Genomic DNA, 223,996 nt, shown 5'->3' with positions numbered 1-223,996 from the left:
GGTGACTTTTATCAATATATTCGGCTCTATTTACTCTAAGATTAAAAACTTAGATATCATGCAAGACTACTAATCCCTGCAAGCTCATCTTAAAACCTCTTAAGCCTACCCCCTACTTTTTCGAACATTCTGTTAAAAATCGCGCAACATTTTGGCGTCCTGCTACTCATGCCAGGAATATAGTATATGCATATGATTAGTATGTGTGGATAGAAAACACTCTCACGTTTCTAAAACTGGTTAAATCACGGCTGTGACTATAACAGAACGTCTGTTTCATCGAAAAGCGCAGGAAAATCTGATCACTGAAAGTGGAAAAAAATATCCATGCGCCACTTCAACCCATTGTTAAAGGTGAACCATATTAAATGAGGCCGAGGTTGCAGTACCTACAGCTTCCACAGGATGTCTAGAGTCTTCTCATTTGCTTCGGATTTGATTCTTGGTAGAACCGACCCAAGGGAACCGATTCCCTCCGACCTCCAACTTAATGTATTGGTTGAGTTTTTTCCGGACATTTTTTCCAGACGACCACCTATCGAATTTACATCGCCTCCTGATGATTTTTATCGCTTATTAACATGTACTAATACCTAAAGTTGCATTAGAACAGTATTTCGAAGTGTTTTGTGAAAGTTTTATCGTCGACTTTTTAACTTTTAAAAAATGACGTTAGGTTATGAAACGCTATTTTTTTCCGTTTATCACACAGTCTTCATAGATCGATATCTAGGCTATATATGAACCGATTTAATCGGAAAAAAAAGACCCAGTATTGATTATGGGACATCAAGGAGTGCCAACAAAGAAGATGGTCAAAGGTAATGAATGTTTTATATTTTATTGTGCGGTTTGTGTAGCGCCGACTATGCTAATTATTTTGTTTACATCCCCTACGGGTCTTTTGGGGTGTTACATGCTATCCGATAATAGCTTCTCATGCTTTCGCCGAAAAGCATTTTAAAAATCTGACTTGGTGCCTGGATTCACAACGAGTGTAGCTTTAATTCAATACCAAGCATGTGTATTTTAATGAACGTTTGCGTTTTAACTAATACTATTAGCGTTTAGCGTAGCACATTTGCATTTCCAGAGCTCTAGTTGGGACGTCTGCGTCTCAACTATATTCGGCTCTATTTACTCTAAGATTAAAAACTTAGATATCATGCAAGACTACTAATCCCTGCAAGCTCATCTTAAGCTGACACCTTGCTAACAGGTATTGTGTCAATTTAAAACTAGCACAAAACAGTTCACAGAATTGTCCATTTAAAGAAATTGCCAATTTATTCATTACTAAATTTAGCTAACATTAGATAGTTAACCCAGAGATTCTTACATTTTTCTCGATTCGGCAGTCTCGTCCAGCTCATCGTGGCATTTGTAGTTCTTTAGTCACATTAGCAGCTAAATAGCATTTAATTTTGGGGTGGTAAATACAGGCGAATATATTGATAAAAGTTACCTTGTCCTAGAGAGATTTAGATGTTACGCCAGGGTAAGTCTACAAGAAACACAGCTCTTATTTTAAGTGTTTCTAAAAATCCCCTATGGGAAAAATGTATGGTGGAAAAATGATTGAAACCATTTCCTTGTTTGACGACTGGGTTTCATGGGTATTATGACTCATACTGTGGTACTCTATACTGACCCAATAAGCACATGTCCTAGAGCAGCGATGGGCAACTCCAGTCCTCGAGGGCCTGATTGGTGTCACACTTTTGCCCCAGCCCCAACTAACACACCTGACTCCAATAATCAACTTAATCATGATCTTCAGTTTAGAACACAATTAGTTACATCAGCTGTGTTTGCAAGGGATGGGGGGGAAATGACACCACTCCAGCCCCCGAGGACAGGAGTTGCCCATCCCTGTCCTAGAGATATCCCTTATTGGGACAGTGGTTAGGGTTGTCGTGTCTTTGGCTATGCCGGATTAAGTGAAATGACATGCTATTCTATAAAATAATTTCTCTGTAATTCATATTACCTGATTAAGCTAATCATGTAAATGTAATTAACTAGAAAGTCGGGGCACCACGAAATTTTTTTTATAGAGCTGTTATCTTCCGAATAAACTCTTAAAGACCTGGTCATCTTTTTCCTCAATAGCGGTCAATATTTAATCGTCAATTCTTGGTTAACTTCACGAACCCTGGCTAACAAGTTGAATCAGCAATACAAAATGTGGTTTAATTATTTATTTACTAAATACCTAAATAATCACACAGAATTACATCTACACAGAATGGATCATACATTGATTACAAATGATGTCATAAAGGAAAACGTCCCTAGCGGACGGAACAGATATGACTTCTGGTTACACAAAGAAAGGGGGTTGGGTTTTCAATGAAAGAGCGGGAAGACTGAGTAACAAAGGGAGAAGCTATGCTATCGTAAATACAGAATCTTATGCATTCTAAATAACCGCCCATTTGGAAAAAGGAAAATGCGATACATATTTACTCTGAGCTTCGCTTCAATAGGTTGGTCGTAGATGGAAGGCCGGGTTGCCCAGCAGGGATATCTTGTCCTCTGAAGAATGTCCCTGGTGGTAAACTGGATATGTTGTTGTATCATTGTGTGTGTTAGAGTGGATACGTCGTAGGTCCTTTCCTAGCCCACATTTACAGCGGCTGCTGCTCACTCAACGGCTAGGAGGTATCACTTCTGGAGTGAATAAGAGTTCAAAGTTCATACCAAGTTGCCATACTTTTAAGCTCGTACTATATTCTGGCTGGTATAGTCGAAATTCATCCTTTCGGCGTGTCGATCGTCACCTTCACATTGAACACAATGCTAACTTCGCTAGGTTATTATCTGAGCCCTTTTAACGTCGCCCTCACGTCCTCGGAACAGAAAGTTACATTTTCGTAAAGGGGCTTATATAGGGTTGGGAGAGAGGGCCATGTTTCATAGTTTACAACCGATGTCTGTTCACATGGCCGGGGCCACTGAGTTGAGCATAGTTCACTCGTGAAAACCAATTCTCTCATTTAGAAGCTAAAATTATATTTAATCTTTTCACAAATAGTTTCATATTTAAACATTTAAATTACACAACAATTCCATGTGAATCTGATAACTAGAATGTGTAGACTTTCCAAGATACAGATTATGTCGTCCTATCATCAGTAATAATGTCTCAGATGTCAACTGATCTGACATCCTATTCATTAAGTACCAGCGCATATTTTCAACTGGTTGGATTTCCGAAATAGGGTTCCATTTCCCACCTTTTGATGTTCCCAGATTCTCTGTGTTAACAAAGGGGTTTTCAATAGTCACATCGGTAGAGTAGAGAGAGGAAAAAGGGGAAAGGTATTTATGGGGTCATAAACCTCCCCCAAAAGGTCAACGTCATGACAGGGTGTTTGTCATTGATGCAGGTGGCCTGTGTTCGAGACCCGCTAGTGCAGGGGTAGAAAATCCTGCTCCTGGAGTGCTGCAGGCACTTCATGTTTTTGATTTAACCAACCTGGAAAACCAAGTGTTGGTCCGGTGTGGTGCCTAGTTGGAACAAAATCCTGCAGTACCTGCGGCACTCCAGGGACAGGGTTGTCTACCCTTGTGCTAGGGGAATTACCCTACTCTCACATTCTTAGCAAAATATGTTAATGTCATTATTTGGCAACAGTTACAACACACCTACCTGATATAATTAAAATTAGTTTATCATGGTAATCTGTAGGATTTCCACTTGAGCACGAATTATGAACACAATTCCACTACCTCCTAAATTATCAGTATTTTTCATTCTATATAGCTGAGCTTCTCAAAGATAACTATTGTCTTTTTGAAATCTAAACCAAATACTGTATACCAGTGTTTCCCAAACTCGGGCCTGGGGCACCCCCTGGGTGCACGTTTTGGTTTTTGCCCTAGCACTAATCAGCTGATTGAAATAATCAAAGCTTGATGATGAGATGGTTATTTGAATCAGCTGTGTAGTGCTAAGGCAGTTTGGGAAACCCTGCCCTAAGAGGTCTCGAACCCAGGCCATTAGCACCAATGACAAATGCCCTAAACACTGTCCCGATAAGGGATCTCTATGGCATGTGCTTATTGGGCCCTGTCCAGAAGAAACCCTAAGCCCTCTTCCCTAGGAACTTGCAGTATATAAATGAAACAACTTGATAGGTATAAGATATGGGGTGAATTTACCTTGAAGTCAATCTCAGCACTGTTAAAAGTTTCATCAGAGTGAATCAGGAGTGTCATTGAAACAGATTAACATGCCCTACGAACATCAGACAACTATAGAGAAAGCCCTAAATTACTATAAGGAAATCAAATCAATGATGAGACTAGTCAGATGAACTGATACCTGACACGGACATGGTCGTGTAGCGGGAAGATGGGAGTACAGTGAACCAAGAGGCTCTGAGTTTTCTGTATAAATGAACATGCACAATGTAATCATTGTGTCAAATATGTAAGTTAAAAGCAGTGTGAACACCCCTAAAATTGCCAAAAGACACAGATACAATATATGAATGGATTAGTGGTTAACCAATCAGGGAAACGATTGGCTTGGCAACAGTCATGTATAATGAAAAACCTATAGAAAATGTTCATGCAACGTTCCCATGAAATGTGTCTAGAACATTAATATCTTAAGTTCTGAGAACATGGTAACCACATTCTGGGAAGTTCTATTTGACATTAATGGAATGGTCTCTTGGAAACATTCCTTGCACATCACAGGACCATACCTCTGAAAACAGTAGTTAATTACCTAAATGAGACTCTTAAGGGAACGTTGTGGGAATATTAGCTGGAATGTTAGTGCTGTATGCACTAACAAAAGATCACCATGCTCAATGCCATGTCTCTGGAGCAGTGGAAACACATTCTCTGGAGTGATGAATCACACTTTGCCCTCTGGAAGTCCGACGGACAAATCTGTGTTTGGTGGATGCCAGGAGAACGCTACCTGCCCCAATGCATTATGCCAACTGTAAAGATTGGTGAAGGAGGAATAATGTTCTGGGGCTGTTTTCATGGTTTGGACTAGGCCCCTTAATTCCATTGAAGGGAAATCTTAATGCTACAGCATACAATGACAATATAGAGGATTCTGTGCTTCCAACTTTGTGACAACAGTTTGGGGAAGCCCTTTCCTGTTTCAGCATGACAATGCCCCCGTGCACAAAGCAAGGCCCATACAGAATGGTTTGTCGAGATCAGTGTGGAAGAACTTGACTGGCCTGCACAGAACCCTAACCTCAACCCCATCGAACACCTTTGGGATGAATTGGAACGCCGACTGTGAGCCAGGCCTAATCGCCCAACTTCAGTACCCAATCTCACTAATGCTCTTGTGGCTGAATGGAAGCAAGTCCCTGCAGCAATGTTTCAACATCTAGTGGAAAGCATTCCCATGCTGTTATAGCAGCAAAGGGGGGACCAACTCCATATTAATGCCCATGATTTTGGAATGAGATGTGTTCACATACTTTACGTCATGTAGTGTATTATAATATATGTCACTTTATTGTAGATGTCCTTACGCATTCATTCAATGACCACATACTGTACAAATTGTATACCAATTGTATACCAAGGATACTATATCCTTTCAAATTTAGATAGAACTTTGGGGTTCTAGTCACACCTTCCCAGAGCCAGGTCAGCTATTTAACCTGAGATATGATGAATTGACAAGTGATTGACATGTCACCAAATTTGGAGCATCCTCCATGACTGTGAATTGAGAAGAGTATCCAGCCTGCTGCTATGATCTGATGCAGCTGCTGCTGTAGGGCAGGACTGGACTGTACTCCGTCTAACTGACAGATACAGGCTGACGGACAGGTGGGCCTGGAGGATCAAAGAGTGGTGACACCCACAGAGAGAGAGAGAGAGAGAGAGAGAGAGAGAGAGAGAGAGAGAGAAAAGGACAGAGGGGGAAGGGGGAGAGAAGGGGAAAGAGAGGGGGAAGAGAGACTGAGAGACAGAGCACATGGAGCACATTTAATTTCATTCACATTGCTTCACCACCACCACAACTTGTCCTGCAACATCACCCTATGGCACAGCAGAGCATCGCAGAGTTAGAGAGTACTTCAGTCTGATCCAGATACAGCTCTCTTTCATTTTATGGTCAGTCATACTGCAACAGTCAGCCCAGTCAGTCATACTGCAACAGACAGCCCAGTCAGTCATACTGCAACAGTCAGCCCAATCAGTCATACTGCAACAGACAGCCCAATCAGTCATACTGCAACAGACAGCCCAATCAGTCATACTGCAACAGTCAGCCCAATCAGTCATACTGTAACAGACAGCCCAATCAGTCATACTGCAACAGACAGCCCAAGCAGTCATACTGCAACAGACAGCCCAGTCAGTCATACTGCAACAGACAGCCCAGTCAGTCATACTGCAACAGTCAGCCCAATCAGTCATACTGCAACAGACAGCCCAATCAGTCATACTGCAACAGACAGCCCAGTCAGTCATACTGCAACAGTCAGCCCAATCAGTCATACTGCAACAGACAGCCCAATCAGTCATACTGCAACAGACAGCCCAGTCAGTCATACTGCAACAGTCAGCCCAATCAGTCATACTGCAACAGACAGCCCAATCAGTCATACTGCAACAGTCAGCCCAATCAGTCATACTGCAACAGAAAGCCCAGTCAGTCATACTGCAACAGTCAGCCCAGTCAGTCATACTGCAACAGTCAGCCCAGTCAGTCATACTGCAACAGTCAGCCCAATCAGTCATACTGCAACAGACAGCCCAGTCAGTCATACTGCAACAGTCAGCCCAATCAGTCATACTGCAACAGACAGCCCAGTCAGTCATACTGCAACAGACAGCCCAGTCAGTCATACTGCAACAGTCAGCCCAGTCAGTCATACTGCAACAGACAGCCCAATCAGTCATACTGCAACAGACAGCCCAATCAGTCATACTGCAACAGACAGCCCAGTCAGTCATACTGCAACAGACAGCCCAATCAGTCATACTGCAACAGACAGCCCAGTCAGTCATACTGCAACAGTCAGCCCAATCAGTCATACTGGGGGCCATGATACGGAAACCACACAGATCCAGGTTACTAACTAAATGAACCAGCCTGGGTTTTAACAGTGTAGCCACCATACTTTAGGCTCTGATACAGATAGAAACCAAACGGGCCTACTGATTCAGCTTGCCTCTGGGCCAGTAACCGAAAGGTCGCTGGTTCTAATTCCCGAGCTGACTAGGTGAAAATCGGTTGACGTGCCCTGGAGCAAGGCACTTAACCCTAATTGCTCCCGTAAATCGCTCTGGATTAGAGTGTCTGGTAAAAATGTAAAATCCATCCCACCTTAAAGATGCTCCAGACGCAAACAGGCTAATTTGCTTGAAATTACACAAATTAGCCAGAGGTGAGTCTTAACGTGTTTTTCTCATCTCTGTCTCCATTCACTTCAGCTGCTGCAACAGTGATGCAGCTAAGGAAGGCAGGAAGGTAGCTTTAGGGATGGATTCAATCCGTTTAGATCAGGTATCGCAGAAGATTCTCTTTTAAATATAAAGGTAATTTCAGATAAAGCAGACATATGCAGCTTTTCCTTGAATGCAGTCTCCGCGACCGTGGTAGCATTGCATAGAGTGGATCTTCAGCGGAACAAATCGAATAGAACACTTAATAGAACCCTTAAGGTTGGTGTGGGTGTTAAATGTTGGCTTGGCCTATGAGCAGTGGGGGTAATGGAAGCTGAGTGAGCCAAAATGAGCAGGTGAGGAGACACACACACACACATGCGCATACACACACACGCACGCACGCGCGCACTCACACAGGCGCGCACTCACACATGCGCGCACTCACACATGCGCGCACTCACACATGCGCGCACTCACACACACACACATGCACACACACACACACACACACACACACACACACACACACACACACACACACACACACACACACACACACACACACACACACACACACACACACACACACACACACACACACACAGCTAGCCTTTGCTGCAGTACAGCACTGTAGGTATCTATCTGCCTATTGGTTGTCCTTCTGGAAGTTTCTCCCATCTCCACAGAAGAACTATAGAGCTCTATTAGTGAACATCAGGTTCTTGGTCACCTCCCGGACCAAGGCCCTTTTCCCCCGATTGCTCAGTTTGGCCGGGCGGCCAGCACAAGGAAGAGTCTTGGTGGTTCCAAACTTCTTCCGTTAAAGAATGATGGAGGCCACTGTGTTCTTGGGGACCTTCAATGCTGCAGACATTTTTTGGTACCCTTCACCAGATCTGTGCCTCAACATAATACTGTCTCTGAGCTCTACGGACAATTCCTTCGACCTCATGGCTTGGTTTTTGTTCTGACATGCACTGTCAACTGTGGGACCTTATATAGACAGGTGTGTACCTCTCCAAATCATGTCCAATCAATAGAATTCACCACAGAGTTCACACCTACCCATCAAGTTGCAGAAACATCTCAAAGATGATCAATGTAAACAGGATGTACATGAGCTCAATTTTGAGTCTCATAGCAAAGGGTCTGAATACTTGTGTGAATAAGACATTTCTGTTTTTAATTTTGAAAAACATTTGCAAACATTTCTAAAAACTACTTTTCGCTTTGTCATTATGGTGTATTGTGTGGAGATTGCTGAGGATTTTTTATTTTTATTTTTATCCTTAAGGCTGTAACATAGCGAATTGTGGAAAAAGTCAAGGGGTGTGAGTATTTTCTGCTCCTGTATTGTATGTGAACAGAAAGAGATGGGGAGGGAGAGAGAGAGACAGAGAGAGAGAGAGAAATGTAGTATGAGCAATGCAATGCACTGTGCGTATGACTACGAGAGGGGAAAAAAGAAGAAAACTAGAGGGAGGGAGAGAAAAGGACAGAAAAAAAGTGGTAGAGAAGAAGAAGAGAGCCAGACGGAAAGAGTGTGATTGGATCCACTGTGTGTGTCTGTGTGTGTGTGAGAGAGAGAGAGCGTGTGTGCGTGTGTTTTATCGACTGCAGTGGAACCTCCAGGTGAGAAGGGGCAGGTGTTTTGGGACCGGGCAGACGGTGGAAAGCGGTGCCTCTCTCTTCAGGCTGTCCACCACACCACTGCAGATAACATTTGAAAAATAACCAGATATAACTGAGGCCAAATCCTCCTGATATTGCTCAGTGTGTAGTTCATTATTTTCCAAATCGATTCGCCCTGTTTTCCCTCTATCTCTGTAGCTCCTGTGTTCTCGGGATTCAGCCGGGCTGAGGCTGAGACAAGCAGATCTCAGTGTTCTGTTCACAAGAACAATGATGGTAAAGCATGTATTCATGTTGAATTCTATACAGTTTCAGCTACAGAGAAGGTAACTCCAGGTCATCAATCATTATGTGTCAGTATTTTAGTCCATGATTTTGAAGGACAATGAGCTGAATGTTCATTCTAGCAGTTTTCTGTAGGTTACGAGGGCCAAATGCCAGTGACTTAGTTAACAACATTTTTCTACGGCTGGCCATGCTTTCCACCTGGCTACCCCTACCCCAGTCAACAGCTCTGCATCCCCCACAGCAACTTGCCCAAGCCTCCCCCATTTCTCCCTCACCCAAATCCAGATAGCTGATGATCTGAAAGAGCTGCAAAATCTGGACCCCTACAAATAAGCTGGGCTAGACAATCTGGACCCTCTAATTTTGAAGTTATCCGCCGCAATTGTTGCCACCCGTATTACTAGCCTGTTCAACCTCTCTTTCGTATCGTCTGAGATCCCCAAAGATTGGAAAGCTGCCACGGTCATCCCCCTCTTCAAAGGGGGAGACACCCTAGACCCAAACTGTTACAGACCTATATCTATTCTACCCTGCCTTTCTAAGGTCTTCAAAATCCAAGTTAACAAACAGATCACCGATCATTTTGAATCCCACCGTACCTTCTCCGCTATGCAATCTGGTTTCCGAGCTGGTCATGGGTGCACCTCAGCCACGCTCAAGATCCTAAATGATATCATAACCACCATCAATAAAAGACAATACTGTGCAGTTGTATTCTTCGACCTGGTCAAGACTTTCGACTCTGTCAATCACCGCATTCTTATCGGCAGCCTCAACAGCCTTGGTTGCCTCGCCTGGTTCACCAACTACTTCTCAGACATAATTCAGTGTGTCAAATCGGATGGCCTGTTGTCCGGACCTCTGGCAGTCTCTATGGGGGTGCTGTTGTCCGGGCCTCTGGCAGTCTCTATGGGTGTGCCACAGGGTTCAATTCTCGGGCCGACTCTTTTCTCTGTATATATCAATGATGTCGCTCTTGCTGCTGGTGATTCTCTGATCCACCTCTACGCAGATGACACCATTTTGTATACTTCTGGCCCTTCTTTAGACACTGTGTTAACAAACCTCCAGATGAGCTTCAATGCCATACAACTCTCCTTCTGTGGCCTCCAACTGCTCTTAAATGCAAGTAAAACTAAATGCATGCTATTCAATCAATCGCTGCCCGCACCCGCACGCCCGTCTAGCATCACTACTCTGGACGGTTCTGACTTAGAATATGTGGACGACTACAAATACCTAGTTGTCTGATTAGATTGTAAACTCTCCTTCCAAACTCATACTAAACATCTACAATCCAAAATTAAATCTAGAATTGGCTTCTTATTTCGCAAAAAAACATCCTTCACTCATGCTGCCAAACATACCCTCGTAAAACTGACCATCCTACCGATCCTTGACTTCGGCGAGGTCATTTACAAAATAGCCTCCAACACTCTACTCAGCAAATTGAATGCAGTCTATCACAGTGCCATCCATTTTGTCACCAAAGCCGCATATACTACCCACCACTGTGACCTGTATGCTCTCGTTGGCTGGCCCTCGCTTCATATTCGTCGCCAAACCCACTGGCTCTCCAGGTTATCTATAAGTCTTTGCTTGGTAAAGCCCCGCCTTATCTCAGCTCACTGGTCACCATAGCAACACCCACCCATATCACTCACTACAGCAGGTACATTTCACTGCTCACCCCCAAAGCCAATTCCTACCTTTGGTCGCCTTTCCTTCCAGTTCTCAGCTGCCAATGACTGGAACGAACTGCAAAAATCACTGAAGCTGGAGACTCATATCTCCCTCACTAACTTTAAGCATCAGCTGTCAGAGCAGCTTACAGATCATTGCACCTGTACATAGCCCATTGTAAATAGCCCACCCAACTACCACATCCCCATAATGTTATTTATTTTTTCTTGCTCCTTTGCACACCAGTATCTCTGCTATTGCCTTTCTGACTACTGAGTCAACTATCTACTTTAGAGTCCTTACAATACAAACAAACCACTAAAGGATTTGAATAATTATTTCAGTATTACATTCAGCATGAGAAACAGGGTTGATATTTGCCCTAATCTTTTATCTGAATGTGGAAAAAATGTAGACTATATTAAATATTGTTGAACCTTGTTGCATTTAATTTGTTAAGGGTAATTCAATTCAGCATTTTTCTCTTTTAAGGACACTGTGAGCTACATCTATATCATAGATTCCCTGCATGTTCCCCGGATCATTCCATTGTATATGTTCTCCGAACAACGATGTCACTGTACTATAGTTACAACCACCCATGAAATAAAATACAATCTAGAGTTCACACCTACCCACATTTCCATGGAGATCTCCCCCACCACTAGTGACATCACAAATAACTGATGTACCTCAATCTACGATTCAACACAACACAACAGCCAGCCTCCTAACAACCATTAGAAACGATTTATTTTCAGCTGCTGGCTTCCACTTAATTTGGCATCATTTCAGAATTAATTACTTTTTAAGTCCTCCATGTCTGTCATCTTCCAAGTCGAGCTCCCCATCCTTCATCCTTTCTTTCATTTTTCATGCGTCTCTGAAAAAAATCTGCACCAACAGCTCATTGTGATGGAGATTTTCTAATCCCAACAAACCAGATTATCAATGCTCCCGCTCATCTTTAAGAAACGATGTGGTTTTAATTTGAAGTACAATTCATTATGTGATTTTTTTCTTTCTTTCTTTCCTTCCCTTTAAGAAATAGCTGGGTTTTTGCGATTTAATTAGCTGGTATTTGTATAAAAATAGGTTCTGTGTGACATCTGGTGTGGTTGTACGTGTTAATGAGTTCTATTCAGTAAGATTACCATCTGTTGACTGGGGATGTCTGCTATGACTGCCCTGTGATGACCTGAGATCGAGTCGGAGTGGAGGATAGAGAGATGGCAGGGAGGGTGGAGGAGAGGAGAGAAGGAGAGGGATGGCAGGGAGGGTGAAGGAGAGGAGAGAAGGAGTGGGGTGGCAGGGAGGGTGGAGGAGAGGAGAGAAGGAGAGGGATGGCATGGAGGGTGGAGGAGAGGAGAGAAGGAGAGGGATGGCAGGGAGGGTGGAGGAGAGGAGAGAAGGAGTGGGGTGGCAGGGTGGGTGGAGGAGAGGAGAGAAGGAGTGCGGTAGCAGGGAGGGTGGAGGGAGAAGGAGAAGGGTGGCAGGGAGGGAGGGTGGAGGAGAGGAGAGAAGGAGAGGGATGGCAAGGAGGGTGGAGGAGAGGAGAGAAGGAGTGGGGTGGCAGGGAGGGAGGGTGGAGGAGAGGAGGAAGGAGAGGGATGGAGGGAAGGTGGAGGGAGGAGAGGGATGGCAGGGAATGGTGGAGGAGAGGAGAAGGGTGACAGGGAGGTTGGAGGAGAGGAGAGAAGGAGGGGTGGCAGGGAGGGTGGAGGAGAGAGAGAAGGGAGGGGTGGCAGGGTGGGTGGAGGAGAGGAGAGGGATGGTGGAGGAGAGGAGAGAAGGAGAGGGATGGCAAGGAGGGTGAGTGGGGTGGCAGGGAGGTTGGAGGTGGGAGAGGAGAGAAGGAGTGGGTGGCAGGGAGGGTGGAGGAGAGAAGGAGAGGGATGGCAGGGAGGGTGGAGGAGAGAAGGAGAGGGGGGGGTGGTGGCATGGGGGGGTGGGTGGAGGAGAGAAGGAGAGGGATGGCAGGGAGGGTGGAGGAGAGGAGAGAAGGAGAGGGGTGGCAGGGAGGGATGGGTGGAGGAGAGGAGAGAAGGAGAGGGATGGCAGGGAGGGTGGAGGAGGGAGAGAAGGAGAGGGGTGGCAGGGAGGGTGGGTAGAGGAGAGAAGAGAAGGAGAGGGGTGGCAGGGAGGGTGGAGGAGAGAGAAGGAGAGGGGTAGCAGGGAGGTGGAGGAGAGGAAAGAAGAAGGGGGGTGGCAGGGAGTGGGGGGTGGGTGGAGGAGAGAAGAGAAGGAGAGGGGTGGCAGGGAGGGTGGAGGAGAGGAGAGGAGAGGAGAGAAGGGGTGGGGTGGCAGGGAGGGTGGAGGAGAGGAGGGAGGGGTGGTAATGGAGGGTGAGAGTTCACTCATTCTGTTGGCCTAACAACATGCTGTCAGAATGAGGACCTTTGACTCCCAAAATATCACTTAACGAATAGAGGATGGACAAAATTATTTTCCAAGGACATACATTTAATACAAATTTCAACAGATTGCTAGACAAGCAGTAGGTCACTGCTCAGTGACAAGGTGTTTGTTCATGTTCCTCTTTCACCAAATTAAAGTATATTTAATTAGCAAACATTAACAAAATAATACACATGTTAATGCATAAGCCTAAACTGAAAAACAAAGTGTAGTGTTCACTTACATATTTATGTTTACTTACATATTTATTGACTTGGGCTCTTAGTCAATCCGTTGTTACAGTACCCATATTAGGAATGTCCTGCTGAGATTAAGGCTGTCCTAATATGGACACAGTACATGTTGTTTTTCCAAGCTGTATATCTGAATGAGTCAGACTTGTAGATCTGCAAACTGTCATTGGCAGGGTTAGATGTCTTTATTAGTTACAATTAAAGCTGTTGGATGCTATTCTGGCTGCATCATAATCTCTGGTCACCATTTTCAAAAACCTACTCAGTGCGTTCCAAGAATGAGTCGAGTCTGCAGTGCTCAATAAGATGCAAGTAATGATGAATAAGCAGTACTATAGCAAGCTTTGGTAGAATACAGTATATGCACCCACCAGTGACGGAAAAATCCCCTTGTCTGATGAAAAAGAGGAATCTATACCAGCTTTAGCACCAGATCATAAACACACCCCTTCTTGTCTGCTTATGATACAGTTGTTAAAGACTGCTCAGTTCACCACAGTGTTTATCGTGATTCAGGGTAGGAGCAGCTGAACTGCTGCTATATAGTCATCCGTATTATAAATAGGTAAACAGACAGGCATATTAGTCACTAATCCTTGTTATTCAGCTGGCATTAAGGTGCTACATACGCCAATGCCCTTTTTACGCTCAACATACCGCATTACTCATCTCTACAGCAGGCATTTATGCACGGATTTCTCTCTTCCTTTTTCTCTTTGTTTGTGTCCCAAATAGAACCCTATTCTCTATGTAGTGTACTACTTTTGACCAGTATAAATTGAAAAGGGTGCTAGGGACACATCCTTGACAATTTTTGCAACAACAAAAAATGGGGGGGGGGGTTGTTTGGATAAAAATGTGTTATTTTAATGAACGAGAATGTTAAATAGCCTAGTTGAGAAAATACAGGGAAATGAACTGGTGTAGATGTCCATGTTGTTAGGCAGAGGGGCAATCCCCTTGTTCCAGATTAACCTTATTAAACATGATCTATCTATTCATGAATTCACTTATGAGCCAGAGTCAGTACTGTACTGTTAATCCAAGGAAGATTTATTCCTTCATAAACTGAATTTGAACCCATTTCCTCATATCATATGTAACGATATCTACAGTGTATTTGTGCATATGTGTACGGATGACAATATATTTTATGATTGCTGCATCTTTCCTTGATCTCGTCTCCCTCCCTCCCTCACTCACCATTCTCTCTCCCAATCTACATACTCACTGGTTTTCACCCTATACTGTATCTGTAATGGGAGAAAAATCCTCAGCCACACACTCACACACACACACATACACACACACTCACACACACACACACACACACACACACACACACACACTCACACACACACACACACACACTCACACACACACACACACACACACACACACACACACACACACACACACACACACACACACACACACACACACACACACACACACACACACACACACACACACACACACACACACACACACACACACACACACACACACACACACACACACACACACACACACACACACACACACACACACACACACACACACACACACACACACACACACACACACACACACAGCCTCACTGTCCCTACCCGTGATTGTGACTGTGCTTTGTTTGGCCCATGAATCTTTTATCCCTCTACAGTTAGCGTTAAATCTTTGACACTGCTACAGCAAAATGGAGCTGAATGGAGCACATCTGAAACAAACACCAGCCTCCCACACCATTCCTTCTCTCCATACCCCTTACCTCCACCCCACACCATCCCTTACTCCCTACCCCTTACCTCCACCCCACACCATCCCTTTCTCCCTACCCCTTACCTCCACCCCACACCATCCCTTTCTCCCTACCCCTTACCTCCACCCCACACCATCCCTTACTCCCTACCCCTTACCTCCACCCCACACCATCCCTTACTCCATACCCCTTACCTCCACCCCACACCATCCCATACTCCCTACCCCTTACCTCCACCCCACACCATCCCTTTCTCCCTACCCCTTACACCCACCCCACACCATCCCTTTCTCCCTACCCCTTACCTCCACCCCTGTGACTTTTTCCACATTTTGTTACGTTACAGCCTCATTGTCACGCCCTGACCATAGAAAGCCCTTGGCTCTCTATGGTGTAGTAGGTCAGGGCGTGACTAGGGGGTGTTCTAGTATGTCTATTTCTACGTTGGTGCAAATATGGTTCCCAATTAGAGGCAGCTGTTTATCGTTGCCTCTGATTGGGGATCATATTTAGGTAGCCATTTCCCCACCTGTGTTTTGTGGGATGTTGTTTGTGTTTAGTTGCCTGTGTGCACGTCATGACTTCACGTTTCGTTGTTTCTTTTTTGTTTTGTTTGTTTCACGGAGATAAAAACTATGTGGAACTATACTCACGCTGCGCCTTGGTCTGCTCATTACGGTCAAGCCGGGACAGAATATCCCACCATGCAAGGACCAAGCAGCGTGCCATGGAGGAGAAGGTGTTTTGGACATGGGAGGAAATCATGGGAGGACACGAGACCCTTCCTTGGAGGGAGTCGCCAAGGAGCATGGAAGGACAGCGACGACGCCGGGGACCACGGCCACAGAAACCCCAAGATTTTTTGGGGGGGCACGAGGGGTGGCCGGTCGAGCTAAGGAGAGTGCCAGAGCCCGCCTGGGAGTCGATGGAACAATGTGAGGAAGGATACCGGAGAGAGGGGTTAGCAAGGAGTAGGCTGCAGCGCAGGCAGGTATGTCCTGTGCCGGTTCCTCGCACTCGCCATGAGGAGCGTGTCGTCAGTCCGCTATCAAAGAAACCTCAAGATAATTTTTTTTGGGGGTGGCACATGGAGCTGGCAGCTAAGCCGCCGGAAAGAACCAGAGCCGTCAGGGAGGCGATGGAGTAGTTGGGAGAGAGAAAGATGAGAGAAATGTTATGTAGGTGTGTTCTGCATGGCATCTGACCTGAGGAGCCTGTCAGCAATCTGGTAAATCCGGTGCCAGCTCCACGCACTCGCCCTGAAGTGTGTGTTATCAGTCCAGTGCCACCTGTACCGGCTCCACGCACCAGGCCTCCAGTGCGCCTCCCCAGTCCACAGCTTCCGGCGACGGTTCACAGTCCAGAGCTTACGGCGAAGTTCACAGTCCAGAGCTTACAGCGACGTTTCACAGTCCGGAACCTCCAGCGACGGTCCACAGTCTGGAACCTCCAGGGACGGTTCACAGTTCGGAACCTTCCACGACGGTCAGCAGTCCGGAACCTCCAGCGTCGGTCAACATTTCGGAACCTCCAGCAACGGTCAACAGATCGGAACCTCCAGCGACGGTCAACAGTTCGGAACCTCCAGCGATGGTCAACGGTCCGGAGCTTCCAGGCAAGGCGTCCAGTCCTGCTCCAGGGCAGGAGCCTTCTTTTGCGCCGGTGCACAGTCCAGGCACGGTGTCCAGTCCCGCTCCAGGGCAGGAGCCTTCCTCTGCGCCGATGCCCAGTCCAGGCACGGTGTCCAGTCCACGCTCCAGGGCAGGAGCCTTCCTCTGCGCCGATGCCCAGTCCAGGCACGGTGTCCAGTCCAGCTCCATGGCCGGAGCCTTCCTCTGCACCGGTGCCCAGTCCAGGCACGGCGTCCAGCCCAGCTTCATGGCCGGAGCCCTCCTTTGCGTTGGTGCCCAGTCCAGGCACAGTGTCCACATTTTTTGAAATGTTTGCTAACTTATTAAAAATAAAAAACAGATACCTTATTTACATAGGTATTCAGACCCTTTGCTATGAGACTCAAAATGTTTCTCAGGTGCATCCTGTTTCCATTGATCATCATTGAGATGTTTGATTGGAGTCCACCTGTGGTAAATTCAATTGATTGGACATAATTTGAAAAGCCACACACCTGTCCATATAAGGTCCCACAGTTGACAGTGCATGTTAGAGCAAAATCCAAGCCGTGAGGTTTAAGGAATTTTCCTTAAAGCTCCAAGACAGGATTGTGTCAAGGCACACATTCGGGGAAGGGTACCAAAACATTTCTGCAGCACTGAAGGTCCTCAAGAAAACAGTGGCCTCCATCATTCTTAAACGGAACTATTTGGTCTGAATGCCAAGCATCATGTCTGGAGGAAACCTGACACCATCCCTACGGTGAAGCATGGTGGTGGCAGCATCATGCTGTGGGGATGTTTTTCAGTGGCAGGGACTGGGAGACTAGTCAGGATTTAGGGAAAGATGAACGGAGCAAAGTACAGAGAGATCCTTGATGAAACCTGCTCCAGAGCGCTCAGGACCTCAGACTGAGGTGAAGGTTCACCTTCCAAAATGACAATGACCCTAAGCACACAGCCAAGACAACACAGGAGTGGCTTCGGGACAAGGTTCTGAATGTCCTTGAGTGGCCAAGCCAGACCCCGGACTTGAACCTAATCTAACATCTCAGGAGAGAGCTGAAAATAGCTGTGCAGCGACGCTCCCTATCCAACCTGACAGAGCTTGATAGGATCTGCAGAAAAGAATGGGAGAAACTCCCAAAATACTGGTTTACCAAGCCTGTAGCGTCACACAATTGAATCAATTTTAGAATAAGGCTGTAAAAGTAACAAAATGTGGAAAACGTCAAGGGGTCTGAATACTTTCCGATTGGACTGTACATTGATGGAGCAGTCATGGATGGCAACATACATAGCGAAGACCATAGCGTTCTTTCTGCTTTTAATCAGGGCAAGGTGTCTGGTGACATGACTGAATACAAACAGTGCAGCTATTCCCTCCGCAAGGCTATTAAACAAGCTAAGCGTCAGTACAGAGACAAAGTAGAATCTCAATTCAACGGCTCAGACACAAGAGGCATGTGGCAGGGTCTACAGTCAATCACGGACTACAGGAAGAAATCCAGCCCAGTCACGGACCAGGATGTCTTGCTCCCAGGCAGACTAAATAACTTTTTTGCCCGCTTTGAGGACAATACAGTGCCACTGATACGGCCTGCAATGAAAACATGCGGTCTCTCCTTCACTGCAGCCGAGGTGAGTAAGACATTTAAACGTGTTAACCCTCGCAGGCCCAGACGGCATCCCCAGCCGCGCCCTCAGAGCATGCGCCGACCAGCTGGTCGGTGTGTTTGCGGACATATTCCATCAATCCCTATACCAGTCTGCTGTTCCCACATGCTTCAAGAGGGCCACCATTGTTCCTGTTCCCAAGAAAGCTATGGTAACTGAGCTAAACGACTACCACCCCGTAGCACTCACATCCGTCATCATGAAGTGCTTTGAGAGACTAGTCAAGGACCATATCACCTCCACCCTACCTGACACCCTAGACCCACTCCAATTTGCTTACCGCCCAAATAGGTCCACAGACGATGCAATCTCAACCACACTGCACACTGCCCTAACCCATCTGGACAAGAGGAATACCTATGTGAGAATGCTGTTCATCGACTACAGCTCGGCATTCAACACCATAGTACCCTCCAAGCTCGTCATCAAGCTCGAGACCCTGGGTCTCGACCCCGCCCTGTGCAACTGGGTACTGGACTTCCTGACGGGCCGCCCCCAGGTGGTGAGGGTAGGCAACAACATCTCCTCCCCGCTGATCCTCAACACTGGGGCCCCACAAGGGTGCGTTCTGAGCCCTCTCCTGTACTCCCTGTTCACCCATGACTGCGTGGCCACGCACGCCTCCAACTCAATCATCAAGTTTGCGGACGACACAACAGTGGTAGGCTTGATTACCAACAACGACGAGACGGCCTACAGGGAGGAGGTGAGGGCCCCCGGAGTGTGGTGTCAGGAAAATAACCTCACACTCAACGTCAACAAAACTAAGGAGATGATTGTGGACTTCAGGAAACAGCAGAGGGAACACCCCCCTATCCACATCGATGGAACAGTAGTGGAGAGGGTAGCAAGTTTTAAGTTTCTCTGCATACACATCACAGACAAACTGAATTGGTCCACTCACACAGACAGCATCATGAAGAAGGTGCAGCAGCGCCTCTTCAACCTCAGGAGGCTGAAGAAATTCGGCTTGTCACCAAAAGCACTCACAAACTTCTACAGATGCACAATCGAGAGCATCCTGGCGGGCTGTATCACCGCCTGGTACGGCAACTGCTCCGCCCTCAACCGTAAGGTTCTCCAGAGGGTAGTGAGGTCTGCACAACGCATCACCGGGGGCAAACTACCTGCCCTCCAGGACACCTACACCACCCGATGTTACAGGAAGGCCATAAAGATCGGTCCACCCGAGCCACTGCCTGTTCACCCCGCTATCATCCAGAAGGCGAGGTCAGTACAGGTGCATCAAAGCTGGGACCGAGAGACTGAAAAACAGCCACCACTAACATTGAGTGGCTGCTGCCAACACACTGACACTGACACTGACTCAACTCCAGCCACTTTAATAATGGGAATTGATGGGAAATGATGTAAATATATCACTAGCCACTTTAAAAAATGCTACCTTATATAATGTTTACATACCCTACATTATTCATCTCATATGCATACGTATATACTGTACTCTATATCATCGACTGCATCCTTATGTAATACATGTATCACTAGCCACTTTAACTATGCCACTTTGTTTACATACTCATCTCATATGTATATACTGTACTCGATATCAGCTACTGTATCTTGCCTATGCTGCTCTGTACCATCACTCATTCATATATCCTTATGTACATATTCTTTATCCCCTTACACTGTGTATAAGACAGTAGTTTTGGAATTGTTAGTTAGATTACTTGTTGGTTATTACTGCATTGTCGGAACTAGAAGCACAAGCATTTTGCTACACTCGCATAAACATCTGCTAACCATGTGTATGTGACAAATAAAATTGATTTGATTTGATTTGATTTGATTTGATTTGAAGAAGCACACAAACACACACACATATAATACTACTTTCGGTATTGACACAGACTACACACACATGGCTTCACCTGCATGTACAATGTTCAGTACACAGGTGTGATTCATCTCCTTTGCTCTCAGGTTGTTGTTTTTGTATCTCTGGCCCTCTGTTTGTTTGTGTATTTATCCTCTCGGTCACAGTGTGCAGACGTAGCATGCTGTTACCAGTCTGTGGCCTAGATTGCAATTAGCAGTGTTTCTCCTCCCTGATCCTATATTCACACACACACGCAAGCATGGATGCACATAGACACACATACAGACACACACACATATCAAACTTACATTTAAACACACACACACACACACACACAGCACGTCGGCCTCGCTGGAAAATCAGGCCCTTTTGAAGATGATCTCCCAGTGTGTTACTATGGAGAAGAAATTCTCATGTCTGAAGCGCTGCATGTGCTCTTATTGAGGTCATTATCAGATGACTGCGGTCTTCACACTCAGCATGACAACAATGAGACAGTGATCCCTGGTTAACCGAATAAAAAACTAGAAACCGCACAACATTAGCCTCTGTCAACAGACGTTCATACACAGTTAGCTCCAGATTCCGATTATTGCTCAAAAGCATAGCACAAGATAAAACAGGTTTCAGTGTAAAAGCATGAATATTGTCCTGTTACAGGTAGCTATTTTGAGTGTTTTCCGCTGTAGTGTCGGTGCTCTGTGTTTATGTTTGTCTTCTTGCTTGCAGGTTAACCTCTAAGCCCTGAGCCCCTCCCTATAAATGAGGAGCATAGGTTATCTTCATCTATTGTGTTTGTGTTCATTCTCTCACTGAAGATGTATCAGGGTAGTTCACAGCCACAGGCAATGAATGAGGTGACAGCGGAGGTTTTTCTCTAAAACTATATCATATAGGTCAGTGGAGGCTGGTGGGAGGAGCTATAGGAGGACTGGCTCATTGTAATGGCTGGAATGAAATAAATGGAAGGGTATCAAACACATCAAACATATGTAAATAACATTTGACTCCATTCCTTCTATTCCATTCCAGCCATGACAGTGAGCCCGTCCTCCAATAGCTCCTCCCATCAGTCTCCACTGATAGAGGTGCTTCAGACACGGAAGGGTCACTCTGCAGATTTAGTGAGCGGAGAAGAGAGAGAAGGAGATGAAAAGGACAACAGAGAGGGTGAGGGTAGACGAGAGAAGAGAAAATAAGAGGTGAGGGGAGAGAAGAAGAAAGCAGAGGAGAGAGAGAAAAAGAGAAGAGAATATGGTGGGCAGAAGACATGAGAGAGAAGGGGGGAAACTTTAGCCAGCTTGATTAAACAAATCCCAAAAACGCTGAAGAAACTCTTTCTGTCCTCCCTCAATGCCTCATCTGTTTATTAAGGTCAAACTCATTTTGGGGATGGAGGGATAGAGAGAGGGTGGGGAGAGAGAGCAAGCTAGAGAGAGAGAGAGAGGGAGAGCAAAAATAAGATTGAAGTTTCCACCGCTAAAGCTAAACTAATTAACCAGCGTCTCTAACGCTCCTAGCCGTGGAAGTGGGAGGGGAAGCATCAGCGCACGCCGGCACTCCACGCTCCCCTCTCTCCGTGTGGGCAGTGGAAACATGCAGAGATAGCTCCTCTGTGTTTAATATACTCTCTGCATACTGCATAATATCCTCACTGTGTCCGCTAGCTGCCTGACTGGCTCCCTGTTGCATAGGCCAACAGAGGGGACTATCCAGATGGATGGAGAGATGCAGGTGCGGACGGATTATGCGGGGGCTGTCTGGTGAGGGTTTGGAGTTTGAAGAATGGGGGATGGGTGCTGGTGGTGTGTGAGTGAGTGTGTGTGGTGGGGGAGGGGGTGCGAGTGAAGTGCGTTGTGGTGGGTAGTCTGTGGTTCACAAGATCCCTCCTCTCCTCCAAAAGTTGTAAATCTTTAGGGGAAAAAATGTTTTTATCAGCATTTGGGAGCTTAGTCATGGTTTCCTGGCTCTGCTGCGCAACCTTGTTTATCCTCCGCTGTTCAGCTTGCATACAAACGTGATGCAGGGAGAGTGTGTGTGTGTGTTTTCCAACAGCACCCCTGAGGTACTCACTACTCACCCATACTGTCCCCAGAACTCAGCTAACGTTAGTATTCAACCACCTAACATACTGTCCCCAGAACTCAGCTAGCTAGCTAGTAGTCAACCAGCTACCATCATGTCCCCAGAACTCAGCTAGCTAGCTAGTAGTCAACCAGCTACCATCATGTCCCCAGAACTCAGCTAGCTAGCTAGTAGTCAACCAGCTACCATCATGTCCCCAGAACTTAGTTAGCTAGCTAGTAGTCAACCAGCTACCATACTGTCCCCAGAACTCAGCTAGCTAGCTAGTAGTCAACCAGCTACCATCCTGTCCCCAGAACTCAGCTAGCTAGCTAGTAGTCAACTAGCTACCATCCGGTCCCCAGAACTCAGCTAGCTAGCTAGTAGTCAACTAGCTACCATCCTGTCCCCAGAACTCAGCTAGCTAGCTAGTAGTCAACCAGCTACCATCATGTCCCCAAAACTTAGCTAGCTAGCTAGTAGTCAACCAGCTACCATACTGTCCCCAGAACTCAGCTAGCTAGCTAGTAGTCAACTAGCTAAGTCGCTTGGATATTGACATGGCGATTCCCTCCATATTATTTACTGTGAAATGTTTCCCTGCAGTTGATGTCTGTAATTGAGTCTCAAGGCCATATTAGTACACACAATGTACATCTCACTCTGTTATAGACGGTGCCTTTAAGAGATGGAGAGACAGTTGTTGGTGCACTCATAGTGTACACACACACACACACATCTCTCTGACTCGATATGTATCACAGCTAATTACATGGATAGGTGACTCCCATTAACATGGGTTGATCAATGTCAGCCAGGATGATTTGATTATTAAATCAATTTTAACAATCAGTACCACTTAATGAATGGCAGCAGCGCTAAAATGAGTCTGTGTGATCATCTAGGGATTGTTGAAGTCCATTCGTTGAATAGGGGTGAAGCTGGAGGAATCTGATGTACGCATCTAAGTTGTCACCCCCAAAAAATTAAGCTTAGGTCTACTCCTAAATGAAATTGGAATATTAGAATGGGTTTTAATATTAGTCTGTTTATATTTGTCTAAGATAGATGTTTTTCTGTTAGCGTATCCATTCCCTCCAGTCATGTTCAACAGACATGCATCCATCAACCAGCCTGATAATAGCTCATGTCCAATTCGATTAATTTCTCTAAACTCTGAATATATTAGGAATGGAGTTATAGGCCTACTCAGGCTGGTTGTAGGCCTACTCAGGCTGGCTATAGGCAGACTATCACATTCGTTCAACCAATACTGTAGCCCATAACCCATCTATCCTATTTAAAAAGGATTTGAACTGGTTTCCATTTCAACACAACCAAAGTGCTGTAACATACTGTACATAAAGTAAACCAAATAGCCTAGTACAAAAAGGATATTGCACAGAAAAACGTGGAAAGACAGGTGTATTGCAAATTCAGAACCACTGGACAGCAACATAATAAACTAAAGCACTGATCATTGGGCATGTGATCAGAATGACTGCTAAGACTTGATCCATCAATGACATAGTTAAATAGGTAACCTGGCCTACATAACTAAAACATATGTTCAAATGAACATGACATCCATAACGCAGCCACATCCTGAGTCCCCAGTGCCGACACATTCACAAATCAAAAGATGGTTTAGTATATAGTTTAAAAGCTCTGACGAAGGCCAAGAGAACAAGAAACACTTTCCAATCAGAATACAGAAATCCATTTAGCCCCCCCCCCACCCCCCACCCCAAAACAAAAAAAATACATAATAATTCTGTAGCCTACGAGGCAATAGAGAACAAAAACGTCTTAGCCTGCATTTGAACACCAATACAGACGCTTTACTATTTGGCATCTTCCCAGTGAAGTAGCCTAGTTTTGTTATTTGGCCCATCACACTTGCAACCCACCTCTTCCAATGCATTGTGGAATATTGTGGAATAATATGGCCTCCTATAAAACAATCGCAATTTGTTGATTTCGGTAGTGCATCCCCATATCTAATTGATCAGCTGCTGACAAAGCCGAAATGTGTATGACATCCGGGCAGTTAAAGTATACTTGATTTTTTAAATGTTGCATACTATTCAACTTTCTTTTTTCGCATACTCAAACGGCTTACTATTTAGGATGAAAGTATGGGTATTCGGACAAGACCAGAGAGTATTTGGTAAAGTTGATGTGAGGGAGGAGAGGAGTGGTGTAGGGACTGGGGATATGAGATGAGACCAGGTGAGCTGGGCTGCCTACTGCAGTGCGGTGGGGAGGCTAATTGCTAAAGCAGGAAATGTTAGGGTTTGTCCCAAATGGCACCTTACTCCTTATTTAGTGCACTACTTTTGACCAGGGCCCATAGATGCAGCCATAAGGCTGTAGTCAAAACTAGTGCACTATATGGGGAATAGCATGTCATTTGGGACACATTGTAATATGCTGCAGCAGACTGACTGAGTGCAGACTGCAGGCCTACAGGGAGTCCTTGATGATAGCCTCATCTTATACACCTCACACTCCCTCCCGGAGAGGAGATATGAGTCTCTCAGATAGGAAACTCACTCAGCAGAGAGAGAGAGAGAGAGAGAGAGAGGTGTGAGAGAGAGAGGTGAGAGAGATAGAGAGAGAGTGAAGAAACAGAGAAGGGGGAAAGAGGGAGCGAGAGAGTTGAGAAAGAGGGCAAGGGCAGACGACTGTAAACATCTTGAACTTAGTGTTCTATAGAAGTGATAGTCAGTGCTGTAGCCAGAGATGTGAGCAATAAAGTTATTCAGGAAAAGGTGCACAGTAAATATAGGATAAAACCCTTCAAATGTATTTCTAAGCACTAGCAGGCTCTGTGGTCTGGTGCGTCAGGATGGGGGAGTGAAGTGAATGAGAGATTGAGCCAGTGAGGTGAGACGGTGCAGCCACAGGTGCAGTAAGGGAGGAGAGGGAGGTGGTGAGGGGAGAAGAGGGGAGGGAGGAAGCTGCCGCTGACTGCGTTGGACACACCAGAGCTTGGAGGAATAATGACAAGTTAAAACGCTTTAAGGTCGCTTTAACCCTCTGCTCCCATTTGACAGTTTTCTGAAGCCCATCCATAAATTATTGTTGTTGACTATTGACAAGTGCTTCTCAGCTTCAAAGCTGCCTGTCCATCTCCTGAGAGATGGAGATTAGATGAGATATTGATGGTAATATTCTTTCAACTTTTAATATCATTCTGGCACTTGGCTTGCTGTTCAATAGTGAGGAGAAAGACCCACTTTTGTGTCAATATCACCACACAGAAATCACACACTGTTTTCTTGACATATTTAATAGATATCAGCTATCAAACAAACAATTCAGATAGCATTTTAGGTCTACTGTCTCATCTACTCAGAACATTAAATATCGAATTGTAACGTGGCATACACAATAGATTCAGCTGTACTAATATTAAATCATGAAGCTTAATTTGCAGTGAAAACACTGAATTATTAAGCTCGAATACAAATAAACTGTCTATGTGTTCATATTGCACAAAAAAACAAAGAAATCTTGAAACAACATTCTTGCCCTTCCAGTGTACCATACTCACTGTTTTTCATGAGAGTTTAACTTCGGTTGAGAAACATTTAGATGAAAAATATTATTATCTCCTTCTGAAATTGCATCAAAATTAGAGTTTGGCCCATTATAGCATCACTATATTATATTTAGCCTCTGATGTAGAAACTGCTGGCCTGACTTACAACACTCACACACACACACACACACACACACACACACACACACACACACACACACACACACACACACACACACACACACACACACACACACACACACACACACACACACACACACATCACGCTCCTACTATCCCTCATTACTTAAGATCCCACAGTGATTTATTGTTTGTTTATGTGATATGAGAGCATCAGAATGGATGTGTGTGTATCAGAATGGATAGGTCGGAATCTGAGCCAATAGTTTAACATTACTTTGTGTATCATATGTCCCAGCAGCCATTAAGCCTGTGTGCTTGTTGACATTTGCCAGCACTTCATATTTTTCCAAGGCACTTCAACTGAAGGACGTGACATTGGACGGATGGCTTCATCCCTCCAGGCCGAGCCCCAGAGCTCTGATGATAGGCTGGCTGCATCCCAAATGGCACCCTATTCCCTATATACTTTATAATGCACTACTTTTGACCAGGGCCCATAGGGCTTTGGTCAAAAGTAGTGCTCTATGTAGGGAATAGGAAGCCATTTGGGATGAGTTGTCTGCGTAGTCTGCGTTGTGGTGGAGATAGTTTCCTGTTACCTTATTTATGAGCGGATGATTTTGCAGATGATTTAAGATGAAATTGCCCCCAGTACTAAGGGGTACTTAACAAGATGTAAGTGGTAAAGTTTGAGAGACAAAATAAAGAAGTTACATTTCCATGAATGAAGGTAGTAATGCATCATTAGGTCAAATTCTATGGCAGAAGGATGTTCTTTAGGCATAATGTTGATCAACATGTTAATCATGTCCACTAAAACTTTTAGTAGACGTTTTCAGATGTTATTGCGGTGTGCTCTAGGCCCAAATAGCCTGGTCCCAGGTCTGTTTGTACAGTGTTACCATTTCCTATTTTCATTATCATGCAAAACAGCTGTACGGCACAAACAGATCTGGGACCAGGCTTAAACTACAGTACACAAACAGGTTACAGCAACATCTATTGTTTGTTAGCTACAGTATCTAATGATGGAACAGTGCTGCATTCTCCTCCTCCTCCTCCTCCTCTTGCACTTCCTCCTCCTTCTCTTCCTCCTTTATCCTCTTTCTCCTCTGCCTCCTGATCTCCCTCCTCCTCATTCACCTCATCTTCCTCCTCCTCTTCTTGTTTCTCAATGTATTCTTAATTACTATTCTGATCTGGTTCTTGTCTGTGTGCGGTTTGAAGTGCAGTAATGAGCTGGGTTGATTTTCCTGAGGTGTGCTTTGAATATGTGCTACTTCAATTAGCCAGCTCTCGGTCTTTCCCTGTTTGCCTTGTCAAGCCAGACGATGTTTAATTTATTTTTGTGATTTGTGGTGAAGCTCTCATTTTGTTTTCTCTCTCTCACACCCTACCCTATCCCTCTCTCTCGCCCCCCCTCCATCTCTCCCTCCCCTCTCTCTCCCCCTCTCTCTCTCTCTCTCTCGCCCCCTCTCCATCTCTCCCTCTCTCTCTCTCGCCCACCTCTCCCCCTCTCTCGCCCACCTCTCCCCCTCTCTCTCTGCCCCCTCTCCATCTCTCCCCCTCTCTCTCTCGCCCCCCTCTCCATCTCTCCCCCTCTCTCTCTCACCCACCTCTCCCCCTCTCTCGCCCACCTCTCCCCCTCTCTCTCTGCCCCCTCTCCATCTCTCCCTCTCTCTCTCAACTTGAAAGGCATTCTATCTTATGTTGAATGTGACATTATCTCTGTGTGTGCGCGTGCGCACCTGTGTGTGTGTATGTGTGTGTGTGTGTGTGTGTGTGTGTGTAGGGCTTCCATTTTAAATTCCCACACACATTAGACATCCTTCTGGACTCTCTCTGAATCACACTGATATTTCTATATCGTTTCCCTGTTATATTTTGGTCATGTACGTCTCTGTGCCATGCTGTCAATGCCTGGGTCCCAAATGCATCCTATTCCCTACAGAGTGCACTACTTCTGACCAGGGCCAATACGGTTCTGGTCAAAAGTATTGCACTTGTGACTCAGATATTGTTTATTTTTCACTGGGCTAGAATAGATAGATCCCTCCTCTCTCTCTCTTATCTTTGGACGATGCCTCTGTCTGCAGTAGTTTAACACTACAGAAAGGCGAGTGTACTGTAGACTTACAAGTCAAATCCACTGCTACAGTAGTCGATCGATCCTATTATTTTCATCTAGCGATTAAAACCACCTGGCCTATCGATGCAGATTTTTTCTTATCTCTTCCTCCAGGAGCAAGGATGACTGGAGAGCACGTCACCATTACATTAGTTAGTCCCATTTGCAGTCTGCCTGCGGCCCTGTGTGCACGCACACACACGCACACACACACACACACACACACACACACACACACACACACAGAGGCACACACACACACACACACACAGAGGCATGCACACACACACACACACACACACACAGAGGCATGCACACACACACACAGAGGCGCGCACACACACACACACACACAGAGGCATGCACATACACACAGAGGCATGCACACACACACACCCTGCGTCGTTCCTCACGGCCCTGCCTTCCGTGCCGTGAGAGTGCTCCTCTCCTTCCCTCTCCTCAGGCTAATTAAGGGAACAGAGTCCTTCATTCTCTCCCATTGATTTCTCCCCCTCAACAGTGCAGAGAGGATTATGGCTCACTTTAACAGGGCTATTATTCCCACTTCTGCTAAATAATCATTTTCCATCACCACTCAGAGGCCCTTTCACTCTCATCTCTCACACACACTGCGAGGAGTTAAAGGAGGGAGTGGCATACAGAAAGGTCAGGGGTCACAACCCTGTTGTGCCTATGACCTTGGACATTTACCTTGAAGGGGTCGCATCTCTGTTAATATGTCTGAAGAGGGGAGATCGACAGAGGGAGGGAGATGGAGGAACAGGTGGCTGGGTGTGTCTGATTTTGTTTGCGTTGGCTGACCGGCCGGTGCTGCTCACTGCTGAGTAATCTTCTGTGACTCTGGTCCGAATCCATCTTTTGAAAAGGCCTCGCTTTGGCTTTGGACTGCTCCGCTTGCTGCACTATGTGCAATTTCACACTGACAAAGGGTTGCTGACATGTGAAAAAGGAGAGAACACTGGAGCTGGAGAGAAACTATGTGATCGTCCTTGAGGGCTGTTGATCTGCCGTTATCCACCTACGCACCTGCAGCTGCTCGTGCTCACACACATGCACACAAACTCTCTCACACATCACTGTGTATATCATTGGAGGCTCATCAAAAGAGGAAGAGGAGGACCATCCTCCTCAGTGAATTTCATAAAAATAGTAAAACATTTAAAAAAGTTATTATTTTTTAGATAAAACTATACTAAATATGTCACCAAGTAATTGATTAAAACACACTGTTTTTTAATGACGGTCTACAGTAGTCTCAGCAGCACTCTATAGGGTAGCACCATGGTGTAACCGGAGGACAGCTAGCTTCTGTCCTCCTCTGGGTACATTGACTTCAATACAAAACCGAGGAGGCTCATGGTTCTCAAACCTTCCATAGACTTAAACCGTAATTATGACAACTTCCAGAGGATGTCCTCCAAACTATCAGAGCTCTTGCAGCATGAACTGACATGTTGTCCAAAGATCAGAGAATGAATCTAGTACTGAAAGCATAAGATAGAGCTAGCTAGCACTACAGTGCATAACATTTGGTGAGTAGTTGACTCAAAGAGAGAGAAAGGGAAAGGGGGATACCTAGTCAGTTGTACAACTGAATGTATTCAACTGAAAAGTGTATTTCACCCAACCCCTCTAAATCAGAGAGGTACGGGGGGCTGCCATGAAGACAATAGTTGGACCGTTTTTAATAAATTATTTTCTTCCAAAATTAAGGAGAAGCAAGCTATATTTCATAGTATATATATTTTTTACTTTCACTTACTTAGCTAGCCATTGCAGATAGCTAGTTTAGCTTACTCAGAGAGGGATGCTATATTAGCTAGCTGGCTATGGCTATCCAACACAGGAACTATTCCAAGTCAAGGTTTTATTCATTTATTGCCACCCAGGCCTGCTGGTGTAAATGATAAACTGCTTGCTGTACACTGTACTACATGATTGTAGCGGGTTTACTAATGCATTAGTTCTAGTAGCTATGTTTACTATGATGTTAATATGGTGAAAATTATGTAGGCTGTGTGTAGCAGTTAGCTGTTATGGTATGACAGTTTGGCTTGGTTTTTTTTACCTTACAGTTGCTATATTGTGTAGTGAGGTACACAAGCAAAGGGAAAAGGTGAGAGGAGGAGAGAGCGTAGATGCAAGAAGGAATTATATAGACAACGAGCAAAGTGATCATGCGGTTTATATGTGGCTGCTAGCTCTGTGTTTGCGTGTGATCAGGGGTGTATTCATTCCACCGAATTCTCTTGAAAAACGTTTCTTAAACGGAAGCAAACGGAACAAAATGGGGATAAACATACAGTACCTGAATTTGTCCAATAGAAACTATTTTTTGCAACTGCTGTAATAGAAATAAGGCCATGCTCATAAGAAAACAATAATTGTCCTCCCTCACATTAAACGGCACCGACCTCCACTGATGTATATCTCTAGCTTAGTAAGATTCCTTGGTTTAAGATTTCATAACTAGAATTTTGCTTATTTTCAAGGTAACAGTAGACAAAGAAATAGAACGATTGCAATGAATGTCTTTCTTTTGTGAGAGATACAGAAATAACTGTAGATAGTAAAAATAGTGTTTATCACATAGTACACAAGGTCTATAACAGGGATACTGAGTTATTATGTCCTTGCGTTCTCTTTCCCAAGGACCCTGCCTGTGTACAGTACAGTAGTTTACATTTCAGTCATTTAGCAGACGCTCTTATCCAGAGCGACATACAGGAGCAATTAGGGTTAAGTGCCTTGCTTAAGGGCACATCAACAGATTTTTCACCTAGTCAAACGAGTGACTTTCGGTTACTGGGTCACCGCTCTTAACCACTAGACTAACTGCCACCAGTAGCTTAGCTATGTACTGTGCTGACTGGACAACAGCATGAAGGAGGAAATGGTCTGGCCTGGGCCTAAAAATACCATCATTGTGTTTAATCACTGAGCTGCAGTGGGTGTCAACACATCAGACAACCTGAAAGGATCATCTGTTGTCCCTCTCCTGGAGAGAGAAAGAGAACGAGAGAGAGAGAGAAAATGAGAGAGAGAGAGAGAACGAGAGAGAGAGAAAACGAGAGAAAACGAGAGAGAGACTACTCATTCAGAGAAAGCGAGAGACAGAGAGAAAAAAAATATGTGGAACTTCAAACCCTATCCGCCCTCTGAAACCAACAGCAGAGGAAGATGAAGGAGATTACAGAGAAAACTGACGTTTCTGGAAGTTTTCTTATAGTGAAACACTCTGTCAAGGTAAAAAATACACAAGTGTGTGTGTGTTTGCGTGTGTCTGTGCATGTGTTTGCGTGTGTAAATGCTTGTATGTGTGTATTCCGTTTTTTCTTGGCATGTCTCTCTCTCTGAAAACACTGCAGTGTGTAAAATACAAAAAAAAGCAGAGCTGGCAAACGCATCAGAGTGAGCTGCTATACTGCTCCCCTGTGAGGGGGACCTTTGATAAATCTGGCCCTTTCAGAGTACTGCTGTTTCTGTGATGACATCCCACAGACTGTCTCCGTCAGACACCAACCTGGCTGGCCTCCTGTTTTAAACATGGAGCAGCTCTGCTCTCCCACCAGACACTTAATAATGCTTATGGCTAGACTAGAGGAGAGGACGAGAGGAGGAGAGGCCTGCATTAGTGATGTACGGGTCAGCTGTTCGTGGCTAATAATGCATCCCCACCGGCTCCGCGAGGGGGCAAAAGGGGATTTAGCCCCTTCAGTTGAAACTTGTGTCCCGTCAGTTTTAGTTTGTCCCTATATAAAAATAGCAAAAAAGTTCAAATGATTGAGTGACAGGTATCTCCACTGCGCTGTTTCAGAACAATTGACAGAGCACTCTGTGGTGTGTTTAGGGGGGCTGTGGAAAGCCACTGGGGCGGTTAGGTGTGATTCCTTTGGTTTTCCATTAAAAGCCAGAAAAAAATAGCTTCACTTAGTGGTCATTCGCACAATGTAGTCTGAGAATGCGCTGGAGGACATTTTTAATGTCTGTGACTCACTCTACAAGTTCTTAAAGAAACCAACAGTGGCTGCTCTGTACACTGGAGATCCGTTGAAAAGGCTACTGGATCAAAGGTGGACCGGACACCTGGCTACTGTGTCAGTGGTTGTTAAAAGTTGTGACAGCATTGTGAAGATCCTCTGACATGGAATGCACACGTTCGTACAACACAGAAGTAAGTCCCGAGGCTACAGGGCTGCTGGAGGCAGTCACGGATCCCGGCTATAAGTTTACAGCCACCTTGGTGCACAGAATCCTCAGTCTTGTCCATCCTCCAAACAAATGACTCCAGGCAAAAGCAACCGATTATTACACTTGAGTCAAAGTGGTCCTCAGTGCGTTGGAGTGCATCAAGAAGTTGAGGTGTGAGAGCAAGTTCAAAGCCATTTGGGCACAGTGCAGTGCCAGTGGCACTGGCTCACCACCAGCTCCAAGCAAACAATGATGTTATGTAAGTACAAATCTCCAGCAATACCTGGTGGAAAATACAGTAGGCCAGCAGGACAGAGGAGAAGAGACTAAATGTAAAGAAAATACTGTTCTTCAGCACATTGGATGCTGTCATTGGTGAAATGTCAGAATGATTCAGCGAACACATCATATGATGAAGGCCCTATGTGGCCTTGACCCAGAGAGCCATGACATTCTAGATGTGAAAAAGGTGAAACCATTTGTTTCTTTACTGTTACTGTTTACTGTTAACTCTAAATATACATTGTTTCATGCCTTAATCGATCTGATATGTTGTTTAATAGGCCTACTACTGTACTTGGTAATTCTGTTTTTTTCTGATCGCATTCATTCATTTGCAATCACAGTTGTGTGGTATTCTAAGCTAATCAGTATTTTTGTTTGCATGCTATTTTTGTAGGCTACTACTTTCAGTATTTAATTTGCGTTATATTGGTAAAACAGCTGTGGTACGGCTGCATTCACAGGGTAATTCACTTATTCCAAACAGCCTATCTATCTTGTAGCCTATATTCATTACCAAAACAACCTTGTTTTAGTGTGTAGGGCGCTTATTGTGCTGATACAGTGCAGCGGAGATAGGTTACTGATTTTACGCCAACCTGTCACTTCAAAAGCACTCAAGGATCTCGGAGTGTCGGCATTTAAACTTTATGTTTATCGTGGCATAGCGTGTTATAAGCAGAATTCAACATAATTCCAACGCATAACCCCCCGAAAATGGTGCCCCCTCGCTGACTTCAACTTCAACTTTATTCTAGTACCAGCTAACCACCCAACTATATGTGATGAAGTGAAAATCGGTGGCCTACACCTGACCCTAACCCGCAAATATGCTGTACAGTCACAGATGCCGGAACGTGTTTTTGACAGGGGTTGCAGGATTTTTTTTTAACGCCTAATTTAGATAGCCCTATGTTTCTGCTTCTATTTTCCGACATTTTGGTAGGCTATTTGTTCATCAACTTGTCTATAATTACATTCATGCAGCTTCTATTCTGCCATTACATGTTGTCCTAGAAGACGAAATAAAACCTTGCTCACCAAAAAATATATCATACATCGATAGAATGAATGCTTCAATCTAGTTGACATCGGTAAAAATGTCTCTTTAATTTCTTGCGCAGCAAAGACGTTTACTGACCGGGGTGAAAATGCAATAGATTAACTCCTCATCTACAAAAATGTTGCACTTTTTTATTTTATTTTATTTTTTCTGCAATTCTACATGGTTTCTTAACAGGGGGAATCCATATTTATGAACAGAACACAAATATTTTTCACAAGTTTTGCCACAATAAATGATATTAAAGTGTTTAATGACTAAATTACTAATCTACTCCCTTCCCTAAAAAATCCACCCCAATAATAAATTGACAGGTCTTGAAACGCTACCAACCCTATGACTCAAAAGTATCCTGTCCCCTTCCCTGAAAACTCCACCCATAGTGATTGATTGACAGGTCTGAAACCCTACCAACTCTGTGACTCACAAATATCTTTAACAACAGGCCAAACTGTTAAGAATGTGGCCAGGATAATGCAATGACAATGAGGAAATGAAACTGAAAATGGGAGGAATAATATTGTTTTACACAATAATAATTTGAATTTAACCTACTTGGTAGGTTAAGACAAATCATTGTTAAATCGCACAAGTTTTGTTTTTGACACAAATAATTTGATCAAAATAACATAGTACAATTACAAATGTGAATTTGTATGTATCTTTTCACAATTTTATTTCTCAATATGGCAGTGTGTCACACCCTGACAATAGCGAGCTGTTTATTCTCTATGTTGGTTGGGTGTGATTTAGGGTGGGTTATCTAGGGGAATTGTATTTCTATGGTGGCCTGATATGGTTCCCAATCAGAGGCAGCTGTTTATCGTTGTCTCTGATTGGGGATCATATTTAGGTAGCCATTTTCCCATTGTGCTTTGTTGGATCCTGTCTAGAAAACGTGGTTGGTACACGGGTTGGTTGAAGCGATGGAAACATAACGGTGGGCGAATCTGAGATCGAAGAAGAATATTGGGATGGAAGCAGACACAGGAGGATCAACAGCAACTCCGAAGTTTACGACCACGTCGGAAGCCCGAGAGGGAGCACACGGGTTGGTTGGCGAAGACAAGGGCGAATCTGAGATCGAAGAGGAATATTGGGATAGACTGAGCGAGGAGTATTGTGAGATAATTGAGGGGCGTGATGAGGTAGAGTGGATGTTTTGGTGTCTCTAGCAAGACAGTCGCCGTGAGGAGCGTGGGACCAGTCAGGCACCATGTTTTGCAGAGATATGCAATGTGTCTCCAGTGCGCATCCACAGCCCGGTGCGTTCTGTGCCAGCTCCTTGCATTTGCCGTGCAAAAGTGAGCATCCAGCCAGGACGCATTGTGCCAGTTCTTACGCTCCACACCTCCAGTGCACCTCCACGGCCCAGTATATCCTGCACCGGCCATACATACTGTGTCTCCAGTGTGCCTTCACAGTCCAGTACATCCTGTGTTTCCTCCCCGCACTCGCCCTGAGGTGCGTGTCATCAGCCCGGTGCCACCTGTACCGGTCCCACTTATCAGGCCTCCAGTGCGCCTCCAGTGCGCCTCCACAGTCCAGAGCTTCCGGCGACGGTCCCCAGTCCAGAGCATCCGGAGACGATCCGCGATCCGGAGCATCCGACGACGCGCCCCGCACCGGAGCCGCCCCCGAAGGTAGATGCCCACCTGGACCCTCGCCTATTGAGTCAGGTTTTGCGGTCGGAGTCCGCTCCTTTGGAGGGGGGGGGGAGGGTGTACTGTCACGCCCTGACCATAGAGAGCTGTTTATTCTCTATGTTGGTTGGGTCGGGGTGTGATTTAGGGTGGGTTATCTAGGGGAATTGTATTTCTATGGTGGCCTGATATGGTTCCCAATCAGAGGCAGCTGTTTATCGTTGTGTCTGATTGGGGATCATATTTAGGTAGCCATTTTCCCATTGTGCTTTGTTGGATCCTGTCTGGATATAGTTGCCAGTGATGATTATTATTATTATTATTAGCTTCACGTTTCCTTTTTGTTTTGTTCTTTTGAAGTTTTCATTTCCAAAATAAAGGATGGAAACATACCATGCTGCATCTTGGTCTACTCCTTATGACGAACGTGACACAGTGTTATCTGGTAGGGCATTGAACAACTTCAAAACGCAAACTGGAGTTGTAAATTTAAACATGGTCATAGATTATGTTCACAAAAAATAATATTACAAATGTATCATTTATCATTATCACATTTTTATTTTGGCAGCTATATATATCCATAAATTGCGTCCCTGAATAAGAGCTACTTCATACAACAACAAATTGGGAGCTTTTCATATACAGCCTGCATATTTTGTTATTGTCTAGACCCTAATTTGACAAAAAGAAACAAAGAACAGCATTGCATAAATCATGTATTTACGTTTTGGTTCTTAAAACCTGTGTATTCAGTTGGTAGAGCATGGCACTTGTAACGCCAGGGTTGTGGGTTCGATTCCCAAAGGGGATCAGGTACAAAAAAAGAATGAAAATGTGTGCACTCACTATACTGTAAGTTGAGTGTCTGCTAAATGTATTATTTTTTTAAAATGGAACCACACATTTTGAACAAAAATCATTCTGCTGTAGCCTACCTTGAGAATATTGCCTTTTTTAAGATGAGAGAAAATAAGTGTTTTACATTTGAACAAATCTGTAGCCTGCAGTTACAGGACAAGGCTAATATAAATTATTTTCTGTTTATTAGTGGCCTTTTTAACTACACACCACAGTGAGTAGGGGACATATTTGACAACAATATAAACATGAAGAGTATGGCGAATAACAAGTGTAGTCTCAGCAAGCACATTACTTGAGCTTTCAGCTTTTACTCTGACGTAGACTTTTTGCATTGTTTTGTTGTTTGAAGCGCTGTCACATTGTCACCATCAAAATGTTTAAAATGAACTTATTTTAGCAGAAAACATATTTGATGCAACGAGGGTAGAGATGGCTTATTTGGTCGATATTACTTGCCAAGCAGAGCTGTTTTATCGAGGTACAAATATCCTGTGCTTTTTCATTTTGCACATACGCATACAGACAACAGCGAAGCGGCCAAGGTGCGCTCACACATGGGGCTCAGCCAGCACTGTTACTTTTGTAACTGAATGAAAACATATAAACAATGTGATTTAACCGATTGATAGTCAGAGGTTGCGATTCCCTGAAGCTTAATCAGACGTGCCCGAGCTCATCATGGTTCTAACAGACAAAGTGAAATAACAATGAATTTGCTTGTGGTGTACGCCGCTCAAATGATATCTCACAACAGGGCATCAGCCATGATGATGAAACAATGATACAAATGTAACAACAGCACAACAAAATAGATAAAACATTTTATTTTTCAGGTGCCTTCTCATTTTAAACACAAGTGGTGCAACTGGTGCTTTCTAATGGCACTGAAACAAAACAGTGGTGTGCAGGACAAAGCTAAACTTTCCAGTGATCAAAATCATTCATCTTGAGGCAACAGGGGGAAGGGGTGCAAAATGCAATCTGTTCATTATTATATCATATATAAAATGGACATATCTATTTTATTACAGTGTAAAAAAGGCCATCCTCCTCCACTCCTCTCTACCTAACTTCCCCCCACAGTCACTTCAGTTTCCATTAAGTCCCGTTAGTTTGGCTGCTCAGCCTACCTAAGTTATCCCTCACCCATCATAACCCTGCCATTCCCAACCAATCAGAGCGCTTGGAAATCCGCATTTGGACACTTCACCCACCCACTCAGGTCAGAGTGTTATCGTCGTCCACAGCGTTGTCCATAGTGGCCTTTATTAATGTGTTTTATTGTTCTGCCATGGGAAGCTTCTAGAGTCATCCCAGACAGCTCTTGGAACTCATGTGCAGAGTAATTTATGACCTTGTGGCGCCAGGGCTGATCTAAGGTCTCAGCCTGACAGATTCTTACACAATGCTGGAGAGAGGGGGTGCCATAAATCTTGAATTAGTTTCCCTCTCTCCAAAAGGTTATGTTTATGTTTACGTTTATATTGATGCCGTGTTTATAGCCGTTTATAGACATGTTGTAAGTATAATGTCATTTGACATTTATTCATGTACATATAGGTATATTGCATAGTTATAATGATTAACTAATACTGTTAACATGTGTGCATATCTTTGTCTTATAGAAGCACAACAATACGATTCCAAGTCACCAGAATCATTTAAACATCTTCAAAGGAAACAGTTGTGTCTTTGTGTGTGTGTGGTGGTGACTGTCAAGACTACAGTGATGTGCCTCAACATCCCGTTCTAACTGGACAGCCCTATAGCGGACAGAACCAAACCAATCAGTTTTAAGTTTATAGCGGGTGAGGGCATTCACAGCCGACCACTCAGACAGGTGAGGGTATACCAGCCAACCGTTTTTACATGGTCCTTCTAGCCGGATTTAGTGACCAACCGTTTTTACATGGTCCGTAATTTCTCTGGATTTAGTGACCAATAGTTTTTACATGGTCCGTAATTTCTCTGGATTTAGTGACCAATAGTTTTTACATGGTCCGTAATTTCTCTGGATTTAGTGACCAATAGTTTTTACATGGTCCTTCTAGCCGGATTTAGTGAACAATAGTTTTTACATGGTCCGTAATTTTTCCGGATTTAGTGACCAATAGTTTTTACATACAGAATAGCTCAAAACTAATAATTGAAAATGACATATTACCCAATGGATGATGATCATGCACCCCTATTTTGAATGTGGAGGTTCTGCTGCTCCATTTGCTACATTGCTCAGGCTACAGTATGCTCATCATCACATATAAAATCTTTCACAAACAAACTCTGACATTGTCCCTTTTGCCTCAGTGGATCGATTTGCAATTGACGTGTATTTGGCACTCGTACAGTTAGACCCTAAAGCTTAGGCTTAGACCAATGCACTAACGGCAGATAAAAATAATGAAAGAAAAACCTCAATGTCTATAGATATGAATTGCACAAGAATTATACATTTATTGATTTGTTTTCTCTTTATTCAACCCTCCTCCCACCCGACCTTCATCCGCACAATATTTCAAGACCCTAACAACCGATGTCCACTAGATGCATATGTGTTTTGTTTCACAGGATGTCTAGCCCGCATTTTCTGTACTTGATGCACATTTGCTTCGCTTTTCACCTAGCTAAAAGCTAGCTAGTTGGAGTCTGTGTCTCTACTTCTGTGCACAATTTTAATATATTGAACACATGCGGTACACAGAATGCACCGCAGCCTAGTGCGCCATCCCCAACATAGAGTTGCGGACTGCTCCATTGACAATGAATGACTTCCGCTGGAATGCAAAGAGTTCGACACATCTGGTGGACATGAGGTGTAAACTGCCCGCCCGCGGAAATAACCACGGGGACTACGGGTTATGAGTGAACCCGGGCATCACTAGCCCACCTGCCTGCCTGTGTCACTGATGTTATGTTCTCCAGACCACGGATCCACAGCCGCTGCCCCTCAGCCTGTTTATTAGTTTGGGGGATATCAATCACAGATGGAATTGAGGTTGTTTCCCTTAGTGATGAGGTTAATAGCGGCTACTCCGGGGTTGAATACAGAATCCCAAACAATTACACTCCCTCATCAGGCTACCAGCTACTAACCCCTCATAGAGGGAGAGGCAAATCAGGGAGAGAGTTAACACACATGGGCAGACCTCTGGATCTTTTCTCAACGATTACTGCGATAGGCCTTCCAATCAACTTCACTTCTCCCCACTGTTTCTGGTTTCAATTGGTTACTTTTAAGCATAGATAACTTGTTTTCACATACACAAACACATAGATGACCTGTTATGGCTCACTGTATACCTGTGGCGTCCTCATTGCTGCTGACTAGAAGGAGTTTAATGATATACCGTTAATAGACTCTTAAGGAATTATTCTGACTAGAAGAGGTTAGTGATATACTGTTTCTAGAATTATTTGTTACACGCATGGCTAGTAAGCTGGAATCGATGTTGATTACAAAGTGGAAGATGGATATTGAACTTTTACCAATGTGTTACCACTTGTAAATGTACTGAGGAGTGGTATTAAATTAGTATTTGTTGGAGGTGTCTATTGGCCGTGAGAGTTGATGACGTCACGTTAGTGTTACAGTGCTTATCTGATTACAGGGTGCAGGGTGTTCATGTTTTATCCAAAGTTAGATTTGTGGATGACATCTAACTCCCTGAAAGCAAGTCTGTAAATGTTATACAGTCTATTTGATCATAACACTCCTCTTAGGTGCCCAACGTAAATGTTTGACTATCATATCAGATGAATCTGATATAGGCTACTTTCTTGGAAAACAAACCTCAGATCCCTTCCTAAGATCTGCATAAGTGTGGCTGGCAAAAGCTGGCAAGTAATTGATCTATTCTGACAAGGTTTAGGGTGTTTCATGTTTCTCTCTCCTGTTTCCAAGCCTGCTTCCCTGCAGCCAGCCATGCCAGGAATCTTGGCTCAGCCTCGTACCCAGCAGCCAAGGCCAAGGTTAGGCCCCACTCAGGTGGTCCACATACCCAGAGGAAATGTGTAATGAATGGGTTACAGATATACCTGGCTAGCCTGGCCTCTATGAAAAAGGTCCACATACACGGAATAGGCTCCCTATTACATGGTGTGTGTGTGTGTCTGTGTCTGTGTGCTTGCATGCGTGTGTGTGCATGTGAGCCTCCCTAACACGTGTGGTGTGTGTGTGTGCGTGTGTGCGTGCGTGCGTGCGTGTGTGTGTGTGAGCATGCATGTGTGCCCATGCGCGCGTGAGATGCATAATGCATTGTAAACTCATCAGATAGGACCTATTAGAGGTGAAGTTAATGAAACCGTGCTGATTAACAATCTCAGGGTGCTGCTCCACCATATGCCAGTCTCCTCTCATACCCGCCGCAGAGAGGACACACCAGGCAGAGAGGTTTCCTGGCATCCCGCCACTGACTGGGAAGTAGCAGCACTACTTAAACTGGTCAGATGACTCGCTCAGGCAACGATAGTCGCACACCAACATCATACATACTATATATGCACATAGAGTTCAGTCATACAGTATAATGTACATATTAAAGGTTTCTGTCCGCTACAAAGTCCTGTGTGATATGGCTATTATACTGAAGTGGAGTGTAATCCTTGCTAGACTGACATTATCACACTTAATTACGCACTCACGCACACACACCTGCACTCACACAAATACACATACACACATCTCTCACCTAGCCTGTTCAACAGCTGTTAGTCAGTAACCTATCTGCCCCTCCCAGTCTGAGCTATCCTCACTCTGACACAGAGTGACAGGTCTCTGCCCCCCCCCCCCTGTCCACACACACACCTCCATGCCACACACACACAGCCACACACCTCTGTGACACACACACAGGCCAAGAACCCAATAACACCCAACCCACGCCCTCTCCTCCACCCAGAGACCACTGCTCCGCCAATCAGACTTGAGCCAGATGGCCACACATGTTGGGTCTCACCCCCATTATCCCCGAGGGCAAGTTGCTGGGTCTACCCTGGTTGGAGCAACCACCACCTGGCCTGGCCCAGACCCTCAGCTACTGACCCCCTGGCTGTCTGCTGTGGCCTGCCTGCCTGCCTTCCTGTCTGGCCTGTCTACGGTTGAGCTAAGGCCCACCCGTGCCTGGCCTGAATGCCAATGAATTGGAAGTAGTGTCGCTGCTGGGCCGAGTGCGTCCATGTGTGTTGTCCATATCCCCTCTGTATGGAGTAGCTGGCGGAATAGTGGAGGGGAAAGATTTAGCTGGGAGCGATAATGATGAGGACTGATTATTAGTCAATTACGGCCACTTTGCCCGGGCCTTGGCGCTGGAGAGTGGGGGAGTAATCCTATTATCAGTGATGTCTCGATAATGGATTTAGTGTGTGTGTGTGTGTGTGTGTGAGTGTGTTTCTTTTCTTCCCTCTCTCTCCGGTTATTGAATGCTGAAAATGTCATCTCCATGAGCCCTGTAATGATGTTTTGGGCAAGGGGGAGAAGGAGTGATGGAGAAGGGGAGGGGGTGGAGGAGGGGAGAGATAAGATCTCATTTCAGAACTACAGTCTCAGAACAAGGCCTATCATTTCCTTCAGCGACATGGGATCAACCTCAGTTCTGCAGTGGTCAGCTATTCATTCTCTCTCTCTCTCTTTCTCTCTCTCTCTCTCATATTGTTATTATCTTGAAAGCAAACACTTTCTTGCAGGGTGGTAAGTTGTAATGGTAGATTGGCTGGGAGGTACACATTATTATTGCGGGTGTAGCAGGGTGTTGCACAGAAACCACTCGTCCCAAGAAGCTGCACCATCTCTCTTTCTGTTGTCAGCTAGTGGCACATCTGTCATGATACATCTGTGTGTGTGTGTGTGTGTGTGTGTGTGTGTGTGTGTGTGTGTGTGTGTGTGTGTGTGTGTGTGTGTGTGTGTGTGTGTGTGTGTGTGTGTGTGTGAACATCTGTCATGATAACCAAGATGGAGAACATCTCTCGACGTCACTCCACTTTACACAGCTGCTTGCATACAGAAAAGGACCAAACTTTAAATGCAAACTACCACTACCAACAACCCTCCACTCCGTATTTGTGATATGAATTAGAATATATTGGATGTGACTTGTCACAGATATATGAACCATAAACGACACATGCAGGCTCAAGCAGAACATGCTAAACAACAGTAGCATATTGTGTCGGTCCGTCTCACTCTATGTAGTATTGAAAGTGATGGGTGACGCGCTTCTCCATGTGATAGCAACGCAAACGTGCGAGCACACACACACACACACAGCTTTCAGTGTCACCTTAATGGCTTGCGCCTACTTGCCATCGAGGCTGCTCGCTGATGCATCGGAGCCCAGTGCAGCAATCGGTTATGAGGCATGCAAGCAGCATACGTGTGGTGCATGTTCTGTGTTACGTGACAGGATGTAGTGGTTTATGGCCATGTGTTTCATTTCCACTCATACATACATGCATGCAGCAAGATATGGGACATGTTTAAAACATTAGCCCCAGGTCTTCTTATGTTTTATAGAAATCTATCTACATATGGCACAAGGTGTCTAAGGCTCTGTCCCAAATAGTCCCTATTACCTATGTAGTGCATTTCTTTTGACCAGGGTCCATATGGCTCTAGTCAAAAGTAATGCACTTTAAATAGGGAGTAGGGTGGCATTTGGAACGCAGCCCATGAGTGTGTGGTTGGTTGGTTGCACTATTAAAGACATTTAGAACGACGTTACACATTTGTCTTGATCTCTGACACCTGTGTGATGTTGTGATGAATCATTCCCTGTGATGTGCCATATCTACCCAACACAGGTCATAGCATGTACTATAGCTTGTACTCTAGCATGTACTATAGCTTGTACTCTAGTATATACTATAGCTTGTACTCTAGCATGTACTATAGCTTGTACTCTAGCATGTACTATAGCTTGTACTGTAGCATGTACTATAGCTTGTACTCTAGCATGTACTCTAGCATTGACTCTAGCATGTACTCTAGAATGTACTCTAGCTTGTACTATAGCATGTACTATAGCTTGTACTCTAACGTGTACTCTAGCTTGTACTCTAGCATGTACTCTAGCTTGTACTCTATCATGTACTCTAGCATGGATCAGGTTGCTCACATAAAAGAGGGAAAAACACTTTTTCTCACAATATCAGAACAAGCACTTTACTTGGGTAAGGGTACCCTGCTCACATAATGACTTCATAACACATTAATAACCATAACATTCATAAGCAGTACATAACTATTTCAGTGCATTGTCAAAAAACAAACAGTTTTTTAAACATACATTGAATACCTGTTTTCTTTGTGGCTTTTCCACTGGTTCATTTTCCCGGTTATCGCCATCACCATAACTGAGAAGCTGTGTTGTCCATCCATGGTCCAATCTGGACGGACAGTGGTGGTGGTGTAGTGATGGCGCCGGCTCTGGCCCTGTGACATTCAGCACACAGGGAGAAGACAGAGAAGAGAAGAAGCTCATTACACACGTTAAGGAGCTCTGGGGCCTAATTAAGAGAAGCTCATTTCCTACATGCACGAGGAAACAATGGCGCCGTCATTTTTCATTATTAATACTTTAACAACGGCTGACCGGCAGTCAGCCCTGACGGAGGGAATCTCAGGCCCATCAATTAACCTCGATCCTGGGTTGCCGCTGTGAGGCTAGGTAGCCTCCCCCTGGAGGACGATAAGGGAGAGGATGGAAGAGGCGGGTGCAGCTCGGACATATGAATATTAATCTCTTCACCTTTGTCGTTTGGGACAAAAGGGTCGATGGCTCTAAGGACTAGCGATGCCCTCTCTTCGTTAGTGACCTTTACCACCCCTCTGTCTCACACTCACTCGACCTCTTGCTCCTCAGATCCCTTGGAAGTCTAGGAGGAATATGAGGATGTCTCAGATTTTGACCTTAGCCTCATTTATGTATTTAGGTCTTTAGTATCTGCATGTTGTAGAATCATCAATCAAGTCTGTCTCAGAGTGGTTACAGACCGTTTTAGATAATGGTTTAACTGGTGAACGGATGAGGGTACTAGGACAAAGGTGAAATTATGAGCTATATCATTCATCTGCTTTGATATCATCCCATTCTCAAACTGAACTGGGGCTGTATGCATCAAGTGTCTTATTGTAGTGCTGATGAAGAATCAGTTTAGCCTTTTAGATCACAATTATAGATTGTGATCTAAAAGATAACATGGACGGGGATGACCTGATCCTAGATCAGCACCCCTACTCTGACACGTTATAAATACAGATCCTGAAGTGCATCTGTGAAGAACCTTCTAATATAACATTGTATTCTGGACAAGGAGATATTGAATTTAATACAGAACATACTATTTCAGCTAGAGCTGAAGGGTTTTTCTCATCTACAAACTGATTTGATAAAACAAAAAAGGCACACTTTAAAGCATGGCACTATGAATAAAACATGACATCAACAGAAACAGCTAGTAGTTTCCATTACCTCCTGTCTCTGGGACCCAGGATGCAGCCACAGTGAGACTGAATGAGTCCCAAATGGAACCCTATTCCCTTCATTTGGTCAAAGGTAGTGCACTATAAAGGGAATAGGGTGCCATTTTGGATGTATTCACAGTGAGACAAAGTAGTCTGGCTACCACTCTCACTGACTCACTTACCCCCCTACCGCTTCTACTGAACGAATTCCCCTAGCGCCCACTGCACCATGTCATCTGGGTCCAGTATCTGTCTAATGTATATGAAATCAAAACATGGGCAACCACGGTCCTCTGTGCCTCCTGAGGCACCTAAGGTCCAACAGTGACCACTGTACCATGTCATTTTGGGTCCACTAATGTATCTCTCTCTAACGTATATAATATAAAAACATGGTTCTTTCCATGGTGCTCTGTCTGTCCCCTCTGGGGTACCGAGGTAGGTGGGTTGGTGACGTCTGTGACCCAGCTGTGTGGCATCCGTGCAGGGGACACTGGGGTGGTTCTGCTTCTGGGAATACACAGAGACAGAGCCCTTGGCGCAGCTGCCGACTGCTGCCACCTCTTTGCCCTCCCCTCTACCCCAGTCCTCTGCTCATGTCCTCATGTCATGACATGAGGGCATGAGCCACTGTTGCTGTGTACTGCTGTCCTCATAGGTCTGGCCTAGCCTAGATAGTGTGGTTCCTTTTACTCGAGAGACCTAGTCTGTGTCCCAAATAGCACCCATGGGGGTGCACTATGTTTGACCAAAGCCCTATTGCACTACATAGGGAATAGGTTGTCATTTGGGATGTAGCCCAATACGACCCACCCCAAAACCACCTACTCACTCCCCCCCACCCCCATGGGTTAAGGAGGCAGATGTCGGGATGACTCCCCCTTACTGGGTCCCTATGGAGATCAGGGATAATAGGGTAGTGGTCCCTCAGTAACAGAGCTCTAGTCTAGTGCACTCAGTGCTCTCTGACATTCTGAGAACGTCAACATCTGGAGCCTTTATAACTTCCAGCTTCCAGATTATCCTAGGCACAGATCTAGGATCCCTTCTCCTACCCCAATCCTAACCTTAAATTATTAGTGGGGCAACATCCAAAACTGCCCAAGATCAGCGTATAGGAGCAACTTCACCCTACTCCAACTAATACATCATTTAAGACTTGGTAAAACTTAATCACGAGAGTCCTGTAAATGTTCAACTAACTAGCAACAATTCAGTAACTGCTGTTGACTAGCAATATGGAAGCATCTATAGACACGCAACTAAATATTGATTGAATATCAGATGCATTTAAACTGCACCCCTACTGATAAGACGGCGCCCCAAATGGCACCCTATTCCCTGTATAGTGCACCCCACAGGGGGCTTGTGTAAAACACAGGAAATAGGGCGCCATTTTATTAAGAAAATCATATCAAATTGTATTTGTCACATACTTCGTAAACAACAGGTGTAGACTAACAGTGAAATGCTTACTCACAAGCCCTTCGCAACAACGCAGAGAAAGAAAATAGAGAAATGATAGAGAAGTAAAACACGTAATAAAAAGATGAATAAATACACAATGAGTAATGATAACTTGGCTATATACATGGGGTACCAGTACTGAGTCGATGTGCAGGGGTACGAGGTAATAACTTGGCTATATACATGGGGTACCAGTACTGAGTCGATGTGCAGGGGTACGAGGTAATTGAGGTAGATATGTACACCGTTGTTGACAGGTGTATAAAATCGAGCACACAGCCATGAAATCTCCATAGACAAACATTGGCAGTAGAATGGCCTTACTGAAGAGCTCAGTGACTTTCAACGTGGCACCGTCGTAGGATGCCACCTTTCCAACAAGTCAGTCCGTAAAATTTCTGCCCTGCTTAGAGCAGCCCTGGTCGACAGTAAGTGCTGTTATTGTGAAGTGGAAACGTCTAGGAGCAACGGCTCAGCCGTGAAGTGGCCACACAAGCTCACAGAACGGGTCCGCCGAGTGCTGAAGCAGGCAGTGCGTAATAATCGTCTGTCCTCCCTGCAACACTCACTACCGAGTTCCAAACTGCCTCTGGAAGCAACGTCAGCACAAGAACTGTTAGTTGGGAACTTCATGAAATGGGTTTCCTGGCCGAGCAGCCGCACACATGCCTAAGATCCCCATGCGCAATGCCAAGCATCAGCTAGAATGGTGAAAAGCTCGCAGTCATTGGACTCTGGAGCAGTGGAAACGCGCTCTCTGGAGTGATGAATCACGTTTCACCATCTGACAGTATAGCGGACAATCTGGGTTTGGCAGATGCCTGGAGAACGCTACCTGCCCCAATGCATAGTGTCAACTGTAAAGTTTGGTGTAGGAGGAATAATGGTCTGGGGCTGTTTTTCATAGTTCAGGCTAGGCTCCTTAGTTCCAGTGAAGGGAAATCTTAACGCTACAGAATACAATGACATTCTATACAATTCTGTGCTTCCAACTTTGTGGCAAAAGTTTGGGGAAGCCCTTTGCAGTTTCAGCATGGCAATGCTCCTGTGCACAAAGTGAGGTTCATACAGAAATGGTGTGGAAGAACCTCAAACCCATCGAACACCTTTGGGATGAATTGGAAAGCTGACTATGAGCCAGGCTTTATTGCCCAACATCAGTGCCCGACCTCACGAATGAGTGGATGCTGTTATAGCAGCAAAGGGGGACCAACTCCATATTAATGCCCATGATTTTGGAATGACATGTTTAATGAGCAGGTGTCCACATACCTTTGGTCATGTAGTGTACTTAATTAGTTAACCAAATAGCTACACGGATGAACTATTTAGCAGTTTTATAGCTTGGGGGTAGAAGCTGTTCAGGGTCCTGTTGTTTCCAGACTTGGTGCATCGGTACCAGTTGCTATGCGGTAGCAGAGAGAACAGTCTATGACTTGGGTGGCTGGAGTCTGATACATTTTTAGGGTCTTCCTCTGACTCCGCCTGGTATCCTTTATACCAGGCGGATAAAAGAGTGCAAAGCTGTCATCAAGGCAAAGGGTGGCTACTTTGAAGAATCTCAAATATAAAATATATTTTGATTTCTTTAACACTTACAAGATTCCATATGTGTTATTTAATAGTTTTGATGTCTTCACTAATATTCTACATTGTAGAAAATAGTAAAAAAATAAGAAAAACCATGGAATGAGTAGCTGTGTCCAAACTTTTGACTGGTACTGTATATATTTATTTATTTATTTTGTTTGTTTGTTTGTTTTGTTACTTTGGCATTAATACATGTCACATATCAGTTTTCAAACAATGTCAAAAAATCTATAATAATTGAGTTAATAAAGCCGCATACAATCATAGTCTCTTTTTTGCTTTTTTGAGTAAGGCAGCTCCAAAATGATGGTGTTCAGCCTAGCTCAGTGCTTTCTGTGGTGGTGGTGCAGCAAGCGGAAAATAGGTGTAGGGGTTGGTGTAGGGGTGTAGGGGTTGGTAATGTTCGCTAGTTGCGCCATGATTGGCTCAGTGTTCTAGTGTTCTGTCGCTCATGGGGACACGACATCACCACAAAATCTACAGGTAGAGATCGAAAATTCAATCCTCTTGGGTGCTGCCATAGGCTTACATTAGAAGTGCCCATCCAAGTAGGCTCATGGTCATTGGCCACAGATAAAATTATGTCAAATTATGTTATATCTACAGTAGCTTTGATTGGACTGATCATCATACTTTCAAAATCTTAGCTAGCAGTCATCATCATGAATCAAGTGTTCACTCTACTGGCAAATCCTTTTTAATTCTTGTCATATGAAGATAAATAATTAAGAAAAATTATAGATAAAATGTATCGGTGCTCATTGGCCATTGGACATAAACATTACACAACAAGTTGGAAATTGCTAATTCAATAATGAGGGGTTTGGAAGGAATCAATGACAGTGGCTAACGACAAGCATTGCAAAGCAATCGCTAGCCTGCTATTCAGTGGAGTGGCTGTGTGGTCCCAAATCTGGGATTAAGTGTCTCTTTTCCAAGTTTAAAATGATATACTTTCAACATTGGCCATGCTGTCAATGAAGCATGAGTTGTGCCGCGCTTGAAACAACTGTTAACTCAGAACTGCCAAGTCTTGAATTCACTACAGTCAAGTTAACTGGGAATTCGAGCTCCGCCTGAGAAATACGTTTTGAATGGTCATCCAGTTGTCTTGAAAGCACCATAAATCCAGAAAATGCCAGACTTTGATGACAAAATTTGCCCACGAAGGACCGGCGTGCCTTCCTGTTCAAGTGAGCACAGCACAACAAGGTGAGTCCATAAATGTATTGTATGCTGCATAAATGATGTAATATGCCAGGGAGATATGTATACTGTAGCTAAGAAAGTAATACTAAGTGGGGAAGGGGGATAACTAGTCAGTTGTACAACTGAATGCCTTCAACTGAAATGTGTCTTCCGTATTTAACCCAACCCCTCTGAATCAGTGTATGTTGTGTAGTAAGCTGTTAGTAGCCCATGTGCCTCACCTAATAATTTGCTACCTTTTCACCTCATAACTTAGCTTACTGTTTTGACTTGGTGGTGCACATTTAGCCTATAGCCTGTTTCAGAGAATTGCTTTCATTGTCTGCTTATATACCCCCTTTATTTATCTTACGGTTCTGACTTGGTGTACAGGGAGAATACTGTAAGAACGTCCCATGTTCTGAATTCTGTCACCGTACATTTCAAAAGTGCTGAACAAATAGTTTTATTGACTACGTTCGTCCTAGCTCGCTCATTAATGTCTTAATCAAAATTACGGATTGCCTGTTATCCACTCTTCGTCCCCTTGTGCCATAGTTTGTACATCTCAATTGTCAGTAGAAATCACATATGTTTAAGCAAGTCAGCCATATCAGTTATTTTTTTAAAGGCAGTAAATGAGGCTGAATGAACTGTTTCATTACCAGACAAGGCTCGGCTGATAGCCAGGTGTAGCAGTGGTAAGGTGTTGGGACTGCTGTAGGGACTCTGCTGTTGGGACAGCTTTATGTAGGCCCTAACAGTTTGTCGGCACCGTTTGTCACCGTTATAGTGCAATTAATATATTGTTTAGTGTTGTGTTGTGGCTTTGCTGGCATGCATCTAAAGAAAAATGTGGGCAGTTTGCCCAACCAAGATTTACATGCTAAAATCGACACTGAATACGTGTTCCTTTTCTCCAGATGGGAAAGGGCAGTGTGGAGTGTAATAGAGATTAACACACCCGATCTGAAACAGATTGTCATGTAACTATAATGTATTTTTTTCATGTCTTTATTGAGGGGCTTTTCCTTACCAAAAGACAAATTGTTCTCTAACCAAGAATATCATAACAGAATACCAGACTGAAATGAAAGATGCAAATATACACACACATAGATATGTCTCATCATTATCAATATGGACATGGTTATAATACAACAGCATGTGTAAATATTCCGTGATATTTTTGAATAAAAAAATAAAATAATGTACCTTTATTTAACTAGGCAAGTTAGTTAAGAACAAATTCTTATTTTCAATGACGACCTAGGAACAGTGGGTTAACTGCCTGTTCAGGGGTAGAACGACAGATTTGTACCTTGTCAGCTCGGGGGTTTGAACTTGCAACTTTCCGATTACTAGTCTAATGCTCTAACCACTAGGCTATCCTGCCGCCCCATATGTAGAAATACTTTCAAATGCATCGTACTGTACCATTAATGTAAACTATTTCCTGTGTGCACTGTGCATCAAAGTCACAGACAAAAAAAATAAAACATTTGGGTGTTCAATTTCAACATAACCGGTTTTTGTGGAAGCACATACAGCACAGCGTAGCAAACCAGTCGTCACATGAATGGACTGAGGCCGATGTTATTTCCAAGCAATAAAAAGCCTTGCACCTGTCGAATGCTGGCGAGACTCGAAACCCTTGTCTCTGTGGCTAAGCCCCAAATGGCACCGTATTCCCTATATAGTGCACTACCAGTAAAAAATTGTGCACTTTATAAGGAATAGGCTGCCATTTGGGACACAGCCTGTACCATGGCTAGTGCCAGTGCCAGACACCCATTCAAAGTTAGCTTTCTCTGTGAAGTATAGGCTAGTGTACCACATTTGGGAAAGTTGTTCAGACAATTGCCCATAGTCCTTGCCGTAAACATTTGTCAGTTGAAAACTCCAGGATCGAGTCAGACAGGGCAGATCAAAAGGCCAGTAGACATGCTAACCTGTTCCAACTGGACAGGACTTAGAAGAGCGGGTGCCAACAAGAGAGGGGGAGGGGGGTAGAGAGAGACTGAGCCAATAAACTAACTGTAGTGTCTCCCACCAAACTAGATCATCTGCCAACAACACTCCAATATGCCAGTAGCTCAGTAACCGGGATCTGGATATGTTTTAATCAATAGTGTTGGGTTGGGCCTCTGTCTGCTACAAGTTCATTATGCAATATTTATAATGTTATTTTCCTTGAAAAGTTGATGTGTAATGCATGCAAAACACATCTTAAAATATAGTACCAAATAAATGAACAAATGTATGAATAATCATGACAAATTACTGACAATCATATCAAAACTATTTTGCAAACAGCTTCATAAGCACAAAATATGACAAATTTAAAGATACGTCAGACATTTAAAACTTATACAATTTGGTGAAATTTGAGTAATTCTGAAATCAGACCAGGGGTTTCTTGTAATTTCTCATCTTTTAAAGGCCCAGTGCAGTCAGAATGTCATGTGTTTTATATACACAAGCCAGTTTATTAGGCAAAACGAGTGACCTAAGCGACTTTGATCGTGGTACTGTATGATCGTCGGCGCCAGGGGCGCCGGTTCCAGTGTCTCAGAAACGGCCGGCCTCCTGGGTTTTTCAGGCACGTGTCTAGGGTTTACCTACAACCAGTCAGTGGCAGTCCTGTGGACGAAAACAGCTAGTTTATGTCGAAAACTGCAAAAATCATGCAAGCTAACAAGCAGGCTACAAACAGGCAAATAATGGTGCAGTACAACAGTGGTGTGCAGAACGACATCTCGGAACACACAACTTGTCGGTTTGTGTCACGGATGTGTCACACTCTGATCTGTTTCACCTGTCCTCGTTATTGGCTCCACCCCCTCCAGGTGTCGCTTGTTTTCTCCAGTGAATTTATCCCTGTGTTTCCTGTCTGTGCCACTTCGTCTTGATTGTTTCTAAGTCAACCTGCATTTTTCCCGTTCTCCTGCTTTTTGAATTCTCCTTTTTCTAGTCCTCTCGGTTTTGACCCTTGCCTTTTTCTGGACTTTGTACCCACCTGCCTGACTATTCTGCCTGTCTTGACCACGAGGCTGTCTACCATTTTGTACCTCCTGGACTCTGATCTGGTTTTGACCTTTTTGACCTGATGCCGCGACCATGGGTTAAAGGCTATTATGGAGCAAATCAGGGAGTTAGCTCAGAGACTGTCTGCCACCTCTGAAAACCCCCAAATACCCAGTAAATTTTCCCCTATCTGTGGTGAGTTGGTACAGCCTATCCTGACTCCCTGTAAACCCCGCTTACCTCCTCCAGAGCATTATTCGGGGAATCCTGGTGCTGCCGGGGTTTTCTTTCTCGGTGCTCGCTTATTTTTGAGCTACAGCCATCTTTGTTTTCTTCAGACTGATCGACGATAGTGTATATAATTACGCTAATGTCGGGAAGGGCGCTCTCCTAGGCTACGGCAGTTTGAGAACAACAATCTGCCATTTGCGGGCATTCGGAGGAATTCATGGCAGGGGTGAGAAAGGTTTTGGAGTCTCTGGTATCCGGGAGAAAGGCGGCCAGCAAACTGCTTGACTTACGTCAAAACTCCCGTAGTGTGGCACACTAAGCGGTGGACTTTCGCACGTTGGCCGTCGAGAGTGCCTGGAATCCGGAGTCTCTTTTCGATACTTTTCTGCACGGATTATCTGAGGATGGGGGCACTGTTTATAACGTTGACATCAGCAAACCGCTCACCCACACAACGCCATACACGTGGCCTGCAGTTGTGAGGCCGGTTGGACGTACTGACAAATTCTCTAAAATGATGTTGGAGGCGGCTTATGGTAGAGAAATGAACATTCAATGCTCTGGCAATATCTCTGGTGGACATTCCTGCAGTCAGGATGCCAATTACATGCTTCCTCAAAACTTGAGACATCTGTGGTATTGTGTTGTGAAACGAAACTGCACATTTTAGAGTGACCTTTTATTGTCCCCAGCACAAGATGCACCTGTGTAATGATCATGCTGTTTAATCAGATTCTTGATATGCCACACCTGTCAGGTGGACAGATTATCTTGGCAATGGAGAAATACTCACCAACAGGGATGTAAAAAAAATGTGCAGAACATTTGAGAGAAATAAGCTTTTTGTGCACATGGAACACTTTTGGGATCTTTTATTTCAGCTCATGAGACACGGGACCAACACTTTACATGTTGCATTTATATTTTTGTTCATTATAGTTAATAGACCAAGAAATAGTTCCAAACCTCTTGGCCAATAACAGCAGCTTTTCAGTTATCCCATCCGGTGCTCAGACCACTCCCAAAGTCCTAGAAAAATTATTGCTTGAGAAATTTCCCTTTGCTAATGAACTATTTTTGGTAAAAAAAAAAAAACAATTTTAATAAAATTTTAAAGTCACAATAAGGTAGTTAAATTGTTACCCAGAAATGGTTATATTGAGGTAAAAACAGCTGCATTGGGCCTTTAAAACCTTGCTTTGTCAGCTTCATTAGTTAAATGTATTACAGTGGCACACCAGTGTGAATGATTTGGCTAAACCCTTGCCAATAGCCAGAGGCTGAAATTAAACTTACATTTAAATTAAAATATGGCCTGTGCCTTTCTGACTTTCTGGCTTGGCTAGTAGCATCTAACTGGGCTACATGGAACATTGACATACGTTTTACAGAATCAAACCAACCATGTTGTCCTTCCTGGCAGTGATTTGTGTAGTATTGATCAAATTAACTTAGAGTATAGCAACAGCTGCCCCTTGGTTATTGGTTGTCTTATCCATCATGTCCAATGCAAGTTAAAACAACACCCCTACAATTCACGGGGTGCACACATACAGCATGCATTGTGACATTATGATCATCAAGTATCCTTAGTGTTTTACAGGGTCTCCTTCCATTATGAATACACCACAGTGTGATAAAACAGGACCAGTAGAACGCAAGACGTCAAAAATATTTTGTCTTTGGACGGATATACACTCTCTCAGAGTCTGGTTCTTGTAAAAACATTTAATAAAATATACTTTAAAAAGCCGCAGGGCTATCCAGTTAGTACAGCTAACTGAATAAGTCTTTGGCTAGTGACAGCGGTAGTCTTGAGGGTTGTTGGAGGCATGAGCCTGGACATTTCGACTGCATCCCAAATGGCACCCTATTCCCTATATATCGCAGTACACCCTATGGGCCCTGGATTAAAAATAGTGCACTATAAAAGGGAATAGGGAGCCATTTGGGACAGCAGCCTTCCTTCCACATTGATGTAAATACACAGCAGGTGACTGTCTCCTAGTAGCGTGCAGGTGAATATTTTATATGTACTCTATAAATCCTCCATCGACATCAACTGAAGGGAAGCCGGTTAGTTTAAAGTGCCAGTTTAAAGCAGAAATTGGGTTCTCTTTCTCTCGCTCTCTCTCTCTCCCTATAGTCGACCTCTTTGAATAAAAAACACCTGATTGAGTGAGTGTTTCCACCCCTTAATGAACTGTTCCCTTCACTCTCAACCCAAGGCATTCAGCAGAAAAAAAGTAGGATGGGGGGATAGGCATTTTTCAGAATTTGTGCGCCTGGTGCTGTGAATTAGCTACCGGTGCGTTTTTCTCCCCAGACATGCTTGCTGACAGCACACAGGCCAGCCCTCAAAAATGCTTATCATTACAAAAATGAATCTACTACCTTTCATTACCCAATATTAGCACAAGTAAAACCATAAATAAAAACACTACTGAATAAATAAATGCTTTTTCATGGAACTGATTTTGGCACACAAGGTCCTCTGGGGTGCTCTACCTCCCCAGGCTGAGGGTTTGCATGTGTGAGTGACTCAACCTATTTGGCACTAGCTCCCCTCTCCCTCCGCTCTCCCTCCCTACGTCCCTAGCATCTCAATCCTCCTACTCCTCAACTGTGGGAGTTCTCCTCTCCCCCCTCCCCACACCCACCTCCATTTCATCTCCCTCCCCCCTGTTCCTTAACAGAGGTAGATCCGTCTCCCTCCACTCTCACTCCCCTCCCTCCTCCCTCCTCCCTGCTCCTTAACAGAGGTAGACCGGTCTCCCTCCCTCCCCCCTGCTACCTAATAGCAGGCTGCAGTAAGTCCATCAGTAGAGCTGCATAAAGAAGTCAGGAGCCCAGTCCAGGGCGGTCTGGGCCACAGCCAACGCGGCCGCCCCCAGGGTGGCTGAGATGCCCCACACGGCCATCTTGATGAGCTGGTTGGCAGCTTGTTTGGGCTGCGTGTCGCTGGGCTGGGCCATTTGGGCGTCTGGGCCCCCTCGGCCTTGGGCTGGGCCCCGAAGGAGCTGCCGACGGAGGACCGAGTCGGGCCGCTGCTGCTGAGTGGTCATCTGGAAGGCCTTGAAACAGTTGATGGTGGTGCTGGTGAGAGACAGAAGGAGATACTGTTTTTGTCTGATAGGGTGTTAGCAGTTACTCATCGGCTGAGTTGGTTACGGCTCACAAGAATACTGAAACAGACAGTAGAAAAATAAATAGAGTAGGCACTTCACAATATGAGTTGTCCTACTACAGGAAATTGCCCGTTGTTTACCACTGTCAAAGTGGAAGGAGAAAGGGGGAGGAGGTCTTGTGGCCTTGCAGTGAAAGATAGTAAATAACAGAGTGACGAAATGTCAATAATGTCAATAAGAAAGACAGAAGGAAGAGAGACTGGTGACAAAGGAAGAAAAAATGCTCCATATGGGAGGGAGGGAGCAGTGCCCTAAGGCCTCAAACTATTTTAATTTGGCTACGGATTTTTCTCAATTACAATAGCAACACAACACCAGAAGCAACAGCCTGCGCTTATGGGCAAGACAACGGCAACAAGGCACATTTTTTTTCATCTTCTTCTCCTCAACAGTTTGGAGAAAAACATCATTAAAAAACGTAAAATATTCACTTCCATTTCATTATCGTCCCTCTGGAAGTAATAGTAAACATTGCGCTGCAACACGAAATGCAAATGCCTTTTCTCTCAGATTATGAACGTTGTAAAAAGAAAAACGGGACGTTTAATGACAGAAAAACGCCTCTCGGAAAATGGTACTCCGAGCGAGCGTGCGTTTGTGCGCTGAGGGGCTCAATGTCTTTAAGTCTTTCGTTCGACTTTTTGATTCTCCCTCTCTCCCATCTCTCTCTCTCATTAGAATCGTCTGCTAATGAGCCCAGGCTGAAAATAGCTGACAGGTAACGGCAGACAATTAACTTTTAAACTTTCACTTTAAACAGCTTAACACCCCAGAGGGCCCAGCTCCTCAGATGAACCTCCTTCTGTAGTTTACAGTACATACAGTAGTGGCTGACTTCTATCACTCACTCCTCCTTCATTCCTCTCTCCGACAGCATCCCAAATGGCACCCTATTCCCTATGAGGTGAACGACTTTTGAACAGAGCTACCTTGTCAAAAGTAGTGCACAAAGTAAATATTTGTAACGTGATCCTGCGTTATGTGTATTGTATAATGTGAAAAAAAATGTAAATGTTGATCACAAAAAAATAACAATTGGTGCAATAAATAGGGAATAGGGTGTGATTTGGAACACAGCCTCCATGTGACAGTGATAGTACAGTACAGTAGGTGGCTGGCTTAGCCTGTCCTCTCCTCTCGTTTCTCCTCCTGTTGAAAGGGTCTAGGACCTCGTCAATGACAGTGACACTCAGTCTTTGAATACAGCTGACAGGATAGTGAGATTATCACCATGATCAAAGCTCATTCTAAACCTTGAGAGAATTTTAGAAATGTTTTGCGAGGTACAGGTGGCTCTGCTGGCGTCTTACCTTTGAATTAAATATGTGGTCATTACAGGGATTTAAAAACAAATTTAAAAAATTCTATGAGCATTGTGACCCTTCCATCCCGTGCCTGCCTGCTGGTCATTCACCGTATGTGACCTTGGCCTAACCTGTACTGTAGTCAGTGGTTCTGTTTCACAGTAGCTGTGTAGTCATTAGTACACCATGGATGTGTCCCAAATGGCACCCTATTCCCTTGTCCGAAGTAAAGTAAGGACACAACAGCGGTCAGACGGGTGATTCAGCATGCAGCTATCCTCGTGACCCAGTAGAAGCAGAGGATGTTCAGTGTGGTTGAGTCATCATCACCGACCCGGCTTGTTTGTCATGTCACCACCAGGAGCTGCTCTCTCAGCCGTGCAGCGTGACGCAACACTACACCCCTGCTCGCTCTCTCCCTCTCTTACATTAGAGACACACCACAACTCAGAGTCAATATGCTGCAGCTAGATCTAAAATACACTGTATCAGTTAGTCACTCGTCATCACACTTTCACTTGCATTTCATGTCATGCATCGCCCTACTACTGGGCAAGAGGAGGGAGACGAGGTCACCTGTTACTAGATACGGGGTCAAAGTCAAACCAACGCAGACATCACCTTCCTGTATGGAGTTAATGTCATGTCTCGTATACAAGGGACCCACAGCCACCGCTCATTCAGCCTAGCTCTCCTGGGTTGTATTCATTAGGCACCAAATGGAAGAAAACGGACTGAAACAGGGAGGATTCTACCTGGAGTGTGTAATAAGAAATGCTCATTTTCCTTTTCTGTGGCAAAACGTTGTGTGTGCACTAATGAATATGAACCTGTCCTGGGTGTCACCAACTCTTTCTACCCAACGTTGCCTGTTGTGAGATCAACCAAGGCCAACCCTGACTCACTGACTTTCTGACTGACTCAGCACTTCCTACAATAAGAAGGAAGCAGCAACTAGCCAGAGAGCTTGTGTCGCTACACTGCCCTCCAGGCAGACATTTGTATCCAGCTGTCACTCAAGGCCCCTTGTCAGCAATGTCATTTACTCCTGGAGAGGAATGACTTCAGCGCGGGATGGAAGGATACGGACAGAGGGATGACTGCAGCATCAGTGGAAGGATATGGGCTACGGAGAGGGGAAGTGATGGAGGGAATGTGATGAGGTATGTTACACCTACACACATTGACACAATCAGCGGCAAGCGTCGTATCACACAAGGTCACAACCTTTTTCTTTTATATTCATTTTTTAAACTTTTATTTTGACAGGGAAGTCATACTGAGACTAGGGTCTATTTTACAGATGAACTCTGCATAAATACATCAACACATGCAATATACAAAATCAAAAAACATTTGAAAAAAAAGAAATTTAACAACATTGAGGTCTGACCAAGAGGGACCAGAACATCTACACTGAAGAAAAATATAAACACAAAATGTAGAAGTGTTGTTCCCATGTTTCATGAGCTGAAAGATATCCTCGTTAGTGAGTATTTCTCCTTTGTCAAGATAATCCATCCACCTGACAGGTGTGGCATATCAAGAAGCTCATTACACAGGTGCACCTTGTGCTGGGTACAACGAAAGGTCACTCTAAAATGTGCAGAGAATTTAGCAGTACATCCAACCAGACTCACAACCGCAGACCACATGTATGGCGTACTGTGGGTGAGCGGTTTGCTGTCAACGGTGTGAACAGAGTGTACAATGGTGGCGGTGGGGTTATGGGATGACCAGGCATAAGCTGCGGACAACGAACACAATTGCATTTTATTGATGGCAATTTGAATGCACAGATTCCGAGACAAGATCCTGAGGCCCATTATCGTGCCATTCATCACCTCCCGTTTCAGCATGATAATGCACAGCCCAATGTCACCAGGATCTGTACACAATTCCTTCAAGCTGAAAATGTCCCAGTTATTCCATGGCCTATATACTCACCAGACATGACACCCATTGTGTCACGTTCTGACCTTTATTTCTGTTGGTTTTGTCATTATTTAGTATGGTCAGGGCGTGAGTTGGGGTGGGCAGTCTATGTTTGTTTTTCTATGATTTTGGGATTTCTATGTTTCGGCCTAGTATGGTTCTCAATCAGAGGCAGGTGTCATTAGTTGTCTCTGATTGAGAATCATACTTAGGTAGCCTGGGTTTCACTGTTTGTTTGTGGGTGATTGTCTATGTTAGTTGCTTGTGTCACCACGGGTCTCATTTATAGCTTCACGGTCGTTTTTGTATTTAGTGTTCAGTGCTTTCTTTAATTAAATATTCATCATGCCGCATTTTGGCTGCATTTTGGTCCTCCGATCCCTCTCGCCTCTCCTCTTCAGATACATCTCCTCTTCAGATGAAGAGGAGGAAGACCGTGACACATTGAGAATGTTTGGGATGCTCTGGGTTGACGTGCACGACAGCATGTTCTAGTTCCCCCCCAAAATCCAGCAACTTCGCACAGCCATTGAAGGAGTGGGACAACATTCCACAATCAACAGCCTGATCAACTCTATGTGAAGGAGATGTGTCACGCTGCATGAGACAAATGGTGGTCACACCCGATACCGACTGGTTTTATGATCCACGCCCCTACTTTTTTAAAGGTACCTTTGACCAACAGATGCATACCTGTATTCCCAGTCATGTGAAATCCATAGATTAGGTCCTAATTTATTTATTTTAATTCACTGACTTTCTTATATGAACTGTAACTCAGTCAAATCTATGAAATTGTTGCATGTTGCCTTTTTTTTCAGTACAATATCAGAGAGCTCTGGAAGTTGTTCCACATAAAGGGTTACAAAAACAACTAAAATCAGCTTTATGCTAATCTGTGGAGACCGAAGGGGCCTCCAGTGTTATCCAAGCCTGAGACAGGGTTTGGTCATTGTACGTCTACATTTTATTAATGATGATAGATACATAGGAAGTTTTTGCATAAGTGTTTTGTAGAGGCCCAAACCACTTTTTGAAAAAAACACAATGGTGAGTTCTATGAGCATCACCAGTAATAAACCTAAGGGCACAATGGAAAATAGCATCTAGTGGTTTAAGTGTACATGCTACTGCATGCATATAGGTAATGTCCCCAGAATCTAAAATAGACATAAAAGTGACCTGGACAATTACCTACCTATTAATTAAAACGTCTTATGGCTTCGGGGCAGTATTGAGTAGCTTGGATGAATAAGGTGCCCAGAGTAAACTGCCTGCTACTCAGGCCCAGAAGCTAAGATATGCATAGTATTAATAGATTCGGATAGAAAACACTCTTTAGTTTCTAAAACTGTTTGAATGATGTCTGTGAGTATAACAGAACTCATATGGCAGGCAAAAACCTGAGAAAAAAATCCAAACAGGAAGTGGAAACCTGAGGTTTGTAGTTTTTCAGCTATTTGCCTATCCAAGATACAGTGTAAATTTGGTCCGGTTGCACTTCCTAAGGCTTCCACTAGATGTCAACAGTCTTTAGAACCTTGTTTCAGGCTTCTACTGTGAAGGAGGAGAAAATAAGAGCTGATTGAGTAAGAGATCTGCCAGAAGTCCATGAGCTGATCACGCGTGCTCCCGTGAGAGGTAGCTGCATTCCATTGCATTTCTAAATACAACTGGAATTCTCCAGTTGAAATATTATTGATGATTTATGTTAAAAACGTCCTAATGATGTATAGAATCAATCGTTTGACATGTTTCTACGAACTGTAATGGAATTTTTTGACTTTTCGTCTGGCCTGCGCGTCTGGAATTTGGATTTGTGAACTAAATGCGCAAACAAAAAGGTATTTGGACATAAATGATGGACTTTATCAAACAAAACAAACATTTATTGTGAGACTGGGATTCCTGGGAGTGCATTCTGATGAAGATCATCAAAGGTAAGTGAATATTTATAATGCTTTTTCTGACTTCTGTTGACTCCACAACATGGCGGATATCTGTATGGCTTGTTTTGGTGTGCTTTTTCGGTAAATCTTTTTTGAAATCTGACACAGCTGCACAGTTGCATTAAGGAGAAGTTTATCTAATGGTCCATGCATAACAATTGTATCTTTTATCAATGTTTCTTATGAGTATTTCTGTAAATTGATGTGGCTCTCTGCAAATTCACCGGATGATTTGGAAGCAAAACATTACTGCACGTAACGGGCCAATGTAAACTGAGATTTTTGGATATAAATATGAACTTTATCAAACAAAACATACATGAATTGTGTAACATGAAGTCCTATGAGTGTCATCTGATGTAGATCATCAAAGGTTAATGATTAATTTCATCTATATTTCAGCTTTTTGTGACTCCTCTCTTTGGCTGGAAAAATGGCTGTGTTTTTCTGTGACTAGGTACTGACCTAATATAATCAGATGGTGTGCTTTCATCGTAAAGCCTTTTTGAAATCGGACACTGTGGTGGGATTAACAACAAGTGTATCTTTAAAATGGTGTAAAATACTTGTATGTTTGAGGAATTTTAATTTCAAAGCTTGGCCTACCGAATACACAGTGTCTATGGAGTCAAGTTGCACTTCCTACGGCTTCCACTAGATGTCAACCATCTTTAGAAACGTGTTTCAGGCTTCTGCTATAAAGGAGGGGGGAATGGGAGCTGAATGAGTCAGTGGTCTGGCAGAGTGTCTCAGGCTCGTGACGCGCGCTCCCAACAGAGTTAGCTCTCGTTCCAGTGCTTTTCTTCAGACATAGGATTTCTCCGGTTGGAACCTTATTGATGATTTATTTAAAAACATCCTAAAGATTGATTCCATACATCGTTTGACTTGTTTCTACGACCTGTAACGGAACTTTTCGACTTTTGAAGTGCTCGCGTCTCATGAAGATGGATTACTGGGCTGAACACGCTAACAAGTGGCTATTTGGACATAAATGATGGACTTTATGGAACTTTATGGAACAAATCAGTCATTTATTGTCAAACTGGGATTCCTGGGAGTGTCTTCTGATGAAGATCATCAAAGGTAAGTGAATATTTATAGTGTTATTTCTAACTTCTGTTGACTCCAACATGGCGGATATTTCTTTGGCTGGATTGGGCTCTGAGCGCCGTTCTCAGATTATGCTTTTTCCATAAAGTTATTTTGAAATCTGACAGAGCGGTTGCAAACCTGTTACGGATGTGGTTCCTGCACAGGAACCAAATCAGCGGAAATTTCAGAGCGCCACCTATAGTACTCGATAAAACTCAAACTTTCATTAAAACACACACGCAAGATACTCAATTAAAGCTACACTCGTTGTGAATCTAGCCAACATGTCAGATTTGTAAAATGCTTTTCGGCGAAAGCATGAGAAGCTATTATCTGATAGCATGCACCCCCCAAAATACCTGAACGAGACCAAAACAAAAGATTTTGCGGTAGCCGGCGCTACACAAAACGCAGAAATAAAATATAAAACATTCATTACCTTTGACGAGCTTCTTTGTTGGCACTCCTATATGTCCCATAAACATCACAATTGGATCTTTTTCCCGATTAAATCCGTCATTGTATCCCCAAAATGTCATTTTATGAAGGCCGGTCTGATCCAGGAAAATTCACCTTTACAAGACGCAACGTCACTTTTTAAAATTAAAAAAGTTGCCTATAAACTTTTACAAATCACTTCAAACTACTTTTGTAAACCAACTTTAGGTATTAATAAACGTTAATAATTGATCAAATTGATCACGGGGCGATCTGTATTCGATAGCAGCAAGTCTTGAAATCATCGTCCATTTTTCCACTTTCATAACTTCCTCTGGTGCGCCCCAAGACAGGAAGTGCCTATACGTCATCTCACCAAGGATAAACCAGCCATGAAATGCCAGTACTGGTGACATCGTGTGGAAGCTCTAGGCATTGTAATCGGAACCTCATCTATTTTCTATCACCTTAGATGATACATTGACTGGCGGATGAATATTTTTTTTGTGTTTTTGGTGAACAGTTTTCCCTGGGATTTTTACTCCTAAACACGTTCTGTTATAGCCACATACACAATTTAACCAGTTTTAGAGACTTCAGAGTGTTTTCTATACACAGATACTTATCATATGCATATACTATATTCCTGGCATGAGTAGCAGGACGTTGAAATGTTGCGCGATTTTTTTTACAAAAAGCTGCGAAAATTCGCATCATCCCTAACAGGGCAGGCGTTCCGCTAGCGGAACCCCTCGACAACATTCCGCTGAAAAGGCAGCACGCGAAATTCAAAATATGTAACTTTCACACATTAACAAGTCCAATAGGGCAAATGAAAATCTTGTTACTCTTGTTAATCTACCCATCGTGTCCGATTTCAAAAATGCTTTAAGGCGAAAGCACAACATATGATTATGTTAGGTCATAGCCAAGTAAAAAAAACACAGCCATTTTTCCAGCCAAAGATAGGAGTCACAAAAAGCAGAAATATAGATAAAATGAATCACTAACCTTTGATCTTCATCAGATGACACTCAAAGGACATCATGTTACACAATACATGTATGTTTTGTTTAATAATGTGCATATTTACATCAAAAAATCTGTTTACATTGGCGCGTTACGTGCAGTAATGTTTAGATTCCAAAACATCCGGTGATTTTGCAGAAATACTCATAATAAACATTGATAAAAGATACAAATGTTATTCACAGAATTAAAGATGGACTTCTCCTTATTAACCGAGGCAATGAACCAATTTCTCAATTGCCTAAATAGCTGCCAATCAGCTAATGAGACAATTTGTCTTGGCCCAGGCTTGATTTCTTATCAAGAGGTCTGAGTACAGAAGAGTACCATGGATTAGTTCGGTTTTTGACTCTAAGTCACTTGAAAGGGGGCATGTTGATCAGCCAGAGAGGTAAACATGGATGAGAAAATTAAACCTTCAAGAGGTTTACACACTGACTTGTTCACCATCATATGTTGCCTTTGTGTATGAAGCTCCTGTTTTTAGACTGAATATGAGAGAGGAAGGAAAAATGAGTGCAGAGGCATTTGTTCATTTCTCGTCTGAGGGAGCACTTTCAGAGGTGATTGTGCACAAGGTCTAACTGGCTAATCCGTTTCCAATGCCTCTGTGCCTCCCAGCATGCTCGCTGTCGCTGCGCAGAAACCGCCACTGAGCCAGCCCCCACTCCAAACCCCCCACCGCCTGGCTCAGAGCTCAAAGATGTGCCTGAGGTGATATCACAGTCCCCCACCTCAGCCTCAGTGGAGGCCCAGCCGGCTACAACACAGTCCTGCTGGGCCAGCCACCTCACACACCAAACCCAGTAGGCCCCCCAACCAGCCAACCAACCGCTGCTGGAGGAGCTGATGCACTGGTTGGGTTACAGGTGGCGGCATCTGCAGTAAGGAAGTTGTATATTCTGTTTTTAGAGGGTTTCACTCTGTTGATTTGATGTTGATATATCACAATGTTTCTTAATCCTAAGAAAATCACTGAAAAGGCCTGAAAATAATCTTATATTAAAAAGAAAACCTATAAAAGATCTGACATGTATTTTAAATCGCCTCCAAAGCACATAGGCCTGCAACTATGAGCAGATTGGGGGAAAAGAGCCTACAGTGGGGGGGGGTGCATCCTTTGTGAAGAACATTTGGGGGTCACCCTCACCTCCATCCCCCTGCCTCTTGAGGGAAACCACTACACTGCTCCATTTTCCCCATTGCAACCCAGTCTAAGGTCAGGGAGACAAATAGAGCCAGAAGCCAGGGGTTGGAGTGCAGTGAGGGCAGCTCATCTCATCTCTGTCTTGAGAACAATACAGTAGGGTATGTACCACGTGACACGGCCCCCCCATCTTTCCTCAGGGGCCACAGATGCTTAAAAGCGGGGGTGGATAGGGGGGTTATCAGCATGCAAAATCAAACAGCCCATAATTACCTAGGGATGAGGCTTATTTATTAGATAGCACAAGGGGCCTCCATTTAAAAATAAAAATAAATCTCTCTTACTGTGATGTTAAAAAGAGGAGAAGACACCCCAAACCCAGAGCCACCGTACTAACCACCCCATCTCTCTAGACAACCTTTTCTGACAGGACAGCGAGAGAATCAGAAATGCTGTAAGATCTAAAATTAACCAGATTTCTGTCCGATTTGCATGGCAGTTCTGCTCAGGAGGGAGACATGAATAGAGGGAGAACTACATTGCTCTTGTGGGAAAGGTATTCATAACCTCCCACTGGTGTTGATAGCATCATAAAGGTGAGCCTAGCAGATCTCGTAGACTGACAGATACTGTTTACATACAAAGGGCTGAGATGCAGACAGGCAGGACTGAACGTCAGCCACATCACAATATACACTAAGGAGGAAGAGGATCAGCTCCAGCAGAATAGGGAGCTGCTCTGTTGTGTGGGCTGGGGGGACTTGCTGCTCAACAGCCCCACCTGCTGGACATGTGGTCCTTTGGGATTTGTTTTTCCACAAGAGTCCTCTACCTCTGCTCTGTCTGAACAAAGTTGGATCTACTGCTAATACTACAGAGAGGACTATCTCTCCTCACATTCCCTGTTTCAGGCCAGTTCAGACTTGAAGCTGATTATACATTTTATTCAAATATTGAGCATTGTAGTTTATGGGAGGGGTATTCAAATCTTACCCTACAAGGTCCAGAGTACTGCTGGTTTTCTGTTCTACCTGATAATTAATTGCACACACCTGCCCTGGTGCCTCAGGTCTAAATCAGTCCCCGATAAGAGGGCAACAATGAAAAAAGCAGTGGAACTGCCTTCGAGGTCCAGAGATGCGTTTGAGGGGTCTTGAGGATCCATGGCCTGCATAGTAAAACACCCGCCCATTGCAAAAGACAGACATCCAAGAGTCTGCAGGATGGCTGGAACCCCCTGCTGTGGCTACACTGCAGGTAATGTTAACACTGTCTGCAAGCCCAATCTAACTGTTACATCCTCTACCATGTAATATCTCCTCCTCCTGTATTATGTGACTGGCATGTGTTACGGATGTGAAATGGCTAGCTTAGTTAGCGGTGCGCGCTAAATAGCGTTTCAATCGGTGACGTCACTTGCTCTGAGACCTTGAAGTAGTGGTTCCCCTTGCTCTGCAAGGGCCGCGGCTTTTGTGGAGCGATGGGTAACGATGCTTCGTGGGTGACTGTTGTTGATGTGCGCAGAGGGTCCCTGGTTCGCGCCCGGTTATGGGCGAGGGGACGGTCTAAAGTTATACTGTTACATTGGTGCCGTGACCCGGATCACTGGTTGCTGCGGAAAAGGAGGAAGGTCAAAAGGGGATGAGTGTAACGGATGTGAAACGGCTAGCTTAATTAGCACCTCTTCAACCTCAGGAGGCTGAAGAAATTCGGCTTGTCACCAAAAGCACTCACAAACTTCTACAGATGCACAATCGAGAGCATCCTGGCGGGCTGTATCACCGCCTGGTACGGCAACTCCTCCGCCCACAACCGTAAGGCTCTCCAGAGGGTAGTGAGGTCTGCACAACGCATCACCGGGGGCAAACTACCTCCCCTCCAGGACACCTACACCACCCGATGTTACAGGAAGGCCATAAAGATCATCAAGGACAACAACCACCCGAGCCACTGCCTGTTCACCCCGCTATCATCCAGAAGGCGAGGTCAGTACAGGTGCATCAAAGCTGGGACCGAGAGACTGAAAAACAGCTTCTATCTCAAGGCCATCAGACTGTTAAACAGCCACCACTAACATTGAGTGGCTGCTGCCAACACACTGACTCAACTCCAGCCACTTTAATAATGGGAATTGATGGGAAATGATGTAAAATATATCACTAGCCACTTTAAACAATGCTACCTAATATAATGTTTACATACCCTACATTATTCATCTCATATGTATACGTATATACTGTACTCTATATCATCTACTGCATCTTTATGTAATACACTAGCCACTAACTATGCCACTTTGTTTACATACTCATCTCATATGTATATACTGTACTCGATACCATCTACTGTATCTTGCCTATGCCGCTCTGTACCATCACTCATTCATATATCTTTATGTACATATTCTTTATCCCCTTACACTTGTGTGTATAAGACAGTAGTTTTGGAATTGTTAGTTAGATTACTTGTTGGTTATTACTGCATTGTCGGAACTAGAAGCACAAGCATTTCGCTACACTCGCATTAACATCTGCTAACCATGTGTATGTGACAAATAAAATGTGATTTGATTTGATTTTACACATGGTCCACCTCTCCTCATGTTCTGATGTAATAGCAGCCACTATTCTTTAGCTCACAAGTCCTCCTGGCAACAGTAGTCACAACACTGGATTTAGTTGAAGCATAGTCCCAAAAGTAAAGGGTATGGTAAATTATACAGGGAGACCCTGACCCACTCACCTCTTGCTCGCTTGGCCAACAGGGAGGGAGGGTAGAGGGTGAAGAGGCAGTGGGCCTGGGTGATGAGCTCCTCGTAGGGCAGGTCCTGGGGGATCTGGGACAGGATGTGGTACACCATGGCCATGTTACCCTCGGTTTGCTTCACCTCTTTCTCCCCGTGCAGGACGATCTATAAACAATACAGAATATTAGCAGGTTATTATATTAGCTTTGTCCCATTCAACCATTCAGTAGTTACAGTTTGTCTAGCTACACTCTTTTTGTAACTGTTGAAGACCTTCTCGGCTCTGCGGATTTTGCTGCGACGAGACCGAATGATTAAATAATTTGTTTTGGTACTGCCCATATGTGGTTTGTTTTTGGTCACAGGTCCAGGAATGGCTGAAGAATTGCAACATTTACCTGGATCTCTGCAAATAGCACTGCTGGATGATCTGAAACGTCATAGTCAATTGATCAATAATCTAATAATACTTTTAGCAAGAATGATATATAATCTGAAGAAATTGTGAAAATAGAAAGGTTCAGAACTTTTGTTAAACATCACAGCACAGTTGAAAAATCTATAGCAAATAAATATCCAATAAGGATGGTGTTAAAAGATAGATGGGAGGGGTTGAATGGAGCCGAAAGTTGGGAATAATAACAACTAATAACAAGATAACTAGTGTAAAACATACTGTGTCCGTAAAACGTATTTAGGTTCAGAACGTTAGTGAAAGAAAAAGATGTGAGAGGTTGAGGCTAGAGGAAGGACAGGAGTAAAAACAAACAAAATACAACTATTGTAAAATAGACTGTGCCCGTAAAATGTATATAGTATTTATACGCTGGAAGTTGAAGCCTAAGCGTTGTTGTTCACTGGTTTACTCAAATTAGGGGAGGGGTTGTCGGGCTAGAAGGTGAAAAATTTAAAAAATAAAAATAAATGGATGTGTACAAATCTGTCTGTCTGTACAGTTGAAGTTTACATACACCTTAGCCAAATACATTTACGTTTTTCACAATTCCTGACATTTAATCAAAGTAAAAATTCCCTGTTTTAGGTCAGTTAGGATCACCACTTTATGTTAAGAATGTGAAATGTCAGAATAATAGTAGAGAGAATGATTTAATTCAGCTTTTATTTCTTTCATCACATTCCCAGTGGGTAAGAAGTTTACATATACTCAATTAGTATTTGGTAGCATTGCATTTAAATTGTTTAACTTGGGTCAAACGTTTCGGGTAACCTTCCTCAAGCTTCCAACAATAAGTTGGGTGAATTTTGGCCCATTCCTCCTGACAGAGCTGGTGTAACTGAGTCAAGTTTGTAGGCTTCCTCGCTCGCACACGCTTTTTCAGTTCTGCCCACAAATGTTCTATAGGATTGAGGTCTGGGCTTTGTGATGGCCACTCCAATACCTTGACTTTGTTGTCCTGAAACCATTTTGCCACAACTTTGGAAGTTTGCTTGGGGTCATTGTCCATTTGGAAGACCCATTTGAGTCCAAGCTTTAACTTCCTGGCTGATGTCATGAGATGTTGCTTCAATATATCCACGTCATTGTCCTCCTCATGATGCTATCTATTTTGTGAAGTGCACCAGTCCCTCCTGCAGAAAAGCCCCCCCACAACATGATGATGCCTTCCCTTTTTTCTCCAAACATAACAATGGTCCTTGTGGCCAAACAGTTCTATTTTTGTTTCATCAGACCAGAGGACATTTTTCCAAAAAGTACAAACTTTGTCCCCAAGTGCAGTTCAAACCGTAGTCTGGCTTTTTTTATGGCGGTTTTTGAACAGTGACTTTCTTGCTGAGCGGACTTTTAGGTTATGTTGATATAGGACTCGCTTTACTGTGGATATAGATACTTTTGTACCTGTTTCCTCCAGCATCTTCACAAAGACCATCGCTTTTGTTCTGGGATTGATTTGCACTTTACGCAACAAAGTACGTTCATCTCTAGGAAACAGAACGAGCCTCCTTCCTGAGTGGTATGACGGCTGCCTGGTCCCATGGTGTTTATACTTGCGTACTATTGTTTGTACAGATGAATGTGGTACCTTGTCTGTACCTTTTTTCTGAGGTCTTGGCTGATTTCTTTTGATTTTCCCATGATGTCAAGCAAAGAGGCACTGAGTTTGAAGGTAGGCCTTGAAATACAGTGGGGCAAAAAAGTATTTAGTCAGCCACCAATTGTGCAAGTCCTCCCACTTAAAAAGATGAGAAAGGCCTTTAATTTTCATCATAGGTACACTTCAACTATGACAGACAAAATGAGAGAAAATAATCCAGAAAATCACATTGTAGGATTTTTTATGAATTTATTTGCAAATTATGGTGGAAAATAAGTATTTGGTCAATAACAAAAGTTTATCTCAATACTTTGTTATATACCCTTTGTTGGCAATGACAGAGGTCAAAGTCTTCAAGGTTTTCACATACTGTTGCTGGTATTTTGGCCCATTCCTCCATGCAGATCTCCTCTAGAGCAGTGATGTTTTGGGGCTGTTGCTGGGCAACACAGACTTTCAACTCCCTTCAAAGATTTTCTATGGGGTTGAGATCTGGAGACTGGCTAGGTGACTCCAGGACTTTGAAATGCTTCTTACGAAGCCACTCCTTCGTTGCCCGGGCGGTGTGTTTGGGATCATTGACTAAATACTTTTTTACCCCACTGTACATCCACAGGTACACCTCCAATTGACTCAAATTATGTCAATTAGCCTATCAGAAGCTTCTAAAGCCATCATATCAGTTTCTGGAATTTTCCAAGCTGTTTCAAGGTACAGTCAACTTAGTGTATGTAAACTTCTGACCCACTGGAAATATGATACAGTGAGTTATAAGTGAAATAATCTGTCTAAACAATTGTTGGAAAAATGACTTGTGTCATGCACAAAGTAGATGTCCTATCCGACTTGCCAAAACTATAGTTTGTCAACAAGAAATGTGTGGAGTGGTTGAAAAACTAGTTTTAATGACTCCAACCTACGTGTATGTAAACTTCCAACTTCAACTGTATGTATGTATGTATGTATGTACGTACGTATCTATGTATGTATGTACAGAAGTTTACATACACCTTAGCCAAATACATTTATGCTCAGTTTTTCACAATTCCTGACATTTAATCCCAGTAAAAAATCCCTGTTTTAGGTCAGTTAGGATCACCACTTTATTTTTGTAATGTGAAATGTCAGAATAATAGTAGAGAGAATGATTTATTTCAGCTTTTATTTCTTTCAGCACATTCCTAGTGGGTCAGAAGTTTACATACACTCAATTAGTATTTGGTAGACATTTGTGGAGTGGTTGATGACTCCAACCTAAGTGTGTGTAAACTTTCGACTTCAACTGTATTCATGAATGTACAGTACCAGTCAAAAGTTTGAACACAAAGTAAGCCACCCTTTGAATTGATCACAGCTTTAAACACTCTTGGCATTCTCTCAACCAGCTTCAACTGCTTTTTCAACCGTCTTGAAGAAGTTCCTACATATGCTAAGCACTTGTTGGTTGCTTTTCCTTTGCTCTGCAGTCCAACTCATCTCAAATCATCTCAATTGGGTTGAGGTCGGGTGATTGTGGAGGCCAGGTCATCTGACGCAGCACTACATCCCTCTCCTTCTTGGTCAAATAGCCCTTACACAGTCTGGAGGTGTGTTGGGTCATTGTCCTGTTGAAAAACAAAATGATAGTCCCAATAAGCGCAAACCAGATGGGATGGCATATCGCTGCAGAATGCTGCGGTAGCCAAGCTAGTTAAGTGTGCCTTTTGAATTCTAAATAAATCACAGACCGGGTCACCAGCAAAGCACCCCCACACCATCATACTTCCTCCATGCTTCACGGTGGAAACAACACTTGCAGAGATAATCTGTTCACCTACTCTGCGTCTCACAAAAACAAGGCGGTTGGAACCAAAAATCTCAAATTTGGACTCATCAGACCAAAGAACAGATCTCCACCGGTCTAATGTCCATTGCTTGTGTTTTTTGGCCCAAGCAAGTCTCTTCTTATGTCCTTTAGTAACGGTTTCGACTATGAAGGCGTGATTCACGCAGTCTCTTCTGAACAGTTGATTTTGAAATGTGTCTGTTACTTGAACTCTGTGAAGCTGGGTCTTCCTTTCCTGTGGCAGTCCTCATGAGAGCCAGTTTCATCATAGTGCTTGATCGTTTTTGTGACTGCACTTGAAGAAATCTTCCGGATTGACTGAACTTTATGTCTTAAAGTAACGGACTGTCGTTTCTCTTTGCTTATTCGAGCTGTTCTTGCCATAATAGGGACTTGGTCTTTTACCAAATAGGGCTATCTTGTGTATACCACCCCTAACTTGTCACAATACAACTGATTGGCTCAAACACATTAAGAAGGAAAGAAATTATACAAATTAACTTTTAACAAGGCACACCTGTTGAAGCTGGTTGAGAGAATGCCATGAGTGTGCAAAGCAGTGAGCAGGCAAAGGGTGGCTACTTTGAAAAATCTCAAATATATTTTAATTTGTTTAACATGTTTATGGTTACTACATGATTCCATGTGTTATTTCATAGTTTTGATATCTTCACTGTTATTCTACAATGTAGAAAATAGTCAAAATATAGAAAAACCCTGGAATAAGTAAGTGTGTCCAATATTTTGACTGGTACTGTATATATTTGCAAAAAATATATATTGGAGATTGGAAGTGATGCAGTCAATTAATATTGATGGAAGGTACAATCTATCTGCAATATTAAAGCTGATGTAGCCCTAAAAATGTTTTAGAGGGTAGATCAGCTTTAATATTGCAGATAGATGTTTAAAATCTACCTCAACATCCTTAGTTAAGATGTTTCAAATCGACATAAATAGTAGACCAACATACCAATTATATATATTTTTTAAATGCACTTTTCCTACTAGCACTGACTTTGCTGATAAGTACTGGTTGACTGAACTAACTATCTTAAGATGAGTGCACTAATTGTAAGTCACTCTGGATAAGAGCGTCTGCTAAATGACTAAAATGTAAATCTACCATCTACCTCAGCAGACTCATACCCCAGACTATTTTCAGTTCCAGGAGATGTGCGGTGAGTAATTGTACAGGGTTTAGGCCCGGTGAGTAATGATATAGGGTTTTAGCCCAGTGAGTAATTGTACAGGGTTTAGGCCCGATGAGTAATGATATAGGGTTTTAGCCCAGTGAGTAATTGTACAGGGTTTAGGCCCGGTGAGTAATGATATAGGGTTTTAGCCCAGTGAGTAATTGTACAGGGTTTAGGCCCAGGTGAGTAACGGTACAGGGTTTAGGCCCGGTGAGTAACGGTACAGGGTTTAGGCCCGGTGAGTAACTGTACAGGGTTTAGGCCCGGTGAGTAACGGTACAGGGTTTAGGCCCGGTGAGTAACTGTACAGGGTTTAGGCCCGGTGAGTAACGGTACAGGGTTTAGGCCCGGTGAGTAACGGTACAGGGTTTAGGCCCGGTGAGTAACGGTACAGGGTTTTGGCACAGCGCAGACTGAAAGGGTTAAGCCTCCCTGTGTCTAGTAACATAAGAGGCAGGATGAACTACATTTCCTGACTGCCTTGTTATCCCGACTTCAAAAGGCCTTGGCCCCCTTTGGTTTGTGTGCAGCTCCAGTATCTAGCAGGGGATAGGCTTATGGAAGAAGAAGAAAGGGGCCATTTAAAGCAATCTAGCACAAACACAGCCAGTACTCCACACCAAACCTCTGGTGAGTTCATTAGAGTTGTTTAATTAACTGGTCTAGCTATAACAAAGTGCCCTGGATTTGTGTGTGTGTGTGTGTGTGTGTGTGTGTGTGTGTGTGTGTGTGTGTGTGTGTGTGTGTGTGTGTGTGTGTGTGTGTGTGTGTGTGTGTAGAGGAATCCTTGCCTTTAAAAAAGTCTTGTTTTGTTTTCCGTTGCTCCTGACAAGTAGTCACAAAACAACTCCATTTACAAAGGGCCGAGCGAGAAACACACGTTTGAAGTTTGGCGAGATATTGTTTCCCCAATACCATCTAATAAGCGCTTAGTGGAATGTGCAGACTAATGAGTGGTTTGTTGTTCATTAGCAACTACTGTACCACAAATAAGAATGCATCTCTGAATTCACTTCAGATTGTTAAATGCCCAAATGACTGTCGCTCACTTATAGAAAATACACACTGCCCACATAAAGAATTATGTCCAGCAGACAACTTGGAAGCAGATGAGAGAGATGCTCTGAAAACAAGGATTTAGTTACAGAGTAAGGCACAAGACATATTTCTATTCCTTACAAAATGGACAATAACCTATCCATTCTATTCTAGTATTTTATTCTACATTACTCTATTCTATAAACAGAGAGTTCACAGTTTAAATATTGGTTCTTACCACGGCAGCGAAGTAGACGGCCATGAGTGGGTGTGAAGCCAGGAAGAAGTCATAGAGCCTGAGAACATGACGGATCTCAGACAGGATGTGGCCATGTGATGAGCCAGCTCAGAGCAAAGATGGTTCCCACCTCGACCCTGCAACACATATGAACAAGTTAGTCAGTTATTATTATTTTCTGTGTTTGTTTATAGGATAGGACAGAGGTAGAGCTAGAGGAGAGAGTGTGCTGAAATAGCAGTGGGCCGTATTCAAACCCATACTGCAGCGGTATATGAGTTCTGGAGTTCTTAGACCACTTGACCACCCTATGCCATTATGAACAGGTCAAGTCACATTTGATTTAAAGTGCATCGTCACAGGGTCTCCATACACTTTACAGAGGGAATAAACAGCAACAACTACATTGCTCAACCACTCATTATCAAGAGCAACAGCTCATTTTTACACTGCCTAATTAAAATACATCCGTTGACGTCCCACTAGTCGATGTACAGTAAACCCAATCTCCTTATTCTGTCATGATGACCGCAGGACAGCCCAGCACTTAACCTGCATTAGCCTGCAAAGTGGGGGATGCAAGTCTGAGGGAAATGTGTGAATATAACAAGGGCTACGAGTACATCCCATAGGGCTCTCGTTAAAAGTAGTGCACTATATAGGGAATAGGGTGCCATTTGGGACACAGCCAAGTTATGCTTATGCCAGTTCCTGTGAGTAAGGACGGTGTAATTACAGAATACAGAGAGACCAGTTTTAAAGGCAAGGCATTAGGCATGGTTCACTACAGAAACCCCTTGGACTGCAACACTTAATGCAGATCTATTTGAGTTATTATTTGTGGGCTTTGCAGGAGAAAACTCCTTGGACAAAGCACTCGAGTGCCGCCCACAAAAATCACCAATTTGTAACATCCATAGGCAACTCTATAGCTAACTGAACATTTAGGATGGCAACCACAACAGCAATAGTCATTGTGTTGTCAAATGACTTGCCTTTGTAATACTTTCATTTTGTTCAAATGAAGTAGGGCCTATTTGTAAAAACTAGGTTATATAACCGCTCTAGTGTCAAATAGTTTCCAGAACATTTCCTCAGCAGTCTTAAGGTAGCCTAAAAGCAGTGAGCAACACCATTATACCTGTGAGCTTCCATCTCCTTGGCTCTGTCTCAAATAGCACCCTAGTGCACTACTTCCAAGAGGCCTTCCAAGATGCACCCATATTCAATATTTATCACTAGCCCTCTTATTCTCTACATTTTACATGGCGCCACTATCAAAAATAACTTTCTTTTATCAAGAACTGGGGAGGAACTGCACGCAACACAGAGAGAGAGAGAGAGAGAGAGAGAGATTTATGTGCTACAGCTTACCCCAAAGCATTTCAACACAACACACACCCAGGACACAGTGTAAATAAGACTAGGAGAATATTTAATACCATGGTAATGTGTTTTAGTACACTACACACAATGCTGGAGTTTTAGAGGGATATAGTCACACAACTTTGACGAGCAGTCATATAAAACACTGCTTCAGTTAGAGTCAAAATATCGTTCCTTGTCTGCTGCGTTCCATTTCTCCTCGGAGATGGATGAAAAACATGCCTAGCATACAAAAAGAAAGTCCTCAACCATGCTCATAGTGACTTGTCAGTGCATCAATCATATTGACGTGGAGACATCTTAAGAAGGTTGACAATCAAGACCCAATGTGACATTGAGGAAACAGAGAGCAAAGTGACAGCACAGCGGAAGGCGGTGGAATCCTTTGACTCGCTGACAGTTAGCTGTGGAGACAGGAAACCAGGGGCCGCTCTTTAACTCAAAGCCTTCCCAATTAAATCTCACAGCATACTTTCTTGTCAGACCATCAATTATACAAATACATCAGGAGCCCAAAAAAATCTCTGTGATAAATAAGAAATACACAGTCTTCCATCCTTTCTCCCTCAGTTCTGTAGTCTCATACTACACACTAGTCCAGCTGGCTCAGGGGTACAGTAGCCTAGCTGATGGCAAGGCAGGTGGAGAGACATAGAAGCAATCGATCAGGTTGATTTTTACTCCATATCTCTTAGTTTGACTCAATTGTATATCCTGGCTGCGACAACCTACCTTTCCAAGAAGAACAGACTCTTACTGCCCCCTTCAGGAGAAAAGAGTGGGAAGCAGGGCCTGTATTAATAAAGTGTTACAGAATAGGTGCTGCTCTAGGATCAGTTTTGTCTTTTGGATCATCATGAACAAGATTACATGGATAGGGGGGACCTGATCCTAGATCAGCACTCCTACTCAGAGCCTTCATGAATATGGACACCGATCATGAGTCACAAATGCAAATATACAGTGAGCTACAAAAGTATTGGGAGAGTGACAAATATTTTGTTGTTTTGGCTCTGTACTCTTCAGATTTGAAATTATACAATGACTATGAGGTGAAAGTGCAGACAAAACAAACAGCAAATGCATCCAACAAGTTTATAGAGTCACAAGCTTGATGTAATCATTGTGTGCAAGGAATATGGGACCAAACACTAAAATTTTGACCCCTTGACTTTCTCCACATTTTGTTACGTTACAGCCTTATTCTAAAATGGATCAAATATTTTTTTTCCCTCATCATTCTACACACAATACCCCACAATGACAAAGTGAAAACAGGGTTTTAGAAAGTTAGCTAATTTATTAAAAATGAAAACAGAAATATCTTATTTACATACGTTTTGTAATGACCTGACTAGATCATAAAGGAACAATTGTCCAGACAGAGGATTGAGTTTGTGAATTGACGGTTTATTAACCCAACTTTACACAGGCTACTGTTTGGCCGTAGCCCACGCCAAATACATGAAAGATACCCCACATACCAACCGTGACCTTCTCTTGTGAAGGCCAGACGTAAGAGAAAGAACAATGGCTAAACCTGGTCTTAACTTCCAATTCTGCATCCCCCTGCCCAACCCCCCTCCACGCCACTCCGCCAACCACCAGGATGCCCGGCATCAGAACATTCCAGGCATTCCCGTGATTGGCAGATAGCAGGTTGATTGGCATGTCGGACCCCGCGAACACAACCAACTAATAGCCTAACACATAACACACAGCTATCTGTGCGGGTCGCTACAGTATTCAGACCCTTTGCTATGAGACTTGAAATTGAGCTCAGTTGCATCCTGTTCCCATTGATCATCCTTGAGATGTTTCTACAACTTGATTGGAGTACACCTGTGGTAAATTAATTTGACTGGACATGATTTGGAAAGGCACACACCTGTCTATATAAAGGTCCCACAGTTGACAATGCATGTCAGAGCAAAAACCAAGCCATGAGGTGAAAGGAATTGTCCGTAGAGATCCGAGACAGGATTGTGTCGAGTCACAAATCTGGGGAAGGGTACTGAAAAATGTCTGCAGCATTGAAGGTACCCAAGAACACAGTGGCCTCCATCATTCTTAAATGGAAGAAATTTGAAACCACCAAGACTCTTCCTAGAGCTGGCCACCCGGACAAACTGAGCAATCGGGGGAGAAGGGCCTTGGTCAGGGAGGTGACCAACAACCCAATGGTCACTCTGACAGAGCTCCAGAGTTCATCTGTGGAGATGGGAGAACCTTCCAGAAGGACAAGCATCTCTTCAGCACTCCACCAATCAGGCCTTTATGGTACAGTGGCCAGACAGAAGCCACTCCTCAGTAAAAGGCACATGACAGCCCGCTTGGAGTTTTCCAAAAGGCACCTAAAGACTCTCAGACCATGAGAAACAAGCTTCTCTGGTCTGATGAAACCATGATTGAACTATTCGGCCTGAATGCCAAGTGTCACATCTGGAGGAAACATGGCACCATCCCTACAGTGAAGCATGGTGGCAGCATCATGCTGAGGGGATGTTTTTCAGCGGCAGGGACTGGGAGACTAGTAAGGATCAAGAAGAATGCCCCTCTTCCCACAGGCGTTATTACTACCTCTGAGGGTTTAGAGCTTGAGGTAGTCACCTCATACAAGTACTTGGGAGTATGTATCAAAGCTGCAGGCTAAAGTTAAATCTAGACATGGTTTGCTCGATCGTAATCGGTCCTATTTCACCCCAGCTGCCAAACTAACCCTGATTCAGATGACCATCCTACCCATGCTAGATTACGGAGAAGTCATTTATAGGTATGCAGGAAAGGGTGCTCTAGAGCGGCTAGATGTTCTTTACCATTCGGCCATCAGATTTGCCACCAATGTTCCTTATAGGACACATCACTGCACTCTATATTCTATACTCCTCTGAGATGGCTGCCTCGCTTCGCGTTCCTGGGAAACTATGCAGTATTTTGTTTTTTTATGTGTTATTTCTTACATTGTTACCCCAGGAAATCTTAGGTTTAATTACATACAGTCGGGAAGAACTATTAGATATAAGAGCAATGTCAACTCGCCAACATTACGACCAGGAATACAACTTTCCTGAAGCGGATCCTCTGTTTGGTCCATCACCCAGGACAATGGATTGGATCCCAGCCGACGACCCAAAACAACGGCGCCGCAGAAGGGGCAGACTGAGCGGTCTTCTGGTCAGGCTCCGCACATTGCGCACCGATCCCGCGCATACTACTTGCCAATGTCCAGTCACTTGACAACAAGGTAGACGAAATCCGAGCAAGGGTTGCCTTCCACAGAGACATCAGAGATTGTAAGGTTCTTTGTTTCACGGAAACATGGCTCACTCGAGACACGCTATCGGAGTCGGTACAGTCACCTGTTTTTTTCAAGCATTGCACCGACAGAAACAAGCATCTCTCTGGTAAGAAGAAGGGCGGGGGTGTATGCCTCATGATTAACGAGACGTGGTGTGATCATAACAACATACAGGAACTCAAGTCCTTTTGTTCACCTGACTTAGAATTCCTCTCAATCAAATGCCAACCGCATTATCTACCAAGAGAATTCTCTTCGATCATAATCATAGTCGTATTCCCCCCCAAGCAGACAAATCGACGGCCCTGAAAGAACTTAATTTGACTCTATGTAAACTGGAAACCACATATCCTGAGGCTGCATTTATTGTAGCTGGGGACTTTAACAAGGCTAATCTGAAAACAAGGCTCCCTAAATTTTTACGATCATATCGATTGCGTGACCCGGGCTGGCAAAACCCTGGATCATTGTTATTTTAACTTCCGCAACGCTTCCCTCCCCCACCCTCTTTTCGGAAAAGCTGACCACGACTCCATTTTGTTGCTCCCAGCCTATAGACAGAAACTAAAACAGGAAGCACCCGTGCTCAGGTCTGTTCAACGCTGGTTCGACCAATTGGATTCCACGCTTCAAGATTCCTTCGATCACGTTGACTGGAATATGTTTCGCATAGCGTCGAACAACAACATTGATGAATACGCTGATTCGGTGAGCGAGTTTATTAGCAAGTGTATCGATGATGTTGTACCCACAGCGTCTATTAAAACATTCCCCAACCAGAAACTGTGGATTGATGGCAGCATTCGCGTAAAACTGAAAGCGCAAACCATTGCTTTTAATCAGGGCAAGGTAACCGGAAACATGACCGAATACAGACAGTGTAGCTATTCCCTCCGCACGGCAATCAAACAAGCTAAGCATTAGTATAGAGGCAAAGTAGAATCACAATTCAGCAGCTCAGACACAAGAGGTATATGGCAGGGTCTACGGTCAATCATGGTCTACAAAAGAAAAACCAGCCCCGTCGCGGACCAGGATATCTTGCTCCCAGACAAACTAAACAACTTCTTTGCTCGCTTTGAGGACAATACAGTGCCACTGACACGGCCCGCTACCAAAACCTGCGGGCTCTCCTTCACTGCAGCCAACATGAGTAAAACATTTAAACGTGTTAACCTTCGCAAGGCTGCAGGCCCAGACGGCATCCCTGGCCGCATCCTCAGAGCATATGCAGACCAGCTGACTGATGTGTTTACAGACATATTCAATCAATCCTTATCCCAGTCTGCTGTTCCCACATGCTTCAAGAGGGCCACCATTGTTCCTGTTCCCAAGAAAGCTAAGGTAACTGAGCTAAATGACTACCGCCCCGTAGCACTCACATCCGTCATCATGAAGTGCTTTGAGAGACTAGTCAAGGACCATATCACTTCCACTCTACCTGACACCCTAGACCTACTCCAATTTGCTTACCACCCCAATAGGTCCACAGACGACGCAGTCACACTGCACACTGCCCTAACCCATTTGGACAAGAGGAATACCTATGTAAGAATGTCGTCATTAAGCTCGAGACCCTGGGTCCTGGACTTCCTGACGGGCCGCCCCCAGGTGGTGAGGTTAGGTAACAACATCTCCACCCCGCTGATCCTCAACACTGGGGCCCCACAAGGGTGCGTTCTCAGCCCTCTCCTGTACTCCCTGTTCACCCATGACTGTGTGGCCATGCACACTTCCAACTCAATCATCAAGTTTAGACAACACTACAGTGGCAGGCTTGATTACCAACAACGACGAGACGGCCTACAGGGAGGAGGTGAGGGCCCTCGGAGTGTGGTGTCAGGAAAATAACCTCACACTCAATGTCAACAAAACAAAGGAGATGATCGTGGACTTCAGGAAACAGCAGACGGAGCAGCCCCCTATCCACATTGACGGGACAGTAGTGGAGAAGGTGGACAATTTTAAGTTCCTCGGCGTACACATCACGGACAAACTGAAATGGTTCACCCACACAGACAGCGTGGTGAAGAAGGCGCAGCAGTGCCTCTTCAACTTCAGGAGGCTGAAGAAATTCGGCTTGTCACCAAACACTCACAAACCTTTACAGATGCACAATCGAGAGCATCCTGTCGGGCTGTATCACAGCCTTGTACAGCAACTGCTCCGCCCACAACCGTAAGGCTCTCCAGAGGGTAGTGAGGTCTGCACAACGCATCACCGGGGGCAAACCACCTGCCCTCCAGGAGACCTACACCACCCGATGTCACAGGAAGGCCAAAAAGATCATCAACAACCACCGAGCCACTGCCTGTTCACCCCGCTATCATCCAGAAGGCGAGGTCAGTACAGATGCATCAAAGCTGGGACCGAGAGACTGAAAAACAGCTTCTTTCTCAAGGCCATCAGACTGTTAAACAGCCATCACTAACATTGAGTGGTTGCTGCCAACATATTGACTCAAATCTCTAGCCACTTTTATAATGGAAAAATTGTGGTAATAAATGTATCACTAGCCACCTTAAACAATGCCACTTACCCTACATTACTCATCGCATATATATATACTGTACTCTATACCATCTACTGCATCTTGCCTATGCCATTCGGCCATCACTCATTCATATATTTTTATGCACATATTCTTCTTATTCATTCCTTTGCACTTGTGTGTGTATAAGGTAGTTGTGAAATTGTTAGGTTAGATTACTTGTTAGATATTACTGCATGGTCGGAACTAGAAGCACAAGCATTTCGCTACACTTGCATTAACATCTGCTAACCATGTGTATGTGACAAATAAAATTTGATTTGATTTGTAAACTGGTCATCTCTGTATACCCGTCGCAAGTCCCACTGGTTGATGCTTATTTATAAAACCCACTTAGGCCTCACTCCCCCCTATCTGAGATATCTACTGCAGCCCTCATCCTCCACATACAACACCCGTTCTGCCAGTCACATTCTGTTAAAGGTCCCCAAAGCACACACATCCCTGGGTCACTCCTCTTTTCAGTTCGCTGCAGCTAGCGACTGTAAAGAGCTGCAACAAACACTCAAACTGGACAGTTTTATCTCAATCTATTCATTCAAAGATTCAGTCATGGACACTGTCGTGACATTGTATTAGTTAATGTGACTACTGTTGCTCATTGAATGATTACAAGTTTCTAATTGCGTGATTAACTGAATCAAGCAATTATTAACTCATTAACCTGGGGCACCATGGGAAAACTAGTTTTTATTGAGTTTCTATTTCCCAAATTAACTCAAAGAATATCAGAATATGGATTTTACAACAGCCGCTAATTAACCAGTTTTCTCTACCAATCTCGTTCTGAACGTCGTATAGCCCGTGAATCTGCACAGACCCGGGTCTCACCAATGAGTTCGTACCACACCAATCTTAGTTTAATATTTATTTACTAAAAAGCTAAAATGATGATAAAAGATACACATAGACAAAACACATTATAGGCTATTGATTAGAACTTAGTATAACGGGCCAACACACTATGGCGCATGTTACCCAAAATGGGGATTTCAAAGAGAGAGAAAAAGAGAAAGTACATGAGAGAAATATACATTTGGGTGAATTTGTCAGCTAAGCTATTCTAACCCTAGCCTTGCCCCAAACTGCCGCTCTTATGGGTCAGAATATAATGATGTAATTACGTGGGGTAGACCTCCGAGGATTCTCTGCGTGGACCGTTCAGCAGCTCGATGACACACTTCTCCTGCGCACCTCTCTAATCGTCCTCCCGATGTCAGTGTCCTTTTGGCTTGCGAGTCTGTTCCCTTGCTATGGAAGGGGTCTTCTGAGGACAGACAGCTCTGTAGCTCACAGCATAGGAATGAAACCTTTTAGATACCACGATTCGCTGAGATTGGATACTAAGGGGGTCCGGCTTGAATTCACCCGCTTAGACACAGCTACTCATCCGTAGCTTGGGTAGAAAAGGATTTCTCTGTCTTCAAACTTGTGTTGCATTCTGGGTTCGTTGACTTTTTAGACCTTGGTGGCAGCTTGGGTCACGTAGTCTTCTCTGTAAATTCTATACTCACAGGTTTTATACCCTTGGGTCAGAAGTGGGCGTAACCGACTTTAGGGCAGTTCTCTGGGCGTACCAAGTTAATGAGGCAAGGTCTAGATTTTACTCAAACCCAATTTTAGACATCTAACTTTACATTTAATTTACCAAAACACTCCCTTTGATTTGGACATTTTACACACAATGTCTAAACATGTACAATGTCTAAACATCAAACAAATACTTGGAAAACTCTTCACGTTACACTGTTTTCGTAATAACGTCATCTATTAACCTTTAATAACAAAACAAAAATGACATACATTTTCATATTCCATCTATCGTCATGACCACCATTGTGGCTGACGGAAACCATTGTTCCAAAGTCCCTTTATTTCATGTTTAATGTTCTGAGGCGGGTTCTCCATAGTAACAGGACAAAGGAATTTGTCTGTGGCCTGAGATTTACCAGGGGCGTGAGGGTCATAAAACCCCCACATCTTCAGACCCCTAGATCTCTCCTCCTCTGTTGGGGTTGAGAGATAATCTGTAGGGTTGTGGTCTCCTGTAACCTGACCTGATCAGGACAGTCATGCCAACACTCTTACTGACAGTTGTGGCTGCTTTGTGTGATGTATTGTTGTCTCTACCTTCTTGACCTTTGTGCTGTTGACTGTGCCCAATAATGTTTGTACCATATTTTGTGCTGCTACCATGTTGTGTTGCTACCATGCTGTGTTGTCATGTGTTGCTGTTTTGCTATGTTGTTGTCTTAGGTCTCTCTTTATGCAGTGTTGTGTTGTCTCTCTTGTTGTGATGTGTGTTTTGTCTTATATTTATATTTCCTATTTAATTTTTTATCCCAGGCCTCCGTCCCCACAGGAGGCCTTTTTGCCTTTTGGTAGGCCGTCATTGTAAATAAGAATGATTTCTTAACTGACTTGCCTAGTTAAATATAGGTTAAATAAAAGGTATAGATAAACGGAGCAAAGTAGAGAGAGATCCTTGATGTAAACCTGCTCCAGAGCGCTCAGGACCTCAGACTGGGGTGAAGGTTCACCTTCCAACAGGACAACGACCCTAAGCACATGGCCAGTACAACTCAGGAGTGGCTTCGGGACAAGTCTCTGAATGTCCTTGAGTGGTCCAGCCAGAGCCCGGACTTGAACTCGATCGAACATCTCTGGAGAGACCTGAAAATAGCTGTGCGGCTACGCTCCCCATCCAACCTGACAGAGCTTGAGAGGATCTGCAGAGAAGAATGGAAGAAACTCCCCAAATACAGGTGTGCCAAGCTTGTAGTGTCATACCCAATAAGACTTGAGGCTGTAATCACTGCCAAAGGGCTTCAACAAAGTATTGAGTGAAGGGTCTGAATACTTATGTAAATGTGATATTTCAGTTTTTTATTTTTAACAAATTTGCAAAAAATGTTTATCTGTTTTTGCTTTGTCATTATGGGGTATTGTGTGTAGATTGATGAGGGGAGATAAATATTTCATACATTTTAGGATAAGGCGGTAGCATATCAAAATATGGAAAAAGTCAAGGGGTCTAAATACTTTCTGAATCACATAAGTGTTCACACCCCTGAGTCAGCGATTACATCTGTGAGTCTTTCTGTAAGTCTCTAAAAGCATTCCACACTTGGATTTTACAATATTTGCACATTCTTTTTAAAAGCATTGTTGATCACTCCTTGACAGCCATTTTCAAGTCTTGCCATAGAGTTTTCAAGCCGTACCTCAGGAACATTCCAATGTTGTCTTGGTAAGCAACTCCAGTGTATATTTGGCCTTGTGTTTTAAGTTATTGTCCTGCTGAAAGGCGAATTTGCCTCCCAATGTCTGTTGGAAAGCAGACAACCAGAATTTCCTCTAGGATTTTGCCTGTGCTTAGCTCTTTTCCATTGCTTTTTATCCTAAAAAAACTCCCTAGACCTGACCAATGACAAGCATACCCATAACATGATGCAGCCACCACCATGCTTGAAAATATGAAGAGTGGTACTCAGTGATGTGATGTGTTGGATTTGCCCCAAACATAACACTTTGTATTCAGGACATAATGTTCACTTCTTTGCCACATTTTTTACAGTTTTACTTTAGTGTCTTATTGCAAACAGGATGCATGTTTTGGAATGTTTTTATTCTGTACAGGCTTCCTTCTTTTCACTCTGTCATTTAGGTTGATATTGTGAAGTAACTACAATGTTATTGATCCATGCATTATCCTTCCTCTCCAGCAACTGAATTAGGCAGGACGCCTGTATCTTTGTAGTGACTGGTTGTATTGATAGACCATCAAAAGTGCAACGTCACCATGCTCAAAGGAATATGCAATGTCTGCTTTTTAAAATTTGTATCCATCTACCAATAGCTGCCCTCCCTGGTCTTTGTGGTTGAATCTGTGTTTGAAATTCACTGATCCACTGACGGACCTTACAGATAATTGTATGTGTGGGGTACAGAGATGAGTCATTCAAGTCATTCAAAAATTATGTTAAACACTATTATTGCACACAGAGTGAGTCCATGCAACTTATTATGTGACTTGTTAAGCACATTTTTACTCCTGAACTTATTCAGGTTTGCCATAACTGTCATGACTTGCCCTCCTGGATGGAGGCTAACCAACAGTTTCAAGACTCCCCTTAAATAAAGGCAAGTCAGTTAAGAACAAATTCTTATTTACAATAATGGCCTAGGAACAGTGGGTTAACTGCCTTGTTCAGAACGACCTTGTCAGCTCGGGAATTCGATCTATCAACCTTTCGGTTACTGGCCCAACGCTCTAACCACTAGGCTACCTGCCGCCCCAAGACACTATAATGGAAACATTGTAACTTTAAGTGCTTTCCCAATATATGTCAGAGTTACATCTAAATGGGGCGGCAGGTAGCCTAGTGGTTAGAGCGTTGGACTATTAACTGAAAGGTTGCAAGATCGAAGCCCTGAGCTGACAAGGTAAAAATCTGTCGTTCTTCCCCTGAACAAGGCAGTTTTTTATTTTATTTTACCTTTATTTAACTAGGCAAGTCAGTTAAGAACAAATTCTTATTTTCAATGACGGCCTAGGAACAGTGGGTTAACTGCCTGTTCAGGGGCAGAACGACAGATTTGTACCTTGTCAGCTCGGGGGTTTGAGCTTGCAACCTTCCGGTTACTAGTCCACCGCTCTAACCACTAGGCTACCCTGTTAACCCACTGTTCCTAGGCCATCATTGAAAATAAGAATGTTCTTAACTGACTTCCCTGGTTAAATAAATGAAAAATGTTGTAAAACTTATATGATTAAATATTAACTGATTTACTATTTCTGAAAAGATAGCAATGTGATTTTAGCCTTCTAAATGAGAAACTGTATCCAGTCAGTAGCCACGCCCAGGTGAGCACAGACATTATGCCGGTGCGATGGAACGCCCCCTTTGACCAGAGTGTTTAAAAAGGACTCGTAACGAAATTTACATGAGACCAAGCAGGCTAGACCAGACAGAGTGGAGCGGTGGCTACACAGCTGATAAATGGTTTAAAACTACTAGACCAGTATATTTGGAGCGTGGGATGAATATGTGACAAATGGTCTAAAACTACAAGACCCTCTGAAACTCAACAGAGAAGACTAGACATGCACCGCCTGATGCTCTGCACGTAACCTAGTCTAGGAAACTCGACTGAAGTCGAGAAAAGAATAACATTTCCCTATCAAACAACCATTGGTACGTCTGATGTATGCATTCCAACAAACACTTCCAGAACAAAGGAAACCTACTACAACTACGAAGGACATGGTGACCTCTGGTGGACAACTAGAGACTTACACAACCAGAGACTTTCTGTCAAACTATTCGTCACAGAAGGATCGGGCGATTTCAACAGAGAGACGACAAAGACATACAAGCTTAAATATGCACATTGCATTTCTAAATCCGAATGAGCGGTTGTTAGGGTGCTAAATATCCATATTTACGATGAGCGTATTATTAAAATGTATGTACAATAGTTGAATTCCTTTGTCTCTCCTTCTCCCGCTCTTTCTTTCCCCACCCCTTTCAAATCGTGCAGAATTGAAGTCAACGATGTTCAGAATGAGACTGATATGAGGTAATAATAATTCATGGATGACTAATATGATAAGGATATATTCTGATATTCTTGAGTTAATTTGGGGAAAGGGTAACTCATTAAACAAACTTTTTCCGTGGTGCCCCAAGATTGCTAATGACTTAATTGTTACATGATTCATTTAATCTTCATAATAATTAAACATATTTAATTGATTTGATAAAATAATCATCACATTAATGATATTCACGTCACAACATAACAAAGGAGTTGAATACTTATTGACAAACATTTCAGCTTTTCATTTTTAATTCATTTGTAAAAATGTAACTTTGTGGGGTATTGTGTGTAGATCAGTGACACAGAACCTCTATCCATTTTAAATGCAAGCTGTAACACAACGAAATGTGGAAAAAGTCAAGGGGTGTGAATACTTTCTGAAGGCATTGTAAGTGAATTTGTCCCAATACATTTGGTTGAAAAAGTACTGTAATTTCTAAACAGTTCACCCGATATGGGTGAAAATACCCTCCAATTAAAGCCGACAGTCTGCACTTGAACTTTGTATCATTGTATCATTTCAAATCCAAAGTGCTGGATTACAGAGCCAAAACAACAAAACATCTGTCACTGTCCCAATCATTTTGGAGCTCACTGTAGAAACTGATGTTGCTGATTGAAAATATATTATTACAAGGCTACAAGGTAAAACATCTGAACGTTTTATTCTTTAACACATAATAAAACAAAATAGATTCCAATGCTATCAACTGAAAAAACTTTAAAACTCTTGCTATAAATCAGAGTTTGTAGTTGGGGAAAACTGGTAGAATTACTTCAAAGTGAAGGTGTATTCCTTGCAGCCATGCCTCGCTTGTTATCTGCCATTCAAACCTGCTATTTGATCTTTTCTCAAATAATCTGGAAAACTGTCTCTCCAATTTCCCTAAAGGACACAAGACACAGATTTGGAGTTGAAGTCCCACGAACTGTGATCTGTGCCTCTCTCACTGCAACAAATCCACATAGGACGGCAGGTAGCCTAGCGGTTAAGAGCGTTGGGCAAGTAACCGAAAAGGTTGATTGTCCGAAACCCTAATCCAACTAGGTGGAAAATATGCCGATGTGCCCTTGAGCAAGGCACTTAACCCTAATTGCTCCTGTAAGTCACTCTGGATAAGAGTGTCTATTAAAATGTTTAATAACAAAGATTTACCTGAGCATAAAATCATGTAGTTCTGGATCAACTATCTCCATCTGTAAGGGGTGCATACTGGTGGCAGAGAAGTCAGGCGCAGGAGAGCAAAAACTGTGTTTACAACGGAGCAATTTAATAATAAAACCCCCCGGAAACAGAACAAACAATCAATGGGTACAAAACCCATCGCACACCAGATAAACGTGCACATGCACTTACAATAAACAATTCTGAACAAGGACATGGGGGAACAGAGGGTTAAATACACAATATGTAATGATGGAATTGATACCAGGTGTGTGGGAAGACAAGACAAAACAAATGGAAAATGAAAGTGGATCGATGATGGCTAGAAGACCGGCGACGCCGCCCGAACAAGGAGAGGAACCAACATCGGCGGAAGTTGTGACACCATCCAGTATTGGCATCAGGTAGTTCAGTATGTGCTTGGTGCTGTCCATGGTTGGATCCATGAAATCCCTGCTGGGGAAGGAGGACAATGTGACCATGATAGAGAGGGGAAGCCATCTTTGGTGGTCAGAATAGGGTATAAAGCGCATAATAAGGGATATAATAACAGACCTGGGTTCAAATACTATTTGAAATCATTAAAATACTTAAGCTGTGTTTGATTGAGCTTGCCTGGTACAAAGAAAGAGTTTCAAAATTGCCACGCCTGCCATGTGTCACTACAGTCAGGCTCAAGCAAATGCTCAAAGTATTTTGGGAATATTTAAAATATTGCTTGAACCCAGGTCTGGAGGTCTGTGCTCTTATGTATTCATAAAGAGTCTCATAGTAAGTGTGCCGATTTCCTCATATCAACCTGAGGTGGTGGTTAGAGATGGTCTACACCATGGCGATGTCCATGCGTTCCCCTACCACCAGTAGGAAGGTGACCACAATGTCATGGTAACCCTGGTAGTAGTGCAACGCAGGGTTCTTCTGTAGGACAATCAGGATGCTATCAATCAGCTGTTCCTGTAATACGTGCTTCTCGTCCACACACATGCCCGAGGAGAGGAGGAGCGAGCAAAACTGCATCTGAAGAGATAGCCACAAAATCTATTGCGCTGATGCAATACATTTACGAACAACCAATGTTTTGAAAGCAAGCTGCAATCACAAGGGTTTCAGATACTTGTGTCTAGATGTCAGTGTCTCAATACTTGGCAATAGCTTGCTTTCATCATCTACTTTACTTCAAGAGCACTGTCTAGACACTGATACTGTACGGCAGATGTCCTCCTCTTCGTCTGAAGAGGTGTAGCAAGGATCGGACCAATACGCAGCGTGGTAAGTGTCCATGACGATTTTAATATGAAAAGCCTGAACACTATGAAATACAAAACAATAAACGATAACGTGAAATAAACCAAACCAAAACAGTCCCGTGTGGCACAAACACTGACAAAGGAAACAAACACCCACAAACCAACAGTGAAACCCAGGCTACCTAAGTATGATTCTCAATCAGAGACAACTAACGACACCTGCCTCTGATTGAGAACCATACTAGGCTGAAACAGAAACCAAACATAGAAACACAAAACATAGACTGCCCACCCCAACTCACGCCCTGACCATACTAAATAAAGACAAAACATAGACTGCCCACCCCAACTCACGCCCTGACCACACTAAATAAAGACAAAACAAAGGAAATAAAGGTCAGAACGTGACAGATACACACTGCCCATCTCTGGTCGATAGACGGATTGGATTGTATTCTGTTTCCACCACATTACTATTCTTTTATCAGTGGTCATCATACCAGGACGAAGATGGGCATATCATAATGGGACGAAGATAAGTTAATGAGAAGGACATGGTTAAGAAAGCCACTGAACACAATATTGAGATGTCCCCCATGATGGGTAAGGCCCTGAGTTAACTGAGAGGGAGGACAGACAGTGACCTATCAGCTTACCCCTGATCAGATCAATGCCACAGAGAGGGAGTTACCTCTATTTTATTCTATTGTTGACACACTGAGTGAGTTAACAATTCTATTCTATCGATGACACACTGAGTGAGTTAACAATTCTATTCTATCGATGACACACTGAGTGAGTTCTCAATCCTATTCTATCAATGACACACTGAGTGAGATAACAATTATATTCTATCAATGACACACTGAGTTCTCTATTCTATCAATGACACACTGAGTCATCTCTATTCTATCGATGACAGTCAGTTACCTCTATTCTATTCTATCGATGACACCGTGAGTGAATTACCTCTATTCTATTCTATTGATGACACAGTGAGTGAGTTACCTCTATTCTATTCTATCGATGACATAGTGAGTTACCTCCATTCTATTCTATCGATGACACAGTGAGTCAGTTACCTCTATTCTATCGATGACACAGTGAATTACCTCTATTCTATCAATGGCACAGTGAGTGAGTTACCTCTATTCTATTGATGACACAGTGCGTTGCCTCTATTCTATTCTATCAATGACAGAGTGAGTTACCTCTGTTCTATTGATGACACAGTGAGTGAGTTACCTCTATTGTATCGATGACACAGTGAGTTACCTCTATTCTATCGATGACACAGTGAGTGAGTTACCTCTATTCTATCGATGACACAGTGAGTTACCTCTATTCTATTCTATCATTGACACAGTGCGTTACCTCTATTCTATCGATGACACAGTGAGTTACCTCTATTCTATCGATGACACTGTGAGTGAGTTACCTCTATTCTATTCTATCATTGACACAGTGCATTACCTCTATTCTATCGATGACACAGTGAATTATCTCTATTCTATCAATGACACAGTGAGTGAGTTACCTCTATTCTATTTATGACACAGTGAGTGAGTTACCTCTATTCTATCGATGACACAGTGAGTTACCTCTATTCTATTCTATCAATGACACCGTGAGTGAACTACCTCTATTCTATTCTATCGATGACACAGTGAGTGAGTTACCTCTATTCTATTCTATCGATGACACAGTGAGTGAATTACCTCTATTCTATCAATGACACAGTGAGTGAGTTACCTCTATTCTATCGATGACACAGTGAGTTACCTCTATTCTATTCTACCAATGACACAGTGAGTGAGTTAATGCTATTCTATTCTATCAACGACACAGTGAGTGAGTTCAAATCAAATCAAAGTCGATTTGTCACGTGCGCCAAATACAACAATTGCTTACTTACAGGCTCTAACCAACAGGTAGGTGAAAAGGTAGGTGAACGATAGGTAAGTAAGGAAATAAAAACAGCAGTAAAAAGACAGTGAAAAATAGCAGCGAGGCTATTTACAGTAGCTGGGCTATAATAGTAGCGAGGCTGCATACAGGCACCAGTTAATCAGGCTGATTGAGGTAGTATGTACATGTAGATATGGTTAAAGTGACTATGCATATATGATAAATAGAGTAGCAGAAGCGTAAAAAGAGGGGTTACTTATGTTACTTATTTTCCACCATAATTTTCAAATAAATTCATAAAAAATCCTACAATGTGATTTTCTGGATTTTTTTTCTAATTTTGTCTGTCATAGTTGAAGTATACCTATGATGAAAATTACAGCCCTCTCTCATCTTTTTAAGTGGGAGAACCTGCACAATTGGTGGCTGACTAAATACTTTTTTGCCCCACTGTATGATAAACAGAGAGTAGAGGGGGGGCACACAATGCAAATAGTCCGGGTAGCCATTTGATTACCTGTTCAGGAGTCTTATGGCTTGGGGGTAAAAAAAAGCCTTTTTGTCCTAGACTTGGCACTTCGGTACCGCTTGCCATGCGGTAGTAGAGAGAACAGTCTATGACTGCGGTGGCTGGGGTCTTTGACCATTTTTAGGGCCTTCCTCTGACACCGCCTGCTGTAGAGGTCCTGGATGGCAGGCAGTTAAGCCACAGTGATGTACCGGGCCATACGCACTACCCTCTGAAGTGCCTTGCGGTCGGAGACCGAGCAATTGCCGTACGAGGCAGTGATGCAGCCAGTCAGGATGCTCTCGATGTTGCAGCTGTAGAACCTTTTGAGGATCTCAGGACCCATGCGAAATCTTTTTAGTTTCCTGAGGATGAATAGGCTTTGTCGTGCCCTCTTCACGACTGTCTTGCTGTGTTTGGACCATTCTAGTTTGTTGGTGATATGGACACCAAGGAACTTGAAGCTCTCAACCTGCTCCACTACAGCCCCGCCGATGAGAATGGGGGTGTGCTCGGTCCTCCTTTTCCTGTAGTCCACAATCATCTCCTTAGTCTTGGTTATGTTGAGAGATAGGTTGTTATTCTGGCACCACCCGGCTAGGTCTCTGACCTCCTCCCTATAGGCTCGTCGTTGTCGGTGATCAGGCCTACCACTGTTGCGTCGTCTGCAAACTTAATGATGATGTTGGAGTCGTGCCTGGCCATGCAGTTGTGGGTGAACAGGGAGTACAGGAGAGGACTGAGCATGCACCCCTGGGGGGCTCCAGTGTTGAGGATCAGCATGGCAGATGTGTTGCTACCTACCCTCACCACCTGGGGGGAGGCACGTCATGAAGTCCAGGATCCAGTTGCAGAGGGAAGTGTTTAGTCCCAGGATCCTTAGGTTAGTGATGAGCTTTGAGGATACTATGGTGTTGAACACTGAGCTGTAGTCAATGAATAGTATTCTCACATAGGTGTTCCTTTTGTCCAGGTGGGAAAGGGCAGTGTGGAGTGCAATAGAGATTGCATCATCTGTGGATCTGTTTGGGCGGTATGCAAATTGGAATGGGTCTAGAGTTTCTGGGATAATGGTGTTGATGTGAGCCATTTACCGACCTTTCAAAGCACTTCATGGCTACGGATGTGAGTGCTACGGGTATGTAGTCATTTAAGCAGGTTGCCTTCGTGTTCTTGGGCACAGGGACTATGTTGGTCTGCTTGAAACATGTTGGTATTACAGACTCAATCAGGAACATGTTGAAAATGTCAGTGAAGACACATGCCAGTTGGTCAGCACATGCCCAGAGTACATGTCCAGAGTAGAGGTCGACCGATTAATCGGAATGGCCGATTAATTAGGGCCGATTCCAAGTTTTCATAACACTCGGAAATCGGTATTTTTGGGCACCGATTTTGACGATTTTTTAAATATTTATTTATTCATTTTTTACACCTTTATTTAATCTTTATTTAACTAGGCAAGTCAGTTAAGAACACATTCTTATTTTCAATGACGGCCTAGGAACGAGGCAGTACGACAGATTTGTACCTTGTCAGCTCGGGGGATCCAATCTTGCAACCTTACAGTTAACTAGACCAACGCTCTAACCACCTGCCTCACGAGGAGCCCGCCTGTTATGCGAATGCAGTAAGCCAAGGTAAGTTGCTAGCTAGCATTACATTTATTTTATAAAAAACAATCAATCAACGACTGTCGTTGCACCAATGTGTACTTAACTATAAACATCAATGCCTTTCTTAAAATCAATACACAAGTATATATTTTTAACCATGCATATTTAGCTAAAAGAAATCCAGGTTAGTAGGCAATATTAACCAGGTGAAATTGTGTCACTTCTCTTGCGTTCATTGAACACAGAGTCAGGGTATATGCAACAGTTTGGGCCACCTGGCTCTTTGCGAACTAATTTGCCAGAATTTTATGTAATTATGACATAACATTGAAGGTTGTGCAATGTAACAGGAATATTTAGACTCATGGATGCCACCCGTTTGATAAAATACGGAAAGGAAAAAACGTTTTGCTTTCGAGGTGATAGTTTCTGGATTTTACCTAAGGCTCGTATTTCTGTGTGTTTATTATAGTTAAGTCTATGATTTGATATTTGATAGAGCAGTCTGACTGAGGGGTGGTAGGCAGCAGCAGGCTCGTAATAGTCAAAGGTATATGGTTTAGAGAGAAATAGTCGAGGCGTTATAATTCCTGTAATAACTTGCGGCTGAACTTGAAAGGGGTTCCTTCGTTATTTTACCGTTCATGTCTTCCATAGAGAATGTCTTGATCTACTTCAAATAAGGTCTGTGTTTCATTCAGGCTTAAACCGCCTCGATGTTTTGATACCCGTGTAAATCTCACTGGGATAAGGTCACGTTTGTCAAAATATTTTCATAAATCCACTCTACAAATTTTTTTATCTTCGCTTATATTGATCTACACAGATTTAGCTCGTCTGGTAGGCTTGTGTCACTGGGCAGCTTACGGCTGTGCTTCCCTTTGTAGTCTGTATAAGCCAATATTGATCAGAGTTACCTTGTCCTATGGATATCTACACAGTTATAAAATTGGCAAGGTGGTGTAAGCCTACACGAAACACAGACCTTATTTTAAGTGAATCTAAAAATATCCTATGGAATAAATGAATGAAGGAACCGCTTTTCAGATTTTGCTAGAAGGTGTCATGGGAATTATGACTCGCACTTTGGTAGTCAATTCTTACCATGTCCATTATTAAAATAGGATTTCCTGCATATAGAAATTACAGTTTTTGTTTTCAACATTCATCACAGGTAACTTAAACTCTATATTTTTATTCAAACAGTTGAGAGTATTTGTCTCCTAAGCAGACTCTTCAGTATCATTGTCACTTCAGAGCTGTGTGTGTGTGTTTTACAGATGGCAGAGAAATGCAGAGCACCAGTGTGGGACTATTACATGGAATTGGCACCAGGGAAAGCAAGGTGTCTTATTTGTGATAAAGATGTAAGCATGGGGTCAGCAACGGCTAAATCAAAAAATACCACCAACCTGTGGAATCACCTTAAGAACACCCATCCAAAAGCCCATATGTATTATATTAAGTTAAAATAAAAGTGTTCATTGTTCATTCAGTGTTGTTGCAATTGTCATTATTACAAAAATGTGTGTATATATAAATATATATATATATATATATACATTCTATATACATTCTAAAAATCGGCCGATTAATCGGTATCGGCTTCTTTTTTTCTTGCCCTCCAATAATCGGTATCGGCGTTGAAAAATCATAATCGGTCGACCTCTAGTCCAGAGTACATGTCCTGGTAATCCATCTGGCCCCGCAGCCATGTGAATGTTGACCTGTTTAAAGGTCTTACTCACATCGGCTACGGTGAGCGTGATCACACAGTCATCCGGAACAGCTGATGCTCTCATGCATGCCTCAGTGTTGCTTGCCTCGAAGCAAGCATAGAAGTGATTTAGCTCGTCTGGTAGGCTTGTGTCACTGGGCAGCTTACGGCTGTGCTTCCCTTTGTAGTCTGTAATAGTTTGCAAGCCCTGCCACATCCGACGAGTGTCGGAGCCAGTGTAGTATGATTCAATCTTAGCCCTGTATTGACGCTTTGCCTGTTTGATGGTTCGTCGGAGGGCATAGCAGGATTTCTTATAGGCTTCCGGGTTATAGCCCCGCACCTTGAAAGCGGAAGCTCTACCCTTTAGCTCAGAGTGAATATTGCCTGTAATCCATGGTTTCTGGTTGGGGTATGTACGTACAGTCACTGTGGGGATGACGTCCTCGATGCACTTATTGATAAAGCCAGTGACTGATGTGGTGTACTCCTCAATTCCATCGGAAGAATCTCAGAACATGTTCCAGTCTGTGATAGCAAAACAGTCCTGTAGTTTAGCCTCTGCTTCATCTGACCACTTTTTATAGACCGGGTCACTGGTGCTTCCTGCTTTCCTTTTTGCTTGTAAGCAGGAATCAGGAGGATAGAGTTGTGGTCGGATTTACCAAATGGAGGGCGAGGGAGAGCTTTGTACGCGTTTCTGTGTGTGGAGTATAGGTGATCTAGATTTTTTCCCCCTCTGGTTGAACATTTAACATGTTGATGGAAATTAGGTAGAACTGTGTTAAGTTTCCCTGCATTAAAGTCTCCGGCCACTAGGAGCGCCGCCTCTGGGTGAGTGGGTTCCTGTTTGCTTATTTCCTTATACATCTGACTGAGTGCGGTCTTCGTGCCAGCATCTGTCTGTGGTGATAAATAAACAGCCACGAAAAGTATAGCTGAAAACTCTTTAGGCAAGTAGTGTGGTATGCAATTTATCACAAGATACTCTACCTCAGGCGAGCAAAATCTAGAGACTTCCTTAGATTTTGTGCACCAGCTGTTGTTTACAAATATGCACAGACCGCCTCCCCTCGTCTTACCGGAGTGTGCTGTTCTATCCTGCCGGTGCAGCATATATCCCGCTAGCTGAATATCCATGTCATCATTCAGCCACGATTCCGTGAAACATAAGATATAACCGTTTTTGATGTCCCGTTGGTAGGATATTCGTGATCGTATCTCATCTAATTTATTGTCCAATGATTGCACATTGGTGAGTAATATTGACAGTAATGGCAGCTTTCCCACTCGCCTTCTACGGATCCTTACGAAGCATCCGGCTCTGTGTCCTCTGTCACTGCATCTCTTCCTCTTGCAAATAACTGGGATGTTGGCCTTGTCGGGTGTTCAGAGAATATCCTGTGCGTCCTGCTTGTTGAAGAAAAAATAATTGTGAGTGATCGCTGTCCTGATATCCAGAAGCTCTGTGTCTAATCCGAGGTGAGTGATCGCTGTCCTGATATCCAGAAGCTCTGTGTCTAATCCGAGGTGAGTGATCGCTGTCCTGATATCCAGAAGCTCTGTGTCTAATCTGAGGTGAGTGATCGCTGTCCTGATATCCAGAAGCTCTTTGTCTAATCTGAGGTGAGTGATCTCTGTCCTGATATCCAGAAGCTCTGTGTCTAATCCGAGGTGAGTGATCGCTGTCCTGATATCCAGAAGCTCTGTGTCTAATCTGAGGTGAGTGATCGCTGTCCTGATATCCAGAAGCTCTGTGTCTAATCCGAGGTGAGTGATCGCTGTCCTGATATCCAGAAGCTCTGTGTCTAATCCGAGGTGAGTGATCTCTGTCCTGATATCCAGAAGCTCTGTGTCTAATCCGAGGTGAGTGATCTCTGTCCTGATATCCAGAAGCTCTGTGTCTAATCCGAGGTGAGTGATCGCTGTCCTGATATCCAGAAGCTCTGTGTCTAATCCGAGGTGTGTGATTTCTGTCCTGATATCCAGAAGATCTTTGTCTAATCCGAGGTGAGTGATCTCTGTCCTGATATCCAGAAGCTCTTTGTCTAATCCGAGGTGAATGATCTCTGTCCTGATATCCAGAAGCTCTTTGTCTAATCCGAGGTGAGTGATCTCTGTCCTGATATCCAGAAGCTCTTTGTCTAATCCGAGGTGAGTGATCTCTGTCCTGATATCCAGAAGCTCTTTGTCTAATCCGAGGTGAGTGATCGCTGTCCTGATATCCAGAAGCTCTTTGTCTAATCCGAGGTGAGTGATCTCTGTCCTGATATCCAGAAGCTCTTTGTCTAATCCGAGGTGAGTGATCGCTGTCCTGATATCCAGAAGCTCTTTGTCTAATCCGAGGTGAGTGTCCTGTCCTGATATCCAGAAGCTCTTTGTCTAATCCGAGGTGAGTGATCTCTGTCCTGATATCCAGAAGCTCTTGTCTAATCCGAGGTGAGTGATCTCTGTCTGATATCCAGAAGCTCTGTGTCTAATCCGAGGTGAGTGATCGCTGTCCTGATATCCAGAAGCTCTTTGTCTAATCCGAGGTGAGTGATCTCTGTCCTGATATCCAGAAGCTCTTTGTCTAATCCGAGGTGAGTGATCGCTGTCCTGATATCCAGAAGCTCTTTGTCTAATCCGAGGTGAGTGATCTCTGTCCTGATATCCAGAAGCTCTTTGTCTAATCCGAGGTGAGTGACCTGTCCTGATATCCAGAAGCTCTTTGTCTAATCCGAGGTGAGTGATCTCTGTCCTGATATCCAGAAGCTCTTTGTCTAATCCGAGGTGAGTGATCTCTGTCCTGATATCCAGAAGCTCTTTGTCTAATCCGAGGTGAGTGATCTCTGTCCTGATATCCAGAAGCTCTGTGTCTAATCCGAGGTGAGTGATCTCTGTCCTGATATCCAGAAGCTCTTTGTCTAATCCGAGGTGAGTGATCTCTGTCCTGATATCCAGAAGCTCTTTGTCTAATCCGAGGTGAGTGATCTCTGTCCTGATATCCAGAAGCTCTGTGTCTAATCCGAGGTGAGTGATCTCTGTCCTGATATCCAGAAGCTCTTTGTCTAATCCGAGGTGAGTGATCGCTGTCCTGATATCCAGAAGCTCTTTGTCTAATCTGAGGTGAGTGATCTCTGTCCTGATATCCAGAAGCTCTGTGTCTAATCCGTGGTGAGTGATCTCTGTCCTGACATCCAGAAACTCTGTGTCTAATCCGTGGTCAGTGATCTCTGTCCTGATATCCAGAAGCTCTGTGTCTAATCCGAGGTGAGTGATCTCTGTCCTGAAATCCAGAAGCTCTTTGTCTAATCCGAGGTGAGTGATCTCTGTCCTGATATCCAGAAGCTCTGTGTCTAATCCGAGGTGAGTGATCTCTGTCCTGATATCCAGAAGCTCTTTGTCTAATCCGGGGTGAGTGATCTCTGTCCTGATATCCAGAAGCTCTGTGTCTAATCCGAGGTGAGTGATCTCTGTCCTGATATCCAGAAGCTCTTTGTCTAATCCGGGGTGAGTGATCTCTGTCCTGATATCCAGAAGCTCTGTGTCTAATCCGAGGTGAGTGATCTCTGTCCTGATATCCAGAAGCTCTTTGTCTAATCCGAGGTGAGTGATCTCTGTCCTGATATCCAGAAGCTCTTTGTCTAATCCGAGGTGAGTGATCTCTGTCCTGATATCCAGAAGCTCTTTGTCTAATCTGAGGTGAGTGATCTCTGTCCTGATATCCAGAAGCTCTTTGTCTAATCTGAGGTGAGTGATCTCTGTCCTGATATCCAGAAGCTCTTTGTCTAATCCGAGGTGAGTGATCTCTGTCCTGATATCCAGAAGCTCTTTGTCTAATCCGAGGTGAGTGATCTCTGTCCTGATATCCAGAAGCTCTTGTCTAATCCGAGGTGAGTGATCTCTGTCCTGATATCCAGAAGCTCTTGTCTAATCCGAGGTGAGTGATCGCTGTCCTGATATCCAGAAGCTCTGTGTCTAATCCGAGGTGAGTGATCGCTGTCCTGATATCCAGAAGCTCTTTGTCTAATCCGAGGTGAGTGATCTCTGTCCTGACATCCAGAAGCTCTGTGTCTAATCCGAGGTGAGTGATCGCTGTCCTGATATCCAGAAGCTCTTTGTCTAATCCGTGGTGAGTGATCTCTGTCCTGATATCCAGAAGCTCTTTGTCTAATCCGAGGTGAGTGATCTCTGTCCTGATATCCAGAAGCTCTGTGTCTAATCCGAGGTGAGTGATCGCTGTCCTGATATCCAGAAGCTCTTTGTCTAATCCGAGGTGAGTGATCGCTGTCCTGATATCCAGAAGCTCTTTGTCTAATCCGAGGTGAGTGATCTCTGTCCTGATATCCAGAAGCTCTGTGTCTAATCCGAGGTGAGTGATCTCTGTCCTGAAATCCAGAAGCTCTTTGTCTAATCCGAGGTGAGTGATCTCTGTCCTGAAATCCAGAAGCTCTTTGTCTAATCCGAGGTGAGTGATCTCTGTCCTGAAATCCAGAAGCTCTGTGTCTAATCCGAGGTGAGTGATCTCTGTCCTGATATCCAGAAGCTCTGTGTCTAATCCGAGGTGAGTGATCTCTGTCCTGATATCCAGAAGCTCTGTGTCTAATCCGAGGTGAGTGATCTCTGTCCTGATATCCAGAAGCTCTGTGTCTAATCCGAGGTGAGTGATCTCTGTCCTGATATCCAGAAGCTCTGTGTCTAATCCGAGGTGAGTGATCTCTGTCCTGATATCCAGAAGCTCTGTGTCTAATCCGAGGTGAGTGATCTCTGTCCTGATATCCAGAAGCTCTTTGTCTAATCCGAGGTGAGTGATCTCTGTCCTGATATCCAGAAGCTCTGTGTCTAATCTGAGGTGAGTGATCTCTGTCCTGATATCCAGAAGCTCTGTGTCTAATCCATGGTCAGTGATCTCTGTCCTGATATCCAGAAGCTCTGTGTCTAATCCGAGGTGAGTGATCTCTGTCCTGAAATCCAGAAGCTCTTTGTCTAATCCGAGGTGAGTGATCTCTGTCCTGATATCCAGAAGCTCTGTGTCTAATCTGAGGTCAGTGATCTCTGTCCTGATATCCAGAAGCTCTGTGTCTAATCCGAGGTGAGTGATCTCTGTCCTGATATCCAGAAGCTCTTTGTCTAATCCGAGGTGAGTGATCTCTGTCCTGATATCCAGAAGCTCTGTGTCTAATCTGAGGTGAGTGATCTCTGTCCTGATATCCAGAAGCTCTGTGTCTAATCCGAGGTGAGTGATCTCTGTCCTGATATCCAGAAGCTCTGTGTCTAATCCGAGGTGAGTGATCTCTGTCCTGATATCCAGAAGCTCTTTGTCTAATCCGAGGTGAGTGATCTCTGTCCTGATATCCAGAAGCTCTTTGTCTAATCCGAGGTGAGTGATCTCTGTCCTGATATCCAGAAGCTCTTTGTCTAATCCGAGGTGAGTGATCTCTGTCCTGATATCCAGAAGCTCTGTGTCTAATCTGAGGTGAGTGATCTCTGTCCTGATATCCAGAAGCTCTGTGTCTAATCCGAGGTGAGTGATCTCTGTCCTGATATAAGCTCTTTGTCTAATCCGAGGTGAGTGATCTCTGTCCTGAAATCCAGAAGCTCTGTGTCTAATCCGAGGTCAGTGATCTCTGTCCTGATATCCAGAAGCTCTGTGTCTAATCCGAGGTGAGTGATCTCTGTCCTGATATCCAGAAGCTCTTTGTCTAATCCGAGGTGAGTGATCTCTGTCCTGATATCCAGAAGCTCTGTGTCTAATCTGAGGTGAGTGATCTCTGTCCTGATATCCAGAAGCTCTGTGTCTAATCTGAGGTGAGTGATCTCTGTCCTGATATCCAGAAGCTCTGTGTCTAATCCGAGGTGAGTGATCTCTGTCCTGATATCCAGAAGCTCTGTGTCTAATCCGAGGTGAGTGATCTCTGTCCTGATATCCAGAAGCTCTGTGTCTAATCTGAGGTGAGTGATCTCTGTCCTGATATCCAGAAGCTCTGTGTCTAATCTGAGGTCAGTGATCTCTGTCCTGATATCCAGAAGCTCTGTGTCTAATCCGAGGTGAGTGATCTCTGTCCTGATATCCAGAAGCTCTGTGTCTAATCCGAGGTGAGTGATCTCTGTCCTGATATCCAGAAGCTCTGTGTCTAATCTGAGGTCAGTGATCTCTGTCCTGATATCTAGAAGCTCTGTGTCTAATCTGAGGTGAGTGATCTCTGTCCTGATATCCAGAAGCTCTGTGTCTAATCTGAGGTGAGTGATCTCTGTCCTGACATCCGAATCTCTTTTTTGCTGTAAGACACGGTTGCAGAAACATTATGTACAACATAAGTTACAAATAACGCAAAAATAAACACATAATAGCACAATTGGTTGGGTGCCCGTATAACTGCTGCCATTTTCTTCTGGCACCATTTTATATATACTGCTGCCATTTTCTTCTGGCACCATTCTATATATACTGCTGCCATTTTCTTCTGGCACCATTTTATATATACTGCTGCCATTTTCTTCTGGCACCATTTTATATATACTGCAGCCATTTTCTTCTGGCACCATTTTACCTCTATTCTATCAATGACACAGTGAGTGAGTCAATTCTATTCTATAAATGACATAGTGAGTGAGTCAATTCTATTCTATCAATGACACAGTGAGTGAGTCAATTCTATTCTATCAATGACACAGTGAGTGAGTCAATTCTATCAATTACACAGTGAGTGAGTCAATTCTATTCTATCAATGACACAGTGAGTGAGTTAATTCCATTCTATTCATGACATAGTGAGTGAGCTAACTCTATTCTACTCATGACAGTCAGTGAGTTAACTCTATTCTATCAATGACACACTGAGTTAACTCTATTCTATCAATGACACACTGAGTTAACTCTATTATATTATATCAATGACACAATGAGTAAATTAACTATATTCTATATTAGATCTAATATACAATATAATGATCTTAATAAAATAATAATTGATCAATGGTGCAGTGAGTGAGTTACCTCTTGGGAAATGTTTCAAGGACCTCCTGATGTCAAGCAGCACCTGGTTGAAGTCCTTGTGGTTCTCTCTGATATCCTTAGCTAGAATCAAACCATTGTTTTCAGTTGAACATATTTAACAGTGCTGCTGCCAAAGGCCCTGAATGTTGCTCGTATACATTACGTTGTTGCACAGTATTGAAGAATACAGAATGAATCAATGTTGACAAAAGTCACCTGAATTTGATGAAGTTACAGTAGGCTACATTCAATCAACATACATCAACAGACTATAGACAGCTAGAGGCATACTGACACAGTGTAATGGTCGTAGTAGTCTACAGCCACGTGGCCAAACACAATGGCAATGGGCAATGGGCAATGGCCAAACGCAACGATGGACATCCAGAATCTCACATTGAAACCTCTCACTCACTAGGTTTAGCAGGCAACTTGTAGACGTTGACGCTGAGCAGCTTGGGCCAGACTTCCCTCCTGATCTCGTCTGTTAGAAGGCCTCCCTCGCTGATGGCTGCCCTCCGCAGGGTCTCAATGTCCACCGGGTCACTGTTCAGGGCCTGGAGGATCTCCACCAGCTTCAGCTTCTTCCATGACTCGTGCTCTGCTTGACAACAGAAAATATGAATTAAAATTATACATGTTGTTCAGATAGCAATACGGTCTTGACTGTGGACAGGGTTTGCTTGGATGATAAGATAACACCAGAGTACCACTGCAAGCGAAGGCTTGTCTATGCTGGTATTGTAGGTTGATCTCACTTTTTCTTAGTCAATTCTTTCCACAAAATGCTATTCAATGTCAATTGTGCAAGTTAAAAGTGTGTACTTTCACACATTCTACTGTTACTAATTTACAATGTGGCACATAGCTAGTAAATATTAGTATCCCACCTGGGTCATTCCTACAATACGGTGTGTTTTGGACCACATCACTTTAGTGAAAAAAAGTCTATATTTTTACATTTGTTTTGTATTCTATCAGAAAAAGGACATGTTTGACTTTCAGAAAAACATATTGGTCAAGCTCAGGCACTTATCGCCATATATATTAGGATTTATTGTTCACACATGGACCATGGGATATTTCCACCTGTTAGGGACATACACCTAACTATCTGAAAGTGTTAACAATGCATGTATATATCTAGCTTTAGATTTAAGACATTCAAAGTCCCTTACTCTATTACGTTAATGTATTTTCTTCAAATAATTATACATCAATGATTATTGAGCGAAACGTGTGGTATTTTCATTTGCACCACATTTTTTTCTATAATAACAACAGAATTTGGTCAACATTTTTGCATATGTATTTGACCCCTTCTATTTCGACAAGTAACCACAAAGATACACGTAACATTTGATGATATTATTCAATTATGATTTTTTTTTTTAACACTGACCTAACAGGGTGGAATAAAGCATAACAGGGTGGAAAGCAATAACAGGTTGGAACTAACAACAATAATTAACAAAATATTGAAACAATGAAAGATATTTTATGAACTTGGTTAAAAAAAACATTACATTTATAATTAGAACCACTTTCTTTTTATTTCATTTTCAATTTAAACATTGTCAACCTAAGTTTGTAAAACAACAAAAATATATTATTAAAACACGAGTATTCCATTAGAACAACATAGCTACATGTAAAAAAAATTGGATTGCATTTGAAAATCACTGTTAGTTCATGTTTAATAATACTAATCAGGCATTTTATGATAAACAGCCCTACACAAAAGGTTTAACAGCATTTATAAAATATCTCATACATAGAAAGATACATGAACCTTAAAAAAGTCCCCCCTTCCCCTTCTTCCCTCTCACCTCTCCTCCAATTCACTCCCTTCCAAAACCCTTCCCACTCCACCCCTCTTGCTTTTTCTCCACTCCACTCCATCCCCCTCCACATACTGCAAGTCCCTTTGCTCCAGTTGTAGCTAAATGGTTTCCAAAGTGGTCTTTTATGTACCTTTTATGTACCTTCAAGCTCTGGGATCAGGCATTCTACCTGGTGGTCAGCGTACTTTGTGAGGGCTTAGCCTGAATAATTTGTTTATTCCATTACAGTGCATGCACTTGACCAGGATGTTATCCTCATGTACATCTGTTATGATTCCTGGGTATGGCTCATTGTCATAGGACAGCACACACCACTGTTCAATATGGTGAGAGTGAATGGCCTCTGGTCACCACAGGGTTTCAACGGTGCAAACAGATCTGGGAGCATCAGGAGCTTCTAGAGCTGCTTCTGTGGGCTCCCAAGTGGCGCAGCGGTCTAAGGCACTGCAGTGCAAGAGGCATCACTACGGTCCCTGGTTTGTGTCCAGGCTGTATTACATCCGGCTGTGATTGGGAGTCCCATAGGGCGGCGCACAATTGGCCCAGCATCGTCCGGGTTTGGCCGGGATAGGCTGTCATTGTAAATAAGAATTTGTTCTTAACTGACTTGCCTAGTTAAATAAATAAATAAAAACTCAAAGCAGGGACAGGCCATGACCCCCTCATCTCTTTGGCAGAGACAGGTTATGTCTCTGTACTTGATGTGACCTGATGTGACCTTGATGTGACCTTTCTTTGACCTTGATGTCTTTGCCTAAAACACAGTCAGAACTATTAGTATTGTAATCAGTAAACGAATAAATAAATCAAATTGACCAATCAGTTAATCAATCAATTATTCAAAGAATGAATCAATAACCCAATCAATAAAAACATGGGTATGTTTAGTAATATAGAATAGAGCACAAATATTGTGAACACAGCTCAAATAGATCCTGACTAATAAAGTGCCCAGCTTCAAGCTTGCTCTAACCTTGAGGGCCCTGGCATTGGGTCATGTTCAGGAAGTGGGGGAGTTGTGGGGGAAGGGGAAAAGATGCCCTGGCTGTTGCGCTGGTCTTTTCTTCTCTCTTCGTCTCTCTCCGTTTTTCCCTTAAAACACGCTTCTCTCTCTCACTGATATCTGCTATCCTCTTTTTCGCTGTCTCTCTGTCATCTCTGTCTCAAGGTACTTTTGTCATCTCTCTGGGTCTGCATCACGGCATGCTCGGTAACACCGCTGCATTTCAGGAGCACTGAGTGATGGTGCTATTCCCTAACAAATGCATGTAACCGTTTTAATAATATAGACATAATATCAGCAAAAAAGAAACGTCCCTTTTTCAGGACCCTGTCTTTCAAAGATAATTAGTAAAAATCCAAATAACTTCACAGATCTTCTTTGTAAAGGGTTTAAACACTGTTTCCCGAATGGTCGTTAAGACACTAACAGCTTACAGACGCTAGGCAATTAAGGTCACATTTATGAAAACTGAGGATACTAAAGAGGCCTTTCTACTGACTCTGAAAAACAACAAAAGAAAGATGCCCAGGGTCCCTGCTCATCTGAGTGAACATGCCTTAGGCATGCTGCAAGGAGGCATGAGGACTGCAGATGTGGCCAGGGCTATAAATTCCAATGTCCGTACTGTGAGACGCCTAAGACAGCGCGACAGGGAGACAGGACGGACAGCTGATCATCCTCGCAGTGGCAGACTACGTGTAACAACACCTGCACAGGATTGGTACATCTGAACATCACACCTGCGGGACAGGTACAGGATGGCAACAACAACTGCCCGAGTTACACCAGGAACGCACAATCCTTCCATCAGTGCTCAGACTGTCCGCAATAGGCTGAGAGAGGCTGGACTGAGGGCTTGTAGGCCTGTTGTTAGGCAGGTCCTCACCAGACATCACCAGCAACAACGTCGCAGAAAGGACTGGCAAAAAGTGCTCTTCACTGACAAGTCGCGGTTTTGTCTCACCAGGGGTGATGGTCGGATTCGCGTTTATCGTCGAAGAAATGAGCGTTACACCGAGGCCTGTACTCTGGAGCGGGATCAATTTGGAGGTGGAGAGTCCGTCATGGTCTGGGGCGGTGTGTCACAGCATCTTAGGACTAAGCTTGTTATCATTGCAGGCAATCTCAACGCTGTGCGTTACAGGGAAGACATCCTCCTCCCTCATGTGGTACCCTTCCTGCAGGCTCATCCTGACATGACCCTCCAGCATGACAATGCCACCAGCCATACTGTTCGTTCTGTGCGTGATTTCCTGCAAGTCAGGAATGTCAGTGTTCTGCCATGGTGAGGGTTAGGGCCATTCCCCCCAGAAATGTCCGGGAACTTGCAGGTGCCTTGGTGGAAGAGTAGGGTAACATCTCACAGCAAGAACTGGCATATCTGGTGCAGTCCATGAGAAGGCGATGCACTGCAGTACTTAATGCAGCTGGTGGCCACACCAGATACTGACTGTTACTTTTGATTTTGACCCCCCTTTGTTCAGGGACCGATTATTCAATTTCTGTTAGTCACGTCTGTGGAACTTGTTCAGTTTATGTCTCAGTTGTTGAATCTTGTTGTGTTCAGAGAAATATTTACACATGTTAAGTTTGCTGAAAATAAATGCAGTTGACAGTGAGAGGACATTTCTTTTTTGATGAGTTTAGATATATATACAGTACCATTCAAAGGTTTGGACACACCTACTAATTTCAGGGTTTTTCTTTATTTTTACTATTTTCTACATTGTAGAATAATAGTGAAGACATCAAAACTATTAAATTAACCATATGGAATGATGTAGTAACCAAAAAAAAGTGTTAAACAAATCTAAATATATTTTATATTTGAGATTCTTCAAAAGTAGCTACCCTTTGCCTTGATTTTACACACTCTTGGAATTCTCTCAACCAGCTTCATGAGGTAGTCACCTGGAATGCATTTAAATTAACAGGTGTGCCTTGTTAAAAGTTCATTTGTAGATTTTCTTTCCTTCTTAATGCATTTGAGCCAATCAGTTGTGTTGTGACAAGGTAAGGGTGGTATACAGAACATAGCCCTATTTGGTAAAACACCAAGTCCATATTATGGCAAGAACAGCTCAAATAAGCAAAGAGAAACAACCGTCCATTATTACTTGAAGACATGAAGGTCAGTCAATTCGGAAAAGTTCACGAACTTTGAACGTTTCTTAAAGTGCAGTCGCAAAAACCATCAAGCGCTATCATGAAACTGGCTCTCATGAGGAGCGCCACAGGAAAGGAAGGCCCAGAGTTACCTCTGCTGCAGAGGATAAGTTCATTAGAGTTAACTGCACCTCAGATTGCAGCCCAAATAAATGCTTCACAGAGTTCAAGTAACAGACACATCTCAACATCAACTGATCAGAGGAGACTGTGTGAATCGGGCCTTCATGGTCAAATTGCTGCAAAGAAACCACTACTAAAGGACACCAATAAGAAGAAGAGACTTACTTTTTTTGTATATTCTTAAAACGGCATTGTTGGTTACGGGCTTGTAAGCATTTCACTGTAAAGGTCTACAGCTCTTGTATTCGGCGCATGTGACAAATAAAAATGGATTTGATTTGAATGTGCAAAGCTGTCATCAAGGCAAAGGGTGGCTACTTTGAAGAATCTAAAATATATTTTCATTTGTTTAAAACTTTTTTGGTTACTACATGATTCCATATGTGTTATTTCATAGTTTTGATGTCTTCACTATTATTCTACAATGTAATAGTAAAAAATAAAGAAAAACCATTGAAAAACCCTGCTGTATCACACCCGGCCGTGATCGGGAGTCCCATAGGGTGGTGCACAATTGGCCCAGCGTCGTCCGGGTTTGGGGAAGGTTTGGCTGGTGTAGGCCATCATTGTCAAATAACAATTTGTTCTTAACTAACTTGCCTATAAAGGTTCAATTTAAAAAATGGTTGTTATCTCTCCAAAAAACTGATTGACAGGGGCTGTTTTTGAAGGGGTATTACTACAAACTAACAGGGTGGAAAGTGAAATCAGGGAAACACAGAAAATCTTAAATACAGTAACAATAAATACAATAATCATAAAAAGAAAAGTATTTATGACAGATATTTTAAGTAGGACTATAAAATAATGAATAAATATTTGGAATATTTGATTATTTAATGGCATATTTCTCGTAGTGGATGAATAGCACCCGGCGAGGTGGTAAAAATACATCAAATTCCCTTTGAGATCCATATCTTCGTGTTTTTATGGTAAAGGACATCTAACTTTATATTTTAAGACCTTTGGAATCCACATTTGACAATAAATAAGGTGTTATTTCTTGGGGACAGAAAAGGCACCACATAACAGGAATGACCCATCTTTATTTTGCAGTCTTGCTTTGCTTCAACTGCATTGGCAACTTTACTGACTGACACTATCAACTTTTACCTGTTTTGATGAAGAATATGTTATGATGATTCTAAAATGTAAATGTGTATATTGCCATTGAAGAATGGCAGGCTATTCTTATGGGGATTATTAATATAGGTAAATCCCATCCAAGCTCTGTTCTGGGTCAATCGATAGTCACGTTGCTTTGCTGTTCCACGTAGCATGTATGGCAGCTGACTAGCCGATATACATTCACAGAGGATTCAAACAGAGATCTGCTAAATACTAGTGAAACTATTCGTCTATTCAACTGTCAACTATCTGTAAAACGATTCCCAACGTGCAATGTATGAGTACTTTATCTGCTATTTGTTAACAATTGAATACTGATTTAGTTCATTTACCTATATGTCTCTGAGTATGTCCATACCCATTTTCCCGGCATCCTGTACTTTGCTGGTGTTTCTTTCCCTTTTTCATAGCCTGTTAAAATTAATAACACATCAACAATACATATGTTGTGATACCGTCACTTGCTGAAGTAAATACAGGTTTATAATCGTTTGTCTAACAACAGAAAATAACAATTACAACGAATTCTCAGATCGAGTTGTGATCTACCATACAGCTATTAATGTATCATCTGCTATTGTCCCAGGAAATCCACTTAACTTCTTTTGAGGAGGGATTTATAATTTCATGCTATCTGATTGGTGCAAAGGGATAGCAATTTAAAAATATATGCATTCACTTTCAATTGGAAATCCATGAAGGTGGGCTCAGTGCACTAGCGCTTGTAATGTTTCACTACTCTTGTCTTCTGGCATGCAAAGGAGTTGCCATGTGTGCACTTTGAGGAAAACCAGACTTTGATAAACAATATTCCCCATTTATACGCCATTTTTTAAATAACAAAATGAATGACTAACTCCAAAAGTTAGTTATTCATTTAGTCATACAAAATGAATGACTAACTCCACCCCCCCCCCCCCACCAGCACCTCCTACAAACTATTGCTCCTCCCTCCTCAATCAAAATATTGTTGAGGTTTATAACTGGGACTGCAACCTTCTCCTCGATAGCATGTCGGGCTGGACTTTACAGCAGAGGCTCGAGGGAGAAACGTCTAGTTCAATTCTAGCAAGGTACGGTTGAATGCTTCAAATGTTAAAAATGGGTGACAGAAACGATAGAGTCCCCATGATGACACGCAGAACAAGGAGAACCACAATCTGCGCTACGCCAGCGGGTGCCAATTCTAAACAAGCCAACGGCAGCGCAGGGGAAAAAACTTCAAGCCAACCGAGCCACAGCAACCGGAAAGTGAAGGAGGAAAAACGGGTGCACGAGCCGGTCACTACACCACGCAAGGAGAGGAGCAAAACCAGCGAAAGATTTAGGTAAGACATAACGCAAGGCTTTTTGTGCGCTCAGCTCACAGATGTCTTTCATTTATAGCTGTCACTCCTCTTTTGTTAGAATTATATTTTGTCATTTAGTAGACGCTCTTATCCAGAGAAATGTACAGGAGCAATTGGGGTTTAGTGCTTTGTTCAAGGGCACATCGACAGATTTTTCAACTAGTCGGCGCAGGAATTCGAACCAGCAACTTTTCGGTTACTGACCCAATGCTCTTAACCGCAAAGTTACATGCAGCCCTGAAATGTTTTCTGAACTTTAGGTGCAGGTTACTCATAATACAAGCTGCAGGTAGGTAGGTACAAGCTGCAGGTAGGTAGGTACAAGCTACAGGTTCCTCATAATATAGGTCGAAAGGACTAATCTTTCATAGGTTCACTTACATCATGTATGATTCCTTTGCTTACATGTTTGCAAGAAATCTAGGCCAAATGTCCATAGGTTACCTTTGCAGATCAGGTAACTAGTTATGCTGCAGTGAATTTTAAATGTGCTAGACTAGTGCAACTGTGGCTGTACACTTCAGTGATCCTCAATTATGGGCTTGTTTTGTGTAGGCCTATCACTTCCACTGTGAGGTGTCTTCTGGTTTCGCAATACCAAACAAACCCCCTTTACTCCAGTTTTCACAACCAGTGTCCTTGGCCTTCTGGGAATTGCCAAAGTCCTAACAAAGTTTACTATCCCAAAGCTCGAAGTGCAATATCCAGTGTTTTGGGAAATTAAATCTCAGATATAAGCCTACTGCCAGGAAATATCTGTGACAAATGATGCAATGAATTATGAACATTATAATTTCCCCCCTAAAGCAATGTCAATTCTATAATCAACAATATGCTTGCCGTAGACCTGTTTTTAAGCCTCTTTTTATATATATATATATATATATATAGATATATATATATATGGTCTATATATATATATATATATATATATATATATATATATATATATATATATATATATATATTATATATATATATATATATATATATATATATATATATATATATATATATATATATATATTATATATATAATATATATATATATATATATATATATATATTATATATATAATATATATATATAGCAGAGAGAACCATATAAGAGACCATTCGTGATGTCTTCTGCTTTACCCCCCCACATACAAACTAACACTTAACTTTTTAAAATTTCTATGTAACCTTTATTTAACTAGGCATGTCAGTGAAGAACAAATTCTTATTTACAATGATGGTCTACCCCTCCAATTGTGTGCTGCCCTATGGGACTCTCAATCACGGCTGGATGTGATGCAGCCTGGATTCTAACCAGGGACTGTAGTGACCCCTGCGCCACTCGGGTGCCCGCATATTAGGTTGGAGTAGAGGGTTGTCGCTGTGCACCGGCCAATGAGCCATTTTTGTTTTTTTGAACTGAAGTTCATTAGTTGTATCTAATACTGTATATCCTTATTACTGTCTCTTCAGCTGCCATGTCCTCCAGGAGTCCCTGCTCAGCTCAGCCAGTGGCTACAGTAACTATAGAGGCATCCTCAACTGGTGTGTGGTCATGCTGGTAGGTGCTAGCCTGACTTATTTTTTTTTTGTAAGATTTGATCATTAATAATTATACTAAGCTATGTGGGTTTGTTTTAAGAAATTCATACCAAGGATAATTTTGCTTTATTATTTTTATTGAAGTATCAAACAAATATCCTAATTAATTAATAATTTTTGGGCTTACTGCTATAGCGGGCTTGAAGTTGTGTCACAAATCACCTAGCTATCGCACCAGGCACCATGTTGGATGGCTATTTTTTGCTACCACAGCAAACTTCAGGAAGATTGCCTATTTAGTTTTTCTAAGGACCCAGAAAATGGAGGCAGTGGAAGAACCTATTAAAGTAAGTAAATCTTTTTTGAAAATGATGTGTTGCTAGCTAGCTAGAGCTTGCTACATAAACTCTGTGTGCAGGCTAACTCAAATGAGCTGCTAACGTAAAGTTCGCTAGTTATTAACATTAGCTGGCTATACAGCATGTAAAGTTGGCTAAGTGAATTAAATATCACCAGTGTTAGAGTTGCGTAAATTCGAAACTGGTATCAGGATAAATATAACAATGAGTCACCGATTGTATACTATGTATTTTTTATTAGCTAAGTAATAAATGGCAAATGCAACTTTCGTATATACAGGCTCACTGTAATACCACGCAGGGCAGAACAGAGAACTGACAGGATGTACATAAACAGTTGTTCTTATACTGTGATAGACATAGTTCCAACCCGTCTGTTGGCCTATCACAGTAGAGGCTGAGCGTGGTTTAAACTTGCTCAGCCTATTGCAGGTGCTCAGGCGGGTCCCCGCCTCTTGGTGCTTCCTGGAGTCCTCCCTCCGTCGATATATAGATTCCTACTGTTCTGGTATCGCAGCCTAGTTATAACTGTTGCTCAGTTCCTGCTATTGTGCTGTTCAGTATTTTTCCATCTCAGTTAAACCTCGTGATGACCACCCCTCCCTATACCTAATTAACCACAACTTTGTAAGATACAGCAAGTCACACCATGTGCTCAATATTGTTACATACAAACACAAGGACAAAGCATCTGCTGGGCTGTCATCTACAGTTTTGCAACATGCAGGTCACACCATGTTACTCAGTTCTTGTCAGATACACACAAACAGGCAAGCAGTTGTTTACTCATGATTATGCTCAAGTGCACAAATGCAGATACTTCACACAGCCAACATCAGATAATATTTAATCATATATATATGGTACTGGCTATAATGTAAACACAGGATCCCACACCAGCTAGCTATCTTGACGTATGTATCGCTGTAACTCCAATGCATTTGTTGTTAGCTACCTAGATTTTATTTTATTTTTTATTTCACCTTTATTTAACCGGGTAGGCAAGTTGAGAACAAGTTCTCATTCACAATTGCGACCTGGCGAAGATAAATCAAAGCAGTTCGACAGATACAACGACACAGAGTTACACATGGAGTAAAACAAACATACAGTCAATAATACAGTATTAACAAGTCTATATACGATGTGAGCAAATGAGGTGAGATAAGGGAGGTAAAGGCAAAAAAAAGGCCATGGTGGCAAAGTAAATACAATATAGCAAGTAAAACACTGGAATGGTAGATTTGCAGTGGAAGAATGTGCGAAGTAGAAATACAAATAATGGGGTGCAAAGGAGCAAAATAAATAAATACAGTAGGGAAAGAGGTAGTTGTTTGGGCTAAATTATAGGTGGGCTATGTACAGGTGCAGTAATCTGTGAGCTGCTCTGACAGTTGGTGCTTAAAGCTAGTGAGGGAGAGAAGTGTTTCCAGTTTCAGAGATTTTTGTAGTTCGTTCCAGTCATTGGCAGCAGAGAACTGGAAGGAGAGGCGGCCAAAGAAAGAATTGGTTTTGGGGGTGACCAGAGAGATATACCTGCTGGAGCGTGTGCTACAGGTGGGTAATGCAATGGTGACCAGCGAGCTGAGATAAGGGGGGACTTCACCTTTACCTGCAGGGTCTTGTAGATGACATGGCGCCAGTGAGTTTGGCGACAAGTATGAAGTGAGGGCCAGCCAACGAGAGCGAACAGGTCACAATGGTGGGTAGTATATGGGGCTATGGTGACAAAATGGATTGCACTGTGATAGACTGCATCCAATTTGTTGAGTAGGGTATTGCAGGCTATTTTGTAAATGACATCGCCGAAGTCGAGGATTGGTAGGGTGGTCAGTTTTACAAGGGTATGTTTGGCAGCATGAGTGAAGGATGCTTTGTTGCGAAATAGGAAGCCAATTCTAGATTTAACTTTAGATTGGATATGTTTGATGTGAGTCTGGAAGGAGAGTTTACAGTCTAACCAGACACCTAGGTATTTGTAGTTGTCCACGTATTCTAAGTCAGAGCCGTCCAGAGTAGTGATGTTGGGCAGGTGCAGGCAGCGATCGGTTGAAGAGCATGCATTTAGTTTTACTTGTATTTAAGAGCAATTGGAGGCCACGGAAGGAGAGTTGTATGGCATTGAAGCTTGCCTGGAGGGTTGTTAACAGTGTCCAAAGAAGCGCCAGAAGTATACAGAATGGTGTCGTCTGCGTAGAGGTGGATTAGAGCTTGACCAGCAGCAAGTGCGACATCATTGATGTATACAGAGAAGAGTCAGTCCAAGAATTGAACCCTGTGGCAACCCCATAGACTGCCAGAGGTCCGGACAGCAGACCCTCCGATTTGACACACTGAACTCTATCAGAGAAGTAGTTGGTGAACCAGGCGAGGCAATAATTTGAGAGACCAAGGTTGTCAAGTCTGCCGATGAGGATGTGGTGATTTGACAGAGTCGAAAGCCTTGGCCAGATCAATGAATACGGCTGCACAGTAATGTTTCTTATCGATGGCGGTTAAGATATCATTTAGGACCTTGAGCGTGGCTGAGGTGCACCCATGACCAGCTCGGAAACCAAATTGCATAGCAGAGAAGGTATGGTGAGTTTCGAAATGGTTGGTAATCTGTTTGCTGACTTGGCTTTCGAAGACCTTAGAAAGGCAGGGTAGGATAGATATAGGTTTGTAGCAGTTTGGGTCAAGAGTGTGTGTGCCCCCCTTTGAAGAGGGGGATGACAGCCATGGAAGAGGGTGAAAGGATTAGTTAGCAGTTCCAGCTGTCAGAGAAGGGATAGTAGACTACTCTGGATAGAGAAGGTGACATTGTGAAAATATTCTCCAGTTCCAGTCTCTAGCGGGAAACTGAGGACCGAGATATAGTTACATAATATTCAGTGCTGTTTAATTTGAGAATAATGCAGTCTGTTTCTTTTGATGTTTTCTGTCCTCAGATACAGAGCTGTCAAACCCTGTCTGCAGATGAAGAGGTCCCAAGAGAATAAGGGTACATCCTTGTATACTATTTGTGTACCTATGTTAGCACATTTTGTGAACAGAAATACAGTTTAAAAGTTACACAATGTATAAACATAGCAGGGTTGGCCAGCTCCAGTTGTACTATGTGTGCTGGCTTCTGTTCCAGCTCAGCACTAACACACCTGATTCAATGTATCAAACCTAATTACTTAATAATCGAGTGTGCTATTGCTGGGCTGGAACAGAAGTCTGCTCCCCTGTGATTCAGTGGAGAGAGGTTGGCCACCTCTGGTATTGACTTTTTGTTCACCTGAAATGATGCTTCGGTAATAATAGCCTACTTGTGAATAAAGTGTTTAACCTTTACATATGAGTTAGCTTACTTGTACACTTTGAAATGGTTCTGATTTTTTTTTTTAAGTTACGTGTTTTAATTGTTAACTTAGACACTAGTTCATCTTGAATAATCGTTATGTTGATTAATCACAATCCTGCAATAAACAGTGGAAGGGGAATCTCATTTGTCTGTTTCTTTGATGTATTCTCAAATGATCTTTCTGTTCAGTCATAAGCTCTCCAATTAGTTTTATTTGATTGTTACAATTTTCAGGATATCAGACATGTGAACCCATTTTGCAGCTGATAATGGCATGCGATGCAGCCGTAGGCCTACTGCAGTGATTCCCAACTCCAGTCCTTGAAAACCCCCAACACAAATTTTTGTTGAATCAGGTGTGTTTGTCCGGGGCTACAATAAACTGTACTGTTGGGGTACTTGAGGACCAGTGTTGGGAACCACTGGCCTACAGTATGATGGCATTGGCCTTATGGGCATTTGCAATGCACCCCTTGACATAGTGCATATGAAGCAGAAAATAGCTTAGCTCACACATTGTTTACATAATGTTCAGCTATATGTTCTTAATTTTTGTAAACAATTCCAGTGAACAAAGTATGAGGCTAATCATTATACTGGATGTTGTACAGGCCTTGTGCTGACATGAAATTGTTTATTGCCAATCCAACCCTTGTAATTTAGGTGGTGAAATGTATGGAAGCAAGAGCTTTAATCATACACACAACTACCAAATTCAATGCAAGATACCTTTCTCCCAGAAGGTCTGAGTGGCACTTGGAGGTGCTACTATGTTAATGGTTTGCCTAAGACTACCACAATTACATTGTCTATGCAAAATTACTTTTACATTTTAAAAGAAAATAGTAGAGCTATAAGAAATACTTTTTATTCAATGGGTCGGTGCAAAGCAGATGAGAAAAATACTATATTTCACCCTTACAACAATATAGCCTATTGTGTAAACATACTGTACTTTAACATTCCAAATTACATTTGATATATTCATAGGGTTTAATAGGGCACTTTTGTCATGATGTGAAGGTGCTATACTCAAATGGTACAACAGAATAATTCAGTCAAAAGCACAGCATATGAGAACCAGCTGAGGGATGTCTCCTTTTCATATCTGGAAAATAAGTAGAACCTGAGGCTCCTGCAGCACTGCTCATCTTCGGTGGGAGTCCAGTTGACATGGGTGTATTGATGGAGGTCTGTTGGTGAACCTACAGAAGTACATAAACAAATGAAAAGCACTCCTGATGTTAGAATATCACTTCTTCAGGTTACCTTTACCTTCATGGCACTTAAGTGTTTGGTGTTTCAATTCATTCAGGTTTTAGTTTCATATAAATATTACATCTATTGCTGGCCTGGGACAACCAATAGTCAACACAGCAGGCCTTTGTCATATGCTGTAATGTCCATACATTTTCCCTCCTTATGAATGAAGTTCAACAAATTATCATTGGGTTATTGCATGATAACCACAATTTTTGGGGGGACAACAAGCTTTATGGACGTTGTGTCATACAATGTCTCTTTTCATGGTCACGGGCAGGAAGGGATCCAGCTTTTGTCAAATGAACTTAATATTTGACATTTCGTAGCAGATTAGGAGTATTTACGCAGCGGGTTAGGAAAAGGATTAGGGTTGACTAAAATGCAAAAACAATATAAGCGATATCCCTTTTCGGCATAGATTATGGATATTTTATTGATCTGTTGTCAGTGTCTGTAGATGCTGAAGTGTGACGAATAGATTGAGATGCATCCAATGCAATAAAACCGATACTGTATCTCTGGTTTAAACTGGGGATGTGTTGATTATGCAAATTATAGAGAATACAGTGACGATGCTGGCAACTGATCAGCCATATTGGAGCCATTGATATAAATCTGCATGAACCCACATTGTCCTTTTAGACTCGAACTTAGACTGCAATTTGTAGAATATTGAATACTCTTCTGTCAATTACTTCTCTCCTGTTTGAGGAAATCTGTGAAGACTCAACTCTGATCAGCTTTGTGGATGGATGGATAGTTGGTTATCTGTCTCTCAGTAGGCCTACATTCCTTGCTTTCCTGCCAATAGCTAGTTTTATTGATAGGCAGATATCAGTTTCTCTTGGGCTGTTGTCTACACAGTGAGAATCATGAGTAACCCAACGGTGTGTTAATGTCTTTTCAGAGCTGTCTCTCAATAGAAATGGTAAACATTGTTGACTTATCTTATCCACACTATGCCTGTGCATGGCAAACAAAACAGTAATCAGTTTGATAAGAGAGAACTTTTATCCCTGGCCCTCATATTTTCTTATGAGAGAGGAGTTTTCTATGAAGAGACTTGGACTTTGAATGAGAGCAGAAGCATCTTGGTCATGTGTCACACAGCTTGCCTCATTCAACTGTGAAGGCTAGCCATGTCATTCAATCACTCTTTCTCCGTCGTGCTCTTTCACACTCTTTCCTGATCGCTCTCTTGATGTTTTTATAAAAACGTCAAACTTCACTTTATATTATAGCAGTCAAAGAAACGGTCACCACTCCTCTCTTGGCACTCTGGCAGTTAGGCTCTGTGGTGGGCATTTTAACACTAACGTGTCGTCTTTATTTTTACTGAGAGGAGCCTGATAAGAATCTCTCCATTGTGTCACCCACCTTACAAGCATTGCCTGTTTTTACTAGTACACCTTATCTGGTTCATGTAGCCTACTGGAGGCTGTAGCCTACTGTATGTTGATAAGCACAACCAGGCATGCACAAATGTCCAGACAAACTGGAGGTCCATATTACCTAGGTTTAGCCTAATGTAGTCTCTGAAGTTTGATCAATTTAAGTTTGCACTGTTCAGATAGGCAAGGTTCAAGTCATTGACATGTTCTGCCAGGTATGCTAGGCTGCTGGCATTGTGTAATGGAGTGGGCAGTAGCCAGAGCATTCATGACTCCTGTCAAGTGTTTGATTTGTCAGTTGATGTGTTGCAGTTAATTCTGTCCCCCAGGGTAAGGTCAAATGAGGACTCCTCTGATGATAGACATTTCCTGTTCTACTTAAAAAGTGTTAATGGAAGTTCAAAGGTATTTTATTTTTCTGGCAGAACATCCAATAATGCGCATTTCTAACATAATTTATTAAATTAATATGGACAGAATCTCATATTATAACTAAAAATAAACACCCAATTCTTTCTGTTTTGAAGAGAGATTGCAGGAAAAATCTTGCTGTTGCCTTCAAAGCATCTGAGCGAGAAGTTTAGTTTCCAAAGCCGGTATTAATCCAGTCTTTGAAACATGATCGCTATGACATTCAAACTGACCCCCCCATCATATTCCCTGGGAATCATCCCTACATTCTTTGTACCCGCTAATGAATGGGTCTGAAACTCAAGTGGAAAGTTGCTGGCTAGAGGATGTGAGCTAGAAAAGAGATGTAACTGTTACACGGCGGACCCTCTGTAGCTATCTTTTACATTGCTGGCTCACAAAGGATATTCTTCGGTCACTGTGATGCCCAGCCAGTTCGAAGGGGTTGGTTCCTCGGCACGTGCTGCTACATGTAGGCCTGACCAGAGCTGCCTATTTCAATAAATGGCTCTGGTCCTAGGCAATATCTACAGTATGTAGACTGTTTCAATGGACCATAAATATTGCAGTTTCTGTATCTTACAGGTCATGTGTGTTAGGCTAGGTAGCCTTTGGCTACATGCATAATTGATGCTAAGCTATGTTGGTGTGCTTTAGGTTGATATTTTGAAGGGGCTAAAACGTACAGGTAACCCACAGCTATCATTATTGTTTGGGAGTAATTTAGCGGTTCAATTATTATGATTTTGTTTTTTATATGTTGCTCCTCAAATTGAACAAGCCCTTTTGAATAATGTAGTAAAGAAGTTGCTGCTGCAGAAATGAACCTAACCTTGTAATGAAGCAGTCTGTCTGGTATGCTGCTTGTAGGTTAACTCATGCTTTTCTTTTTTTAATATGGCAACAACAGCATGTCTATTTTCGGTTTGGAACTCAAACAGGGTCTGCACGACTCCACTATCCAGGGCCAAGGTTTCGGGATCAGGGTTTGCTCTTTCAGTGTTGTCTCTGTGTGTCACTGTCAGCTTTAGATGAACGTGACACCACCAGTGAGTGACCGCTGTGATCTAGTCTATGGATAGCCTGCTAACATTTTAGCCTCAGTGAAACAATGTGAGCTATTGCAAGATCAGTATGGTGTCACAAGGCTAGTCTATGGACCCGTTTTTGTAAACCGCTCAGGGATAGGGCTAGAGAAATGTAACCACTCTCAAATTCATAGACCAGACAATAGATGCAAGGACTGACCGTCCATGAAATCAAATGTATAGTTTTAACCATGTTTTGAGGCTATACGGTGTTGGTTTACAATTACATTCTTTACAAACAATAGGGTAAAACAAATGTTTATTTTTGGTTCTGATGAGGTATGACAGCTGAACTAAGTTCAAGACTCATAAGTTATATTCAAGAATCAATAGGTATCAAAATTAATTATACAGTATAAGTTCCAAAAGGGGGATATAAATCAGATTAAACCTTTAATGGAAGTGCTAGCTAGCCTGTGTTTATCCTAACCAATCTGAAGATAGATAACAGCTACAACACTGCATGGTGGGAAACACAAGGACGATTAGCCTAGATATTTCACCTCGATTGATCCCTCATCTCGTTTGTTTTTTCTGTAATACCGAAGCAAGCTATGAACATATACTGTGTCATGTACCGCTGCCTGTTGTGGGTTGGTCCCCCGAGTTAGGTTATCTGTTGCCAGAATGGATGATTGTTCTTATCAGCCTTTATAGTTTTGAGATTAGCATTTAAACTGCTGGGCCTCTTTTTACCCTCCCCTTACTAAGCCAATGGGCAGGCATTTTCACTGCAACATTCCAAAGTGTGGAGCGCCAATGATCAGGGGTTATTCTTAGAAAGTGATATTTTGAAATGGAGTTCATCTCTTAAATTGTAAGTTGTTTGGCAAAGTGAAGTGTGTTTTGGAAACCTTAATCTGCTCTTTCCGATACTATGTGAAATCAGAATGTCTTACCTGCATGTGACCCCACCCCCACCCTTAACCGCTTAACACATTATATTTGTGATATTGGAAGTCAAACAAATGTGTTAAATAGATTAAGAAAAATTTGAGGACAAAGGGGGGTATGACTTTTTTTATTTATTGCAGAAATGTATTTGAAATTACAATTCACATGCAGTCAAAATGACTGCCTCGGCACTTGTAGTGTATGGCTCACATCAACGTGGTGGAAGACTGACCAGTCTGTCTGTGTTGATAATGAATGATCACTGGTCAGTCTTCTCCTTCATACAATTTTGTTTGTATAAATGTTGTTTACTTCTGATTGCAAAATCTCTTCTGTTGCAGGTCTTGTGCAATGCACGCCTTTTCCTGGAGAATCTAATAAAGTAAGTCTCTGCAGCTTAAAATAACTAAAACACTTAGGCTGTCAACTTCAAGATGATCATTTGTTAATCACTTCTGTCACGACTGCCGATCCTTTCATTTTGACCACAGCTTCTTTTGTAAAAGTAGTATCCATCAATATCTTCTTTACCTCCTCTGATAGATATGGGATACTGGTGGACCCCATCCAAGTGGTTTCACTGTTTTTAAAAGACCCATATAACTGGCCTGCATCTTGCCTTATCATTGGTATGTAGACTAAACCACTCTCCTCTTTGGCATGCTAGCCTTACTATTGTGATTGTTGTACATCTTCCCAAATCTATTTATTTTAATGTCTTATTGTCTGGTTTTGGTTGCTTTGCAACCCAAGTCATTATACCAACTAAAATATCATCAACTGTTTTCCCACCAAGTGGGGGCTAATTTTCTAATTTTGGAATCGATATTGTAGGAATATTACACGGCTGTCTTTTGTGGAGTACCCGAATCTAATGTGTTTATTTTTCCTCAGTTTCGAACGTGTTCATAATGGCAGCTTTGTACACAGAGCGGAGGCTATCAGTGGTGAGTGTCATGCCATAATGTCTTGGACTAATGTGAAGGATGTGCTGTGAAATCTCACTAATCTCTCTGTTGCTTGTGAACAAGTATTTCAGACGCCTGTTAGGTAGAGATGTGGGACAGGTGTGGGACATCTGTTTAAATAGGTTTTTCAAGCATTACCCCCCTAATAAAAACCAATGTGGCTTTTTTTTTTAAAGCTCTCTGTGTGTGTGTGTGTGAATGCAACATGTAAAGTGTTGGTTTCATGGGCTGAAATAAAAGATCCCAGAAATGTTCCATACACACAAAAAGCGTATTTCTCTAATTTTGTGCAAAAATGTGTTCACATCCCTGTTTGTTAGCATTTCTCCTTTGCCAAGGTAATCCATCCAATCAGAAGCTAATTTTGAACCGCATGATTACTACACAGGTGCACCTTGTGCTGGGGACAAAAAGGCCACTCTAAAATGTGCAGTTTGCCACACAACTCAATGCCACAGATGTCTGAGGTTGAGGAAGCATGCAATTGGCATGCTGACTGCAGGAATGTCCAACAGAGCTACAACCACAGAATTTAATGTTAATTTTTCTACCATTATCCGCCTCCACCCGGATAGCTGATGAAACTGAGGAGTATTTCTGTCTGTAATGAAGCCCGCTTGTGGGGAATTGGCTGATTGGCTGGGCCTGGCTGCCCCAGGGGCTAGGCCTATGTCCTCCCAGGCCCACCCATGGCTGTGTCCCTGACAAGTGAAATCCATAAATTAGGGCCTAATGAATTGCTTTCTATTGACTGTTTTCCTTATATGAAATGTAACTCAGTAAAATTGTTAGTTGTTGCGTTTTTATATTTTTGTTCAGTATATATACAGTGCATTCAGAAAGTATTCAGACCCCTTTTTCCACATTTTGTTACGTTACAGCCTTCTACAAATCATTACATTTTGGTTGTCTCCTTATCAATCTATACACAATAGCCCATAATGACAAAGCAAAAAATGTTTTTTTGAAATTTGTGCAAATGTATAAAAAATAAACTCACATTTACATAAGTATTCAGACCCTTTACTCAGTACTTTGGTTGAAGCACCTTTGGCAGCGATTACAGCCTCGAGTCTTCTTGGGTATGACGCTACAAGCTTGACACCTCTTTATTTGGGGAGTTTCTTCCATTCTCTGCAGATCCTCTCAAGCTCTGTCAGGATGGATGGGGAGCTTGCTGCACAGCTATTTTCAGGACTCTCCAGAAATGTTAGATCGGGTTCGGGCTCTGGCTGGGCCACTCAAGGACATTCAGAGACTTGTCCCGAAGCCATGCCTGTGTTGTCTTGGCTGTGTGCTTAGGGTTGTTGTCTTGTGAAGCGAAGGTTCACATTCCAAGTCTGAGGTCCTGAGCGCTCTGGAGCAGGGTTTCATTAAGGATCTCTCTGTACTTTGTTCCGTTCATCTTTCCCTCAATCCTGACGAGTCTCCCAGTCCCTGCCACTGAAAAACATCCCCACAACATGATGCTGCCGCCACCATGCTTCACCGTAGGGATGGTGCCAGGTTTCCTCCAGACATGGCGCTTGGCATTCAGGCCAAGGAGTTCAATTTTGATTTAATCAGACCGGAGAATCTTGTTTCTCATGGTCAGAGTCCTTTTTAGGTGCCTTTTGGAAAACACCAAGCAGGCTGTCATGTGCCTTTTTTACTGAGGAGTGGCTTCTATCTGGCCACTCTACAATAAAGGCCTGATTGGTGGAGTGCTGCAGAGATTGTTGTCCTTCTGGAAGGTTCTCCCATCTCCACAGAGGAACTCTGGAGCTCTGTCAGAGTGACCATCAGGTTCTTGGTCACCTCCCTGACCAAGGCCCTTCTTTCAGCTCTAGGAAGAGTCTCTAGGTGGTTCCAAACGTCTTCCATATAAGAATAATAGAGGCCACTGTGTTCTTGGGGACCTTCAATGCTGCAGAAATGTTTTGGTACCTTTTCCAAGATCTGTGCCTCGACACAATCCTGTCTCGAACCTCTACGGACAATTCCTTTGACCTCATGGCTTGGTTTTTGATATGACATGCACTGTCAACTGTGGGACCTTATAAAACAGGTGTGTGCCTTTCCAAATCGTGTCCAATCAATTGAATTTACCACAGGTGGACTCCAAGTTGTATAAACGTCTCAAGGATGATCACCGCACTGGTACATGTATACTGGAGGCACCAGTTTAGACCACTAGACCACCACAGGCCCACAAAGGTCCATAAATGTATTATACTGTATGTAGTAATTCTGTGCCCAGAGCACTGTGTTAACAATGTTTTTTTTGTTTTTTTTCCTGTTGCTCTGCAGGGCACCATCTCAGAGACTACTGGAACATTCCTTTACTTGGTCAATCTGACCACCCTCCTCTTTTTCCCATCAGCCACTGTGCTCACGCTGACCTCCATTACCCCAGGTGAGATGGCCTGATCATGATCTCACACACACGCTTACACTGCATGGCCATATACATAGGCCTAATGTTTATCTGTGAGTAACAGTATATTTACTCCTTGACCTTATCAAAAATACTAAATGCCCCTCAGGGGATTTGTCCACTTCTAAAATAGTGTAGTATTGTAAAACTTGATATCTATTTTGTCTTGTGTAGTGGGTGGAGCCTTTGCCCTGTGTGTCTATACCATCCTCTTCATGAAGTTGTACTCGTATAAGGATGTAAATATGTGGTGCAGAGAGATTAGGCATACCAAAGCCCGCACCCTGACCCGCTCCCATTCATGTGAGTACTCCTGACCAGGTGCCCCTTCACACTTCTGTTTGTGTGTACCTGCGTGCATAATCGAATGAGGAAAGTACAAATGGCAAATGGTACAAAGAAAGTATACTGAACACAATATGTAAAGTGTTGGTTTCATGAGCTGAAATAAAATATCCATATTTAGAAAAAGCTTGTCTCTCATTCTGTGCACAAATTTGTTTACATCCCTGTTAGTGAGCATTTCTCCATTGCCAAGATAATCCATCCACCTGACCATATCAAGAAACTGATCAAACAGCGTGATCATTACACAGGTCCACCTTGTGCTGGGTACAATAAAAGGCCACTCTAAAATGTGCAGTTTTGTCACATAACACAATGCCACTGATGTCTGAAGTTGAGGGAGCGTGCTGACTGCAGGAATGTTCACCAGAGCTGTTGCCAGAGAATTGAATATTCATTTCTCTACCATAAGCCGCCTCAACGTAATTTTATCATTTGGCAGTACTTCCAACTGCCAAATGAGACCAGCCACCCGGACAGCTTATGAATCTGGGTATGCACAACCAAAGAATATCTGCACAAACTGTCAGAAACCGTCACAGGAGAATTCATCTGCGTGCTCGTCGTCCTCACCAGGTTCTTTAACTGCAGCCTAATGAATTTATTTCAATTGGCAGATTTTCCTTATGAACTGCATGTTGTGATTTGTTTTTTTAAATATATATTTTTATATTTTTTGTTCAGTGTATCAATGGCCGCAACTAAAATAAAGTGCTACGGCTGCCATCTTTGTACACCCTCCTGAGAAAAAATATCAATATTGTCCATCCTGGTTGATTGTATTTGATCTTTTCTCCAGTGCTGGTGTAATAATGTCAACTGGTTAGCATCTCCAAATTAGCATGTTGACACATACACGCACAACTATGGGTCTTCTCGTCATTTGCGCCCTCTCAGTAACACAGATGCTGCCCGAGATCTGATTGGCTGTCCAAATTACTCTGACCTCCCTAAAAATGTGTGTGACGTGAGGAGAAATATACAGGTATTTAATGAGCTGTATGACCAATTGCTGTATGAGTAACTTCTGTGACCTGTCTTTGGCTGGGCTGTTTACTGCGAAAAGCTTTCGGCGTTTGTTTAAATATGCATCTTTTGCCCCCTGAATAAATACGAGAACGCGCACATATGAATAAATGCACCCTCTTGCGGCAACATCCCACTTTCTGAAACGTTACTGTGCTGCCATCTCCATCTACTGGTTGTTCAGAAGTACTGCTGTCAGAAATAATCTGTCTTGTACATCCACACGTTTTGTGTACCCATAGGTCCATCATTCGCCCAGTCAAATGGGTCAGCTGTACACACTCATGTGTCCTACCCTGGGAATCTCACACACAGAGGTCAGAACAGAAAGAGATATTGACCATAATGAGCATGACTAGTAGCTGTTTACAATTAAATTAAATCCATACAGATTATACATTTCTGCACAAAATTCTTATTTCAAAAGATGTACAATTTAATTGTATTTTTACTGTCCACCCTCCATAGATATATATTACTTTGTGTTTGCCCCAACTCTCTGCTATGAGCTGAACTTCCCCCGGTCACCACGGATACGCAAGAGCTTCCTGCTCAGGAGACTCTTTGAGATGGTGAGGTCAAAGATCACATAATGAAAACGGAGAGACCTGGGAATGTGCAATTTGCATGCACCCTAAATAATATACACTACCCTCATGACAACATACTGTATATGTAAATGCATTTTAAAATCTAAAAGGTGATCTGAAATCTTTTCCAGCTGTTCTTCATACAGTTACAGATTGGATTGGTACAACAGGTATGTTCATTATTATTACCTTGGTTAGTATTTGGTTTATTTTCACTCATCAAACAAGTACATTTTGATTAATGGGTGGCTTTATTATCAATGAACAAGATAGTTAGTCAGTGAAATGACATTGCAAGAGCAGCAGCAGCGATATTGCGATGCAAGACTCGCACATCTGCAGATGCTGTTACTGTGTATGGGTTCTCTTACGTGGTAGCCACAGGACCAAAACAGAGAAGTTGAGCCTCACGCTCCAATTCTTAGTTGTTGCAGATTTTGACCCACTATACTTTTTACATCTGCATCATATCGCTGAGTCTACCTTAACCATGTCTCACAAAAACCTTTAACCATGTTTCTTTCAGTGGATGGTGCCGACTATTCAGAACTCCATGAAACCATTCCAGGTAAATATTAACGTCTTCCGTCTGTTAGACTGTTGTCTATTGGACTTCTCCATTTCTCTGTGCTTAAGGGTGACTTTGTTTCATTTACCCCCCCCATGACAGGATATGGACTTTTCCAGAATGATCGAGCGCATGCTGAAACTGGCTGTGAGTGTAAATAAAGACATTCCCTAAACCCATGTCTCCATACAAACCTAAACCCATGTCTCCATACAAACCTAAACCCATGTCTCCATACAAACCTAACACATAATCTGTTTAATTTCTATCATGTTTCACATTTGTCATATTTTCCCATTGAAAAGATACGTTGGTTCACCATACATATATACGTCATGAGCCATTTTCCCAGACAAAGCCAAGTCCAGGACTGAAAATACTTTCTCAATATACACTGAGTGTACAAAACATTGGGAACACCTGCTCTTTCCATCATACTGACCAGGTGAAGGCTGGTCCCTTATTGAGGTCACATGTTAAATCCACTTCAATCAGTATAGATGAAGGGGGAGAGGTTAAAAAAGGATCTTGAGACATGAGCTGTGTTTGAATTCTCCTACTAACCACACTATTTGTGACTTGAATTGAGTATATTGTATGGATAGAGTTAGTATGCCAGAAGTTTCTGGATGTCGTACTAAATTCTCCAAAATATGAAGGCAGCATTCCAAACACAAGACACACCCTCAACCCTCAAATGAAGTGAACACTTCTGGTGACATATCATGACGTCTGACGAGTATACACCTGCAGGGCAAGGGGCGAGGGAGGCAGGAAGGATTCTTTTTTTGTCATCCCGCAATGGTTGTTTTGAGCCACCCGTAGCTTGTGGGTGCTTATATATGCACTACTGTCAATTATGATTGCGTGTCTACTTATATTAATTGTATAATTATTAATATTTGCCTACTGTATGATAGCAAATTGAATGAGCTAACTAACATTAGCCTGCCTAGCTGGAACATCTGAAGAAGTCAAATGTTTTGTTTATGCAATATCCAAAAGCTAACCAAACAAAAACATTACTTTTACGAAGTGTTTGTGCCGTCATGTGCATTAATACCACAATTTCTAACTTATTTACATTTGTTTTTACTTATACTTGTATGTTAACTTCTCCATATTGATGTTGAGGGCTGCGTTTCAGTCATAAAAGACACACCCTCGTCCACTTAACCTGGCCTTATGCCCTTGGGGGAATCCCCGCGGCCATATTTGTCATTGGTCCAAATGATTAGCCAAGCAAGGGAAGTTTGCAATGTAAGCCCCTCTGCCCTTGTTTGTGAGTGTACAATTATGTTCACTTCGGGGCCTGAAACACCCCATAATTCAATTTGTGATGATAAAAAGCTAATAAATAAATAAAGCTAATGTTTTTGTTTGATTGCTTTTGGAAATTGTAGAAATAAAACATTTTCCTTCAGAAGTAGCTAGGCAGACTAACGTTATCTAATTTGTTAGCTATCATACAGTAGGCATATTAATAGTTAATTTATTTTTATTTAACCAGGTAAGGTAGTTGAGAACAAGTTCTCATTTACAACTGCGACCTGGCCAAGATAAAGCAAAGCAGTGCGACACAAACAACAATACAGAGTTACACATGGAATAAACAAGCGTACAATCAATAACACAATAGGGGAAAAAATAGTCTATATACAGTGTGTGCTAATGGCGTGAGGATAGGCCATAGTAGCGAAGTAATTACAGTTTAGCAAATTAACACTGGAGGGAAAGATGAGCAGATGATGTGCAAGTAGAAATACTGATGTGCAAAAGAGCAGAAAAGTAAATAAAAACAATCTGGGGATGAGGTAGGTAGCTTGGGTGGGTTATTTACAGATGGGCTATGTACAGCTGCCCCGATAGGTTAGCTGCTCAGATATCTGATGTTTAAAGTTAGTGAGGGAAATATGTCTCCAGCAAGGCTTTTTTTTAATTTTGGATTGGAGATTTTTAATGTGAGTCTGGAAGGAGAGTTTACAGTCTAGCCAGACACCTAGGTATTTGTAATTGTCTACATATTCTACGTCAGAACCGTCCAGAGTAGTGATGCTCGACAGGTGGGCGGGTGCGGGCAGCGAACGGTTGAAAAGCATGCATTTGGTTTTACTAGTGTTTAAGAGCAGTTGGAGGCCACGGAAGGAGTGTTGTATGGCATTGAAGCTCGTTTGGAGGTTAGTTAAGTGTCCAATGAAGGGCCAGATGTATACAGAATGGTGTCGCGTAGAGGTGGATCAGGGAATCACCCACGGCAAGAGCGACATCGTTGATATATACAGAGAAGAGTCGGCCCGAGAATTTAACCCTATGGTAAGTATAAATATAAGTAGACATGCAATCATAATTGACTGTAGAGCATATAAAGCACCCACAAGCTACTGGTGGCTGGAAACGCTTATCACGGGATTGGCAAATTTCCGGTGAAGGGCGGTCCATTTAAAGTTAATTCCTTCCTCCCTCATGACACTCCTCAGAAGTGTCCACTTAATTTGAGGGCTGAGGATGTCTTAAGTGTTTGGAATGCAGCCAAGGTTTTACATTTTGCCGGATTTAGCGGATGTACAATAATCGGAATTTAATTATGGGGGGGTTTCAGGCCCCGAAGTGAACATCATTTTGCACAGGCAAACTCGATAAAAAACAACGGCTGAGGGGCTTATGTTGCGAACTTCCCTTGCTTGGCTAATCGTTTGTTCCGACGACCATCGCGGGGATTCCCCCAAGTGCATAAGGCAAGGGTAAGTAGACGAGGGTGTGGCTGTCTTGAGTTTGAGACGCTATCCACTATTTGCTTTTAGGGCCCATAATGCAGTTCTTCAGAAATGGGCGTGGTTTCACGTTTTCAGAGTTGATGACAATCGCGGAAAATATGCGGCTAAAGTCCGCAGAGCGGACACATTCATTGCTTCACCTATGACAAATGCTAAGAAAATGTTGAGCAATGTAATGACTTTTTAGGATAAGTTATGTTGGGTGACAATGTGTTAGCTACGCTATCCTTACGAACCGCAAAGCATTTCAGCAGTATTTGTATTTATTTTGGATCCCCATCGTCTCTTCCTGGGGTCCGGCAAAATTAAGGCAGTATGTACCGGTATGTTAGCTAAGTGGTATAGTTGTGCGTTTCAATGGGCATTGTTAGTTCTGGCAATCTAACGTTTAGGCTGAGTTTCTGTATAGCATTTCGTGACCTCGGCTGATGTAAAAAGGGCTTTATAAATAAATTTGACTCAGATTTCAGAGCAATCTAACTGATGAATATACCAATGCTCAACGTCCATTGAATATGGCTGGTGTCTGTAAAGGTCTGCAAAAAAGAGCGTAGTTAAATTGTTGCCAGCAACACAGTTAGTCACCAACGATCTGGATAACATGAACACTGCTTAACCAGCTCTGCTAGGGCGAGTAAAATGGTCAGTGAGGCGTTCTCTCATTTGTGTCTGGAAGTAGCTAGCCATCGTTAGCCAGTTAGGTTGGGTGCTTGAATGCTCGGATCAACCCTACTCCTCGGCCAGAGCGTATGTGCTCTGAACGCTCCAGGAGCGAAACGCTCGCACCAGCTGATTGCTCTGGATTTACGAGCACACTCTGGCACTCCAGATTGAATTTACAAACACCCGAAATCGTCAATTGTTTAGTTAGACATTTTGTTATGCTAACAAGCTAGCAAGAGGTTGCATAGCAACAGCAACTTCCTGTAGACATGCGGAGCTCTAGTAAGCTTAACTGAAACGATAGTTTGTTTACAGTATATTAAAATGAACTCATTAGTAAGTAGTGTGTTTATACTCATTAAGTATGTAGTATACAGTATGGGTATTCGAACACAGCTATGGATTGTGTATGTGCCATTCAGAGAGTGAATGGGCAAGAAACCATTTAAGTGCCTTTGAATGGGGTAGGGCAGTAGTATCCAGGTGCACTGGTTTGAGTGTGTCAAGAACTGCAACGCTGCTGGTGGAATTTTATGCTGAACAGCTTCCTATGTGCAACTCAATATTAGGAAGGTGTTCCTAATGGGGTGTTTTTACACTATGTACATACTGCATCAGTGTTTCTTAGTCCAAGACCAGGCTTCATTTGTGTTTTGGAAACTGGCCCTATAATTAAAGGTGTAGAGGGAGTGCATTTGGAAAGTATTCACCCTTTCACTTTTCCCACATTTTGTTACAGCCTTATTCTAAAATGGATTAAATAGTCCCCCCCCTTCCCCTTCAATCTACACACAATACCCCATAATAAAGGAAAAACAAGTTCAGACATTTTTTCTAATTTATATGTACATGAAAAAAAAGCACATTTACATAAGTATTCAGACCCTTTCCTTACTCAGTACTTTGTTGTGCCTTTGCTAGCGATTTAACAGCCTTAAGTATTATTTTGGTATGACGCTACAAGCTTGGCACACCTGTATTTGGGGAGTTTCTCCCATTCTCTGCAGGTCCTCAAGCTCTGTCAGGTTGGATGGGGAGTGTTGCAGCACATCCATTTTCAGGTCTCTCCAGAGATGTTGATCAGGTTCAAGTCCGGGCTCTGGCTGGACTACTCAAGGTCATTCAGAGACTTGTCCCGAAGGCACTCCTGCGCTGTCTTGGATGCTTGCTTAGGGTCGTTGTCCTGTTGGAAGGTCAACCTTTGCCCACAGTCTGAGTTCCTGAGTGCTCTGGAGCAGGTTTTCATCAAGGATCTCTGTACTTTGCTCTGTTCATTTTTCCCTTGAGCCTGACTAGTCTCCCAGTCCCTGCTGCTAAAAAACATCCCCACAGCATGATGCTGTCATCACCATGCTTCACCGTACAGACGGTGCAATGTTTGGACAAAGAACCCAATTGTCATACTTGAGTAAGAGTAAAGATGGCTTAATAGAAAATGACTCAAGTAAAAGTCTAAAAGTATTTGGTTTTAAATATACTTAAGTATCAAAAGTAAAAGTATATCTTATATTAAGCAAACCAGCCAGCACCATTTTCTTTTCTTTTTTTTATGGCTAGCTAGGGTATCCCCCTGGCTATCCATTTAAAAATTAAAAATAAACACTCAGGCATTTACAAACAATGCATTTGTGTGTAGCGAGTCTGCCAGATCAGAGGCAGTAGAGATGAGCAGGAATGTTCTCTTGATAAGTGTGAATTGAAAAATTTTCCTGTCCTGCTAAGCATTCAAAATGTAATGGGTACTTTTGGGTGTCAAGGAAAATGTATGGAGTAAAAAGTACATTTTCTTTTGGAATGTAGTGAATTAAGTTGTCAAATATAAATACGCAAAACTACTTAAGTAGTATTTTACACCAATGGGATGGTGCCAGGTTTCCTCCAGATGTAACGCTTGGCATTCTCCCCCGATTGCTCAGTTTGGCAGGGTGGCCAGCTCTAAGAAGAGTCTTGGTGGTTCCAAACTTCTTCCATTTATGAATGATGGAGGCCACTGTTCTTGGACCTTCAATGCTGCAGAAATATTTTGGTACCCTTCCCCAGATCTGTGCCTCGACACAATCCTGTCTCGGAGCTCTACGGACAATTCCTTCGACTTCATGGCTTGGTTTTTGATCTGACATGCACTGTCAGCTGTGGGACCTTTTTATATAGACAGGTGTGCGTGTCCTTCCAAATCATGCCCAATCCATTGAATTTACCACCGGTGGATTCCAATCAGCTTGTAGAAACATCTCAAGGATGATCAGTGGAAACAGAATGCACCGGAGCTCAATTTCAAGTCTCCTAGGAAAGGGTCTAACTACTTATGTAAATAAGGTATTTCAGTTTTTTTTATTTGTAATAAATTTGCTAATGTATAAACCTGTTTTAGCTTTGTCATTATGGGGTATTGTGTATAGATTGCAGATAATAAAACGTTTAATCCATTTTAGAATAAGGCTGTATTGTGAAGGTCTGAATACTTTTCCGATGTCCAGACTGTCTAATGGCACAAGGCTTTCCCTCTCCCCTCTACCCCAACAGGTTCCCAATCATTTAATCTGGCTCATCTTTTTCTATTGGTTTTTCCACTCTTCCATGAACTTCGTAGCTGAGCTGATGCGGTTTGGCGACAGGGAGTTTTACCAGGACTGGTGGTAAGTGGATGACAATTGTGTTAGCCTTGCGTTATTTGTGCAGTGATACCATGTGAAATGTGCCATCTGTTTGGATGACATGTAGTGCTAGATGTAATGGTAAAGTAGCTTAGTTAAAGTCTTCTAAATAAAGGATTTTTTTCCTTCAAGAATGAGGCTGCCCTGCGCCTCCTTTCCCTCCATGTCATGTACAGTAGTGACTAGATAATGAACTGCAACTTTGTTTCTGACCGAGTCACTTGTTGTTTTGCAGGAACTCTGAGACGGTCACTTATTTCTGGTCTAACTGGAACATTCCTGTGCACAAGTGGTGCCTCCGGTGAGTAGGAGTTTAAGAAATAAACATTGTGATTGGAACAATACCACCTCCTACAGCACTGACTTTGTGTGTTGTGAACATGTGTTGTGAGTTGTCTACAGTAAGTTCTGCGACATTATAGCAGTTGTTTTTAAGATGGCTATAAACAACGCTCTTGGTTATTGTCTACAGTTCCCAACTAATAAATAATTAATTTTCTTCTCTTGTACTCCACAGCCACTTTTACAAGCCTCTCATGGGGAGAGGTGTGAATAAGTGGGTTGCTCAGACAGCCATCTTCCTGGTCTCCGCCTTCTTTCACGAGGTTTGTGTGGGTGGCTGAGATTTGTGTTGCCATCTAACACTCTGGGCGTGTTCGACATTGCAGCCGACTGACTGATCTACATAAATAACTACTTAGAGCCACTTGGGCTCCCAATTGGTGCAGTGGTCTAAGGCACTACATCTCAGTGCAAGAGGTGTCACTACAGTCCCTGGTTAAAATCCAGGCTGTATCACATCTGGCCTTGATTGGGAGTCCCATAGGGCGGCGCACAATTGGTCTGGATTTGGCCGGGGTAGACCGTCATTGTAAATAAGAATTTGTTAATATTATTTTTTAGATCAGTCAGTCACAATTTACAAAACCCATTATGGTTTTGATCCTCTCCAACATGGCAAGTTTCACACTTGACTTAATCTGATGGTGTACGTGTCAGTGTTTTAAAGGCTGCATCGATTTGATAATCTTCTTCTCTCATTTCAGTACTTGGTGAGCGTTCCTCTGAAAATGTTCCGACTGTGGGCGTTCATGGGCATGATGTCTCAGGTCAGAAACCCATTTCTTCTAAAAACAAAATGTATTTTTATAATCAAACAGTGGGTTTGACAACATGGTCCTCTGTTAATGGTTATACGCACATTTTAAAGTAAGTGGTTTTAGATTTTTCAATGATTGCCTCAACTTTTCTTTCAGATTCCACTCGCCTGGTTCGTCGGCCGCTTCCTGAGAGGTAACTATGGTAATGCGGCAGTCTGGATCTCGCTCATCATTGGCCAGCCCATCGCCGTACTGATGTACGTCCACGACTTCTACGTATTACATTACGTGTCACAATCATGAGCAGTTGGCCGCAAGCAGTGGAGCAATATATTCTGCTAAATAAGGAAAAAAAATTATTTTGAAAGGGAAATGTTTTATATGAAGCTCAACTGATTAGTAAGAATGTACTACAAAAAGTTTTTGGCCTTCAGTTTCTCGAATGCACTGATACACTACAGAGACACTTGGCTCTAGTCCAGTCATGTGCAATTGTTGTGAAACACTACCCTGCCAAAGCTAGAGAACATTTGAATGCCTTTTCTCTGTTTCTTACTTTAATAGTCTACAACTATGAAGATCAATGCAAAAAACTCTACAGTACCTGTCAAAAGTTTGGACACTCACCCTACTCATTCAAGGGTTTTTCTTTTCTTTTTACTATTTTCTACATTGTAGAATATTAGTGAAGACATCAAAACTAATAACACATAGAATCATGGAGTAACCAGAAAAGTGTTAAACAAATCAAAATATTTGAGATTCTTCAAAGTAGCCACTTTTTGCCTTTGACAGCTTTGCACACTCTTGGCATTCTCTCAACCAGCTTCACCTGGAATGCTTTTCCAACAGTCTTGAAGGAGCTCCCACATATGCTGAGCACTTGTTGGCTGCTTTTTCTTCTCTCCTGTCCAACTCATCCCAAACTCCCAATTGGGTTGAGGTCGGGTGATTGTGGAGGCCAGGTCATCTGATGAAGCACTCCATTCTCCTTGGTCAAATAGCCCTTACACAGCCTGGAGGTGTGTTAGGTCATTGTCCTGTTGAAAAAATGATAGTCCCACTAAGTGCAAATCAGATTGGATGGTATATCGCTGCAGAATGCTGGTTAAGTGTGCCTTGAATTCTAAATAAATCAGACTGTGTCACCAGCAAAGCACCATCACCTCCATGCTTCATGGTGGGAACCACACTTGCGGAGACCATCCGTTCACCCACTCTGCTTCTCACAAAGACACAGCGGGTGGAACTAAAGTCCAAATTTGAGAATTCCACCGGTCTAATGTCCGTTGCTTGTGTTTCTTGGCCCAAGCAAGCCTCTTCTTATTGGTGTGGTTTCTTTGCAGAATATCTTTAACTTTTAATCATGCACACCTGTTAATTGAAATGCATTCCAGGTGACTACCTCATGAAGCTGGTTGAGAGAATGCCAAGTGTGCAAGGCACTTTGAAGAATCTCATAACATAATTCAAATATAGTAACACTTTTTGGGTTACTACATTATTCCATAGTTTTGAGGTCTTCACCATTATTCAACCATGTAGAAAATAGTATAAATAAAAACCCTGAAATGAGTAGGTGTCCAAACTTTTGACTGGTACTGTACACCTATCGATATGCTGTTTGTCATGCCTTTGAGTATTAAGTTGTTATTTCATGTGGCTGCAGTAATAACCAGTCAAGTGTTTGGGTGAATTATACCTTTTTTAATCTGTTTGCACAAAAATGCATGGTGTTTTCAAAGAAATTAGTGCTCTTTGAATGTATCTGCTAAAGAAACATGGTCAATAAGTTGGGTGTTTTATTTGCCAATATTGACATCCCATTAAAAATAAATGGTGATCCAAACAGTAAACACAGTATGCATTTATATTTGCACTTCAATGAACCTTTGTCACTCATCTACTTAAACCGTCATCTAGTTTAGCCCACTCAACACTTCATGGTTTCAATGACATGCTTTTCTTCAGCAAATATCCTACTCGTGCCCGACATCTCTACATGAGCCACAAACCAAATCGAGCCTGTATTTCACTTGTTTTACTTACTCCAAAGTGCTTAGTATTTTTATTCCAGCTTCTATTATGTGTTGTAGGAAATAAATATTGCGTGACTTGTTTTTGTACATGTTATTTTCATTCAGGACAGTTGTAAGAAATAATGCTTCTATCCTCACATTCCGTTTTAACTTGGCATGATTTTAATTTACAATTTCAACCCAAGTGTGTTTGATGGGCAGGTAATAGGTATTTTTAAAGCCTCCCCTCAACAAAATGTGACATTTTGCTAAATATTGTAATTCAACTTCAGATCTGTAATCTATTAAGTCCCATCTAGCGTGACAGATTGGCTAAGTAGGTGAGGGCAGGTTGCTTTCCATGCGGCTCCTATCACTTGGGAGACTGTTCCAGAACATGGCATGTGTTTTGTTATGTTTCTTTCATGTTCTCTGTGCTAAGAGTTTTGTAACATTAGATACAGTACAACTGCTGTCACTGCACAAGTTAAATAAAATCCTGCCTGTGGAACTGGAACCTGGCTGTTGTCTTGTATGTAATAACCATGAGCTTACACTGACCAGTGCTTGTTAATGATACATTTGTTGCACAATCATTGAGGGTTTACTCAGAATTACAAAATGTTTATTGTGCAGAGAAAACAATCACATGGTTCCAAAATACTTCAAAGCAAAAACATTAAAACAAATGTAGACTATCTGCAAATAAAATTCACATCTGGAATGGGGGAGGAGAATCGATTCAGCTGCCTTACTGCTGCAAAGAAACGTGTCGATTAGCTACAAGAACTGCAACAGATATTGTACTTTGATCTTGCTCATTCTTTGAGATGCATACGAGACAGTGTTTACATTCCAACTGGCACCCTATATAAAAGTGCACTACTTTTGCTCTATGGGCCTTGGTCAAAAGTAGTGCACTATAAAAGGAATAGGGTGCCATTAGGGAGAAACCCAGTCTGAGCTGTAGTCCTACATGACAACTGGCATGGACATTATTTGCACTCACCTTTGCTTTGTTCTGTACGGGTAGATAAAGTTTGAACTCTGCAGGGAGCTCATCTTCCGAGTACAGTCTGTCAGAGAAGTACACTCTCCGTATGCGGCAGTTTGCATGGATCTGGAACAAAAACACAGGCAAGGTATTGCAATATCTAATCTTGTCCAGAAAATACCCTAACTAATATTTTAAAGCATGGGGGAGAGAACTCAAAATACATTAAAATGACTAACACCAAATAGAAACATTGTAGAAGTGATAATGGACCTACATTTCTACCATTTGACTATCAAGCTCATTAACAAATCACCAAAATCAGTTTGACACCCCATTATTTTTAAAGTGTGTATTACAGTAACAATGAGTTCAGTATCTTATTATTCCTCCACACACATTTGATGTAAGAGCTAGCCTGGTCCCAGATATGCGTGTGCTGTCTCGCCAACTCCTATGGTCACCAAACTTGCCATGGCAATGACCATAAGAGTCGGCAAGGCAGCACGAAGATCTGGGACCAGACTAGGTAAAAGATCCGTATATTGCATCTTGGACCATGACCCTACCCTGGTCCATGAGCCTTTCTGACTGACCTGTACGCGGAGTGTCTCAATGTAGTTGGTGCCGTAGGCCCGCCGTGTAAAGTCAGACAGGTTAAACTGGATCTGGTTCCAGCCATCGTCCAGCCTCATAGGCATGGTACAGATGAAGGGCTTCACCCGAGTGGTGCTCTGGTAGTTACTGGCCCGGAACCGCCGCCTCACATTCTTGTCATCCAGCACCTGGGATTGTATTAAAACTTTCAGGTTTCAAACAATTAAGTATATGTTTTCAAAATGCATACTGCCACCAGCTCCTTACAAAGTGGTGTGTGATGGGGGGGGGGCTCAGAATGGGAAAAATAGTTTTAAACGGTCATCTAACTCGGAATTCCAACTCAGGAACTTGGGCCTAGAGCACCGACTTTCCGACCTGAAGATCACTGACATCATTATTTGAACTCGTATTTTCCAGAGTTCCCAGTTGTCTTGAAAGCACCACAAGGATGCTTCAGCAGTAGCTCTTGCAATATCTGACATATTTTCCACTCAAAGGCGCTATACCTGTATGCTGTAAGCGTGTGATAAATAAGATACATACAAATATACTGTACACACCCGCCGATTTAATTCCACAAAATTATGCAAATTAATCTATAGACTGATAAGCATGACCAGTCAAATGTATTTATATCGACTGGTATTTACATAATGAATAAGCTAAAAAATGATTATTTTGCAATGGGATTTTTTCTTATTCTCCTGGACAATTGACCAGCAGCAAATTTTATTTATCGCTTTTCAACAAAAAATAGCATCGGACAAAAGAAGTCTATTACCTGCTAACGGAAACCTACGAGGACTTGATTAAAATAATTATAATACAGTAAAGCACAGCTTTCATGATTGTACAGATGCAATGGCTCTGATTGTTGACTTGGATGATAACCTACCTGGACTTCAAAGGTGAAATACTTCTTCAAATTCTTAATGATCATAACTAAGAACGGGAGTTTGATGCCAAGTGTCTTCTTTGGGTCTGCCGGACAAGTGATGTAGGTTGTGCTGTTGAATTTAAGGACACATGGTTGGATGTAGTTGACTGAAGAAGAGATGCACAAACAGCAGACCTGCCAAAACGGGCTTTGAAGATGGAACAAGCTTACCTGACATTTGTTCCCTCCACTTCAAGCACCAGCGACTGAATGTCGTTGTCTGTAATCCGCTTTATGTGGCCGTTCCTGACCTGTAACAGCACAAGCAACCGTTTGTAATGGGTTAGCTAGCTTGTACTAGCTAATGTTACTACTTTTAAGAAATGCGTGTGAGTATTAAATGTGAACCCAGGAAGATAAGGGAAGCTGGAGAACTAATGGATATCTAACCAAGCTAATAAACCAAACGTTAATTAGCTTGCTAGCTAAGCCTTGAATAAGACAGTACAATGACAATACTGTAACATCGCTGTCAAATTTGAGCTAACACAATATGCCCTAGTGCTAGCTAAACACAGGACAGTTTGAGGAACACAAAACCAGCTAACGTTAGCAAACTAGCTTCTAGGTTTCTATTGCCATTGTCATGAGTAAGCTGGTTAGTCAGATGGCTAACGTTAGTTGCTTGCTCCCTGGAGCTTAGCACCATACCAAGCCCTGCTATTTAGCTACCTAGCTAGCAAGCCGATGTCAAACTTGCTAGTTAGCAAGCTAATTTATGCGTAGGCTTGTGTAAGTCGCTGCTTACCTTTTTATCCCATATCTGAAGAGGTTTGCTCCCAATGCTATACAAGATAGATAGGAATCCACTTTGAAAGGTGTTTTTAAACATTTGCGCGTTTATAACACCGTCTCATCCACATCTGTTGTTACTTGTAACGTTACTTTAGTTTACTTGATTGATATTTTGTCTCAACTTCAAGTTCCGTGTGGCACAAAATAATGGTCATTAGTTCCTCCTAGCCAAACGACAAAAAAGAAAAGCGTCTTATATGAAAAGAAACGTCAGAAACCCCTAAATGCTACTGGTAATAAAGTATGCCGTCCAGGCCCACTGTCTATCTCCAGCAATATGAACAATGCCCTTGATCGCTGTCTCCCCTTCTGCTATTTTTGAGTTGCTATGAAACGCAACGCGTTTCACGTAGGACTTAATTGTTGACGCATATCAGTTACCATGGTAACACAAAGCTTTGGCTTGGATAGCTGATGATGATCTGCAACATTGTAACATTATAATATAGCTCAATGACTGTAAGTAACATCATGCCAATTTCTACAAAGATTATTGCAACATTGTAACACTGTGTCACCCCCAAAAAAAATCCTGCTAACCTCTGAATAAACAATGCTTATTGTGTTTTTTATTAGCCATGAAATAAAACAAATTATGTATTCTTCTAATCACAGATGAAGGCTAAGTATGTGTTCTACAAACACAAACACACACAGACAGACACAGGATGATGAGATGGAGGAGGAACAGTAAACTACCAAAATGAGTTTACTAAAGCGCGTAGGCCTATCAGAGCTCTATGGTCATTATCATCATGTTTAGCCTACAAAATAGAGGGAAAAGTGGGGGTCTTGGCTAGCCTACAGACGAATCCAAGGTAACAAGAGCACAAAGGCGGAGTTATAAAAGTTTAACTAGTGGTGGATAGGGGCGGTGGATTTTCCCATGTTGGAGTTAACGGAATGCTGGTTATTCTACCTCATACAAAGACGGGGAAACTTGAAGCACCAATTCTACAATCAGAATGCTACTTTCGAATTACACCTGCCACGAGGACATAGCTTTTAGCCACGCGCAATAAGAAACAACTATATTATCATTAGATGTACTAGTGTAAATTGTGCATTTAAAAAACGAATGGTAGCCTATGTAAAATATGTCTGAGACATCTTCAGTCAACTCTGGGTCCAGCCAGCGACTCTTGCAGCTGTCTCTGAAGGGTGAATGGATTGCGCTCGAGCAGACAATCAAAGGGTTGGACAAGGGAGACCCAGAACTAACCGTGATCGATGAGGTAAAATGGTTGTGGTTGTTTTTTAATCTAAACTGTTTTTTTTTTACCGGTTTATTATCATGATGTGCATTAGTATGATATGTAATGCAGGGTGGGACTTCAGTAAAGTCAATGAATACATCAAATTAGCTTAATGTTAATCAAATATATTTGGGCTATTAATATATATATATATATATATATATATATATATATATACACATTTATAGCCTACACATATTTGTGGGCTATAAAGAAATATATGATTATTAGTATCTTAAAACCAGCATAATTTGCCAACATAATTTTTGAGGAGAAAGAATATATGCAACATTTTTATTTCAAGCATATCCAATAATTTATTACAATTATGAAATGTTGGTGGATAGCTATTTGATACTATTGAGTCAGCTAATGAGATAGATATGGTTGATTCTTCTCTCTTCCAGGAGTCTGGCTTGAGTCTCCTGATGATTGCTGTGAGGGAGAACCGCCTGTCTGCAGTAGACAGACTACTGGAGTTAGGAGGCAGCCCTAGTGAAAGGACAAAGGTAAGAAATTACTCAAACTGGAAAGTGTTAATGAGGATGAGGATGATGATGATGATGATGGACTGATCCAAGAGCAGCAATCCGACTGCTGTACGCATATACCGTAACACCTTGATAAACTCATTGTAAAATTACAGGATGACTACAATGTCTATTTTCAGGCTACATATTAAGAAACAACTATGTAAGTATGCACCACTATTCTCATTCTAACTGGACACAAGAGTAGTGCAGAGGACTTGTGGGTAATAGGGGTAGATCATAGGAATAGAATTGGTGGTATTGCTATTAGAACTCTATCTGTGGGGTAGATCAGGGTTGCTTCTGAGTTAAAGGTTGTTGGCAGAGGAGTGGGCGTACTGGCGGCACTGACCTTTACAGTAGAGACACTCACTAGGCATCTCTTCTGGGTCCTATTCTATTGCATTTATGACCCAGCTGGGCACAGCGAGTCACAATCAAAACAACACAATGATGAGAATGACAAAACAATCATTCGGTGTGCTGTATCTCCTCATGAATAGCCAAACTTTTGGAAAATTACATTTTTTCACACATTTTATTTTCGTGGTGGAACAGGGATAGTAGGAACCTCCAGAATGTGTGATATAATATCTGAAGACTCCCTTATTAAATGGATAACGCACACTGCCATAAAGTGGTGACATAACTAGACAGACTAATCATTTCAGTAGGTGTTTTTCTCCCCATGTTCACTATAAAATAAATGATGTCACATATGTACAGCAGCTGTGATAGGCAGTAAAAATCTATGAAATCTTGAGCATTGAAGCAGATTGAGCACAAAAGCAGTTGAATATCTAAAAATACTGTAGACCTACTGACAGTGGGAATTGTTCCTTTATTGAGTGAAATTTTTTAAAGCTTGTTTAGGAAAGTAGACTGCCCTTCCCACAGCGTCCACATACAATACTGCTTTATGTGGCAATATTAACTCTTTGGAATTGGGATGATGTGGGCTACACACTTTTGTTGTTTATCTAAAGCTTTTATTTTAAGCATCCTGTTGACTTTTTCCCATAGATAGAATTGGTTTTTCTGCTGATTACTTAGCCTGATTACAGATTTGTCTGCTGTCTTGTCCACTCCTATGGTAAACAACATAGACAGATCTGGGATCAGGCTGAGTAATCAGCAGAAAAACACTTTTTTTCCTGTAAAGTATACATGATGATTTTATCAGGTTGTTGTTGTTTTTTTAAGAGCATTTTGTTCGTCCTGTCTTGCCAACTCCTATGGTAAACAGCATAGACAGATCTGGGATCAGGCTGAGTAATCAGCATAAAAACACATTCTTTCTTGTGGGAAAAAGTAAACAAACATGATGCTTTTATTAGGTTATTTGTTTTTTTTAAAGAGCATTTTGTTTATCCTCTTGCCGACTCCTGTGGTAAATAGCACAGACAGATCTGGGATCAGGCTAAGACTGACGAGGTCTAACAAATTCACCCCTCAATAAACTTAGTCAATCAGGATCTGCAAGTGTTTCATTGTTGGCCATTCATTGTGTTTAGCCTGATTGCAGACTTCAGGGTTACTCATTTGCTATGCCAGGCTGCCAGAGGCAGTAGCCATAACTTTAACCAGCCATAAGAGATAATCAAAGGCTCTTTTATAGACCTTTGCTGCCCAGATGGCTGACCGAGCAAGAAATAATTAGCTGTAGCTTACCATAGGGAAAAATCGGAAATTATGAATCATTATAAAGGTTTACTGTATGCATCATAGTCTCCATTGTAAAATCCCGGGCATGTTTCTATTTAGTATGAGCTCAAGTGTTGTATTTTCCAATAAATTTGCTCCCGGGTTTAGTTCAGTTCATTTCATATTTTCATTTGATGTGTTATAGTTTATGATTGTAGTCTATTGTTGCTGTTCTGCCCTAATGTTTCCACTTCAGCTCAAACCTAAAATCTATGGAAACCTTTACTGACTTATGACTTATGGGGGAATTTAATGGTGTGCAAATGCAATCTCTCCACTCCATGCACAAAACCCCCAGAAGTCTGGATTTAAGCCTGTAGCAATTTATTTTCATTGTATCTAGTGAAGCCACTTAAAACATTTATCATTGGTAGATATATTGGTAGATATATTGGTTGACATATTGGTAGATATAGTGATAGATATATTGGTAGACATATTGGTAGATATAGTGATATATATATATTGGTAGATATATTGGTAGATATAGTGATAGATATAGTGATAGACATATTGGTAGATATAGTGATAGATATATTGGTAGATATATTGGTAGATATATTGGTAGACATGTTCTGCAATTGGAATGCAATACATTACTATCATTTACCCATCTTGACATCTTGACCAGAGCACCATGCTATCTTAATTTGAACAGTTTCACACAGCAGGAAAATAATCCTGCAGCAACAGGAAATGTGAATTATTCATTATAATTAATTTACATTTTTGTAGGGGTTGATACATTTTTAGATATGATAAATCAATTCGGATTTTTTAAACTGGAAATTACAAACTTTAGAAACATTCTTTAAGCCTTGAATACCCTACAATTTGCATTACCTGCTGCTCTCTGTGACAACAGAGTGATCAAATTAAGATAGTACATCTGTAAGCAGAGACTTAATAAATGGTTTGTCCTAGTCGGTCCAGTAAACACTGTGTGTGCTGAGACATTAATCCCTTGTCCCTTGCAGTAGTGTGTGCAGATGTGCACAGCCCACAGCCCTGTCTGGAACGATTTAGAGCCGTTTGTCTGAGGCCAGAGAGCCAGAGAGCCAGAGCCGAGAACGTCTGATCTGAGAGGGTTTCTCTCTGGGTTTGGCAGTCTCATCCCGTTGGGATGGCAGAATGTAACGTCTGACCATGCCAACGTGTGTGTGTGTGTGTGTGTGTGTGTGTGTGTGTCTGAACATGCCAGCGTGTTCCCGCGCTGCGGTGCTTCTGGAATACTGTGTAGCCAATGGATGAGGAGGAAGCCAGAGCGGTTATTAGCAGAGAGAGAGAGAGAGAGAGAGAGAGAGAGAGACGGACTACTTGTGTCAGTCAGAATACGTAGACTCTGGAGAGCAGGAATGTGAGGTTACAGACTCTTTAATGAGAGAAGGGCTGTCCCACAGTTTACTTTTTACAGTCTCTGTGTCACTTCCTCAAATCTTAGTTTTTATCCTGTCATTTTCTGTCCATTATTTTTGTCAGTTCAAAGATAGTTCTTATTAATTATTGAGTCTTTCTGTCCTTTATATAGAACATTTAGCTTCTCACCATTGCACTGGTGTGTAACAAAGCATTTACTCTATATGAATTATGGCACTGGTAGAAAATCAATCATGCTGTCCATTTACTCCACACTGTTTGACAAGTTGTGTGTTTCCAAACATCCTTTAATACTTTACTAAGCTTGCTACAATATGTATTTTTTTATGTGGAGCCAAGCAGTATTTTTACTGGGTCTCTTCAGTTAGAGAGAGGATGTATTTTGTAGATCATCATACATACACTCTTAGAAGAAAAGGGGCCATCTAGAACCGAAAAGGGTTCTTTGGTTGTCCCCATTGGAGAACCCTTTGAAGAACCCTTTTTGGTTCCGGGTAAAACCCTTTTGGGTTCCATGTAGAACCCTTTGCACAGAGGGTTTACATGGAACCAAAAATAGTTCTACCTAGAACCAAAAAGGGTTCTACCTGGAACCAAAAAGGGTTCTACCTAGAACCAAAAAGGGTTCTACCTGGAACCAAAAAGGGTTATCCTATGGGGACAGCTGCAGGACCCTTTTGGAACCTTTTTTTGTAAGAGTGTACACATAGCTAGCTTTCACACTGCTTCTCCTCTCCTTATTTTTGTTGGCATTGCCTCATTGGAGTCCTTTCCAACTCTGTAATTGTTGCACCCCAACAGAGCACTTCCATTTCAGATTTGGACAGAAGTTTAAAAAAATGTGATAAGAAAAAAAAATGATGGGTGGCTTGTGAAATATCTCATGGCCGGGTTGCAGACTGTCCTTAGGATTTTCTCTGTGGTGTGCCTCAATGTGAGGTTACAGACGTTATACATTACTCCACAAAGCAGCATGGGTAAAAAATGCTTCCCTCATAGAAAAACTGTAATCCCAGACTGATGGATTGGTGGCTGCAACCACATCTGCACTCGTTTGAGCAACTCTGAATCACATTATAGACTGATCATCATACTTCAATCATACATTAAGTCAGACTGCACAATGGAAGGATAATATTTACTGAGACCTGGCAGGATCTTAAATGCAGTGCAATTTGTAAATTAGGGTGGTGTGTGTGTGTGCACAGTCTGAGCTAATCATCAATCTGCAATAATGATATTATGTTCGGCCAGAATTGACTATGTAGTCTCTCTGTTTGTGTCCTATAGGATGGCAGGACTGCATTGCATGTAGCTGCAGCACATTCCAAGGAAGACATTGTGAAGCTCCTGGCCAGAAAGGCAGATCCTGACTCACTAGGAGGGGTAGGTTGTCTCTAGCCCCAGTGTAAGCCTCTTTGTATTCTTTATTCTATATTCTATATTGAATACATTTTATTTTATTCTGTTCTATTCCTTTCTCCATCTGACCCTTCTACCTTTACCTCCAAACCTATTCCCCAGACGTTGTGCTGAGGACAGCCCAGGGAGGATAGCATTCCTAAACAGGCCTGTGGTTTGGCTTATTTGGCCCTTTTCTCTCCTCAGTGGTAACTGAAAACTGCTATTATTTGTGTGAGTTTTGGCCGAGCTGACCTGTTATGACATCCAGAGTCTGTGTGAAGGACAGGAACCACTATGGGCTTAGAGGACACAAATGACAGCCTGGTACCTTCAATAGGATCAAACTGTCTAGTGGGGTTTTGATGACTAATCTATCAGGTGGTTTCTTATAGCAATGTCTGCCCTTGCAAACATCTGCAGGCATTCATATTTTCTGTTAAGCAGAGGCCCAACTCAGCCAACACTATAGAGCATGAAAAGATGATTTTACATAAAGTGATCTACTTGTGAATTATTTGGCTAAGTGAGAGTAAGAGAGACAGAGAGGGAGCGAGAGAGAGAGAGAGAGAGAGAGAGAGAGAGAGAGAGAGAGAGAGAGAGAGAGAGAGAGAGAGAGAGAGAGAGAGAGAGAGGGAGAGTGAAAGTGAGTGTGAGAGAGAGTGAGAGAGAGAGAGAGAGAGAGAGGTGAGAGGGAGAGTGAAAGTGAGTGTGAGAGAGAGAGAGAGAGAGAGAGAGAGAGAGAGAGAGAGAGAGAGAGGGTGAGAGGGAGAGAGAGAGAGAGAGAGAGAGAAATGTGCTTGTGGTAATCTCCAGAGGAAGAAAATAGCCATGGTTGTTATTGGCTCACAGCCATCGTGCAGACCCATGTTCCCAAGGGTGCTGACAATCCTGGACTCTCTAAGGAAACTAGTGGCGGGAAAAGTGCCGTCAAAATAATCAGCTGTTTCCCATCCAGACAAGAATACAGAAACTGTGAACCGAACTGAATGATCCCCCAGTGTGATCAAAAATAATGCCAAAATGATGATGTTTAGATAAATAATTAATCAAGTGGACAAAATGTGTTGGACTCAGACGCATCTTTGACATGGATTTTGGCTACATCACCAAAACATATTCCTAACCATATCGCATGTTGACGTTTATTGTCATGCGTCTTGCCTTGGAGGCAGACCTGAGCAAATTCCACTAGATGGGGTAGCTGCAAAGTCAAACTTGACTATATTGTAAAAAGTCATGAAAATAAAAATTATTTTATTATGGTTAGCAGTGTGGTTAAGGTTAGGGTTAAGGTTAGGGTTAGGTTTAGGTTTAAAATCTGATTTTATGACTTTGTGGCTGTGCCAGCTAGTGACCACTCTGTAGTGCTCCCTCCAGAACAAGATCCTTGACAAAAAAACTCTAACCTGCAACCATATCCCTCATTCTGTCCTCTTTTCTTCATTATACCAGCCCAAGGACCAGCTGCCTCTCCACTTTGCTGCCTCCCGAGCCACCCCATCCCTCGGTACCATCCAGACACTGCTCAAATTCTCCAGCAAAGAGGCCCGGCTCGTACCAGACAAGGTAGGGTATCTGCCACATGATACCGCAGCGGGACGCACTCTTCTTCTCCCTCTCATCCATCACTTCTCACCTCATCCGCCAATCAAATGTATTACTGTGTGGTCTCGAATGACTGGAATAACCGACTGTGCTGTATATATAAGCTAAGCACAGGCTGTGTGTCTCAAGTGGCACTCTATTCCCTATATAGGGCACTACTTTTGACCAGAGACCTATGGGCCCTGCCTATGGACCATGGTCAAAAGCAGTGTGCTATATAGGGAATAGGGTGCCATTTCAGATGCACCCACTGACTTTCACAGTATATTATCTTTACCCTGAGGAGATTTTCTGGCTCTTGACTGCGCTGGGTTGCAGCTCACAGACAGTCATTGTTTCCATCTCTTTGTGTCTGTGTCCAGGATGGCTGCATTCCACTGCTCTTAGCCGTCGAAGCCGGGAATGTTGGAATCGTTAGGGAGCTCCTTGGAACTCTAGCTGAGCCTCAGCTTAGGGCTCAGAAAACAGTAAGAGCCAACTAAGGTGTCTGGGGTTACATGGTTTCATTTAGGAATAAGAACTATACTGTATATATAGCATTCATAATAATAGCTACCTAATGTTTATTGACACATTATTGACACATGTTTATTGACACATTACATTAAAGGGTAAGGTTTTAAAATGGATAGGATATCTGTGTAGGTAAAATGAATGGACAGTTACATAATCAAAATGAATTTGATATTAGGTTAAGCATTGGCCCAATATAAGCATTGGCCCAAAATGTACAACTTATCGTGTAATTTACAACCAATCAAAGTACAGAAGTGCGTTGGGTACACCCAAGCAACTATAGCCCTATGTCACATAACACCAGTCTAGCATGTAAAACATCATGTCACATTACACCAGTCTAGTATGTATTACATTATGTCACATAACACCAGTCTAGCATGTATAACATTATGTCACATAACACCAGTCTAGCATGTATAACATTATGTCACATAACACCAGTCTAGCATGTATAACATTATGTCACATAACACCAGTCTAGTATGTATTACATTATGTCACATAACACCAGTCTAGTATGTATAACATTATGTCACATAACACCAGTCTAGCATGTATAACATTATGTCACATACTGTAACACCAGTCTAGCATGTAAAACATTATGTCACATAACACCAGTCTAGTATGTATAACATTATGTCACATAACACCAGTCTAGCATGTATAACATTATGTCACATACACCAAACATGTATAACATTATGTCACATAACACAGTCTAGTATGTAAAACATTATGTCACATAACACCAGTCTAGTATGTATAACATTATGTCACATAACACCAGTCTAGCATGTAAAACATTATGTCACATAACACCATTATGTCACATAACACCAGTCTAGCATGTATAACATTATGTCACATAACACCAGTCTAGCATGTACAACGCTGTCACATAACACCAGTCTAGCATGTACAACACTATGTCACATAACACCAGTCTAGTATGTATTAAATTATGTCAGACAACACCAGTCTAGCATGTATAACACTATGTCACATAACACCAGTCTAGTATGTATTACATTATGTCACATAACACCAGTCTAGTATGTATTACATTATGTCACATAACACCAGTCTAGCATGTATAACATTATGTCACATAACACCAGTCTAGTATGTATAACACTATGTCACATAACACCAGTCTAGCATGTATAACACTATGTCACATAACACCAGTCTAGCATGTATAACACTATGTCACATAACACCAGTCTAGCATGTATTACATTATGTCACATAACACCAGTCTAGTATGTATTACATTATGTCACATAACACCAGTCTAGCATGTATAACACTATGTCACATAACACCAGTCTAGCATGTATAACACTATGTCACATAACACCAGTCTAGCATGTATTACATTATGTCACATAACACCAGTCTAGCATGTATAACACTATGTCACATAACACCAGTCTAGAATGTATAACATTATGTCAAATGACACCAGTCTAGTATGTATAACACTATGTCACATAACACCAGTCTAGCATGTATAACACTATGTCACATAACACCAGTCTAGTATGTATAACATTATGTCAAATGACACCAGTCTTTTGATTCCCTCCCTCCCTTCATGCTCTAATGGCACTATTAAAGTACTCTCTGTGACATATTAAACCATGACTTAGTAATACAGCCCAAACTAGAAACATGTTTCCAATTGTGGCTAGCCCTGTAAGTCATGGTGAAAATGGGATAATAGGTTAACCGAGCACTTACAGAAAAAGAGCCCAGTTTTAAAGGAAAATCTGTGCAAATCTCCCATACCACTTTATCAGGGTGTTTAATATGTTTTTAGTGTTTTTCAGTTTTTTATCATTTCTTGTTTGGTTGATTTACTGACCTGTGTGTCTTCTGAGGATTGTGTTCTGGGCTCCACCTCCAGGGGTTTACAGGCTTGGTCTGGCCTTTCTATTTACATGTGGTGTTTATGACACAACTCACAATGATTGTAATGTAATTATGTTCACTATTAAAATTGATTTTTTTTTTTACACGTTACATATGGCAGCAACCTGATGGCCTGGGAGAGAGAGAACATTGTGAAAGAGTATATCTGGCTGACCATTTCTCTTCGAAACTGAGGATATAGTGGCCATTGTGTCCACATCGATAGGTAGCCTGGTCCCAGAACTCTTTGTGCTGTATTGCCAACTCCTATATTCTTTGCCATGACAACAACTGTAGGAGTTGGCAATACAGCACAAAGAGATCTGGGACCAGGCTACTGTGTAGAAACATAGCAACAAAGTGAGTCTGTGCAACATGATGTACTGTACTTCAGGTTAGTGGAGATGCAGCTCTCCATGTCTGCTGCCGAAAGACGGACCTGGAGATGGCCAAAGTCCTCATTGAGAACGGGGCCAATGTAGACATCCAAAATGTGAGTAGGCAGTGTATTAGTTTCCCCTTGCAAACAGGGAGACAAGACTGTCACAGGCATGAGTAATCAAACTTAATATACTGTTCTCTGCACTGCATTCTGTTCTGGTAAACCTTCATAGACAAGACATTGTTATGGAGACAGTAAAAACATCTAGCACAGCTTTTGGGTGTGGTTATTGTAGAGTTGTACATCTGTTGTTTCCTGTCTGACAGGAGGAAGGACAGACTCCTCTCCACATAGCTGCCTGGGAGGGAGATGTGCTGCTGCTGAAACTGTTCTACCAGAGCAAGGCCAACCCTAATGTCACTGACAAGGTGGGTTGGAAGGACAGAAGCCCAACTGTATTATACAAAAAAAACTATCTTCTAAATCCCATTGTTTCAGCCATGTTTTAGGCCAAGTTTTTTCAGGACAATCAAAAGCATGCTCAATGGAGATTTTCCATTGAAAGTGCCTCTTAATCCAAGACCAGGGTTCAACTGTGTCTGGGAAACTGGCCCAATTATGTATTGTATTGTAGTCCACCAGTACGTTTCAATAGTTTTTTGCCATGTGCCCCTTACCACATTATCTGACCTCTAACCTCCAGATGGACAGGTCACCTCTGCACATCGCTGCAGAGCGTGGCCACACCAACGTGGTGGAGGTCCTCACAGAGAAGTTCAAATCCAACGTGTTGGCCAGAACTAAGGTAGGTTACCACCACTACATCTTAACAAGCCATATGTGCAGTTACAGTATAGGACTATGATCTCATATGGAACCATGATTAAGATAATAAAGTATATGAGTCCTGTGGCGGTTGTTAGATATACATTACATCTGTGTTTGGTTGGTACTATAGTTACTGTGATGGTGTCTGGCTATAGAAGCTGTAGTAGTCATTAGTTACTGTGATGGTGTCTGGCTATAGAAGCTGTAGTAGTCATTAGTTACCGTGATGGTGTCTGGCTATAGAAGCTGTAGTAGTCATTAGTTACTGTGATGGTGTCTGGCTATAGAAGCTGTAGTAGTCATTAGTTACCGTGATGGTGTCTGGCTATAGAAGCTGTAGTAGTCATTAGTTACTGTGATGGTGTCTGGCTATAGAAGCTGTAGTAGCCATTAGTTACTGTGATGGTGTCTGGCTATAGAAGCTGTAGTAGTCATTAGTTACCGTGATGGTGTCTGGCTATAGAAGCTGTAGTAGTCATTAGTTACTGTGATGGTGTCTGGCTATAGAAGCTGTAATAGTCATTAGTTACTGTCATGGTGTCTGGCTATAGAAGCTGTAGTAGTCATTACTTACTGTGATGGTGTCTGGCTATAGAAGCTGTAGTAGTCATTAGTTACCGTGATGGTGTCTGGCTATAGAAGCTGTAGTAGCCATTAGTTACTGTGATGGTGTCTGGCTATAGAAGCTGTAGTAGTCATTAGTTACTGTGATGGTGTCTGGCTATAGAAGCTGTAGTAGTCATTAGCATGAATAATGTAAAAGTCAGAGTTAGAAATCCCAACCAGTTGATCCTCAAATTATAAAAATAGCACATTTGTTTCCGTCTCTTTGTATGACCTTCTAAAACCAGTGTGCAGTCTTCCAGAGACTGTGTATAAATTACAGTGTCTTCTCTTAGGATGGCAGCACCCTGATGCATGTAGCCTCCCAGTGTGGACACCCAGAGACCGCCCTCACCTTCCTGAAGAAAGGGGTTCCACTGCACATGCCCAATAAGGTACAGGAAGTCCAGGTGTCCAATGGGCACTTTTTAAAAAAGTAGCATAAATCACTGGCCTAAAATTGTATTTGAATATCACATCTTCAAATGCATTGCATTGTACAGATACTGAATGAGAATAGCCAAATATTTAGAATACATCATTATGTATATATGATCCTTTCTTACTATGTTATTTAATGTATCCTATCAAATGAACCCTACCTATAATTGATGTATCATACTCTGGCATCACACCTCCACAGTCAGGTGCAATGTGTCTCCATGCTGCAGCCAAGCAAGGTCACACGGCTGTAGTGAAGTCTCTTCTCCTGAAGGGGGCACACGTGGACACCACCACTAAAGATGGCCTGACGGGCCTACACATCGCTGTGCAGAACTGCAAGCCCCTCGTGGTGCAGATGCTACTGGGCTTTGGGGCTCAGGTCCAACTCAAAGGAGGCAAGGTGAGACATACACCTATGTCCTAGAAACATACACAATTCAACATTTGTTCATTTGTGCTGTATATTTGACAATGGTGTGGAAAGTAATATGGTTTTTGTACCATAGTAACTGCTATTGTTGGCATGTGCTGCTAACCTCTACCGTCCATTTGTCCTCCCTCTGCCCCTGCATGAAGGCCCAGGAGACCCCGCTGCACATCGCTGCCAGAGTGAAGGAGGGGGAAAAGGTGGCTGAGATGCTGCTGAAGAGCGGGGCTGATGTCAACGCAGAGCAGGAGGTTAGAGCTCCCCCTTCACTGTGGCCAGAGATGAGTGGGTTTATCAGATCAGAGGGCTCATCTGAATCTGAAAGCAAGGCTATTCGATTGTGTTCCACATAAACCTCCAGCTTCCCTGTCTGTTCTCTCTCTCTCTCTCTCTCTCTCTCTCTCTCTCTCTCTCTCTCTCTCTCTGTCAGAATGGGGAGACGGCAATGCATGTTGCTGCTCGCCACGGTGGACTGCGGATGATGAGAGCCCTGAAAGAGGAGGGAGGAGACCTCACCTGGAGATCTAAGGTCAAGTAGAAACACTTTTCTCTGTCTAACCAGTGTAACAATGGCACATTGAGTCTATTTCCCACTTTCAGTAGTCTAAAACACTTCCTTTTTGTGGTCATGTATGTGTTTTTTCATGTGGTTGTACTGTATGTGCAGTGGCTTCGGAAAGTATTCAGACCCCTTTACCTTTTCCACATATTGTTATGTTACAGCCTTATTCTTAAATTGATTCAATCCCCCAAAAATCCTCATCAATCTACACACAATACCCCATAATGACAAAGAGAAAACAGTTTTTTTTTGCAAATATAAAACAGAAATACCTTATTTACGTAAGTATACAGACCCTGCAATGAGACTCGAAATTGAGCTCAGGTGCATCCTGTTTCCATTGATCATCCTTAAGATGTTTCCACACCGATTGGTGTCCACCTGTGGTAAATTAAATTGATTGGACAGGATTTGGAAAGGCACACACATGTCTATATAAGGTCCCACAGTTGACAGTGCATGTCAGAGCAAATACCAAGCCATGAGGTCAAAGGAATTGTCAGTAGAGCTCTGAGACTATGTTGAGGATTATGTTGAGGCACAGATCTGGAGAAGGGTACCAAAAAATGTATTCAGCATTGAATGTCCCCAAGAGCACAGTGGCCTCCATCATTCTTAAATGTAAGAAATGTGGAACCACCAAGACTCTTCCTAGAGCTGACCACCCCACCAAACTGAGCAATCAGGGGAGAAGGGCCTTGGTCAGAGAGGTGACCAAGAACCCGATGGTCACTCTGACAGAGCTCCATAGTTCCTCTGTGGAGATGGGAGAAACTTCCAGAAGAACAACCATCTCTGCAGCACTCCACCAATCAGGCCTTTATGGTAGGGTGGCCAGACGGAAGCCACTCCTCAGTAAAAGACACAGCCCGCCTGGAGTTTTCCAAAAGTCACCTAAAGACTCTCAGACCATGACAAACAAGATTCTCTGGTCTGATGAAACCAAGATTGAACTCTTTGGCCATGTTTGCCAAGCACCACGTCTGGAAGAAACCTGGCACCATCCCTACGGTGAAGCATGGTGGGGGCAGCATCATGCTGTGGGGATGTTTTTCAGCGGCAAGGACTAGTCAGAATCGAGGCAAAGATGAACGGAGCAAAGTACAGAGAGATCCTTGATTAAAACCTGCTCCAGAGCACTCAGGACCTCAGACTGGGGCGAAGGTTCACCTTCCAACAGGAAGGCAATGCAGGAGTGGCTTCAGGACAAGTCTCTGAATGTCCTTGAGTGGCCCAGCCAGAACCCGGACTTGAACCCGATCGAACATCTCTGGAGAGACCTGAAAATAGCTGTGCAGCAATGCTGCCCATCCAACCTGTCAGAGCTTGAGAGAATCTACAGAGAAGAATGGGAGAAACTCCCCAAATACAGGTGTGCCAAGCTTGTAGCGTCATACCCAAGAAGACTCAATGCTGTAATTGCTGCCAAAGATGCTTCAACAAAGTACTGAGTAAAGGGTCTGAATACTTATGTAAATGTGATATTTCAGTTTTTTATGGAGTATTGTATGTAGATTGGATGAGGGGGAAAAAACTATTTAATCCATTTTAGAATAAGGCTGTAACGTAACAAAATGTAGAAGGTCAAGGGGTCTGAATACTTTCCGAAGGCACCTTATGTGCATGCATGCATGTGTGTGTGTGTTGAAATATGTGTGTGTTTCTGTATTCATAGGCTGGAGAGAACCCTCTCCATGTCGCTGTGCGCCACTGTCATGCCCATGTGGTGGAGGATATTCTCACCTATCTGACCAGTGAGAGAAGCCGTGAGGAAGCCCAGTGCTGTGTGAGCCAGGGGAACAGGGTGAGAATAAGACTCATGATAATAATCAACATTTATGCCATTTCACAGACAAGAGACTTATAGTCATGCGTGCATAAATGTTCATATGGGTGGTTCCAGTGGGATTTTTAAAAAGCGCCGTGCTCTAACGACTGAGCCACACAGGACCAGATGATGGAATAGAGGTTCTATTATAGAAATATTACTGTGATCATTGTTCTATTACAGAAATGTTTTTCCATTTTGCATTTTCCATTTCCATTTCACATACAATTTGGCCAACTCCTCTTTGTATGTTACTTTATTTCTTGATTTTGATGTACCAGTTTTCTATTGTTGTGTGACTGCAGAAAGGGGAGACATCGTTGCACTTGGCTGCTGAGCTGCAGAAGGAGAGCGTCGACAGAGAAGGAGAAGACGTACACATTATCAAGATTCTGATGGAATATGACGCAGACATCACTGCCGCAACTAGAGAGGTATGGCACAAGGAACAGTCTGATATCATGATTTGTATCTTTGTATTTGTGGGTCAACAATAGCTATAGCATTTTATTAATTTGTCTACAAACACCCTATGCATTGTGCCGATAGTGTTAAACAACTTGGTGGGAATTGGAACATGGATCATGTTATGGAGGATCGCTACAATACAATCCCAAAAAATTTCAAGTTTACAAGATTATACTTTCAGTATAGAAGTTGATGTGTTTTGAGTGAATGATCCCTTTAAGCAATGCTGTACACTACAGCAGATGGGGGTACAGTACAACACGTTCTGTTTGGTAGCTGAATAGTAGTTAGATGTTCTGGTGTTATGTTATTGAGGTGTACAGGTACATCTGTGTCTCATTCTGTTTCTCCCTGCTCTCGGCTGGTCCTGTAGTCCTGTGAGACTCCCTTTCACTACTGTGCCAGAGTGGGCAACACTGACGTCCTACAGGAGATGCTCAACAGTGTTCCCTCCAGTCGCCTGCAGATGGCAGTCAACAAGCACTCCAAGGTACTGATAGAATTATGTCACTTGGGTGTTACTGGAGAGTTTCTCATTATATTTAAATATTGGTTTACTGCTGTAAAATAACTGGTACTGCTGTTAAATGGGTATTTTGTGGGTGAGTATAATTCCGAAGTGGCATGAACTGCCTTTTGGTTATGTGTTATTGTTTATTGAGAGGGCACTCTCTGTGGGCCCATACAGAACGGCTGGTCCCCGTTGTTATTGGCTTCTGAGAGAGGTCACACAGAGGTTGTTAGAATCCTGCTTCAGAACCACGCCAGGGTGGACGTCTTTGATGAGGTGAGGGCCCTGGAATGTTTCAGACTTTTCCATTGGCTAATTCAGTATACTGTACCACAACTTAACTCTGTCTCTTAAACTCTGCCACTGCCTGCTGAGCTGTAAAACATTCATTTTGCTGAGTCACTGCAATGTGGTCATCATGACTCAAGCAGGATAAAAGCCAAAGAAGATATGACATCGTCATGTCTGTGCTGCGTGCCCTAATGAACAAAACCCTGATGTATCCTACAGGACGCCGACCCAAATCTCCACTTACAAAACCAAAACTAGCGTTTGTTATGGGACAAGTTTACATAGTCCCTCCCTGTTTTGGTTCCTTCCGTTTGGAGCCTAATGAACACAACTCTGATTTATCTGACAGGACGGCAAGGCAGCTCTCCACTTGGCAGCAGAGCGGGGCCACGAGGACATTTCTGACATTCTGCTGTCCCATAAGGCCTTTGTGAACGCCAAGACCAAGCTGGGCCTCACTCCACTACACCTGGGGGCCCAGAACGGCTCTGCCAGCCTGGTCAGACAACTGGTGGAGACACACCTGGCCAGCATCGACGCTCTCTCCCTGGTCAGTGAGCTGAGCAATGACCCCTCAACTATGGAGGTCTTGAGAACATGTCCCTAGTCATAGGAAATAAAAGAGTACATTTGGTTATTATTGGGGCAGATGTCATATATATTCTCGTAGGCATCTGTGTGTAACCTTGTTTAACCTGATCTCACAAGCTCACATTCTGTTCTATTATATTGAAGTGAAACATAACGAGCGTTGTGGTCAGTCGAGTTTCACAAGGCTAATCTGTGTGCTCAGGGGAAGTAAAGTTATTATCGAACACCTAGCAAAGTCTCTTGCCATATCTTTCTCTTTCTTAAGAAACACTTTTATTTGTCCACTCCTGATCCAAAAAGAGAAATAAGGTGTTCTGAACCTCTGTGTATGTTTGACCCCCAGACGAAGCAGACTCCTCTCCACCTCGCTGCCATCAGTGGACAGCTGGATGTGTGCAGCAGCCTGCTGCATCTCAGAGCAGACATCACTGCCACAGACATAGTGAGTCTGTTTCTCTGTCTGACACTGCCTTTGTCTGTGTGTGGCTGTCTGTGTCTATTTAAATCTTGTCTGCGCTAAATAGACAAATTAAAATGTAAATATTGCCAGAAGGAAATTTCTCTGTAGTCGTAACTTCGACAATCTCATTTTACATACAAAGTCCTGGTCTAATTTCTTTGTTATTTTACCTGTGCCTTTCCTATCAGCATGGACAGATTCCCCCCTGGTTGCATTTAACTATCATTAATTCATCTATCCTAGCAGACGCACTTATCCAGAGCAATTAGGGTGCCTTACTCAAGGGCACATCGACAGATTTGCCACATAGTCAGCTCTGGGATTTGAACCAGCAACTTTTCAGTTATTGGCCCAACACTTTTAACCACTAGGCTACCGGCCGCCTATCCCCCCATCCAAAACACCCATTCATTGGTTAATTCAGTTAGTCATCCATCCATCCTTCCATTCATTTATGTCTCTCTTGTCCCCAGCACGGCCAGACGCCCCTCCACCTGGCTGCAGAGAACGACCATTCTGAGGTGGTCAAGCTGTTCCTGAAGCACCGTCCAGAGCTGGCCACCCTGGCCAACGTGGAGGGGGCCACCTGCACCCATATCGCTGCGGCCAAGGGCAGCCTGGCCGTCATCAGGGAGCTGCTCAAGTTCAAACAGGGGGGAGTGACCACGCTGAGTAACAAGGTCAGAGGTCAGGTTTTAGGCGTCACAAGGAGTCAGGAAGTAATGTTTCTCTGTGCTTGGCTGAAAATGTATCATGGAAACAGAACAATAGAGAATTACAATGTTATAGAATAACACAATAATTCCACAACAATGTCAGAGGGCAGGAGGCTTTTGCTAGTAGTGCTGCTCTGTTTTAATTTATTTGGAATTTTACCTTTATTTATACAAGTTTTTCTCCTTTTTCTCATTGAGATAACATCTCTTTTCCAAGAGAGACCTGGTCCAATAGTAGGAGGGGGAACAACGTTTCAGACAAAACAACCTATATACACAAACACAACATTAAACAAAACTATAAACATACAGTACAACAAAAACATTTTATGTAAAACCATGAAAGTCTTGACTAAAAACAGCTCCCCCTAAAACAATTACACTCTTCTATGATATATACATCGATCAAGTATTTAAACTCCACCAACAAAACTAGATCATCAAATTCTAAAATGTTCAGGAGAGAATTCCAGGACCACAGAGCTAAGTAACTAAAACTATTTCTACCATGACCTGTTCTAATATTTGGTACTGTTAGAAGCAAATGAGAATGGGACCGTAATTTATATTTATTTACCGACCTGACTAAAAAAGAACAGAGATAAAATGGCATTTTACCCAATATGGCCTTATAAATCAGTGTCTACCAGTGTTTAAGCCTACGCAAGGTCCATGATGACCAGCCAACAGAGCTGTAGAGATCACAATGATGTGTTAGACGTTTTTGATTTGTAATGAACCTGAGGGCTGCATGATACACTGGATCAAGTGTTCTCAGGGTCGTGGCTGAGGCCTGCATGTATATAACATCACTAAAATCTAAAACTGCCAGTAATGTATATTGTACCAGCACCTTCCTGGCCTCAAAGAAAAACAAGCCTTATGCCGGTATTAAAAACCTATTTTCAGCTTGAGCTTCCTTATCAAGTTCTCTACATGCACAGTGAAGCTCAGCTTATCATCAACCCACACACCCAAATATTTGTACACTTTGCTCTATAGTATGTCCAGCCAATGTAGCAAGGCATAATTTTAACATGCCTGGCATTTGAAAATACTATGCATTTTGTTTTACCCGAATTTAGAACCAGCTTTAAATCATAAAGATTCTGTTGTATGATGTTAAATGCTCTTTGGGCATTTTCAAAAGCTAAAGATAAACTACTACCACTTGAATAAAGATCAGTATCTTCTGCATAAAAATGAACATCCGCTGTTTCAATAAGATCCCCAATGTTGTTGATATACAAAATGAACAACAGCGGGCCCAAAATAGAACCTTGTAGAACACCTGAGCACAACTCTATGGACTCAGATTTACAACCATCTGCCATTACACATTGTGTACGATTTGATAGGTCATTTATAAACCAATCTAGAGCATGACCAGTAATTCCACAACATGTTGTTGTCAACATGTTGTTGTCAACATGTTGTTGTTGAATTATAATATGAATGGCCTGGCTGGCCATAGAAAGGAAAGTGACAGAGAAAATATTCCCTTATTACTCCCTGTAATAGCAGCACATTGATCTGGTACTGGTACTCCCTGTAACAGCAGCACATTGATCTGGTACTCCCTGTAATAGCAGCACATTGATCTGGTACTCCCTGTAGTAGCAGCACATTGATCTGGTACTGGTACTCCCTGTAATAGCAGTACATTGATCTGGTACTCCCTGTAATAGCAGCACATTGATCTGGTACTCTCTGTAACAGCAGCACATTGATCTGGTACTCCCTGTAACAGCAGCACATTGATCTGGTACTCCCTGTAACAGCAGCACATTGATCTGGTACTCCCTGTAACAGCAGCACATTGATCTGGTACTCCCTGTAACAGCAGCACATTGATCTGGTACTCCCTGTAACAGCAGCACATTGATCTGGTACTCTCTGTAACAGCAGCACATTGATCTGGTACTCCCTGTAACAGCAGCACATTGATCTGGTACTCCCTGTAACAGCAGCACATTGATCTGGTACTCCCTGTAACAGCAGCACATTGATCTGGTACTCTCTGTAACAGCAGCACATTGATCTGGTACTCCCTGTAATAGCAGCACATTGATCTGGTACTGGTACTCCCTGTAACAGCAGCACATTGATCTGGTACTCCCTGTAACAGCAGCACATTGATCTGGTACTCTCTGTAACAGCAGCACATTGATCTGGTACTCCCTGTAACAGCAGCACATTGATCTGGTACTCCCTGTAACAGCAGCACATTGATCTGGTACTCCCTGTAACAGCAGCACATTGATCTGGTACTCTCTGTAACAGCAGCACATTGATCTGGTACTCCCTGTAATAGCAGCACATTGATCTGGTACTGGTACTCCCTGTAACAGCAGCACATTGATCTGGTACTCCCTGTAACAGCAGCACATTGATCTGGTACTCCCTGTAATAGCAGCACATTGATCTGGTACTGGTACTCCCTGTAACAGCAGCACATTGATCTGGTACTCCCTGTAACAGCAGCACATTGATCTGGTACTCCCTGTAATAGCAGCACATTGATCTGGTACTCCCTGTAATAGCAGCACATTGATCTGGTACTCCCTGTAATAGCAGCACATTGATCTGGTACTCCCTGTAACAGCAGCACATTGATCTGGTACTCCCTGTAACAGCAGCACATTGATCTGGTACTCCCTGTAATAGCAGCACATTGATCTGGTACTCCCTGTAGTAGCAGCACATTGATCTGGGACTCCCTGTAATAGCAGCACATTGATCTGGTACTCCCTGTAATAGCAGCACATTGATCTGGTACTGGTACTCCCTGTAATAGCAGCACATTGATCTGGTACTCCCTGTAATAGCAGCACATTGATCTGGTACTCCCTGTAATAGCAGCACATTGATCTGGTACTCCCTGTAATAGCAGCACATTGATCTGGTACTCCCTGTAATAGCAGCACATTGATCTGGTACTCCCTGTAATAGCAGCACATTGATCTGGTACTGGTACTCCCTGTTTATAGCTCTATTCTTGTGTATTTTATTCCTCTTGTGTTACTATGTATATTTTTGTATTTTTTAAACTCTGCAATGTTGGGAAGGGCTCGTAAGTAAGAATTTCACCTTAAAGTCTACACCTGTTGTATTCGGCGCATGTGACAAATATAATTTGATTTGATATGATTATCAAAGGGATAAGGGGTGATTGATAAGCTTAGTCATCAGCTTGACTTTTTTTAATCCATTCTGTCCACTTTCCTTCATCCCCAGACCAATGGCTCCTGTCCTCTGCACCTGGCGTCCGCTGGGGGACACACCGAGGTGGTGAAGGTCCTCCTGGAGGCTGGGGCGTCTGTAGCTGAAGAGGACGCAGTGAGTGATGGAGAGAACACAACCTCACCTGGGGGGGACTGACCAAAGACTGACTGCAGACTGACCAGAAATTATGCACTGTTACTGACTGTAGCTACATTTATTCAATTCAGTTTTAGGGTGTCATGCAAAACCCAGTCTACAGTAAAGAATAGCTCAACAGAGATTGATTCATTCAAAAGTAGCTCAGATCAATTCATTCAAAAGTAGCTCAGATCAATTCATTCAAAAGTAGCTCAGATCGATTCATTCAAAAGTAGCTCAGATCGATTCATTCAAAAGTAGCTCAGATCGATTCATTCAAAAGTAGCTCAGATCGATTCATTCAAAAGTAGCTCAGATCGATTCATTCAAAAGTAGCTCAGATCGATTCATTCAAAAGTTTATTAACTTTCTCATCTTCCCAGGAAGGGATGACAGCCATTCACTTGGCAGCCAAGAACGGTCACACACACATCATGGACGTGCTGAAGGGAAGCATCTCCTTTAAGATCACCAGCTCCAAGGTATCTGTCCCTACTCTTAAAACTAGAAAATGTTAACTAACTAACTATGTTAACTAGTTTTAAGTTAACTACTGTTTAGGTATGTTGATTTGATGTGTAACTATGATCCCAGACAGGGTTGACTGCGTTGCATGTAGCAGCCCGTTTTGGTCAGGTGGACTTTGTCTCAGAGATCCTTACCAAGGTGCCAGCCACCATGCGCAGTGACATCCCAAACAGCAACAGTAGGGAGGGAATACCAGTGCAGCAGCCCCCTTCAGAGGTAGGTAACATTATAGTACCCCACAACTCACTTATGACCAGAAAATCGACAGTCCTCCCCCATGAATAAAAGAGTCCTTCATAAAAAGTCCTTCATTGTTTGTGTGTGTGTGTGTGTGTGTGTGTTCCAGTCAGGATACACTCCCCTGCACCTGGCTGCCCAGTCTGGCCATGAGAGTGTGGTGAGATTGCTGCTCAATTCCCCTGGTGTACAGGCAGACAAAGTGACAGACATACAGGTAAGCTCTTTTCGTGTGTGTGCATGCACGTAAGTGAATATGTGTGCATATAGCAATGTGCATGCCCCGCCCACCTGAGGATCTGTCTTTTTCAGGCATCAATTTCCAGTGTTTGATGGGTGCACTAATCCACTAACCTTTTACTGCAGTGGGCTAAATCAGGGTCACACAGAGTGTTTCTTGGTAGTCTTAAACAAATCTACTTTGAAACAAAAGTTTACACCTCACACACATGGTTATAGGCTTAAAAAGTATATATAGATATAGAGCTGAAATATACACAACTTTAAGTTTCCATCCCAATATTACACTTTATGTAAATCACAGAAGACTCAAATATAGGATTTTCTGGAGAGAAAAAAAGATAAGAAAATATTTTAGTTAAATTATGAAAAATATTAATAACATTCCTCCCATGAGGCCACTAGAGGGCAATTTGGTCATTTGACTGCAAGACTGGGCATCTCGCTGGATTGATTGCTTTCCTTTTACTCTTCATACCTTTGCCTGTCGTTTTTCCCGTTAACGTTACGACCGCAGAAATGTTTGTAATGTTTGTAATGACTTGTCAAAAACACTAATGGCTGAAATGGGCTCAATGGAATACATTGTCTTTCTGTTGCATCTATAAGAACACTCCATATGGGATTTAATGCATCATCTCGGCACATACATCACAAGACAGAGAAGAATTGTGGAATTCATTTTTTGTGGAATTGAAAAAAGTAATAATTTCATACAGTTGAAATGTTTACAAATTAGATGCACTAAAATGAAAGTAACTTCCAAAAATGAACACTTGGATTATAGTGATATTATGTCTGATCTCACAAACAATGTAAAGTATGTATAGATAGGTGTAATCTCGAGCCAAGCCTGTTGATTTTTAATCTGAGGGTATCCTATTGACACACGTGTTGCAACAGAACGTGACAACAACAGTAATGAATTAATGAGGCAGTCTAGACAGCGCAGGTGAGTACAGGTAGACCTACACAGAGCAGGTGAGTACAGGTAGACCTAGAAAGAGCAGGTGAGTACAGGTAGACCTAGACAGAGCAGGTGAGTACAGGTAGACCTAGACAGAGCAGGTGAGTACAGGTAGACCTACACAGAGCAGGTGAGTACAGGTAGACCTAGACAGAGCAGGTGAGTACAGGTAGACCTAGACAGAGCAGGTGAGTACAGGTAGACCTACACAGAGCAGGTGAGTACAGGTAGACCTAGACAGAGCAGGTGAGTACAGTAGTAGACAGAGCCAGGTAGACCTAACAGAGCAGGTGAGTACAGGTAGACCTAGACAGAGCAGGTGAGTACAGGTAGACCTAGACAGAGCAGGTGAGTACAGGTAGACCTAGACAGAGCAGGTGAGTACAGGTAGACCTAGACAGAGCAGGTGAGTACAGGTAGACCTAGAACAGAGCAGGTGAGTACAGGTAGACCTAGACAGGTGAGTACAGGTAGACCTAGACAGAGCAGGTGAGTACAGGTAGACCTAGACAGAGCAGGTGAGTACAGGTAGACCTAGACAGAGCAGGTGAGTACAGGTAGACCTAGACAGAGCAGGTGAGTACAGGTAGACCTAGACAGAGCAGGTGAGTACAGGTAGACCTAGACAGAGCAGGTGAGTACAGGTAGACCTAGACAGAGCAGGTGAGTACAGGTAGACCTAGACAGAGCAGGTGAGTACAGGTAGACCTAGACAGAGCAGAGCAGGTGTAGACCTAGACAGAGCAGGTAGACCTAGAAAGAGCAGGTGAGTACAGGTAGACCTAGACAGACAGAGCAGGTGAGTACAGGTAGACCTAGACAGAGCAGGTGAGTACAGGTAGACCTAGACAGAGCAGGTGAGTACAGGTAGACCTAGACAGAGCAGGTGAGTACAGGTAGACCTAGACAGAGCAGGTGAGTACAGGTAGACCTAGACAGAGCAGGTGAGTACAGGTAGACCTAGACAGAGCAGGTAGACCTAGACAGAGCAGGTGAGTACAGGTAGACCTAGACAGAGCAGGTAGACCTAGACAGAGCAGGTGAGTACAGGTAGACCTAGACAGAGCAGGTGAGTACAGGTAGACCTAGACAGAGCAGGTGAGTACAGGTAGACCTAGACAGAGCAGGTGAGTACAGGTAGACCTAGACAGAGCAGGTGAGTACAGGTAGACCTAGACAGAGCAGGTGAGTACAGGTAGACCTAGACAGAGCAGGTGAGTACAGGTAGACCTAGACAGAGCAGGTGAGTACAGGTAGACCTAGACAGAGCAGGTAAGCACAGGTAGACCTAGACAGTACAGGTAGACCTAGACAGAGCAGGTGAGTACAGGTAGACCTAGACAGAGCAGGTGAGTACAGGTAGACCTAGACAGAGAAGGTGAGTACAGGTAGACCTAGACAGAGAAGGTGAGTACAGGTAGACCTAGACATAATGAGTACAGGTAAACCTAGACAGAGAAGTTTTTAAAAACCTTTTAACAATTGTGATGGCTTCCTGAGTGGCGCAGTGGTCTAAGGCACTGCATCACAGTGCTAGCTGTGCCACTAGAGATTCTGGGTTCGAGTCCAGCCTCTGTCACAGCTGACTGTGACCGGGAGACCCATGGGGCGGAGCATAATTGGCCAAGTGTCGTCCAGGTTGTGGGAGTGCTTGGCCGGCAGGGATGTCCTTGTCCGATCACACACTAGTAACTCCTGTCGCGGGCCGGGCGCAGTGCACGCTGACATGGTTGCCAGGTGCACGGTGTTTCCTCTGTTTCCTATGTTGCGGCTGGCTTCTGGGTTAAGTGGGCAGTGCGGCTTAGTTGGGTTGTGTCTCGGAGGATGCACAACTCTCGGCCTTTGCCTCTCCTGAGTCCGTACGGGAGTTGCAGCAATGAGTCAAGACTGTAACTAGCAATTGGGGAGAAAAGGGGTAAAAGTAACACAAAAAAATAATAAATAATAAATACAAATTGTGATGACCATTGCTAGTGCATTCGGAAAGTTTTCAGATCCCTTGCCTTTCTACATTTTGTTACGCTACAGCCTTATTCTAAAATGGAATAAATAAATAAAAAACTCATCACTCTACACACAATACCCCATAATGACAAAGCAATTTTTTATTTTTTTATAACAGAAGTATCTTATTTACGTAAGTATTCAGACCCTTTGCTATGAGACTCAAAATTGCTTTCCATTGATCATCCTTGATATGTTTCTACAACTTGATTGGAGTCCACCTGTGGTGAATTAAATAGATTGGTCATGATTTGGAAAGGCACACACCTGTCTATATAAGGTCTCACAGTTGACAGTGCATGTCAGAGCAAAAACCAAGCCATGAGGTCGAAGGAATTGTCCGTAGAGCTCCGGGACAGGATTGTGACGAGGCATAGATCTGGAGAAGGGTACCAAAAAATGTCTGCAGCATTGAATGTCCCCAAGAACACAGTGGCCTTCATCATTCTTAAATGGAAGAAATTTGAAAGAACCAAGACTCTTCCCAGAGCTGGCCACCTGGCCAAACTGAGCAATCGGGGGAGAAAGGGCCGTGGTCATGGAGGTGACGAAGAACCCGATGGCCAAATCAGAGCGCGCAACAGGACACTGTATTGTCTACATTCGGTTTGTTGTTTACATTCAAACTTTTTCATTAAATCTATTTTAATCCGAACTAAAGTTTTGTTACTAAGGATTCCACAATGCGGTCAGCCTTTACGGCTGGGACTGCAAGTTTGTGTTCCTTTTTTTGTGCGTGGATTCCGTGAGTGCTAGCTGTCTGTACTACAGACACCTGTCGTCGTCGTGGGAAAGACTCATTGTTATCTTTTCGTAAAACAACTTCGTAAAACAACTAGTTGCAGTATAGAGCCAATCTGGATACCAAGCAGATCCTGAGGGAAATCGACGAGTACCAACAGCTTTACACTATGGAGGAACAACATACCCCTTTAACCCGACAAAATAAAGAAAAACAGATTCATCTACAGACACGGATGATTTACTTACCATTGAGGTAGTGTCTAGTGCTCTGGCTGGAATCCATGCAACAATGGAAAAGTTGTGTGAGGAGATAGCAGGGCTGAGGGGGAGTTTGGAGTTCAGCCATAGTGAAAGTCTCAAGCTCCAAAGAGAAAACAAGACACTCACAGCCAAGGTAAAAATACACGATTCCAACCTGGATTGTCTACTCAGGGAAACAGGGTGATGAAGGAGACGCTACTAGACATACAAAGTCGTAGCATGCGTGAAAATCTATTTTTTTCTGGTATTCCCGAGGACGCATCCAATTATCCAGAGGGTGCCATCAGAGAATTCATGAAATCTGCATTGAAACTTCCTGTAGAGACTGTAAACAAGGTGGCTTTCCACCGAGTACACAGACTTGGAGCTCGGAGCTACAAGACCAAGGGTCCCCGACCGATCATTGCAAAATTTGAACACTACCAACAAAAGGAGCTGATCAAAAGCAGGGGAAGGGAGGATAAAGGGACCAAATTCGGTCTCAGTGACCAATTTCCAAAGGAGATAAACAAACGTCGTAAGAGACTGTATCCGGTACAAAGACGACAAAGGAAGGATGGTAGGCATGCCTTTATCATTGTGGAGAAACTCTTTATAGATGGACAGCTATTCCGAGACAGCTCCATAACACTGTGGCTGTACTAAATTCTACAGAGACTTACAGAGTTATACATACACACACACCTGGTCTTGCTCTCTTCTCTCACTCTCTCTTTCTCTCTTTTCTCTTCTCTTCTCTCCCTCTCTCTCTATTGTCGCGAACTGTTTTATAATTTAATGTGTTTATTGTTTGTCTATCTTTTTTATGTATTTGTCTTCAAGTTAATATATGCTTACGGCAAGCAAGGGGAAGATATCAAAATAGGGGCATTGGGGAATAATAACAAATTGTACGGAATACATTTGTACTGTAGTGAAGCCGTCTCTTGAGTAATGCAAGGTCTCTTTCATGATCACATGAAACGTTAATTGCTATGGAAATGCTAGGATATGTAATTATGGTAATTATGATGCAACTATGATGGTGATAAGATATGGATTACAATTATGAATATTAATTATGAATATTAAGGCTATACACACTACATGTTACACACATAGACACTGAAACATGCAAATTGGCAGAGTTATTATTTATTTGGACATCACACATTATAGTCTTACTCTTATACAGACATCATACACACTCTCATTATATCATATCCAATATCGTACACATCAACCTACTCAGATTTGTTACACACATAATTTGTCTCAATTTTCTAACATCTGTGGCATTGTCTCACAGGCAAGGGAATAAAAAAAATATTGCTAGAACCTATTTCTTTAATTCTAAATATCAGACATTTGAAAGCTCTAGTTTTGACCTTCATAATGCCTCTAAGGCAATAACTTTACAAGCACTAATTATGGTCAATTTAGCCTGAGAATGGTATCTAGTTATGGTAAGGGGTGTAATAAGTATAGCTAGTTATAATTGTAACGGTTTGGCAGATTATTAAAAAAAGATCAGTCTTTAGATGGCTAAAAGAAAAGGAATATAGCATATACTGTTTACAGGAAACTCACTCTACATCCTTAGATGAAGTTGTGTGGAATAAGGAATCGGGTGGTGAAATAATTTTCTGTCATGGACAAAGGAACTCAAAGGGGGTGATGATATTAATTAACAAAAATTTCGATCTGAATGTGCAAATAATCAGGAATGATTCGCAAGGAAGGTGGATCCTTTTGAATATGAAATTGGATGAAAAAGAGATTTGGCTCATTAATCTATATGTTCCAAATCAGGATTATCCACACTTCTTCGAAAAAACATTTATACCAATTTATTGAACTTACATGCAACAAATTATCTAATCATTATGGTAGGAGACTATAACACAGTGTTAAGTACCTCAATGGACCGTAAAGGTAATCACTCTACAAACTATCATCACCGTGCCCTTAAGGAAATCACAAATATTATGGACACATTAGAAATAGTGAATATTTGGAGACTACAAAACCCCGACCTAGTGAGATATACATGGAGGAGACTTAATCAAGCTAGTCGTCTTGACTACTTTCTTGTATCTTTCTCTCTTGCATCAAAGGTTAAAAAAGTTTTAATAGGAGACAGAATGCAATCGGATCATCATCTAATTGGCATTCACATAACTCTTATAGATTTTCCACATGGACAGGGATATTGAAATGTAATCAAAGTTTACTGGAGGACAACTTATTTTTAACTAAGACAAAATCATTTATAACTGAATTTTTCCAGTATAATATTGGTTCAGGAAATCCTCTTATTGTTTGGGATACCTTTAAATGTACATTCAGGGGTCATTCAATTCAATATTCATCAATAATAATAATAATAATTTTTAAAAAGCAGTTTCTGGCTAAAGAAACAAGACTAACAAGGGACATCCATAAACTAATAGTACAGGTAGATAGCAATAAAAATACTACAGAGATACAAAATAAGTTAGAGGAAAAACTAAGAACATATGGAGAAAAATGCACACAATTCTTCCTGAATCTCCAATACAGGAAAGCTAACAATAAGAATTTGCAGAAACTCATTACTGAAGACAGAGTCATCTATGATTCTCCGAATGAGGAAGCTAATTATTTTAGGCAGATGTTCTCTTTTCCGTCTCATCCTCTCCCACTGAATGAAGATTATGGTAAGGAATTATTTCCAAATAATATAAAAAATGGAAAATTAACAAATGTACAGAAAGATCAGTGCGAAGGCCAAATTACAGAGGAAGAACATTTTTGAGGCTATTAAATCCTTTCAGTCTGGAAAAACCCCAGGGCTTGATGGCATACCGGTAGAGGTATATCAAGTATTTTTTGATATACATAAAGCTCCATTGTTAGATTGTTTTAACTACTCCTATAGAAATGGTAGTCTGTCACGTACTCAGCGGGAAGGTCTGATTTTTCTATTATTAAAGCAAGACCCAGATAGCAAATATAAAGACCCGGTCTATCTAAAAAAACTGGAGGCCACTTACACTTCAATGTTGTAATGCAAAAATACTAAAATGCATAGCACTCAGAATTAAAAGGGTTTTACCAGGTATTATTCATCCTGATCAGACAGTTTTTTTACATGGACGATACATTGGAGATAATGTACGACAAATACTAGAAATAATAGAACATTATGAAACATATAAGAAGCCAGGAATGGTATTTATAGCGGATATTGAAAAGGCATTTATAAAGTAAGACTGGATTTTATTTATAAATGCCTGGATTTTTTCAATTTCGGTAATTCTCTTATAAAATGGGTAAAAATAATGTATAGCAACCCCAGGTGTAAAATAGTAAGTAACGGCTACTTCTCAGAGAGTTTTGAATTGTCAAGAGGAGTTAAACAAGGATGTCCGCTGTCACCATATCTATTCGTTGTGGCCATCGAAATGCTAGCTAATCAGATCCAATAACAACATTAGAGGATTAGAAATCCAAGGCTTAATAACAAAGGTATGCCGATGACTCAAGTTTTATGTTAAGTCCGCAAGCCCTGCAATGTCTCATTAAAGATAACTTTTCTGTACTCTCTGGACTAAAACCTAATTATGATAAGTGTACAATATTACGTATTGGATCCTTAAAAAATAAAACTTTTACATTACCTTGTAGCTTACCTATAAAATGGGATGATGGTGAAGTAGACATACTCGGTATTCATATCACAAAAGATATAAATAAGCTCTCCACCATGAATTTCAATAGAAAACATGTAAAAATAGACAAGATCCTGCAACCATGGAGAGGTAAATACCTGTCTATTTATGGAAAAATTGCCCTGATTAAGTCCTTAGTCATATCTCAGTTTATTCACTTACTTATGGCGCTGCTTACTCCTGATGATTAGTTTTTCAAATCATATGAGCAAAAAATATTTAGCTTTATCTCGGACGCTAAACCAGACAAAATAAAAATGAGCCTATCTATATAATGAATATGAATTGGGTGGGTTGAGATTATTAAATATAAAAGCACTAAACCTCTCTCTAAAAGCTTCACTCATTCAAAAGTTTTGTTTGAACCCTAAATGGTTCTCAAGTAAATTAATAAGAAAAGTTCATCCATTGTTTAAAATTGCATTTTTGCCTTTGTGCAGATTGCCATGTCTCATTTTCGATTAATTGAAAATGATACTTTTTTCCAAGTATCTGTCTTTTTCAAACAAGCATTGCAGAGCTGGCTACAATTTCAATTCCATCCCTCTGAAAAGATAGAACAAATATTAAGGCTGAACTCAAATGTACTGGTTGATAAAATACCTATATTTATGGGAAAGATGTTTGAAAAGGGTATTTTGTTCTTAAATGATATTGTAAATTGTAATGGTAGAGTTATGTTCTTCATGGAGTTATCAGAATTGTGCGGGAAGGTCTGCTCAATCCACGAGTTCAACCAATTGTTTACAGCATTTTCCCAAAAATGGAGGAGTCGGGTGGCAGCGGGAAGAGGTAGGGAACTGGTCTGTCTGCCCAATATAAAGGATCAAAACTGGGTAGGAATAAAAATAGCATAAATAGGAAAGTATACCAGTTTCATTTGAGGACCAGGATGTTGACAACTGTGCCATACAGGATTGCAAAAGAGTTGGGAAGAGATTTTTGCAATCTGTAAATTCTATTCGATGAGAGATTGAAATTGTACGTTAAACATCATAGCATAGTTGAAAGATATGTGTTGCGTAGAAACACGAAGTGGGTTGCCAGCAGAGATAGATAGGATGGGCTGATGGAAGCTGTGGGTTGGGATGTGGAATTGGAGAAAAGTGGGAGTGGAGTTGCTGTGTGAGAGAGAGAATGATGGGATGGACTGAGGGAAGCTGAGGGTTGGTATGTGGAATTGTAGACAAGTGGGAGTGGAGTTGCTGTGTGAGAGAGAGAATGATGGTCAAAAGATAAAGGGGGAAAAAGTCTAAATAAAACATAATTAAAGTACATTTGAATGACACTAAGTAGCAGCGTTTTTACAACTAATGCCAGTTTGCCTGAGGCTGATGCCGTGCAGGTGTTTGTACACATGCATATACACACACTCTCATTGAAATAAACACATACAAGAACACACACATACATGTAATAGTGCCAGACATGCACACAAAGATATAAAGTAGGCATTGCTGTTATGATTTCAGTTGTCCTTGATGTCCATTGTTTTAAATGTATTATTTTTTTGCATTATTGTTTGCTGATTGGGTCTGTCTTTTCCTTTTTTCTCTTTAGTTCATTCTCTTGGTTGTTGGTGCATTGGGGGGTTCTTGGGGGTGGGGAATGGAATTTATTTTATTTTATTTATATTTATTTTTATTCCGGGGTGGGGGGGCTGTGGTAGGGGTGGTGAATGGTTGAGGGACAGCTATTGGGGAACTGTGGGGGGATCTTGGAGGGTTCGGGTTTCACAAGATTGTGATCATGAAAAAGGAAATGATGACATATATTTTATATCACTATCATGCACACACACTCTCATACATAAGGGTGGCTCTGTTGTGGAAAGACTTAAACATGTTTGATAGTGGTAGTAGACACCCTCACACATAAGGATGGCTCTGTTGTGGAAAGACTTAAACATGTTTGATAGTGGTAGTAGACACCCTCACACATAAGGATGGCTCTGTTGTGGAAAGACTTAAACATGTTTGATAGTGGTAGTAGACACCCTCACACATAAGGATGGCTCTGTTGTGGAAAGACTGATACATGTTTGATAGTGGTAGTAGACACCCTCACACATAAGGATGGCTCTGTTGCAGAAAGACTGATACATGTTTGATAGTGGTAGTAGACACCCTCACACATAAGGATGGCTCTGTTGCAGAAAGACTGATACATGTTTGATAGTGGTAGTAGACACCCTCACACATAAGGATGGCTCTGTTGCAGAAAGACTGATACATGTTTGATAGTGGTAGTAGACACCCTCACACATAAGGATGGCTCTGTTGCAGAAAGGCTGATACATGTTTGATAGTGGTAGTAGACACCCTCACACATAAGGATGGCTCTGTTGCAGAAAGACTGATACATGTTTGATAGTGGTAGTAGACACCCTCATACATAAGGATGGCTCTGTTGCAGAAAGGCTGATACATGTTTGATAGTGGTAGTAGACACCCTCACACATAAGGATGGCTCTGTTGCAGAAAGACTGATACATGTTTGATAGTGGTAGTAGACACCCTCACACATAAGGATGGCTCTGTTGCAGAAAGGCTGATACATGTTTGATAGTGGTAGTAGACACCCTCACACATAAGGATGGCTCTGTTGCAGAAAGACTGATACATGTTTGATAGTGGTAGTAGACACCCTCACACATAAGGATGGCTCTGTTGCAGAAAGACTGATACATGTTTGATAGTGGTAGTAGACACCTCACACATAAGGATGGCTCTGTTGCAGAAAGACTGATACATGTTTGATAGTGGTAGTAGACACCCTCACACATAAGGATGGCTCTGTTGCAGAAAGACTGATACATGTTTGATAGTGGTAGTAGACACCCTCACACATAAGGATGGCTCTGTTGCAGAAAGACTGATACATGTTTGATAGTGGTAGTAGACACCCTCACACATAAGGATGGCTCTGTTGCAGAAAGACTGATACATGTTTGATAGTGGTAGTAGACACTCTCATACATAAGGATGGCTCTGTTGTGTAAAGACTGATACATGTTTGATAGTAGTAGTAGACACTCTCATACATAAGGATGGCTCTGTTGTGGAAAGACTGATACATGTTTGATAGTGGTAGTAGACACTCTCATACATAAGGATGACTCTGTTGCAGAAAGACTGATACATGTTTGATAGTAGTAGTAGACACCCTCACACATAAGGATGGCTCTGTTGTGTAAAGACTGATACATGTCTGATAGTGTCTTGATGCTGTATGGTTTGTCCATCATGTTCTAATACTTTAATGTCACCCCTTCCTTGTGTTTTATGTAACAAATAACAAATAAAAGAGAAAATATCATTTTTTAAAAACCCGATGGCCACTCTGACAGAGCTCCAGAGTTCCTCTGTGGAGATGGGAGAACCTCCCAGAAGGACAACCGTCTCTGCAGCACTCCACCAATCAGGCCTTTATGGTAGAGTGGCCAGATGGAAGCCACTCCTCAGTAAAAGGCACATTACAGCCCGCTTTGCCAAAAGGTACCTAAAGGACTCTTAGACCATGAGAAACAAGATTCTCTGGCCTGATGAAACCGAGATTGAATTATTTGGCCTTAATGCCAAGTGTCATGTCTGGAGGAGACCTGGCACCATCCCTACGGTGAAGCATAAGCATGGCAGCATCATGCTGTGGGGATGTTTTTCAGCGACAGGGACTGGGAGACTAGTCAGGATCGAGGGAAAAATGAATGGAGCAAAGTACAGAGAGATCCTTGATGAAAACCTGCTCCCGGGCACTCAGGTCTTCAGACTGGGGCTAAGGTTCACCTTCCAACAGGACAACGACTCTAAGCACACAGCCAAGCCAACGCAGGAGCGGCTTCAGAACAAGTCTCTGAATGTCCTTGAGTGTCCAGCCAGAGCCTGGACTTGAACCCGATTGAACATCTCTGGAGAGACCTGAAAATAGCTGTGCAGTGACACTCCCCATCCAACCTCATAGAGCTTGAGAAGATCTGCAGAGAAGAATGAAAGAAACTCCCCAAATACAGGTGTGCCAAGCTTGTAGCGTCATATCCAAGAAGACTTGAGGCTGTAATCGCTGCCAAAGGTGCGGGTCTGAATACTTATGTAAATGTGATATTTCAATGTTTTATGTTTAATAAATTAGCAAAAAAATAAATGTTTTTGTTTTGTCATTATGGGGTATTGTGTGTAGATTGATGAGGAATAAAAACAATGTAATCCAATTTAGAATAAGGCTGTAACGTAACAAAATGTGGAAAAAATCAAGTGGTCTGAATACTTTCTGAATGCATTTTACATGTGTATGCATTTGTGCAAGGGTTTATGTGTAAATGTTTTTGTTCATGTACACATTTTGCAAGCTTGTGTGTGAGCATATGTGTACGGTATATATTTGTGGGGATCTGTCAGACTGACCGTCCTCCTGTCCCTCCCCCTTCTCCTCAGGGCTCCACCCCCCTTCACCTGGCGGCCCAGAGTGGTCACATGTCTGTGGTGGGGCTACTGCTGAGCCGCTCCAGCTCTCTGCTGCACCTGAGGGACAAGCAGGGCCGCACCTGTCTGCACCTGGCCTCCGCCAGCGGCCACGTGGCCATGGTCAGAGTGCTGCTGGGCCAGGGGGCCGAGATCAACCACACCGAAGAGGTGAGACTGACCTGGAGATGGAGATGTTATGTGGAGAATTTGTGGATGTTATGGAAACATTATGGAGAGAGTATGAGGATGTAAGGACATGTAATGGAAACATTATGGGGGTGTTATGAGGATGTAAGGAGATGTAATGGAAACATTATGGGGGTGTTATGAGGATGTAAGGAGATGTTATGGAAACATTATGGGGAGAGTATGAGGATGTCAGGGGATGTTATGGGGAGAGTATGATGATGTTAGGGAAACATTATGGGGAGAGTATGAGGATGTAAGGACATGTAATGGAAACATTATGGGGGTGTTATGAGGATGTAAGGACATGTTATGGAAACATTATGGGGAGAGTATGAGGATGTCAGGGGATGTTATGGGGAGAGTATGATGATGTTATGAGGATGTCAGGGGATGTTATGGAAACATTATGGGGAGAGTATGATGATGTAAGGGAATGTTATGGAAACATTATGGGGAGAGTATGATGATGTAAGGGAATGTTATGGAAACATTATGGGGAGAGTATGAGGATGTTATGGAAACATTATGGGGAGAGTATGATGATGTAAGGGAATGTTATGGAAACATTATGGGGAGAGTATGATGATGTTATGAGGATGTAAGGGAATGTTATGAGGATGTAAGGAGATGTAATGGAAACATTATGGGGGTGTTATGAGGATGTAAGGACATGTTATGGAAACATTATGGGGAGAGTATGAGGATGTCAGGGGATGTTATGGGGAGAGTATGATGATGTTAGGGAAACATTATGGGGAGAGTATGAGGATGTAAGGACATGTAATGGAAACATTATGAGGATGTAAGGACATGTTATGGAAACATTATGGGGAGAGTATGAGGATGTCAGGGGATGTTATGGGGAGAGTATGATGATGTTATGGAAACATTATGAGGATGTCAGGGGATTTTATGGAAACATTATGGGGAGAGTATGATGATGTAAGGGAATGTTATGGAAACATTATGGGGAGAGTATGAGGATGTTATGGAAACATTATGGGGAGAGTATGATGATGTTATGAGGATGTAAGGACATGTTATGGAAACATTATGAGGATGTCATTTATTTTACCTTTATTTTACTAGGCAAGTCAGTTAAGAACAAATTCTTATTTTCAATGACAGCCTAGGAACAGTGGGTTAACTGCCTGTTCAGGGGCAGAACGACAGATTTGTACCTTGTCAGCTCGGGGATTCGAACTTGCAACCTTTCTGTTACTAGTCCAATGCTCTAACCACTAGGCTACCCTAGAGGATGTTATGGAAACATTACGGAGAGAGTATGAGGAGATTATGGAAAAATTATGGGGAGAGTATGAGGATGTAAGGGAATGTAATGGGGAGAGTATGAGGATGTTATGGAAACATTATGGGGAGAGTATGAGGATGTTATGAGGACGTCAGTGGATGTTATGGGGAGAGTATGAGGATGTTATGGAAACATTATGGAAAGAGTATGAGGATATCATGAGGATGTAAGGGGATGTAATGGAAACATTATGGGGAGAGTATGAGGATGTTATGGAACATTATGGGGAGAGTATGAGGATGTCATGGAACATTATGGGGAGAGTATGAAGATGTTATGAGGATGTAAGGGGATGTTATGGAAACATGGGGAGAGTATGAGGAGGTAATGGAAACATTATGGGGAGAGTATGAGGATGTAAGGGGATGTTATGGGGAGAGTATGAGGATGTAAGGGGATGTTATGGGGAGAGTATGAGGATGTTATGGAAACATTATGGGGAGAGTATGAGGATGTCATGAGGATGTAAGGGGATGTTATGAGGAGAGTATGAGGATGTCATGAGGATGTAAGGGGATATTATGGGGAGAGTATGAGGATGTTATGGAAACATTATGGGGAGAGTATGGGGATGTCAGGGGATGTTATGGTGATGTTAGGGAAACATTATGGGGAGAGTATGAGGATGTTAGGGAAACATTATGGGGAGAGTATGAGGATGTCAGGGGATGTTATGGGGAGAGTATGAGGATGTAAGGACATGTTATGGAAACATAATGGGGAGAGTATGAGGATGTTATGGAAACATTATGGGGAGAGTATGAGGATGTCATGAGGATGTAATGGAAACATTATGGGGAAAGTTATGAGGATATGTTATGGAAACATTATGGGGAGAGTATGAGGATGTTATGGAACATTATGGGGAGAGTATGAGGATGTTATGAGGATGTAAGGGGATGTTATGGAAACATGGGGAGAGTATGAGGAGGTAATGGAAACATTATGGGGAGAGTATGAGGAGGTAATGGAAACATTATGGGGAGAGTATGAGGATGTAAGGGGATGTTATGGGGAGAGTATGAGGATGTTATGGAAACATTATGGGGAGAGTATGAGGATGTAATGGAAACATTATGGGGAAAGTATGAGGATGTTAAGGGGATGTTATAGAAACGCCATGGGGAGGGTAGAGGATATTATGGAAACATTATGGGGAGAGTAGAGGATATTATGGAAACATTATGGGGAGAGTAGAGGATATTATGGAAACATTATGGGGAGAGTAGAGGATATTATGGAAACATTATGGGGAGAGTATGAGGATGTTATAGAAACATTATGGGGAGAATATGAGGATGTTATAGAAACATTATGGGGAGAGTATGAGGATGTCATGAGGATGTAATGGAAACATTATGGGGAAAGTTATGAGGATATGTTATGGAAACATTATGGGGAGAGTATGAGGATGTTATGGAACATTATGGGGAGAGTATGAGGATGTTATGAGGATGTAAGGGGATGTTATGGAAACATGGGGAGAGTATGAGGAGGTAATGGAAACATTATGGCGAGAGTATGAGGAGGTAATGGAAACATTATGGGGAGAGTATGAGGATGTAAGGGGATGTTATGGGGAGAGTATGATGATGTTATGGAAACATTATGGGGAGAGTATGAGGATGTAATGGAAACATTATGGGGAAAGTATGAGGATGTTAAGGGGATGTTATAGAAACGCCATGGGGAGGGTAGAGGATATTATGGAAACATTATGGGGAGAGTAGAGGATATTATGGAAACATTATGGGGAGAGTAGAGGATATTATGGAAACATTATGGGGAGAGTAGAGGATATTATGGAAACATTATGGGGAGAGTATGAGGATGTTATAGAAACATTATGGGGAGAATATGAGGATGTTATAGAAACATTATGGGGAGAGTGTGACAATGTTATGAGGATGATATGGGGATGTTATGGTGACAATAATAAAAAACTATGCCAGATCACACACTAATTCCATTCACACCTGACCCCCCAATTCTAGAGTGGCTGGACCCCACTCCACTACGCAGCAAAAGCAGGCTGTCTGGACATGGTGCGGTTCCTGGTGGAGAGTGGGGCGTCGGCCAGTGTAGAGTGCCAGGGGGGACGAACACCACTGCAGTACGCTGCCGGGGATAACCACCAGGGGACGGTTAGCTTCCTGCTACGACGAAAAGAGAACAACATACTGAGACTGCTGGAGGACAGGAAGGTTGGTGTTCCTTCTCTCTTTCTGGCTGTCGTTCTGCCCTTGAGCAAGGCAGTTAACCCCCTGTTCCCTGGGCGCCGAAGACGTGGATGTCGTTTAAGGCAGCCCCCCGCACCTCTGATTCAGAGGGGTTAGGTTAAATGCGGAGACTCATTTCAGTTGAAGGCATTCAGTTGTACAACTGACTAGGTATCCCCCTTTCCCTTTCAATATTCTCCCTATACTTTCTACTTTCTTTCTAGTCTAACCACAAGATGTCAGCAAACCGCAATTTTAATAGAACAGGCACTGCCAAAACATTTTTTTAAATCAATGTTGCTGATGAGTACCTAGTTTGTGTTAGACCTGATGGTGTGTTGGTGTGTGTTGTCTGTAGTCTGTGTTTGACCTGATGGTGTGTTGGTGTGTGTTGTCTGTAGTTTGTGTTTGACCTGATGGTGTGTGTTGTCTGTAGTTTGTGTTTGACCTGATGGTGTGTGTTGTCTGTAGTTTGTGTTTGACCTGATGGTGTGATGTGGTGTGTTGTCTGTAGTTTGTGTTTGACCTGATGGTGTGATGTGGTGTGTTGTCTGTAGTTTGTGTTTGACCTGATGGTGTGTGTTGTTTGTGTTTGACATGATGGTGTGTGTTGTCTGTAGTTTGTGTTTGACCTGATGGTGTGATGTGGTGTGTTGTCTGTAGTTTGTGTTTGACCTGATGGTGTGATGTGGTGTGTTGTTTGTGTTTGACCTGATGGTGTGATGTGGTGTGTTGTCTGTAGTTTGTGTTTGAACTGATGGTGTGATGTGGTGTGTTGTCTGTAGTTTGTGTTTGACCTGATGGTGTGATGTGGTGTGTTGTTTGTGTTTGACCTGATGGTGTGATGTGGTGTGTTGTCTGTAGTTTGTGTTTGACCTGATGGTGTGATGTGGTGTGTTGTTTGTGTTTGACCTGATGGTGTGATGTGATGTGGTGTGTTGTCTGTAGTTTGTGTTTGACCTGATGGTGTGATGTGGTGTGTTGTTTGTGTTTGACCTGATGGTGTGATGTGGTGTGTTGTCTGTAGTTTGTGTTTGACCTGATGGTGTGATGTGGTGTGTTGTCTGTAGTTTGTGTTTGACCTGATGGTGTGATGTGGTGTGTTGTTTGTGTTTGACCTGATGGTGTGATGTGGTGTGTTGTTTGTGTTTGACCTGATGGTGTGATGTGGTGTGTTGTCTGTAGTTTGTGTTTGACCTGATGGTGTGATGTGGTCTGTTGTTTGTGTTTGACCTGATGGTGTGATGTGGTGTGTTGTCTGTAGTTTGTGTTTGACCTGATGGTGTGATGTGGTGTGTTGTCTGTAGTTTGTGTTTGACCTGATGGTGTGATGTGGTGTGTTGTCTGTAGTTTGTGTTTGACCTGATGGTGTGATGTGGTGTGTTGTCTGTAGTTTGTGTTTGACCTGATGGTGTGATGTGGTGTGTTGTTTGTGTTTGACCTGATGGTGTGATGTGGTGTGTTGTCTGTAGTTTGTGTTTGACCTGATGGTGTGATGTGGTGTGTTGTCTGTAGTTTGTGTTTGACCTGATGGTGTGATGTGGTGTGTTGTCTGTAGTTTGTGTTTGACCTGATGGTGTGATGTGGTGTGTTGTCTGTAGTTTGTGTTTGACCTGATGGTGTGATGTGGTGTGTTGTCTGTAGTTTGTGTTTGACCTGATGGTGTGATGTGGTGTGTTGTCTGTAGTTTGTGTTTGACCTGATGGTGTGATGTGGTGTGTTGTCTGTAGTTTGTGTTTGACCTGATGGTGTGATGTGGTGTGTTGTCTGTAGTTTGTGTTTGACCTGATGGTGTGATGTGGTGTGTTGTCTGTAGTTTGTGTTTGACCTGATGGTGTGATGTGGTGTGTTGTCTGTAGTTTGTGTTTGACCTGATGGTGTGATGTGGTGTGTTGTCTGTAGTTTGTGTTTGACCTGATGGTGTGATGTGGTGTGTTGTCTGTGTTTGACCTGATGGTGTGATGTGGTGTGTTGTCTGTAGTTTGTGTTTGACCTGATGGTGTGATGTGGTGTGTTGTCTGTAGTTTGTGTTTGACCTGATGGTGTGATGTGGTGTGTTGTCTGTAGTTTGTGTTTGACCTGATGGTGTGATGTGGTGTGTTGTCTGTAGTTTGTGTTTGACCTGATGGTGTGATGTGGTGTGTTGTCTGTAGTTTGTGTTTGACCTGATGGTGTGATGTGGTGTGTTGTCTGTAGTTTGTGTTTGACATGATGGTGTGATGTGGTGTGTTGTCTGTAGTTTGTGTTTGACCTGATGGTGTGATGTGGTATGTTGTCTGTAGTTTGTGTTTGACCTGATGGTGTGATGTGGTGTGTGATGTGGTGTGTTGTCTGTAGTTTGTGTTTGACCTGATGGTGTGATGTGGTGTGTTGTCTGTAGTTTGTGTTTGACCTGATGGTGTGATGTGGTGTGTTGTTTGTGTTTGACCTGATGGTGTGATGTGGTGTGTTGTCTGTAGTTTGTGTTTGACCTGATGGTGTGATGTGGTGTGTTGTTTGTGTTTGACCTGATGGTGTGATGTGGTGTGTTGTCTGTAGTTTGTGTTTGACCTGATGGTGTGATGTGGTGTGTTGTCTGTATTTTGTGTTTGACCTGATGGTGTGATGTGGTGTGTTGTCTGTAGTTTGTGTTTGACCTGATGGTGTGATGTGGTGTGTTGTCTGTAGTTTGTGTTTGACCTGATGGTGTGATGTGGTGTGTTGTCTGTAGTTTGTGTTTGACCTGATGGTGTGATGTGGTGTGTTGTCTGTAGTTTGTGTTTGACCTGATGGTGTGATGTGGTGTGTTGTCTGTAGTTTGTGTTTGACCTGATGGTGTGATGTGGTGTGTTGTCTGTAGTTTGTGTTTGACCTGATGGTGTGATGTGGTGTGTTGTCTGTAGTTTGTGTTTGACCTGATGGTGTGATGTGGTGTGTTGTCTGTAGTTTGTGTTTGACCTGATGGTGTGATGTGGTGTGTTGTCTGTAGTTTGTGTTTGACCTGATGGTGTGATGTGGTGTGTTGTTTGTGTTTGACCTGATGGTGTGATGTGGTGTGTTGTCTGTAGTTTGTGTTTGACCTGATGGTGTGATGTGGTGTGTAGTTTGTGTTTGACCTGATGGTGTGATGTGGTGTGTTGTCTGTAGTTTGTGTTTGACCTGATGGTGTGATGTGGTGTGTTGTCTGTAGTTTGTGTTTGACCTGATGGTGTGATGTGGTGTGTTGTCTGTAGTTTGTGTTTGACCTGATGGTGTGATGTGGTGTGTTGTCTGTAGTTTGTGTTTGACCTGATGGTGTGATGTGGTGTGTTGTCTGTAGTTTGTGTTTGACCTGATGGTGTGATGTGGTGTGTTGTCTGTAGTTTGTGTTTGACCTGATGGTGTGATGTGGTGTGTAGTTTGTGTTTGACCTGATGGTGTGATGTGGTGTGTTGTTTGTGTTTGACCTGATGGTGTGATGTGGTGTGTTGTCTGTAGTTTGTGTTTGACCTGATGGTGTGATGTGGTGTGTAGTTTGTGTTTGACCTGATGGTGTGATGTGGTGTGTTGTCTGTAGTTTGTGTTTGACCTGATGGTGTGATGTGGTGTGTAGTTTGTGTTTGACCTGATGGTGTGATGTGGTGTGTAGTTTGTGTTTGACCTGATGGTGTGATGTGGTGTGTTGTCTGTAGTTTGTGTTTGACCTGATGGTGTGTGGGAAGCTGAACTCCAACACTACTCTGGAGGAGCTAGTTCTTCACTCCGCTGCTCCCCTGGACACGGCCGTGCGTCTGTCCCGAGCCCTGGGCCTGGCCGCCCTCAGGGAGAAGGAGCGCTACGTGGACCTCCAGGCAGCAGCCCACCACTGTGAAAACCTGGCCTCCGACCTGCTCAGCATGGCCTCGACCGGGGGGAGAGGGGCCGGCGCCGTACTCAGGGCGGTGGACCATAGAGGGGCCAGCGTGCTGGACTGCCTGATCGAGGGGAGGCAGAAGGGAGTGGTGGCCCACCCGGCTGTCCAGAAGTACATGACGGAGGTGTGGTATGGCAGTCTGCAGTGGGACTCCTGGAGGATCCTGCTGCTGTTTTTTGGCCTGCTGCTCTGCCCTCCACTGTGGCTGTTCCTCTCACTGCCTCTCAAACACAGGTACAGAGTAGACTTTCATAGATAGATACAGGTTCATAGCCTTTATTAATGGGAGCCCTTTTGAGGCTAACCCACTGGACACACAACGTCATTTCAATGTGGAAATTTGGGTAATATTTGGTAGACATTGATAAATGAGATGTCAACCTTTAGTTACCAACTCAAAAAGTCAGCCAGAAGTTTGTAGAATTACCAATGTGTTATCACTGTGCTTTCAACCATCTAAAAGCAGAACCAATTTCCAATGGTAAAACAATGTCAGGGTTTTGGTTAATCTAAATGTGTTATCACTGTGCTTTCAACCATCTAAAAGCAGAAATGTCAATTTGCATTTCAAGTTTTATTTGATTTAGTCCTATTCTTTATCTTAGATTTTTGGTTGAGATGGAGATGTGAATCGAACATATCAATTACTAATTCGTAGTCAAACTGTAATTAAAGCCAGACTAAATCAGTGGCACAGATGGAACTATCCAAGCAGAAGATAAATCTCCTTTAAATGTTCATATTTGGTTGCGTTGACAACAAACACAATTCAATACCCGGTTTGCCTATAAATTAATAATTGATATGTTGGATTAACATCTCCAACTCAACCAAACATCTAAGTTCAAGAATAGGACTAAATCTAATCTTATCGAAGTTTAAATGTACTTTAAATAAAGTTTGATTTGATTTAGTCGTATTCTTTAACTTAGATCTTTGGTTGAGACGGAGACGTGACTCTAACATATTGATGATTAACTTGAAGTTTCAATTTTAAATCAACCGAAGTTTGAAACCCTAGTGCTATATGTCTTGTCTAGTTTTAGTTGAACCCTAGTGCTATATGTCTTGTCTAGTTTTAGTTGAACCCTAGTGCTATATGTCTTGTCTAGTTTTAGTTGAACCCTAGTGCTATATGTCTTGTCTAGTTTTAGTTGAACCCTAGTGCTATATGTCTTGTCTAGTTTTAGTTGAACCCTAGTGCTATATGTCTTGTCTAGTTTTAGTTGAACCCTAGTGCTATATGTCTTGTCTAGTTTTAGTTGAACCCTAGTGCTATATGTCTTGTCTAGTTTTAGTTGAACCCTAGTGCTATATGTCTTGTCTAGTTTTAGTTGAACCCTAGTGCTATATGTCTTGTCTAGTTTTAGTTGAACCCTGGGTTGAATTGAAACAATAGCTGTTGATGACTTCCCAAATGCTGTATAGAGCTAAATAGTCTCATTGATAATATATGACCTATAAAGTATGGTTACATTTAATTTGCTTTAAACCTATCTTTTGGAATAATTTAGATAGCAACAGTGAATATATTTAGTTATTAAGAGATCTCTCAATAATTGTTCTTGCGATAGCACATTGGTAGCTGTCAGTGACCAATGTCAACACTAAGCAGGGCCAGGCTTGACTTAAACCCTGCATGGGAGACCAAATAAATAGCAGGGGGGTTCTGATAATGTACATTTTTTACAATGATGACATAATCCTGTGGTTGAGATTCCACCCTCAAAACAACTGTTTCTTTTTTCAAATCCAATGTGTTTTTCACTTAGATTCCTTGTCACAATACATTGACAAATTACATTGAAACAACGTTGAGTCAACCAGTTTGTGCTGAGTGGGATGTGTTTACATTCAAACATTGTATCTCAAACTCTACCAGTTACAAAAAGAGAACTAAGACTAAGTTATTTTTGACCAATCATGAGTCAATTATTCAACAATTAACTTAAAACATAAAAACTCCTCCGGGGAATCAATGACAGTTTTGTATAATAGTTGATTGCCAGACAATATTATCTTGGGATTGAATATTGTTTTAGGATATAATGTAAAATCTTTCAAAACCACACCAGGTTCAACACCATCCCCATCGTGAAGTTCATGAGCTACCTGGTGTCCCACGTCTTTCTGCTGGCCCTCTTCATCCTCACCATCGCCTACCCCCCGCTGAATCCCATCCACCTGGGTCACCTGCTGCCTGGATGGAGTGAGTGGCTTCTGCTGGCCTGGCTGGGGGGCATGCTGGTGTCTGAGCTCACCCAGCCAGGGGAGCGCCACGGCCTAGCCTGGATCCGAGTGCTTGTCCTGGGCTTCTCCGCCGCTGCCTTGCTCTGCCATCTCCTGGCCCTGGTTCTCCAGCTCTGGCCCCCCTCCCATCTCCACTGCCTTTTCACCCGGAACGTCCTACTAGCCGTGGCAATGACTCTAGGCTTCATCCAGCTGCTGGAGTTCCTGACCTTCCACCACCTGTTCGGCCCCTGGGCCATCATCATCAGGTGAGAGAAGATCATTGGAGAAAACTATACAAGAATATCAACATGAGCATATCAACATGTCAGCAGGACTGATACTGCAACACGTTTCAACTAAACAGGTCTTCCTCTGCTCCTACAGTGCATTTGGAAAGTATTCAGACACCTAGACTTTTTCCACATTTTGTTACATTACAGCCTTATTCTAAAGTGGATTAAATAGTTTTTTCCCCTCATCAATCGACACACAATACCCGATAATGACAAAGCAAATAAAGGTTTTTAGAAATGTTTGCACATTTTTTTTAAATTAAAAAACTGAAATATTACAAAACTATTCAGATGCTTTGCTCAGTACTTTGTTGAAGCACCTGTGACAGTGATTACAGCCTGGAGTCTTCTTGGGTATGACGCTACAAGCTTGGCACACCTGTATTTGAGGAGTTTCTCCCATTATTCTCTGCAGATCCTCTCAAGCTCTGTCATGTTGGATGGGGAGCGTCGCTACACAGCTAGTTTCAAGTCTCTCCAGAGATGTTGGATCAGGTTCAAATCCGGGCTCTGGCTGGGACATTCAAGGACATTCAGAGACTTGTCCAGAAGCCACTCCTGTGTTGTCTTGGCTGTTTGTTAAAGTCATTGTCCTGTTGGAGTTCCTGAGCGCTCTGGAGCAGGTTTTCATCAAGGATTTCTCTCTACTTTGCTCCGTTCATCTTTCCCTCTATCCTGACTAGTCTCCCAGTCCCTGTCGCTGAAAAACTTCCCCACAGCATGATGCTGCCACACATGCTTCACCGTAGGAATGGTGCCAGGTTTCCTCCAGATGTGACATTTGGCCAAAGAGTTCAATCTTGGTTTAATCAGACCAGATAATCTTGTTTCTCATGGTCTGGGAGTCCTTGTGCCTTTTACTGAGGAGTGGCTTCCATCTGGCCACTCTTCCATAAAGGCCTGATTGGTGGAGTGCTTCAGAGATGGTTGTCCTTCTGGAAGGTTCTCCCATCTCCACCTCACTGACCAAGGCCCTTCTCCCCCGATTACTCAGTTTGGCCGGGCGGCCAGCTCTAGGAAGAGTTTTGGTGGTTCCAAACTTCTTCAATGCTGCAGAAATGTTTTGGTGCCTCGACACAATCCTGTCTCAGAGCTCTACGGACAATTACTTCAACCTCATGGCTTGGTTTTTTGCCTTGACATGCAATGTCAACTGTGGGACCTTACTGTGGTACAGGTGTGTGCCTTTCCAAATCATGTCCAATCAATTTAATTTACCACAGGTGGACTCCAATCAAGTTGTAGATCAATGAAAACAGGATGCACCTGAGCTCAATTTCGAGTCTCATAGGAATGGGTCTGAATACTTACATAAATAAGGTATTTCTGTTTTTTATTTTTAATAGATTTGCAAAATCTTATAGAAACCTGTTTCCCTTTGTCATTATGGGGTATTGACTGTAGATTGATGAGGGAAAAACATTATTGAATCCATTTTAGAATAAGCTGTAACGTAACAAAATGTTTAAAAAGTCATTGGCTCTGAATACTTTCCGAATGCACTGTACCTCTGTAAATATGTTTTTATTGTTCACAAATCTGCAATAAGTATTATCTGCAATAATAAGGCCTTATTTTTGTTTTTTTGTTTTCTATCCTCATCAGTGACCTGATGAAGGATCTGGGAAGGTTTGCCGTCATCCTGGCACTCTTCCACACCGCCTTCACCATGAGCTTGTGTGCCGTCTACAATGCCACCTTTGTGAAGCCAGAGACAGCAGGCCACACCCCTCGGGAGGTGTCCGTCCTGCTTTTCTTCGCCCTTTTCGGCCTGACGGAGCCTAAAGAAATGCCTACGTTGGTGGGCTCACCCCCGGCTGCCGGTGTGGTGGCCCAACTGGCGTTTGGCATCTACCTGGTGGTGACGGTGATCGTGCTGATCAACCTGCTCATTGCCATGATGAGTGACACCTACCAGCGCATTCAGGCCCGCTCGGACACTGAGTGGAAGTTTGGCCGGGCCGTGCTCATACGGGACATGAGTAGGAAGTCGGGCACGCCGTCTCCATTCAACCTCTTCACCAACCTCTTCTTCTTCGCCAAGGTGCTTTGCAAACATGGAGGTGAGTTTCATACTAGTGTTCCTACCTTGTTTAGGGAATTCATAGAGTTTTAACCACTACAAATGATTGTTTCCCAAGGAAGCAAACCATGAGTGTAATGCTACATCATGTATTATATATATACTGACGGTACAAAACATGGACACCTGCTCTTTCCATGACATTGACTGACCAGGTGAAAGCTATGATTCCTTATTGATTTATCTTGTTAAATCCACTTCAATGAAGAGGAGGAGACAGGTTAAAGAAGGATGTTTAAGCCTTGAGACAATTGAGACATGAATTGTGTATGTGTGCCATTCAGAGGTTGAATGGGCAAGACAACAGATTGAAGTACATTTGAACGGGGTATGGTAGTAGGTGCCAGGCACACTGGTTTGTGTCAACAACTGTAACGCTCCTGGGTTTTTGACGCTCAAAGGTTTCCTGTATGTATCAAGAATGGTCCATCACCCAAAGGACATCCAACCAACTTGACACAACTGTGGGAAGCATTGGAGTCAAAATGGGCCAGCATACCTATGGAACGCTTTCCACACCTTGTAGAGTCCACGCCATGACAAATTGAGTCTGTTCTGGGGGCAAAAGGTGGGGTGCATCTCAATATTAGGAAGGTATTCTTAATGTTTTGTACACTCAGTATGTGTTATGTATAACCCCACAGGTAAGATCTGCTCTACAGAGGGCCGGGACCTGATGACTGAAGAGGAGGATGCAGAGGGTCTGCCTGACCCCCGCTCTCTGGACATACCAGCTCACACCTCCCTGGGCTGGATGAGGACCAACAAAAGGACACAGATCCTACCTGAGGGTGAGGCTCTGATTGTACTGATCCATTTCAATTCACTGATTTCAATTGATTGAGATTCACATATTTCATGTATTTCAATTCACTTCAATTAACTGTTCAAAGTAATAATTTGGTTATGCGCATGTGATTTGGTGTTCTAATATTATCTGATACATACATGCATGGCACGTGAAAAAAAAATCATGTTTGAGCATCTTACATTCTTGATTCTCATGAATAGAAGTTCCAACAAACATATAGTTCCTACATTCTTGTTCCTATCTTTCAAGCTCTCTCTATGCCCCCCAGATGGCCAGGCCCAGCCCCTCTCCTCCAGCTCCAGGCTGGCTGGCCAGGTGCGTGTGGAGCAAGTGACAGACTGGGCTGTGGTAGTCCAACGCTACCTGGCGCTGAGAGGACAGGGGGACAGAGGCATGCAGGAGAGGGACCCTGGTACTGGCCCTGCCCAGCACCCTGACTGATCCAGTCCATCCGGAACCAGGACTCAGAGTCTCTGACTAACTCACCCACACCTGACTTATTATGCTGTATCCTGATTCTCCATCCTTCTCCCACAGTATGCTCTTGCACACTTTCTGTCATGGATTTAACAATATTGGAAGATCCTTCCAATGATTTATCCAATCCAATGCTTTTAAAATCCATGTCAGAAAGTCTAAGTGCACACTGTGGGAGAAGGGTGGAAAATTGGGATGCAGCCTAAGAGCCTTACCCAGCAGTATCCTTAGGACCTTAGCCATGCCTTGTCGGGACCCAGCATCTTTAGGAGCCTGCACACAGCTTAGCCCGACTCCCAGGACCCCAGCCTTGACATTAACATGAGCCTTGAATACTTACTGGACAGTATGACTCCAGCCCTGCCTTACCAATGGCCCAATTCTGCCATGGCCTACTACATCACAGCAACAACCTGTGAAACAGACCTACTAGCACCAAACACACTGCCTTTTATTATCAGCTGTCCGTGTATACATTACTCTCACTCACAATTGACCTGATTGTCCACAATGGGAAATCACTTGTGATCCAGTGCCTAGGGCCCCATTTTTCAAAAGCTATCTGATTAAATGCAAAGAAATAGAATAAAAAGAAAGGGCATATAATTTAGTTAAATGGGGACACCTGTTCTATTCGTTCCATTTCTATGCATTTAATCCTATCCGATTGCCGAAATCCGATCAGATAACTTTTGAAAAAGTTGTCCCAGGCTATGGTTTATAGTGTGTAGCTTCTGATATTGTCCAGTAGAGGTTCTTGTGAGACAACTTTCTGTCAGGGTCGTTTGATGAGCCATATGACAGACGAATGAGCCTGTAAAAACATGCGAGAGAGAAGATGTGATTTATTAGGGAAAGAGGAGACCTAGTCAGTTGCACAACTGAATGCATTCAACTGAAATGTGTCCAACACATTTAACCCAACCCCTCTGAATCAGGGGTGCAGGGGTCTGCCTTAATCGAGTTCAATGGCACCGGGGAGCAGTTGTTGGGGGTTAATGCCTTGCTCAAGGGTAGAACAGCAGATTTTTCCACCTTGCCGCTCAGGTATTCAAACAAGCCACCTTCCGGTTACTGGCCCAACACTCTTAACCGCTAGGCTATCTGCCGCACCACTATTATAGTGTAGTATTGTACTATCATCATTACTTTCATGCGACAGTGCCTTGATTATGCATGGCGTAGCATTTCATTCTAATAACACTTTTCTAGGGACAGTATTGAGAAAAAATGTGTTCTTTGACAAATGAACCTGGTGTTACTGAAACACCTGTTTATTTTGTTTACTCAATGGCAGTAGATAAGTGTCTACGTCAACTCTGCCAATTATGTGGACATGTAGTCCACATAAGCCTCCTATTTTACAATATACATTATATCATGCTTCATTCTACAGTTAAATATGTTTTTATAACATGTTTATGAATAGTGTTTATTGTAGTGATGTGTTTAGAGAAAAGTATAATTGTATTATCATGATATAACATGAGTTACTCAGTAACTCCATTACTTAATGAAAATGGTCAAACCTGTGAAATAGAGCAATAGGAGGTCAAACCAGTCTGCTTTCTCTGTCACATCATTTACTTTATTATGGGTCACTCCTTCTCCCCCTCTCTCTCTCTCTCCTCTCCCTCTCTATCTCCTCTCCCTCCCCCTCCCCTCCACCTCCCCACCCTCTTTCTCTCTCTCCTCTCCCCTCTCCCTCTCTCTCTCCTCTCCCCTCTCCCCTCCCCTCTCCCTCTCTCTCTCCTCTCCCCTCTCCCTCTCTCTCTCCTCTCCCCTTTCCCCTCTCTATCTCCTCTCCCCTCCCTCTCCCCCTCCCCTCCACCTACCCACCCTCTTTCTCTCTCTCCTCTCCCCTCTCTCCCTCCCCTCTCCCTCTCTCTCTCCTCTCCCCTCTCCCTCTCTATCTCCTCTCCCCTCCCTCTCCCCTACCCTCCACCTCCCCACCCTCTTTCTCTCTTTCCTCTCCCTCTCCCCCTCCCCTCCACCTCCCCACCCTCTTTCTCTCTCTCCTCTCCCCTCTCTCCCTCCCCCCTCCCCTCTCTCTCTCCTCTCCCCTCTCCCTCTCTCTCTCCTCTCCCCTCTCCCTCTCTATCTCCTCTCCCCTCCCTCTCCCCCTACCCTCCACCTCCCCACCCTCTTTCTCTCTCTCCTCTCCCCTCTCCTTCTCTATCTCCTCTCCCCTCCCTCTCCCCCTACCCTCCACCTCCCCACCCTCTTTCTCTCTCCCCTCTCCCCTCTCTCCCTCCCCTCTCTCTCTTCTCCCCCTCCCTCCCTACCCACCCTCTTTCTCTCTCTCTCTCTCTCTCTCTCTCTCTCTCTCTCCCCTCCCTCTTCTATCTTGACATTATGGCTAGGAGCTAGGAAACAGTCCTGTAAACGTAGTACCTTCCACTCTCTTTATCATTGAACTAAACTTAACACCGTAGCCAACTGTGCTTCTTCCATTAATTACGCCAGAGATACGGGGGGAAACCCTTCGCTCTTCTCATTCTAGATTAACTGCGAGGATGTTGTTTTTACCTGGTCAGACTAGGTACCTGTCTGTCCAGACCTGGTCAGGATAAGTACAGTGTGTCTGGGGAGTGAGATTGATGTGTTTGAAGCATATAACATATAAGAATTCACAATGAATAGGACTCAGCTTAACGTAACTCTAAACAGAGAATGAAAATAGGAGGTAAATAACTCAGGGTGCATCTTAAATGGCACCCTATTCCCCATATTTATTCACTGCTTTTGTCCAGAGCCCATAAGGTCATAGGGCTCTGGTCAAAAGTAGTGTGCTATACGTATAGGGAATAGGGTGCCATTTGGGACTCAAGCCCAATCATCTTTCTCACCTCTTTGAGTGCCTTGCAGTACTCACTGACTCTAAAATGTCCAGACTTGTTGAGCCAACTTCTATGGTTCATAGACACCTTTAAAAACATCCGTAACCCCTCATTCTATTGTATTGTTGATATGTTTTATACAACCTAAACTTCAATAAAGTTTTAAGTCTGTAATGTAAGGTATATTCACACATGCACACACAAGCACACATGCGCACGCACACACGCAAACACACACACACTAACAAAATCTGTTATTTATGAAAGATTAAAAGATGAGTGTTTTGTCTTGTCTATAGTTTGTGTTTTGTATTGTCTATAGTTTATGTTTTGTCTTGTCTATAGTTTGATGTGCGTCTTGTCTATAGTATGATGTTTGTATTGTTTTTTTCTATAGTTTCATGTGTGTTTTGTCTTGAATATAGATTGGTGTGTGTCTTGTCTCATCTGTAGTTTGATGTGTGTCTTGTCTTGTCTATAGTTTCATGTGTGTTTAATCTTGTCTAATTAGATGTGTGTCTTGTCCTGTCTATAGTCTGATTTGTGTTTTGTCTTGTTTATAGTTTTGATGTGTTTTGTCTTGTCTATAGTTAGATGTGTGTTTTGTCTTGTCTATAGTTTGATGTGTGTTTTGTCTCGTATATAGTTTTATGTGTGTCTTGTCTATAGTTTGATGTGTGTTTTGTCTTGTGTATAATTATATGTTTCTTGTCCTGTCTATCATTTGTTTTGTTTTGTCTATCGTTGGATGTGTTTTTGTTTTGTCTTGTATATAGTTTGATGTTTGTTTTGTCTTGTCTATAGTTTGGTGTGTGTCTTGTCTATAGTTTTGATGTGTGTTTTGTATTGTGTATAATTATATGTTTCTTGTCCTGTCTGTCCTGTCTATCATTTGTTTTGTTTTGTCTATCGTTGGATGTGTTTTTGTTTTGTCTTGTATATAGTTTGATGTTTGTTTTGTCTTGTCTATAGTTTGATGTGCGTCTTGTCTATAGTATGATGTTTGTATTGTTTTTTTCTATAGTTTCATGTGTGTTTTGTCTTGAATATAGATTGGTGTGTGTCTTGTCTCATCTGTAGTTTGATGTGTGTCTTGTCTTGTCTATAGTTTCATGTGTGTTTAATCTTGTCTAATTAGATGTGTGTCTTGTCCTGTCTATAGTCTGATTTGTGTTTTGTCTTGTTTATATTTTTGATGTGTTTTGTCTTGTCTATAGTTAGATGTGTGTTTTGTCTTGTCTATAGTTTGATGTGTGTTTTGTCTCGTATATAGTTTTATGTGTGTCTTGTCTATAGTTTGATGTGTGTTTTGTCTTGTGTATAATTATATGTTTCTTGTCCTGTCTATCATTTGTTTTGTTTTGTCTATCGTTGGATGTGTTTTTGTTTTGTCTTGTATATAGTTTGATGTTTGTTTTGTCTTGTCTATAGTTTGGTGTGTGTCTTGTCTATAGTTTTGATGTGTGTTTTGTATTGTGTATAATTATATGTTTCTTGTCCTGTCTATCATTTGTTTTGTTTTGTCTATCGTTGGATGTGTTTTTGTTTTGTCTTGTATATAGTTTGATGTTTGTTTTGTCTTGTCTATAGTTTGGTGTGTTTTGTCTTGTCTATAGTTTGTTTGTCTTGTCTATAGTTTGATGTGTGTCTTGTCTTGTCTATAGTGTGATGTGTGTTTGTTTTGTCTATATTTTGATGTGTCTTTTCTATAGTTTAATGTGTGTTTTGTCTTGTCTATAGTTTGATGTGTATTTTCTATAGTATGATGTGTGTTTTGTCGTGTCTATAATTTGGTGTGTTTTGATTTGTCTATAGTTTGATGTATGTTTAGTCTTGTATATAGTTTGTTTGATGTGTGTCTTGTCTATAGTTTTGATGTGTGTTTTGTATTGTGTATAATTATATGTTTCTTGTCCTGTCTATCATTTGTTTTGTTTTGTCTATCGTTGGATGTTATTTTGTTTTGTCTTGTATATAGTTTGATGTTTGTTTTGTCTTGTCTATAGTTTAATGTTTGTCTTGTCTATAGTTTGATGTGTGTCTTGTCTATAGTGTGATGTGTGTTTTGTTTTGTTTATATTTTGATGTGTCTTTTCTATAGTTTAATGTGTGTTTTGTCTTGTCTATAGTTTGATGTGTCTTTTCTATAGTGTGATGTGTGTTTTGTTTTGTCTATATTTTGATGTGTCGTGTCTATAATTTGGTGTGTTTTGATTTGTCTATAGTTTGATGTATGTTTAGTCTTGTATATAGTTTGTGTGTTTTGTCTTGTCGATAGTTTGATTTGTATCTTGTTTATAATTTGATGTGTGTCTTGTCTGTCGTTGGATGTTTGTTTTGTCTCATCTATAGATTGATGTGAGTTTTGTCAGGTCCGTAGTTTGATGTGTGTCTTCTCTATAGTGTGTGTGTTTTGTCTTGTGTATAGTTTGATGTGTGTTTTGTCTTGTGGGGACTGTATTATGACAGCTCTGTTCCAAAGAGTCTCCTCAGGCTGGTGTATAAAAAGGTGGTGACCCTATTACTTTGTCGACTTCTTGGCCTTCCTGCTTGGCCTTTACTGCATTACTAAGGTGTGTGTGTGTGTGTGTGTACCTATGTGTGTACCTGTGTGTGTACCTGTGTGTGTGTGCACCTGTGTGTGTGTGCACGTGTCCATGCATGTTTCTATTTCTCTTTGTGTGTGTGTGTGTGTGTGTGTGTGTGTGTGTGTGTGTGTGCATGCATGCATATGTGTATCTGGTTTCAAGAGGTGTAATATTGGTGCTGTTATCCTATTCAAACAAATAATATCATATTATCCCCTTGGGCCTTGGTCTTTACAGGGCAGGGTCTAAATCTTCCAATTGTAAGACCATGCTGTGGTTAGAACACTGATGTTCACTTCTTTATCTGAAGTTGTTGCCCTAAGCTGGATATTTGGTAAGTGTTCCAATGTGAGCTCTTTTTCAGAATGATTGTGCTGTATCTGTTTGCTTCTTCTGGCCTTGAATGATTATGCCCTGTTGTATGACATTATTCATTGGTTTTTCTCTCCAAAACAACTCTTGCTTCCAATAAATATATATATATATATATATATATATATATATATATATATTTATTTATTTTTTTACTAGGCAAGTCAGTTAAGAAAAATGTCTTATTTACAATGATGGCATAGGAACAGTGGGTTAACTGCCTTGTTCAAGAGCAGAACGACAGATTTTTACCTGGTCAGCTCGGAGATTCGATATATCAACCTTTCGGTTACTGGCCCAACGCTCTAACCAATAGGCTATCTGCCTCATTATCTGGCAATGCTGAACATGTCTTCAATGGAAATGTCTTGTGATCTTTATTTTCTAAAGATTTATTTTATATTGTTGGTTCCATTTTTCTGTGCTCCATTTTTTTACTTAACAAATAAGGAATACTCAATGTGCACTTATAAATCATAACAATTTTAATCGAAATACAGCTGTAGACAGAAGTCAAAGGTCAAACATCAAACATACTGTACAACTGATGTCTCTCTGCAAAATAGGAAAGGGTCCAAATTATTTTATTATGTTTGCAGTCAACCCCAGTGATGTCACTGCCTACGTCATTACCTTCTACTCATGAGACCAAGACCAAGATATACAAACAATAATTTCAGCGTTATCTAAAGGCTCAGCAGTAAATGTCCAATCCAGAAGTTGATTTATAGTGGTATGTCTGACTAGTCTCTTATCTCTTTCACTCCCTGCAGGGTTCTGTGTCTATGAATCTCTTTTATCTTTGAGGCGCTTTCTCACAGACCTCCTGTTTTGACTGCAATAACTCACACATCTCTCAGACCGTGTCTTTATACGAGGCAGAGACTATAAAAGACTGTGGAACAATGTTAAACCTTATAATGAATATACAGTGGGGAGAACAAGTATTAGATACACAGCCGATTTTGCAGGTTTTCCTACTTACAAATGTAGAGGTCTGTAATTTTTATCATAGGTACACTTCAACTGTGGAAGCGGAATCTAAAACAAAAATCCAGAAAATCACATTGTATGATTTTTAAGTAATTAATTTGCATTTTATTGCATGACATAAGTATTTGATACATCAGAAAAGCAGAACTTAATATTTGGTACATCAAACATTTGGTGCAGCCCCTATCATGACCGCAAGTTGACCCCATCAATATACAGCAGATAATGACCTTTGCAGATCTCATTCTTATCATTTCAAATCAAATCAAATCAAATCAAATGTTATTTGTCACATACACATGGTTAGCAGATGTTAATGCGAGTGTAGCAAAATGCTTGTGCTTCTAGTTCCAACAATGCAGTAATAACGAACAAGTAATCTAACTAACAATTCCAAAAAAACTACTGTCTTATACACAGTGTAAGGGGATAAAGAATATGTACATAAGGATATATGAATGAGTGATGGTACAGAGCAGCATAGGCAAGATACAGTAGATGATATCGAGTACAGTATATACATATGAGATGAGTATGTAAACCAAGTGGCATAGTTAAAGTGGCTAGTGATACATGTATTACATAAGGATGCAGTCGATGATATAGAGTACAGTATCTACGTATGCATATGAGATGAATAATGTAGGGTAAGTAACATTATATAAGGTAGCATTGTTTAAAGTGGCTAGTGATATATTTACATCATTTCCCATCAATTCCCATGATTAAAGTGGCTGGAGGAGAGTCAGTGTCATTGACAGTGTGTTGGCAGTAGCCACTCAATGTTAGTGGTGGCTGTTTAACAGTCTGATGGCCTTGAGATAGAAGCTGTTTTTCAGTCTCTCGGTCCCAGCTTTGATGCACCTGTACTGACCCCGCCTTCTGGATGACAGCGGGGTGAACAGGCAGTGGCTCGGGTGGTTGATGTCCTTGATGATCTTTATGGCCTTCCTGTAGCATCGGGTGGTGTAGGTGTCCTGGAGGGCAGGTAGTTTGCCCCCGGTGATGCGTTGTGCAGACCTCACTACCCTCTGGAGAGCCTTACGGTTGAGGGCGGTGCAGTTGCCATACCAGGCGGTGATACAGCCCGCCAGGATGCTCTCGATTGTGCATCTGTAGAAGTTTGTGAGTGCTTTTGGTGACAAGCCGAATTTCTTCAGCCTCCTGAGGTTGAAGAGGCGCTGCTGCGCCTTCCTCACGATGCTGTCTGTGTGAGTGGACCAATTCAGTTTGTCTGTGATGTGTATGCCGAGGAACTTAAAACTTGCTACCCTCTCCACTACTGTCCCATCGATGTGGATGGGGGGGTGTTCCCTCTGCTGTTTCCTGAAGTCCACAATCATCTCCTTAGTTTTGTTGACGTTGAGTGTGAGGTTATTTTCCTGACACCACACTCCGAGGGCCCTCACCTCCTCCCTGTAGGCCGTCTCGTCGTTGTTGGTAATCAAGCCTACCACTGTTGTGTCGTCCGCAAACTTGATGATTGAGTTGGAGGCGTGTGTGGCCACGCAGTCGTGGGTGAACAGGGAGTACAGGAGAGGGCTCAGAACGCACCCTTGTGGGGCCCCAGTGTTGAGGATCAGCGGGGAGGAGATGTTGTTGCCTACCCTCACCACCTGGGGGCGGCCCGTCAGGAAGTCCAGTACCCAGTTGCACAGGGCGGGGTCGAGACCCAGGGTCTCGAGCTTGATGACGAGCTTGGAGGGTACTATGGTGTTGAATGCCGAGCTGTAGTCGATGAACAGCATTCTCACATAGGTATTCCTCTTGTCCAGATGGGTTAGGGCAGTGTGCAGTGTGGTTGAGATTGCATCGTCTGTGGACCTATTTGGGCGGTAAGCAAATTGGAGTGGGTCAAGGGTGTCAGGTAGGGTGGAGGTGATATGGTCCTTGACTAGTCTCTCAAAGCACTTCATGATGACGGATGTGAGTGCTACGGGCGGTAGTCGTTTAGCTCAGTTACCTTAGCTTTCTTGGGAACAGGAACAATGGTGGCCCTCTTGAAGCATGTGGGAACAGCAGACTGGTATAGGGATTGGTTGAATATGTCCGTAAACACACCGGCCAGCTGGTCTGCGCATGCTCTGAGGGCGCGGCTGGGGATGCCGTCTGGGCCTGCAGCCTTGCGAGGGTTAACACGTTTAAATGTCTTACTCACTTCGGCTGCAGTGAAGGAGAGACCGCATGTTTTCGTTGCAGGCCGTGTCAGTGGCACTGTATTGTCCTCAAAGCGGGCAAAAAAGTTATTTAGTCTGCCTGGGAGCAAGACATCCTGGTCCGTGACTGGGCTGGGTTTCTTCCTGTAGTCCGTGATTGACTGTAGACCCTGCCACATGCCTCTTGTGTCTGAGCCGTTGAATTTAGATTCTACTTTGTCTCTGTACTGGCGCTTAGCTTGTTTGATAGCCTTGCGGAGGGAATAGCTGCACTGTTTGTATTCAGTCATGTTACCAGACACCTTGCCCTGATTAAAAGCAGTGGTTCGCGCCTTCAGTTCCACACGAATGCTGCCATCAATCCACGGTTTCTGGTTAGGGAATGTTTTAATCGTTGCTATGGGAACGACATCTTCAACGCACGTTCTAATGAACTCGCACACCGAATCAGCGTATCGTCAATGTTGTTGTCTGACGCAATACGAAACATCTCCCAGTCCACGTGATGGAAGCAGTCTTGGAGTGTGGAGTCAGCTTGGTCGGACCAGCGTTGGACAGACCTCAGCGTGGGAGCTTCTTGTTTTAGTTTCTGTCTGTAGGCAGGGATCAACAAAATGGAGTCGTGGTCAGCTTTTCCGAAAGGGGGGCGGGGCAGGGCCTTATATGCGTCGCGGAAGTTAGAGTAACAATGATCCAGGGTCTTTCCACCCCTGGTTGCGCAATCGATATGCTGATAAAATTTAGGGAGTCTTGTTTTCAGATTAGCCTTGTTAAAATCCCCAGCTACAATGAATGCAGCCTCCGGATAAATAAATTTCTTATACACTTTTAGTCCATGACAATATACCTCCTGCTGATTTGTTGGAGTACAGCGTCTCGCTATCATGGTGAAAAGGATCCTGGAAAAACTTCCACATTTCTTCTTTAAGGCACTGCTGGTTGGTGGTCTCTCCAATGTTAATCATGGTGAGTCTACCTCATTCATCACACTGCATTGGGTGAAATTGCCCCTACCCAGGGCAGCCAACCGCAATGAGCAAAACATTTACAGCCTTAATCACGCTGCATTGTATTGCGAGTTTAACTGTGTTTCACAGTTCTGCATTTTGCACAGATTTTTTTTTTTTTGGAGTGAGGAAAATGGCACTTCATGTCTCTTACCATTTATAGTGGAATTTTCCTTTGTTATTATAAATGTATGTAGGCAGTCTTAGCTATTTTTCACCATGAAAGGCGAACTCTTCTCCTCAACAATTTTTTGTTTTTTTACCCCTTTTCCTCCCCAATTCCGTGGCATCCAATTGGTAGTTACAGTCCTGTTTCATTGCAGCAACTCCTGTACGGACTCGGGAGAGGCGATGGTCGAGAGCCGTGCGTCCTCCAAAACACAACCCAACCAAGCCGCACTGCAGGCCATACTGGTCATTGCCATTGTCCAGCACAGCCCACTGTTAAGGGTTAGACATATCGCTACCATTTGGAGACATGCCTGAGCTTCTTGGAAGGAAAGACACTTGTTTAGTGGTAAGGTAGACAAATTTGTATGTGAAAGGGGTTACCTAGTCTGTTTCACAACTGAAGGCATTCAACCAAAATGTAGCTTCTACATTTAACCCAAGCCCTCTGAATCAGAGAGGTGAGGTGAGAGGGGCTGCCTTAATCAAGGCCCATGTCTTCAGCTGTTGCGGGTTGGACTGCCTTTCTCAAGGGCAGAACAGCAGATTGTTCTACCTTGCCAGCTCAGGGATTCAAAGCAGCGGCCTTTCAGTTACTGGCCCAATGATCTTAACCGCTAGGCTACCTGCCACCCTATGAATGAACATGAATCCACCAAGATGGATGGATAATGTCTGGATGGATGGACAGATGCATGGATGGACAGATGGATAGATAGACAGATATATGAATGTGTTCCTCTCTCCTGGTATAGAGACTGAAGGTGTCTGTGACTCCCATAATGACACTGGGGGAGGTCTGTAATGTGCAATGGAGACCAACACCAGGACCAAGTCTAAACCTCTGTCTGAGGTCATTCCTCTACGTGAAGAGAAAGACTTGCTGTGAGGACATGGAGGCTCCCGTGTGGCTCAGTTGGTAGAGTTTCTGGTTTTTAACGACAGGGTCATGGGTTTGATTCCAGCGGAGGCTGCTGAGGGGAGGACGGCTCATAGTATTGGAGTCAATCGAATGGTATCAACCACATTTGATCACATTCCAGCCATTAATATGAGTCATCCTCCCCTCAGCAGCCTTCGATGTTTGATTCCCACTGGGGCCAGCTATAAGAAAAGGCATGGCTGTAAGTCGCTTTGGATAAAAGCATCTGCTAAACGGCATGTATTTATAGGAAGTGGACATTCGACCCGGCTGAAGAAAACGTAATGTTGGCATAGCGGTCTAAATGAGTTAAGGTTTAGCTTTATCACTGTGACACATGTTTAGGCTTCTTTTCATCCCCTGGACCATGACTGGATAGTTTTGGTCCATCTCAAATCTCTAAAAGTACAGTAACACTGCTGGAGGGGTTGCTACAATAGATTTTAATGAGACAATGCTGCAAAAATTGTCCATGATTTATAGGCCTACATTTATTTGAAACAGATGGTATTTATCTGTATCTTAATTTATCTAGACTGGCTAAGATGAAGGTATACCTCCCTGAATGCTCAGCAGCAATGGTGTTGCACTCGGAGGCCAGGGGCCAGTACAGTATGAGAGAGAGGTTTATGAAATGAGAAACAGAGCAGGACACTAGACCACCCTGGAGCCAGCCTCAAGCGATTTGACACACTGAACTCTATCAGATATGTAGTTGGTGAACCAGGCGAGGCAATCATTTGAGAGACCAAGGATGTTGAGTCTGCCAATAAGAATGTGGTGATTGAGAGAGTCGAAAGCCTTGGCCAGGTCGATGAATATGGCTGCACAGCAATGTCTCTTGTAAATGGCGGTTATGATATTGTTTAGGACCTTGAGCGTGGCTGAGGTGCACCCATGACCAGCTCTGAAACCTGATTGCATAGTGGAGAAGGTACGGTGGGATTCGAAAGGTACGGTGGGATTCTAGAGTGTCTCCTCCTTTGAAGAGGGGGATGACCGCAACAGCTTTCCAATCTTTGGGAATCTCAGACGATACGAAAGAGAGGTTGAACAGGCTAGTAATAGAGGTTGCAACAATTTCGGCAGATCATTTTAAAAAGAGAGGGTCCAGATTGTCTAGCCCCGCTGATTTGTAGGGGTCCAGGTTTTGCAGTTCTTTAAGAACATCAGCTATCTGGATTTGGGTGAAGGAGAAATGGGGGAGGCTTGGGAGAGTTGCTGTGGGGAGTGCAGGGCTGTTGACCGGGGTAGGGGTAGCCAGGTGGAAATTCTCAATTATATTGGTTTTATCGGTGGTGACAGTGTTTCCAAGCCTCAGTGCAGTGGGCAGCTGGGAGGAAGTGCCCTTATTCTCCATGGAACTTTACAGTGTCCCAGAACTTTTTTGAGTTTGTACTACAGGATGCAAATTTCTGCTTGAAAAAGCTAGCCTTAGCTTTCCTAACTGCCTGCACTACGGTAAGACGAGGTGGGGCGGTCTGTGATTATTTGTAAACAACAACTGGTGCACAAAATCTAAGGAAGTCTAGAAGTAGAGTGTATTGTGATAAATTGCAGGCCACACTACTTGCCTAGAGAGTTTTCAGCTATACTTTTAGTGGCTGTTTATTCATCACTAAGCCCGCACTCAGTCAGCTGTATAAGGAAATAAGCAAACAGGAAACCACTCACCCAGAGGCGGCGCTCCTAGTGGCCGGAGACTTTAATGCAGGGAAACTTACATCAGTTCTACCAAATTTCCATCAACATGTTAGATGTGCAACCAGAGGGAAAAACATTCTAGATCACCTTTACTCCACACACAGAGACACGTACAAAGCTTTCCCTCGCCCTCCATTTGGTAAATCCGACCACAACTGTATCCTCCTGATTCCTGCTTACAAGCTAAAATGAAAGCAGGAAACGCCAGTTACTCGGTCTATAAAAAAGTGGTCAGATGAAGCAGATGCTAAACAACAGGACTGTTTTGCTAGCACAGACTGGAACATGTTCCGTGATTCTTCCGACGGCATTGAGGAGTACACCACATCAGTCACTGGCTTTATCAATAAGTGCATTGAGGACATCATCCCCACAGTGACTGTACGCACATACCCCAACCAGAAGCCATGGATTACAGGCAACATTCACACTGTGCTAAAAGGTAGAGCTGCCGCTTTCAAGGTGCGGGACTCTAACCCGGAAGCTTACAAGAAATCCTGCTATGCCCTGTGACAAACCATCAAACAGGCAAAGCGTCAACACAGGGCTAAGATTGAATCGTACTACACCGGCTCCGACGCTCATCTTATGTGGCAGGGCTTGCAAACTATTACAGACTACAAAGGGAAGCAGAGCTGGGAGCTGCCCAGTGACACAAGCCTACCAGACAAGCTAAATCACTTCTATGCTCGAGGCAAGCAACACTGAGGCATGCATGAGAGCATCACCTGTTCTGGATGACTGTGTGATCACGCTCTTCGTAGCCAACATGAGTCAGACCTTTAAACAGGTCAACATACACAAAGCTGAGGGGCCAGACGGATTACCTGGACGTGTGCTCCGGGTATGTGCTGACCAACTGGCAGGTGTCTTCACTGACATTTTCAACATGTCCCTGATTGAGTCTGTAATACCAACATGCTTCAAGCAGACCACCATAGTCCCTGTGCCCAAGAACACAAAGGCAACCTGCCTAAATGACTACAGACCCGTAGCACTCACGTCCGTAGCCATGAAGTGCTTTGAAAGGTTGGTAATGGCTGACAACATCATTATCCCAGAAACCCTAGACCCACTCAAATTTGCATACCGCCCAAACAGATCCACCGATGATGCAATCTCTATTGCAGTCCACACTGCCCTTTCCCACCTGGACAAAAGGAACACTTGTGTGAGAATGCTATTCATTGACTACAGCTCAGCGTTCAACACTATAGTACCCTCAAAGCTCATCACTAAGTTAAGGATCCTGGGCCTAAACACCTCCCTCTGCAACTGGATCCTGGACTTCCTGACTGGGCCGCCCCCAGGTGGTGAGGGTAGAGAGCAACACATCTGCCACGCTGATCCTCAACACTGGAGCTCAACAGGTGTGCGTGCTCAGTCCCCTCCTGTACTCCCTGTTCACCCACGACTGCATGGCTAGGCACGACTCCAACACCATCATTAAGTTTGCAGATGACACAACAGGGATAGGCCTGATCACCAACATAGATGAGACAGCCTATAGGGAGTAGGTCAGAGACCTAGCCGGGTGGTGCCAGAATAACAACCTATCCCTCAACGTAACCAAGACTAAGGGGATGATTGTGGACTACAAGAAAAGGAGGACCGAGCATGTCCCCATTCTCATCGATGGGGCTGTAGTGGAGCAGGTTGAGAGCTTCAAGTTCCTTGGTGTCCACATCAACGACAAACTAGAATGGTCCAAACACACCAAGACCGTCGTGAAGAGGGCACGACAAAGCCTATTCCCCCTCAGGAAACTTAAAAGATTTGGCATGGGTCCTGAGATCCTCATAAGGTTCTACAGCTGCAACATTGAGAGCATCCTGAATGGTTGCATCACTGCATGGTACGGTAATTGCTCTGCCTCTGACTGCAAGGCACTACAGAGGGTAGTCGTACGGCCCAGTACATCACTGGGGCTAAGCTGCCTGCCATCCAGGACCTCTACAGCAGGCGGTGTCAGAGGAAGGCCCTAAAAATTGTCAAAGACCCCAGCCACCCCGGTCATAGACTGTTCTCTCTACTACTGCATGGCAAGCGGTACCGGAGTGCCAAGACAAAAAGGCTTCTCAACAGTTTCTACGCCCAAGACTCCTGAACAGGTAATCAAATGGCTACCCAGACTATTTGCATTGTGTCCCCCCCCCACCCCCCCAACCCCTCTTTTTATGCTGCTGCTACTCTCTGTTTATCATACTGTATATGCATAGTCACTTTACCTATACATTCATGTACATACTACCTCAATTGGGCCGACCAACCAGTGCTCCCGCACATTGGCTAACCGGGCTATCTGCATTGTGTCCCACCCGCCAACCCCTCTTTTACGCTACTGCTACTCTCTGTTCGTCATATATGCATAGTCACTTTAACCACATCTACATGTACATACTACCTCAGTCAGCCTGACTAACCGTTGTCTGTATGTTCAATCCCAGGCTATGTTGTAGCCGGCCGCGACTAGTAGACCCATGAGGTGGCGCACAATTGGCCCAGCGTCGTCCGGGTTTGGCAGGCCGGGTTGTCCTTGTCCCATCGTGCTCTAGCAACTCCTGTGGCGGGCTGTGCGCAGTGCACACTGACACGGTCACCAGGTGTATGGTGTTTCCTCTGACACATTGGCGTGGCTGGCTTCTGGGTTAAGTGTGCATTGTGGCAAGAAGCAGTGCATCTTGGCGGGGTTGTGTTTTTGGAGGACTCTCGACCTTCACCTCTCCCGAATCTGTAAGGGAGTTGCAGCAATGGGACAAGACTGTAACTCAGATAAGTAAAAAATAAAGTTCTACAGCTGCATCATTGAGAGCATCTTGATTGGCTGCATCACTGCTTGGAATGGTAATGGCTTGGCACTGACCTCAATGCGCTACAGAGGGTACAGGTATAGGATCTTAATCTTTTACCCCAAGCCATAACACTGCTAAATAGTTTGTTAAATAGTTAACCAAATAGCTACCCAGACTATCTGCATTGACCCTTTTTGCACTAACTCCTTTGACTCATCACATACGCTGTGTCACGCCCTGGTCAAAGTATTTTGTGTTTATCTTTATGTATTTGGTCAGGCCAGGGTGTGGCATGGGGTTTTTGTAATTGTGGTGTGTTTGTCTTGGGGTTTTGGTGGTGGTATTGGGATTGTAGCTTAGTGGGTTGTCTAGCAAGGTCTATGGCTGTCTGGAGTGGTTCTCAATCAGAGGCAGGTGCTTATCGTTGTCTCTGATTGGGAACCATATTTAGGCAGCCATATTCTTTGAGTTTGTCGTGGGTGATTGTCCTTAGTGTCTTACTTGTACTCACTGTTAGTTTGCACTAGATAGGCTGTTTTCGGTTTTCATTACGTTTATTGTTTTTTGTTTAGTGTTTAGTCGTGTTTAGTGTTTAGTCGTGTTTACGTTTTGTTTAATAAATATGGATCGCAATCGACACGCTGCAGTTTGGTCCGACTCTCCTTCATCACCACTAGAAAACCGTTACAGAATCACCCACCACCAACGGACCAAGCAGCGTGTTAACAGGCAGGAACCACAGGAGAGGCAACAGAGGCAGCAGCAGCAGGAGCAGCAGCAGCTGCAGTGGGAGAGGCTGCACCACCTGGAGAAATGGACATGGGAGGAAGAACTGGACGGTAAAGGACCCTGGGCTCAGCCTGGAGAATATCGCCGCCCCAAGGAGGAACTGGAGGCGGCGAAAGCTGAGAGGCTCAGATATGAGGAGGCAGCACGGTGTAGCGGATGGAAGCCTGAGAATCAGCCCCAAAAATTTCTTGGGGGGGGGCTCAGGGAGAGTGTGGCAGAGTCAGGAGTCAGACCTGAGCCAACTCTCCCTGTTTATCGTGAGGAGCCAAGGAGGAGACCAGAACCAGAGACTGTGAAGGAGTTAATGGGGAAATTGGAGGAGAGAGAAATGAGGGAGTTGCTGTGTTGGTGCTTTTTGCATGGAATTCGCCCGACGGAACGTGTTGGGGATTTGATGGCACCTGGGTTAGCGCTCCATACTCGTCCTGAGGTGCGTGTTAGTCGGCTGGTGAAGTTGGTGCCAGCCTCACGCACCAGGCCTCCTGTGCACATCCCTAGCCTTGCACATCCTGTGCCAACACTGCTCTCAAGATCTCCAGTACGCCTTTACGGTCTAGCCCATCCTGTGCCACCTCCACACTCCAGTCCTCCGGTAGCAGCTCCCCGCTCCAGGCTTCCTGTGCGTGTCCTCGATCCAATACCACCAGTTCCAGCACCATGCACCAGGCCTTCAGTGTGCCTCGCCTGTTCAGCGCAGCCAGCGCTTTTCTCCTCTCCTGCGCTGCTGGAGTCTCCCGCCTGTTTAGCGCAGCCAGAGCCTTTCTCCTCTACAGCGCTGCCGGATCCTCCCGCCTGTTCAGTGCAGCCAGAGCCTTCCTCCTCTACAGCGCTGCCGGAGCCTCCCGCCTGTTTAGCGCAGCCAGAGCCTTTCTCCTCTCCTACGCTGCCGGAGTCTCCCGCCTGTTCAGCGCAGCCAGAGCTGCCAGCCTGCATGGAGAAGCCAGAGCTGCCAGCCTGCATGGAGCAGCCAGAGCTGTCAGTCCGCATAGAGCAGCCAGAGCTGTCAGTCTGCATGGAGCAGCCAGAGCTGTCAGTCTGCATGGAGCAGCCAGAGCTGTCAGTCTGCATGGAGCAGCCAGAGATGTCAGTCTGCATGGAGCAGCCAGAGCTGTCAGTCTGCATGGAGCAGCCAGAGCAGCCAGTCTGCAAGGAGCAGCCAGAGCTCAGTCTGCATGGAGTCAGCCAGAGCTGTCAGTCTGCATGGAGCAGCCAGAGCTGCCAGTCTGCATGAAGCAGCCAGTCTGCATGGAGCAGCCAGAGCTGTCAGTCTGCATGGAGCAGCCAGAGCTGCCAGTCTGCATGGAGCAGCCAGAGCTGCCAGTCTGCATGAAGCAGCCAGAGCTGTCAGTCTGCATGGAGCAGCCAGAGCTGCCAGTCTGCATGGAGCTGCCAGTCTGCAAGGAGCAGCCAGAGCTGTCAGTCTACATGAAGCAGCCCGAGCTGCCAGTCTGCATGAAGCAGCCAGTCTACATGGAGCAGCCAGAGCTGCCAGTCTGCATGAAGCAGCCAGAGCTGTCAGTCTGCATGGAACAGTCAGAGCTGTCAGTCTGCATGGAGCAGCCAGAGCTGTCAGTCTACATGAAGCAGCCCGAGCTGCCAGTCTGCATGAAGCAGTCAGTCTACATGGAGCAGCCAGAGCTGTCAGTCCGCATGGAGCAGCCAGAGCTGTCAGTCTACATGAAGCAGCCCGAGCTGCCAGTCTGCATGAAGCAGCCAGTCTACATGGAGCAGCCAGAGATGTCAGTCTGCATGAAGCAGCCAGAGCTGTCAGTCTGCATGGAGCAGCCAGTCTGCATGGAGCTGCCAGTCTGCATGGAGCTGCCAGTCTGCATGGAGCTGCCAGTCTGCAAGGAGCTGTCAGTCTGCACGGAGCTGTCAGTCTGCACGGAGCTGTCAGTCTGTAAGGAGCTGCCAGTCTGCAAGGAGCTGCCAGTCAGCACGGAGCCGCCAGAGCGGTCAGTCTGTAAGAAGCCGCCAGAGCTGTCAGCCTATATGGAGCAGCTAGTGCCGCCAGTCTGCCCAGCGCCGCCAGTGCCCCCAGTCTGCCCAGCGTCGCCAGTCTGCCCAGCGCCGTCAGTCTGCCCAGCATCGCCAGTCTGCCCAGCATCGCCAGTCTGCCCAGCGTCGTCAGTCTGCCCAGCACCGCCAGTCTGCCCAGCACCGCCAGTCTGCCCAGCGCCGCCAGTCTGCCCAGCGCCGCCAGTCTGCCCAGCGCCGCCAGTCTGCCCAGCGCCGCCAGTCTGCCCAGCGCCGCCAGTCTGCCCAGCGCCGCCAGTCTGCCCAGCGCCGCCAGTCTGCCCAGCGCCGCCAGATCTGCCAGTCAGCCAGACTCTTCCAGATCTGCCAGTCAGCCAGACTCTTCCAGATCTGCCAGTCAGCCAGACTCTTCCAGATCTGCCAGTCAACCAGACTCTTCCAGATCTGCCTGTCAACCAGACTCTTCCAGATCTGCCAGTCAACCAGACTCTTCCAGATCTGCCAGTCAACCAGACTCTTCCAGATCTGCCAGTCAACCAGACTCTTCCAGATCTGCCAGTCAGCCAGGATCTGCCAGTCAGCCAGGATCTTCCAGTCAGCCAGGATCTGCTGAAACCACCAGCCAGCCAGGAGCTGGTAGATCTATCTACCTGCCTGAGCTTCCTCTCACTCCTGAGCTTCCTCTCACTCCTGAGCTTCCTCTCACTCCTGAGCTTCCTCTCACTCCTGAGCTTTCTCTCACTCCCGAGCTTCCCCTCAGTCCCGAGCTGCCTCGGTCCCGAGCTGTCCTTCAGTCCCGATCTGCTCCTCAGTCCAGTGGGGTTCTGGGTGGGGACTACTAGGCCATGGTCGGCGGTGAGGGTGGACTATCCAGGGACGAAGGGAGAGGGGACTAAGACATTAAAGGAGTGGGGTCCACGTCCCGCGCCGGAGCCGCCACCATGGACAGACGCCCACCCGGACCCTCCCTATTGTTTTGAGGTGCGTTCGGGAGTCCGCACCTTAGGGGGGGGGTTCTGTCACGCCCTGGTCAAAGTATTTTGTGTTTATCTTTATGTATTTGGTCAGGCCAGGGTGTGGCATGGGGTTTTTGTAATTGTGGTGTGTTTGTCTTGGGGTTTTGGTGGTGGTATTGGGATTGTAGCTTAGTGGGTTGTCTAGCAAAGTCTATGGCTGTCTGGAGTGGTTCTCAATCAGAGGCAGGTGCTTATCGTTGTCTCTGATTGGGAACCATATTTAGGCAGCCATATTCTTTGAGTTTGTCGTGGGTGATTGTCCTTAGTGTCTTGTACTCTCTGTTAGTTTGCACTAGATAGGCTGTTTTCGGTTTTCATTACGTTTATTGTTTTGTAGTGTTTAGTGTTTAGTCATGTTTAGTGTTTAGTCGTGTTTACGTTTTGTTTAATAAATATGGATCGCAATCGACACGCTGCAGTTTGGTCCGACTCTCCTTCATCACCACTAGAAAACCGTTACACGCTGCTGCTACTGTTAATTATCTATCCTTTTGCCTTGTCACTTTATCCCTACCTTTATCCCTATATGTACATACTGTATCTACCTCAATTACCTCGTACCCCACCACTCCAATTTGCTTACCACCCCAATAGGTCCACTGATGATGCAATTGCCATCACACTGCACACTGCCCTATCCCTCCTGGACAAGAGGAATACCTATGTAAGAATGCTGTTCATTGACTACAGCTCAGCATTTAATACCATAGTACCCTCCAAACTCCAGCTCGATAACCTGGATCTCAATCCTGCCCTGTGCAACTGGGTCCTGGACTTTCTGTCGGGCCACCCCCAGGTGGTGAAGGTAGGAAACAACATCTCCACCCCGCTGATCCTCAACACTGGGGCCACACAAGGGTGCGTTCTCAGCCCTCTCCTGTACTCCCTGTTCACCCATGACTGTGTGGCCATGCACACTTCCAACTGAATCATCAAGTTTGCAGACGACACTACAGTGGTAGGCTTGATTATCAACAATGACGAGACGGCCTACAGGGAGGAGGTGAGGGCCCTTGGAGTGTGGTGTCAGGAAAATAACCTCTCGCTCAACGTCAACAAAATAAAGGAGATGATCGTGGACTTCAGGTAGGCTTTGTTACTTTGGTCCCAGCTCTCTGCAGGTCATTCTTGGTTCTGGGATTTTGCTCACCGTTCTTGTGATCATTTTGACCCCACGGGGTGGTTGGAGCCCCTGGGAGATTATTAGTGGTCTTTGTCTTCCACCTATTAATTTCCCACAGTTGATTTCTTCAAACCAGCTGCTTAAGCAGAGGGAGCACCCCCCCATCCACATCGATGGGACAGTAGTGGAAAAGGTGGAAAGTTTTAAGTTCCTCGGCTTGCATATCACAGGCAAACTGAAATGGTCCACCCACACAGACAGCGTGAAGAAGGCGAAACAGTGCCTCTTCAACCTCAAGAGGCTGAAAAAGTTTGGCCCGTCACCAAAAAACCTCACTGACGTTTACAGGTGCACAATTGAGAACATCCTGTCGGGCTGTACAGCAACTGCACCGCCCACAACCGCAGAGCTCTCCAGATGGTGGTGCGGTCTGCACAACGCATCACCGGCGGCAAACTGCCTGCCTTCCAGGACACCTATAACACCCGATGTCACAGGAAGGCCAAAAAGATCATCAAGGACAACAACCACCCGAGCCACTACCTGTTCACCCCGCTTCCATCCAGAAGGTGAGGTCAGTATAGGTGCATCAGAGCTTGAAAAACAGCTTCTATCTCAAGGCCATCAGATTGTTGACCAATAACATCTACAGCCACCACTAGCACAGAGAGGTGGCTGCCTACATACAGACTGGATATCATTGGCCACTTTAATAAATGGAACACTTGTCACTTTAGTAATGCCATTTTAAGAATGTTTACATATCTCACATTACTCATCTCATACATACAGTGGGGCAAAAAAGTATTTAGTCAGCCACCAATTGTGCAAGTTCTCCCACTTAAAAAGATGAGAGAGGCCTGTAATTTTCACCATAGGTACACTTCAACTATGACAGACAAAATGAGAAAAAAAATCCAGAAAATCACATTGTAGGATTTTTATGAATATTTTTGCAAATTATGGTGTAATTACTGTGTAAAGTGTTAATAATAATACATGTGGGAGGTATGACAGCAGACCATTAGGATTTGTATTATAGCCAATGGAAGCTATGAGCACTTGCACTGACGACTCAAGTGTCTGGTATATTAAGGTCATGCTCATGTAACTAAAACATTTATCACATTGTAGAACATAGTGCTGTGTTAATAAGTTTAATATGCAATTAAACACCTTTACCTTTCCACATCACACCTCACTAATTCCACACAACACAGAAAAAAATGGTATCAGGTAACATTAAGGGCACAGTCTCTGCCATCAAAAATGTATTAACTACATTCATTTATTATTAACAATAACCCCAGTATGATTACAGGCTGTATAAAGTGGGATTTATAATACAAACCAACAGAGTTCATCTAAAACTAGTGTTGACCACTTTTCATCCTGACTCTATATTAGTTCATTTAGTGTGTTTATCTACAGTGTGTGATTGGGGACACACAGTACCATCCCTGTACATCACCATGCATGCAGACTCACTGGGTCTAATCCCCTGTTCCTGCACAGATTTACAAAGTCAGGACAGCCCCTTCATGTAGGGCAAGATAAAGACACATGCGGTGCTCTAACGTTCTTCCAATGTGTATCTAAGGGAGAAAATATCTCTGGTCATTGGGCCATATCTCCGGCCCTTAGGTCATCATCTTCAGTATAAAGCAGAAATGTCACCATTGAGCATGCCATAGACATAGGATTACACAAATGTCCAGTCAATTTCAGTGATCTGAGGGCCTTAGCCATTTCTTGTAATTATATTTCTATGGAGCAAATCAAATTTTATTTGTCACATGCGCCAAATACAACAGGTATAGACCATACCAGGAAGTGCTAACTTACAAGCCCTTAACCATCAATGCATACTCATCAAGAAACTTGGTTTGCGCAATAACATTACGTGACCTGTCATCGTCATCATCAAGTTCCTGGAGTTCCTGCTCCTCCTGGTGGTCATTGTGACCTTCACCCTCAGGGTGGCGTGCGCCCTGGCCGTCCTCTGGCAGATGCCCTGGGGCCGGGGCTGGCGGTAAGAGCGGTCAGGCTCCTGCTGGCAGTGTTGGTGGTGTTCGCCATCTGCGTTACGCCTTTCCACATGCACCAGGCACTGGTGTACTTCCGGGCAGGGGGGCACAGCAGGAGGTGGCGTACCACGCCACGTGACCTTCAGTAGTCTCAACAGCTGCCTGGACCCCGTGGTCTACTGCTTTGTAATGGACAGCTTCCGCTCGGCCATGCGCCTGACCTGCAGGGGATGTAGTGGAGATGGAGGGGACCAGAGGAGGGGATGTGGCCAGTGGACTAAGGAGTTTGAAAGGATCAGGGACAGCAATGGCTATTTGATCACAGTGTGGCCACACTGACTCTCACCCCCTGCACCTTGCAACAGATGGAGATGTCTGCATAAAGAGAGGTGTGAGATGGAGGTAGGTAAACAGAAAGAAGGGAAGAAAGAGTGTGTTTTTTACAATAATGGCCAGGCGAGAGGGTATTGAACACTGCAGTTGGACTTCTAAGCAGTTGAGCTTATGAAACCTAAAATATACACCCTTGTGCCTGGGCTATGAAGACCACAGGAGGTTGGTGGCACCTTAATTGGGGAGGACGGGCTCGTGGTAATGGCTAGAGCTGAAAAAGTGGAATGGTATCAAATACATCAAATATGCTGTTGCTTTTCCATTTGCTCCGTTCCAACCATTAGCAGCCTCCACTGATGAAGTCTCACACAGTACTTTGTGCAACGATAATGAACCTGGACAGGATATGTGATTGATCTGAATCACTAATAGGGACTAAAAGGATTGGAATTGAACAGTAGCAGAACTTTTTCCAGAACATTATCAGCTGTGTATTTTCATGCTGGTATCAAATGCTACATTTTTACTTTTTACTTTGAGTCTCAAAAGGTTTTTACATTATTATTGGTCACTTCTGTTCTATCTGTTCTATCCCCAAAATACAGCATTTGACAAAATATGAACTATTCTCAAACCATGATGTCACCATCCCCATGCAGTTTCATGATAGGCATAATGTTGAATGATCTTTAAAACACTTGCCTTACAAGTGCAGGCCCACCACAAACAACGTTAATGTTCTCCTTGAATAACATCTCCCTTAAGGCTAGAATCTGGGATTGGAAAACAACACAATGGCAGCCCAGCCACTGTTTTGGTAAACAGTTGAGAGATGGGACTGGATAAATGCAACCACAAAGTTATAGGTGCAAGGACTGACCATCCATGATATCAAAATTATAGTTATAACGGTTTTGAGGCTATACACTTTGTTTACAAGCAAGCTTATATTTTGGGATTCTGACAAACAAAACTTGTGATTTATACTTTATATTCTTCAATAATCAATGGGTATGTAATTCACTTAAAAGTATAAAAATGGATATTCCAAACCCAGATTGCCCCTTTAACTGTCACTGAGTCAGAAAATGTAATGTGGTATTCTGAAGGTAAACTCTTTCAGGATGTGTTTGGGGCATTTCTCCATTTAGGGCAAGTGTTAAACTCATTCCACAGAGGGCCGAATGTCTGCGGGTTTTCGCTCCTCCCCAGTCCTTGATTGATTAAGGCCACTGATTGGTAAGGAACTCTCCTCACCTGGTTGTCTATGTCTTAATTGAAAATAAAGAATAAAAACCAGCAGCCACTAGGCCCTCCATGGAATGACATTGACATCCCTGGTTTAAGGGAAAAGGCTGTAGGCCAGCAGATTGTCTTTTTGAATGATTGGTTTGTATTTATTTTGCCACAAGGGGGTAGCATGAGACTTGGATGGTTTCTTCCTGTGGCTTGTCATTGTGAGAATAACTTTTGGTCACATCTCTGCATTTGAACCTTCATAGTAGTACTATTTTATTCCTTTAACACACACTTCCACACATATCTAATGTTCCACTAAATCCTACAGTATAATGCTTTCCTGTAAAGAATTATCCATGTTACATTCCCAATCATCCTCTACTATCTGGAACACACAGATTTATAAACCATATGTCGCATTCAGTCTGTGTGCTGGTCAGGTTTGTATTTGTGACATTCTTCCACAGGATGTGAACAAGGCTCAGTCTGGGCTTTGGCGTTGTTCACACCTAGGTCCTACAGTGTGAGTATTACCACCCCTCCCCTGGCTGTGGCCCGTGGCCAGGTGGTTTGGCTGGGGTGACTGGGGGCCTGACACAAAGGCCTGGACAGCAGGGTTGCGGTCAATTCTAATTGAAGTCCTTCAAAAATTCTCTGCATTCAGAACAGAGGAGGTTAGGCCCTAAGGCTACCTGGAGTATGGAAAAACTGAAGTAAGGACACTGTATAGCTTATATCCAAATAATAAATGACAGGTCATGTTGTTATTCAAATCATACTTTATTTGCCACATGTGCCAAATACCACATGTGCCAAATACAACCTTACCGTGAAATGCTTACTTACAAGCCCTTAACCAACAGTGCAGTTCAAGAAAGAGTTAAGGGGGGTAAATAGTCCAGGTAGCCATTTGATTAACTGTTCAGCAGTCTTATGGCTTGGGGGTAGAAGCTGTTAAGGAGCCTTTTGGTCCTAGACTTGGAGCTCTGGTACCGCTTGCCGTGCGGTAGCAGAGAGACTTTGGTGACTGGAGTCTTTGACAATTTTTTGCCCTTTCCTCTGACACCACCTAATATATTGGTCCTGGATGTCAGGAAGCTTGGCCCCAGTGATGTACTGTGCTGTTCGCACTACCCTCTGTAGCGCCTTACAGTCAGATACTGAGCAGTTGCCATACCAGGCAGTGATGCAACCAGTCATACTCTCAATGGTGCAGCTGTAGAACTTTTTGAGGATCTGGGGACCCATGCCAAATCTTTTCAGTCTCTTGAGGCGGTAAAGGTGTTGTCGTGCCCTCTTCACGACGGTCATGGTGTGATAGTTTGGACCATGATAGTTCGTTGGTGATGTGGAAACTCTTGACCTGCTCCACTACAGCCCCGTCGATGTTAATGGGGGCCTGTTCGGACAGCCTTTTCTTGTAGCCCACGATCAGCTCCTTTGTCCATTGAGGGAGATGTTGTTGTCCTGGCACTACACTGCCAGTTCTCTGACCTCCTCTCTTTAGGCTGTATCATCGTTGTCGGTGATCAGCCCTAAAACTGTTGTGTTGTCAGCAAACTTAATGATGGTGTTGGAGATGTATTTGGCCACGCAGTCGTGGGTGAACAGGGAGTGCTTCTACACCGTGCTTCTACACCTGCATTGCTTGCTGTTTGGGGTTTTAGGCTGCGTTTCTGTACAGCACTTTGAGATATCAGCTGATGTACGAAGGGCTATATAAATACATTTGATTTTGATTTGATTTGATTTGAGTACAGGAGGGAACTAAGCACACACAGCTGAGGGGCCCGAGTGTTGAGGATCAGCGTGGCAGACGTGTTGTTGCCTCCCCTTACGATTTGGGTAGGAAGTCCAGGATCCAGTTGCAGAGGGAGGTCTTTAGTCCCAGGGTTCTTAGCTTAGTGATGAGCTTGAGGGCACTATGGTGTTGAACGCTGAGCTGTAGTCAATGAACAGCATTCTCACATAGTTGTTAATTTTGTCCAGGTGGGAAAGGGCAGTGTGGAGTGTGATTGAACCTGTACTATGACTGGCTGCATCAACACTTGGTATGACAACTGCTCGGCATGTATTGATGGGGAAGTTTTCTAAGAAGAGGAATGCATTTGAACGCTTCTTCAAGGTTTCCTTACCCTTCACTATAGGTCTGAGTTACGTTACTGTGTGTAAATCAACATGCACACACACACACACACACACACACACACACACACACACACACTCACACACCAGTAGAAGCTGGTGGGAGGAGCTATGGGAGGACGGTATCATTGTATTGGCTGGAATGAAATGAATGGAATTGAGTAAAACGTGTGGTTTCCATGTTTGACGTGTCTGATACCGTTTCATGAATTCAGTCTTAAAGGTTATGAGATTAAATGAAGTTGAATGATTCCTGATGAGACCTGCTCAGGGTTTGAGCCTCAGGAATACACCTATAGGCCTAATGACAAGATTTGAGAGACTGTTACCTACACTACTAAATTAAGAGTAGCATAAATACTAGTATGGTTTTACTGTAAATATTCAATTTTGCAACAAAAAAACCTCCATTATTTTCCCCCCTTAAATTGCATTAAAACTGTAAAAGGTATTAAGTACCTTCTAGTATGCAAGAACATAGTAAAGTTACCATGAATGAGAACGGTCTCTGGAAGTGTCTCAATCTTGTTTCCTCAGCCTATGGCCTACAGCTGCCTTGAAGGAAAATTTCTGAAGATTAGTGCCTCCTCTAATTAGACAGCATTACCTTAATGAGTAATTAACTTCAGGGTCGTTAACTCATTTGATTGTTTTTCATCCCCCTGAGGAGTGTCAATCAGAATCACACACATCAAATGAAGCTGACAGTTTCTAACAGAAAGGAAGTCAATTATTTTACTCAAGTTTATTTAAAAAGCTGCAGTAGATCACGACACCATTCTGCATACTTCTGGCCCTTCTTTGGATACTGTGTTAACTAACCTCCAGACGAGCTTCAATGCCATACAACTCTCCTTCCGTGGCCTCCAACTGCTCTTAAACGCAAGTAAAAGTAAATACATGCTCTTCAACTGAACTCTGCCCACACCTGCTCGCCCGTCCAGCATCACTACTCTGGACGGCTCTGACTTAGAATATGTGGACGACTACAAATACCTAGTTGTCTGATTAGACTGTAAACTCTCCTTCCAGACTCACATTAAGCATCTCCAATCCAAAATTAAATCTAGAATTGGCTTCCTATATCGCAACAAAGCATCCTTCACTCATGCTGCCAAACATACCCTCGTAAAACTGACCATCCTACCGATCCTTGACTTCGGTGATGTCATCTATAAAATAACCTCCAACACTCTACTCAACAAACTGGATGCAGTCTATCACAGTGTCATCTGTTTTGTCACCAAAGCCCCATACACTACCCACCATTGCGACCTGTACTCTCTCGTTGGTTGGCCCTCGCTTCATACTCGTCGCCTAACCCACTGGCTCCAGGTCATCTACAAGTCTTTGCTAGGTAAAGCCCCGCCTTATCTCAGCTCACTGGTCACCATAGCAGCACCCACTCGTAGCACGCGCTCCAGCAGGTATATTTCCCTGGTCACCCCCAAAGCCAATTCCTCCTTTGGTCGTCTTTCCTTCCAGTTCTCTGCAGCTGGAACAAACTGCAAAAATCTCTGAAGCTGGAGACTCATATCTCCCTCACTAGCTTTAAGCACCAGCTGTCAGAGCAGCTCACAGATCACTGCACCTGTACATAGCTCATCTGTAAACAGCCCATGCAACTACCTCATCCCCATACTGTATTTATTTATTTATCTTGCTCTTTTGCACCCCAGTATCTCTACTTACATATTCATCTTCTGCACATCTACCATTCCAGTGTTTAATTGCTATATTGTAATCACTTCGCCACCATGGCCTATTTATTGCCTTAACTCCCTTATCTTACCTCATTTGCACTCATTGTACATAGACTTTTTGTTTTATTTTGTTCTACTGTATTATTGACTATGTTTTGTTTATTCCATGTATAACTCTGTGTTGTTGTATGTGTCGAATTGCTACGCTTTATCTTGGCCAGGTCGCAGTTGCAAATGAGAACTTGTTCTCAACTAGCCTATCTGGTTAAATAAAGGTGAAATTAAAAATTAAAAATCAGTGAGATTCACTCACACATGCACACACACGGGTGTATAGTACTTAAGTAAAACTACTTGAAAGTACTATAAAGTACTACTAAGTAATTTTGGGGGATTACTGTACTTGACTACTTTTACTTCGCTACATTAATAAGACATTTCAATAAGACAATCCATGCATTTTCCCTGACAATAAAAAGTACTTGTTACATTTTGATGGCTAAGCAGGTGTAATGAACACGAGGGGAGACAAAGAGCTGGTTTCAAGCGCAGGGTGCAGCAGGTGTTTATTGGAAAGGACCACAGGAGGAGGCAGGTAGTTGGGTCCAGGGGCAGGCAGAAGGTCATACACAGGGGGTCCAAAGGCAACAATACAGGCAGGGAAAAGGCTAGTAACGTAGTCCGGGAGATCAGGCAATAGCTAGATAACAGGAAATCCAAAAGGCTAAAGTACAGGCAGGGAATAGGCAAAAAGGCACCATTAGTGAGGCAGGCAAAAACTATCATACACAGGAGGCACAAATCACAGGGCAACCCAGAGCGCTGAAAGATGTGTGTCACAAATCAAACAATACCGCACAGTGATGGGGTGCAAAGAACTGAACTAAATAGTGTGTGATAATGACATACAGGTGTATGAACAGGTGATCAGAATTCAGGTGATTGGGATCTGGAGAGTGAGCTGCGTTCAGGGGATCTATGTGTTTGAGGGTGTGAGTTGGAAGCAGACGATACAGCAGGACAGGGAAATGGTCCAATTCACGCACTTATCAGGAAAACATCCCTGGTCATCCCTACTGCCTCTGATCTGGCAGACTCACCAAACACACCTGCTTCATTTGTAATGATGTTTGAGTGTTGGAGCGTGCCCCTGGCTATCCGTAAATTTAAAATAAATGTAAAAATGGTGCCGTCTTGTTTGCTTAATATAAGGAATTTGAAATGATTATACTTTTACTTTTGATACTTAAATATATTTGAAACCAAATACTTTTAAACTTTCACTCGAGTAATATTTTACTGGGTGACTTTCACTTTCACTTAAGTTATTTTCTATTAAGGTATCTTCACTTTTACTCAAGTATGACATTTGGGTACTTTTTCCACCACTACACACACACACACACACACACACACACACACACACACACCGAGGCTTACACAACACAAACAATCAAATAAACATCACTGTTTAAAAAGAACACTCATTGCTCCTGCTTCATTGACTTCAGTTAGCTACACATGGTTCAACAGGGTCAATATAGGAAGCCAAACGAGGTAACAGCCACTATGCAAGAGCTTTGAGCAGACATTGTTGTGTGAATGTAAATGCATAAGTAGGCTAGCAGATAATCTTCTGAATGCAAGCCTGTTCATGCCCTTTTTGTTTGAAGTTTTCTTTGTCGTCTCATTGTTTGTTAATGAGAACGTCCCAAATGGCACCCCATTCCCTACACAGTGCACTACTTTTCACCATTACAGACACATTTAATGTGGTCGCATGCATTAATTCCAAAGACTAAGGTATTTGTAGACTTAGGAAACTAAGAGAGTCACAAAAGCAGGCTTTACTGGTTATTTGGCTCCAAATCCCAAATATCTTATCTTTCTTTAAGCTGACCATGTGGCAGGAAGCAAGAGGTGTGTTCATGAGCAATCTCAGGACATCAATCGTCTATTAGTTAAAGAGCAAATTACATTTCTGTTATGAACGGAGTCAAGGTTAGGCCATTTATTTTTAATAGAGAGCTAGCATACTGTACTGGCATGAAATATGACTCCAACTGTTCACTTCCCCTCTGTGTTGGGTACACATACAGTCCAGTAGTCATCTAAAGGAGTGTGGAATTGTAAACACAACATAAACACTTCTACTGACTTTGAGAGAGAGAGAGAGAGAGAGAGAGAGAGAGAGAGAGAGAGAGAGAGAGAGAGAGAGAGAGAGAGAGAGAGAGAGAGAGAGAGAGAGAGAGAGAGAGAGAGAGAGAGAGAGAGAGAGAGAGAGAGAGAGAGAGAGAGAGAGAGAGAGAGAGAGAGAGAGAGAGAGAACTGAGGTAGGAGAGAGAGGAGAGGCCATAAGCAGATGAGCTCCTGCATTTTTCAGCATGTTCTTAAAAAAAATATATATATAGATTTAATATTAGATCAACTTGGATTTTTTTTGTCAGGGACATATACAGGATGTTACCCTCTACAACATAACCTTAACTCCAAATCAAAACTCAAAACCTACAACCTGATTTTAGAATTACAGAATCACCTGGAAGATTTACTACCAAAGATTATTATTCCAAAGCTATACAGCAAATGTTCTTGAAAACAACAGAAACCTGAAAACACCATCCAACCTGGAATTGAGGGAGTAATGCTTAGTCTGAAGATATATTTGATTTCCAAAAGCCAAGAAGAAAAATACATGACATTACTTTATAAGGACTGAATGCTAAATTAAGGCTGGCAAGCTTGATACAACCTCAATTAGCACTGATGTGTCAAGTGAGAGGTGTCAAAGCCTTTTAGCCCAATAATGGCAGGAGATTCGCACAGTCTACTCCAAACAAATGTAGAGGCCTTAGAAGCTGCCTCCCGCTGTTCACAGGTAATTAAAATACAGTAGCCTGTTTATGTAAAGAATGATAACACACGAAAAGAGCACAAAATGAAGCTCCCTATGATTTTTTTTTTTCAAAAGACACTTTTTGCTGACTATTATACAAATGGGAACATCAGCAACCTTATCTTCCACATAGTCCATCCCCTGGCAGGACACACATGCTATATTAGCACATTACACCTCTGTTAAGAGGGGGGGGGGTTACCAAGGGGTGGAAACTCAGGATACTAGACAACGAGTACTCTGAGTCAGCTAATATAAATCTATATAAGTCTGGAACAGTATTGGTACAGGGTAACCCCAAACAGTTTCAGCTGGACTTTCACCTAATCAAAGAATTAGCTCAGCAGGAGAAGCTCTCCCTTGAGAAAGATGCCCCCACCCCGAACGGATCAGTACAGACCTCTTCATTATATAACGCCACAAATGAGCAACCCCAAGCGGAAAGTCAACCTCCCAGCATACAGTACCACTCCCTCATTGAAATTAAGGATACATTTATCCAGCTGGAGGTAAGGTAGGTGGAGCTGGAACAGCAGGTTCCAGTCAGCACAGACCCAGACAACAGTCCAGCACAACAACACCCCCTTAACCAGACCCGGAGAGCTGGAGGTGGAGAGAGACATATCTGCACTCTGGACTGTGGTGCGACAACTTCAATAGGAGAAAAAGCAGGAGCAGGAGAAGAACAGAGCACACGAGGAGAGGATCAGACTGCTGGAGGAGAGGGTGAGGGGGATGGCGTGTGACAGAGAACAACCCAATAGAGAGGTGGCCACTCCCACAGAGAAGCTAGCAGAACAGCTCACCTCAGCTCCCAACAAAAGTCTCGACACCACAGCAGAACAGTCCACCCCAGACCCAGACCACAATGGGATAGACAAATGAAGAACCCCAAGCCCAGGGGATCTCATCCCCTCTGAGAACCCCCCCTGTGAGCCACCCTGATTGCCCTCCTGACAACCCCTCCACTCCCATTGAGGACATACACAAGACACAGATTGTACTCCTTATGGACTCGAACAGGAAATATATACAATTAACAAAACGTTTCCCCAAACACAGTGTGTCTAATCTCCGGTGTCCAAACACCCAGCGTTCCCTAGACCTTCTAGGTTATCCTAGCCACATAATAATCCACACAGGCACAAACGACCTGAGAGCACAGCAGGAAAGGGTGGCCACAGTACTCAAGGGAGTGATTGAAAAAGCTTCTTCTACTTTCCCCAACGCACAAGTGGTTACCTCCACCCTGCTACCACGAAAAGACTTCCACTCTGCTACCATACAGCAGGTAAACGCAACTATTTCCCGTGACTGTGCCTCAAAACCAAATGTTTACCTGGCCCACCACTCCACCCTGGACTTGAACAGCCTTTATAACCAGGTCCACCAATACAAGGCAGCAGTGCCCACCTTCGCCCGGATCCTAAAGGACATCGCTCTCAAACACAGCCCCAACACTTCACACAGGAGCAACAGATCAATAGCCACCCCGCCCAGACCAGCTAGACACTATCCCATAACTGCTGGACCCTCCCCGGACCTACACATAGAGGACCCACCCCGAGAGGACCTACATCCAGACCACAACATCACCAGCCACATCCCCCCCCAAGTCAACCATTCCCACACCCCATTTAGGCCCCCTCAGATCAGACCTATGCTCTCCTGCCCACCCCATGTACCCCACCCCAGCAAAGAAGGCCTTAACATGGAAGTCACACAGGCCGTGAGCAGGAAAACAGGCCCAACCCCCACTCTTACACTAGCCCGAGCCAATGGCATGTACCAGATGCTCAGCGGGCTCTGCTCACACTTCCTGGCCTGAGGCCAAACCACACGACCAACAACATTGGACACTTTATGGAACACAAAGCCTTCACTATCTCATCCTGGATTATCCAAGGCCTGAGGTCATCTGCCTTTGGCCTAAAGAGCAGGAACCTGGACTTGATGAGAAAGGGTGGCAGGTAGCTTAGGTTGCAAGATCAAATCCCTGAGCAGACCAGGTAAAAAGCTGTCGTTCTGCCCATGAACAAGGCAGTTAACCCACTGTTCCTAGGCTGTCATCAAAATTAAGAATTTGTTCTTAACTGACTTGCCTAGTTAAATAAAGGAAAAATAAATTGGAAATACAGACATTGTCATCTGACAAGAAACATGGTATAGAGGAGATGGACCCACTGGTTGCCCTCTATGTTACAGAGAGCTGGTAGTCCCATCCACCAAACTACCAGGTGTGAAACAGGGAAGGGACTCAGGGGGTATGCTAATTTGGTATAGAACAGACTTAACTCACTCCATTAAATGAATCAGAACAGGAACATGTTATATTTGGCTAGACATTCAAAAGGAAATGAGCTTAACAGAGAAAAATGTCCTCCTGTGTGCTACCTATAACCCCCCACTAGAATTCCCATACTTCAATGAAGACAGCTTCTCCATCCTGGAGGGGGAAATCAATCATTTCCAGGCCCAGGGACATCTAATAGTCTGTGGCGACCTAAATGCCAGAACCGGACAAGAACCCGACACCCTCAGCACACAGGGGGACAAATACCTGCCTGGATGTGACAGCATTTCCTCCCCCATATGCCCCCCTAGGCACAACTATGACAACATAAACAACAAAAACGGGTCACAAGTCCTGCAGCTCTGTCGCACACTGGGTATGTACATAGTCAATGGTAGGCTTCGAGGGGACTCCTATGGTAGGTACGCCTACAGCTCATCTCTTGGCAGTAGTACTGTAGACTAATTTATCACTGACCTCAACCCAGAGTCTCTCAGAGTGTTCACAGTCAGCCCAATGACACCCCCATCAGATCACAGCAAAATCACAGTTTACTTGAGCAGAGTGATACTCAACCCTGAAGCATCAAAGCCGAAGGAACTGAGTAATATTAAGAAATCCTATAGATGGAAGGAATGTAGTGAAAACCTACCATGCAAACCTACCAAAAAAACTATTAGGCAACAACAAATTCAATCACTTTCGTGACAACTTCCTGGACAAAACATTTCACTGTAGTAGTGAAGGTGTGATCTTAACAGTATATTTGACCTCTCAGCTTCCCTATCAAATCTAAAAATTCCAACCAGAAAACCGAAGAAAATGAACAACAATGACAAATGGTTTGATGAAGAATGCAAAAGCCTAAGAGGAAATTGAGAAACCTTATCCAAACAAAAACATAAACCTGAGTCTACGCCTTCACAGCACGTCAGAAATCAGCTCAATGTAACTGAAGAATCCATAGCCTCTAACCACTTGGAAAACACTAAACAAACAACAACACGAAGAATTATCTATCCAAAATGTAATTGAATGGGTAAAACACTTCTCTAATCTTTTTGGCTCGATAACAAAGAACAAACAGCAAAAACATATACATGATCAAATATAAATCTTAGAATCAACTTTTACAGACTACCAGAACCCACTGGATTCTCCAATTACCTTGAATGAACTACAGGACAAAACACAAAGCCTCCAACCCAAAAAGCCCTGTGGTGTTGATGGTATCCTCATTGAAATGTTAAAATATACAGACAACAAATTCCAATGGGCTAAACTGAAACTCTTTAACATCATCCTTAGCTCTGGTATCTTCCCCAATATTTGGAACCAAAACCACCCCAATCCACAAAAGTGGAGACAAATTTGACCCCAATAACTATCGTGGTATATGCGTGAACAGCAACCTTGGGAAAATCCTCCGCATTATCATTAACAGCAGACTCGTACATTTCCTCAGTGAAAACAATGTACTGAGCAAATGTCTTATTGGATTTTTACCAAATGATCGCACGACAGACCAAGGTATTCACCCTGCACACCCTAATATACAAACAGACAAACCAAAACAAAGGTAAAGTCTTCTCATGCTTTGTTGATTTAAAAAAAACCTTAGAATCAATTTGGCATGAGGGTCTGCTATACAAATGACAAATTGATGGAAAGTGGTGTTGGGGGGAAAGATACAACATTATAAAATCCATGTTCACAAACAACAAGTGTGCGGTTAAAATAGGCAAAAACACATTTCTTCCCACATGGACATGGGGTGAGACAGGGATGCAGCTTAAGCCCCACCCTCTTCAACATATATTTCAACGAATTGGCGAGGGCACTAGAACAGTCTGCAGCACTTGGCCTCACCCTACTAGAATCTGAAGTCAAATGTATACTGTTTGCTGATGATCTGGTGCTTCTGTCACCAACCAAGGAGCGCATACAGCAGCACCTAGATCTTCTGCACAGATTTTACTAAACCTGGGCCCTGACAGTAATTCTCAGTAAGACAAAAAATAATGGTGTTCCAAAAAAGGTCCAGTCGCCAGGACCAGAAATACAAATTCCATCTAGACACCGTTGCCCAAGATCACACAATAAACTATACATAGCTTGGCCTAAACATCAGCACCATAGGTACAGTTGAAGTCAAAAGTTTACATACACCTCAGCAAAATACATTTAAACTCAGTTTTTCACAATTCCTGACATTTAATCCTAGTAAAAAATCTCTGTTTTAGGTCAGTTAGGATCACTACTTTATTTTAAGAATGTGAAATGTCAGAATATTAGTAGAGATTTATTTCAGCTTTTATTTCTTTCATCACATTCCCAGTGGGTCAGAAGTAGAGATGAACGTGGTACCTTCAGACATTTGGAAATTGCTCCCAAGGATGATCCAGAATTGTGGAGGTCTACAATATTTTTCTGAGGTCTTGGCTGATTTCTTTTGATTTTCCCATGATGTAAAGCAAAGAGGCACTGAGTTTGAAGGTAGGCCTTGGAATACATCCACAGGTACACTTCCAATTGACTCAAATTATGTAAATTAGCCTATCAGAAGATTCTAAAGCCATGACATCATTTTCTGGAATTTTCCAAGCTGTTTAAAGGCACATTCAGCTTAGTGTATGTAAACTTCTAACCCACTGGAATTGTGATACAGTGAATTATAAGTGAAATCATCTGTCTGTAAACAATTGTTGGAAAAATGACTTGTGTCATGCACAAAGTAGATGTCCTTACCTACTTGTCAAAACTACAGTTTGTTAACAAGAAATTTGTGGAGTGGTTGAAAAACAAGTTTTAATGACTGCAACCTAAGTGTATGTAAACTTCCGACTTCAACTCTAAGCTTTGAACGATCTGAGAGATAAGGCAAGAAGGGCATTCTATGCCATCAAAAGGAACATACATTTTGACATACCAATTAGGATCTGGCTAAAAATACTTATAGAATAAATGTATAGAACCCACTGCCCTTTATGGTTGTGAGGTCTGGGGTCCGCTCACCAACCAAGAATTCACAAAATGGGACAAACACCAAATTGAGACTCTGCAAGCAGAATTCTGCAAAAATATCCTCCATGTACAACGTAAAACACCAAATAATGCATGCAGAGCAGAATTAGGCCGATACCCGCTAATTATCGAAATGAAGAAAAGAGCCGTTAAATTCTACCACCACCTAAAAGGATCCGATTTCCAAACCTTCCATAACAAAGCCATCACCTACAGAGAGATGAACCTGGAGAAGAGTCCCCAAAGCAAGCTGGTCCTGGGGCTCTGTTTACAAACACAAACAGACTCCACAGAGCCCCAGGACAGAAACACAATTAGACCCAACCAAATCATGAGAAAACAAAAAGATGATTACTTGACACATTAGAAAGAATTAACAAAAAACAGTGTGCTATTTGAATGCTAGAATGATATTTGAATACCTGACCACTGTGACTGACCCAAACGTAAGGAAAGCTTTGACAATGTACAGACTCAGTGAGCATAGCCTTGCTATTGAGAAAGGCCGCCGTAGGCAGACCTGGCTCTCAAGAGAAAACAGTTGATGTACACACTGCCCACAAAATGAGGTGGAAATTGAGCTGCACTTCCCAACCTCCTGCCAAATGTATGACCATATTAGAGACACATACTTCCCTCAGATTACACAGGTCCACAAAGAATTTGAAAACAACCCAATTTTGAAATTCTCCCATATCTACTGGGTGAAATACCACAGTGTGAAATATCACAGCAGCAAGATTTGTGACCTGTTGCCACAAGAAAAGGACAACCAGTGAAGAACAAACACCATTGTAAATACCATTTCATTTTTATTCATTTTGATTGTTTATTTCACTTTTGTATATTATCTACTTTACTTACTTTGGCAATGTTAATATATGTTTCTCATGCCTATAAAGCCCCTTGAATTGAATTGAACGGACGGACAGACAGACAGACAGGCAGACAGACAGAGAAACTGAGAAAGACTGAGGGGAGAGAAGCGTAAAGACAGCGAAGCAGAAAGAGAGAGAGAAGCAGAAAGAGAAAAGCAGAGAGAAAGAGAGAGAGAATCAGAAAGAGAGAGAGAAGCAGAGCGAGAGAGGCGAGAGAGAGAGAAGCAGAGAGAGCGAAGCAGAGAGAGAAGCAGAGAGAGAGAAGCAGAAAGAGAGAGAGAGAAGTAGAGAGAGAGAGAAGAAGAGAGAGAGAAAGAGAAGCAGAGAGGGAGAGAGAAGCAGATAGTTAGAATTTCCTGTTTGGCTCTTGTCATCTCAATGGGCAGCTTTATTGTTCCGCTGGGTGTGAAAGTGACTGAGAAGAAATGGACACTGGAGATAGTTGTCTACTTGACAGAGAGGAACAATAGGATTCTGTAAAACAGCCAATCCAGGGTCTCCAGGAGCGCTGTGGCCTTCCTGTCCTCACACTCTCTTGTGTGTGTGTGTGTGTGTGTGTGTGTGTGTGTGTGTGTGTGTGTGTGTGTGTGTGTGTGTGTGTGTGTGTGTGTGTGTGTGTGTGTAGTGGTGGAAAAAGTGTCTGTCTGTCTGTCTGTCTGTCTGTCTG

General features: G+C 43.1%; 3 protein-coding genes and 1 pseudogene across 4 annotated transcripts; 2 read left to right on the top strand and 2 right to left on the bottom strand.

The window, feature by feature from the left end:
* Window positions 1–55,259: 55,259 nt before the first annotated feature.
* LOC112229233 lies at window positions 55,260–104,443 on the bottom strand (annotated as a pseudogene).
* A 4,393-nt stretch (window positions 104,444–108,836) lies between these two features.
* Window positions 108,837–133,306, top strand: dgat1a (diacylglycerol O-acyltransferase 1a). Its single transcript, XM_042310144.1, has 17 exons — window positions 108,837–109,193; window positions 110,685–110,772; window positions 119,832–119,872; window positions 120,034–120,119; window positions 120,385–120,437; window positions 122,748–122,853; window positions 123,049–123,177; window positions 124,488–124,562; window positions 124,714–124,817; window positions 124,967–125,005; window positions 125,362–125,403; window positions 125,506–125,550; window positions 131,364–131,476; window positions 131,730–131,795; window positions 132,012–132,099; window positions 132,541–132,603; window positions 132,751–133,306. Exons 1-17 carry the CDS (start codon window positions 108,949–108,951, stop codon window positions 132,895–132,897), a joined length of 1,530 nt encoding a protein of 509 aa, XP_042166078.1. The 5' UTR covers window positions 108,837–108,948; the 3' UTR covers window positions 132,898–133,306.
* A 1,914-nt stretch (window positions 133,307–135,220) lies between these two features.
* On the bottom strand, window positions 135,221–138,247 carry cfap20 (cilia and flagella associated protein 20). 2 transcript variants are annotated; one of them, XM_024395411.2, is made up of 6 exons: window positions 137,892–138,247; window positions 137,315–137,394; window positions 137,102–137,213; window positions 136,203–136,391; window positions 135,622–135,732; window positions 135,221–135,366 (listed from the first exon to the last, which is right to left on the bottom strand). In XM_024395411.2, exons 1-6 carry the CDS (start codon window positions 137,973–137,975, stop codon window positions 135,364–135,366), a joined length of 579 nt encoding a protein of 192 aa, XP_024251179.1. In that variant the 5' UTR covers window positions 137,976–138,247; the 3' UTR covers window positions 135,221–135,363. The 2 variants fall into 2 exon arrangements, with proteins under 2 accessions (XP_024251179.1, XP_024251178.1); XM_024395410.2 differs by having other exon boundaries at window positions 135,221–135,369; window positions 137,892–138,246.
* A 554-nt stretch (window positions 138,248–138,801) lies between these two features.
* trpn1 (transient receptor potential cation channel, subfamily N, member 1) lies at window positions 138,802–188,020 on the top strand. The gene is made up of 30 exons (XM_042310103.1): window positions 138,802–139,173; window positions 139,602–139,703; window positions 144,096–144,191; window positions 145,662–145,775; window positions 146,177–146,281; window positions 148,645–148,743; window positions 148,959–149,060; window positions 149,336–149,437; window positions 150,360–150,458; window positions 150,707–150,907; window positions 151,084–151,185; window positions 151,365–151,463; window positions 153,172–153,300; window positions 153,630–153,758; window positions 154,166–154,282; window positions 154,481–154,579; window positions 154,944–155,144; window positions 155,529–155,627; window positions 156,119–156,325; window positions 159,599–159,700; window positions 160,108–160,206; window positions 160,319–160,468; window positions 160,599–160,706; window positions 172,828–173,025; window positions 176,353–176,562; window positions 180,228–180,682; window positions 182,524–182,946; window positions 184,579–185,036; window positions 185,701–185,847; window positions 186,136–188,020. Exons 1-30 carry the CDS (start codon window positions 139,036–139,038, stop codon window positions 186,306–186,308), a joined length of 4,863 nt encoding a protein of 1,620 aa, XP_042166037.1. The 5' UTR covers window positions 138,802–139,035; the 3' UTR covers window positions 186,309–188,020.
* The last annotated feature ends 35,976 nt before the right edge of the window (window positions 188,021–223,996 follow it).

Source organism: Oncorhynchus tshawytscha, linkage group LG31, assembly GCF_018296145.1.
Source record: "Oncorhynchus tshawytscha isolate Ot180627B linkage group LG31, Otsh_v2.0, whole genome shotgun sequence".
Classification (NCBI taxonomy): Eukaryota; Metazoa; Chordata; class Actinopteri; order Salmoniformes; family Salmonidae; genus Oncorhynchus; species Oncorhynchus tshawytscha.
The sequence above is the reverse complement of the archived record's forward strand: the minus strand, read 5'-3'. Positions and strand labels throughout refer to the sequence as shown.

Excerpts from the sequence above, each read along its gene's own strand:
- dgat1a (XM_042310144.1), top strand. The coding sequence starts at position 108,949 with ATGCTTCAAATGTTAAAAATGGGTGACAGAAACGATAGAGTCCCCATG. Across the intron at positions 109,194-110,684 it reads AAAACCAGCGAAAGATTTAG|CTGCCATGTCCTCCAGGAGT; the intron begins GTAAGACATAAC and ends CTGTCTCTTCAG. Across the intron at positions 122,854-123,048 it reads GCTGACCTCCATTACCCCAG|TGGGTGGAGCCTTTGCCCTG; the intron begins GTGAGATGGCCT and ends TGTCTTGTGTAG.
- cfap20 (XM_024395410.2), bottom strand. The coding sequence starts at position 137,975 with ATGTTTAAAAACACCTTTCAAAGTGGATTCCTATCTATCTTGTATAGC. Across the intron at positions 137,395-137,891 it reads TTCAGATATGGGATAAAAAG|GTCAGGAACGGCCACATAAA; the intron begins GTAAGCAGCGAC and ends GTGCTGTTACAG. Across the intron at positions 137,214-137,314 it reads GTGGAGGGAACAAATGTCAG|CACAACCTACATCACTTGTC; the intron begins GTAAGCTTGTTC and ends TAAATTCAACAG.
- trpn1 (XM_042310103.1), top strand. The coding sequence starts at position 139,036 with ATGTCTGAGACATCTTCAGTCAACTCTGGGTCCAGCCAGCGACTCTTG. Across the intron at positions 148,744-148,958 it reads CCAATGTAGACATCCAAAAT|GAGGAAGGACAGACTCCTCT; the intron begins GTGAGTAGGCAG and ends CCTGTCTGACAG. Across the intron at positions 185,848-186,135 it reads GACACAGATCCTACCTGAGG|ATGGCCAGGCCCAGCCCCTC; the intron begins GTGAGGCTCTGA and ends TATGCCCCCCAG.